The sequence below is a fragment of the Harmonia axyridis genome, chromosome 6 (genome assembly GCF_914767665.1).
Source record: "Harmonia axyridis chromosome 6, icHarAxyr1.1, whole genome shotgun sequence".
Classification (NCBI taxonomy): Eukaryota; Metazoa; Arthropoda; class Insecta; order Coleoptera; family Coccinellidae; genus Harmonia; species Harmonia axyridis.
In genome coordinates, this window is record NC_059506.1 from 32,933,296 (window position 1) to 33,221,653 (window position 288,358).

The 288,358-nt window shown below is 35.8% G+C and overlaps 3 protein-coding genes, 1 long non-coding RNA gene and 18 other non-coding genes across 26 annotated transcripts; 7 read left to right on the forward strand and 15 right to left on the reverse strand.

Annotated features, from left to right (window-relative positions):
- The first annotated feature begins 48,555 nt into the window (after window positions 1–48,555).
- On the forward strand, window positions 48,556–48,629 carry Trnan-guu. Its single transcript has one exon. It is a non-coding gene; the product is annotated as a tRNA-Asn (tRNA).
- Window positions 48,630–74,330: 25,701 nt separating this feature from the next.
- On the reverse strand, window positions 74,331–205,912 carry LOC123682261 (transcription factor hamlet-like). 4 transcript variants are annotated; one of them, XM_045620796.1, is made up of 8 exons: window positions 205,577–205,912; window positions 121,466–121,929; window positions 99,104–99,232; window positions 96,075–96,204; window positions 84,227–84,329; window positions 78,966–79,122; window positions 77,450–77,620; window positions 74,331–76,796 (listed from the first exon to the last, which is right to left on the reverse strand). In XM_045620796.1, exons 1-8 carry the CDS (start codon window positions 205,614–205,616, stop codon window positions 75,114–75,116), a joined length of 2,877 nt encoding a protein of 958 aa, XP_045476752.1. In that variant the 5' UTR covers window positions 205,617–205,912; the 3' UTR covers window positions 74,331–75,113. The 4 variants fall into 4 exon arrangements, with proteins under 4 accessions (XP_045476752.1, XP_045476753.1, XP_045476754.1 ...); XM_045620797.1 differs by lacking the exon at window positions 205,577–205,912 and adding an exon at window positions 171,130–171,226; XM_045620798.1 differs by lacking the exon at window positions 205,577–205,912 and adding an exon at window positions 130,208–130,479.
- Window positions 141,403–143,986, forward strand: LOC123682263. Its single transcript, XR_006747803.1, has 4 exons — window positions 141,403–141,565; window positions 141,725–141,890; window positions 143,509–143,623; window positions 143,683–143,986. It is a non-coding gene; the product is annotated as an uncharacterized LOC123682263 (long non-coding RNA).
- LOC123682262 lies at window positions 144,036–145,511 on the reverse strand. The gene is made up of 2 exons (XM_045620801.1): window positions 145,257–145,511; window positions 144,036–145,199 (listed from the first exon to the last, which is right to left on the reverse strand). The coding sequence occupies exons 1-2, from the start codon at window positions 145,341–145,343 to the stop codon at window positions 144,405–144,407; spliced, it is 882 nt and encodes a 293-aa protein (XP_045476757.1). The 5' UTR covers window positions 145,344–145,511; the 3' UTR covers window positions 144,036–144,404.
- Trnas-uga lies at window positions 195,109–195,190 on the reverse strand. Its single transcript has one exon. It is a non-coding gene; the product is annotated as a tRNA-Ser (tRNA).
- A 21,121-nt stretch (window positions 205,913–227,033) lies between the features above and the next one.
- On the forward strand, window positions 227,034–231,278 carry LOC123682097. 2 transcript variants are annotated; one of them, XM_045620502.1, is made up of 8 exons: window positions 227,034–227,400; window positions 227,454–227,821; window positions 227,874–227,975; window positions 228,187–228,513; window positions 228,570–229,131; window positions 229,196–229,336; window positions 229,391–229,919; window positions 230,116–231,278. In XM_045620502.1, exons 1-8 carry the CDS (start codon window positions 227,387–227,389, stop codon window positions 230,284–230,286), a joined length of 2,214 nt encoding a protein of 737 aa, XP_045476458.1. In that variant the 5' UTR covers window positions 227,034–227,386; the 3' UTR covers window positions 230,287–231,278. The 2 variants fall into 2 exon arrangements, with proteins under 2 accessions (XP_045476458.1, XP_045476461.1); XM_045620505.1 differs by lacking the exon at window positions 230,116–231,278 and adding an exon at window positions 229,973–230,109.
- An 8,560-nt stretch (window positions 231,279–239,838) lies between these two features.
- On the reverse strand, window positions 239,839–239,912 carry Trnan-guu. Its single transcript has one exon. It is a non-coding gene; the product is annotated as a tRNA-Asn (tRNA).
- A 1,335-nt stretch (window positions 239,913–241,247) lies between these two features.
- Window positions 241,248–241,321, reverse strand: Trnan-guu. Its single transcript has one exon. It is a non-coding gene; the product is annotated as a tRNA-Asn (tRNA).
- Window positions 241,322–241,793: 472 nt separating this feature from the next.
- On the forward strand, window positions 241,794–241,867 carry Trnan-guu. Its single transcript has one exon. It is a non-coding gene; the product is annotated as a tRNA-Asn (tRNA).
- Window positions 241,868–243,304: 1,437 nt separating this feature from the next.
- On the forward strand, window positions 243,305–243,378 carry Trnan-guu. Its single transcript has one exon. It is a non-coding gene; the product is annotated as a tRNA-Asn (tRNA).
- A 1,397-nt stretch (window positions 243,379–244,775) lies between these two features.
- Window positions 244,776–244,849, forward strand: Trnan-guu. Its single transcript has one exon. It is a non-coding gene; the product is annotated as a tRNA-Asn (tRNA).
- Window positions 244,850–245,267: 418 nt separating this feature from the next.
- Trnan-guu lies at window positions 245,268–245,341 on the forward strand. Its single transcript has one exon. It is a non-coding gene; the product is annotated as a tRNA-Asn (tRNA).
- Window positions 245,342–246,240: 899 nt separating this feature from the next.
- Window positions 246,241–246,314, reverse strand: Trnan-guu. The gene has a single exon. It is a non-coding gene; the product is annotated as a tRNA-Asn (tRNA).
- Window positions 246,315–246,700: 386 nt separating this feature from the next.
- Window positions 246,701–246,774, reverse strand: Trnan-guu. The gene has a single exon. It is a non-coding gene; the product is annotated as a tRNA-Asn (tRNA).
- Window positions 246,775–247,212: 438 nt separating this feature from the next.
- On the reverse strand, window positions 247,213–247,286 carry Trnan-guu. The gene has a single exon. It is a non-coding gene; the product is annotated as a tRNA-Asn (tRNA).
- A 408-nt stretch (window positions 247,287–247,694) lies between these two features.
- On the reverse strand, window positions 247,695–247,768 carry Trnan-guu. The gene has a single exon. It is a non-coding gene; the product is annotated as a tRNA-Asn (tRNA).
- A 435-nt stretch (window positions 247,769–248,203) lies between these two features.
- Trnan-guu lies at window positions 248,204–248,277 on the reverse strand. Its single transcript has one exon. It is a non-coding gene; the product is annotated as a tRNA-Asn (tRNA).
- A 428-nt stretch (window positions 248,278–248,705) lies between these two features.
- Trnan-guu lies at window positions 248,706–248,779 on the reverse strand. Its single transcript has one exon. It is a non-coding gene; the product is annotated as a tRNA-Asn (tRNA).
- A 2,936-nt stretch (window positions 248,780–251,715) lies between these two features.
- On the reverse strand, window positions 251,716–251,789 carry Trnan-guu. The gene has a single exon. It is a non-coding gene; the product is annotated as a tRNA-Asn (tRNA).
- A 454-nt stretch (window positions 251,790–252,243) lies between these two features.
- Trnan-guu lies at window positions 252,244–252,317 on the reverse strand. The gene has a single exon. It is a non-coding gene; the product is annotated as a tRNA-Asn (tRNA).
- A 455-nt stretch (window positions 252,318–252,772) lies between these two features.
- Trnan-guu lies at window positions 252,773–252,846 on the reverse strand. Its single transcript has one exon. It is a non-coding gene; the product is annotated as a tRNA-Asn (tRNA).
- Window positions 252,847–253,276: 430 nt separating this feature from the next.
- On the reverse strand, window positions 253,277–253,350 carry Trnan-guu. The gene has a single exon. It is a non-coding gene; the product is annotated as a tRNA-Asn (tRNA).
- Window positions 253,351–288,358: the final 35,008 nt, after the last annotated feature.

A 288,358-nucleotide genomic window follows, 5' to 3' on the forward strand; every position in this document is an offset into this window, starting at 1 on the left:
TGATCTTTGTCTTAAAGCAGGAACTACAAGCAAACGATACAATAATTAAAACAATGTTTATTCAAAAATTACTCTACATTATTCTGTAGTAACTCTGTCTGCTCACAGATGGCGTTATGAGTTTACGCAACACAGATACTTTGGCCTCGGCGGATTTATAGGGGTCATAGTGCTGCAACAGAGTCACCTCTCCACGATGGTGTGAGAGGGTGTATCTTAGGCAGAGATCGCTGGATAGCCTAACTGAAGAGTTCAACAGCTATCTCGGGACGCAACACCAAACCCCTGGGAGAGGGCACACCTCGTGACTTGGCTCGAGAAATACTCGCCAAATTTCTTAGGTTAATTAACAATAAAGAGCCAGGATTGCTTTCATTCTGTTTCACCCCTTGTATTTTGTAGCACGGGTTTCAAACCAAACGATTTACGATTTACAAAAACGTAATGTGGTTGCTTACTTATTATATTGAATCAATATAAATCATGTCGTCGAATAAGAAGGTTGTGCCGAGCGAATCGCTACAGATTATAATCCCTGAGTGCGGTTCGTGCAAGCGAACAATAAGTAAAAATATTATAAAGTGCAATGTTTGTGAAAAAGTGTATCATCCCGGCTGTGCGAATAAAATCAAGAAATGCTGCGATGAAGATTTTGCGACTCCTAGTGGTATTAATGCTGGTGGTATATCACCGATGTCCGATTGTAGTTACAAAAATATTAGTAACGAGTCAACGCATCATGATCTACTATTAAAAATCATTTTTGAATTGGAATCCAAAAACGCGTTACTATTGGAAAACAACAGCCTTTTGAAGTATAAAATTTCTTCTCTTGAACGTGATATCGTAAATAATAAGATTGTAATAGATAATCTAAATGAAAAACTTGCTAGAAATATAAATATTGATAAGAAAGTAAGCATATCGTCCCCGGCTGTGCGCTCTCCGGCTAGGAACTACCCATCTGCGACAGAAAATGTGGATGTGGGATCTGCAATTGGTACTGTAACTGTTAATCCCTGTAGCGCCGATGCTTCACGTGCGTCATCGTCGAATGTTGCGGATGCTAAAATGAATACTCTTTCGCGAAATAACAAATTTAAACAGCGAAACCCAACAATTTCAGCAACAGAGGATACCCATTCAAGAAAACATGTCAGTACACCAAACAACAACATCATTCGAGAACTTTCTAACACAAAAGCCAGTGAAGATTGGAGTGTCGTCACACATAGGAGGCCAGGCCAACGACGTCGTGCTTTAGTTCTTGGAAGCTGTTCTGAAAATACAACTGTTGAAGGAATAGAGAAGTTGAAAATATTTCATGTGTCTAATCTAAAACCCGAGACGACAGTTGAAAGTTTGAATGATTTTCTGAAGGTAAAATTCTCATCAGTGAGATGTGAAAAACTCACTTCCAAATACCCTGAGAATTATTCATCCTTTAAAGTATCTATATCGAGTTCAGAATATAATAAAGCTTTGGACGGAACAAATTGGCCCAATAGGGCAAGCATCCATCATTTTTTCCAACCGCGAAAGAACAACCCTCCAACAGACTAAACTTTGCTGAGGACTCTAAATTGAGACTATTACAACTAAATGTCCAATGTATCTCCAACAAATTAGAAAGCTTGGAAATGCTCCTTAGCGAGATTGGTCCTGATGTTGTTGGTGTTGCTGAACACTGGTGTACTCCTGATAGTATAAGAGCGATGTCAATACCTGGCTACCTAATGGCTGATCATTACTGCCGTCCTAATCGAGGACATGGAGGGTCCATGGTCTACGTGAAAAGTGGTATGAAAGTGAAAAATCTTAATGTTTCGGTTTTTTCAGACGAGATGAATTGTGAAATATGTGGATCTATTGTGATGGCCAACATGAGCCGAATAGGAATCTTAAGTGTATACCGACCATGTTCCGGGAATATTGAGGTATTTCTTGAGAGATTATCTTATGCACTGAATCACTGTGCCAATTTGGTTGATATCATCTTTTTGTGTGGTGATATGAATATTGATTATTTAAAAACTGATTGTACAAATCATAGACTGTTTACGGATTTTATTGACTGTTTTGGTTTAAGAGTTTCCTCCCAGAGTCCTACTAGGATATTTGCAGATAGAACAGGTCATACATCTATTTCTAAAATTGACTATATACTAACAAATGCTGAGCCATCCGACTGTTATGCTGAAGTTTTTGAAGCATATTTGAGCGACCACAAAGCTATTCTGGTGGACTTTAATGTAAGGTCAGATAAAGTTACACATTCTTCTCCAAGATTAGTCAGAAACTTGAGCCAATTCAATCTCAACAGATTCTTTTTCCATATATCAGGGGTAGATTTTCGGAGTGTTTACGAGAGTAGTTTTGTCGATCTATGTTTTGATTCATTTATTGCCACTATTCAAAACGCATTTGAATTATGCTGCCCTCTCATAAATTTGACAGCCAACCATCATAAAACCAAAGGATGGATTACTCCTGAAATAACTGTAGCTAAACGTGAACTCATGAATTTGCATTGGTTACACTCGAATATGAAGACTCAAAGAACTTTTACTCTGTACAAAAATGCGAAAGTAAATTATAACTCACTCTTGAAAAGTTCGAAATTTAATTTCCATAATACACTAATATCCAGATCTAGTAACAAAAACAAAACGGTATGGAACATGGTTAATTCTTTGATTGGACGGGAAAAGAGAACTGAAGTTATAGAAATAAATATTGATGGACTATCCTTAAATAACGCTGATAAAGTAGCGGAAATGTTTGCCAATCATTTTTCAACTGTAGCTGAGAAAGCGCTTCTTTGTTTTTATAACAATAGTTTTTCTGCAACATGTACCACCTCATGTATGTCAAATTCAACATTTTTCTTCCATCCAGTTTCTGAGCTCGAGGTTGTTGACGCAATAAGGTCACTAAAGAATAATAAAAGTTCGGGTACGAATACTATTTCTGCTAGAATTCTGAAGATGATAAGTCCAGTGATATGCCAGCATTTCGTACACTGCATCAACCTGTCCATAAGCCAGGGTATATTCCCTTCATCTTTGAAGAGGGCTACGGTCATTCCAGTTTTTAAGAAAAATAACATTCATGATATCACTAATTATAGGCCAATATCTCTGCTGAACTCGTTTTCTAAAGTTTTTGAAAAGATAGTCCTCAACAGAATGATGAAATATATCGACAAATATAATATGTTGAATAATTCCCAGCATGGCTTCAGATCTGGCCGTTCAACCCAAACGGCAGCTGTTCAATTCACTGAATACATATACGAATGTCTTGATAACGGGTTTCATGTTGCTGGATTGTTTTTTGACCTTTCAAAGGCTTTTGACAGTCTCTCTTTTGACTTTATAATAGAAAAATGTTACAACTTGGGTTTCAGGGGTATATTTCTGGAGTGGTTGAGGAGCTATCTCGCGGGAAGGCCAGCAAATGTCAAAGTCGGGGATACTTTATCATCTGAGTACACTTTAAAATTAGGAGTACCACAGGGATCCGTCCTTGGACCTCTGTTGTTCCTTATTTTTATCAATGACCTTCCTACAAGTTTGAAAGATAAATTGTTCAGTTTTTGTTCCCAAAACGAGATACCATCATTCTCGAAGATGTGTTTAATTATTTTGTTTGCTGACGACACATCGTTTGCTGTTAGGGCTTCTTCTTTCGAAGAGCTCCAAATATTGTGCGAGTTTCTACTTGATTGTTTTGTAAAATGGTGCCGTACAAATAATCTTGTAATTAATATCGGAAAGACTGAATGTATTCATTTTTCATTGGGCAAATATAGTAAGAAACTCGTTCTTCACCATCTAGATACTGTAACCACATCTAAAGATTGTGTAAAGTTTCTTGGGATTTTTCTGGATGAAGGTTTAACATGGTTCAGTCACATTGATTTGGTCTGCGGTAAATTGAAAAGTTCATTTTTCGCTATAAGTAGAGTAAGACACTTGTTTCCCATATCATCGTTGATTAATATTTATTACAGCTTAGTATATAGCCATATATCTTACAACATCCTACTTTGGGGAAATTCTTCAGAGGTTAGTAGGGTCTTTATTATTCAAAAGCGGATTTTACGCATGATATATGATATACAACCAAGGACATCTTGTAGACCAGTTTTTTCGCAAAATGGTATTCTCACGCTGTCTTGTATTTTCATTCTTAAAACCTTATTATATATTAAGGAAAAAGAGAATAGCATCACAAAATTATCAAGCTTTCATAATTACCATACAAGAAGTGGGGGAGTGCTGTTTGTGCCAAAGCACAGAACAACAAAATTTGAAATGTCGCCCACATATCAAGGCATAAAATTGTTCAATCATTTACCTTCCCATTTTACGTCTCTAAATCTTAGAGAATTTAAGGCCAGTGTAAAAGCTTTATTGTTAAGAAATTGTTATTATACTGTTGGTGAATTTTTAAACGATACATTTGATAATTATTTATGTTAACTTTTTTCTTTTTCTGTGACTTATCTCACACATAATTGTATGTCTTATGAGATCAATAAACGATTATTATTATTATTATTTGGAAGAGATATTAAACTGTGTTGCTATTGAAGGTTACTAAACGAAGGTTAACTGAGTGACAAGAATTTTTACGTCAAAATAGATGACACAGCATTTACCTATAAACAAGTAGAAGAAGGAGTGCATCGAGGCTCAGTTCTAGAACCTCTACTCTACAACATATATACATACAACATTGCAGATAACCCAAGAAATTCGTAGGTTATATACAGACAGAAGGGTGCAAGAAGCACCAGAAGGAAGAGACGAATTGTTCATTGAATGGATTATTGAAATGAATGACAAAAATATCCAGGCTTATCAACTTCTGATATCAAAAAGAAGAGACTATTCTACGAGAGACATAGGTAGAGATAGGTAGACGTAGGTACACAAAAACCACACCACAGAAATCGTGAAAAAGTTAAAAAAAAGCTTGATAGGCATATAGATGTCTGGCCCTAAGCACTTCAGGTTGGGTTAAGTGAGGTATGTCGTGTTCTTCAAATAAGTACCACACTGTTCTATCCTTCGTAAAGGTAGTTCGTCCATGAGGATGACCCCTGCTAGATCATAAAAAGTACTAAGGTTACAGGAGTTATCGGTGATCTCAATGGAAAGACTATTAAAGAAGTACCTGGTTGCACAAAGAAGAACACCAACTGGTTTTGAAGAGAAGAGCAAGAAACAAAATACAGAATTTCAGTGAAAGGCGATAGGGATATTGATCTTGGAAACAATTATATTTTAAAATTTCAAAATGACAAAACAATTCAAGATTTCACTTGACTACAGAGCAATTGATCTCAATTACAATTTTGTGGCTCATCATTTGTGTCGAAAAAGTCAGTATTTTTATGTTCCTGGATCAGGAGCTCCCTCTCGTGCAGAAAGAAAGTGAAGCTTTGTATATTTGAGTGAACTTTATATACATTACCTTGTAATGTGCAGCCAGATTTCCTTGAAAAGCTTGAAATCACATAGCCGTAATGCCGTAATACCATGAAACATAATATAGACACAATAAAATGATTCTCCTAAAGTTGCCAAAGCATGGTAGTATTGAAGGCAATGGACCAATATAGTAAAAAGAGTATCAAGGATACCTAATATCAGCAGGAAGTGACCATTCTGTGGACTTAAAAAGAGCATTACAGCGCGACTGTTCAACAATAGGAGCTCAGGAATTATAGAGTACTACAGCAAAACCATTTTGTACAATTGTAAACATCATACAAAAACATTAGCTCAAAAATATCACTAATGGGCGACAGATCAGCCAAGTCTTAAGAAAAACAGACCTCTAGAAGAAAACACCCAAACTTGCACAAGCGAAACTACCAAGAGGATTTATACAATTTGCAGACGCTTCTGGGAAGCAAGTTTTAGCTATGAGCAAATCTGCAATGGACTTTGTAAAATTCACCTACAGGTCGGTCTTCCACAAACTATTACATAAAGCGCTAATCTTGGGCACATGACGTGCTTATTTTTAGCGGTTCTACGTCAACCATAAACATGAATTATAGATTTGAAATGGACAATTCTGTGTCAATGGTCATCATTTTTTCTGGTACTACTTCGAGACCAAACGTCAGTGAGGTACCATCGTTGAGGTTTTGGACGAACTATGTTTCCGTTACAAAATATATTGACGCAGCTAAATTGGAACAATTGAAAAGTTTGTTTTGCATCTTTCGGAATGATTGAATGTTTTATACTCTTCATTTTTTAATGGTTCTTTTCTTGTTCTTTCATTGGTTTTCTTCACAAATTTTATCTGAATTTCTGGAATATTTGGAGTTCGCTTCAGTGTTTATCTCATTTATTTTTTCAATGACTTCTTCCTACTCTTTCCATTTCCACTGAAGATAACATTATAAAAAAAAGTGATCAGTGAAATGTTTTCAAATTTCTACGTTTCATGACATGTTATTTTGCAGATTGATTCAGTAACTATTCTTCATATATTTGACTTCAAATTGTGTTCAGAAGTGACTTGGCGTCAGTATTTTCCTTATTTCCTTTTTTCTACGATTCCTTCCTACTCCTCTCACTTCCAGTAAACTAAAGCCCACATTACGAACACCACTCAGGTACAAAGATATATCTCTTCAAATACTCGGTGTGTAGTGAATCTAAATACACTGAATAAACAACAGTTATGTACTGCCCATGTACTTCTTCCTTTTTTTGCACCATATCTACCTATCAGCTCTGCATTTCTACGGCATAATTATAAAGGCATGGAAATCATAGCGGGACGTTTGCTATGTCTGGAATTTTCATAGCTGAGTGACTCCAAAGGACGTCAAGCCGCGTTTCCATGATTACAATAATCGCACTTTGTGTATAGCAGGCTTTAGTGACACAGATCCACGAAGATCCACCGCCTTGATTGGTGTTTATACATCTTCAGCAGAGCGAGGAAACTGTATACGGAGTGTTGAGTTTTTTTGGTAATTATATATTGGGCGTGGAGGTTTCAAATGTTGTTTTTGAGACGGTTTGATTTGTTGGAATATTACGCTTGGAATGATAAGTGAGGTTGTGGTGAGAATTATTTCGATTTGAGACAGATGTTTTTTTTTTGGGAGAGTTTTGTATGGAAATTCATTGCTTATTTTATCCTCAGGGGAGAAGAGCACATTTGTGTATCTAGTAGGGAAGGAGATACTGCGAATTGTTGGCTGAGGCCTTAAACTGAGACCTTAAGTTGCAGTTCGGAAATGTATTTTCACTATACATATTAGGCCAATTGAAGAGTACCCGGTCTGATGCACAGATGGCGGTGCTAGTGTTAAATCCATATGATTTTTAGTTAGTACCAACCTTCAAACGATACGTGTCGAAATTTGATAGCCGTCTGACCATTAGTTTGTGAGATATTGCGTTGTGAGTGTAGCTACTTTTGTTATTTAAAAAACGATGGAAAAAAGGATTTCGTGTGCTGATAGAATATTGCTTTTTGAAGGGAAAAATACAGTTGAATCAGAATCTTGGCTTGATGAACAGTTTCCGGGGTCTGCCAATACCTCCTAGACTACTAGGAGGTATTGGGTCTGCACCAGGAAAATCAACAATTATAGATTGGTATGCTAAGTTCAAACGTGGTGAAATGAGCATTGAAGACGGCGAACGCAGAGGACTCCCAAAAGAGGCTGTCACCGACGAAAAATCATAAAAGTTCTCAAAATAATTTCGAATGACCGTAAAGTGAAGTTGATCCGAGATAGCAGACATTGTGAAGATACCATCTGAACGGGTACATCATATCTTTCACGAATATTTGTACATGAGAAAGCTGTGTGCAACATGGGTGCCGCGAGAGCTCACAATCGATCAAAAGCAACAACGTGTTAATGATTCTGAGCAGTGTTTGAAGTTGTTTAAGTGCAATAAACTTGAATTGGATGAAACATGGCGCCATCATTTCATTCCGGAGTCCAATCGACAGTCAGCTGAGTGGACTGCCCACGATGAACCGAATCCAAAGAGTTTTGAAAACTCATTATGTTGTACCTAGATCAGAACTTGATATTCAAAAAATGTTTTCATTCGATGGATCTGGGACGAATATAATAATAATAATAATAATATTTATTTCCCAGAAATTAATACATATACAATCAGTTATGAAAAATCATATTTGTAGGTAATTCACAAAAAAATGCAAGAAGAAAAAAAATAATAAGCAATCCAAACCGGGAGTTGAAAAGATTTTTGTAGAGGAATTCAATTTTTTACGATTTTTTCCAAAATTACGAGTTCAAATTTCCTCGAACTGTGAGAGCTACGGAAAATTGGTAAGTGGCATTATAATTGACGACCCCTTATCATAAGAATTTCAATTTTAGTAAAATTTATTATACCCTTAGAAAATTTGAAAAAAAAGTACATTCATACGAACTTTGAACCTCTATTTTTTATTGATTCGATCACTTAGATCACGAATATGCCTGCAGTTGGGCGATTGGTCCAATAATTCAGAGATTATGGGTAAAAAACTGAAATTTTCAAAAAAAAACTTGATAATGTTCTCGACGCTGCCATTTCTTCTAGACGCAAGATGTTGTAGATCAGAACTTGATATTCCAAGAACGATTTCATTCGATGGGTCTGGGAAGAATATTTCAGGAGATAAAAAGATACCGAAAAATTTTCGTAAAATTTTCCATACCCTCAGAAAATTTGAGAAAATTGAAAGTACTTCCATACGAAATTTGAACCTCTATTTTTCATCGATTCGATCACTTAAATCACTAAAAAGCCTGCAGTTGGGCGATTAGTCCACTAATTCAGAGATTATGGGTAAAAACTGAAATTTTCAAGAAAAATTCGATTATTTTCTCGACGCTGTCACTTCTTCTAGACGCACGATAAAGTTTTATAAACTCATTATGTTATAGATCAGAACTTTATATTCAAAAAACGTTTTCATGCGATTGGTCTGGGACGAATATTTCGGGAGTTATAACGATTTTAGTATAGAAATTCGATTTTAATCGATTTTTTCAAAATTCCGAGTTCAAATTTCCTGGAACCGTGGCATCAGCACTCAATGAAACTCCACAAAATGCTCAGATTGCATCAGATTGTTGGTTGCTTAAACGTTCTGGTATCAACATCATACATGCAAAATAAAAATGTCTGCGAAAAATTAACAGTGTTGTGTTTTATGTAATTAATTTTTTTTTGTGAATTTAGGCCAACCCACACGAACTTCTTATCGTGTTTTTTACTCAAGTGATCATGAGAATATTCCTTCAAACCATCCAAAATTATTTAAACGGAGGTTGCCTCCTCTAGATACTAATTAAGAGAAACCCTGAAGCCTCGTTTGCGTGTAATTTGCATGTATCTGATTACCACAGTGTCACAATAATTGGAGGTCACGTGTCAAATTTCTTTATTTCCCGAAAGATGGCATTTCTCTCGAAGTTGCTCCTATTTCGGCTTCTCTGTGCGTCAACGCTGACTTGGATCAATTAAGGCTAAGTGATAAGAACCAATTAAAGTAAGAAATTCAAAACTAACGAGCGACAAGAATGGTGTTTTCATCTGACTACCGAATTAAATCGGCTTCTTCTTGTGCTATCGAAAAATTAGCATTTTACATAATTCATTTGAATTTCAGAACCGTTTTATTGGTATTTATTAGACAAACTGAATGGTGAATTATTCTGTGGTTTCGATATCGGTTGTGAATAGGGAATTAATCATTCTTTGCAAATTATTGAATATATTTTGTGATTAGTGGATTTAGTTAGTTTCAAGTCCAATTAATTTCTCTTATTTGAAAAAAACTATGCTAATTTCAGAGTATGGTTTTTTCTTTCTCTTCAATCATGGGAGTTGTAGAAAAGAAATCATAGAAAAAATAGCAATTCATTTAAACTGTCATAATTAATATCCAACAGCAGATTTTTTACCCGATGTTATTTGTGAGTCTGAATAAAATTTTTAGAAATTACGTAATTTCGGGGATAGGATTTTGATATTGCATTGTGCTTAATCTCTTTTATGTATTTCTTCAATTGGACATTCAATGTTGATTTTCATTTGACCAATTGTTGTTGAATTGTCAGCATGAACTTCTGAATTAACACCCAGAGAAATAAATGACAAGGTGTCAAATAACACCACCTGGGAGGATATATTTGGATTTTCTCTTACATCTGCTGCTACCAAATCCATATTCTCTTGTATGAAGGTATTTCTTTGTCGTACTGATATTCTTGTATCCTGTAAAGACAATTGCTGCTTAAATTTTAATTTTTTTTTGAAAAACATAGATAGTATAGCAAGGAGTAAATGATTGAATTTGAAGAAAAAATTCGTGAAGGTTTTTTTATGTAAACAATTTTTGTAACTTGAATATTATAGTCGTTTTTTGCAAGTTTTTAAATTTTACAACAAACCAGCTGTTTGGGGAGATCCAAAGTCGATGTTTAGTTGTTATTAGAATGCCTTAAGCGGAATTTATCGCCAGCTAAGGGAATTTGATAGAGGTCGAATTATTGGTCTACGGGAAGCCGGGTTGTCCTTTCGAGTATCGCTAACGACATCAGGGGGAAAGACGTGAACCTCAGTTTGAGACAGAGCATCATGTACAGCGGACAGTAGGCCTTATGGTATGGGGTGCTATTGCACATACAAGTACGTCACCTTTACTCTTTATTTGAGTTAACATGACAGCGCTGCGTTACCTTCAAGAAATAGTAGAGCCATATGTTCTCCCTTACTTTAACCTGCTTGAGAATCGAATATTTCAGCAAGATAATGCCCGACCTCATGTTGCCAGAGTTAGTTTAAACTTTTTCGAAGCGACCCATGGGAATATTTTGCCATGGTTGCCCAGATCCCCCGATCTTTCGTCCATAGAGCATGTTTGGGAGATCATGGGTAGAAGGCTTGGAAATTTACCCCAGCCCCCCGAACTTGGGCGGCTCTGAGACATGAAGTACATGTAGCTTGGGATAGTATCCCTCAAGAAGAAATAGACCATCTTATTGCATCAATGCCGAGACTTGTTGGGGAATGTAAAGATAATCGCGGTGGACAAACACATTATTAACAAATTGATTATAAAAAAATCTTAAACCCTTCGTTTTTTCTCCAAATTTCAATCATTTACTCCTTGCTATACTATTCATGTTTCACCAATTGTATCCTATTTCCCAGATTCTAGAACTGCTAGATTGAAATCACGCAAACCTTTATGGACTAATACCTTCCTTGAATCCAATGAAAGCGACAAGGAAATTTGGCATTCGGGATGGACTTCTTCTAACGTCTTCAACAAAAGTCTTATCCTTGATCCTTCAGAAAAAGTTCTAGGTTTCAATCTTCCTAGGAAAATTTGGTGTATTTTAAATCGACTTAGAACTGGTCATGGTCGTTGTAATAGTACCCTCTTCAAATGGCATTCTATTGATAGCCCACTACGTGAGTATGGTGTAGAAAGAGACCATTGACCACTTGGTGAATGATTGTCCGATTTATAAATTTCATGATGGTTTCCAAGCTATCCATTCAGTTTCAGATTCTTTTTTAGAATGGGTAGTTAACTTCAAATCGATATAATGAAAACTAATATTTAGTACTCCTTTCTGCTTCTTTTTTTTTGTTTTAGGATCCAATTGGAAATTATAGAGTTATCAACCGAAAAGAGAGGATGAAGAAAATTTTGTTTAGGTTGAAGAGGAAGTCCTTCAATATAAATTATGTCAGCTTATTTTGTAAACGTTTACACAAACCAGTCGCTACACCGATACGGGGAGACAGAGTTTTTGCTGAGGTTTTTATCTGTTCTCTTGTATCATACGTTGAAATGTATGATGCCCCGTTACATTTCCTCTGCTAATACTGAGATTCATCGACACATATGCTTGATTGTTTGAAATTAATATTCTGTATTGCTCTTTCTCAAAAGAATATATATATATATATATATATTTATATACCAAAAAAAAAATTTTAAATTTAAACAGCTCCTTCTAGGTCTTGCAGTTTCTTTGTCAGTATATTAATAGTAATATTAGGATTAATATTTCTGTTACCAGATGTTCACTGACTAATATTACAATAGAAATCATCAGTGATACTCCCAACAGGTTTCGAATAGGTAATAAATATCAAATGACTGCTATACATCAAATTACCCAAACTGAATATTAATTATTTTAATCCACTGATCACTTTAATCTAGCTCCTATGTAAATCTACTGGTTATGATGACCAAAAAGATCAACCTAGCAACAAGGAAGACCTCCAGACTATCTATTTTTTCAATTTTAACCACAATTTCCTGACACACACAAAAAGTATCCCTATCTCGTGAATATTAATAAATATTCAAATTTATTTCAGCAATTCTTTCGATTCCCAACAAAACCGAAGAACATAATCAAAATTTTGCGTTAATTATACTGCTCTATATGTTCGACATTGGTTCGGATCCTTCGAAATACAAAAACCGATATTCTTCCGAACGAGAAAAACAGCATTTTTATTCAAATACGTCGCCTGTCAAGCATCTGCTTTGGAAACTGTATCAGACGAAATACATAATTATTCAATTTTAATCATCATCTCGGATGAAACTCGATCACCTAACACAAACATTTAAATGCTAATATCTCCTAAATCGGCAAAGCGGTTCACCCTGACAGGGAGGACGTCAATTGGGTGGAGTAGGTATTATCCTCTTGAAAAAAGATAGTAGCGACAAGGAGGCGTATGCTGAAAACGTGGGTATCGCTTGTGTGGTGTTTTTTTATGAATGTTAATGTGATGTGAGTGATGAATTATGGTGTAGATTATATCTGTTATATACTCACTTGATCAATTTAAAATATTTTTATTTATTTAACTGTGACAGTTATGGAAATATGTTTACTAGTAGATCTATGATTTTTGTTCCTAAGAAACACAATTTATTATTTTTTTATAGTTGGTTTGGTTTAATTATGAATATAACAGGCCAATTGAAAAATCCTCGGTCTACCATAGTAGATCACTTTTTTGGCAAAATTCGATTTTATTATTCAACATAGTGCCTTCGAGGGCGATACAGCGATCTTCCAACTTCTCGATACGCTTTTTGTAGTACGATTTGTCTTTCGCTTCAAAATAGGCCTCAGTTTCGGCGATTACTTCTTTAATGGCGCTAAATTTGTGGTCTGAGAACAGAAATAAGGCGCTTGAAGCCAGATCTGGCGAATACGGTGGATGCAGTAGCAATTCTAAGCCCAATTCATGCAATTTTGCCATTATTTTCATGGATTTGTGACACGGCGCATTGTCTTGATGAAACAGCACATTTTTTTTCTTCAAATGGGGCCGTATTTAACGATTTCATCGTTCAAACGATTCAATAACGCTATATAATAATCGCCGTTGATGGTCTGGCCCTTTTGGAGGTAATCAATGAATATTATACCTTGCTCATCCTAGAATACTGATAACCTTGCCGGCTGACTGTTGTGTTTTTCCTCGCTTTGGATTCGGTTCATCGTGTGCAGTCCACTCAGCTGACTGTCGATTGAACTCCGGAGTGAAATGATGGAGCCATGTTTCATCCATTGTCACATATCGACGCAAAAATTCAGGTTCATTGTACCTAAACAGCTTCAAACACTGCTCAGAATCATCAACACGTTGTTGCTTTTGATCGATTGTGAGCTCGCGCGGCACCCATTTTGCACGCAGCTTTCTAATGTACAAATATTCGTGAATGATATGATGTACACGTTCAGATGATATCTTCACAAAGTCTGCTATCTCGATCGAGTTCACTTTACGGTCTTTCAAAATTATTTTGTGAACTTTTTGAATGTTTTCGTCGGTGACATCGTCTTTTGGGCGTCCACTGCGTTCTGCGTTCGCCTTCTTCGTGCTCATTTCACCAAGTTTAAACTTAGCATACCAATCAATGATGGTTGATTTTTCTGGTGCAGACCCCGGAAACTCTTCATCTAGCCAAGATTTTGCTTCAACTATATTTTTTCCCTTCAAAAAGCAACATAACGAAATACTTTATTTTCCATCTTTTTTCAAATAACAAAAGTAGCTACACTCACAATGCAATATCTCACAAACTAATGGTCCGACTGCTGTCAAATTTTGACACGTATCGTTTGAAGGTTGATACTAACTAAAAATAATATGGATTCAGTACTAGCACCGCCATCTGTGCATCAGACCGGGCACTTTTCAATTGGTCTTATACCTTGAGTTTAACACTCCAATCAATAAGTCCTGGTCCTAGCTAGTAAAAATATATTTTTTCTTAAAAATTCGACTTTATTCCTCAACATAGTCACCTTCAAAAGTGTTACATGTACTCCAACACTCCTCTTACATTTCAATACCTTCTCTGTAGGAAGATTCGTCTTTGCTTTCGATCTATACAATACAATCACTTCTTCATTAGAGTAAAATTTTTTGCTCTGGAGCAATTTGTGAAGTCTGCAAAAATCATATGGAGTCAGATCTGGAGAGTAAGCTGGGTGATCAAGCAGTTGAAAGCGCAATTTGACCATGGTTTTCATCGAGAGTCTTGGTGGAAAAGAAGTTGTATCTTTTGCAAATGAGGACGTGTTATTTCTGAGCTTATTTCTGCCATCATTTGCAATGAAAGACGTCATTACTGCAGCGCTACGCCTTCAGTTTAACGTTAATATCAGAAAAACGCAATTAAAAGCTAACGCCAAGCTAGCACCTCCCTCATAACCTCCTAGAACTTCACCTGATTTATTTTTCCTGTAAACGTGTTCATTCAATCGTTCAACCATTACCCGATGCAAATGGGTGCGTCCCATTTTTCTAAACACGCGTCCGGGCGGCTTCGCTTCAACTCGGCGGCAATGAGAAATGCGAAGAAACCGTTCTTTACAAAGCTTCCAATTATTAGAAACTAGTTTACGAGGTTACTTCCACTATAGATTAGAAGAACTTTATGTGTAGGCTATTTATAAATGGATATTAGGTATGTCTGACTGGCGTGGTCTTTCTGCGGATTGATTTCTTCGTAATGGCAGGCGGTTGAGACAAGCCCTGCATGCTCTGGTCGTGGTTTTAATGGAGGCTTGATAGTACCTCAAACATGTACGTTTTGGTTTGTTGTTTTCGATGAGAAGTGATCAATGATATAGTATAAGGTTTTCCAATAAGAGGTTTCGTTTTTAATAGCATGATATCTGGACAGCTGTCACTTTTGAATCTGTCATTTTTTGACATTTGACAAGTAGAGTTTACGCCATTTTCGAAAATAGAATGATACATGCTTCAAAACCGCACTGAATATTTAAAATTTACTACAAAAAGGGTGAAAATTTTGGAATCATAATCCGCAAAATCAAAGTACTTTTGGGTCATCCTGAAGCACCTTCTACGCTGGTGATTGTCTCATTTGGAGCTCGGAAAACTCAAGAATGATCATTAAAATTCTCTCCATCCTCAACGTGTCAATCTTTTCCATCACATTGAAGTCATACCTTCCTTCTTACAATGAAATAAATATCCATTGATCCTTCTTGAAGTAGGTATAACAGTTGAAAGTTTGAAATGAAGTATCAAAATTTGCAAACATAGAAAGTCATAAAAACATATTTGTACTATAAGATAGTTTGACATCTAAACTTAGAGTAATAAACAGAGGGAGAATATGTCATTTTTAGTAAGCAAATTTTGTCCCCAACATGAACTATCAAATTTGACATGAAGCGCGCGGAAATGAAAACATATCAGTGATATGATATTTCATCCAATTTGCCTGTTTCTCCACAAAGAACGCACTTTTTATGTCGCATAATGAATCAACGGTTCATATCAACTCAAAATATATTGAAATTAATACCTAAATATATCAGAAATTCAGAACACAAAGTTCAAGCGCGCCAAACGACGTGAAACAACCGTTGACACTAGGAGACCAAAAGTTGCCAAGTTCAGCAGGTAGATACATAAAATAATAAAAATTCTGCATACTATAAATTCGACAATTGGGAAATATATCGGATTCCAAATATTCAAATTTGCATATATAAATGAGAACCACTCAAATAAATATATTTCATTCAATATACAATACATTTATTGGGACATGTAAAAATTGCATATAAAGGGTGTTTTTTTTAGAGCTATAGAACTTTAAATTGCAATAAAACAACGGTGGATTATTCGATTGACATGAATTTTATTCATCCGCAAGATAATCTTGTGGCATTACATTTTGAATATGATTTTTGGCATATGACCGCCACGACTGGCTCGGATATAGTCCAATCTGGACGTCCAATTTTCGATGACTTTTTCAAACATTTGTGGCCGTATATCGGCAATAACACGGCGAATGTTGTCTTCCAAATGGTCAACGGTTTGTGGCTTATCCGCATAGACCAATGACTTTACACAGCCCCACAGAAAGTAGTCTAGCGGTGTTAAATCACAAGATCTTGGAGGCCAAATCACAGGTCCAAAACGTGAAATTAGGCGGGCACCGAACGGGTCTTCAATACATCGATTGTGGCACGAGCTGTGTGACATGTTGCGCCGTCTTGTTGGAACCACAGCTCCTGGACATCATGGTTGTTCAATTCAGGAATGAAAAAGTTAGTAATCATGGCTCTATACCGATAACCATTGACCATTGACCGTAACGTTCTGGCCATCATCGTTTTTGAAGAAGTACGGACCAATGATTCCACCAGCCCATAAAGCGCACCAAACAGTCAGTTTTTCTGGATGTAACTGTGTTTCGACATACACTTGAGGATAAGCTTCACTCCAAATGCTGCAGTTTTGTTTGTTGATGTAGCCATTCAACCCGAAGTGCGCTTCATCGCTAAACAAAATAAAATGGACGTAGTGCGCGATACGTATTCCGCACAGAACCATTATTTTCGAAATAAAATTGCACTATTTGCAAGCGTTGTTCAGGCGTGAGTCTATCTATGATGAATTGACAAACCAAACTGACTATAAATCACTTGACAGCTGTTAAATCGGTTGCATCTTGAACAGTAATGCCATCTTAAAGTTATATTACTCAATGCATCTGACACATTATTGAAGAGCAAAATGTCAATATTGGAACAAAGAATGTCAACGTTTTTTTCTAGAAACATCAAATTATCAGTGATCCTCAAAAGTTCGAAGAATATTGAGACATTATAATGCCAAAGTTTTCAGTCGAAACATTAAAGTATCAGTGATCCTCAAAAGTTCGAAGAATATTGGAACATATCACACCAACGTTTTTTTTATAGAAACATCAAAGCACCAGTGGTCCTCAAAAGTTCGAAAAACGCACCAAACAATACCTTCAACGTACACAACTATCTCTTATCAGTTCCATCAGAAAGGAAGAATTAAGATCCAGTCCACATTATCAAACAAGATCCATAAGAAAGTGAAACAATTTTTCGTATCGGTTTTATTTTCTGCTTCACTTTCAATTGGGAAATATATCTGATTCCAAATATTCAAATTTGCATATATAAATAAGAAGCAGTCAAATAAATATAATTCAACCAATATAATATACATTTATAATGATATAGTAAAATTGTGGATTTGAAAATATATCACAATCCGACAACGTAATCTAACCTTGTTGAGGACTTGAAAAAATTGCATATACTTCCTATATCGATGCTTATTACTCAATGCATCTAACACATTATTGAAAAGCAAAATGTCAATATTGAAACAAAGAATGTCAACGTTTTTTCTAGAAACATCAAATTATCAGTGGTCCTCAAAAGTTCTGAGAATATTATTGGGAGATAAAATGCCAAAGTTTTTTTGTAGAACCATCAGAGTATCAGTGGTCCTCAAAAGTCCTAAGAATATTGGAACATAAAATTCCAATTTTTTTAAGGTAGAAATATCAAAGTATCAGTGGTCCTCAAAAGTTCTTAAAACGCACCAAACAATACCTTCAACGTACACAACTATCTCTTATCAGTTCCATCAGAAAGGAAGAATTAAGATCCAGTCCACATTATCAAACAAGATCCATAAGAAAGTGAAACAATTTTTCGTATCGGTTTTACTTTCAGCTGATGCCCGTTAAAGTCGGTCCGGTCGAGGTCGTCAATGCAAATAACAGTTGTGGCTCGCAGATCTGGGTGTGGTCCAGTGTATGGCGAGCTAGATCATTTTTAACATCTCGAAGATTAATTGCCATAGCGATTGAGGCACATTGTGCCGGACGATTAAGAGGTAATAGGGGGTTTGGCGGAGGGAGAACCGACGTACGTTACATGTCGGTGTCGAGGATAGCTTCGTTCGTCTTATTTTTGTGACGGAAGACACTGCACTCGAGATGGGTCAGTAATTGAGTTATAAGGTCTTCAGAAAACAGTTGTGTGTTGAATGTTAAACTTACTTCTGATTTAAATGAGACTCAAAGTCTATTTATGTTCAACCATTTTGATCTTATGTACAGGGTGGGCAAATTTCGATGTTTTAGTACTACAAACAGTTATAGAAAGCTCAATTTTTCTGTGCTCATCAATAGTTGAAACCGAGGTTGGAACCATAGAAATATTGAGACTCTTAGGGAAAAAAATGTTTTTGACCATTTTCTGTTATTTATTTTGATACAAACCATACCATGTTATATATTTTTTAAATCAGGAAAAATTAAGCTTTCCAAAAATGGCACATAAATCTATTGTTCCCATTTGAAAAAACATAACTTTGGGTCATAGCTTCGTAATTAAAAACCCTTTCGTAAATACGAGCACGCCACTGGATTCTACGTGAAAAAGTGCCTGTATAATGTTTTAATTTCAGAGCACTATCATCAATATTAGCGGAGATATACATGTTTTTCGATACCGTCATTTTTCCAATTTTCGCTAATAACTCGAAGACAAAAGAAGGTGGCCAAAAATGAATTCTACTTATGTTAGTTTCTCAGAATAAGAGACCGAGAATGGGGTATCAGATTTTGTCTATCTCATCTGGTTTAAAAGTTGTAGTGCTAAAACATCGAAATTTGCCCACCCTGTACATCTTATCACGAATATTTGTATATGAAAAAGCTGTGTGCAAAATGGGTGCCGCGCGAGCGATCAAAAGCAACAACGTGTTAATGATTCTGATCAGTTTTTGAAGCAGTTTAAGTACAATAAACCTGAATTTTTTCGTCGATATTTGCCAATGGGTGAAACAACATGGTTCCATCATTTCATTTAGGAGTCCAATCGACAGTCAGCTGAGTGGACTGTACACGATGAACCGAATCCAAAGCCGGGAAAAACACAACACTCACCTGGCAATGTTAAGGCATCAGTATTCTGGAATGCGCAAGGTATAATATTCATTGATTACCTCCAAAAGGACTAGACCATCAACAGCGATTATTATATAGCGTTATTGGATCGTTTAAAGGATGAAATCGTTAAAAAGCAGCCCCATTTGAAGAAAAAAAGGTGTTGTTTCATCAAGACAATGCGCCGTGTCACAAATAAATGAAAACAAAGGCAAAATAGCATGAAATGGGCTTCGAATTGCTTCTGCATCCACCGTATTCGCCAGATCTGGCCCCCAGCGACTTTATCCTGTTCTCAGACCTCAAAAGCTAATGAAGGAGTAATCGCTGAGGCATGTTTTGAAGCGAATGACAAATCGTACTACAAAAATGGTATCGAAAAGTTAGAAGATCGCTATAATCGCTGTATCGCCCTCGAAGGCAACATGTTGAATAATAAAATCGAATTTTGCCAAAAAAATGTGTCTACTATGGTAGACCGGGGACTCTTCAAACGGCCTGCTATTCGTAGTAAAAACATAGATTGTACAGAATTTGTTTTAAGTATATGAGATAATAATAAAAATAATAGATATTAATTTAGCAAACTTTTTAGTATACAAAACATCCTTTATGCTATCACATGTGGAAAATATAATAAAATCAAATGGAAACAAGTACATTAAAACACGAAAACGCAAGCTATATCTGAAAATATTTATTTTTCAACCTAGCTTTAAATTGCTTCAAAGCTCTGGAATCATTAATTATTGTGCGAAAGTTATTGTACCATCTAACCCCCATCACACTAATTGATTTATTCAGATTGGTGGTATTGAAATGGTCAATAAACAGTCAATGAACGAGATACTAATTACATTCATTCAAATAAATTTATCCAGAAAGATAAAAGTTTTGCAGACATCCCTGCCTCACCTACATTAAATAGGCATTAAAAATTACAAAAAAATTCCAACTATTACAATTCGATCCCATTTCAAATACCACTTAGCATACATTTCACCGAAGAAATGACTGATTATCGCGAATATCAACAATTTCAAACTAATTAGACATATTCCAACACAACGTTCCTCATCCAAGCCATTAGATACATCATTAGGCTACGTGATAATCGCAAATAAATGCCCAATTACCTCAAAATTGACGTGCGAGCTGAGAAGATTTACGGTAAACGCAGTACGAATACCATAGATCACTCATATGGGATCGGATATGGTAACGGGCCTGGATGTGAGACATTGTCCATATACTGCCAGTCATAAATCACTATTGGCGACCAAAGGTTACATTATTACGAGAAATATGATAGCAGGCGTAGCTAAATAAAGACAAGCATTGCTGAAGCTAGGAGGCCGTTTGACGTACTGCTCGAATTGAAGTAGATGTGGTCGTATAAGATGGTTTTTTTTCGATTAGCAAGTCGATGTTAAGATTTCGACATAAAAAGGTAGAAGAGTTACTTGGTGTCAGTAGCTTTTGAACGCTACTACATAGGCGTTGATTGTAAAAAACTGGTTATACATTTATGATTCAAAGTATTGTCATCGCTAGCCACTACTTCCTTCCATCATTTGGGCAGCGTATGAATCCTGCGTGAAAAAATTGGTCATCTTTTGAAGCTATACACGAATCGATCCAATTTTTTAATTTTTCATAGGACCGGAAGTGCTGGTCGGCCAGGCCGTGTGCCATTGATCGAAACAAGTGATAGTCCGAGAGAGCAACGTCTGGAAAATACGTTTCAACGATTCTAAGTATGTTATGACCACTTTCGCAACATAGGGTTGAGGATTGTCATGCTATAAAATCACTTCATCATGTCTCTCGTTGTATTGCGGCCGTTTGTTCTTCAATGCTCAGCTCAAACGCATTAATTGCGTTCGATAATGATCTCTTGTGATTGTTCCAGTCAGTTTTAACAATTCATTATACGCTACACTAGCTGGTCCCACAAAATACTGAGTATGACCTTGGAACCGTGAATATTCAGTTTGATCGTCGACGTGGAAGCATGACCGGGATATTCCCAAAATTTTTTGCGCTTAGGATTATAGTAATGAACCCATTTTTCGTCTTCAGTCACAATGCGATGCAGATCTCCTTTCAGCCTTTGCCTTGCAAGCAGCTTTCACAAGCAAACAAAGGCCGTTCAACATATCTCGGCTTCAACTCGTACGGCACCAAATTTCCTTATCATTCCCATGAGTGTCAGGCGTTTTGAAATGACTAGCTGCGTCACTCCAAATGATCCTGCCAATTCTTGTTGCCTTTGACCCAAGTCTTTATCAAGTAATGCCTCCAATTCTGCATCTTCGAAAACCTTTTCTCTTCCATCGCCATGCTTGTCTTCGACGTCAAAATCAACATACTTAAAGCGTTAAAACCACTCTCGGCACGTTCTATCAATAATAGACCCCTCATCATATGAATCTGAGAGCATTCGATGAGCCTCAGCCGCAGATTTCGTTATATTGAAGCAGAAAATTAAAATCTCCTGCAAAAGACGTGAATTTGGCTCGTAAGCTGACATGTTTAATCGAGAATAACTTTATGATGCAGAGTGCAGACACAAATCGACTAATATCTCGATGGCGTTATGTTAACAGATACCTAAGCTTATTGTATGACATCTGCGATCTATTTTTTTTCGACCACCACTCACATCTACTGCCCCTTTTTGCAAAATAGCTGAAGCGAAGTTGTACGCCTAAAACTTTCATGGACTTGCACCCTTGGGAACCGGAAAACTATATACAGGATCTTCCTAAATCGGATATACAATAAAAAATACAGATTCCTTAAATCATTTGAAGAAAAAAAATCTTCTAAACTTGAACCTCCCAACGCGTTGTTTTCTTGATATAGGGTGTTAAAATTTGATATTTTTTCATATTTTTGTCGTAGACCAAGAGTTTCAACTTGAATTTGGCAAAGATATTTCAATATGAAGTTTTCTTCGTGTAATCTGTTAATTTTGAATGAATGTTGATATTTTTTCTAAAACAGTGCTCTCTTTTTTCCTTCAGATATTTTTTTTGGTGGACCAATGGTATTTTAGAAAAATGAAAAATAAACTTTACTACACTTTTCGGTTTCTTGTAGTTTTCTCATATATGAAAAACAAAAATTACAATGAGTATAACCACAGTCAACACAATATCTCTTATTATAGACACCTAGCTTCATTACAATGATTGAATAAATGCAACGTAACATGCTTTTCAAGCAAACAGCATGAAAAGAAATTTCGCAAAGAAGAACATCCGAAACTTCTTTCTTATTCTATGAGCACCTTCTAGATGACTCGAGATATTCTACAAGAAAGGAGAAATAATAAACCATTGTATAAAATTTGCAGGGTATCATCTTCAATCCATCGAACAAAACCTCAAAATAGGTACAAATTCACACCTTATCACCGTTCCAAATCCCAACACAAAAAAACTGCTATTACTTTCACCACCCACGCAATAAATGTCTACTAAGCCATCAATTTTTCCATTCGCGAAATCGACAACCTCATGCATTATGTAACTCCACCGCCACCTATTACCGGCCATCCAGATCTCCAGACCGGAGTCCGTTAGGCGTCTAATTGATAGCTCTATGAACCTCCGATGTACGGCCTACTCCATATTATAGGCCGGTTCGTGGGTGGTCTTTTGTTTCGATTCCATCACCCGTTGCCCAGACGACACTAACAACATATGAACATCGCTCTAACAAGTCCGCGAGATGCACGATTGATTTTCATCGGTATCTCCGATTGATCGGGCCCCTGGGATGATAAAGAGGGATCTTCGGGCTATGGCGATATCGCGTAGCGATCACGGGAAACGGGTACATAGTTGAAGATGTACATATTGCATTCTCCTGACTTTGATGTATGGGTACAAAGAGCGGAATCGCTATCGACGATTGGCGGAGGGTTGTTCGAGTTACTCGTGCGAATAATTGATCGACGCTTTATGACGTTCCCGATGAAAGTATATTAGTTAATGTTACGCGAATATTGAACTGGGTATTCGCGGTGTACGACCTAGCGGCTTCTCCACAAGGTAATAATGAAAATGGGTATGGATATGGGCACGGTTAAGACTAAGGATATGGGTATGATAATGAGTATAGTGGATTCTGTTATGGGTATGGGTATAAGTATAGGTATAAGTATGAGTATGGGTGTAAGTATGAGTATGGGTGTAAGTATGAGTATGGGTATGAGTATGAGTATGGGTATGGGTATGAGTATGGGTATGGGTATGAGTATGGGTATGGGTATGAGTATGGGTATGAGTATGGGTATGAGTATGGGTATGAGTATGGGTATGAGTATGGGTTTGAGTATGAGTATGAGTATGGGTATGAGTATGGGTATGAGTATGAGTATGAGTATGGGTATGAGTATGAGTATGAGTATGGGTATGAGTATGGGTATGGGTATGGGTATGAGTATTGTTATGAGTATGGGTATAAGTATGGGTATGGGTACTATTATGGGTATGAGTATGCGCTTGAGTATAGATATGGGTATAGTATCAGTTATGGATTTGAGTACCCATAAAAGTGCTGGTATAAGAAAAAGTATTACTACATATATGGGTATAGATGTGGCTATTTATATAGGTACCTATATGAGTATTGATATTAGTATGCATATGGATATGAGTAATAATATGGGCTTGGACATGAAAATGTATAAGGGTACAGATGTAGATATGGGTATAGGAATGGATATGTGATACGGTTAAATTGGACAAGTACACTTGATAGAAATTATTCGAAAAAAAGAGCTATTAATAAAATAGGTACTGTATGGTCATGGTTAATTACAGATAAAGGTATAACGGTATCGGGAATACAAAATATCCAGATCAATTCTCATTGCATGGCTTATTTCCTAATTATGAAAGACAAAATTTTATTTACAACGATGCGTTAAACCTAAAACCTTTTCTTATTGATTGCATCGAAATACTCCGAAAACTTTCTTCAACGACAGTGACAATACATCTGACTATAACAATCATCTGAAACAATACTTGATCTACCACTCCAATAGTAGAAACAAAAAACAAACGACGCTCAGTTTTATCTAGAGATTTTTCATCACGACTCTACCACACCGTTCCAATTTTTTTTAACGGATGGCAGGTGCTAATAGAACTCCTTTAACAAACAAAGGGAGATCATTAGAAGGAGACGGTGATCTAAATTAGAAATCTAAATTAGCATTGTTTGTCTAATTGAATGTATCTGTCACAGCGGTATGGATGGTGTAATACAACACCACAATTGATTCTAGATTTTCATGGTGCTTTTCTCACGACTTTTCGAAACGCCTGATACTCCGTAGGTGTTAAATAGATGGAATATCCAATGAGGCGATCTACTGGGAACTTGAGTAAGCAAAAGCTTGTTACTCCTTCCGGTAAGGACAACGTTACGCATTGGCTAAAAACATTACATTCACGCTCGGTTACTAAAACACTGATGAATGAGGTTTTCAGCTGACAGAAGTGTCAACTAAACACAAGTATTGCTCGAATCAGTTCGAATTTCTGAAACGCTGATCATTGAAGCATGTAGTAGTCGAGATCACGAAAATACTTACAGTTGAGCGATATATTCATTATTTTAGAGATTATGGTTGTGAACTTAAATTTTCGAAAAAATTTTGATAATTTTCTCGAAGCTGTCAACTCTCCTTGAGGCAGGATACCGACTTGAAACCTCAATATGATTCAGATCTGAGCGGGATCTATGAAAAATTTTCCATTTGGTAGGGCCGTGGTAAATATTTTAGGAGATATAACAATGTTTTTAAAGATTCAATTTTTACTGATTGCTTTCAAATTTCGAATTCAAATTTTCGTGAACTAGAAGGTCTACGAAAACTCGGTCATTGATGTAAGGATCAAAGATCCCAAAAAAGCTGAATTTCGAACTTATCTGAAAATTTTTTTATCGAAAAATTCGACTCAAATTTTTCATACTTCTTTTTAAAAGTTCCTACATGGGAATTTCGTGCCATTCTCTTATTTAATTCAATAACGTAGATCATGAAAATGCTTGCATTCAAGCGATTGATCCATAATTTTGGAAATTATGGTTGTAAATTGAAATTTTCTAAAATATTTTGAAAATTTTTTCGAAGCCGCCAAATCTCCTAGAGGCAAGAAACTGACTCAATTCTTCGATATATTTTAGATTAAATCTCGATCTATAAAAACGGTTTCATTTGAGGAGTCTGTGGAAAATATTTTAAGAAATATAACGATTCTTGTAGATATTCACTGATTTTTCCAAATTTCGAGTGTTTTTATTGTTTCGAATTGATATTAATTTCCATACATGAAGGCATATTGTTTTTGAAAAAAATGTGTCGCGCAAATAATTTATATGTTGTTTTATTATAGTGCCATCGCTATTGAAAAATCATCATTGAATTCCTCAAGACCATCAAGGGATTGTGAAATTGAAAGGATTCTTACATTTAGCCACACTTTAGAAGATGTTACCGTTACCAAACAATGAAAAACTACACACGCAATAATTCCTTGCTTTCCCTTGATGAATCACAGAAAAATCGTGTTTCTTCTTGATTTACTCAGTCGTACTTAAAACGCCATCCTGCAAAAAAAACATCCGATTTCTTCATTTGCATACAGCCATTCATTGTATGCATATCAGTCGGCGACAATGTGTAAAATAATTGATCCAAAAATAAAAAGATGCCGCCGCCAGATAAATGCCTCGCTTATTCTAATGACCAGTGCTAAATAAGACGTCTCTCCGGAAAAACGCATTTCTATGGTGCATAATTTTCTTTCTTGTTTGACGTGCGCTCCCTTTGTAAGCCGAATATCCTCGTCGATTATTCTGTTCCTCTGGACGGTAAGAATGAAGATAGAATGTGAAGAAGTGTATAGGCAGTATGAAATGTTGTACATAACTTATTCTCGATTGTGAACAGAGTTATGCTGTATTCAGTATAGAAATCAGGAAAAACGGAAACTTCTTAAAAGGCTCGACTTCATTTGAATGCCTGGAGTAGTCCTGGTAATTTCTTATTGTGCTCCGGCAGTTAGATATAGAGTGTGCCATGAAAGTTGGATTTACGACTGAGCGATGAAGTGTTCTACCTTGCATTCAGTTTTGTGCACTACCCATATACAGGGTGTCCTAAACTCGATGGCCTATTAGACGTTTCTGGAAAACTAATCATAATTTTGAGCCGAAAATTTGCATATTAGGGTTTGAGACAATGATCTTTCTCCCTAAAATATTTTCAGATCTTTACAACTTCCGGTTATGCCGGAAACAGTATATTTCTTTCTTATTTCAAATGTCACACCCAGTATATTATTGCATCATTAGATAGCTTTTTTGATGGCAATTTTGGCAATATGCCATACCTTGGGTAAAAATTCAACGGTTCATGAGTTATTGGGATTCTTATGAAAAAAAAGGTGGCGATGAGGACTCACATTTTTTTGAATATTTCAGCAGAAAAAGCCTTTTTCGAAAAAAATTTGTTTTGTTTCGATTACGCAAATACGTAGTATTATGTTTTCGGCTTGGACCAAAAATGTACAGGGTGTTTATAAGAGGATCATGAACTTCGACAACTCAAATTCAGCAAAACTCAAGATTTTCAAATTAGAACCTACATTTTTTATTATTTCAGTCGATTCTACGTACAAAAATAGTGGGGGTTACTTCAGCAAACCCTATACCTAAAATGAATACTTCAAGAGTTATCAGGGAAGATTTTCAAATGCGGAAATAACGCTATTTATAACTATGTTAATAACTGTCTGTTACTTCCGGAAAACACAGAAAGAAACTAAAATTCGATGTTTGGATGACTAAATTTTACATTTCATGAATTTTAATTAATTTTTAGTTGGGAATCCATAAACCAATACAATTTTCAAGTACGAATAATTCATTACAATTCTTGATAATATTTCAAATTTAATTATGAAAACATCGAATTTTAGTTTCTTTCTGTGTTTTTCGGATATCGCAGACTACTCCAAACTGTTATAAACAGCGGTTTTTCCTCATTTAGAGTTCTTCCTCGATAACTCTTAGAGTATTCATTTTAGAAATAGGGTTGGCTTAAGTAACCCCCACTATTTTTGGACGTAGTATCGACTGAAATAATAAACTATCTAGGTAATATATTTTTGATATCAGGCAGAATTAAGCTTCCAAAAAATGTCACAGAAATCTAGTGTTCCATTTGAAAAAAATAACTTTGGATCATAGCTTCCTAATTAAAAACCCTTTTGAAAAGACGAACACGCCACTGGATTCTACGTGAAAAAGTGCCTGTAAGATGTTTTAATTTCAGAGCTCTATCATCCGTATAAGCGGAGAAATAAATGTTTTTCGATATCGCCATTTTTCCAATTTTCGCTTATAACTCGAAAACAAAAGAAGATGGCCAAAAATGAATACTATCCTTATTAGTTTCTCAGAAAAAGAGACCGAGAATAGGGTATCAGATTTTGTCTATCTCCTCTGGTTTGAAAGTTGTAGTGCTAAAACATCGAAATTTGCCCACCCTGTATAGTTACAACTCCTTTTTCTCAAAATGGAATTCCAAAAAAGTGAACGTATTTTCAAGACAACCTGCCAAATAACTTTCATTACTTGACACAGTTCCAAGTTTCACCTTTCAATTCTTCGACCATTGACTAACGTTCTTCTTGCCTTCTTTATTAATATCGAGTGACCTTGACCAGGCGCTCTGCAGATTCCTATGTTTTATAATTAATTGATTGCCCAGATAATGGTCCCTGTATTTCGTGCCAGCACCGTCACATTTTTAGGCTGGGTGTGGCAGGATTTTAAAATGTGGAAGATAATTAAAGATTACACGTTCAGACCTTCACAATTCACTATCTCCTTGATACATAAGGAAAACCTCTGAAGATCTGATGTTTTACTTTCAACACACTTCTGATCGCCCACCTCGACTTATTATTATAATACTTGTCACGACAGGCTCCCTCTATAATTATCTTGTTGGAATTAAAAAAACTGGCAATTACAAGACTTAAATAGATCTTCGAAATATGTTTTTCCTAATAAGATAATTTAAGCGTAGAATTGGCTCAATGAATGATCTTGGTTGGAGTTGTTATTGATATTTAGGTAGATAATCAATGAAAAAATCCGAAAAGGTCAGCCACATATTGATTTGGAGAAAAAAATGAGAATCTCAGTAACTTCTCGACAGATTGTGCTAGAATTTATATGCATAAAAAAAACCAAGGAAAAACCGAATAGGCATCAGAAGCTTGTTCATTCAAGTTGGCTGTAAATTATCGTTTTTATAAAAATTTAATATGAAGAATTCATTCTATAATTTGGTGATTTGAACTTACGATCGAAGTGAATATTAAAGATAATAACGGGTGTTTTTTTTCGAGGTATATAACTTTAAGTTGGCATTACTGTTCAAGATGTCGATCGATTTGACAGCTGTCAAATGATTTATTCTCAGTTTGGTTTGGCAATTCATCACAAATAGACTCACGCCTGAACAACGCTTGCAAATAGTGCAATTTCATTTCGAAAATAATGGTTCTGTATGGAATACGTATGTCGCACTACGTACATTTTATTTTGTTTAGCGATGAAGCGCACTTCTGGTTGGATGGATACGTCAACAAACAAAACTGCCGCATTTGAAGTGAAGCTTATCCTCAAGTGTATGTCGAAACACCGTTACATCCAGAAAAACTGATTATTTGGTGCGCTTTATGGGCTGGTGGAATCATTGGTCCGTACTTCTTCAAGAACGATGATGGCCAGAACGTTGCAGTCAATGGTGATCGGTATAGAGCTATGATTACTCACTTTTTCATTCCTGAATTGAACAACCATGATGTCCAGGAGCTGTGGTTCCAACAAGACCGCGCAACATGTCACACAGCTCGTGCCACAATCGATTTATTGAAAAACACGTTTGATGACCGCCTAATTTCACGTTTTGGACCTGTGAATTGGCCTCCAAGATCTTGGGATTTAACACCGTTAGACTACTTTCTGTAGGGCTATGTCAAGTCGTTGGTCTATGCGGATAAGCCACAAACCCTTGACCATTTGGAAGACAACATTCGCCGTGTTATTGCCGATATACGGCCACAAATGTTGGAAAAAGTCATCGAAAATTGGACGTCCAGATTGGACTACATCCGAGCCAGCCATAAGCCAGAAATCGTATTTAAAATGTAATGCCACAAGATTATGTTGCGGATAAATAAAATTCATGTCGATCGAATAATCCGTCGTTGTTTGATTGCAATTTATAGTTCTATAGCTCTAAAAAAACACCCTTTATTTTCAGATTGTAGTTTTGAAATTATCAGAAGAACAACAAGCGCTCAAAAAGTATTACGACATTTTTCTTGAGCGAGCTATTGTATATGATTACTATCATGACGTTGCATCTTATTAAAATTTCTTGTCTCACATCATTGGCACTTATTTGTCGAATTTTCTATACAATATTTCGACTATGCAATTCAATCCAATCCAGCGTTCAATTTCACGGAAAATATCAATAGATATTGCAGAAATTGATTGGATTATGATTGATGGTTAACTCGATTTCGGTAAATTGAGTGTATCCAAACCGAATCTAATAACACTTCAATCTAGTTTAAACTCTGATTCATTTTTTGATTGATATGACTTTTCCAGTAGAATAGAAGTTAAAATTACACAAAGGTCATGGTTGTTGCGGCAACTTTAGATAATGGGTATTATTGGACAAAATTTCTTCATCGTCTGAAAATTTGATAATGATATTGAGAATGAAGGCATTCATTTCTGAAATTTCGAAAGATCCTATCAATGGAAGAGATGAGACCTTGTTGTGTGGATCTTTTTACTCTTGATAACCAAGAAATATGTAATATGAGTCCTCTATTGTTAGTATAGATAATTGAGGGTCGCTCGGAGCTATGATGATCTTGATAATTCATCTTCGTCAGTTTTTATTCTTGTTTCTTCAGTAACGATTTCATAATTTGTTAGAATATAAACTTTTGTGCTGAATTCGGCTATTCTACAGGGTTGGCAAATAAGCGAGGTAAGCGGTTATATCTCAGGATCCACTCATCGTAGAGACTTGCGGTAAAACATTTTACCACTAAAGTGTACAAGAGAATACACTGGAAATTATTTTGAAATTATTACCTCTACCGCTAGGGGGCGTAATAGCTACCGTCGAGTAGAAAAATAAATTTTATTCGAAACTGTTTCATATGAAGTTGAAGAAAAAATATCATCTCGCATCCCCAGAGACGCCATACGGTACGTACAGAAGAAGAAGCTATTGCTGCTGTAGAGCGTAGCATTGAGGGAGACCCGAATGAGTCTATCCGCCATCGAGCACAGGAATTGGATCTGTGTCCATCCACTTTATACAAGATTTTGCGGAAGGAACTTGGATTGCGTGCTTACAAAATCCAACTCGTGCAAGAATTGAAGCCAAACGATCATCAAGTAAGGCGTAGATTGGTCGAATGGGTCCAAAATGAGATTGCCGTTGTTCCCGATTTCCATAAGCGAATTTTGTTTAGCGATGAAGCGCACTTCTGGTTGAATGGCTGCGTCAACAAACAGAACTGCCCCATTTGGAGTGAAGCTAATCCTCAAGTGTATGTCGAAACACCGTTACATCCAGAAAAACTGATTGTTTGGTGCGCTTTATGGGCTGGTAGAATCATTGGTCCGTACTTCTTCAAAAACGATGATGGCCAGAGCGTTACAGTCAATGGTGATCGATATAGAGCCACGATTACCAACTTTTCCATTCCTGAATTGAACAACCATGATGTCCAGGAGCTGTGGTTCCAACAAGACGGCGCAACATGTCACACAGCTCGTGCCACAATCGATTTATTGAAAGACAAGTTTGGTGACCGCCTAATTTCACGTTTTGGACCTGTGAATTGGCCTCCAAGATCTTGTGATTTAACACCACTAGACTACTTTCTGTGGGGCTATGTAAAGTCATTAGTCTATGCGGATAAGCCACAAACCCTTGACCATTTGGAAGACAACATTCGCCGTGTTATTGCCGATATACGGCCACAAATGTTGGAAAAAGTCATCGAAAATTGGACGTCCAGATTGGACTATATCCGAGCCAGCCGTGGCGGTCATTTGCCAGAAATCATATTTAAAATATAATGCCACAAGATTATCTTGTGGATAAATAAAATTTATGTCAATCGAATAATCCATCGTTGTTTTATTGCAATTTAAAGTTCTATAGTTCTAAAAAAAACACTCTTTATATCTCAAAAAATAAACTTTTGAAATCTTCAAGTGAAAAGAGCGTTTTTTATTGAGATAAATAAACCTGAAAGAACGGTATGTTGAAAATACACGGCGCCACCTGCTCAACATCAATCAGCAACAGTTTTTCTCTGTATAAATTACTTCCCTGCGATATTTGTTTATTCATGACGATAGATCGGTAACCACCGTTTGGCATTGAGTACTAAAACTGCTTGGTCATTTGATAGAAATCTAATCGAAACCGCAAACCTATGCAAGTGCATTATTTCATCAATATTATATTATTGTGGCAATTATGATTGTAATATCTGCTCGTATTGCTAAATTATCATCCATATGCAACATTCAAACCGAATGACATTTCGAGTTCAGCAATCAAGTGGATTGCTCAAGGTACTGCGAGGAATTCGAAGGTTTTATGTGAGTTTTTGATTTTGCTGGTGAACGAGGAAGTGGTAAAAGAATTTTAAATAATTTTCCTTCATTTGCTGGTAGAGTAGCTACTCGACCATAAGTGTCACTTATGTGAAATTGTAATTCTCAACTCCATACTAGAATCGATTTATTCGACGTATTGTTGGCATTTAAATCACTGCTAATTTTTAAAATCATTCATTATTCCCTCCTTTATTATATAGAATATATAACGGGTGTTTTTTTCGAGGTATATAACTTTAAGTTGGCATTACTGTTCAAGATGGTGACTGATTTAACAGCTCTCAAGTTATTTAGTCTCAGTTTGGTTTGGCAATTTATCATGAATAGACTCACGCCTGATCAACGCTTGCAAATAGTGCAATTTTATTTCGAAAATACTGGTTCTGTACGGAATACGTATCGCGCACTACGTCCTTTTATTTTGTTTAGCAATGAAGCGCACTTCTGGTTGAATGGCTACATCAACAAACAAAACTGTCGCATTTGGAGTGAAGCTCATCCTTAAGTGTATGTCGAAACACCGTTACATCCAGAAAAACTGACTGTTTGGTGCGCTTTATGGGCTGGTGGAATCATTGGTCCGTACTTCTTCAATAACGATGATGGCCAGAACGTTACAGTCAATGGTGATCAGTATAGAGCCATGATTACAAACTTTTTCATTCCTGAATTGAACAACCATGATGTCCAGGAGCTGTGGTTCCAACAAGACGGCGCAACATGTCACACAGCTCGTGCCACAATCGATTTATTGAAAGACACGATCGGTGACCGCCTAATTTCATGTTTTGAACCTGTGAATTGGCCTCCAAGATCTTGTGATTCAACACCGCTAGACTACTTTCTGTGGGGCTATGTAAAGTCATTGGTCTATGCGGATAAGCCACAAACCCTTGACCATTTGGAAGACAACATTCGCCGTGTTATTGCCGATATACGGCCACAAATGTTGGAAAAAGTCATCGAAAATTGGACGTCCAGATTGGACTACATCCGAGCCAGCCGTGGCGGTCATATGCCAGAAATCATATTTAAAATGTAATGCTACAAGATTATCTTGCGGATAAATAAAATTCATGTCAATCGAATAATCCATCGTTGTTTTATTGCAATTTAAAGTTCTATAGCTCTAAAAAAAAACACCCTTTACAATGCAGCTCACAAATTGAAATATATACTAACTGACAAAGAAACTATCACTCCCAGAAGGAGCTGTTTAAATTTGAATTTTTTTTTTAGTAGAGCATAGGTAGGATAGCAAGGAGTATATGATTGAATTTGGAAATAAAATTTTTTTCATGTGAACAATTTTTGTTACTTTAATATTGTAGTCGATTTCATCGAGTTTTTCAAATTTTACAACAAACCCGCTGTTGTAAGTCATGAAACGTGATTTCTATGAAGAGGGATGATTGTCGCATTGGTTATAGACAGATAAGAATATTCAACAATTCCTATCTCAAAAACAATTCTGTGTTGTATATTCTGGATATTGGATGAATCGAACACAACCCAAAAACAGAACCAAATCTTAACTTCATAATTAATAAAGCCACGAATTATCACTCGAAAAGACGTATGAAGTTATTCAAGTGATGCGTGTACAATTTACATTATTCACTTCTCTCGCGTGACTCATTTGTAACTTCATACAAATTTTTGTGTTGAGAGATAACATCACGTAATTTATAAGAAGATCTTCTCCTCAATTTGCCAATTTATCTTGAGATGATTATCAGAATGTCGGCGTAATGTGAAACGCTGACTTTAAACACTAAATAATTGGTTGTAGAGTTACAACCAAGATATACCAACGTTTAAATCGAATATTGTGTGTTACATTTTTCAAATATTTTTTTTTTCAGTTGTAGGATCTCCTAACTAATCGGTAAAGAAGTTATTGCATCAGATAATCGTGGTTCGGTGGGTTTATTTAAACCAACCTGTATATCTTGGAATATCCAGGGAATTATCTGCATAGATAAAGTATACAGAGAAAAAAAGGCAAGGAATGCGCTGTTTCGCAGATGTAAATATAGTAAAATCGCAGATAATCCTATTAGATGTAGTTCCACAAGCAAAGACCAGGGAAGTACTAGCCTAAATTGAAATTTAAATAGCTGATGTGTTTGAATTTGTCGTATTCGAAAATTAATCTTTACTCTCAACAATTTTTCATTAGGTTCTAAAAAGTATCCAATTTTTTATTGGAAAGAAAATAAGTTATGTTATGGATCGTATATACAAGCTGCGTTTACTTTTTGGTGCTTCAATTTGAATTTTAAATGATTCGATCAAATAATAATTTTTTAATTTCGTGCCGACTATTAATCTCGGGTGGATTCTATTCGAATACAATTTGATTTAAAAATTTTGTGACTATTCGAGCCCCACGTTGGGCGCCAATTATTATAGATCGTATATACAAGCTGCGTTTACTTTTTAAGTGAATTTCAAAGTATTAATTAAAATTTTGAATCAAATTGAATTTGAATTGAATCCACTTGAGAGTGACAGTCGGCACAAAATTAAAGAATTATAATATCAATTTTTTTTATTTATTGAATCGAATCATTTAAAATTCAAATTAAATCACCAAAAAAGTAAACGCAGCTTGTATATATGATCCATAACAGTACGTTCATATGAATTGCTGGATCTAACCAGTAAAACCCATTTCAGTTAGAGACTTTAAACTTTCAGGGTACATTGAAATCTTGAATACCATAGTTGAGTTCTTGAATTGGCCAATTACGACTAAGGTTTCGTAACTATGGCCTTTTGGAATTTTGGATTTCTTCAAATTACAAAACTGCCAGTTCAATGGAGATGAAAATTGGCATTTGGATGGAGAATGACATTGCTAGGGATTTTTTCTCGAAATTGGTAGAAGAAATCAAAAAACTACAAAAAAACCAAAAGTGTAGTACTGGACCGAAATTTCGAAACTACCATTGGTCCACCAAAAAAAGTTCTGGAGGAAAGAAGCAGGCACTGATCCAGAAAAAAATATTATGCTATAGATGTGCATTCAACATTAGCATATTTCATTATGAAATCTTCAAATTGGAATATATACCTAATTTGAGAAAAGTGTCTTGTGGAGGGAAGGTTCTATGAGAAGAAAACCAACGTCAACATCCTGTATCTCGAAAACAAAGCGTTTTCGGGACCATGTTTACAAGACTTGTTTTTAAACTATCTGAAGAATCTGTCACCAATTTACGAACACCCTGTATAAATAACCATTTCAGACTCCGTGCAGACTATGTGTTGATGTTGTAGCAAGAATAAAGTCTACTCTCCGACTCCCTTCAACTCGCGGTTCAAAATAAACCTATCAATATCATCAACATCAAATGGCTCATAACAGTAACTTACCGGTAGTAGTACTTACTATACATATTGATTTACCCTCACAGTAGGCCATAATCGGAGCATTTTTAGGAAATTTCCTGTTCTACGGACCTGCGTGGATTCATGTAGATGGTGGGCTTTAGAGAGCAATGCATACCAACTAAGAAGAATGGGTCTATAATTCATATTCAGACCGTCTTGGCGGTACGGCCAACCTATAAGTCTTACTCTAGGCGACCGCTCGGCCATACATAAACTCGATGCCACTCTGGGCCTAGCCAATGGAAACGTTTATAAGCAAGGAGGCGAGAAAACTCCCTTTTTCTGACTTCATTTCGAAGAATTAATGAGAAAAGCTTCCTGTTTCTATTTTGGTGGTCATTTTTCATGGGAAGGTTTGGTTTCTGCTTGGTAGATGGCGCTACATGTTACGCAACTAGACTTGTGCCTAGTTTTATACCATATGTACGTCCCAGTTTCATGGCAGAATCTCCAAGACGACGTAAGTCGTCTGGAAAAATGGTACTTTAAATGGCTAATCAAAGGGATCCCAGAAAAGAGCGCAGCTCTTCTCTTGTCACGGAGATTCTGTCAAACCTTTGGGCAACGTCCGAATGTACGGACATGATATGCCCTGGGCATCCCAAGTGAAATACTTGGGAATAAACTTGGAGAAGGAACTCACATTCAACCAGCACCTGAAATGGTGCTTGCCAAATTGTCTTCATTACTCTGTCTTCGCAGAAACATGTCTGTTCAAAATAAGCTGATCTTGTTCAAGACTATTGTCTATCCCACCATTAGATTTAATTAAGGAGGTTACGTTTCACTGTGACCTAATAGTTTATTGTGCTCCCCATCAGAGCTTTTCTCTCCATAACGTGATTTACAGCTTGCCGTGGAGTTCTAGAGTTCTAATGAACTCCAATATTTGAGATGGCTTCAAGGAGGCTAATTCCTCACAAAGCAGGTTTTGTGTTGGCTAGCGATGGCGAAGCATTCCGTCACCAGGTGATCCGGAGTTTCTTCCTCCTCCCCACAGAATCTGCATTCGTCATTTTCTGTTAGACCTATTCTCATGAGGTGTATTCTAAGGCGACAATGTCCTGTGAGGAATCCAGTGAGGAGGTATAGCATATTTTTAATAAGATTCAAATACTCCTTGGATCTTGTAGAGTCAAGGTTTCGATTAAACTTTTTGGAGTTATCCAAACCAGGAAGATGCCTCCAGAGTATTTCTCTTTCAGTTTCTTCCTTCTACTGAAACTCTTTCTTGTAGGTATACATTTATCTACGCCACAGAAAGGTTCCGTGCCGATGAAAGGAGTTTGTGCTCCTTTTCTGGCAAGTGTGTTGGCCTCTTCATTCCCTCTAATTCCTGATTGGCCGGGACCCAGATTAAAAAGATCTTGTTATTCTCGGCTATTTGACTGAGTTTTCTTTGGCACTTTGATACCGTCTTAGAATCGATGATATGTGAACTCTGTGCTCTGATTGCACCCTGACTATCAAAATGTATCGCTATATCCATCCCACTGTAACTTATACACCAATATGTTGGGCTCATCGAAGTTCTTCAGTTTCCAGCAGATTATTCAAAATATATTCTTTACGGCCGTCTTCTACGTGCTCTGGAATGTTCTCAATACCCAACTTCAACGTGAAGTAAACCTACCTTCACTGAAGATATTTCTTCATGAAATCGTTACCAAAACTCTTGGGAAAGCGGAAAACATCCCAACCGAGCTATCAGAGAATTCCTCGACTACAACGAATCTTTCACCAGATACAAGCGTCCAAAGCTTTTGCTCCAAATCGAATATTTGGATAGCCGTCTGTGAATGGTGCAATATACTACACAAAAAAGATCATTCAACCAATATATTTATTTAAATTCATAGATCGATTGGTTATACCTACTGCAAATCAAATATCGAATATGCTGACCTCTATCTTCTATTATATCTATGATCATTTAATGGATTCGGTCCTTACTTGGCGGAAATTCATTATAAATAAAATAAAACGAAGTAATTTCCACTATGTTATTTAATTGTTAGCAACAATTGTTTAGGAAGTAATTTCCACTATGTTATTTAATTGTTAGCAACAATTGTTTGCGAAGTAATTTCCACTATGTTATTTAATTGTTAGCAACAATTGTTTCAGTTCAGAAATGTAGCCTGATGAAGCCACAGTGTGGCGAAACAATTGTTGCTAACAATTAAATAACATAGTGGAAATTACTTCGTTTTATTTTATTTATATCTATGATCTGCTTTCTGTTATCTCATTATTTCGAAAAAAGAGAGCGGGTGTCCTAGAAGATTTTCTCTCCAACTCATAGTTCTCGAAATGCTTTCAGCAAGCGTACAAGATTCACTGATTCATCTCAGAATTTCTTCAGAAAACGGTGTTGTCCAATCAGTCCATCGCCCACCGACAAAAATAATCATAGTTAAAGCCCCAAAACTCCCAAGTCCGCTCCATAAACAAAGTCAGCTACGCACGGTGGCGTAGGTTATGTTGGTAGCCCCGACTGTGCCCGGCCAACTCGACTCAGGGCAATAACCGTATCGCGGCAGCCACCTACGATCCCATTGATACGCTTATCTATTACTATACAGTGTACCCGGATTTTATCTGCACGGTGTAATGGTGTGTTACGTTGAAGATCTTCGGGTTCTAATCCTTGCGGAGCGTATCCAATTCCGCTGTGTCTGTGAAAAAATACAGGCGCAAAATGGGAGGCAGGTAGCACCGTACTGCCGACGGTGAACCTGGATAAGGTGGAGAGGTATGGTTTTGCAGAGATGTACATTGCGAATCGATTATTCCTATCGGATCTTGATTATTCTTACTTTCGTTGGGTTAGCCGCGCCTGTTGTGGGTCTGTGGAATGAATCGTGTGGAGACATGTGGGATAATCTGCTAGATTCCGCTGATCATTTCGCTTTTGGCGAGGCGTCCTTGGACTATTTTTATGGCGGGACCTCTCTCGGGGATTGCTGTGTTTCATTCCGGGAAATACTGAAGAAATCGTCAGTATAGCAACTCAGTAGTCCCTGCCATATACACCTACCTTCTCCGTAGTTAAGCGTGATGACTGTAAAATGATTGGGTTCATGTTTCAAGCGGTGCCGATCCTACCAGAATTGCTCAGCCTCTGACGACATCTCTCGAGCTAGCAAAGAGCCAGCAGATCCTTATTGTAATAGAGACAAATTAAAGGATATATTTCGTTTGAATAATAGAAAGCAGCATCACAACTGTTTAATCGCGTTTATATTTTAGTTTGTTACATATAGTGGTTTTCATTTCATCATATTTCGGTTATTTTGAAAGTTTGAGGAAAATATGAATTTCTTGATCGTTCGAATGACCATAAAAAATGGTAGAGTATCTCCAAAGTCACTTGAAAGAAGCCAGAATATTTCGTTCATACAAGGGTTGTCCAAGTTTTCAGCAATTCTTTCGGGCCAGGGAATTTTTTGCCTAACAGTACTTTCAAATAAATCACGGTATTAGATGGGATCGTCTCTGAACCAAAATGTGCCGATTTGGTTGTATCTATTGGCTAAATAGTCCATGTTCCATTCGGGGGCAGTTTTGGTTCTTTCAATTGGATTAAGCTACGTACATCTATCTCAATTATCTTTCTTATATGATTGGTTTAAACTAGTGCGGTCGGGGGATTCATGAATTGAGCATTTTTACTCGGATTCAGTTCTTTGTGTGACGGACAGAATATTTTGATATACAAGGGTTTTCAAGTTCTCAGATATTTATTAGGTATCAGAAAATTTTTTGTTTTAGCAGTCCTTTTGAATGAATCTCAGTATGCTAGTTGATCGATTATCGAACTCGTATGTATCGATTTGGTCACTTTCATTGCTCTTAATAGTGCACGTGCTACTACGTGGCAATTTGATGGGTCCTATTGGTGGGAGTTGTTTTCATCTGCCACATCTCATCAATATAACTGATTTTGGGGAGTTTTCAACAGTCATTTGAGAAAACCGACGAAGGATTCTACAGTCATCGAGAAAATGAGTTCCAATTTCATATAAAACACTTTCCTGCGGTTGTAATTTTATGCAGCGATCATGTCATCAGAGTTGATAGTGTTCTTCGCTAGTATATTAGAGGTCGAGAATATGGAATGATCAAGTTGTAACACAGTAGAATAACATAGTAGGCTGATGTGACAACAGAAGCTATTCATATCACGAATTTTCTAAAAGAATCAGCATCAGCATCATTAGATGGATTTTCTAAAAGAATCATCATCACAGCTCAGTACAATCCATGTAGCTGCGTATTGTTAAGGACCATGGACCTTTACGGTCAATTTGAAATGAAAATTTTGTTCATGAAATTTTTAAATAAAAATTGTGATGAAAACTTGCCCAAATACAAACTTTTTTTCAAATTGTATAAAGAACTTTATGCCAAAACTAAGTATGTTCGAACCTGCTACCTAGATAGAACAATTAATTTCCCTCTACCTCACTTCAAAATCCTCAACAACTAATTGGAACACCCTTTACAACAACAAGAGTTATTGTGTCCGGTGAAAGCCATCCTAACTGAAAAATAACGATGATAAAATAGGACCAAGGCGATGATAATTAGATGGACTAACTGATACCGATTCATTAGCCAATAGCAAATGAATTGTCGGGAATCATGAGGCAGATATCGAATTTGTTAGATTATTAGTTATTACACAGCGTCTCGATAATTGACGCGATAATAACACTACAGAAACAGTTGAACAGAGGGCGTTTTGATCCACGTTCAGTTATCATTGCAACGATTGGAATGATAGAATTTCAATCTAGTCTCAAGGTCCTTTGCAACGAAGGTTCTTTGGTGAAACGAATATTTAAAACCATAAAGATCGCTGTTTCATTATTCTATCGACCATCGAAGCAAATTTGATTTCTGCTTCTCCTCCTACAATGGGTAGTAAACCTGAAGAATTTTTCTTGAGAGAAATTGAATTGCTATTTCAGAAGTTTTCTTGAAATATCTATCATGTAAGATATAAAGCTAATTTGATATCATGCACATCAAGGGCGTATAATATTTCTCTCACAGATTCATCAAGTTTTTTTTCTCTTATAATTTGATCATAATAATGAAACCAGGGCCAAAATTTTCTATATTATATTTTCTGATTGTCTATCGTTTTGGTGTTTCTTCTTTTTTACTGGGTGTACTTCCAGCATTGAGTAATTTAGCTTTTGAGTCAAAATAAGATTTTCGAGATTTGATTTAGCTGTAGATACCTTTGAGACTAGTCATGGAAGAGAAGATAGAGGGCTGAAAAGGCCCTGGAAGACGAAAATGTTCCTGGCTTCGTCCTATTTAGAAGAGCTTTGAATAGGGAGGAGTAGTTCGCTGAAATTTTCGCCAACCTTCAGTAATGAAAGAGACACCTGAATAAGAAGGCATCTAAAGAAAGAGAAGAAGAAGGTACCCTAGAGGCTAACATCCAGGAGTGGAAAGGGGAAAGCTGAAGAAGTAATAGATGTACCTATAAATTTAAATAGATATCACTAGGTATCATAACATTTTGAAGATACTTAAGGCTTCATCTTCAAGTTATAACGATCCTACAAATTTGATAGACTATAGTTTGACTATTATTCAAAATTTTCTATTCCTGAATTTTCGTGATTTTGACAATTTCAGTGGAAGTAATACCTTCATTGACTGTATGCTCCTGTCATCGAACGCTAATCTGTAAAATTGGTGCGTGAAGACCAATAGCAAAAAAACAAACAACAATTTGTAACGAAGAAACCGTGAAGCTGAGTTCCTATATCCGTTCTCTGATTGTTGCATACCACGTGTCCATTCGGATATGCAAGATTGCTTAGAAAGTGATAGGAAGATGTTGACTGGGATCATTAGCTGATCTTTGAGCTGAATTAGATAACGGACGAAGTGGTCAACGTGTTGAGGCGAGCAAACGTATGCGACAATTCTAGACAGAATTCATTAAATGTAATTGGTAATTGATATGGAGCTAGATCAGGAAATTGAATATCAATTGACCATTTTAATTCGTTGAGGAATTAGGTGGGCTCAAATATTATGTCTATTGTGAGTTGGTTCAAAAAGTAACATTTCGTTTATAACACAATCGATCAAAAGCAACAACGTGTTAATGATTCTGATTAAGGGGAATAAACCTGAATTTTTGTGTCGATATGTGACAATGGATGAAACATGGCTCCATCATTTCACTCCGAAGTTCAGTCGACAGCTAGCTGAGTGTACTGTACACGATGAACCGAATCCAAAGAGAGGAAAATTTAACAATCAGCTGGCAAAGTTATGGTATCAGTATTCTGGGATGCGCAAAGTATAATATTCATAGATTACCACCAAAAGGGCCAGACCGTCAACAGCGATTATTATATAGCGTTATTGCATTGTTTGAAGGATGAAATCATTAAAAAACGGCCCCATTAGAAGAAAAAAGGTGCTGTTTCTTCAAGACAATGCTGTGTCACAAATCAATGAAAACAAAGGCAAAATTGCATGAATTGGGCTTCGACTTGCTTCTGCATCCATCGTATTCGCCAAATCTGGCCCCCAGCGACTTTTTCCTGTTCTCAGACCTCAAAAGAATGCTCGCTGGAAAGAAATTTGAAAGCGAAAGACAAACCGTACTATAAAAATGATATCGAAAAGTTGGAAGATCGCTATAATCACTGTATCGTGCTCTTAGGCAACTATGTTAAATATTAAAATCGAATTTTTCCGAAAAATAGTGTTCTACAGGGTGTTTTTTTCAAGGTATATAACTTCAAGTTGGCATTACTGTTCAAGATCGCGACCGATTTAACAGCTGTCAAGTGATTTATTCTAAGTTTGGTTTGGCAATTCGTCATGAATAGACTCACGCCTGAACAACGCTTGGAAATAGTTGAATTTTATTTCTAAAATAATGGTTCTGTGCGGAATACGTATCGCGCACTACGTCCATTAGCGATGAAGCGCACTTCTAGTTGAAAGGCTACGTCAACAAACAAAACTGCCGCATTTGGAGTGAAGCTAATCCTCGAGTGTATGTTGAAACACCGTTATATCCAGAAAAACTGACTGTTTGGTGCGCTTTATGGGCTGGTGGAATCATTGGTCCGTACTTCTTCAAAAACGATGATGGCCAGAACGTTACAGTCAATGGTGATCGGTATAGAGCCATGATTACTTACTTTTCCATTCCTGAATTGAACAACCAGGAGCTGTGGTTCCAACAAGACGGCGCAACATGTCATACAGCTCGTGCCACAATCGATTTATTGAAAGATACGTTTGGTGACCGCCTAATTTCACGTTTTGGACCTGTGAATTGGCCTCCAAGATCTTGTGATTTAACACCGCTAGACTACTTTCTGTGGGGCTATGTAAAGTCATTGGTCTATGCGGATAAGCCAAAAACCCTTGACCATTTGGGAGACAACATTCGCCGTGTTATTGCCGATATACGGCCATAAATGTTGGACAAAGTCATCGAAAATTGGACGTCCAGATTGGAATACATCCGAGCCAGCCGTGGCGGTCATATGCCAGAAATCATATTTAAAATGTAATGCCACAAGATTATCTTGCGGATAAATAAAAAAACACCCTTTAGCACGAAAAAGACTCGCTACATGGAGAAGATGAAAGAAAAAGAAAATGAATGAAGATGATCATCTCCTTACGTCATCCCAACTTGACCGCTGTCACAATTGCGCCAGAGCGGCGCAATCTAACCTCAGATCCCGGCCAATACCGCTCCTGAGTTATTATTGAGCTGTCAGACTGAATGACATGAAAACTACCTCGCTTATCTGCGATATCATCAGAAAGTGAAACCTCGAGTTATAGATACTGCTTTTTTTTTCTGCCGAGTGCGTCGATTAGTATCTAATAGATTTATTTCGTTGAATCATTTAGCTCAATGAGCTTTCTATGATTGGTAAACGTTACAATGGGAACGTCGTGGAGCAATGAAATGGCCACTTCCTGTCATTAAGTGCCTATAGGAAGACGTAATTGATGTTCCTTTCATCGGGTAAATGTATTTAACCGATCGATATTCAAATTTGTGGAAAGTGAGTTATTTCATGTGCGTTCAACGTTGTCGACTTGGAATTCACAAAAAAAAATTATGTTGCTGCTGCTCTTAGCAATAACCGGTCAATTGAAAAGTCCCCGGTCTACTATAGTAAAACACATTTTTTTTTGCAAAATTCGATTTTATTATTCAACATAGTTGCCTTCGAGAGCAAAGCAGCGATTATAACGATCTTCCAACTTTTCGATACCATTTTTGTAGTACTATTTGTCTTTCGCTTCAAAATAAGCCTCAGTTTCGGCGATTACTTCTTCATTGGCGCTAAATTTCTTTCCAGCGGGCATTCTGTTGAGGTCTGAGAACAGGAAAAAGTCGCTGGGGGACAGATCTGGCGAATACGGTGGATGCAGAAGAAATTTGAAGCCCAATTCATGCAATCTTAACATTTTTTCATAGATTTGTGACACCGCGCATTGTCTTGATGCAACAGCACTTTTTTTTTCTTCAAATGGTGCCGTTTTCAAACGATTTTATCCTTCAAACAATTCAGTAACGCTATATAATAATCGTTGTTGATGGTCTGGTTTTCTTGGAGGTAATCAATGAATATTTTACCTTGCGCATCCCAGAATACTGATGTCATAACCTTGACAGCTGACTGTTGTGTTTTTCCTCGCTTCGGATTCGGTTCATCGTGTGCATTCCACTCAGCTGACTATCAATTGGACTACGGAGTGAAATAATGGAGCCATTTCTCATCCATTGTCACATATCGACGCAAAAATTCAGGTTTATTGCATTTAAGCAGCATCGAACATTGCTCAGAATCATTAACACGTTGTTGCTTTTGATCAATTGCGAGCTCGCGTGGCACCCATTTTGCACAAAGCTTTCTCATGTACAAATATTCGTGAATGATATGATGTACAATTTAAGATGATATCTTCACTATGTCTGCTATCTCGATCTACTTCACTTTACGGTCATTCAAAATTATTATGTGAACTTTTTTGATATTTTCGTCGGTTACAGCCTCTTTTAGCCGTCCACTGCGTTCGCCGTCTTCGGTGCTCATTTGACCATGTTTAAACTCAGCATACCAATCAATGATGGTTGATTTTCCTGGTGCAGTCCCTGGACATTCTTCATCAAGCCAAGATTTTGCTTCAACTGTATATTTTCCCTTCAAAAAGCAAGATTTTATCAGCACACGAAATTCTTTTTTTTATCTTTTTTTCTAAATACAAAAGTAGCTACACTCACAACTCAATATCTCACAAACTAATGGTCGACTGCTGTCAAATTTTGTCACGTATCGTTTGAAGGTTGGTACTAACTGAAAATCATGGATTTGATACTAGCACCGACATCTGTGCATCAGACCGAGGACTTTTCAATTGGACTAATAGCTTAATATTGTCCAATTAGAAAACTTTATAATTTAGGTTTGGGAATATGTTATATATAATACATATAATGATAAACAGGTCATTCCATCTTACTAGGTCTTGTTGAAGTTCATGATTTCGAAAAATCCTGTATGATTAGGGACGTATTTTTGTTTACATGTAAATGATATATTCACGTTTAAAAAAAATACGTCCCATTTCGAAATCTTAGGAACGTATTCTATTCACTGAGTAATTTTATGAGATGCATCTTGCTTGAAATAAGAAAAAATCATTGCGAAAGTAGCAGTTTTCAGTATAGGTGCTAGTCATCTCAATTCTGCAATCCTTCGAATGTGATGTCACAAAACTGGTTGATGCCGTACTTCCTTGGGCTCCCCCATGACTCCCAAACAAAACTGGTGGATCCCACGAAGTGGTACACGACATGTCAAACATGTCACTTCGACATATAAGAACCGATGTTTCTTCAAATATCAAGGTGGCTTTCCATAAATGGGAAAAACTCATTAAACCTCATCCCAAAGAGCACCGAACACCCGTCTGTGTGTTTTTTTTTCATGCATGCATCCTTCCTTTTCAAGGTCTCATCTCATCTCGGTAGCGGAGGTACAGACGTAGCAACATTTAATTACAATTGCAAATATTCAACGGATCGAGATGAACTTCTGAATGGTCTTTCTAGCCCACTGGGATCGCTCTTTTGCTGGGATTGTCGACGATGCAAAAAAATAGAAAAAAAGTTAATGGTTTATTATTTCCTCCCATCTAACAAAAAAAAAATCAGCTGGTGTAAAAAAATTTTTGTATCAGAAAATAGCAGGTGTTCCTAATTTCACGTTTTGGACCTGTGAATTGGCCTCCAAGATCTTGTGATTTAACACCGCTAGACTACTTTCTGTGGGGCTATGTAAAGTCATTGATCTATGCGGATAAGCCACAAACCCTTGACCATTTGGAGGACAACATTCGCCGTGTTATTGCCGATATACGGCCACAAATGTTGGAAAAAGTCATCGAAAATTGGACGTCCAGATTGGACTACATCCGAGCCAACCGTGGCGGTCATATGCCAGAAATCATATTTAAAATGTAATGCCACAAGATTATTTTGCGGATAAATAAAATTCATGTCAATCGAATAATCCATCGTTGTTTTATTGCAATTTATAGTTCTATAGCTCTAAAAGAAAACACCCTTTATGAGCCGTGCGACGCGTGCATATCAAGCTCAAGTAATATCAAGTAGCTTGAAATCGAGTCAAGCAATAAATATCTAAAATCAAGTCAAGCCAAGCTGAAGTATGTAATTTTTCACGAGCTTGATTTTCAAGTCAAGTAGTTGGTTAAAATGTCAAGCTACTTGTCTTGATGTATCCCTAATATCAAAAAGATAATACTTAAAAAACCGTGGTGGTTAGCAAAACTTTTTCCCCGATCCTAAGGCATCATTCAAAGTAATACACCACAATCAGTTCAAAGCGAAACCGCCTCATTCAAATGATCAAAAGAATCGTTGAGCAACGCTTGCTCAAGTTTTTCGTCAGTGATCATATAATCACCGGAGGACTCCTAGATTGTAATTACAACGTCTTATTCGATTCTCTCAGTCAATTACGCATAGGAGTTAATGTTTTGATTGCCATTAAAAAATATTAATCAGGCCACCAGACGCTCATTCAAAGAGATAAAGCTCAGAGCGTTTTGAGGAATCGACAACAATATGATATTCTTTTTTTAAGATCGATTGTTATACACTTGACCCGGTTGGATGGGCTGTGGTCGTTGCATCATCATCTTTCGGGTCAATCAAGGTATTATCATTAAGTTTGCAGAGTTGGATTGAGGCTTATAGATATTCTTCTATGGTTCAGCACGTGTAGGTGTGAGGAAGATGGTAGGGCCATCTGATGGTTTATTATGGAAATAAATTGAGGGAAGGAGTATATAAAATACATACTCATTAAAAAATTGATATTCAGTAGACAGTAGACAGTGGACAACTCTTCTTTTAGAACACAATTGTTTTCTTTCAGAAACCTTCAAAAACTTACGTGTTACACACTATCGGCCTGACTAAAAGAATATGACAGAAATGCATCGTTCAAAATAAATATCAATTGAATTTCAGAACTTCAAAAAGTGATTATAAATGGTGAAATTGGAATTACTTCAGATTGCACCACTCAAATTCAATACTTAGACTTCATCACTGATTCGAGATAGTTTTGGAGAGTTAAAATATTATTTTTCTCGATTCCTTACATCTTCATTTGTCTTTATTACCTTCTTCGACGTCAACAAAATTATTTTTGCAGCTTTTATTTCTTCCAACATTTTTTAGTGATACACCTTCATTTATCGTTTTTCGAATGAGATCACAGCTTTTTATATTTTCTGATATTTGATTTATGTTTGATATTAAATAATGATTTCATTTTTGAATATAAAAACTACCTTGCATTATATTGACACTACCTTGCATTCCACCAAAATAAGCCAATAGCACCGTTTGTGAAGTGTTTTTTATGTTTTTCTCATTGCACTAACAAATTTCAAAAAAATCCTGACTATTGAATAGTTAAATTTAATGAATTTACTGCGTTGGCAGTGAATAAACAATTTTCACAATGATTTTTTCTGAATTTTTTCCGTAGAATGATATTTTTTTTGCAGCTTTCATTTTCTTAAAAATTCAGTGATAATGCCTTCATTGAGCTCTCTCAAATGAGAAAACTGCTTTTTGCAGCTAATATTTGATTTATGTTTTATATTCAGCAATGATTTCATATTCATAGCATTAAAATATTGAAACTACCTTGCTTTCTCATAAATAAGTTAATAACTTATTCGTAACAATTTTTTATGTATTTCTCATTTCATCGAGAAAACCCAGTATAAGGTTTAAAACGATTTTAACTGTTAAATTATGGGGTTAACGATTTTTTTTACCTCTACAGTAGGTACAGTTAATAAACAATTTTTTCGATGAACTTTTTTGAAGGAATGTTTTCGAAAAATAGGAGTTTTTGGAGATTTATTCCACAATAACTGTATTTTCAACTTGAGTCCTGGTACCCACCTACATATAAGGAAACAATTATTGTAAAATCCATTCCAATAAATTAAAAATTTTCTAAACATTATTACGTTATACGAAACCTATGTAAATTGCAAGCCAAATCCAATTCATAAATCCTAATTTGCATTCTCTGATACTGACCTGCGCTCATCGTTGCTCGTGCTATACTCAGGCTAAGTAGTCGCTAAAAACGAGGTCAGCTCGCGTGACCACACCTTTAGATGTAATCTGTATCGACGCAAAGAAGCGATGAGGCAACGAAGAACCCCATCGTGTTTATTCTTTATTCATGGACGTCCAAATTTGTCGCCTCATTTATATCAGTCCGTCTGTGACTACCTATAAACCCGGAAAATGTTGAATCATATCGCCTAGTTTGACAATTTACGCGATTTTAAATTATTGACAGTTTTTTGTGGTGTTTCCTTCCGTTTTTATATCAAATAAACACATATTTATTACAGAATGAGCTTCGAAATGATACACTTGGGTCTTAAAGCGACAAATCTCAATAATTAACAAAGGCCTCCGTGGCGCAATTGGCTAGCGCGTTCGGCTGTTAACCGAAAGGTTGGTGGTTCGAGCCCACCCGGGGGCGTTTATTTTTTCTCACTTCTTGGTTGTTTTTTATCAATGAATTTTTTTTTTTGCAAATGAATAGATGAATAAGCACTTCTATTTCTATTATAGACTATATCAACATAAAATGTAACCGAAAACTTGCATAATAATTTTTTCGATAACCATCTACGTACGATTAATTCGACGCAACAAGATAACATTACGAAACCCAACATTTTTGACCATTCTCGCATTATTTTGATTCTAACAAAATACGCTACTTCACGTTACAACAATTTTTTTTAGGATCAGTGTAATTACCACCAAAACGACTAGTAGTACCCTTTGTCGGTACCAATAGGTAATGCAATCCGACAGATTCTGATGAGGCAACACCTAAAGCACTCACTGCTCCACTATATATGATTAGGTTACAACATAGTACCTAGACTGAAGCAGAGTACCGGCCACACCCAGGGAAAGTACCGGAATTATAATCGAAGTTTTAAAGTCCTTCTTGCCCCAGGTGGAATATTTGTTATGTTCGCATATCAGCCAAGCACGTTATGTAAAGGTTGATGACAAATTTAAGATCGTAAATTTTACTGCTTGGAGATTAGATCATCTGGAGTGTAAAATTTAATTGCCTGCATAAATTCAGGTTGGTACCTATATTTGTTTACCTCAAGTTGCACGTTGCATTCGTGAGGTAAATTTAGGTGAATTCTTGTGGGTCTTCTGAAGGAACTAGACGTGAAACTATTTAGTAGAAGAGAAGGGTTGGAGGTAGCCTATTTGTCTTGGAGATTTGCTGATTATGTTTTCACTATGAGTACTTTCGTTGGAATATGTAACTACTGCAGTATAACGTGAAGTTTATTGTGTCATTGTATTGTGTGCAGCTGAGGATTATCTCAGATCATAGATCATCAACAAGAGATTGCAAGAACTCCAATTGCTGAGGTGGTTTGCTTTAACCCTTAGTTATAGATGTCCCTATTGAGTGCATTATTTTTTTCTCTGACCAATTAACAAATACATATCTCATCTTCTGCCATGAATCACTCGAAATATAATAACAAAAGTGATAAAAATGGCTATGAGTAGAAGCGAGAGTAGAAGCATAGTGATCTTAATCAGATTTCATGATGATTACACCATTTATAACTAGAGAATGTAGACGAATTTTAAGATCTTTGTTTTGTTGGACGCTTCTAAGTGCCGAGCAACAAAAAGGAGCAAATTTTACACAATGATTTGTTATTTCTTTCTGCTTCAAAAATATTTTAAATCCAAAGGTGATTCAATAAAAAACAGTTTATGAAATGAGAAAAAAATCATTCAACCACTCCAGATTCGAAAAGTAAATATCAATGAACAAATTCCATCAATAAGGATAGGTGTTAGATGATCAGTCAAAGAAACAAACTCCAATATTGGTCTAATACAAACCTATATATTAGGGATTCATCAAGCCAAGTATCTTGACATTTCAAGCACGTGAAAGATTACATACTTGAGCTTAACTTGACTTGATTTTAGATATTTATTACTTGATTTGATAAGCTATTTGATATTACATGAGCTTGAGATGCACGCGTTGCACGGCATATATTTCTGCAATTTCGTGCGCACTTAGACTAAATAAGGGGATTCCTCGAGCGCCGAGAGACTGAAGCATTCGCCAGTGTGACTTTATAATTATGTTTCTCACGTTTTATGAAATCTATTAGTAAATTTTGGTAGTTTCAGAACTTGGCCAAAATGGTCAAGGATTTTTTATCAACGCCAGCATCTTCAGCTCCTATTGAAAGACAATTTTCCAGAGCTGCTCTTACACTTACAAAAACCCGCAATAGGTTAGACGACAATTCTAAAAGATGCCTCATGTGTCTTAGATAATGGATGGAAAATTATGAAATCAAACAAAGCCTGGAGGTTTCTCAATATTAGGAAACTCAATTTTTTTATTATTTTTTATAATTTATAGTGTTTCAATTTATATTTCTATTCAAAAAAAGTTGATAGTTTCGGTTATTTGATAAAATAGGTTTCATAAATAAAAGTGTTTTTTGCAAGGTTTCTTCTCATTTCATCATTTTTTTATTGATGTGACACTACACAATAAAACTGCTAAAAATCAAGTAGCTTGATATGATTCAAGTACTTGATAAATAAATACTTGACTTGACTTGAGATTGAATAACTACTACTTGACTTGGGCTTGACTTGAAATCAAGTCAAGCTCAAGCCAAGTAGCTTGAAAATCAAGCTAAGCCGTAAATCCCTACTAGAGATATAATAGAGTGACTAAATCAGCAACTGGACACCATAGATGTCCACAAGAAAATATGCAAACGAAAACAATTTTGAATTACAGACTTTTGCACAGAGAAACATCATATCAAATACTAATGACAACCAAACTTCTAATATAAATGAGCAAAATACAACAAACATCATACATAGAACAGGGCAAAACAATCAGAACGACCAGAGAAGAAAAAAATCAGACAGGACAAAAATCAGAAAAATTCTCCGGAGAAAAGAAAAAGATGTGGCTTCATACATACAGAGACAAGAGGGAAATAACAAATGAAATAATAAAAGGATATCTATCCAAAAAAGAAGGATTTGAAAGAACCGTTATCATGTTCAAAGAAATACCTTTAGGAGAAGAAGGTGAAAAAGATTTCAAATTATAGCCCTCTTCGAAAAGGACGATGCAATGTATAAACCAGAATTCTTGCCAAGGGTAGTAGGCATTTAAAGATTCGATTTCTGGAAGCATAAATTCCAGGCAGAACAAATAGTTTTGAAATGAGATAGAAATGAATAAACTTTAATACTTAATAGGCATAATCCCTTAAAACAGTCAATCAATATGTAATGCAATAGAAATGAAATAAACACCAAACTGTAGAATAATGTGTGTTACAGAGCACTAGCAACCTGAGCAGCAATTAAATCTTTCAGCAATTAATAAATTTTGAAGATAACCAATAAATAGTATTCAGGTCCTGCTATCATTATTACCATGTGCAATTTCTTTAAAATACTTTCAGTAACAGCTCGAAGCAAATCGAAGACCAAAGACAATCTCGCCTCCTCGATCCAAAAGGAATTTCACGAATTAAAAGGATGTTGTGCAAGTGCCATTCCTCTCTTCTCTCCAACACAAGACCTCTGCTTCAGGTAGCATCACCAAGGTAGCATCACCAACCACACCCCTGAGGGATCCTTTCAAATTCCAATCGGCCAGCAGTGTCAGGACCATAATGTTAAACACCGGTGTTACACATCCATGCCCCTGATTCCCAAACAGAACGACCGGAGATAATCAGCATTCGGTACATGATTCCGTATACCTTCCTCTCATCTAGTCCCACTAGAAGCGGCTAGCTTCGTGTCGTTTCAAAACTATTGAATAACAACACCGTTTAGCATTATAGAATCGTGGCTTTTTTGAACGTCGTGTATCTCTCGCTCGCTAATGGGACCCTCGCTGCATATTCGCGTGCCTCGTGCTCGTGTGGCTCGCGTGCCGTCAGCTGACCCACATTGGATGCGGTGTTGCCAGAGCTAACGTTTGGGATGAGAAGAATCTGGTAGGAAAAAATTGGGATATTATGCTCAATTTAGGAATTATGACTTTTTTTGGTTATCTTTGAGATATTAATTCCAAATAAACAAATCGTCAAAAGTCTTCCCCCCTTCCCTATCTTCTGTCAACTTGTTGACTGTAACATGACAATTTTGTATGTGTAGAATCTTCACTATCTTATCACTTATGTAAAAACAATACACCTGCGATAAATGTTTCTTGTTCGGGAGAATACAGGTGTATTCGAAGTTTTCAGCAAATAACCAAAGTTGTAATATTGAGAATATTCCGTGGAAAATACTGAGACATCCATTTCTCAGTTTGACTGGGCAAGAATAGTAGCCCTACATCAAGAAGCTTTGATGCCATCAGATCGTGCAACGTTTGAATATTCCACGAACTTCAGTGAGGCGCATAGTGGCCTCTTTTCTGGAGACCGGTGCCTGGTCGACCCAGAGTAACATCTGCAAGGGAAGACCATTATATCGCAAATTTTCCTCAAAGGAATCGAACGGTATCTGTAACAACTCATCGAAGTAATTTTTTGAGGACCTATATACAGGTAGTCTCAACCAGTACCATAAGGACACGGTTGCAATCCTCAAATTTAAGGGCAAAAAGACTTTTAAGAGTACCTGGACATAGAGCTACCCGTCGGCAATGGGCAGAACACCACCAAGACTAGCTTTTACCAAAATGGCGCAACGAAATTTTTTCGGAATAGTCACTTTTCGGTTTACAAAGTGATAATCGACGAGAAAGGCGAAAATTTTCCTCAATGACTTGATTCGTGGGATGCCTAGGCATATTGGGCTGTTGATTGAAAGAAGAGGTTGTAATACGAACTATTGAATTTGGATTCAGTTGTGAAATAACTATAATTAATCAAAAATAAATAGTCGACAAATTTTGATTTTTTCTCATTTTATTCAACTCATTTCCAGAACATAGATTGTTCATTTCTTATGTAACCTAGGGGGTCAAGACTTTTGACGATATATGTAGTTGTTTAATTGCTTGGAATCATCAAGTAGACCTTAAGGACGTCAACTTTATAACATTCCATATCAAGATGCCTGGCTTGAATTTGAGAGAGAATATACTCCAGTTCTAGAAGCATTGAGAATTTTACCGCAGGATAAGCTTACATTGAATTAACTGGAGAGACGCAGAAGTAGTAGATACATAGAGAAGAGGCAAGTCAGTTGACGTTCAGATTCTCGATAATACAGTTGATTTTACCTGCCGATGCTTCCCAGAGACGGCAGAGTAACAGATGAAGAGATGATTGTATATTGTATTGTTTATCCATGCCATCTCATCTGGTACGGTTAAAAATAGTATCTGTTCTTCAAGTATCCAAGACCATTTCCTTGAAGCAACGTTAGACAAAATGCACTGTCTAGAAACTGAGCGTCAACTGACTTGTCCCTTCTCTTTGAGAGTGTCTGTATATCTACATTTGACTCAATGTAAGTCTGTCGATAAAATAGTCAACGGTACTAGAGTATAGCCTCTTTGTGACACGTCAGTTGAGTTAGCATCTACCTTTTGAAATTTTCAAGACGAGATGAACATATCATCCTCAAAGCTTCTTGATAACTCAAGACAATATGGACGTGGAAGGTCAACCTTTAAAGAGAGTCAACCGTAGAGAGAATTTACCATATTTGTTGTTCCATATAAAATTTTGAAATGTCTACTTTATGATTAAATAAACTGTGATGTGAACACTCGAAGGTAGAGCACTGTTTCAACCTCCGTCACAAGTTAACAATATAAATGCTTAGTTTGAAAGCGTCAGAAGATCTTCTGGTCAAGGTAAAGGTCAATGTGACCATGACAAACAGCAACTTAAAGTAGAAACTCAAAAACTTGAGATCCAAAATAGTTAGATGTGACATAATTCAATCTTCTTCGAATCGAATCCTTCGAACAATATACCCCAGAGTGAAAATATCGAACCGCATCGAAAATCTGTAGATCTCCCGTTATAACGGTAGAAGCGGCAACGCCGATAGGAACCCTTCACTCTAGCGTTGTGCATCTCGCAAATTCACGCCCGATCTAAAGCTGGCTGGGCGGATTGAGTTATTGCAGGTGTCGGCGCTGGTCGGACTACTGGATGTAAATCTGGGTTTTTTAGGTGTCGGTGGATTAGGATAGGTGTGAAAGCTTGTTTACGGCGTTATGTGCCGCTGTAAATTGTTCCTTGTCTAGGGCGGGGAACGTACTGAAAGTCTTTCACCACTATACTAGATAGATGCTTCAATGAGATTGCACAGTTGGAGTACATATGTCTTTTCATTATGTAATCCACACTTTTCATTGATTTATTTTGAGCAGAGTTTGATAATGATGTTGAGAATGATTTAGTTTTCGAAATTTAAAAATATACATGAGATGACACGTTCTTTTCTGTATAATAGTAAAGGGTTTTCCAAGAAAAGATTTCAATTTGATATAAGAGAAAGAATACTTATATTTTAAGAGAAATCAATAGATGTTTATTACATTGTAAAAAGGAGTGGATGCCAATAACGATGGAAAACGATATCAGCTAAATGATCTTCACTAGAGATTCATCAAGCTAAATAGCTTGATATTTGAACCACTTGACTTGAAAATCAAGCTCGTGAAAAGTTACAAACTTGAGCTTGACTGGACTTGATTGTAGATATTCATTGTTTGACTTGATACCAAGTAACTTGATATTACTTGAGCTTGATATGCACGCGTATATTTCTGCAATCTCGTGCGCGCTTGGACTAAACAAGGGGATTCTTCGAGCGCCGAGAGACTGAAGCATTTGCCAGTGTGTCTTTGTTAGTAGTTCTTTCACATTTCTATGGAATCTATAGCTAGATTTAGGTAGTTTCAGAAATGTCTTTCCAAACTTGGCCAAGGATTTTTTATCGACGTCAGTTTCTTCAGCTTCTGTTGAAAGACAATTTTCCAGAGCTGCTCCTACAGTTACAAAAACCCGCAATAGGTCAGGCGACAAATCTTTAAGATGCCTCATGAAATGAAACAAAGCCTGGAGGTTTCTCAAAATTGAGAAACTGCATTTTTCCCTTATTTTTTATTCTGTTATGATTTATAGTGCTTTAATTTATGTTTTTATTTGAAAAAGTTGATATTTTCGGTTCTTTTATACAATAATTTTCGATTCTTCACCTACCTAACTTGGCCCAACAGCTCACATTTTTCCACCAGTTTCACTTTTGCCTGCCATCAAGATGCTTCACGATGACTCAAAAATGCTTCAGTTTTGAGATTTTAAACATTTTTGCAACGAATTTTAACAATTTCAATGCATTGTTGAAGCGTGTATCATTTCATTTTTAGTAATTGCGTAGTTGTTACTTGTCAAATGTCAGAAGATGACAGCTTCAAAAGTGACAGCTACCCAGATAGCGCGGGCTATTCAAGATGAAACTTCTCATTGAAAAATACTTTAGTTTCACTCTTTTTATTAGCCTCTGTAGCATATTTTTCTTTACAATCCTCACAAATTGCTCCAAATACTATCTAAAATATGTCGAATGAAGCCTTTTCACGTTCTAGTGATAAATAGCCATCATGCTTCATCAACCGTGTTCAATCGTTCAAAAAGTTCGGCAACAATCTATCATCATTCAAAAAAGTTACAAACATATTACGAACTGGAATGGACTCAACAGATATTGATTGCATCAATCATCCAAATGACATGAGATCGCTGAGCTCAATCAATTATTCATTCAATAATTCGAAGAGTTATGTAAGTCATCAGCCTACTTCAATATTCGATTGATTTTTCTGAAGTTTTTTTTTTTACTAGGTACCTGCTAGGTGTCTCTCCATACTGATTGATATTAGCCTAATTAAAACGGATTCGTTAATTAATGTCTCCATCATTAACGAAGTTTAATGAAGAAAAATCTTCTTATTACATGATGGAGTCTAGTATTGAATCGAAAATGGGCAGTTTTGAGCAGTGGTGTCCTTTGGGTACTTCTATTCTTCAAAAGAAAATTCGAAAGACATCTTATTAATGTTTTTCAGCAATTAGCAGATATTGTTCTACCACAAATATGGTTACTTTGCAACAAAGCGAGGCTAGAAATTCAGCTAAAGTAGTCAATCAACTTTGCTGCCGAGTTCAGCATATAATTTTTTCTCCGATTGTTTATAATGATATATGTAGGATATTGTACTCATAAATTGTTACAATTCCCACAATCTTTTTATTTTTCCTTTAGTGATGAATTGAAACCATAGAGTCATAAGCAGAGGCAGAGGAAGTATACACAATTTTTTATTGTCCCCAACATGGTTAGATTACGTTGTCGGATTGTGAGATATTTTCAAATCCACTATTTTATTATATCATTATGACTGTATATTATATTGAATAAAATATATTTATTTGAGTGATAAAATATGCAAATTTGAATGATTGGAATCCGATTTTTTTCCTAATTGCCGAATTTATAACAAGCAGAATATTTATTATTTTCTGTATCTACCTGCTGAAATCCAAGGTTTGGCAACTTTTGCTCTCCTAGTGTCATCGGTTGTTTCACGTCGTTTGGCGCTCTTGAAGTTTGTTTTCTGAATTTTTGATATATTTAGGCATTTATTTGAATATATTTTGAGTTGATATGAAACGTTGATTGACTATGGTACATAAGAAGTGTGTTCTTTGTGGATAAACTCGCGAATTGAGTGAAATATTGTATCACTGATATGTTCCCATTTCTGCGCGCTTCATATCAAATTTGATAGTTCATGTTGGGGACAAAATTTGCGTACTGAAAATGACATATCCTCACTTTATCTATGTTTATAACTCTGAGATTAAAACGAAATTTGATAGAAATCGCAATTTTCAGAATGATTATGGTTGATATGGAAATTATATGTTCAAAATAATTATAGTTTGCCAACTTAATGAAATGTATTCCCATTGAGAATAATCATTTTGCTGCCTAGACAGGAAAAGTAATAGTTTGCTGTGTCTGCTAAATAAATATTTGCTGTTAATGAGAGCAAAATAGTATTGTTGTAAAGGCTACAGAATTCTTTTTAATTTTTTCCGTTTTTTCCAATTCCAAAGTAGTTAACCAATATGCACTTCACCACATTCTGTTGGACGCCACTGACGCAATTACATATTCCATGGATTAGATTCATTAAGAAAGCAGTCTATTCTTTAATTGGATCTGCCTGATTAGCAGAGTAATGCTTTTGTAACAACTCGCGCATATGAGTATGAAATTCAAATTCGCACTTTTTGTCGGAAATATGATATAACTAATAACAACCGTTATGACTCCGGCGACAAATTATTACTTTCACAGGTGACAGCGACAAGAAGGTGCAAACTTCCAACACTTCACTTTCCTCATCTGCGTACTTTTTCAGCATTTGTCTGAGTTGATTGAAATGTGAGAAAGTTTTCGACGGCAGAAGCACTTTTTTTTCGAATTCCACGCATAGTTTATTTCGTTTTATTCGATTGGTCACGCTGGTTTAACGCGAGGATAATGAAATGGAAGAGTGTATCTCCTTCTTGAGATAATTTCTGATTGTGGAATATATAGAGACGTGATTTGCATGTTTGAAGGACCGTTGTATTGATTGGAATTAACAGCAGCACTCTTCAGCTGATATCAGAGAAGATATATTTTATATCATTCGTTCGTTTAGGAGGCGATAGCAGCCTCTGATTCACTGAGTGGGTGATATGGAATGTCAGGTGAGTATAAAAAGAAGTTCTTTAACCGATTTTGACCACTCCTTAGAAGTCTTTTGATGGACTGAAAAAAAAACATAATTTTCTAGAAATTCTGGTCTTTTATCAGTTGAATAAAAAAAATGTGCATGAACTTAAAAAATGAATATCTTATTTGATTCTAATGGTCTGAAATCTTTCATAGAGCTCTTCATAGGTTCCCTTAGCACTTTACAGAGATCTAAACTTGATATCAAGTGTTTTCCAGAGGTGATTACTATTGGTCACCAAGATCTAAGGCCTTCATACTTTTTCTTTGATGCCACATGAATGATAGGGTATTTCTATTGCTATTATTCACTGAATCGTTGTCGTTGCGGCTCTATTAGCCTTCCGAGAATTGCAACCAAGTTGATCTTTTGTTCTTAACTCTACCTAGTCATACAAACCCAGGGAGGCCATCGATACTGTTAACGAAACCAACGACATCTTTAGGAGCCTTGGCTTTTACTTCGTGAGTATCCAGAACTGACTTTCCCATGTGAGTGGTTCTTAGACCAATAAGCCCCGAACATTTGCACACTATGTGTTAGGCTGTTTCTACCACCTTTCCACAGAGCCTACAGATCTCATCTGCTGACTTACCGATGCGGTACAAAAGGTATTTGCATCAACAGCGTCCTGTCAGCAGTCCAACCATTACGGAAGCTCAGCTCGTGGTAGCTTCAGAAACTTCCTAGGTCGGTGAAAGAACCACAGATTTCTTAGCCTGAGCAAGCCCGAAGTGTTTCTCCATAGTATTTTTCTATTGTCCCACTCCCATTGTTTAACCGCTGTCTGATATTCAAATTTTCCATGCCCACAAAAGGGCTAAGGACCAACAGGTGTAACCTTGATGCCTTTTTTGCTAGTTCATCGGCTTTTTTGTTTCCTTCAATACCACAATGCTCTGGTACCCATGGTAGAGATACTTTATTTCCTCTAGCCAGTTGCTTTATGGTATTAAGGCACTCCCTTGTCAGAAGAGACTTCTGGCTATATGATAGGGTATATGCCAATTCACAACAATCGATTCAAGACATTAAAATGTGAATTCGTGAAGTCATCGAGAACATACAGCCCAAAAATGTGTGAATTGATCATGAAACCGTGGACTTGACAGTAAATTGGCTGCTTAGTGGTGAACCCTTCATCAACAAACGTTGCTATAGTAAGAATAAATAGAAGTATTCAAAAGTTAAAGAACATACGAAGGAAACACTGTTATTAGCCTTCATAGTCACTCTCTCGACGGACAGGGAACACTACTACGTCAGCAATCCGGCACAGCTCTATCCTATCATCCTGAAGTGTTTTGACCTTGGGCCGACCAATGGCAATAGAGGATTATCTTCAATACTTGAGGACTAGATTGTTTCAACCTGAGTCTGACGTAAGATGGTAGTGCATCATAGGAACTTTTTTTGCATTGCAAATGATGTTGTGGGTATCATAGAGATGAATGTGTCGACATAGACCAGAATGGACTAGTTTTCATTTTTTTGTTAAGGATTAATTCTAAAAATGTAAGTAAAATGAAACAAAAATATGAAAGAATCATTGAAATATCTCTAGAAATGAAAAAGTTGGGACTTTGAAGTTGCGCTTGAAAGAATAATTTCATAGTCTAGTGTGTGACGTCACGTCACTTACACGAGGCGACTGGAATTCGCAGAGTGCTTACGAATTCATTGGTGTACAATCACTTGTGCCGTTCGTGTCGTGTTTTGTTCGTTACACGATGGCTGAAATAAAAAAAAAATTCTACAAATATTGTATTGTGCCAATTAAAAAGCCCAATAAATTGTTTTTTCATGTACCAAATGACATGAATCAAAAGAAGAAGTGGTGCAAATTAATGAGGCGTGACTTAATTGGACCTAAAACTACTTCATATGTGTGTGAAGATCATTTTGATGTAAGTACCTATCAGTACTAGCTGTCTATTTCTGATAATAAAAATACTGAGGTGTAAGTTGGTTTGAAATAAGTTATTGAGAAAAAATAACTTTTTCCTTTCACGAAGCCTTCTTCCATTATGGTGGCATAAAAACAAAACTCGAGTTAAAACTACACTGTACAACTACAAACGGCGCGAGAGCCTTGGCACGGCTGAGTATTTAAACGTAATTTATGGTGTAGCGATTACAGGCGAGTGGCGTGACGTCACAGACGAGTCGGAGACCAAAGACGTCCCGCGCTAAAATACGTAAATTTAAATAATCTATTTCTCAGTCATTTATTGATAGATTTTCAAAATTTTTTCACTGATTCATCAGTTTTGCTCTATATTTTAATTCTATCGTGTCAAATATAGTATTATCAACATCACTAAACTAGTCCATTGAGAAAAGAGAACTCAAGCGATAAAATAAAATTATGAATGAGTAATAATTTTATTAGAATGTTTCCAGTAAATTTTACACTTCGGTCTTCTCCATGAAATGCATAAGAATCGGCCAAACCTCAATTTCCTAAAACTGTTTAACCATCAACGCGCAGTAGGGTTTCCGCGCATTTATTATGCGAGTCACAGTTGTAAACTATTAACATTTTATGTCTGTTAATAAGTGCCTGCTAATTGTTTCTTTATGGAACTCATCAACGAGAAGTAATAAAACTGATTTTTTCTTCACAAGGGTGTCTTCGGTACAAGAAATAAATCAACTTGGAAATGGAACGTGTTGCCGTAAAAAAGTTGTACCGTTGGAAGAACTACAACATAAATTCGTTCAGTGGTAGGAGTGAGTTCAACGTTGAGTGAAAAGGTACCAAATATGAGTTAATTTCGTGTTAGCAGAAACGCTAATGGTTTGGGGATTAACTGATGGTTGTAATGGTAGAAAATAGACCTTATGTAGTCATTCATTTAATAAGCTATTAGACTAGTCAAGCATGCTTGAAGCTTGGAGCATCTTATTGAACTCATTACACCAGATTACTAATAAGAGACTATAATAGAGCAGGATACACTATTAGGCCAATTGAAGAGTCCCTAGTCTGATGCACAGATGACGGTGCTAGTATTAAATCCATATGATTTTTAGTTAGTACCAACCTTCAAACGATACGTGTCAAAATTTGACAGCAGTCCGACCATTTGTTTGTGAGATATTGCGTTGTGAGTGTAGCTACTTTTGTTATTTGAAATTATATGGAAAAAATTTCCTGTGCTGATAAATTATTGCTTCTTGAAGGGAAAAAATACAGTTGGAGCAAAATCTTGGCTTGATGAAGAGTTTCCGTGGTCTACACCAGAAAAATCAACCATCATTGGTTGGTATGCTAAGTTTAAACGTGGTGAAATGAGCACCGAAAACGGCAAACGTAGTGGACGCCCAAACAAGGCTGTCACCGACGAAAAAATCAAAAAAGTTGCAAAATGATTTTGATTGACCGTAAAGTGAAGTCGATCGAGATAGCAGACATTGTGAAGATATCATCTGAACGTGTACATCATATTATTCACGAATATTTGTACAAAGGAAAGCTTTGTGTAAAATGGGTGCGGCGTGAGCTCACAATCGAACAAAAGCAACAACGTCTTAATGATTCTGAGCAGTGTTTGATGCTGTTAAAGTGCAATAAACCTGAATTTTTGCGTCGATATCTGACAGTGGATGGAACATGGCTCCATCATTCCACTCAGGAGTCTAATCGACAGTCAGCTGAGTGGACTGCACACGATGAACTGAATCCAAACCGAGGAAAAACACAACAGTCAGCTGGCAAGGTTATGGCATCCGTATTCTGAGATGCGCATTCATTGATTACCTCCAAAAGGGCCAGACCATCAACAGCGATTATTATATAGCGTTATTGTATAGTTTAAAGTTTCTAAGGATGAAATCGTTAAAAAAGGCCCCATTTGAGGAAAAAAAGGTGTTGTTTCATCAAGACAATGCACTCTGTGACAAATCAATGATAACAATGGCAAAATTGCATAAAGTGGGCTTCGAATTGCTTCTGCATCCACCGTATTCGTCAGATCTGCCCCCCAGTGGTTTTTTTCCTGTTCTCAGACCTCAAAAGAATGCTCGCTGGAAAGAAATTTAGCGCCAACGAAGAAGAAGTCGCCGAGACTGAGGCCTTTTTTGAGCGAAAGACAAATCGTACTACAAAAATGGTTTCGAAAAATTAGAAGATCGCTATAATCGCTGTATCGCCCTCGAAGGCAACTATATTGAAAAATAAAATCGAATTTTGCCGAAAAAATGTGTTTTACTATGGTAGACCGGGGTCTTTTCAATTGGCCTGTTACATTAGCGTATTTTGTACACGGAATTTGCTCCGAGAAAGTAGGCATTCTTGAACGTTTCCAGAAAAAGTTACTTTTCTCACTTCATGAACTATATTTATCAACTTTATGAGTTATAATAAGCAGTAAACCTTTCAGAAAAATTTCCATCATCATTTCTACCAGTGTAGAAGCTATTAATACCGTTGGACAAGTAGAATGCTTAATTTTCTGGAAATCCTAAATTCCTACCGTTGTGAAAGGTTGTTTATGTAGGGAGATCATATCTGGTGAAAATATTCAGAGAGTATGACCAAAGCGACGATATGAAATATCTGAGTGGAGGCACATGAAGACATATATCCTTCTTGGCAGGATTTATAGGGTTATGACCGCGTTTAGAAGATCCTCGATAAAACGCTGCATATTAATTAAGATCTTATTTTTTCTATATCTATATCTCCGCGCAGCATGCCTGTTTGACACACGGATTTATCATTATTATCAAATTATATGGTATAATAATTTATTAATTTGTTCCTTTTGTTTTCAAGGATAAGTCGTGATCGCCGGGTTGCCGCTCTTTCGCAAATATCTCTTGAAATAAGTGGAGATAACATCTTAGGTTAGGTATCTTTGTTTTTAATTTACGTTCCAATTTGTTACTTGGTAGACTAGAGGGATTTAGGTTGGTGAGATGAAGAAATTGATTGATGTCGGTCCGAAATGTGTTTCGTAATATGATCGATCTGAATTGGATCCGTGTGAGGGAGACTTAACTCAATATCTCCTGGGCTTAACCAGTAAAAACAAATTTTTCCTTAAAAAAATTACTTTAACTTCGAAGTGGTCACCTTCAGGAGTGATTTATGTACTCCAACTCTCCTTCAACTTTTCAATACCTTTTGTGTAAAAAGATTGGTCTCTTCTTTCGGAATAGGCTTTAACTTAGGCAATCACTTCTTCATTAGAGTCGAATTTTTTTCCTGGAGCATATTTTGAGGTGTTCAAAAAGATTATAACAACTGGTGAGCAGATCTGGAGAATAAACTGGCTGACCAAGCTGTTGGAAGCAAAATTCTTTCAATGTTAACACAGTTCTCATCGATTTGTGACAAGGACAATTGTTTTGGTGGAAGAAAATTCCTCAGTTTTGGCACTCAATCGGTTAATAACGATTTTACCTTTGACAAAAGACAATTTACCATGCATATAATATACTATCTAAATATGTATTAGGTGTACAACTTTGCTTTCGCTGTTTTGCAATACATGGCTGTAGCGATGAGTAGTAGCTGGAAGAAATAGATTGTAGATGTCATACAATAAGCTTAGGTATTTGTAAATCTAACGCCATCGATATATTAGTCGATTTGTGTCTGCATCATAAAGTTATTGTCCATTAAACATCTCAGCCTAAAAGCCAAGTTCTCGTCATTTGCCGGAGGTTTAAATTTTCTGATTTAATATTACGAAAACTGCGGCTGAAGCTCATCGAATGCTCTCAAATACCTAAGGGTAGGCGCTATTAGTGAAATAACGGTTTCAAAGCTTTAAGAACGGTGATTTTTACGTCGAAGACCAGCATGGTGGTAGAAAAGAGAAGGTTTTCGAAGATGCAGAATTGAAGGCATTACATGATCAAGACTCGTGTCAAACGCAACAAGAATTGGCAGCATCATTGGTAGTAACTCAACAAGCCATTTCAAAACGCCTGAAAGTCATGGGAACGATCCAGAAACAAGGAAATTGGGTGTCTCACGAGTTGAAGCCGAGAGATGTTGAACGGAGTTTGCTTCCTTGTGGACAGATGCTCGTAAGGCAAAGACGGAAGAGATTTCTGCATCACATTGTGACTGGAGACGAAAAATCGGTTTATTACGGTAATCCCAAGCGCAGAAAAACATGGGGATACCCCGGCCATGCTTTCACGGCGACAGCCAAACCGACTTTTCACGGTTCCAAGGTCATGCTCACTAATTGTTGGGACCAGCTCGGCGTAGTGTATTATGAGTTGTTGAAACCAACGGAATCAATCACATGCGATCGCACTCAATGCGTTTGAACCAAGCTTTGAAAGACAAATGGCCGCAATACAACGAGAGACATGATAAACTCATTTTACAACATATCTTTGCTCGACCCCATGTTGCGAAAGTGGTCAAGACATACTTAGAAACGTTGAAATAGGAAGTCTCACCCACCCACTGTATTCTTCAGACGTTGCTCCCGCGAAATATCTCTTGTTTCGATCAATGGCAAGCGGCCTGGCTGACCAGCACTTCCGGTCTTATGAAGAAGTTAAAAATTGGATCGATTCGTGGATCGCTTCAAAAGATGACCAGGTTTTCAACGCAGGATGCGTACGCTTCTCGAATAATGGGAGAAAACAGTGGCCAGCGATGAATAATATTTTAAATCATAAATGCATAACCAGTTTTTCAAAATAAAGCCTCGAATTTCGGAAAAAAAACGGCGGAAGCAAATTTATTTTTACCTCATCATTTGGGCCTAATATCTAATGACAAAACAGTCGATGTTCACTAACACGATTTTTTAGTCAATGTGTCACTATGACAGTCACAGTGGTGCGAACTTAAATATCAATAACTTCTTCTTGTACCCTGAAGGTCTCAGCTGTCTTCAGATGCAATCATATGGATCGAAGAAATATCATGCTTTAGATTCACCATGGACACTATGGTAAAAATTTCCATAACCTCCAATTGGATGCACATTTTCTCTATGGTCATAAGTTGGGGAATGTTACAGCATTCTATGTTGGTGGTCGAGATTGAAATTGATTCTCAGTCGAAAACTTAGGATAATCAAAATCATACAGCGATGGACAGATATGATTGGATGACGAATTAATTCTTCTTAACGATTACTACGATAATAAACTCTAGTCTTTTGGTCTTTTATTGCACGAAGTTATAGATTTACTTTCACCTCATTTCTCATATGATGATGGCAATGAATGCGTTGAACTTGAAAGATAATTACAGTTGATTATATTGATTTGTGGTTGGTTTCAGTGGCAAAAAGGGAGTCTGTACTTTCCATCCTGAAGAAATAACTTCTGCTGGTAGATCTCGATCTTGTGGAACTAAAAGTTAAGGAACTATAGGAATTTAAAAATAGCCAGAAAACTCTCAAGTTAGATACTGCATTCAAATTACTGCATTCGACTAGCGTACTATATGGGAAGCTGTAATCTTTTGACAATTGACAAGTTGGAATGATACACGCTTCAACAATGCATTAAAATTGTTAAAATTCCTTACAGAAAGTGTGTAACAGAAAACCGATTCCTTGTCAATCTTGGTAATTGGGCAGTCACCAACAAAGTTAAACGTATTTTGCATGAAGACGTGAAGGCCATTGGGCTGATATTTTTCCATTTTTAATGGCATACCTTCCTCTTCACAATGGAATAAACATCCATTGATTTCTCTCAGAATATACTAGTTTTTTTGTATATCAAAATGAAATCTGGAAAACGCTTTACTATCACCAAAGTGGATTTACAACTTTTCCGCCGTTACGTTCGAAATATGTGCCAAGTATTGACTATTATTCCCTTTCAAATTGGGACCAGTTTCAAAATTCACTTTTTTCCTATAAACCTCTCGATTAACAAGATTCCACATTGTTTTTAATTGGATATGAAATCAAAACCACATATCACCAACAGTTATAAATTTTAATATCGATCTGAAATCCCTTGCATAACATATTAACAAGTTCTGCATCCACCTGTAACCACAAAATAATTCTTGTAATGATCAGTTTCTCCTCTTGAAAAATGTACCTATTTATTTTTTTCAAACGCGCGTTCTAAACTATCCAATATTGGTTCATCGATAACTATAATTTCATTAAGTAATTTTCGCCTTCAACTGTTTCTTCAAGGGAACTGCGTGACCACTGCGTTATTTCACAATGATATTGTTATAGGCTGAAATGATTTTAGGTGATGTCATAACGCTATCTCTATAACTCAAAAATCGATATCTAACGTCTAACAATCAGGAGAAAACATCGTTATAATGCTGAAGATTTCTTATCAAGGCTGTTTCAATGAACTGATTCCTATGCGATATATCTCCTTAATCGATTTATATTTATTGGACTTAAAGGGTAACTGAGCCATATCCAGGCGTTATTCCAATGAAATATGATCATATATCTCCTAGGTATATAGTTTTGTGTATATTCTCAACCTCGATTATGAGGCAGGTTCTAAATATTCTGTAATTGAATTCTCATCTGTCAGGTTTCTCATCATTGATTAGTTTTTGATTTTTTATTTCAAATTGAATGTCTATTTGAATAACTTAACTATAATAATATTCAAATATCAATAAATAATGTATTCTATCTTCTAAGGCCAACAAAATGAAAAAATAAATTGAGTTCCTGAAATCCAACAACTGATTTTGCATGTTTTTGTCAAGCTGATTTCAAAAATATCGCCAAATTTTTCCTATCAATTCTAATTTTCGAGATACAAGTTCATGTTAGTTCTTGAACTAGCCAGAAATAAAGAAATTTCATACTCAGAATTAGAATCTTAATAGCCCAAAACAGATCTTGAATTATACGTTATACCTGGATCAAGTAGCAAAAAAAAAAGACTTTCAGCAAAAATGGGTTTGACAGAAACCACTTTAGACAATTGGTACCATTTTATCGAGAGTCCAAGATGTGATTCCCATTAATTATTCTACTACCTTGATGGAGGATAACGAAAAATTGTACTAGCTTTGAAAAAAGACAAATACCATCAAGAACATCAATTGTCAATTTGTGTTGTTTTAGAAGTGGCAAATTTCCTCCTTAGATTAGATTTGTCAGATAAAGGTTCAAGAAGGAGTTTCATTGCTCCGTGACCTTATGGTTTATTGTGCCCCTCATCGTCGTAGTCTAGAACTCGTCCTTCAGTTCCAGAATTCTAATGAACTTCAAAATCTGGGATGGCTTCAAGGAAGTTACTTCCTGAGGTGGCAATGGTGTGTAAGGAATTTGTTAGCAGATGTAACATATTCTTGCTAAGATCCATATACCCATAGCCTAAATCTAAATGGGATATCACAGCCATAGACGGCTGTGATATACCATTTAGATCTTGTAGAATTCAAGTTTCGAAGAAAATTTTGAAGTGATCCAACCCAGGAAGATTCAACCAGAGATTTGGTTTTTCTCTTTCTCCTGAAACTTTTTTCTGTAGGTACAATTACCTATACTTTAGAAAGGCCTCTTCTTTACTTTCAATTCCCGATCAACTAGAGCCCTGACTAAACAGACCTTGTTACTTGTTTCATTTTTCCTTGAGCTGCACAATTCCATCTTTGAATTTCCTCCTTTGAGAGCAAAGTGGATATACAAAAAATCATTGTTTTGTTGGTTTTATAAAGCTTCACGTCACCCCCTATCGAGGCATCGGTGGGTTCTTAAAGAATTTATGCAGAGTCACCTCTCCACGATGGTGTCAGAGGGTCTGTCTTTGGCAGAGATTGATTGATGGATTGCCCAATTGATGAGTCCACCAGCGTTCTCGTAATCCCTAGGTAGAGAGCACACCTACGTTATTTGGATCGAGAAAGTCTCGCCTAAGTTTAAAGCTTTTGGGACAGCTGAGCAAAAAATGAACACTGGATTAACAGAAATTGTCCATCAAGAGATGTCATGATCCAAAGAACACAAAACGTAATCAACGTAGCCTTGAAATTTTCAATTGAGACTGAATCTCTCCAAAAGTCCACTTTTATGTCTAATGAAAAATAAACATATTTTATATAATCCTCATTTCAACCTCTTCGACATCTTAATTCTATGCCCAACCTCGATTGACATATTCTTGACAGATCCACCATAGACAAATGACTGAATTCTTCTTTCTTTTTTCGATTTCGTAACCCAATCAGAAACGCGCAGTCTTGACAAGCATCCTGAAAGTCATGATCGATCGTGCAGTCTGTGATCGTATTTTTTCCGCGATTTTGAAACAATCCAGGCTGCCGTGTCTCAATTAAGGTGGAAAAAATGTGTCGTAACCCGCTATCAATTACCGATCGATCGGGCGAACTTGACACAACGAAAGCTGACGAAAGAAAACAATGAATTAGAATTCCATTGTTCTACAAATCTGACGAGGGTAATTTTGCATTATGTACGCCCGGATTACCAGGGACGGACTTGGCGATAATTCACTTCGAATGGATTAAAGAATTCTACAACATAACCTATCTTTTGTACGTTTCACATTTCGACAGAATGTTAGTATTCTGTGGTGCTGTCTGTTTACACAATATCTTCTGTAAGACAAGACCAAGCCGCTTGAAATTTTAAAAGGAACGTTTGAGGTCTTAATGAAGTGCATCGAAAAAATTAAGTATACAGGATGTCCCAGAGTTAGTGGTCATTTATTCACCTCTGTAATCTTCAATCAAATATATTGAAGGAAGTTCAAATTATTGTAGAGCAGTCCTCCAAAAGTGGATTTTCTCATTTCATCCGGAATCCTATGAAATTTATATAGTACAATCAAAATTCTCTCTTTTTTCCAATAATATCATTTCATATTTGGCTTTGAGATGGCCCGGAACCTTCCTATGACGTACACAAATGTACCTACAAGAAAAAGTTTCAGGAGAAGGAAGAAACAGAAAGAGAAATACTCTGGGGGAATTTTCCTTGATTGGATCACTCTAAAAAGTTTTTCCGAAACTTTGACTCCGCGAGATCCAAGAAATATCTGGATCTTAGTTAAAATATGCTACACCTTCTCATTGGATTCCTCACAGGGCATTGTCGCCTTAGGAAACGCCTCATGATCATGGGTCTTACAGAAAATGACAAGTGCAGATTCTGTGGGGAGGAGGAAGAAACTCCAGATCACCTGGTGACGGAATGCCTCGCCATCGCTAGCCAACGCAAAACCTGCCTTGGACACGAAACTTATAGAAGTGAGGAATTAGCCTCCTTGAAGCTTAAACCAAATATTGGAGTTTATCAGAACTCTGGAACTGGAAGGCGAGCTGTAGATCACGTTATGGAGAGAATAGCTCTGATGGGGGTACAATAGACCATTAGGTCGCAGTGAAATGGAACCTCCTCAATTAAATCTAATCTTCGAGATGTTAATCTTACTATTGAAACGTATGAATATAATGAAGATGTAAGTTCATGAAAAACCTTTTCGAACACAGATTGAAACAGCTACTATTGGAAATATTAAACCATATTATCAAAATTATGAGATCATTTTGACAAAACCAACAATTTTTGGTAGAAACCTTTTTTTTGTGTAGAAATACAATTTCGAAATTGACAAACTATTAGAATCAATCAAAGAAAAAATAAATCATCCAGAAGTGTACAAATTGAGTGAACGGTTAATAAATTGAATCACTGAATTAACAAAGAGACAGATTCTCGTTTCGAAATTTTTGTATTCTTTTGATACAATTTCACCTCAGAAGTATCTTATAGTTCAAAACACTTACTGAATTAAAAAAATTGAAACTTGTATAAATATTTAGTTAACAAACTTGCATTTTAGGAACTCTTAAGCTAATTGAAAAAACTAGGTATCTCTCTACAACGGACTTACAGAGAGCAATTTCAACAGATAGTCAGACATCTCTTACTTTTCTGTGAAATCGGTATACAAATCAACATTAACAATTGAAAAGAGATTTTGTCAAAAGTTTCTTGATCCATTTATTTATTAAATACTCGAAAATTCTGGCTTACTTTCAGAGCACCTGCAAAATTCATTTTCGAACTCAAACTCCAAAAAAAAAAAAAAATTCGCCAAACTATCTTTAGATCTATTCCGCTCCTGTGCCGTTCGGTGCTCTCGAAGACGGTGCAGTGGCAGCGTTAGCGGGCGGGGTGGGTGTAGTTACTTTCACTGCAGTAGCAGAGTGCTCCACTTGCGTCATCAAGGACAACCGACTATCACGCCCAGCACTCTAGATACCGCCAAGTGTTTCATCAGAGCGGGACTTCATTCATTTACCAACTCCAGAGATCGGTTATGGTTACATTGTCCTGCTATCGGGTCATACACTGCCCGAACAAATACATTACTTACGATCATAGACGAAACATATCTATAAATAACAAGAGTGAGTATTCAAGAAATGAGTTTGAAGTGGATTGATTTGATATTTCATTGAAGAGAAGAATGCAGGATAAGTAACAAAATATATGTCTTCATATATTTTGATTTTCAACCCTTTTAGATTGTCTTAAATGAATCCTTATGATGCTTTAGAATAATAATGAAAGATTTGACTGAATAAAACAGATTTTTCTCTACTAAGTACATTGTCGACGTTATTGAAGCTTTGAGAAACAAATACTTCAAACTGTAAAATTATAATAGCTCTTCTATAATTTTTTTTTTGTGTTTCTGCGATCTGTAACCTTGTCTGTAAAATATTCCAAAACATAGAGAATGATTGGTTACCTACTCAGCCAAAACAACATTCGGTTGTCTATGATATTGCCCAATGTGTGGCGCCATCTCACAGGTATGTGGAGAATCACCACAATGTGTTTTATTGACTAATTTCCAGTTTTTTTCGGCCACTTGAAAAGTCCTCGGTCTAAGGGACAGATGGCGGTGCTAATATTAAATCCATATGATTTTTAGTTAGTACCAACCTTCATACGATACATATCCAAATTTGACAGCAGTGCTTCCATTAGTTTTTGAGATATTGCGTTGTGAGTGTAGCTAATTTTGTTATTTGAAAAAAGAAGGAAAAAACATTCGTGTCATGATAAAATATTGCTTTTTGAAGGGAAAAAATACAGTTGAAACAAAATCTTGCCTTGATGAAGAGTTTCCGGGGTCTGCACCAGGAAAATCGATCATGATTGATTGGTATGCTAAGTTTAAACCCAAATGAGGCTGTCACCGATGAAAAAATCAAAATGTTCACAAAATAATTTCGAATGACCATAAAGTGATGTTGATCCTATAGTAGACATTGTGACGATATCATTGTGATCGAGCGAGCTCACAATCGATCAAAAGCAACAACGTGTTAATGATTCTGAACAGTGTTTGAAGCTGTTTAAGTGCAATTAACCTGAATTTTGGCATCGATAAGTGACTCCATCATTTCACTTCGGAGTCTAATCGATAGTCAGCTGAGTGGACTACACACGATGAACAGAATATAGGAAAACAGAACAGTCAGCTAGCAACGTTATGGCATCAGTATACTGGGATGCGCAAGATATTATTTTCATTGATTACCTCCAAAAGGGCCAGACCATCAACAGCGATTATTATATAGCGTTAGTGGATCGTTTAAAAGATGAAATTGTTAAAAAACGGCCCCATTCGAAGAGAAAAAAGGTGCTGTATCATCAAGACAAAGCGCCGTGTCACAAATCAATGAAAACAATGGGAAAATTGCATGAATTGGGCTTCGAATTGCTTCTGCATCCACCGTATTCGCAAGATCTGGCCCCCAGCGACTTTTTCCTGTTCTCAGGCCTCAAAAAAATGCTCGCTGGAAAGAAATGAAGAATTAATCGCAGAAACTGCGGCCTATTCGAAAAGTTGGAAGATCGCTATAATCGTAGTAGCGCCCTCTAAGGCAACTATGTTAAATAATAAAATCGAACTATTCATTCAAGTTCAATCTTCGTCTCACTTACCAATTCTGACAATAAGTTGTCGAGTATATCTCTTCGCGTCTATTATTATAGATCGACCTAGTTCCACTATAACTCCTATGACCGCTGATATGTAAGGAATAAACTACAAATTGGATATTGAGTTTCTAAATGGCTGTCAACAAAAGAGAAGTTCAATTTTGTAACGAGTCGTGAAAATTTCATTGGGCAATCCTGATGGTGTTAGTCATGGTTCGGTCTGCAAAGATCACCACACAATTAGTTCGATATTCATAACTTCGATTAAAAAATATCATAACAATTCATTGGCAAATGGTGTAAAAGGAAGTGGTGGAATGCGTTGTGTAGGATTTCATTATCTTCTGGATCAATGAGTAATCTTGCTGAAACATAAAAATATGTTCTATTATTGAAAACGTTCAAAAACAGTTAGAGAATCAATTGATTTGTTTTGTCAGTCATTTTTACAAAAAAATTGAATTTTTCTTTAAACATACACTTCACTAGTAACGGTTGTTTTTTTTCGAGGTATATAACTTTGAGTTGGCATTACTGTTCAAGATGATTTGTTCTCAGTTTGGTTTGGCAATCCATCATGCTTAAACAACGCTTGCAAGTAGTGCAATTTTATTTCGAAAATAATGGTTCTGTGCGGAATACGTATCGCGCACTACGTCCATTTTTTAGCGATGAAGCGCAATTCTGGTTGAATGGCTACATCAATAAACAAAACTGCCGCATTTGGAGTGAAGCTAATCCTCAAGTGTATGTCGAAACACCGTTACATCCAGAAAAACTGACTGTTTGGTGCGTTTTATGGGCTAGTGGAATCATTGGTCCGTACTTCTACGAAAACGATGATGGCCAGAACGTTACAGTCAATGGTGATCGGTATAGAGCCATGATTACTAACTTTTTCATTCCTGAATTGAACAACCATGATGTCCAGGAGCTGTGGTTCCAACAAAACGGCGCAACATGTCACACAGCTCGTGCCACAATCGATTTATTGAAAGACACGTTTGGTGACCGCCTAATTTCACATTTTGGACCTGTGAATTGGCCTTCAAGATCTTGTGATTTAACACCGCTAGACTACTTTCTGTGGGGCTATGTGAAGTCATTGGTCTATGCGGATAAGCCACAAACCCTTGACCATTTGGAAGACAACATTCGCCGTATTATTCCTGATATACGGCCACAAATGTTGGAAAATGTCATCGAAAATTGGACTTCCAGATTAGACTACATCCGAGCCAGCCGTGGCGGTCATATGCCAGAAATCATATTTAAAATATAATGCCAAAAGATTATCTTGCGGATAAATAAAATTCATGTCAATCGAATAATCCATCGTTGTTTTATTGCAATTTAAAGTTCTATAGCTCTAAAAAAACACCCTTTATATTGCTAATAAATATCAACTAGAATGAACTAGATTGGCAATGATTCAACATAATATGCAGATGAAGAGTGGAATGTAATTTTTAAAGGTTAATGAAACTTGAAGTATCATATTACCACCAAGCGTAGGAATTAATGTTGTGAATCCTTTTTTTTAAATTGAGTAGGTTTAATTATATTATAAGGCACAATAAAAGCTGTTGCTTTGCGCGCATTCACCATTTTGCAGAACACTTTTCAAAGTGAACCTTATACAGGCTGTTACAGTATCAGCATTAAAGTTTTTTAGAGTAAAAATTCTTATTGAGAATTGAAGATGGATTTTTCGTGTGAATAAGAGCTCTTATGACTTTCCTTAGAAAGAGATACACTTCCAAAAATGGGACGAAAAAAATTATTTTTATTTTTCTTCTGGAATTGTATTTCGTTATCATGTTCTACTAAAACAAAAAAAAAACAAATACTTGACAGCTACCTACTAAATTTTTTCGATTCCATTCGCACACTATCTGTTCATGCACAAGGTTTCATTTTGATTCTCCAAAAACTTCTGTTAGAAAACAATAGGAGTTGCATGTTTCACTCTTTTAAAAGATCACAACAAAGATAAGAAAAAATATTCATACGTAGCATTTCCATTCGTAAAACATGCCACAAAATGCCATTCCTTAGATCCTTCAGCAATTTCAAGAAATAAATCAAATTTTTTTTGTCTTGTATTTGGAAGCATGTAATTTTTAAGGAAAGGATTAAGAACTTTTCTTTATAAGTAATGCAATCTTTGAATTTCTATAAAGATACGACTCCTAAAAACTTCGTACTTATTTGGTGACATCCTGTATTATGAGTAAAAACTAATTGAAATTAGTAAATCTCTGAAATTTTTGACTTTCCAACAAATTTCTGCTTCAAATTTGTGGTAATGCAATTCACATCACTAGTTACAGTATTATAATTGTATTTCAACTGAAAATAAGCTTCATGACCTCAATCTTCAAAAAATATACAACTTTTTGGTTAAAATTTTCAATGTGAAATGTTGGGAATACTTTTAGAAAAACACTAGAGGTAATTGTAATAAATTTATTGATCGTCACAATCAGTGATATCCTATAGTAATGAGTTATAATCGATATAAGTGAATGTAAATTCTTATCTTCATATATGTATATAACAATTATTGGCTAGTACGTTGAAAAAATAAAATAAACAATTTCGAAATATACGAACAAAATAGATAAATAGCTTTGGTTTTTTTGAATTATAAATAAAACTCCAAGACAAATGAATATCATGAACATAATTCAACAATTGAATCATGCAAAAGAACTCGTTGTCAAATAAGAGTATTTAATAGTAGCATAGCCTTCACGATAAAACTACTACATCAATGCATATATAATACAGATCTCACAAATATATTTACAAATTAGTCTCTTACAGGAAATAACTACTGGCATCTCGCGTCATGTATTTACAACTTATAGTCTTATATTACAAATTCCCAAAGAATTTCAACTTCGAGTTACTTAACAATATCTTGGATACTCCAGTTATAAGATATGTACTTTAAATCAAGTGCTTCAAAAACGGCTTACAATTAAAGAATGTGTAGAAGGAGTTTAAAGTTTTTAATATAATAGTAAATTACTTCGAATATAGTGTAGGAACTTGAAAATTAACTAAGAAATACTTAGGCGATATTTACAAATATAGTTCGTTTACATCAAAGGAATGTTCATTGGAGCAACAAATACATTTATGTTTAACCGAAATTATGTGTACACTTAATTATTGCATATTTTCTCGACAATCCTTTCTATTTCAATATGTACAATTCGTAATTGAGAGATTATGTTGTTAATTCTATGGGTTGTTCGTTGTTGTTTATAATTTCATCTCTTTCAGTTTTCATCTTTATGTCGTAATCGTCTGTTTTTAAATCAGTGTAATCTTCAGGGGGTGTACCGTCGGAATAACTTTCGGAGTCATCTTCATCTTTGCCAACAACATCAATGATGTTGTGGGAAGGTGGCGAAAATAGTCTGGTTTGATTGTAACTTTCGTTGCCTGTATAAGTGACTTTTCCCATAAAGCTACGAATTTCATCAAAGTAAGCATCTTCTCTCTCGTTCTCGTTACTGCTACCAGGTGAGTCTGCTACCACAACACCTCCACTGCCATCATCAGCCTCATGTTTCTTCAAATGCCTGTCCAAATTGGTTTGTTGTCCGAAGCACCTTTCACATAAAGGGCATTTGAAAGGCTTCTCTTTGTTGTGAATATTCCTTACATGCCTCTGTAAGTTGCTTGATATACTGAAAGACCTTTCGCAGTATCTACATTTGTAAGGTTGTTCACCAGTATGCGTCCTCAAATGTCTGGTAAGATTAGCCGATCTTGGGAACACCTTACCACAAAACTTGCAAGCGTACCTATCTTTGATCTTTCCCTGAGTCTGTTGCTGCATCACGTCATGGAAAGGTTTCACACCACCAAAATTCTGTAGACCAGGCCTGAGTAGGTCGAAGTTTCTTTGTGGTTGAAGATTATTCAAGAAAGGAAACCTATGGGGACCAAATGGAGGTGGCAACAATCTTTCGTTGGTGGGGGAAGGTGAGAAATTTGCGAAACTAGGTCTGTACATATCAAGCAGCATTGGATGAATTGGTCTCGGATAAGCCATTGGTGGTGTGGTTTGGAGTTTCTCCATCGATCTTTTCTCTTCATCTAGGCTTATCACGTCTATCTTCTCCTCGACTGGTTTAGGTGGTGTTGATACTTCACTGGCTCGCTCTGATCTTGGAGAAGGCGACAGATTGGTTTCGATTTCACACTTGGTCTTCTTCCATGTCATACTGAGATCCAGAGGTTGTTCGCCGTCTTCACTGGTAGTAGGTGTTGATCTTTTGAGTCCTCGTTCTTCACAGCCCTTGGAAAGGTCTGTAGGATAACTATTATGTTCAGGAGTACTGGAACGTAGTTCAACTTTTTCTGTTTTCACTTGAGGTGCAGGTGTTGGCTTTGCAGGTGATGGAGCCAAATGAGCTTCTTCAGCGGTTGGTGGACTGACTTTAAGGTTAGCCGAGGGCACTCTTGGAGGAGTTATCCTTTCGGAACACGGTGAATTCCTGTCGGAGCTCAAGGATCTGATCTTTTTAGGGGAAGGCAGCTCGGGCAACTCATCTGTCCTCAATTTGGGCAATTGGTTGAAGAGCAAGGGGTTGATAAATCCTGAAGGTGGTCCAGAAGAGTGGAAAATCTGATGATAGGAGGGGAAATGAGGTGGAAAGAAGGGCATATGGCAGGTTGGCCTGTATAGGGAGAAGGGGTTGTTGCTGGCCATCGAGTTTAAGGAGAGTGGCGGTGGGGCTCCAAGAGTTGATGCTGGGGTGCTTGAATCGCAGAATCGCTTGTGTTTGGAGAGGGAGGTCACTGTGGAGAATGATTGGCCACACTTGATGCACTTAATCTGCATGCGGCAGTCTGCGTGCATACGTTTGTGTCGACAGAGGTTCGAGAATTGGGTGTAGGCCTGTAACAGATAGAAAAATTTGTTAAATTTCAATTTTATTCCTAGTGGAGGTGATTATAATGTTAGGTTTATCAAATAAGTTGAAGGCACTTTCAAATTAAAGTAGTTAAGAATATGATGAAGAATTATATATGAATGATCTTTTTATTGGAAAAATGAATTAGATCAGAGTCACTAAAACCAGCATATTTTATTGCAAAACTCCGAACGAAAAGAACGAGGGCGAAAATACATATAAAACTCATACATTCTTGAAATTGACGTTATTTTAAGTCAATTCAGTTCATTTCTCATCACGTAATAAAAGATGTGAATTATTTGAGTTTTTATTGCTTCATTGTTGAAGTTAATTATTTTTATGCATCAAAATAACCTCTATCGTTCTGAAAAGTCTCATTTATGAGGATGGCAATAAAAAAAGGAATATTTCTTATGAAAACTGTCTTAGTTAGCTTAAAAATTCTCACCAAAAAAAGTGAAAAAGTAAATTTTATTAATGTGATTTTTTATTAATGTGGATTCTGATAAGGGTTAGCACACATATTCTTATGGCTCTGCGTTATAGTGGAACCTTTAGGGACGCCTTGAAGTTTGAGGGTTAAGGGCTCCCACACATGATCGTATTTAAATCACCAATTTTTTCTGATACATACCTTAAAGCAGACTTCACACTGGAACGGCTTCACGGAAGAATGGATGTGGGTATGTTGCTTCAATCCAGAAGATGTTGCAAATGTCTTCCCGCATTCAGGACAGGCGTGAGATCGAGCGCCAACGTGATGCGTCCTTATATGCCTCTGCAAATTGCTGGGATCGGTAAAAACCTGCAAGAGAAGATGGTGCCATCAGTAAAAAAGCGGCTGAGAGATGTGAGGATTCTGTTGTCGAAGTACGTGGACCATCTCCGGATGAAAAAGCCGTACGGAGATGTTTTTTGCAAGATGAGTTTAAGGAAGACGATTAGTCGGAGAGATTCGTAGAATCTGCTACTTGGGTTTTTCTCGATTGGATTCGAGGTTTTCAAGTAATGGGATTTTTGATTAACACAGCAGATATTTGAATTAAAACGATCTTTCCATGATTAAATTTAATTCTTTTGTAAGAATTCATATATGTAATGTACATTTTCAGTAGATTTCTAACCCATACAGCTGTTGAATATCATTATACCAGAATCTTTTTTTCAATTGGCCATCCTTATTGAGTAAAATCCCAATAAAATGCGTATAATTCCTCGTACACGTGCTCTAGGCATTTTAACAACTATTTTAAAACACTTGCAAAGACCGACTACAATATTTAAGTAACAAAAATTGTTTGCATGAAAAAACCTTCACGATGTTTTTCTCCAAATTCAATCATTCACTCCTTGCTATATTATCTATGTTTTACCAAAAAAGATTTAAAATTTAAACAGCTTCTTCTGGGCGTTGCAGTTCCTTTCTCAGTTAGTATATTTATACCAAACATAATCTCTATACAGGTAAATCGACTAATTTGAATTGAATATTCTCGAACCTTTCTGGATGATCATCACAAAAATTAATCAAAAGATCCTTTCTCCGACAAAATCAACACCGTCACAAAATAATTCGCTTTCATACGCTATAATGAACATGTGGTAGTTATAAATCAATGAAATGCAAGATAAACGCTGAAGAGGAATGCACTCGGAAGTGTCTTGTATATCTAAGGCATTTAAGGTAATTTCAATTTTTCACACTGTTCCATAATTCAATTAAGTGATTCACTTGATTTCACTTCGGTTATCAACTTTAATACCGTCACACTCTGCAGGTCGGTTTAGACGAGAGAATTGTAGCACTTCCTTCGCTACATCACGGTACTTCGAGTTTTCTACGGATATTCACGAGAATAACACTTTGAAATTGATGCTGAAGAATTTGTGTTTATCTTGAATAATACACGCTAATTCTGGAGGCTATTAATGCACTCGAAAGATTATACGACGATCATCATTTTATGTTGAATCCAAATGACGGAAAAAGTCATTTGTTTTTGTTGGACGATCGTAAACTTTTGAAAAAAATTTAAGAGAAATGAAGTGAATGTTGGTCAACTCTTAAAGTCAAGAAGTTTTATTTCGTACGTTATACAATTTTCTTGTTATTTGGTAATAAGGGTGTGAATTTATGAGGTTGATCTTACCTTAGGGCAGTTTTCACAATGGTATTTTCTATGTTCACCATGTACAACAGCTTTATGCTTGATGAGGCATGGTCTATGGCTGTAAGCTTTAGGGCAGTAGTCACACTTGAATTCGTTTTTTCGGTAATTGTGTTTTACTACAAGATGTTCGTCTAAGCTGGAAAAAAAAACATAAATTAGAATAATCTATGGATAATTGTGGAGAATTTCATAGAAGCTGTAAGTAAGAGGTTTTGAGAGCTTGTTTATTCGAAGCGGAATTCTATGGCTCTGAGAACACAATCTCTGAACTCAATTTTAACCTAGTCAATAGGAAATTTTGCATCAAGTATATACAGGGTGATTCACCGCGATGACCTATTAAACGTTTATGGAGAATTAATCATAATTGTGTGCTGAAAATTTGCTTGTTGAGGTTTGAAACAATGATCTTTCTTCTCAGATCTCTACAACTTCTGGTTATCTCGGAAAAATACTACTACTTCCTTATATCAAATGACACCCCAGTATATTATTGCATCATTAGATAGGTTTTTTATGACAATTTCAGTAATATGCCATACCTTGGGTAAAAACTCAATGGTTTAGGAGTTGTTGGGATTCTTATGAAAAAAAAATGGTGGCGACGGGGACTCATATTTTTTTGAATATTAAAAAAAATTTTTTCGAGAAAACCTTTTTCATTTTAGGTTCTGCAAATACATAGTATTATAAGAATGTTTACCGTAAGGATCAAGAATGTACAGGATATTTATAATAAGATCATGAACTTGGACGACTCAAGCTCATCAAAACTCAAGATTTTCAAATTGGAACCTGAATTTTTAATATTTCAGTCGATTCAACGTACAAAAATAGTGGGAGTTAATGAAGCAAAACCTATACCTAAAATGAATACTTCAAGAGTTATCGAGGAAGAACTGTAAATGAGGAAAAATCGCAATTTTTAACTGCGAGGGAAACCACAAAAAGATACTGAATTCGATGTTGGGATGACTTAATTTTACACACAGCTTACTGACTGAAATTTTATGAAGATTAAGAGGAAATTTAGCAGGTATTACAAAAATACAAGAAACCAAGAAGTGTACAACTAATTGAAAAAAATGAGTTTTTACTGGTTGGGCCCGTAACCTACTGACTGAAGTGATAATAATAAACTTCTGCGTAATTTTGTAACGTCTATAAAATGTGGTGCAACTTCTATCTGCAACCAATGATTGGATATTTTGATATCGTCATTCTGGAGGTCACAAATAACAACCAAACTTCAGATTAACCTCGTTTTCCCATCAAAACTTCCACATATTAGATCCCCTCCAAACTTGGAAGTGGCTCACGTCATCTTCACTCCAAGGAAGCCCCAAAGCCACCTACAATCATTTTTATTGTACCGTGTCACGCGAATATTGTCATTTTCCTGTAATTGTAGAGATGGGGAAAAAGACGATGTGACTGGAAAATTTTGATTGATCGTCATCTTCGTTCACATTTAATCTGGGCAATTAATGAATTATGCATGGCTAAAGCACTTCACGCCACGTACTTCTGAATTATATTAAAGATAACACCTGGCGGTTCTCAAGGAGGTAATGGAGAATATGTGTACGCCCGTGTTTTAATATGTTTTGATGCCTTCACGTACCAGCGTTGGTGTTATTAATCTAGTATTTGGGTCATATCGAATTTCTAATGGGATGGTGGTTTTTACTGCTGGGAGTTGGCTCTACAGTTTCTTCATTAGTTTGACTCGTGAATGGAGATTTCGAAGAATACGTCAATTTGTGATTCTGGGAGATCCAATTCTGATACAGTAGTCAGCACCTACCCCTTCAATGAGAAGCGATCATTCTCTGAACAGATAACTATATCACTTCTTCGCAAATGACTCAAATTTTGAAATTTTATGTCGAAAATGGTCCCAAATTCGTTGGCATAACAGGCCAATTGAAAAGTCCCTGGTCTACCATAGTAAAACACCTTTTTTTTTTGCAAAATTCGATTTTATTAATTATTCAACATAGTTGCCTTCGAGAGCGATACAGCGATTATAGCGATCTTCCAACTCTTCGATACCATTTTTGTATTAAGATTTGTCTTCTTCCTCAAAATAGGCTTCAGTTTCGGCGAATACTTCTTCATTAGCGCTGAATTTCCTTACAGCGAGCATTCTTTCGAGGTCTGAGAACAAGAATAAGTCGCTAGGGGACAGATCTGGTAAATACGGTGGATTCAGAAGCAATTCGAAGCCGAATTCATGCAATTTTGCCATTGTTTTCATTGATTTGTGAAACGGCTCATTGTCTTGATGAAACAGCATTGTTTTTTCTTCAAATGGGGTCGTTTTTTAACGATCCAATGACGCTATCTGGCCTTTTGGAAGTAATCAATCAATATTATACCTTGCGCATCCCAGAATACTGATGCCATAACCTTGCCAACTGACTGTTGTGTTTTTCTTCGCTTTGGATTCGGTTCATCGTGTGCAGTCTACTCAGCTGACTGTCGATTGGACTCCGGAGTGGAATGATGGAGCCATGTTTCATCCATTGTCACATATCGATGCGAAAATTCAGGTTAAATGCACTTAAACAGCTTCAAACACTCCTCAGAATCATTAACACGTTGTTGCTTTTGCTCCATTCTGAGCACGCCCGGCACCCATTTTGCACACAGCTTTCTCATATACAAATATTCGTGAATGATACACGTTCAGATGATATCTTCACAAAATTATTTTATGAACTTGTTTGATTTTTTCGGCGGTTACAGCCTCTTTTGGACGTCCACTGCGTTCGCCATTTTCGGTGCTGTTTTCACTACGTTTAAACTAAGCATACCGATCAATGGTGGTTGATTTTCCTGGTGCAGACCCTTCATCATGCCAAGATTTTGCTTCAACTGTATTTTTTCTCTTCAACAAGCAATATTTTATGAGCACCCGAAATTCTTTTTTTCCATCTTTTTTCAAATAACAAAAGCAGCTACACTCATAACGCAATATCTCACTAACTAATGGTCCGACTGATGTCAAATTTTGACACGTATCGTTTGAAGGTTGATACTAAATAAAAATCATATGGATTTAATACTAGCATCGCCATCTGCACAACAGATCGGGGACTTTCCAATTGGCCTATTATATAATACACTCAGGTGGACGCAATTGGCATATCAATTAAGTGGCAATCATGATTTCTTTACTCAAATTCTATGTTTTCCTCATTTTTTGACAGATGGGTCGAGTGATACATCATTTTAAAGCACTGTTGTTCCCCTATTATTATTTCTTTAGAAATTGGGAAATTCGAATTTTGTTCTACAAAAATCCAAAAATTCGCTGTCAAAGTAAGTTATTGACGTGTTCTTCGAAATTTTTCACCACGCTGACATCATGGTGGTCTAATTTCAGTCGCAACGCCCTGTAATCATCATGAATCCATTCGAGCTCCTTAACGATTACAAAACAACAACGAAAGCGTTCCCCTGATTTATCACCAATCGATTAAAAACTTTCGCCGTCGACCAAAAACGTTGCGACCAATTTAAAATCGCGTAACCGAATCAGATAAACTCAACCTATCAATTTGTTCTTCACCCTCTTGCCCAGATGAGCGATCCGCCAAAATGCCATCATATACATATCGATGATAAAGCGAAGCAACCATCAATTAACCTTTCTTCGTTCGTGATGTGTTCATCCACAAGGGAAGTGACCAACAGCCGGACTATCTGCTATATTCATCGCTCAATAAATATAGTTAGGCTATCATTCGCTTTCATCTTTCGAAAAAACAATATGTGTACATATGCGTGACTGTGGATAGCGCTCTGCCCAATTTATTATTGATATTACGATTGCAATGGAATACCCGTTTAATTTGGTTGTTCGAATTGATGACGTTTAGATTGAGATAATCCTTATCTGGTTATCGGTCGAGTGATCCGAGAATGGCCCAAATTGTATTTTGCAGCTTAATTTATTGCGTCGATTTGTTACATGATTTGGTTATTTCTTTTCAACATTTTTGTTTTTTTTTTTTTAGGTTGTAGCTCGTGGAAATTTTGGAGGTGTTATTTACAGAACATGTGCATTTTTTGTGCTTGTTTTTAACTTCGATATTCGAATTTTACATAGCAGTTACGAACTAGAAAAAAATGACAAAATTCACCAATCTTTCCATATTTTCCTTTTTTAATCAATATTTTCTTTATTTGGTGACACATGTAACTTACTCGAATACATATACTCACAACTAATAACGAATTTGAATTTGTTTCGATCGAATTCTAATTTTTTTTGCCTTCTAATCACCTCAAAAGGTTGCTTTGACAACGTTGTTTGAGTTTGAGAAAGACAAAAAAGTCAAACGAAATATAAGTAAAGTTTTTGGCCAAAAATACTCAACAGAGGGACAAAAACTTCAGTTTTCTTCTCACAAATTAATTCTTCTTCAATGATTTTTAAGATTTCATCGGATTTCTCCTGATTTTATATTCGAAAATTATTCTGCACTAACAGAATAATTTTTGATGTTTGCTTAAAAAATGTTCATACTGATTAACATTCTTTTATGCAGACATCATGGAACTAATCCTGATATTTGATGGAAAAAAGCTTGCAATATTTAAGAGGAAACACCACGCAGTGGTTGCTAAAAGCTTTTAGAGTTAATTATTCCTATAGATCATCGATTTTTATGGGGATTTCACATAATTTCCGTAAACAATAATTTAGTTACAAGGAAGTAGATATTTTCAATTTGCAAATGAAAAAAGGAAAAAAATTGATCATTTTTCGTTTTTCGCAAAAAATTGATGATATGTCTTTTGTACAAAGCACTGATATATTTTTATAATATTCGTGAAAAAATCTTACCAAAACTAATTACAAAAGAAGTTAAATTATTATTTCGTGAGAGTCATCGTACATTGCTGCCCTCTACTTAATTGCTTCAAAAAAAGGAAAAAGATGAAGTGAATGTACATCTTCGTATACCGTACAAAGTTTGATATCACAGAATCGCCAGATGGGAAATGAATGGGTACCAAACTTTGACTGATACTCGAAAAACCATGAGGTGGTAATCCCTCTTAAGGAATACAAGACGTCCTCGAATCAAAAAATGAAAATTGCTAAAATTGTACACCTGGTAAGAGTTCAAATGATTTTCTTCACGAAGAAAAAACTAATTGCAAAAAAAACCAAATTTGAAGTGAACTAATATCATACAAAAATAAATATAAGATTCGAAACTTACTTATCAACTTCGGTGAAAGGTTGCTCACATACACAGCACCTCACTTCAGACTCATCTTCGTCATCTTCTTCGCGATCATCAACAGTACCACTATGTTGCGAAGCTGTAACAAAAACACCAATTCAATAAAATTACTCCACCACAAGAAAAAATAAAACACCCACTAAAAACCCTATCAAAAAACCTCACCGTCAACAAAAAATTAAACCGAATCCAAAAACACCTCTCAAGGAGCAAAAAAAAACGTACGAGCCGACACTTCAACAATCCACAGGTTACTCGATAAAAAGACCCCGTTGTAATCAAATAAACAAGTCACTGCTACTCCCATATTGTTCTTCACCTGCCACCCTATTGGAGACACATAGTCTAATTTTAGTCCCGTCTTTGTCTAACTCGTATAGCGAGGATTGAGGTAGGACAAAGATAGACTGGGGGTGGAACATCCGCCACCACCGATGACATGATTTTGCTGAACCCCATTCGTGGTCGTCGAGTGGAATAAATGAGACAGGGGTGGAATTGGGAGAATCGTTTGACCGCTTGACCGCAAGGAGATGATACTATTTGAATTTTGTCGATTGGAGGGTTGCAATATTTTAGGCAATATTGCATTACGATATTTTTGCTTTTTGAATTTGGTATAAATTTTATTCAGGGGAGAAATCAGTTGTTCAAATAGTTCATCTCCATCTTTGTTGAACAATAATTATAGTTTGAAAATAGTAACATCGTTTTCGAAAAGGTGTTGAATACGAATATTATATGGATATCTCCAATGTTACTGGGTAGTGAAATTACGTCATCGATGACGTTGCAAAAGTTGTGTCCATCTAACATCTTAGTGATAATAAGTTTTATAATTTTTATTTATTAGTTTATCACTTCAATTTACATTGATTATTTTTTCACCGCGATGTGTTTCGACATGTTTCTGCTATTAACATTAATTTTTGGAATGAATCTCTGGTTCTATTCCTGGAACCTGATCCAGTGACGTCACTTCGTGTAAAAATCCTGGAACATATAATATTTGAATCCGAATTGAGATATTCGAGTGAAGCTACATTTGGTGTTGAATGAAAAATGGAAAAAAAATTGTTTCGTGTATTGACAATGCTCCTTGTTATCAATCTATGGTTAAATTGAATGATTGGCGCTTTAAATTGTTGAACACTCAGCTTATTCTCTCCACATCTGGCTGCCAGTGATCACTGGCTCTTTGTAGACCTCAAAAGAATGCTCCAGAGATAGAAATTTGGTTCTAATGAAAATGTGATTGCCGAGATTAAAGCCTATTTTGAAAGTAGGCACTAATCTTTCTCCAGAAAACGTATTGAAAAATAAGAAAAGCGTGGAAGTACGATAATCAATCTTGAGGGTGGCTATGTTGACGAATATAGTCGAATTTTGAAAAAAAAAAAGTGTTTTTACTGGTTAGACTTGGTTGTAACAAAGTTTTTTTTCGAGGTATATAACTTCAAGTTGGCATTACTGTTCGGGATGGCGACCGATTCAACAGCTGTCAAGTGATTTATTCTCTGTTTGGTTTGGCAATTCATCATGAATAGACTCACGCCTAAACAACGCTTGCAAATAGTGCAATTTTATTTCGAAAATGATGGTTCTGTGCGGAATACGTATCGCGCACTACGTCCATTTTATTTTGTTTAGCGATGAAGCGCACTTCTGGTTGAATGGCTACGTCAACAAACAAAACTGCCGCATTTGGAGTGAAGCTAATCCTCAAGTGTATGTCGAAACACCGTTACATCCAGAAAACTGACTGTTTGGTGCGCTTTGTGCTGGTGGAATCATTGGTCCATACTTCTTCAAAATCGATGATGGCCAGAACGTTACAGTCAATGGTGATCGGTATAGAGCCATGATTACTAATTTTTTCATTCCTGAATTGAATAACCATGATGTCCAGGAGCTGTGGTTCCAACAAGACGGCGCAACATGTCACACAGCTCGTGCCACTATCGATTTATTGAAAGACACGTTTGGTGACTGCCTAATTTTACGTTTTGGTCCTGTGAATTGGCCTCCAATATCTTGTGATTTAACACCGCTAGACTACTTTCTGTGCGGCTATGTAAAGTCATTGGTCTATGCGGATAAGCCACAAACCCTTGACCATTAGGAAGACAACATTCGCCGTGTTATTGCCGATATACGGCCACAAATGTGGGAAAAAGTCATCGAAAATTGGACGTCCAGATTGGACTACATCCGAACCAGCCGTGGCGGTCATATGCCAGAAATCATATTTAAAATGTAATGCCACAAGATTATCTTGCGGATAAATAAAATTCATGTCAATCGAATAATCCATCGTTGCTTTATCGCTATTAAAAGTTCTATAGCTCTAAAAGAAACACCCTTTACTTATTGTATGAAGTATATTCATGAAAATGTTTTCATTTTGGTCATACGCTTTTTTTTCACGTTTCGAGAGACTTGCATTGAAGAGGAAATAATAAAGCATAGTGTAAAATTTGCTGTTGATTGTTTGTTATTCGATTTCAACAAGCAAACTGCTTTCTAATTTTTTCTGAATAAAGACCTTTATTATTATTATTATTATTATTATTATCAGCAAAATGTTTCTTTCAATTCTGTAGGTTTGTCATTGGAAACCATTTGTAGAATCGAAAGGAGTTGTTTGATTGATTTCTTCGTGTTTTTTCTCTTCTAATATTTATCCAGATTTCCTTTTTTATTTTTTTAAACACAATTCGATATATTCCCTAATGTGTTTCTACGGTGTTCTCTCTGTAACACCAATTAGAATACATCAGATAACGCAAGATCATACCATTTGGCCTTAATACTCAACCGCCTTCAACTAAAGAGACCCTACGAAATTCCAGTTCTCATAGAATTCAAATGAACCACCACACCATAGAGAACCATAAGGCACCGACCGTTTCACCCATTAAACATTCTTCTCCGCTGTCTTCCTCGCAAAATCCAACCACATGTTCGTTCTTCCCACCAAAACAACACCCAGTTGGAGTATCTTCCACGCTTGGAAGACCAGGACACCCTGAACAGGTGTATGGCTGGAACTGTTCTTGCGACACGAGACGGTAAGGTACCATCTACCACGCATCCGTGGCCACGAACCATAGAGCACGCCAACCGACCACGGTTCGAGCAGCAAAGAACGTTATTATTGAATTAAGTGTGGGAATTCATTATTGAATTTATTAAGTTTGGGTATTGTTATCGTGTCGGGTGTGGAGAGCTTTTGGTTTTTGTTAATTGAGTGGTAAAACTAATTGTGTGGGTCTGTTTTTTTGATATGGGATGATTGATTCATGGTTTCATCGGGTGTGTTCGAAGATAACTCAATCGGTAGGAGGGATTCACGGCTTGACTTGGTATTCAAGCTACTTGACTTGGGCTTGACTTGAAATCAACTCAAGTTTAAGTCAAGTATTAGTTTTTCAATGTCAAGTGCTTGACTTGACATTGAAAAGCTACTCCTTGACTTGATTTGAAGTCAAGCCTGTTTTCCTAACCGATCAAATTTTGAGGCGGAAATGGTCTCAAACGAAGAGGTTTGACTAAGTTATGACGAAAAAGTCCACAAATTCGATTCTGTTCGTCCGTCCGGCCTTATATACGATAATTTTATATTGGAAGGACCTAGAAACTTGAAATTTTCAAGTAAGGTCCGAATCTTGATTACCGCTGTTGAGTTCGTTAATGAGCAAAATCTGACTTGAAGTTTTTGTAGTTGAAAATGAAATTTCGGGTGTGAATTGTCCAACTGTTCGTTAAACAATGAAAAACGTTTTGCACATGAATATAGATTGCTTGACTTAGATTTCTACTAGATCCAAATAATCTTCTTACAATTGACACATCTTCATTAATAAGTGGAAAGTATTTTAAACAGAGACAAATAATTTCACCATTTTCAAATTATTAATGATAGTACATGTACTGAAAATAACCAATTCAGCAGAAAACGTTATAATTTCATGTAAACGATTAAGGAAACGTGTACGTTAAGGTCGTTCAGACGGAAAATTCAAACTCGATTACAGAGCTATCGGTGACAAATTCGTGAAAAATTGTTAGTATTGTTGTATTTTTCAACATAGGACACGAATTTGCAATAAAAACCAGTTTTTCCCATTCAAAATTGAAAGATGACTCCTCTAGCCTCCCCCAAGAGGGAATTAAATGGAAGAAGTTCTGGCATATGTAGTGGATCACTTCAACCATCAAACTTCTATTCGAAACATTTTTCCGTAAGATGTATACTAATGGTTTGTTAGAAACATAGAGTGATAAACAAAGATAGAGGGAGTATACGCAATTTTTACATGTCCCCAACATGGTTAGATTACGTTGTCAGATTGTGATATATTTTCAAATCCACAATTTTACTATATCGTTATGAATGTATATTATATTGAATGAATATTTATTTGAGTGATTCCCGATTAAATATGCAAATTTGAATATTTGGAATCCGATATTTTTCCTAATTGTCGAATTTATAATAAGCAGAATATTTATTGTTTTCAGTAATTACCTGCTGAAATCCAAGGTTTGGCAACTTTTGCTCCCCTAGTGTCATCGGTTGTTTCACGTCGTTTGGCGCGCTTGAAGTTTGTTTTCTGAATTTCTGATATATTTAGGTATTTATTCCAATATATTTTGAGTTGATATGAAACGTCGATTCACTATGGGACATAAGAAGTGCGTTCTTTGTGGAAAAACTCGCGAATTGAGTGAAATATCGTATCACTGATATGTTTTCATTTCCGCGCGCTTCATGTCAAATTTGATAGTTTATGTTGGGGACAAAATTCGCTTACTGAAAATGACATATGCTCCCTCTGCCTATGTTTATTACTATGAGTTTCTTTATTCAACAAAAATCTTCGATATAGAAGTAAAATTCTCCACAAAAGTATTCCATCCGACAAAACTGAAGGAAATCGAAGAACGCAATATTTCCAAACTAGTTTTTCCATTCGTTCCATCTCAAAGGCAAAGTGTGAATTCGTTACGCAAAAACTCTCCGACTTTACGCAGCCCCCCCACTAGACGTTCATCTGTTTCCTGTGGCGGGAAACGATAAAAAGTAGTCTCCAATCGAGATAGCCGTGATAGCTGGTGCCATATGGCGTTCTTTTGTTTTAGTCGAAATTGTTCCTGTTAACCCCGACGACGACGGTTTGCCGACGTCGATGATGAATATTCAAAAATTAGGGGTTGGTCGCTACCCTGACACGGGGGGACAGATGTTTAAATGGGGTTAATACATAATTCACCTGACTTTTGACGCGCAACGAACTGATTTTTTAGACCTGATTATTAACGCCAAATTCCCTTCGAATTCTGGTTTTCTGTCAATCAACGACTAGCACCACCTTTTGGTTGATTATTCCTAATAATGATCCTTTAAAAATTTTATCATTCAACTGCATTATGTAGGGATTCACGGTTTGACTTGATATTCAAGCTACTCAAGTTCAAGCCAAGTAGCTTCAGCTTGACTTGAAATCAACTCAAGTTCAAGTCAAGTAGTAGTTAAGTCATGTTACTTAATAAATAAATACTTGACTTAACATTGAAAAACTACTAAATGAGTTGATTTCAAGTCAAGCTCAAGCTACTTAGCTTGATCTTGAGTCAGGTAGCTTGAATTTGAATTCAAGCAGTGAATCCCTAGCATTATGTCTCTTGTATATGGTATAAAAATTGAATGTTGGTATGTTTGTCCTTTGTGCTTTACTGCATCTTTCGTAAAATTGGCATGGAATTTTGATAAGTTGCTGCTTACACTCCCGAAAAGGTTTCTAGCATTCAACGGTGACAGAATAAGAAATTTGTGGAAACTCAAACCTATACATTCATCATTTCGGCACTCTTTGCTTTTTGTATAGATTATATTAGGATACTTGGACATTTTCAACAAAAATTTTGATGATATTTTCGAGGCTGCCAACTCTCTTTGAGACAAAATACGTACTTGAAACCTCAACATGTTTTAGATCATAGCTCGATCTTGATAAAACGTATTTGTTTGATGGGGCTGTGACCAATATTTCAGGAGATATAACGATTATTGTGCAGAGATTCCAGAAAATTTCCATGAACTGTTAGGTCTACGAACATTTGTTAACCAGTGTTACAATAAATGAGCCCCAATTAGACGAATTTCACCCTCATTAAAAAATTTTTATTTCGAAAAATTTGATGAATAACAGAAGAGATCCTAAACGACCCTGAGATCTGACAAAAACTTTAGTTTACGAGAAGATAGTCGAGATAAGTAAGAGCTTTACGAGAAGTACGTTGGGTCTACTACAAGAAACTAGAATATATCTAGTATATCTTTCAATCGATTCTTATTCTAGTATATTATAGAATCTACTTAATAAGAGTCTACCAGAACCAGAAGAAAAATGAATCTACTAGAAGAATATAGATCTATTAGGAGAAATTAAAGATCTACTAGAAAAGAAGGGGTCTATCAGAATCAGCAAGAAGAAAGATGAATCTACTAGAAGAAACTACATGGATCTATGAGAAGAAATGTGGGGTCTACAAGAAGAAACTAAGATCTACAAAAGGAAGAGAGAGATCTACTTATAGAAAGTTCGGTCTACGAGACTGAAAATGAATCTTTCTTTTCTCCGATGCATTAACTACAAAAAAATATAAATTTTGATTCAATTTCCTCCAGTTCCATTCTGCTGATCTAACAGCATCACCCCTACCTCACATCTGACCTAAACGTAGCTTCACCCGCTGCGTCAACGCCATAAAAATGTCCCAAATTTAACGCATACGCCTCTTACACATGTAATATAGACATATACAGGACCATTAACAACAAAGGGATAAATATGTCATCCAACCGTCCCTCGACTACAATAGGTGACGATGTCAAACACAAAAAGTCGCCATCGCATAATAAAAATATACCCCCGCAAGAATAAATCCGATTAATTCCAGCTGTGCATTTTGCAAACATTTTAAACTGATATCCCAACCCTTAAAAAATAGTGAACGCTCGCCCCCTATATGTATATGCGTGTCCTTTGGAATAGGGGTTGAAGCAGCCCTTTTTTTTAGCTGCGACAAGGCTTATTCCGACCCATTTGAGATTGAGAGATGTCACCTCAAGATAAGGAAGTCGGTATGAAGGATTTATTTCGAATGGTTGAGTCCTGGATGTTGATCGGGATTTGGTTTTTCGATATGATTGTTTGAGTGGAGTAGATGCAATTGAAGGGATGGTTTTGAAATTGAATCGGTAATGCAACCCTTCATTGCTTTTGCTGCTATGATATATGCAAAGTACGATTAGAACCCCTAAGAAATATTTCATTTACTATTTTTTTTTATTTTTTTCTTGTCCGATTATTTTAAATCGAAAATTTATAGTAAGTTGTGAACTATCGACAAAAATGCTCAGACAAAATAACGACAAGTTCTATTAGAAGACTGAGCAACATTTTTCAAATGAGATACTGAAAATGTTTTTCCATATTCTACTGAAAGTAGGGATTCATTAAGGCAAGTAGATTGACATTTTAACCAACTACTCGACTTGAAAATCAAGCTCGTGAAGAATTACATATTTGAGCTTGACTCGACATGATTTTAGATATTTATTGCTTGACTTGATCTCAAGCTACGTGATATTACTTGAGCTTGATATGCACGCGTCGCCCGGTATATATTTCTGCAGTCTCGTGCGCGCTTATTCTAAATAAGAGGATTCCTCGAGCGCCGAGAGACTGAAGCATTCGTCAGAGTGACTTTATTAGTAGTTTTCTCACATTTCTATGAAATGTATTGATAGATTTTGGTAGAAATATCTTTCCAAACTTGGCCAAAATGGTCAAGGATTTTTTATCAATGCCAGCATCTTCAGCTTCTGTTGAAAGACAATTTTCCAGAGCTGCTCATACAGTTACAAAAACCCGCAATAGGTTAGGCGACAAATCTATAAGATGCCTCATGTGTCCTAGATATTGGATGGAAAATTATGAAATCAAATAAAGCCTGAAGGTTTCTCAATATTAAGAAACTTCAATTTTTATTATTTTGTCATGATTTATAATGATTTAATGGATATTTTCGGTTCTTTTATACAATAAGTTTAATAAATAAGAGTTTTTTTGTGTGTTACCTTCTCATTTAATCATTTTTCTATTGATGTGACACAAGGTACAAAATAAAACTGCTAAAAATCAAGTAGCCTAAGATGATTCAAGTACTTGATAAATAAAACTTGACTTGAGATTGAAAAACTACTACTTGACTTGAAATCAAGCCAAGCCGTGAATCCCTAGCTGAAAGGGTACTTTGACGTCTAGGATCAAAATTGTTGAAACATAGATATCTATAACTATATCAAAAGTGAATGTATATCCATCTTCTATCAAATAACAAATAATTGAAGGAAAACATCAAAATTGAAACATAGGGTAACCATGTTTTTTGGAAACCTAATAATTCAGATAGTAATCGTATTCCTCAACTTATTCAACAAAATTTATTCAATTGATTATTTATCAACCATCGTATATTTTCAAAAGTTGAACACTTAAACCGATTATGAGTCACATACTCCATATTATAAATCTTAGGTATGTTAAACTGAAATTTTCTATCGCCAACAAAGAGCTCATACTCTGCTTGAAATGAAATATAACAAAATTATATAGAAGATTAAGCAACACCGTTTTATAATTTATAGCAGAATAATTACACGTAATAATCAAGCATTGAAGGATCATAATTTCTGCCCATTTCCTAGGTAATAAATAAGGTTAGCGTGTTCAAACTTCACTTGTTCGTAGAAGAGTTATCCTGTTAATTGTAACAGCACTAATTAATCACAGAGGTTGGTAGTCCTTTTTTTTTCTCTCGGTATCAAGTATGGATTAATAATTGGCACAGGTGCAATAATGCTATATTGGAAATCAATTCAGAAGATTATAAATCGGAATTTTATTCACAGGAAAACGTTTGGATTCAATTATTGAACAGTAAAACAAATTTTTTTTCCCATAAAAGCAATCACCAAACACTTTTATCGCAATTCAATCTTTCCGATATGATCTAGCATGATTCATCTGAATATATCCAATAATATGGTATGTTAAATCATGCAAAATGAGAAATATGGGATTTTATCTAACCTAACCTCACCCAACCTATAACATGCCACGAGATTATTCACTTCCAATCAAAACATAGATTTGCTACACTCAAATAAAATATTAATGCATTAAACCAGAAGGCTTTTGCTATTACTACAATAGTGAAATGAATATATAAATATCATCGCATTCTTTCGTTAAATTCTGCTGAAAAGGACGATTATCCCAATTTTTCCCTCTTTAATAGGTGAGGTTAGTCATAGAAAATTCGATAATCATTCTTCTTCTTCTCGACTAATCCTCAGCGGAAGACAAATCACCCAGGACGTCAGAGACGTCTTCGCCTACATAGACGAGGACACGTGCCCCCGTAACCCGAACAATTGACTATCACGCATAATGGTCACGTGATGGGGTACGTGTGAGCGCCTTCCAGGATTACCACGACTATTGTGAGCTCACGGAACCCTTTCCGATAGAGTTGTCACATAGACTAGGGTGAAAGGGATGTTATTTATGATTATTTCGTATTTATTATGAGTAAGGACGAAAGTTATCCTGCTCAAACAGGCCAGAGCCGTATCAGGGGAGGTTTCTCCATGATGCTGGATAAAAAAGAACTTTGCGCATATCACAAGAGGGTTTTTATAGTCATAGAAATAGGTTTGAGTTCACAGAATGTTATATAATATGGTAAACTATGTTTTTGAGTCTGTTTTATAGCTTCAGCAATAGGTTGAATTTCGGATTCGGAATTTTGATTGAAAATTTGGGCGGAGCCGGTCCTGTGCCGTACCGTTTTTATTAAGACCCTGACAGATGCGAGAAGTCATGGATTTTTGCCATTATATGTGCCTGTTTGCGTCATAATATAGATAAACGTGTATATTAGGGTTGTGTCATTATGGTTGGGCGGTAACCATTTGATTGATGTTTTTGTTGTTGATCTGGACCGATGTTAAATCTCTCCTAATGGTTCTTTCTTCGGCAAACATTAACAGAAGCGTGTAATGGTGGTGCACATGGTGTAGTCAACCCTGCGTTTTAATCTGATAGTTTCGATACTTAATTTTTTTTATTACATATTTCTAATTTTTCACCCTTGAAGAATTGAATGAACGAAGAATTTTTAGGCCTTTTCTAACTATGGATTCTTTGTTTAAAAAATTGCATCATTGAAATATTCCATGATTTTGATATAGCAAATGATGAAATTAATCTTTAGTTTTTATGACAAACTCTTTTTGTAATATTATATGAGAATGTTTAATTGATTGAATGATTTCGAACGAATCAAATAGTAATTGAAACTATTGCAACTAGTTCAACTATTCTAATTCTAAAATTATCTCTGAATTCATCATGAATAACTTATTTTAATTCTATAATTTGATACGTAAATAGACCTCCATCAATATCATAAGAAGTTAATACCTTATTTTCAAAAACACCCAAGTGTGGAAAATATTTATGTCAATATATTCTCGCTTTTATAGAAAGAAGAAGAAACAATAGGTGTCTTTTATATTCGGGATGTTATTTATGAAACCTATCTCAGATATTTTGAAGCATAATTCTAGGTCTCAGAGTAATAAACATAGAGAGAGCATATGTTATTTTCAGTAAGCAAATTTTGTCCCCAACATGAACCATCAAATTTGACATGGAGCGCGTGGAAATGAAAACGTATCAGTAATACTATATTTCGATCAATTTGCGAGATTTTTTTAAGAAGAACGCACTTTTCATGTCCCGTAGTGAATCAGCGTTTCATATTAACTCAAAATATCTTGAAATGAATATCTAAATATATCAAAAATTCAGAAAACAAACTTCAAGCGCGCCAAACAACGTGAAACAACCGATGACACTAGGAGGGCAAAAGTTGCTAAACCTTGGATTTCAGCAGGAAGATACAGAAAATAATAAATATTCTACTTATTATAAATTCGACAATTAGTAAGTTAGGTTAGGTTATAGAGACTTTGAACCTTTCAGGTTATGAATTTGTTCTAATTTGAACTGTAAGACTTCGATGTTGAAAGCTTGTGAAACATATAAACTTTCCAATACAGAATCTCTGAGATTTTTTTCTCATATTGAAAAAGCTTTATCAAAAATGACTATCAACTGATTCGAATTTTGTATTTCTAACATTATATCGAAGGATGACAGTGATTTTCCCGTCTTTTTTCGGTTAGAAACTCAGAATCTAAACTTCAACCCCTTCGAAAGTCGACCAATATGCATCAAATTATAGCATCCTGTTCAAAACAAAATCCCCTCATAGATTTATAACAATTATTGTGTCAAGTGAAGTCAATAGTTCGAGCAACCAGCTTGCATATGCCGGATATGGTCAACGTCATCCGGTCTACAAAAATCGGAATAATTACAAACTGGAGTGCGTGATTGTTTTGATGAACGAGAAATTTAACTAGATAATAAGTAGGGGCACGCGAGTAAGGTGACATTGGGAGGGAATCTAAGGTGTTTTCCGGTTTCCAGCCCATCTATTGGAAAATCAATACGAAAAAGGGGTTGAAATTGTCAGATTTAAATCTGAAAAAAGTATCTTTGGTGATGTCGAAAAAGGCAGCGTTGGGCATGGTCTGTACCCGGATGCGTGACCGCCACAAATGATGAACTTCTAAAATATTCGATGTAAATACTAAATAGGCAGATTTTCATGTACTGACCTGTTTCCCTGTCTGATTTTTCGTCCGCTGAGGTGGAATCTCCAAACATGTCTTGGAGGTTGAGAGGTTCTCTTGGTCCAAGGACCAGCTCTGTACCAGTTTGTATTTCCATGCATGTTTCATACCATAACTGAAAAAATATGATCTTGAAAATAAGAATTGAAGAAGTTCTGGTGAATTACTTGAAACCAACTAGCATTGAACAAGAAATAAAATTGGTTGGGAGGTGCTTTCATTGAGAACATGGAATAAGTCAAGTTACTTGACTTAACTTAACGCTAAACTCAACCTAACAGCTGAAGTAATTACGATGTTGTAAAAGAGTTTTTTTTCCATATGCATTTGAAGCAATTTTTAACCATGAAGCTATCAACATTATAATTTAGAAGTTAATGACAAAAAGCTAATAACAAATCCAGTATACAAAAATGTGGATTCTTCAGCTCTGTTATGAACATCTAGTAACATCTCATTTTGCTTTGAAAGAATATTGATTGAAATCTTATGTATTGAAAATGATTCTACTATATGTATTCAAACAAATTGCAACACAGTTGTTTTTCTTGGAAAACCTTTTGGAAAGATCTTCTCACTGGCCTAAAGACCTTCTTGCGTCCTTTTTAAACAATTTCATAAACTTCATTAGAAAACAAATAATTATTAACAATATTGCGTTCATTGTCACAAAAGATATCTAGAGCGTATAGAAATGATATTGTTTCTCATTTCTATCCATTTATCTCTCCTTACAAGTCAAGTCAAGTCAAGCTCAAGTGGCTTGAGCTTGACTTGAAATCAACTCAAATTCAAGTCAAGTGGAAGTTTTTCAATGTTAAGTCGAGTTCTTAATAAATAAATACTTGACATTGAAAAACTACTACTTGACTTGAACTTGACTTGATTTCAAGTCAAGCTCAAACTACTTGAGCTTGAGCTTGAGCCAAGTAGCTTGAATATCAAGCCAAGCCGTGAATCCCTAATCCAAATGAGATTCTAGACAAATTCTACCAATCCTTCATAATTTTTTTCCTCCGAATCGATAAAGCTAAAACACCTTTTTGACATATGAAACAAAGGCTATCTCGTTAAATGATCATCCATTATTTATTGCTCCGACGAGTATTCCATACGAAAACATTACTTATGAATTCTTTTTCGCCCGAGTGTGCCATGTCCAATCAATGAATAATAAAACGATTCACCAACATATTATACTTTTCATAAAAACACTTCACGGATATATCGTGTCATCAAAATCTCATTTCATGTATTCCAGACATACATAAATAATTACGTTGTTAACCTGGTCGCCGCGGATGTATACTTGTAAATAAGGGTGGGGCTACAAGGTCGGACTTGTGCGTTCATGCTCATAAAAGAAGATTTTTCGACTGTTGATGTTACAGATGAAAATGAGAGATTCCTTGGATAATTTAACAAAAAAAAGTTCAATAAACATGAGCCCGCAAATGCTCTGTTTTCGAAATACTAAGTTTTTTTACTGTTTTCTACTATTTCCACTATTTTGTGATGATTATAATATAGCAGTTTATCGAATCTTTATTTATCGTCGCCACAAATTTGGTTAATAAGTACCAAAACTTATAATCAATTTATTCATCACAGCTAACTAAGTGAATCTTTATAATAGTTTGGTTTTTCCTGAAGATTACTAGAGAATTGTTTGGAATTTTTTCCTCGAAAACGGTATCAGATACAACACAACTACAAGTAATCAAAAAGTGTAGTACTGGACCAAAGTTTTTCCCTACATTTTTCTAAACTACCAGTGGTCCCCCATAAAAAAAGTTTTGATAGAAAAAAGCGGACACTGTTCCAGAAGAAATATCACCCTGTAGAATTTAATTCAAAATTAGCATATCACATGATGGAATTTTTGAATTGCAATATCTCTGCCAAATTCAAGTTGAATTTATTATGAAGAGAAGGTGCTATGACGGGCTCATGTTAAAATAAACTTTTTCCCTGAAATGATCGAAGGAATCTGCAATTTTCATTTGTATCTTTCTTTAATAGTATTAGAGAATGAGCAATGTATCAGTACGAAGATAATAGAATGTCTGCATTTCTTGTGCTAATCTAATTATGCAATGAAATGAATGAAAAAGTCATAAACATATGTGAAACTGATTAAGACATTCACAGATGCAAAAAAAAGTAATTCATAATTGAAACGGAGTTGAAACCTAATCTGAATCATCTCAATTATGCGATACAAAGATCAAATGACTCCATATATCATCAAAATGTGTTTAAATAAATTTCATGCAATTATTCTGAGAAAAAATCTGACACCTTCGTTTCTGATATGAAAAAGAGTAAAGATATCCATTCGGATATCTCGCGAGAGAAGTCCGTCCCGTATGTCGACCTTTAGGTCATTAATCCCGCTGGGTCCTGTAGGTGGCGCCCCGTGCCGTACACGCAAGTCCTACAGCGATGCGTTAACAATTTTTCAAACTGTCTTCTGGACATTAATTACCAACTCCTGTGCAGCCTACGTGTATGTTTGTTCTTATGTATGAAAAAATTCAACGAGAAAAATATGTGGTGGATTGAGCGCTGTCTGGGGAATCGTGACAGTTGAAATATTTCCCGTCTGGTCAACTAAGGGGGCGGATGGTCAAGTTCAACCCTCTTGAGGTTAAATAAATGCTTGTGGTTGTATTCGTCACAATGTCGATTTTCGATTTTCATTCCTAAGTTTATTCATTTTTCTGTTATTTCCTTCAAGTTTTCAAATGTTGATTTTCACGCATCCAGCTAGATCCAAAATTTTTTTTAATTCTTAATTTAGTTCTTTAACAATTTAAACTTGAGTCTACATACAAATATTTTTATGAATGATACAAATTTCTTATTTGTATTCTATTCAACATATTTTCATATGGAACACTTTTAGCTATTCGATTTTCAATTTTTAAATTCTTGTTTCAATTCTACATCAGCTTCATTAGAATATCAAGTTATTTTCGGAATATTTCAAGCGAATTAAGTAGAATCCTCACCTGACCACTCTGAAGGTAGTATCTGACGTTGAAATTCGACCTGTCTGAAGAGTGACTGATCATTTTGAGCCAATTTTGATGCTCCAAGGAGCCATCTAGCCAGCCTCTTACGCCTGAACCAGCGACCACCTAAAAAAAACAACGAAACGTTTTCAAAAATATTTTTTTTTACAAGCATTCATAATTTCATAGTATGATCAAACAAACAAGAATGGAAAAAAACAGAAAGTTTCATTATCTATTGAAATTCATAACATCTACACTAAAAGAAGTAAAACTTGAATTTTAGTTGATAATTAAAATTCATTTCATTTTTTTTTTCAATTTTCTTGACAATTCCTCTACAAAAAATGCCACAAAAAAATTCACAGCTAACGTAGAAGACTTGAGCTTCCAATGAATGCCAACTTCCTAATTTCGAACCAAACTAATTGAATATTTCACGATCATACACCTCAACTCAAAGTCCCAAATCCTCCAGATCAACAACCCCAAAACCCCCATTTTTGCCTCATTATCTCATCTACGAAACTTCCCCAAATCAGCGAAATTTTTATCGAGCTCTCTTTATCGATAATAGGGCGTTTTCCTGCGCCTTTCAAGTCCTCTCCCAGGATGTATAATGACAGGATTAAGGATCAGGCCATTAGGGGTCGAGAGCTGCTGTTTCCTACAATTAGAGGGCACCTCCGGGTTCACCCCAGCCAAGACCGCACGCCCTTGTTTCAGCCCTAACGCGACCAAAACTTTAATTGTCGACACTCCAGACTATTTGGCTTCTATCCTTGGAAAAGCCGAGCTCGTCAGTGACAAAACACAGCTTCCGGAGGTGTTAGTCTGTGGGAAAATTGATTCTGCAAAAGGAAATAGGCGTTTTTATTTGCACGTGATTGGAGTACCACAAGGATCTATATTGGGCCCATTAATTTTCTTTATAACGGTGTATTTGGATATTATTTTGGTCTTGTTGAGATAATTTTGATTTTTGGATCTAGAATCGAATGCTACAACTAAAATCGATGAGTTTTATTTAAAAATAATGTATTGATTACACTTGTTGTTTGTACTTTTCAACCGTTTTATCGGATTGGTTCATAACTATTAATAGCTATCATTATCTACTTATGATATAATCTGCTACTGATGGATTTTGTTAAGAATTAACTGTAACTAAAAGTGAGGAGAATTGCTGGAAAAGATCAAAATGACTTAGATTAAACTCTTCGTTGTTGATAAAGCAAATCAACAATCACAAAATCCTCTACATAAGCTGAAGCATTAAAAATCCAATTAATCAAATTGTCTTCTTCGATAATCGAAGTCGAACTAAACTGTCTGAAAAATGTTTCCCAAAGTTCTGAGATAAGAAGAATGACCGCGAAGTCTCTGACTGATAAAAAGGTGGTGGTTTTATTTCCTGTGTATCTAGGCCCACAACCTGCGGTCTAAAAGGTTTATCAGTGGAACTTATGCATCATAACAGATACACAAGACACGAAATCCGATTGTGGTGTCCGTTTGTATCAATGGTCATATCGCAGGATGGAATGGTCTTAATTGTTTTCGTTTATTCGAACGGAAACTCTGGTCTTTTGGTAAATCCACGAATGTTCTATGAACTGATTGAATTATTTGTTTTTTGAGGTCTTTTAACGAGCTGAATCCGTTTAATGGTTTTGAGGGTATGGCCATATTTGAGGTTTTTGCCAGATATCAGGAAAATAAAGAGCTGATAGAATCGTAACTCAGAATAAAGGTGAAAAATAATAACACAAAGCTCAAATCACCTGAAAATTGTATCACTTTTTTGATAATTGATGAGAATACAAAAGCCAACAAAAATTTCTCCATAACACATCAAAAGACAAGTATCGAAAACTAAGTAACGTTGAAAGGGTTCAAAACTCAGAGTAATAAGCAAGTTTTGTCCACAACATGAACTATCAAATTTGACATGAAGCGCGCGGAAATGAAAACATATCTGTGATACGATAATTCTCTCAATTCGCGAGTTTCTCCACAAAGAATGTAATTCTTATGTCCCATAGTGAATCAACGTTTCATATAAACTGAAAATATATTGAAATAAATACCTAAATATATCAGAAATTCAGAAAACAAACTTCAATCGCGCCAAACGACGTTAAACAGCCTATGACACTATGAGAGCAAAAGTTGCTTAACCTTGGATTTCAGCAGGTAGATACAGAAAATAATAAATATTCTGCTTATTATAAATTCGACAATTAGAAAAAATATCGGATTCCAAATATTCAAATTTGTATATTCAATCGTAAATCAATCAAATAAATCAATATAATATAAATTCATAACGATATAGTAAATTTGTGGATTTGAAAATATATCACAATCCGACAACGTAATCTAACCATGTTGGGGACATGTAAAAATTGCGTATACTCCCTCTATCGATGTTTATAACTCTATAATTCAAAATTGAGATGGGTGATCGCCATTTCATACATTTTTTGCAGAACCCGCCTCTGCATATGATTTCATTCATTTAATTTCAACTACCGTAAAATTCATTATTCTTTGGGATGAGTATATTTTCAATCGACAAAAAAAGGGTAAAAAACAATTGGCTATTCTATGGTGGGACTGGGAAAAATAACCTCATTTTTCGATTAAATCCGTTTGTATCTGAACGTAGACCGTACGGTTGCACAATCAACATGTAACAACGCTCAAAATGCTCTTTTTCTGGGATCTAATGAAGTTAAATGGACATAACAAAAATATTATCACTTTCCACTTTGTATAATTGTACCGGGCAATGCTTTCTAGCCATATTTTACCGAGAAGTGGTTTTTGCTATGAGTTATTTAATTGAACACCTTAATTGACGTTTTGAGATAAGATAAATGCCCACGCCTTAGCTTAATTAAGTTCCTAGTTCTGCCAGGAGATTGTCCAAGAGTTCTAACTCCTTCTGCTGAAGGATTGTTTCGATTTTTGAGATTAAGAGTTTTAGGTACAGCACTAATTTAAACGAAAATGATGAAATGACGATGAAATCTCTACCATCAATTATCTAAGCTTATTGCCTCAGAATAGAATGGTTATTTTTCTATTTCAGTATCGTAATGAGTTCATTACAGTACTAAAAACAGTGTTGTAATGGACTCATTACAGAATTGTTTTCAGTTATATTTTTCGTTTTATGGTTGTCAACACTGACTCCCGATCCTATCAAATTTAAACACACGTCAATTGTAAATATAATTCAATTTGTATACAGTGAAATGATTTGCAACATTATTCGCAATTTCTCTCAATTCTGGTGGTGTTAAATCGATTTCGTCTGACATAATTCACGAATTTAATGCGTAGTTATAAATTATTTCAAATTCCAAACTTATGATTCAAATTCGAATCCAGTTATCTGTAAATTTTCGTAACAGTCACACCAACTGCCAAGATACAATACAAAAGTCACTAGGATGTATAATCTGAATTTTTTTAATTGAATTTCGACAATATTTCACAGATCTTGACTGAAATAGATAATAGTTATCTATAATACACGTGCAGAAGGCATTGATATTCTTCCACGAGTTCAAAATTCAAAAACGAGCCACAAAGTGGCGAGTTTTTGAATGAACGAGTGGTAGAATGAGCCTTCTGTACGAGTATTATACATTATTTTCTCTAATTCATTGCATTCTTATTGAAATCAATGAAATATTTCCATAAAAATCATTTAGTGATTTTCGCATCGATAAATATTGGTTGACAGATCTGATTTCTTTAAGGCAAATTATGAATTGATAGATAAAGGCGTGGCGGATAGTTCGAAGTAGCAACATATAATAATAAAATATAACCGTGAAAACCGTGCGTTTCTGATATATTCTCGCACGATTTTGTTCTACAAGATGTGGAAGAATAAACGGAATAACCACAGAATTAGAGAAAATAATGTCTAAAACTCGTTGCAGAAGCAATTCCAACACTCATACATTCGAAAACTCGCTCGTTTTAGAATTTCGCTGTCAATTCTGCAACTTGTTCAAGAAAATACTATTAAAACCTTTCAATTTAGTTCTTTTATGGTATGAAGCTCATCATTGAACACTTCCTTCTAATGTATTCCCTCAATACGAACCCTTAACATCGCTTTAACCCCCAAAAAAAAGCCATATCATCTCAAAAAGAGCGATCATCCCTGAAGATTGCGAGTGCTCGGAATCCGAAACGTCGATCTTCGATCTCCCGCCGTTAAAAATCCAACAAGCGTCCCCGGCGAGTTCACTCGAGCCTGACGACTACATAAAAATTGAATCAAACGGTGCTCCGTCGGTATTATCAATTATCACTTCCCCTGCAGAGAAACGTCACGACGTTATGCTTCGACGTGTCCTACCCCATTATTTATAGCACCCCGACGCTGCTAATATAGCCCAGCATCACGGTCGGAACCAATACTTTGCCGGCGATGAATTAAGAATGAGACCTTCGGTAGGAAGAAGAAGAAAAAAATTAATATGTGAAGTTTTTAGCGGGGTGGGTTGGATTGAGAATTAAGTGAGAGGGATGCGGGGTTGTGTAGGAGGGGAATTGGAGAATTTTTTACTGAATTCACAGGTTCAAATTCCGTTCGTCGAGATATATAACCTAAAAAGATGATTTCGATGAAAAAAACCTTAGATTGAACATGAACCTGAATTAAAGAGAAGTAATGAATAGATGTATTAAAAATATAACATAAAAGCAAAATCTGATTAAGTTGTGGAATAATAGTCTAATGGAAGAAAACAAAGAAGACAGAAATCGAAAAAGTCATGTATTAGATTAAAAAGAACTAAATCAACGAAATGGTTTGAAAAGAAATGAAGATAACATAATATAAGGATAAAAACTAATAAAGTTGCGAAAAAACAATTCAAAAGAGAGAGAGAGGAACAAAAATATCGAATTTTCGAAACAGAAAAGTTGGATTGGAACTTTTCGAAAAAATATGTTTTTACATCAAAAGAAATTCGTTATTTTTATGCAAATTTTCTCTCGAAAAATCTGGCCTTTTCCGATTAAGTATGCAGCTTATTCAACGCAATTAAATTTTCGTTACAAAATTTAATACAAATTGTTCATTATATCCAATCCAATCTAAATTAGAGATGACACTTGAAAAACACCTGAGTAGTTATGCTAAGTTAGAATCGAAAAGTCACTACAAGAGAAATTTGAACAGAACAATTTGTAAATCAAATATTGCTTTTGAATAATTGTGGAGAAACAGAGCTTTGTAATTAAGAATACAATTGAGATCATTTGGACATGTTGTACTTTTACTTTTTTTTTGTACATTTACATTTAAAACTTCAAACCGAATAAATACCCATTTTAAATAATACCGCTTTTGTCAAACCCTTCATACAAATCTAAAAAATCGAGTAATTTCAATCCACTTCAAACACGGAGTAACTGGAGCCCCCTACATTCAGAACGTCAAAGCTTGTATCTACTGCTATCTCACCTGTAAATATTGCGACAGGTATGGCTTGCTTCATTATCTCTATTTGGTTAGTTCAGGTCGAAAGAGGGAAGATGGCGCCATAAGGTAGAGAGGTATATATATAGGCAAGTTACAAAGAATTTCTGATTGTAGCATTGTCGACTTCAATTATGGGTAGCTTTGAATGCAAATAAAGAGATATTTTGATTGGGAATTCACAGTAAGTGTAAGACTCCATCACTATTTATAGGATGCTCAATCCGCACCAATGTCTGTTCATTCAACAAGAAGAAATTGAAATAACTTTTGAAAGACTTTTCAATGCAGTAAATGCTGAAAAAAGTCAAGGAACCAGATACTTATCATGTTTCTTAATAGTGAAAAACATTATTTAAACAAAAATCATAATTTTTGATAATTTATAACATTGATGCTGTAAGTATTCGAGAGAATAAATGATTAAAATCGAGCACAAATTTTCTCAGACTATGTTCAACGATTCTGCCAAAGTAACCATAAAAAATTCAGCATCCAAACTTTCGCATCTAATTTGGCGAAATCATTTTTTATGAAAAAAGGGAAGCATTCAAGCCAAAGATTGATGATTGTCCCTCAGGAATTTCTGGAGGTAGAGACGTACAACAAATTAGCCGAGACCCTTCCGGCTTTTTAACAATTTTCCCAAAGTTACACAAGTGCGCCCTCTGCTGGTGTCCTCGGGCGAAGTTGGCCATCGAGCGTGATGAACTTTCTTTTTATGTACCTTTTTTCAATATTTAATCGTGGAAAAGGAGCTGGCGGTCTGTCTGTCTCTCAGCTTCTGGTTAACTCACAGGAAAACCGGAAAAACTCTATTAATTATTTGTGGACGGATCGCAGATTCCGGAGTTTTCCTTTCAGGATTCAAGGAGGTGGAATTTACCGTCGCTTTCCACAGAAATTCAGTGCCGTATTGAGTCTCTGAAAAGATTTTTTTTCGATGTGAGAAAATTGTGTCAACATTTCATACCGGGTCGGTCATCCATCCAGATGATGACCTCGCTCGAAGCTGCTTAGCTTCTATATAATCTGTATTTTCTTTTATGCAAAAGGGCTAATTTAAGTAACAGTTGGAACGAGTCATTCAAGCTGTATAACATATAAATAAAATGAGCTTTTATTGTCAAATTTGCTTTGGATTTTCAATATAAATATTGCTTTCGCTGGAACATCGATCAATTTTGGCTGCATACGGTCCGGAAGGTCCTGAAAATCCCGGAGTATCCAATTCGTGGAAGAAAATCACGCAGGAAGAAGCGAAAAGAAGTCTAGCGATAAATTTGCAGCTGACTCATAAGCATCTTTGAACATTGATGAGTTATGGGCCGATATGTCAGCAGCAAATTGGGCCTTTCCTCTTAGACAATTTGTCTTATATTAAATAAAAATGTAATAGGAAAGAAATATGGATCATTAGGTACGTTGCTGCGCTAGTGAAACTTATGTGGAAATGATTGGAACCTCTTCTGGGGCATGAGTAGGGGTGGAAGATATTGAAAATCTGTGATGCTGAAAATTTCAGTTCAATCACAGAAAACACATAGGACAGATGGGAGTGTTCTGCCAATTAAATTATGGAGATGTAATCTGTATTAGTGTATTATCGAAAACTGAATTAAGAAGTTAATATGTATTTTCAATATACAATTTTATTTGTACTCGTTTGGTTTCTGTTATTTAATACTATCTAATTCTTTATGCCAACTTACCTATACAGGTGAAAATATAAATAAAATTTATTATTGAAAACAACTTTCAAACAAGATCAACCGTCTTGGTAACAGATAAAATGCAAAAAAGTAATTTTAGTGCTAATGAATAGGTAATCTCAATTTAATAAATGTTTGTTGTGTTTTTCTACAAAAAAACCATGAAATAGGTACTTACAAACTAATATTCCTTATGATGTTATATATGTGATGTCGTCAAGAAAATGAAACTGGGTGTACCCCAGGGATCAGTTCCGGCTTAAAAAGATTAGTTACAGCTGGTAATTCTTAAATGATATAACTACCGATTTTAATGCAATAAGTAATTTTTTTTTCAAGGATGATTGAAACAATTGAGAACAAATTTTCACAATGCTTTAATGCTTGCATATGTCTCATATGAAAAAAATTATTTCTGACATTTATCTAGGCAACAAGGTTTATCGGACTATGAGTAGAAAAAAAACATTGATTATTCATTGCATTAGTGCAATAATTGTTTGATTGCACTCCTCTATCGTCTTACTTCTGAATATTGCTAAAAAATAAAACTACATATTTGGTCTCATTTCCTGTGGGTTTGTATTACGTTTGAAATAATTCATATTTCGTTTTATATATTCATTTATAACATTCCAGAATAAGATACCACTGAAAAAATTACCTGAAAAAACATATTATTGTCAACTAGTGCAAATGTCGAAATGTGCACTCGAAAATTTCTTGTTAGGTCATATTTTGCACAGTATTTAATGATTCATTTTTAAACTGTAATATTCTGGTCGCCAATTGTAATATCTTGGCGAAACAAAGAAGACTATGGAATAGCAGAAAGGGACGATATAGAGAATACTCAGGATGCCTAACCTAATATTCATAGAATTTTTCTTCTTCTTTGTATTCACAATATGACAAAAACATAAGAATCTAGATCTTTGCTATATAAAACATTATGTTTTATACCACCTTTTCTCAATTTTTTATTACAAGCAATAAAATTTTCAGAAAAATTTTTTCTCCAATTTTTATTTCAGGTGTCAGATTTTATCACCGAAAAAGATAAATCAAAATCATCACCATCCGCACATCCCATATGGGATTTAATAACCCGAAGACGAATGCCTTTACGCACCCTTTTCACTTTTTCACGGCTCAATTCCAAGAATACAACACATCAATTCCCAACAAACAACCGTAATAAATCAAGCGCATCTTTTCATTCAGTTATCCCGACAATGGACCAGAGAAGACCCCGAAGAAGTAGAAAAGCATTCATAACCTATTTACGGGCCCATTTCGGCTACAGTCCAAAGGACATAGAGATGCTACCGTTCTACCTAACTATCGGTTCAGGATGTGACGGTACACCTTTTATTCACAGGTGTTTATTACCATCCTGAACGGCGGGATGAGAATGAGTGATCATAGGATGGTTGACACCTTCAGAAAAAGACCGCCCGCGGTTCTGTGAAGTGACGTTAACATGGTAAAGCTCTGTGGCGTGGGCTTAGACATGCTCTTCCAATTCCGTGATCTTTTGTCAAGTGAAGTCTTGGATATGTCGGATATTTTGGGATAAATTCGTTCTTTGTCAAAAAGCGAGATGTTGTCGCTTTTGGGGTTTAAATCGCCGCTTTGAAGAAGCTGCGCTGAATTTTGATCTTTTGGGATTTGAGTTTCGAATATACGCCTATGGTGAAAATCGTAAAGGATGAATTTTTTGGTGAAATTCGACAGATACCTGCATTCAGCAAAAGGTGGAGTTGAAAGTTGAGATATGTCTCTTGAATCCCGAACATGCCGCGCCAGTAGCGCCAATTTAGCTACAAAGGGAATTTGCACAATTTCTTTGATATTACTTCAGTATCGTAATGAGTTCATTATAGTACTGAACTCATTACAGCATTGTTTTCAGTTGTATTTTTCGTTTTGTGGTTGTCTACACTGACTTCCGATCTTATATCAACTTTCAACACACGTCAATAATTGTCAATATAATATAATTTGGTTATAGTGAAATGATTTGCAACATTATACGTATATTTCTTTCAATTCTGGTGCTGTGAAATCGATTTCGTCCTACATATCTAATTCACGAATTTAATGAGTATTTATAAATTATTTCAAAGTTCGAAAAGTACGATCCAAATTCAGCAATCTGTCAATTTTCGTAACAGTCACACCAACTGCCAAGATACAATACAAAAGTCACTAGAATGTTTAATCTGAATTTTTCTTCGAATTTCGACAATATTTCACAAAACTTGATTGAAATAGAGAAAATATCGTTTGATACTCGTTGCAGAAGGCTATTCCAATACTCATGCGTTAAAAAACTCGCTCCTTCGTCGCTTGTTTTCGGATTTTGCATTCGTGTTGGAATAGAAGCTCACTCCTAAATTGAAGGTACAAACAAAAATGACTGAAAAGTTCCATGAACATGGGCCCGCAAACGCTTCATTTTCGAGCTACTGGCAGTTGAATATTTTTTCTCGGACCATCTTCCCTTGACAAGATATTCATCTCAAATTTGGCTTGAATAATCCAATTTAAAGTTCTCATCATGTGACATGCTAATTTTGAATGCAAATCTACAGGTTAATTACTCTTCTCCTTTTTCTATCGGATACATCGTTTCCAAGAAAATAGAATCAAATAAGTCTTGCCTCAACATTGGAAAATATTGAGGTACAAAAAAACAGTTGTGAAATTCACCGTAGTAGCGCTAAGTTTCAGGCAAAACTGATTAATATTAACATAAAATCATTTTTGAAGAAGTAGTTAGAGTAAAAACTGCCATACAAAATGTTATTGATTTTAATGCAGAAGAAAATGAATAAAACGGTCATATCTTCAAGTAACTGCAGCTTCTTGCCAAATTTCAGTTAAATATCTCGAGGTGTGCAGATGCTATTAGAAAAAACATCCTATATATAGAAAACAAAAAGTTTTTGGGCTCATTTTAATAAGACATATCTATGTATGTATGATTCAGATATTCTGTGATAAAGCACCCCATATGAGTTATATTCAGTAAAATTGTATACGTTATTTCGTACGTCAACAAGATCTTGATGTGAAAAGTTCTTTCAAAGTAAAAAAAAACGAAGATTGGTCATTGTCACAAGCTTAATCCATTACAACCTTCACACCAGCAAAAAATAAAGCTTATCCAGTCGAATATATTCATGAAACCATCGTTACAACAAACGGATCCAGCCAATCTCATCAAAAATCACCCCTTAATCCATATTCCTACAAAAAAACAAAATTCGCACCCCATCAGTCAAACTATTCCGTAATACTGACAACTTCCCCTATATGCTATCGCAAAACTGCAACAAACACCCAAAACTCGAAAAGAGACACGAAAAAATCAATCAGTGTCTCCATTTGGGTCACTTTTGTTAGAAAAAGAGACCAGATGTATCACTTCAGCTGTCAATGGGCCAGTCGACCAATTGTGCACTCGGAGTTGGCGATGCTGGTTTTGTGTAGTGTACGGTTGATCAGCTGGATCGACACCTTAGAGAGGATGGCCTCATGTTGAGGAATCAATCAATAAGGGTGTAGAAGCAACAGAGGTGGAAGCGTTCATCTAGAAGTAACCCGATTACTTGATACCTTTCCACAATTGGCGGGGTTTTTGGTGTGAAAATGCAACCATTCAGGTAAACTGCCTGCTTTTTATGATTCTGCAACGAAGTGGGTAGGGTAGATTGAAAATTTTAATTAGGTAAATCTGCTTAGGTCTTCGCGTTTCCGGAGTTTAAGGAAGCAGAAGAAACTTCTCACAAATATGGTCTGAAGATTCATTTCCTTGTGAGGTCATGTTGTACTTGATTTTCACAGGATTTTAGGAAAATGGGTTATCAAAACTAAATCCAACTAATGCCAACGTTTCGCGGATATATTTCCACTTCTTCAGGGCTACAAGAGAGAAATTTACGAAGATTAAATAATGTACAATCATTTCTTCAGTTAACATTAAATTATCAATTTCTTAAACTGCTTCGAAACAAATTCTAAACACACATATACAATAAAAGATGACAAAAATATATTGATCTGAATACATATTAAAATTCATACATTCGATTTATTTTTTGATTTATCTCATTATGAAATATACTAAAACACTACCAATTAACTCGTAAAACCATAATCCATAATAACATAATTTAAAAAAAAAAAAAATCGAATCTATGGATTTTAATATGTATTCAGATCAATATATTTTTGTCATCTTTTATTGTATATGTGTGTTTAGAATTTGTTTCGAAGCAGTTTAAGAAATTGATAATTTAATTTTAACTGAAGAAATGATTGTACATTATTTAATCTTCGTAAATTTCTCTCTTGTAGCCCTGAAGAAGTGGAAATATATCCGCGAAACGTTGGCATTAGTTGGATTTAGTTTTGATAACCCACTTTCCTAAAATCCTGTGAAAATCAAGTACAATACTTCTCACAAATCTTTAGATCGGACCTCAGAGAAATGAACATAGATAGAGGAAGCGTATGTCATTTTCAGTAAACAAATTTTGTCCCCAACATGAACTATAAAATTTGACATGAAGCGCGCGGAAAAGAAAACATATCAGTGATACGATATTTCACTCAATTCGCGAGTTTCTCCTTAAGGAACGCACTTTTTATGTACCATAATGAACCAACGTTTCATATTAGCTCAAAATATATTGAAACGAATACCTAAATATATCAGAAATTCAAAAAAAAAACTCCAAGCTCGCCAAACGACGTGAAACAACCGATGACACTTGGAGAGCAAAAGTTGCCAAACCTTGGATTTCAGCAGGTAGATACAGAAAATAATGAATATTCTGCTTATTATAAATTCGACAATTAGGAAAAATATCGGATTCCCAATATTGAAATTAGCATCTTTAATCGGGAATCACCCAAATAAATATATTTCATTCAATATAATATAAATTCATAACGATATAGTAAACTTGTGGATTTGAAAATATATCACAATCCGACAACGTAAACTAACCATGTAGGGGACATAAAAAATTGCGTATACTTCCTCTGAATATGTTTATTACTCTATGTTTCGAACAACGCCACATTATAGGAAGAATCTTCTTCTTCTCTCACAACATATCTCATCTCATTAAGTTCGTCAATAGACAAAATCAAACTTCGCTCGAAAATTTGATCTCCTGATAATCTACAAACTACGAATTCTATGGAGACCAAACTTCAGATTTTTATGTAAAACAACAATATCAAACTTTAGGCTAAATTTCATGTTAATCGCGTTATCTAAACCAAAGAAAAAACAAGAAGAAGAATATCGAAAGGAAATACTCAATATTTCCGAGATTACAATTTTTCACGCAGAAGTCCAAATCAATTTGAACCCAATCAACAAGAAAATAAATAGAATGTAGACATCTTCCTACAATAAAAATATCCATACATTAACATCATTCAATCGCGTTCATATCAAACTTCCAATGTCCATCTTTCATGCTAATGGCCAGGGAGAGTGTAAATGAGCGATAAAAAACAGACCCTTGCAACACACCGTAGGACAATCAAAATTATTAATTACTTATTTCATGGGGCGCATCAGTTGTTCGAACCCTTCTTGACACCACATTCACTCAGTGTCATTTTGACTGAATGGCCGACTCTAAAAACTGACTACATGTGTTGCAAACGTTGGGGCAATCATTTTTGGTAGAACTAGAGAAGTTCTCTTAGTTTTGAATGCGGAAATTGAGATATTAATCAAAGTTGAAAAGGCCATCAACTCAAATGTATCATAAGGAATTCTTAGTAAGTCGAAAAATTCCAGTTTTAATTGAAACTGATTAGGGAGAAGACAGCTTTAAGAGGCCACTCAATAATTCCTGGTCCTAACCTAGCAAAAAAAACATATTTTTTCGACATTATTCATCAACATAGTCACCTTCGAGATTGATAAATGTACTTTAACGTTCTTCTTACTTTCCAATACCTTTTCTATATAAATATTCATGTTTGCTTTCAAGATATGATAACAAATTCCATTGAAATACGAGAACAGCTTTGGAAAGCTTGGCGGATTGATGCAGTTTTTAATTCTACATTTTCCAGAGCGTTAATTGTAAAAATTTTTAGAGAAGGTTAAATTATGCCATTTTTCGAAGGATTTCAAAGGTTCACCTAAAATTATATTTTAAGGAAAGGTACGAACATCATTTTCATATCATATTCCTATCCGTTTATAAAGAATATCTTTCCTGGTGTAGATAGCGCCTTTAGAAAAACCTTATGTCTACACTTGATTCCTAGGAAGAAGCTCCCGCAAACTTGTCAGTTGCATCTATCTCTGTGTAAACAAAATTGGCAGTTATATAAATAAATTGGATCAGATGTCGATTGCACAGTTCTCAGAAGAAACTTGGATAGGATTTCGAATTATTTATAGAGACCTCCGACATAAATAAACTCCAATAAGTTGAATTTTCGGAAATGACTGATATCGTTTTTTAATTTCCCAGGATTTAGGAATGAACGAAATCATTCATCATCAGGAGTGGGTTCATTGATAGGCTGGGTATTGACCCGTTTGCGCTGTAGATGACATACCTATCTCCTTTTTCACGTTATTCATATTTTGTAGTGGAAAATAATAATGAAATGAATTCTGAATTTCATCGAAATCGGATGAAAATTGTAGGAGTTGAAACTGTTACTCAAAGTAAAAAATATAGAGGGGGCATATGTCATTTTCAGTGAACAAATTTCGTCCCCAACATGAACCATCAAATTTGACATGAAGCGCGTGGAAATTAAAACATATCAGTGATACGATATTTCACTCAATTCGCGAGTTTCTCCACAAAGAACGCACTTCTTATGTCCCATAGTGAATCAACGTTCATATTAACTCAAAATATATTGAAATAAATACCTAAATATATCAGAAATTCAGAGAACAAAATTCAAGCGCGCCAAACGACGTGAAACAACCGATGACAATAGGAGAGCAAAAGTTGTCAAACCTTGGATTTCAGCAGGTAGATGCAGAAAATAATAAATATTCTGCTTAATATAAATTCGACAATTAGGAACAATATCGGATTCCAACTATTCAAATTCGCATATTTAATCGGAAATCGCTCAAATAAATATATTTCTTTCAATGTAATATGCATTGATAATGATATAGTAAAATTGTGGATTTGAAATTATATCACATTCCGACAACGTAATCAAATCATGTTGAGGACATGTAAAAATTGCGTATACCCCCTCTATCTCTGTTTATTACTCTATGGGCTGTCACAAGCACTTGGCGACACACAGACAGACATATAAAAAACAAAAGTGGTTCATGATGGCCTAAAATGCATTTTTGCCAAAGGAATTTTGAGACTGTAGTGTCAGAAGCAATATTTGCCTACACCAACACCACTATAATTTTTTCATTACCTAAAATTATACCAAAACGAATAACTACAGGGTGTTCACAAAGATATAAAAATTCCTGGATTCGGTCGAACTCACTATATCTGCAACCTTTGTTAACCCAAGAAAAAAAAACAAGTATCAAGTAGGTCAGGTCCAGATACACGTGATACCAAACTGCCCATTCTTCCTGAAAGAGACACAAAGCAATAGGAGATCACATCTTGTTTTCACACCCTCCCTTTGACAACGGTGTAACACGTCTGAAAGAGATACCTACGATAATAATCTTTCATACTCCAGTGGCCACTAGGTATCGGTCAGGAGAATAAGAATCCCAACAATACATAGAATTCCGAGTTGACACTCTGAGAAATTATATGTAAGATGACGGGTCTTTTGGGGTTCCATGTCACCGAAATACGCCACTGAAATAAATCTCCTCAAAGTTTATTTTCGAATATGTCGAGTTGACACTTTCCTAACCTAACGCACGTCTATATAAACAATATACTGGTCGTTTATCATTTTCGCTGAGACCGTTAATTGATAGATCGAAATGCTGGTCAATAATTCCAAGCTGAGGCCGTAAATAACGACGTAGAAGAGCTAGGTTCTCACCAGATCATCATATCTGTATTTAGACAGGACTAGAAGTATTGCAATTTTATCGCTATGTTTTGCTTCGGTACTGGAATTGTCCGTTGTTTATGTTGTGTTGATTTGACGGGTCTACGTGATTTAAACTAGCTTTATATTTAATAAAATGGACTGAACAACACTTTTTTTTCGATAATTTGCTCGAAAAAAAAATTTCAGTGACAACAGATACAAGTTAAAATTTAACCTTTACACAGGTGACACTTATGGAAGTATTTTCAGAGGAAATTTAAAAAAAGATTGTTGGTGAAAAAGAGTGCCTTCATCCCTATTTGAAACAATAAAATACACATCTACCAAAGTTTCCTCAGGAAGGAAATCTATTCAAGAAACAGAGTAACCAGGGAAAGTGGTAGAAACTTTCTTATGAACTGATTAATTAATTCATCATGTTGTAGCTGTTCTCAAACTACAAGAAATTGCTCTTCCCGTCAACTCCAAGCTACACGAGAATCTGTCGAAGTAAAAGCATTTAACAGTCGGTTAACAAACGATCTCCAACCCTCAAGCAAGGAACTATTCAATCTCAAGTTATCTAAAAGTTATTTCCTAAATGTCAAAACAAGAAGTAGATAATTGATCATATAAACTCATAGAAGACAGAGCTGGAACCCGGTTTAATCCCTAGGGAACAGGGCAGGGCTTGCGATAAACCCTTATCTTGGTATTGTCTTAGTTTAGTACTCAGTTTAGTATTTCCACAGTTTTTGAATTTCCTGAAAGTATATGAAAGGTGTTTTTTTTAGAGCTATAGAACTTTAAATTGCAATAAAGCAACGATGGATTATTCGATTGATATGAATTTTATTTATGCGCAATATAATATTGTGGCATTACATTTTAAATATGATTTCTGGCATAAGACCGCTACGGCTTGCTCGGATGTAGTCCAATCTAGACGTCAAATTTTCAATGACTTTTTCAAACATTTGTGGCCGTATATCGGCAATAACACGGCGAATGTTGCCTTCCAAATGGTCAAGGGTTTGCGGCTTATCCGCATAGACCAATGACTTTACATAGCCCCACAGAAAGTAGTCTAGCGGTGTTAAATCACAAGATCTTGGAGGCCAATTCACAGGTCCAAAACGTGATATTAGGCAGTCACCAAACGTGTATTTCAATAAATCGATTGTGGCACGAGTTGTGTGACATGTTGCGCCGTCTTGTTGGAACCACAGCTCCTGGACATCATGGTTGTTCAATTCAGGAATAAAAAAGTTAGTAATCATGGCTCTATACCGATCACCATTGACTGTAACGTTCTGGCCATCATCGTTTTTGAAGAAGTACGGACCAATGATTTCATCAGTCCATAAAGCTCACCAAACAGTCAGTTTTTCTTGATGTAACGGTGTTTCGACATACACTTGAGGATTAGCTTCACTCCAAATGCGGCAGTTTTGTTTGTTGACGTAGTCATTCAACCAGAAGTGCCCTTCATCGCTAAACAAAATAGTTTGTAGCGTAGTGCGCGATACGTATTCCGAACAGAACCATTATTTTCGAAATGAAATTGCACTATTTGCGTGAGTTTTTTTCAGGCGTGAGTCTATTCATGATGAATTGCCAAACCAAACTGAGAATAAATCACTTGACAGCTGTTAAATCGGTCGCCATCTTGAACAGTAATGCCAACTTAAAGTTATATACCTCGAAAAAAACACCCGTTATATAGGTTTCATTTCAAAATTTTAAAAATGACCTTTATATTATATCTGAAAAATTATGATATGTTAGTTTTGTATTGTAATAAAGCGACTTTTATTGTTCTTTTTTTTCGTTGATTCATTATTTCGGTTTTTTTTGGGAGAAATCTCTGAAAATTTCAAATTTGTATGTTTGTTCAACATCGTAGATTTTATTGAGGTTGCAAGCCGAATTCTACCTTACATTCTGTAGAAAAAAATAGATAAATAAAATCTAAGAACAATATAAGAAGTTTATATTTCAGCCAATTTTTTATATTAGTTCTTTAGTTATAAATATTAAACATTTGTCATTGAATTATGTATTCCATTTGAATGATGATACTCAAGAAGTATCATCACACAAATGCCTTGTTTCTTTGGTACGTATACAAAACAACCATTGAAGTTAAAGAAATTTGTAATATGAAACATTTTTGAAGACGATAGAACTGAACCAAACGTTCTCTATCCGAATCTTTCTGATCCACCTCTGCAGCATCTGTATCGAAGTGGAAGGAGATGAACGAAGGTCAACTGCCATCATTGGCAGCTGTCAGTTGATATACGAGCTAATAACCGCTGCGACACTTTGATTATTACTTAGTCCCCACCCTCTTCTTCATCCTTTACTAAATTACTACCCTCGAAGCTCAATATGCTTTGCAGCAATTCGAAGTAGTTGATAATTAGTTGACGAGATGTCTATTGTAATAAGAGAGGATGCAGAAAATCCCACAGCCTGAGCAAGATTGAAATGAATTCTATTCAATGTGATGATGTAACCACCCCCTTGTTCACACTATAGAATTTTGAGGAAGACTGTACTCAGCAGTTTGCTACTTGTATCCTATGCAAATCGAATATATGGATCAAAGAAACATTTTTTTTTTGTGATTGTGAAACTCCTTGATTTGTTATTTTCCAATCAAGTAATCTCTTCAGCAGGCACAGGATATGTTACTGTACTTGACAACCACTTTTTATCTGGTACTTCTGGCTTCAAGTACAAATTTGGTCACCAGTTATTATTTTAGTTCTTTTCTGTGTGCAAACAGCATATTCTCGTTTTAACATTGAAAATTGACTTCATAACGTTGAAGCTTTCATGTAGTTGCTATTTTCTAACAAATAAACGAGAAGAATATAATCACTTACATTCAAAACTTTCCTTTGATAGCGTCAGTGAATTAGACGATAGCACACCTCCAATTTTGAAGAAAAACATTATTCGAAAACTATACAAATGAGGTTAAAAGAGAAACGCTAGTTATAATATTTGGGGTTGAAATTTTCAAATAGAAAAAGAAGATTTGAAAAGGAATTAAAAGAACGAATAAATTAAAATGAGTCAAACGAAAGAAATTAATGATCAATAATAAAATGCGTATATTGAAAATATCAACCATAAATGAAAGTGAAACAGAAACAATTCAAGATATTGTCCGATAGAAACAGGACATTGGGGATAAGTTCAGTGCAAGGATTCCCTTTTTGGGGCAATAAGGGAGTTGGTATTATCCAGGGATTTCAAACAGATGTCACATGTTCGACAGGCCAGGCCTGCCAATATAACATTGGAAGTGATCACATAAAGGTCAAGTCCATATTGTTTCCGTTTTGATTTATTTCATTGCCTTTTGTGTCACATGTTCGCAACTGTTTTCGATAATCTGGTAGAAACATATTTGCTCATGTCTTAACCGAATCGACAGATATATACAGTATGTCCCAAAATTCATGTTTATTATTTTTATTCGTTCCCTTTCAACTGCAACTGAATATGAATAATACAATTGATTCTTGAATATACGAAGCCAATCTCACCGTTTTAAAGCCCAGAAAAAAAAACATCATAACATGTGACATATCCGGTTCCTCAAAACAAACCCACCCTTTGACAGACACATTTTTGACATCTTCCATTCGGACAATTATAATATAATATAGAATACACGATCCCTTAGTGGATCTTGACCCTCTAGTGTCCACTTCTTGTGTTTGGAAGCACGTGGTCACTCTACCGTGAAAACAACCTCTGGTTTTTTCTACGTTCAACTGAATTTCAGGAAACCGGGTCTTACTGCCTTGCGGTCCCAGGCTACTGTTCGATTTGAGATGGGAAGACCAGAGATGATGGCAATTCGACATCAGCATTCAAATCGAATTATGACATCGGTCCGTGGAGACCTGTCAATCATTTATTGGGGATCGAATTCAATGAAAATTTGCATAGGGAACAACTGATGCTAATTATTGGAAGTGGGCCGTGAGAAAAACTTTGAATATTCCAACCATAGAAAAGATACGAAATTTTTGAACCAGTTTGAAACGTTCATTGATATCTAAATTTTTTTCAGAGATTCATCATCACCAGAAACCATGAATAATGAAAATGGATAACATAAGAGATTTTTAATATATTGGCCTTCTAGATCAGCTGATTCATCGCCTACCGGTTTTTTCTCCTAGAGAACTGTATTGCAGAAATTGATAAACATGAAATCAATTGAAATAAAAATCACCTTTGATATTTCATGATGAGAAAAATAAATAGGAACTTCTCTCAGAGTAATAAAATGGAGGGAACATATGTCACTTTCAGTAAACAAATTTTGTCTTCAACATGAACTATCGAATTTGACATGAAGCGCGCGGAAATGAAAACATATCAGTGATACGATATTTCACACAATTTGCAAGTTTCTCCACAAAGAACGCACTTCTTATGTCCCATAGTGAATCAACGTTTCATATCAACTCAAAAATATTGAGATGAATACCTAAATACCTATATCAGAAATTCAGAAAACAAACTTCAAGCGCGCCAAACGACGTGAAACAACCGATGACACTAGGAGAGCAAAAGTTGCCAAACCTTGGATTTCAGCAGGTAGATACAGAAGAAATAAATATTCTGCATACTATTAATTCGACAATTAGGAAAAATTTCGGATTCCAAATATTCCAATTTGCATATTTAATTGAGAATCACTCAAATAAATATATTTCATTCAATATAATATACATTCATAATGATAAGTAAAATTGTGGATTTGAAAATATATCACAATACGACAACGTAATCTAACCATGTTGGGGACATGTAAAAATTGGGTATACTTCCTCTACCTATGTTTATCACTCTTTGTACTTCTATGTCAAAAGAGTAACCGAAATTTAAATTTAACCTATTAAAATTTTTTAAATCGTACCTATCGTAAAATTTCGAAATTCTAAACTTGAATACGCACTTGAGGAAAAATTATGACACACAATATCTGTCTCAATTGAGATGAAATTCAAATAATTTTAGATTCTATTGAAGTGGACATTTCCGTTAGTTTCGACAAAGATCTACTTCCACTCTCCCAATTTTCTTCGATGAATTGATTTTATCGTCATACGTACATAGTTTGATTACAACATTGATTCATCCTGATTTAGAATAAGTGCCAATGAGATAAGATAGAGATTCGCACTTATATTCATTGATCCTATCGATTTCCCAACACTGTGTTATTTTAAACAGAAAACTCGTAGATACATATCTTGAAAGTTTTCACCTGACTTTTCCAAAATGTAATATCCAAATAATATCACATAGCCTCATCATCATGTATAGACATCAAATCATGAAAGAATAATCTTCTGCTTTTATATTTGTTTTACATTTTATATTTAGTGTAAAATTGATCTTTTTTATTGAACTACGTACTTCTTGTTTTTTCCTGATTTTATCTTTCAATAAACCCTACATACACACCAAATTTCTGTGAAATCCGCCAGTTAAATTGTGAGATATCGATATTTCCAAAAAAAAAATTCAGCTCTCAACGATCCTCACAAAATTCACTATTTTACAACTAATATTGAATATCGTTCAATTCATGAGACACAAATTTTCATATGGAAGAAAGCGCCTAAAAAAACTATCATTGAAATCACCAAAATTTCTCACATATCAGCCCAATCGTCTCAACAACCCTTGAACCCAACCCTAGAGATGTTCGTTTGGCATTTTACAACCCCAAAAACTGTTCGAACATCGGCTTCTCAAGTGTCGTCTCAAAATCATAGACAACACAATTTGTGAAATTCGAATAATAGTGAAAACAAGTCGTTGTATCTGCAACTACGTTTACGGTTTCGATTAACAGGGTTGTTTTCGATTTTAGGGGTGTGAATTGCCCTGCATTTGTCCGAAGTACGCATTATATTTTGCCGTTGGGGGAAAACTAATCCCTTTCTATTTAGGGTGTGAAATTGGTTATATCTGAAAATGTATTTGTCTGTTGACGAACAATATTATTAGCCGGAAGAGATAAAGGGAAGAATTTGACACGAATTCAATGCGATAGAAAGTTGATATTTGTGATTTATCGTATTTCAATACTTAGATTTTATATCTGTTTAAATTCGACAAGGAATTTTTTAGTTTCAGTATTGAGATGCTTTAATTCCAAACATGTAAAAATAAACGTTGTGAATCAATTCTAAAAACTATCGGAAAAGTCTGTTTTCAATTTCGAAGATCCATCAGAAGCCAGTGAAAATTTCATCAGTGATTTATTATAACCTCTTTTATTGCCAAATTTGTAATTACTTTTCGAAGAACCATAAAATAAAAATATCAACACATAGAATTTTTCCATAGGAAACTACGATAATTATTTAGGGGATTAAAATAGAACATAAAATTATATGGGCTAGGAATATGCCGCAAAAATCTAGTTTTCAGAGTTTTCCTAGCAATTTCAACACATATGTAACATACTCAGATTAAGAGAAATCCTTTCTTTTTAAATTGATTCTTTAATTATTTTATTTTTGAATTTTGTGTACTAAGAGATGAATGCGTTATAACAAACAATTTTCTTACCAATTTCCATGAAATAGTTATTGTAGCTTTCGAGTAAAGTTGGCAGTGGATGGATACTTTTGATTTGATTTTTGGATTATATATATTTTCAAATGTGAATTCTGGAATTTTTAGGCGGAGTTAATTAATTTTCATGTTCACGAAGATTTATCCTGAAGAAACAACTATCTAGAAGAAAAAACACAAAGCACTGCAATCGTACAAATAAATATTGCTGTTTTGCTAAAAGCATCAAAACCATTGATAACTTTCAATCTAGCGAATAGTTTCTAATTTTTTAACTCATCGATGGAAAAGTTCATAAGGTGATATTCCTGAACGAATGGTATATTTTGATTCCGAGCCTATTCAGATTGGTTTATTCAGTCTCAACAAGCAGAAAATTCCCATATTACAAACATCACGACAGAAAGGTTGCTCCCTGCCACCAAAAAACCTTGCAAAATCAAAATCCAGTTAAAAAAAATTTCGACTCACCTCCCAAGCAAACCTAGCATCTTGAGGACACCCAGCCCATTTTCCCTGGAAAGGTCCATACCTGGTACCTTTTCCTATGATCACCCTGGCATAGACTCCCTTCTCCCTCAGCTCTAGCTCGCTTGGTAGCACACCACTGGCAAGCACCACCTCCCTAGCTCTCAGATACATCAAGTCCATGTTAATGCCGTTTTGGGGGTGTTCGCCAAATGGTTTCTCCTCACTTAAGTACTTATAAACACTGTTCGTCCTATCTTTAATGTTGTCCACAGTTTTCGCAGCTAGTCTATAATTGTTTATTGCGCAAGCGTCCTCGAAGTTCTTGATGTTGTTGTTGAGGTACTCCACCCTTCTTATGAAGTCGGAAGAGGCTTCCAGTTGAGGAGGAACCATGGCTTTTTCCATAGGTTGATCTTCGTGGTGGGTGATTCTGGCTGTTACTTCTACCTCATCTTCACTTCCTTCTGAAAATTAAAGGATTGGTTAGAAGCAAAAAAATTTTTTTTTGGGTAAGCAAAAGAAAAAAAATCATATTTCCTCCGTTACATATAAAGTCGGGCTTAATGAAGCAATTTGTGAAGGCTATTGATAAGAATGGGTCAGGTTTTGCTTATATAGGGGTAAAAATGCATCAGTTGAGCACAGAAAAATGAGGATATTTGAGGGTCCACAAATAAGACAATTAATTAAGGATGCTGCCTTCCTAAATCCAATGAATCAAGTTGAACGAGAAGCTTGGACATCATTTGTTGCAGTTGTAGAAAATTTTCTAGGCAAACATAAAGCTCAAAACTATGTTGAAATGGTTAACAAGATGCTTAATAGTTTCAAATCCTTAGGGTGCAATATGAGTATCAAAATATACTATTAACACAGCCACTTAGACCGTTTTCCAGAAAATTTAGGAGACATAAGTGAGGAACAAGCTGTAAGATTTCACCAAGATATTGAAGTTATGGAGGACCGCTACCAAGGAAGATGGGACATGCACATGATGGCAGATTACTGCTGGAGTTTAAAAAGGGGCTGTTTAAAAAACCTTCAAGAATGTCGCGGAAAAAAGCTTTGGAAGTGTTGAATGACTATATTTGATTTCTTCAATGTTTTTTTTTGTTTGTGAGTACGACATAATATTGTGTTTGGTATAACTAAAATAAAAATTTCGGATCTACTTTTGTTGACTACACTTAAGGATTTGAGTTAAAATAATGTAACTTATATTTTTCTAGAATTGTATATCTTAAAAATTTAAGCTGCTAGCTGAAAACGAATACGTTATTTGAATTCAGGACATCAAATTGATATAGTATGAGCTCAAAAACCTCGGCACCAAAACAGCTGTTTCCCTGTAATGGTTTGCATGAACTTTGTTCTGAAGGAAAATTCAAGGATTAACTTTTGAAAAATCATTCTTAAGCGTCTTGCTAACGAAAATGTACAATATAATACTGCGGTAATAGTTAATACAAGAGTTTTTAAGTCCAAGCTCCCATAGTTTCCGAGTTGTGAATTTTGTAAAGTTTTTTTATCAAAAATTTTTGGATAGTGATAATCAATCCAAGTTTGAGTTGGTAATATTTCGCATCATGAAAGCAAATAATAAAGCATACCGTACAATTCTCAACGTTTTATATTTCAGGAAACTCCGATTCCCCGAACTATACCACAGTTTCATCTCCGCAAATAAAAATTAAAAAAAAAAGGGGAAAAACACTCAATCATCGCGACTCGTCCATGGCCATGGACAAATGACAATTGACAATCGCGACGGACAAAAGACAAACGAAAACAGCCGTAGAAACGTGACGTTTCGGTCGTTCTGTGATTGGCTCACTCGTTTATCTCGCGGATGATTTTCATTCATATCTCCTATTGAGAATCGTCTAACAATGCCAATATTATCAACACGTCTCTCGTCTGAAATTTTAATTTTCATTGTCTCTTCCCGATTCGACACGCTTTTAAATTCAGAATCACATCGAGGCTCAGCTTTTGTCTCGATCGGCTCGTTATGTTGATGAAGGTTCTGGCTAATGTGCCGGTTACGACGTGTGGTCTTTAGAAATCCTCATGACAAAACGCCATTATTTTCAATGTTGGACATCCGAGGAGTTTGTCGATTTAATGGCTAATGAAGTTTTTTTAAAAGGATACGTGATGATATGGAGAAAATAACGTGAATTTCCTCTACGAGTCTCTATGATCATCCGAGGTGTTCTATGGTTTCGACGAAACTGTCATTTTATACCTAATTCTGTGGTTCAGTATTGCCAAACATATGTAAACATTTGATCTACCCATAGAGTAAGAAAAATAGAAACATGATACAAAGTTTAGAAATGTCAAATTGTTTCATCAAAATCAGTCCATGAATCAGGGTATGAAGTATTCATAGACGACATTATTAAAGGTAATCTTCTATCATATTGTAGACAAATTTGAAAGTAATACCAAGTACGATTAATTGAGTGCATGAATTTTTTTTCTGCACTGAATTCGATAAAACCATCTAGCAATTGCTAAACGTGTTTAGAGCGTGTTTCTCTCCATGATTGAATGACATAACCTAATGAATTCAAATGACATAAGATATGTCAAAATGAATAAACAGTTTTGCCATTATAACCAATTTGATTTGTAGAATTCCTATTGCATCCCTATGCATCAATTTCTCGTTTTACAGGAGTAGAATATGAATTGAAGTTGGCAGTCAGCACTTCTTTCTCCATGCATTTGAATTCACATGACATCATAGAGTAATAGAGGGAGTATACGCAATTGTTACATGTCCCCAACATGGTTAGATTACGTTGTCGGATTGTGATATATTTTCAAATCCACAATTTTACTATATCGTTATGTATGTATATTATATTGAATGAAATATATTTATTTGAGTGATTCCCGATTGAATATGCAATTTTGAATATTTGGAATCCGATATTTTTCCCAATTGTCGAATTTATAGTATGCTGAATATTTATCATTTTCTGTATCTACCTACTGATATCCAAGGTTTGGCAACTTTTGTTCTCCTAGTGTCATCGGTTGTTTCACGTCGTTTGGTGCGCTCGAAATTTGTTTTCTGAATTTCTGATATATTTAGGTGTTTATTTCAATAGATTTTGAGTTAATATGAAACGTTGATTCACTATGGGACATAAGAAGTGCAATCTTTGTGGAGAAACTCGCGAATTGAGTGAAATATCGTATCACTGATATCTTTTCATTTCCGCGAGCTTCATAACAAATTTGATAGTTCATGTTGGGGACAAAATTTGCTTACTGAAAACGACATATGCTCCCTCTATCGATGTTTATTACTCCGGGGATCTACCAAATTTGATAAAATCTAATTTTTATTGATGGTTAATAGTAAATTAAACCGCAAGTAAAAATGCCTGTTATAATTCACTTGGGATAGTTTTGGTAGAAGAAAAGGAGTGATATTTTGAGGTAATAATGGACATTATGGCCACTAGTAACCTAATCTAAATTATCTACGATTAATTGATTTATTTTTGATGAGTAATTTTAATTGTCAATAACATTCAAATTAGTCATAGTAGATACCTAAAATTTGTCAAACCCTTCTTTATATGGAAGAATGGTTGAAAAAAGAAATGCAGCTCTTAGTTGCTAGGAAAAAGAGTACAATTCTTGTTAATTAGGCAGGTTTAATGTAATTCATCAAAGCGGATATCCTATTAGATCGTGTTAAGAGAGTCGTATCTTCAATTCGTGGTTAAGTTGGTGATAATATCATTCGACTGGAACCGCAGATCTATTTTTACTAATTACTTTTGTAGGCATTAATTTGTCGGTCGAATTCCTTTTCTTAACGCTCACAGTTTAATCGTCACTATGATAAATCGAGAAAAAAAGGAATTCGAGCACGATAAACTACTGTGAAATCGGTCAAATCGCTCGTTAGTCAATTTTTCTCGATATACTGGACATTGATTAGAGTTTTTTTAATCCTGAATTATGGAATTCAACCTACTTTCTCCAAAATGATAAGGGTTGCCTAGGAAGTGTTTCCTGCTGAGATCGGGATAAGAGGATGCTGATATATTTTCAACGAGGAAGAGGTTGGATTTTCAGGAAACTGATAAATACAACTTCATCCTCGAAAACCCTGGAAATCTGACTTTGAATTACACCTTCACATTTTTTTTTCATTATGCTGAGTTTTATATTCTTGAACTCAACACCCACTTTCTTCTTGGATCTTCTTGCATCTTGGCATTTCTCCGATCTTACTAGCAAATAATCGATAAAAAAAAAAATTATATAATTCACAAGAAATTAAAAAATTACAGACATCAAAATTGAAACAGGTGGCGGAAAACCATGCGATTCAGAAGAATATGCCATCATTCAACTAAATAAGTAAAATTTATCATAATTATGTCTTCAGAATGTACAATAATACGTTTGTTAATAGAATCTACTCAACGCAAACTAAATTATCTAAATATACCCGATATAAACCACAAGACATAAACATATGAATGAAATAGGTGACATAAAAACAAAACAAGAGATAGCGGAGTATGAATTCCCACGCCTCCTAGTAGAATTCGCATCTTTCAAACGAGTGTTTAGTTGACCTAACTATTTTTATATCATAAACAAAGATAATATATATTCTAGTTCGTGCATGAAATATAAATGGAGAAAAACAACACAGTTTCACAGAGCTAATGCCGAAAGTCATTCCAATATCAAACATTGATAGGTCGAAGCAAAAAACTATACTACTATGGTGTATCATTTCATAGAAGGTCTCAATTTGTATGGGAAAAAAGGACATAAATATTTGCAGGCTAGCTCGATTGTTTAGGACTTTGTATTATGATATATGTATTGTATTTGTAGTCAGTATAATCGTAGCAATACAAATTTCTCATTTTATGTTAAAGTTTCTTTAGTTTCTGAGAAAGTATATTTCTTGAATTAAATCCAACAAATGGCATCATAATATAACTCAATTTATATGTACCTGTGAACAGATCTGTAGTCTCCAAGGGAGCATGAATGAAAGAGAGCTCAGAAGATTGCAGTTGGAGAAATGTTTTCTTTTTAGCAACCAACAACTACAATTTTCAAGAAATAGAAGAAAAACTGAAAGAATTGGGTTGAGATGTTTAGAACATTTTTGAGTAGTTCGAGGATTATCAATTCATCCTCAATTCAACGAAGAAGGCAAAATTAGTAGGTACTGCTTCATACTCCACAGAAGAAGACGTCGGATGCATGTAGATCCAAGGTTACGAACTCAAACACGGACAACCCTGTATATCGATTTCACCCTGTAGGTGATGTCAGCAAGATCCATCAGTTTTTGATGACCTAGCTGTATTCCGAACGAGAGCGAAGATAAAAAAAGACAGTCAGCTGCACATTTGTGGTCACTGCAACATGATCTGTTGTGTACAGTATCAATTTTTAGTGATTTCTAATACTTGTATCAGCATCGAGCACGCTTATACCATTTCAGTACAGCTTGGGTCGACGTACTGGTAGATAAACAACTCCATTGTTTTGGTTTCTTGGACAGCATTGTCCAGAAAGCAGAGCATGTAGGTGGGTTAAAGATGCTTGTTTGCAATGAGGAGAAATGACCTGAGAATTGAACTCTGTTGTTATTCAGTTGTGATAAGTGGATGTATGCTAAACGTTGTAAATGATACAGAACATGAAACATGCTCTTTTTTCAGCAAATGGCATTCATATGATAGAATTGCAGTGTACAAAATGTTTTGGGACTGTTAAGTGGAAAATTGGCCAATTGTTAAAATTATTCAAAATTCAACGCTAAGACTATGTTTTTGGTGTAATGAGAAAAACAAATTATACTGAGAAATTGCTAGCAGCATATTTTTGCCCATGGGCAACAAAATGAAGATCTCAACAAGGTGGTTTCAATGTTCCATGATAAAATCATAAGAGAATGACTCCCAGCAAATATATAACACATCTATCTTATTTTGAGAAGCAAAATGAAGGCTATACCAACAAAAATCCGCAAAAATATCTCTTGGGCTCAAAATCTGCGTCACTAAACCTGATTTCAGCTTCGATTGAGCAATTTTTTTTCGGAAATGATGTTACAGAAACGAGAAAAAAAAAGAACCAAGAGAAATTCTGTTGGTCAAATATTTCAACCATGCACAAAACTCCTCAAATATTCCTTTTTGATGTTGCTTTTTGACCAAATTTGGAGACTTTGGTATATCATTGTCGAATGATCAAGATTGTCTCTCTTTATATCTGATGGCAGTTGAGGGTCACATATATTTCAATAGAGACTCTGGTTGTTTTCACGATCAAATTTCTGTTTCATTTTCACTCATCTTCAAATGTACCATAGACTTAAAACAATAATCACAACTTGATCATCAAAATTTTATGTTCAATGATTTTATATGAATGTTCGATGATCCGTCACAATCTTAAAAGTGATCAGATAACTCGCAGGCTGCTTAGGCCTTGAGAATGTCAAAATTCAACATCGATACAAGTTTGCCATCCGTTTTCCTCCTCTTTTATGACTTCCCATAGGGATGTCACACCACAGACAAATTCCTACTTTATATACTTTACGTATGTGCTGATTGCACTTCGTCCGAGATATAAAAGAATGCGGCTATCTTTATGACCACAGATCGGCCGTTTCGGCCTCTATGGATACCCAGCCGCCTTGTTTACCTAGGATTAAGTTGCTAAGTCCTAAAGACGCAACAGTTCTCAGGTTTCGGCAATTCTATGCTCTGATTTGGGTGTAGGAGATATCTGCAGATAATTCTGTTCCAGTTTTACGAGTGTGATTTGGGAAGATAAAGATAAAAGATGATATAGTCGGAGATTTTGTTGAAATGGGTGTGACTATACCAGGAATAAGCTGAAGGGTACATGGAAATTGTGAAAATTTCGATAAAGTCCATTTTTTCTCAACTAAATACTCACTACACTTTTGATTTTGGTGATTACCATTTATATCTGACTTTGACTTACTATACACCGATTAGGACTTATCATTATATCTATTATTGTAAGTAATTATGAAACGGAATGATTTCTTCAAGGTTTAATTTTTTTAGTTGATTGTTCGCAGAGGAGAATCGATATCATGTTCATTTTACCTGGGATTTGAATATTATTATTTTTTAAACGTCAGCGGACAGAATCAATTGTTGTCTTGATGATTAATTGCTCATTTCAGATTGTTAAACATTCATTTTGTAATTTGAATTTTTCGTGAATGAAGCGAGATTTTTTCCAATATAAAAATGACACAATTTCATTATTTTCAAATTCGAAATTAGGCAATCATTGAACAAAATGCATATTTTGGTATCGCATTGCAGAAGTGCAGAAAAAGAGGGACCTACATCATTCAAATTCAGGATAATACAAATTATTCATATTAATTTTGATTTAACTTATTTTTCGTTGAACATTATGTGTGATTGATTAATTAATTAACTGAATAATTTTTGGTAACGTCTTTACAATGCTAAAATAAGAAAATTTGTGCATTTTCTTTTCCATATCGAGAATCAAATTATTTTCAATTGTGGGTAACTAAAACTACCTTTGTGAAAGCTTCTAGCGTGTACAAGAAAAGTCGCTTTATATGTTTGTTGTGAACCTATATAACTTTTTCACGGATTCAGGTATTTTCAAGTTTTTCCATAAGATAAGAATAATAAGAACTGATTTTGCGGATAAGGGTTGAAAATAGAAAGTCTAATTGATGTATAAAAAAGGCAATGTTACAAAATCTAAGGGATATGTTACCACTAGCAACCTATTACCTAACACTATAATAAAATCATTTTGCCTACAAACAGGTTAATATCACACCGCGCGGCAAACAATTATGCTAAATGAGTAAAGGAATAATATTTTGGAACCTTAAGAAGCTAACACAATGTAAGACAAAATATTTCAATGACAATAGTTTCAAAGAATAATACATTATTTTACATAGTACCTATGTCTCTTCACGCAATGCAAGAACAAACAACAAATATTGGTCAAACCCGTTTCTTCACACACTTAAAGAGTATATTGGGTATATTTATATGAAGAAAAAATAATTATAAAAAGAGAAAAGAAAATTTGTAAGTTATTGGCATCTGAACATATCGATTACCATCGCTTAATTTCATCATAAGTTAGAATTGGTAACTCAAATATCAAACAACGAATAAAGTCATAATAAAAAATTAAAAAAAGTACAATATTAAACATTTCAATCATATCTTTATCATATTGAAAGCAACTAGTCAATTAATTAGTGATTAAATGGGAAATATTGACAGCATTACATCACTTAATGTAGATAATTAACTAATTTGGACTAATATGGTTCCTTCCCGACGAATTTGGGAATAAAGAATTGAAGTGGGCACAATATTAAACATTGCAATCGTGTCATTATGAATTTAGAAAAAATTGATCAGGTAGTACAGGGATGCATATTGGATAGAAAGAATCCTTCAGATTTCTTCATATAATCTTGAGAATTAGAAGAATTAAGCAATAATTTGTACATTAGAAACATACAACAAACTGACATAGGTACACTTAGTTAAGATTGTATGAGCTTCATTACTTTGTCAAAAAGTGTATTAATTAGAGTTATCTTTGTTTGATGATTTTCAATCGAATATTTATTGCTGTAACTATCAGTAAGGATCAAATCCTTCAAGGATCAGGATCACCACTAACCTGTCATTATATCCACCAGCATCAAACCCAAAAATTTCTCGTTTTTCAGTCCAAAAAGAAGAACAATCACAACATCCAGACACAACTACCAACTGAACCAAACAAAACGTCCTTCCGAAAAATCACCACCAAACAGGTGTCAGACGTGTCGAAGAATGACAGTGCGTCCTATTATGTAACCGATTTAAAACACAACAAACGACAAATCAAATCGGTGTGGCTGTGTGAGATAAGAGCAACTACCGGGATACGTCACAGAAGCGGGCCCAGTACAGCACTGGAGAGCTGACGGGAGATGAGCCTGCAGGATCAGGACTCCCCCTGCAAGGGCGTGTTCTGGGGTGGGGCGACAGAGGGCTGGACGTTCCCGCGGGATCATCCCCACCACTACGTGTCCTCTCGTTTGCCGTGGCAAGGATGCCGACGTAGATTCAAGGCGATTTTCTATGGGATGTCACTTGTCGTCTTCTTTTCTGTGAAGTTGTGACGACGTCTGAGCGTGAAGTAGGTTTTTGCGCACGCTTTGTGATTTTGGGTTTGTTGGGGTGGTTTTGGGAGGATTTTGAATGAGGACTTATTTTTGTCTCGTGAAGGATCCTGATCAATAACAGTCCCCACTTACGTTCTTGAAATGAAAAAAATACAAGTTTTTTTTTAACTCCATTTTAAAAGGGTGAAGAATTTGCCCCGCATTTTCAAAGATAATGATTCAAATCATTACATATTTCTCTGATGTTGGTATCAAAATTGTAATTATAATCAAGTCATTGTTTCTTCTAAAGGGTGTTTTTTAGAGCTATAGAACTTTAAATTGCAATGAAACAACGATGGATTATTCGATTGACATGAATTTTATTTTTCCGCAAGATAATCTTGTGGCATTACATTTTAAATATGATTTTTGGCATATGACCGCCACGGCTGGCTCGAATGTAGTCCAATCTGAACGTCCGATTTTCGATGACTTTTTCCAACATTTGTGGCTGTATATCGGCAATAACACGGCGAATGTTGTCTTCCTAATGGTCAAGGGTTTGTGGCTTATCTGCATAGACCAATGACTTTACATAGCCCCACAGAAAGTAGTCTCGCGGTGTTAAATCACAAGATCTTGGAGGCCAATCCACAGGTCCAAAACGTGAAATTAGACGGTCACCAAACGTATCTTTCAATAAATCGATTGTGGCACGAGCTGTGTGACATGTTGCGCCGTCTTGTTGGAACCACAGCTCCTGGACATCATGGTTGTTCAATTCAGGAATGAAAAAGTTAGTAATCATGGCTCTATACCGATCACCATTGACTGTAACGTTCTGGCCATCATCGTTTTTGAAGAAGTACGGACCAATGATTCCACCAGCCCATAAAGCGCACCAAACAGTCAGTTTTTCTGGATGTAACGGTGTTTCAACATACACTTGAGGATTACCTTCACTCCAAATGCGGCAGTTTTGTTTGTTGACGTAGCCATTCAAGCAGAAGTGCGCTTCATCGCTAAAGAAAATAAAATGGACGTAGTGCGCGATACGTATTCCACACAGAATCATTATTTTCGAAATAAAATTGCACTATTTGCAAGCGTTGTTCAGGCCTGAGTCTATTCGTGATGAATTGCCAAACTAAACTGAGAATAAATCACTTGACAGCTGTTAAATCGGTCGCCACCTTGAACACTAATGCCAACTTAAAGTTGTATACCTCGAAAAAAAACACCCGTTAATTCTAAATGACACCCACTCAAATTCAAACCGAATAAGACCGAAAAAATCAGAAACTCACTTCAAAATAATGGACCATTGTTCCAACACAGCTTCGCTCCTCAGATGGGATATAAAAAAAAATTGTCAGATCAAACCATTACATGGATTTTTCGGGGGCACATTCTTATCTATTATTAACGAATCATTCTTATATCTTCTGTGTGGTGCGGTCAAATCGACCGGAAACCAATAAAATCAGTCACTATAAACTGGCTTCATTGTCTTTTGCGCCATAACATAGTTGTGATTGCGAAAATAATAGAATTTTGTGATTAAACTAGAAATGACTTAATTATTTCGGTTTCATCGTTCGACTGGTGGATTGATCAGTGGCAATCGCTCTCAGGATTGGTCTTCTACGTTGCGATTGGTCGCAATTTAGATTATTGGTATTTTGCGAGATGATTGAATAATAAACGGGCAGGGAATTTTTATCGACGAAATAGCTGATATGAACGCTTTGATACATTTCGGAGCTTTTTATTGTAAAGTATACCTATATGGAACATAATAAGGGTATTTGGTGATTTGTCAAAAAGTTAGGAGGTGACTCTTAGATTAAATTTGATTTCTGTTGTTTTCATAATTTTTTTAAATTCGCCTCGCTTTCAATCAATTCTAAGATACAGAATAAATCTCCAATTATGGAAACAACAGATATCCAAAAAAAATTTTCGACATACCTATCTGAACTAAGTACAGGGTGGGCAAATAAGCGAGGTAAGCGGATATATCTCAGGATCCACTCATCGAAGAGACTTGCGGTAAAAATTTTTATGACTAAAGCGTACAAGAGATCACACTGGAAATTATTTTGAAGTTCATACCTCTACCTCTAGGGGGTGTAATAGCTACCGTCGAGTAGAAAAATGAATTTTACTCGAAAATGTTTCATATGAAGTTGAAGAAAAAATATCATCACTGTAATCCTTGGAAAATTCTCTATCTTTTTGAATTTTCACTTTTGATTTTACGACATCAAATAAGGGTAGGTGAAAGGGAGAATTCTGACTGATTGAAACGCCTGTAACTTCAGTTTGGCTAAACATTTTTGAGCAAATTAGATCTCGTCTGAAAGATAATATCTTGTTGTTTGAGGACAAAATATAGTCATGATAAATTTGTTTTTGCTGCTTTCGATAGGGGGCGCTAAGTCAGAAGTACATTGTTTTGTTCATTTTACTCCGAAATTTCAAGTGTAATGATAGGATTTTCTTAACAGAAACAGAAGTTCCATAAAATTTTCATGAAAAAACCTTCGCAAAGCTATAATTTCAGGCGTTCTGAAGTTATGGCCGAAAGAAGATATTCTTCAACTGATGCACTGCGAGAAACCAAATTGTGTCTTTAAGTTCTAACAGAAAGATAAATTCTATCAAATTTGTATGAAAAAACCAAAAGGTCGCAAAGCGATAGCTTCAGGCGTTCAGGAGTTATGGACGAAAAAAGATATTCTTCAACTGATGCACTGTTGTGTTTTCTTTCGGCGATAACTCTAGAACGCCTGAAGCTATCGCTTTGCGACCTTTTGGTTTTTTCATACAAATTTGATGGGATTTCTGTTTCTGTTAGAATTTCTGATATATTTAAATATTTATTTCAATCTTTTTTAGTCAATATAAAACGTTGATTCACTATGAGACATAAGAAGTGCGTTCTTGGCGGAGAAACTCGCGAATTGGGTGAAATATCGTAACACTGATATGTTTTCATTTCCGCGCGCTTCATGTCAAATTTGATAGTTCATGTTGGGGACAAAATTTGCTTACTGAAAATGAAATATTCTCTCTCTATGTTTATTGCTCTCAGGTCTAATCTAATCTACACCAAAACCCATAAAAGTCTCAGAACCCAATAAAAAAATCATCCCATCTCAAGAAACCCACATGACCCACACGATCCACATCGGCCGTTCTCGCATTATCGCCACAAAGGGTGGTCATTACCACCCCCCCGAATGACAGATCTAAACCCGTGCCAGATTCCAGATGCGAGAAACTCAACAATGGACCTTGCCCAAATAGATGGCCGCGTGTCTTATCTAAATGTGCTTTAAAATAGGAACCATTGCATTTAAATTCGGCGATTTAAAGTCGCCACACCGCGCCGATCCTGATTTCCCGCTTTTCTTTGCGAGCGTTTCTATCATTCGAAGAGGGAAAATCGCCGCTTTCCATCGCTGGTGCTTGATGGATGAGAGGTGAACCCGCCAGGGAGTTGGCTATCAGGCATTTCAGGCGGAATGGACTTCCTAGTGCTATTTATTGCCGAGTGGCGCTTCGGCGATCTCGAGTTATCCGGCTCGAAGGGCCAAATTTTAAATGGATAATTTTTACGTTTACAGGAACAAGGAGGGGTGTAAGAAGGAATGTGGGTGTGTGGAATGAAGTATTGAGGAGATATGGTATGGAAATAAATGAAAAAAGACAAGTGTTTCGCTTATGGCAATCAATGATTAGTGGGAGGAGGAGTTGTTGTTGGAAATAGATGAGGAAGCAATTGAAAGGGTGAATTATTGCGAATATTTAGGAGTGAACATCGAAAACAATGAAAACCAAGAACAAGATATTGAGGGAAGAATAGAGAAAGCCAGCGAATTGTATTCCGCAATGAATGAAATGAATCTTAGAAAGTGGGAAATAAAGTAGAAGACTAAAATGACAGTTTTCTTAGATCTAGTTTGACCTGCTTCAACATATAGATGTGAGACGTGAAATACAACAAGCAGAATGAAAAATAAATTATAGCCAGTAGAGATGAAGTTCTTGAAGCGAGTGAAGGGGTTGACAATATTTGACAGAAGGAGAAATGAAGATATAAGGAATGACTTGGGGGTAGAATCGTTTGAAGGGGGAAGTGAGGTCAGTAAAACAGTTAGAGGAGGTGAAAGTGGATGCGAAACCGGTCCAACTGGAATTTAGAAATCAGTAGAAAATAGAAAAATTGAGGTTCATGCGAAAATTCTTGGGGATTTCGAGTTCATAGCTAGTTGACACGTCATTCCTTTCTAGAATAATTGTGGATTTCAATAAATTGCATGGATTTCATTCGGAAATGAAATATTCAGTTGCAGATTGTTCTTGATATATATTTTCGAAATATACAGGGTGTTCCTAGATTGTAGGTACAAATGAAAATTAGAAATTCCTGAGATCATTAAAAAGAGTTATAGTCCAATAAACATGGGCCCGCAAACGCTCAATATTCGAGATACAGGGTGTTTCTTGTGTCCATTTTTTTTATGTGATGATAAGAGGAGTTTATAAAATTGTTCAGAATCATTGCTACAAATCGGAAAATGGATCATCGAAATGAATAATTAATTTAATCATCAGAGCCTAGTAACTGAATTTTCATGAAGAATTTTCCTGAGTATTTCGAAATAATTGTTTGAAATATTTTTCTCGAAATTGGTAGCAGCTACGACAAAACTACACACCTGAAAGTCCAGTGCTTGATCAGATTTCCTTTACCAGTTATCCATCAAAAAAAGTTCTGGAGAAAAAGCGGTCACTGTTCCAAAAAAAAATATACACCCTGTAGATTACGAATCTGAAATGGCATATCACGTGAAGTAAACTCTAAATTGGAAAAGATATGCCAAATTTCAATTGAATTCTTTGTGAAGAACAGATGCTTATTTCAACTTGAAAAAAAATTATTCTTCAACACTCTGAAAAAAACGTTTAGGGGTCCATATTTATAGGACTTTCTTCTTTAAATTATCCAAAGAATCTCTAATTTCGATTTCTACCCCCAATTCAGGAACACCTTGTATATAGAAAGTGGAAATAGCGAACCTTTCAATCATTTATCATTTTCATATGATGCATTTTGTATTATTGTCATTTTATGACATTTTATAATAGATTAGGAAGTTTTGACTTCGCATTTGTTCTGAAAAACTGAATTTAGTAATAGTGAAGCAAAAGGCTAAATTTCGTGAAAAAATTACATAAGACCGAACTCGAACAAACGCATAAAAAATCCTTCCTTCACGTCATTGCCTTTCTCATTTTTTGTGTCATGATATTCCAAAAACCTACAATACAAGATAACAAACTACTTCTTCCCGCAAAAAAAAAAATTGATTCTCGCACGATCGGAGTCCAACCTATCATTTCTCAACAGAATACGATGTTCGGTTAAGGGTTATACGTTTTCTGTCGTATTTTTCCAACAATGGTAAACGCTGAATCATTTCTTCGATTCGTTTCTAAGGGTTGAAAGGGCAAAACCCTCAAATTGACAATTCAATTATAATAATTCCAGAAAAACCGGCAAATTCGTTCGATTTCACACGGTCAGCTTTGATAGGGGTTAATTTTGGGTCGATACACCCTTTTTTCACCAATTTCCCCATAGACGACTCGTTAAAAACGCATGAATTTAAGGGTAACCAGGTTTTAACCGCTGGTGAGTGGTAATAGACCACCTTTACGAAAGGCGTGAAGCTAAAGGAACCCTTTGAGGACGAGGTCAGGTAGACAACAGGTAAATTCGCAGATTTTACCCCTTCCTAGCAAAAAAAAGTAACGTTTTTGTGGATTCGACTACCTCTCAATTAGCATCCTATTCTTCGGTGCTTGAGATCCTAAAGCGAGATTTGCATGGGTTGGTCTCAGGGGTATTGAGATAAACAGGGACGACAAGAGAAGATAATTTGTTATCAGGACTATTTAGAGGTGAGGTTAGAAAAAATAGGGTTTATTATTCTTTACAGGGGGTTAGAAGTTGAGATAGTCGAAGAGAAGGATCGTTTTGTTTAGTTTACAGATTTTAGGTAAAAGGTTTTTGGGAACTTTGGTTGAAATGAATTTGAAGCTTTGACGATTTTCGTTTGTTCAGATTCTCATGAATTATTATAGATGGTCGTATATATGAATTTTCTTTGACTTTGGATGAAAAAATTTTCTGGGAAATTAACTACCTGAATAAACAATTCTTTCTGAAATCATTCATTTCTACTTTCTGGGAGCAAATTCAGATCACATCCGAAGCTAATCTCATCATAGTCATCTCAGCTAATCCAGTATTCTAGTTTGTCCCTATGCTTAAAACTTTCCCGGACTTTTCGGACAGCCTATATTTCATAATCTCATAAAATCCCATTTTGAAGTGTTGAGTATAAAATTGAAGGAAAATTTTTTAGCCTATATTTCTACTAGATTCCAAATAATCTTCCTCAAATTCATACTTCCTTATCAATTATTTTAAAGTATTTGAAACGAAAAAAAAATAATTTCACCATTTTCAAGTGATCAATAACAAGATATGTACAACAAAAATATTTGCAGAAAACGTCTAAATTTCATGTGAATGCAACCGTTATGTTAAGGTCGATATCTGAAGAAGTCAGTAAAATGATTTGTTTCATTTCCTGATGAATCAGTTTAGCCAACTTGATGATTTGATTAAAAAATTCCTCAGACTTGAACTCAAGAGAAAAATGATTTCGTAAGTATTTTAAGTATATCATCGGAAATAATACTTCGAAACTACTCCCAATGGGTTCCGTAGAGAATAAAATTGAGAGCATCTAGATAACTTTACCAACCCATTCTATTAAAGATGACAAAACGAAATCAAGATATCTAAGTCGCTATGTATTCTTCAGCAGCTTCAGCCATATCGATTCCAGAAGCCACTATTCAATCTGCGATTTAAATATGAAAGCGCAAAATATGCCTGCCTTCTCAAGATTCCCAATAGCAAAACTCAAACCTCCCATTCAATATATCCTGTTTAAAATTCAGCACGCAGAAGTCAGTTACGAATTTGCATAAAACTCGTCCCGATATTTTTTTATCAGAACTAGCATTAAAAAAAATTCGAAGACTCGATAAAATATTGAGTTTCAATTCGACTTTTTCCCAAACTGGTAACGAAGCTATCTGACTTCAACCACTTTTTCAATGGGCAAGAGCAGTACCTGTACCTGTTTGCCATGTAAATGTATTCAGATGGGCGTTTTAAAAAACGATATGTAACAATAATGTCACAGTTATTGTTCTGTTGCATCTCACTGTGTGTGCCAGAAGGTTTGGCGTTGAGGGGTCAGAGAGGTAACGAATTATTTGAATTTGGTTTGGCTGTGGCCCAATAAACATTATGATTAACAAAACCTATTGAACTTTGAAAGGATTGTCCGTTGAAGATATTATTCCAAAAGAATATTCTTGTAGAACCCTCTAAGTTTAAACCGAAATGAAATTATCGAAAAATTGGGAATTTCATTCACTGAACATCAAATTAAGACGTTTTCAAATCTTATGAATCTAACAGGCCAATTGAAAAGTCCCCGGTCTATTATAGTAAAACACATTTTTTTGGCAAATTTCGATTTTATTATTCAAATTGGTTGCCTTCGAGGGCGATACAGCGATTATAGCGATCTTCCAACTTTTCGATACCACTTTTGTAGTACGATTTGTCTCCAAAATAGGCCTCAGTTTCGGCGATTACTTCTTCTGAGAACTGGAAAAAGTCGCTGGGGGCCAGATCTGGCGAATATGGTAGATGCAGAAGCAATTCGAAGCCCAATTCATGTAATTTTGCCATTGTTTTCATTGATTTGTGACACGGCGCATTGTCTTGATGAAACCACCCTTTTTTCTTCAAATGGGGCCGTTTTTTAACGATTTCGTCCTTTAAACGATCCAATAACGCTATATAATAATCACTATTGATGGTTTATCCCTTTAGGGGGTAATCAATGAATATTATACCTTGCACATCCCAGATGCTGGTGCCATAACCTTGCCAGCTGACTGTTGTATTTTTCCTCACTTTGGATTCGGTTCATCGTGTGCAGTCCACTCAGCTGACTATCGATTGAACTCCGAAGTGAAATGATGGAGCCATGTTTCATCTATTGTCACAAAACGACGCGAAAATTTATTTTTTATTGCACTTAAACAGCTTCAAACACTGCTCAAGCCAAGATTTTGCTTCAACTGTATTTTTTTACTTCAAAACGCAATATTTCATCAGCACACAAAATCCTTTTTTTTTTTCATCTTTTTTCGTGGCTACACTCAACGCAATATCTCACAAACTAATGGTCGGATTGCTGTCAAATTTTGACACGTATCGTTCGAAGGTTGCTACTAACTAAAAATCATATAAATTCAATACTAGCCCCGCCATCTGTGCATCAGAACAGACTTTTCAGACACCTCGAATAATATTCAACTTGAAGTCATTTAAAACAGTGCTTCCTCGGTATGTTGTACTATGAAGTCAGCAATAATTTATTTACGGGCTTGATGAAATTTTGCAATGTATTTGAATGTGTAAAGATTACCAAATTTCATTTGAACAACTTCAGACCAATAAATGAATAATCAGTTTTTAAGAAATTTCCCAATACCCTGCATCTCCGAATACACAATAATTGTGAACAAGAATTATACAGGATCTTCCTACATTGCAGGTGAAAACAAAAATCTACAAGTTGATATTTTTTCTATATTCTATTCTGTGTTAATATTCTCCACACTGACTTGGGTGCGTTTCTGCAAAATTTCATTTGTATCTTGCTAGTGCCAGTCCTTCACTGTATCGGCCTCACGCTAGACATTTATCTTTTTCATTGCTAGAAGCCTACGAGTATGAAAGATGAACGCTCATATGAAAGCTGCCCTTTCGTTGCATATGTTGCTACTAGGGGTTGGGGGCTTGTTTGCATGTGTATATTAGAGGTATATGGAGTTTTTGGCCATTATTTATGACAGCATTTATTATGTGTGTCATTTTCGGATGCATATATGAGGTCTAGATGAGGAATACATGAAGAAATATTGGCGTTTTCGAATTGTCTGGATGTGTGTACGATGGGTATTACGTTTAAGGCTCCCTCTAGCGAATTTAGGATGATAAGTTGAAAAATTTGTTTGGGTGTCGGTGCAGATTGCAACTGTGAAGAATAACATATTTACAACTACCAGATTATAAGAACAAATATATGAATAGTTTCAACTTCATATTTACAGATTGTATGAAATCTAACTAAACTTTGAAATTTTCGGAGTAGGTTTGAATCTCGAATAACGTGTTTAATTTCATTAATGGGCGAAATCCGACTAAGGGTTCCGTGAGTATTGTGAGAATATATTTCCGTTAGAAAGATTACTTAACTGATAATTTAAAAATTCCAAATTTCATCCAGATGCACTAAGATTTGAAGCTTCATGCAATATGGATTGTTGATCGCTAATATGATAAATTCCTAGAAGGAAATCCAAAAAATATCCCAATATTTCCTCCATTACAATTTCAAATGTAAATTTTCCAAGAGGAAGTTATAATTCAAGAAGAATCAAGTTCAACCCCTAGATAACAATTCAAGTAGAGATGACAATATTTTCGGAGTGGTTCACCCATCCAACTATTGATCGCACCGAAAGCTGTTGATATTCATGCCCATATACACCTTTCTGAATAAATTTTTCTGTAAATTCATATTCTTCGACTCTAGCTGATATATCTGGATCCTTTGAAATTTTTGACTCAAATCCATCGGTGTATCCCAAAAACGCAAACCTCAACATGCCAACAATACCCAGACAATAATTCAGAAAATTCTCGCAGCAAGTAGGCCTGGGAGAGTACACCGAAAATCCGTTGGAAATTCCACCGAATATAATGAGTAGTTTCGCCCTCTGGTGAAATACTCATTGTGCGTTCTCTCAGACAATCCATGTTCACATTGTCGTCAAAGCCCGCAACTATATGACTCCGTGATCTAATCGCATTCACTGCTGCTTTCTTCGCGAAATAAAGGACTTCCGTGCACCTTTGTACCATCGCTTCATCAGGGGAGGCCGCTAATAACATGTTATAAGGCTCCGATCCAAGAGTGCGCCTACTGTGCATTGTCTTGGCCAGCTTCGATCCTTAGCGCGGCGACGGTTTTCTGTTTAACGTATTGATGTCCCTCTTCACGATATGACGATATGATTTCTAACCTCTTGATTCTGAATTGGCGATGAGTGCAACCGTCTTCTTGGAACCCTAGAGCGGAAACGGGTTTCACTTATAGGCGTTCTAATTGTCGATCGGACGTCTGAATGCATGTTTCTATTATCGTAATATAGGGGGATGGTTTTGAGACGGGTCTGTTTGAATATCGACAGTTATCGGTTTACAAATTGGGGTAAGTTCGTATGTTTCCAATTATTTTGGGAATTGAGCGGCTGGGTACTATAGTTTCTGCACATGTAGGATCGAGGGATATCAGGGAAAGCCAAGAAATATCCAGAAATATACCGGGTGTTGAAAATAACGATTTGATATTTTGGGAGCTTATTCCAGAACTCGAAATAAGTCAAGAGTTTCATATCAACATGGGTCCGCAAATGAGCCTTTTTGGAGATATAATCGATTTTCGGTTTTCAAAATATTTTTTTTTTTTTTTTTTTTTTTTTTTTTTTTTTATTTATTTATACATGTACAGTGTGTAAAAATAATTAATAACTGTCATAAATAAGTGAATGTTGTACATGATAAATAGTTGTCGTCAAATAATACACGACTTGTCAGAAAAGTAAAATACAAATATGAAGGCAAAAGCCAATATCGACAATGGACTAAAAAGGTGAGTATCACATAATAAATACATCACAGATAAAATAAACATTTAAAACTCTTCGAGTTTATAAATAGTCTTTCTCAGTAGTAGTTTTTTTACATTTTTACTGAATTTCAGGTCATTCAAATTCTTCAGATTTTCAGGCAATTTATTATATAATTTCAGTGCGATGTGATTTGCTCCCTGCTGCGCTTTCGCTATTCTGTTGAAAGGAATGCTAAGTAAATGCTTTCTTCTGGTGTTGTACTCGTGGAAGTCGGCGTTGGTTCGAAACTTCTCGAGATTTCGGTGGACATAAGTCACGGCAGCGAGGATGAAAACCGAAGTGCAGGTGAGTATACCCTCCCTCCTGAAAATATCTCGACAACTTTCTGTATGATGTATCCCAAAAATAGCCCTTATGGCCTTCTTCTGTTTCAGCAGAACCCTGTGTGCATCACTGCAATATCCCCACACCAAAATGCTATATATCATTTTTGCATGAAATGTCGAGTAGTACACGAGTTTGGCTGTGTCACTGTTGGAAATAACTCTCATTCTTTTTATTAAGTAGATCGAGGTCGAGAGTTTGCTACATAATTCGTCTATGTATTGACTCCAGCTTAATGTTGAGTGAAAGGTCACACCCAGATATTTCAAAGAATTATTTGTTCTTTCTTTATTAGTGAACAAGAGCTGCTGGGTTTTATTTTTGTTCATCAGTAGACCATTCGAAGTGAACCAACTCTGAGCACTCAATAGCGATGTTGATGTTTTTATTTCAATAATATTTTTACTATTCGACCTATTCATGAAAGCCGTGTCATCTGCATAGCTGCAGAGTTGATCCGCTTTCAAGTTGGCATGTAGGTCATTCGTGAAGACGATAAAAAGAATCGGACCCAGAATCGATCCCTGCGGCACTCCCACATTTATTTCCTTCAAATTGGAAACCGTTCCATTCCACCTCACTATCTGCGACCTCTTTGCTAGGTAGGAATCGAACATGTTAAGAGCTTTTCCTCTTATTCCATAATATTCTAGTTTGTCGAGGAGAATTCTATGACAAACGCTGTCGAAAGCCTTACTCAGGTCTATGCAGGCCAATTCCACTTCCTCATTATTATTATAAGCCTCGATTATGGTGTCCATTAGGTCTATCATTGCTGAAACAGTTGACTTATTTTTTCGAAAACCGTGCTGTGAGTCATGTATGAACCTATTGCCCTCAAGAAAACCCACCAATCGTTCTTTTAGGAGTAGTTCGAAGAGTTTTGAGAAGGCTGGCAGGATTGAAATAGGCCGATAGTTTGAAAAATTCTCAATTGGTTCTCCTTTTGATATGGGTGTTATCACTGCGACCTTGAGTTCTTGTGGAAATATCTCTTGTTCGAAACAATCGTTGATCATCTTACACAATGGTTGTTTAATGTGTGGAACAATTTGCTTGAGGAGCGCCACTGAAATTCCGTAGAAATCCCTCGTATGTTTGTTTTTCAGCTTATTTGTTAGTATCATAATTTCTTCCTCTGTTGTTGGTTTCAGATACATAGAGTTCATTGTATTTATTCTGAGATTTTTCATCAGAACGCTCGAACCATTCAAAGATGGTCGCACCGCTTTTTGTATGTCTCCGCCGACAGAAATGAAGTATTCATTCAGTGCTTCGGCAGTGGTTGTGTGTGGGATCTCCTGAACTTTCCGTTTCCTTCCTGTTTCTTCACGTATCAGATTCCACATTTCTTGAAATTTATTTTCTGCACTGTTTATTCTCTTTGAGTTCTTGGATTTTACGGTATTTTTTATTTCTTCTCTCAATGTGGTTCTCAGAGCATTGTAAAGTGCATAACTGGGCTCATCTTTTCGTACTTCCGCGATTGTCCGTGCCGCCTCTACTTTATTCTTCAGGTATTTTAAATTTTTATTACAGTGGTATTTTCCTCTTTGTATTAGTTTGATCTTTTTTTCAGGAAAAGATGAGTTGAAGAGATCTACAAGAGTGCAATGAAAGTTGCCATACTGCACCCCAGCGTTTCCATTCCATATTAGTTCCCAGTTTATGGATCTGATTCCTTCTATGAAATGGTGGGTATTTTTATTGTTGAATTGCCTTCTGATTTTGAATCTTGTAATCTCATTTTCAGGTCTCGTGATTGCAGTTGGTATCCTCAAGATTTGTGCCTTATGGTCCGACAAGAAGGGCTCATAGGTTTCCTGCACACACTCGCTCTCTGTTACATTCGTGAACATATTATCTATACAAGTACTCGAATGTATTGTCACTCTAGATGGTTCTGTGAAAATATATCTCATACTGTACATTTTGAGCATTTCAATCAACTTAGTTTTATCTTTGGAAGTCTTGATGAAATCTACATTAAAATCGCCAACCACCAAAATTCTATCATCTCCGCAGCTCCCGAGGCATTCCTCCAGTACACATTCGAGAGCTGACAGAAATGTAGGATAGTCTCCTGATGGTGGCCTATATAAAGCCACCATAATAAGCCGTAAAACTGGAAGCCTGACTGCCGCTATCTCAATTTCTTTCTCCACAGAAAACTTTGTTACGTTTTGCAATTCTCTGTATTGCATCTCTTTATTTACAAAAATTGCAACACCTCCATGTCTTGATGTATTGCGACAGAAGGAGCTGGCCACATTTAAACTCCCCCATTTTACCTTATTCAGCAAGTCATCCGAAAACCAATGCTCTGTGACACAGGTTATGTCTATTTTCTGGTCATTTATGAAAAATATAAAATCGTCAATTTTATTCGTCAGTGACTGTACGTTGATGTTTGCAATCGTACAACACGAACTAAGTTCCTGTAGTTGTTCAATTTTCTCATTAATAGATCTGACGTTAACATTGAGCAAATTGAGAGGGTGATCTTCTAGCTTCTTTGAATTGTCCTTGTTCTCGAAAAAAACGGTATCTCTTTATTATTATTCCTCGAGGCCAAAATGTTTCCTTATTCAGATCTTCTATTAACTCGAAGTCGAAGCCCACCTTGAATGATGTATTGGGGCTCTCTGGTTTTGATATTTTCTGAACTTCGAATTTTCTGTGAGGCTGTTTTTTTCTCAAGAATTCGAGAAGGTCTTCCTCGGTACAATTCTTACTCACCCGTCCGACATACAACCAGGCCATGCGATCTGCAGCTTTCAGTGAGTAGGCGCCTTCATCCGTTCCTTGCTTAATTTTTCTTTTCTTTTCAGGGATTGTCCATTTATTTCCATCATCCGTTCTTCTAGGAGTTGTCACCGCTGTTGATATTGGAGTCAATACAGATTTCTTCATTGTCTTCGTCTTATCTGCATATGTTGTTATCACCGCTGTTGATAGTGGGGTCGACGCAGTTTTCTTCATTGAAATCTCATTATCTGCAGATGTGGGTGCATCAGATGGCATATTACTCTTCTTAAATTTATGATTACAGTTATCTGTAGGATTAGATGTTTCCCCTGGAGATGGCACTAGTGAAGTCTCGTTTTTGTCAAGCTTTTCTAATAACGATATATATTTATTCAAAACCTTTATTTTGTCTCGTAATTCTTCATTCATATCCGCTTTTTCCTCTATTATTCTATTCAAATACATTATTTCATATTCCTTGTTTTCACCTGTTGTTATTGTATCTGTTGATTCTATTTCAATTTTTTTTGGCATGTCCTCATTACAGTCTTCTTGTATCGCAATGCTTCCATCTTCAATCATATTTGTTTGACTCATGGATTGTTCAAAACATAGTTGATTCAGACTTACTAAACGAGATTTCGCTTTTTGGAGTTCTTGTTCCATCTTTCTATATTCAATTAATTTGGAGGTTATGTCATCACAACACAGCACCTTTCCACTGTCGACATAAATTCCATTTATTTTAAGGATACAGCTAGGGTGATATTTACTTTCACACGAATAACAGGTCACACAAATTTTCACTTCCTTACTGCACTTTTTACAAGCATTTTCTGCATTGTTGTCGTTACGTGGCGCCATTTTGTTTGATTTTCGAATTATTAACTATAGGATGTTTTTTTTTGAGGTATATAACTTTAAGTTGGCATTACTGTTCAAGATGGCGACCGATTTAATAGATGTCAAGTGATTTATTCTAAGTTTGGTTTGGCAATTCATCATGAATAGACTCACGCCTAAACAACGCTTGCAAATAGTGCAATTTTATTTCGAAAATAATGGTTCTGTACGGAATACGTATCGCGCACTACGTCCATTTTATTTTGTTTAGCGATGAAGCGCACTTCTGGTTGAATGGCTACGTCAACAAACAAAACTGTTGCATTTGGAGTGAAGCTAATCCTCAAGTGTATGTCGAAACACCATTACATCCAGAAAGTATAGAGCCATGATTAGTCACTTTTTCATTTCTATCAAATCGTAGATATTTGCAGTTAAATTATGGTCTCCAGGAAGTGATAATTTGAAAAATTCGTGGAAATGAACTAAATAAAGAAGCACCAGAACTAAATTTCGTATCGAATACCGATAATGTATCAGCTGCAGCAGTCAATTCGTCTATATCAGGTCCATCCAGTCAGAATACCTTAAACCTTTAGAACTGCGTGTTCAAGTGTAATTTCTGAAATATTTAATTATTGCTTTCGAGATGAATTTGTTTGAAAGCATGTCTAGAACAATTTAATTCATTCTCTTCGTCAGTACCTGATATTTCTCAGAAAAATTCAATATTCCTTTTTTGGTGGGAGATTCCAATGAATTATACTAGTGTATAAAAATGACCAGCTTAACGTTTTATCCAACAAAATTGCACTTGCTGGCAAAACCATTAGTATCTAATTATTACGCACGTGCGCAATTAAAACGGAAAAGTGAAAACAAACTTTCTCAAACAACCCAAACCGAAAAAAATTCCTCAATATTCATTTCTCAACAGACTCGAAATAATACCAACGCTGCTTTCCATCCTCAATAACATTTCCATCCTCATTGTACAACTGTACGCAATGAGCAAAAACAAAACATTAGCGTCTCTTTCACCGTGCATCTGTCGCCTACTATGTGAAAGCCTCTGATGAACAGCAATTATACAGGGTTCTACAATGAAACAAAACGAAAACGATTTCAAATCGTCATTTGTATTTCTTTGAGTGGCTGCCGGCGTTGTTGTCGAAACGCCTGCCATCAAAGCAGGCCACACGCAGATGGTGATGGTTTTTCGATTGTTTCACTGCTACGTGATCGCGTAAGTGTGGATCACCGAATAATTGGAGGACCGTTGAGAACTCTATGGATCGCGAAACGGAGGACCATCGATATCGAAGCTATCGGGTCCACGCATCAGTGGTTCAGTTGTTTAGCTGGGGTACTGTTGGATATTTGCGTGTTTTGCCTTTTTGCTAGCTTGTTTTTGATGAAGACCGTTGATTGTCTGTTATTTTCGAGACTATTGCTGTCATAAATGATTAGGTTTTATTCACTGATGAAGAATTTGTGGTGAAAATCAATTATGTTCGGTCAGTAGCCATGTAGGCTCTAACTCTTGAGCTGAATGTGCTAAAATTTGAAATTTTCTGGTTAGATTCAGGGTCTGAATGTCTCAAATGAGTTCGTTAATGGCCAAAACGGTTATTTCGACGGCTCTTTCTAAATCCATTTTATATAATTTTGTCAATTTTTTCAAATCAGTCAGAGTCATTACTACAATCAATCAAACACGTGAATGATAACACAGATTGATGTTTGAGATTTTTTTAGTCCATAATTTCATGAATTATTGGTAATAATCTGAAATTTTCAAAAAAAAAAATGATAATTTTCTCGAGACAGCCACTTCTTCTGGACATGAGCTACGCACTTGAAACCTCACTATGTTATAGATCAGATCTCGATTTCTGAAAAACGTTTTTATTCGAAGGTTCCATGACAAATATTTCAGGAGATATGACGATTTTTGGATAGAGATACAATTTTTTCTGTTTTTTTCCGAATTTCGAGTTCAAATTTCTTCGAAACTGTGAGGTCTACGAAAAATCGGTGAGCGGTGTCAGAATTGGCAAACCCAATCGAATTTCGAACTCGCCTGAAAAATTTTTAAATCTTTCTCAAATTTTCCATATCTACCCCTTAAAAAATTTTAAAAAAATTCAAAAGTTTCCTCGTGGGAACATTGTACATTTTTATTTATTGATTCGATTACGTAGATCATGAAAATACTTATAGTTGGGCAATTAGTTCATTATTTCATGAATTATAGGTAATAATCTAAAATTTTGAAAAAAAAATTGATAATTTTCTCGAGACTGCCACTTCTTCTGGACATAAGCTACGCACTTGAGACCTCACTATGTTATAGATCAGATCTCGATTTCTGAAAAACGTTTTTATTTGAAGGTTCCATGACAAATATTTCAGGAGATATGACGATTTTTGGATAGAGATACAATTTTTTCTGTTTTTTTCCGAATTTCGAGTTCAAATTTCTTCGAAACTGTGAGGTCTACGAAAAATCGGTGAGCGGTGTCAGAATTGGCAAACCCAATCGAATTTCGAACTCGCCTGAAAAATTTTTAAATCTTTCTCAAATTTTCCATATCTACCCCTTAAAAAATTTTAAAAAAATTCAAAAGTTTCCTCGTGGGAACATTGTACATTTTTATTTATTGATTCGATTACGTAGATCATGAAAATACTTATAGTTGGGCAATTAGTTCATTATTTCATGAATTATAGGTAATAATCTAAAATTTTGAAAAAAAAATTGATAATTTTTTCGAGACTGCCACTTCTTCTGGACATAAGCTACGCACTTGAAACCTCACTATGTTATAGATCAGATCTCGATTTTTGAAAAACGTTTTCATTTGAGGGGTCTGTGACAAATATTTGAGGAGATATAACGATTTTTGGATAGAGATTCAATTTTTATCGTTTTTTCCCAATTTTCGAGTTCAAATTTACTCAAAACTGTGAGGTCAACGAAAAATCGGTGAGCGGTGTCAGAATTGACGATCCCTAATAAGGCGAATATCGAACTCACCCAAATATTCTTACGTCGAAAAATTTTTGCAGAATATTCCAAGGGATTCACGTCCTGACTTGATTTTCAAACTACTTGACTTGATATTCAAGCTATAATACTTGATTTGGACTCGACTTAAAATCAACTCAAGTTCAAGTCAAGTTGTTGTTTTTCAATGTCGAGTCAAGTATCAATATATCAATTACTTGATACTCGACTTGAATTTGAATTGATTTAAAGTCAAGCCCAAATCAAGTAGCTTGAATATCAAGGTACTTGGCTTAAATAGCAAATATCAAGTCAAGTAGGTTGAAAATCAAGTCAAGTAACTTGAGTATCATGTAAAGAAGCTCGAATATCAAGTCAAGCCATGAATCCCTAAGAGTGTTTGAAAATTTCCGAACATTCCTCAAACATCGATCCAATTAAGGCGAACACCCACCACCGGATTTATAGGCACATCCATCCGGAATTATCCGAGCATAATACGCACCCTGTCCGTTTCCGGCCGCTTCCGGAACCCGAAAATTACAAAAGTGAAACTCCCAACTCTCACAATAATAAATTCCCCAGCTCTCACTCCCTCTCCCTCTCTCTCCCACACACCCCGAGATATATGAAGCGGCGCCCTGTCAGGAACAAGTGACAGTCGAAGAGCGGGCGGCTTTGTATTAGAATCCCTGCTTTAAAATTGGAAGTTGGCCCTGGAAACATTCGAATTACGCAGCGGAGAAGAGAGAGAGTGAGGCGCCCACTGCGATGGCACGTCTACAAAGCGCCATTTTAATGTGAAATTGAATTTACGATGTGTATTTTCTAACACTTTGATGCTTCGGTATCCTGGGGATTTTATAATTACTTATTTCGGTGGGGCTTTTGGGATCCGCCTGAATCTGAAGGCTCAAGACTGTCGTTCCAGCAGCGGGTCGATTATGATTTTTCAATTCTGACGATGGTGGTCGATGAGGTGCGGGGGGAGAGAGGGAGATTCCTTGGGGGATGTTTGGTGGTAATCGTTAGGCACAGTTTACATTTTTTTCTTTTGTTCCATACGGAAAATTTTGTTGCAATGGTTTTTTCCATATTATGAAGTGGATTGATGAAGCCCAGAACCAAATTACAGGAGCTTCAGTCATCACCATCAAAGCATGTGATGATGCCAGCAGTGCGTCCATTGAGATGATAAATTTCGAAATATAAGACCAAGAGATTTGAGTTTTTTTTTGGACGTTCGATGCCCGAATTAGTTCCCAAATGAGCTTAATCCATCTACAGTATCTATAAACTCCTTTGTAAATTGATGCAACGCTGAATGGCTTCTATGTTGAAGCAGTAGATATGCACTACTACCCATCAAGAGGTCACCTGCCGCAACAGAATGGAAGATTGGACAATATTCGTTGACTCAAGATTATTTCCCACAGTTCTACTGACTTTTGCAGACCTCAAAATAATGCTCCAAGGAAAGAAATTCTGCTCTTATAAAATAGTGATTGCTGAGGTTGCAGCCTATTTCGAATACAAAGATGAATCTTTCTACAGAAAAGTTATTGAAAAGTAAGATGAGCATTGGAGTACTTGCATCACACTTGAAGGTGTCGATGTTGATGAATAAAGTCGAATTTAAAAGAAAAATTTGTTTTTTTCTGGTTAGGTTTGGAACTTTTGGGGTGAAGTGCTAAAATTGGAACTGTATTTTCATTAATACATAGGCGTTCAACTTTGCTTCCGCCGTTTTTCTCCGAAATTCGAGACTTTATTGTGAATAACTAGTTCTACATTTATGATTCAAAGTATTCTCCTTCGCGAGACACTACTTCCTTCCATCTTTCAAGCAGCGTTCGAATTCCGCGTTGAAAAAACTGGTCATCTTTTGAAGCGATCCACGAGTCGATCCAATTTTTTACTTCTTCATAAAGCCGAAAGTGCTGGTCAGCCAGGCCGTGGGCAATTCATCGAAACAAGTGATAGTTTGAGGGGGCAACGTCTGGAGAATACGGAGGGTGGGGTAGAACTTCTCATTTCAATATTTTCCAGTATGTCTTGACCACTTTCGCAACATAGGGTCGAGCAATTTTATGCTGTAAAATCAGTTCATCATGTCTCTCGTTGTATTGCGGCCGTTTGTAGTTCAATGCTCGGCTCAATCACATTATTTGCGTTCGATAATGTTCGCTTGTGATTGTTTCAGTCGGTTTTAACAACTCATAATACACTACGCCGAGCTGGTCCCACCAAATACTGAGCATAACAGTGGAACCGTGAATATTCGGTTTGAACTTGAACGTGGATGCATCGCAGGGATATGCCCATGATTTTCTGTGCTTGGGATTTTCGTAATGAACCTACTTTTCGTCTCCAGTCACAATGCGATGCAGAAATCCCTTCCGTCTTTGCCTTGCAAGCAGCTGTTTATAAGCAAACAAACGCCGTTCAACATCTCTCGGCTTCAACTCGTACGGCACCCAATTTCCCTGCTTCTGAATCATTCCCATGACTTTCAGGCGTTTTGAAATGGCCTGTTGCGTCACTCCCAATGATCCTGCAAATTCTTGTTGCGTTTGACATGAGTCTTGATCAAGTAATGTCTTCAATTCTGCATCTTCGAAAACGTTCTCTCTTCCACCTGGTCTACGACATCAAAATCGCCGTTTTTGAAGCGTTCAAACCACTCTCGCCACGTTCTTTCACTGATAGTGGCCTCACCATAGGTATTCGAGAGCATTCTATGAGCCTCACCTGCAGATTTCTTCAAATTAAAACATTAAATTAAAACCTCCCGCAAATGACGAGGATTTGGCTCGTAAGCTGAAATGTTTAATCGAGAATAACTTTAAGATGCAGACACAAATCGACTAATATTTCGATAGCGTTATGATTACAAATACCTAAGCTTATTGAATGACATCCACAATCTATTCATTTCGACTATCACTTACCGCTACAGCTATCTATAGCAAAATAGCGGAACACATAAAATCAAATCTTCCAACCTATACCTATAATTCATCACCATGATTGATGCCCATTAACCAACGATAAGATCATCCTTCTCCTAGTCCAGGATTGTCCAGCGAGTCCTACACTATAACGCGAAGAGTAAAGTGACATCGAAAACCCTCCAGCTGTCAGGCCCGAGAGACAAATGATGGAAATCCATTAATGTTATCGCGAAAATATCATAATAGGCAATCATTGCCTCACTCATTCGCACCCCGGTGCTGAATCTCGACCCCTAACCCTGAAGAGATAACAAACGACTATAAATTGAGTGCTGGAAATATACGGCAACATATGTTTAATAAAAAATTGGGAGATAGAGCTTTCGTTTGAGGGATGGTAGTGGCAGTCCATCGATCTTTGTGTTTCTTGATTGAATCCTTCGGTGATGATATTAAGGAGGGTGTTTTGGGGTTGAGATCCTCGCTTGGATGGTTTGAATTTGGGATTGGGGATATGTGGAGGTTACAAAATGTTTCACATTCAATGATTATAAGGAACATCATAATTAGTTGAATACCAAATTGTTTAAGAGTGGTAAAAGAATAAATTTCCCCCACTAAAAAAAAAACCTCATATGTTTTGAAATGTTGAGTTCAAAATTCCATAATACTGTATTGACATTTCTTATGTCATTTGTGTTCAATAGGTTATGCCATTTGATCATAGAAAGATACACTAAAATAAACATTGTTGAAGCCTGATCAAATGGCATAACCTGCTGAATACAAATAGCATAGAAATATTAAAAAATCGTCATTGTTGATAGTGTTGCTATTATAACCATTTTATTTTGTATCATCTCTTTCGGAAAATTAAATTGGAAAGTTAAATTTCTGAATACATTCAACGATAAAGATTTTTCACAGTCATTTCGGTTTTTCCAGATATTTTATTAATCAATTCGACAACAAGTCAATTTGACTTTTTGTTCCTTATTTCTGTTATAAAGGGTGTTTTTTTTAAGAGCTATAGAACTTTAAATTGCAATAAAACAACGATGGATTATTCGATTGACATGAATTTTATTTATCCGCAAGATAATCTTGTGGCATTACATTTTAAAAATGATTTCTGGCATATGACCGCCACGGCTGGCTCGGATGTAGTCCAATCTGGACGTCCAATTTTCGATGACTTTTTCCACCATTTGTGGCCGTATATCGGCAATAACACGGAGAATGTTGTCTTCCAAATGGTCAAGAGTTTGTGGCTTATCCGCATAGACCAATGACATTACATAGCCCCACAGAAAGTAGTCTAGCGGTGTTGAATCACAAGATCTTGGTGGCCAATTCACAGGTCCAAAACGTGAAATTAGGCGGTCACCATGTGAATGTGTCTTTCGATAAATCGATTGTGGCACGAGCTGTGTGACATGTTGCGCCGTCTTGTTGGAACCACAGCTCCTGGACATCATGGTTGTTCAATTTAGGAATGAAAAAGTTAGTAATCATGGCTCTATACCGATCACCATTGACTGTAACGTTCTGGCCATCATCGTTTTTGAAGAAGTACGGACCAATGATTCCATCAGCCCATAAAGCGCACCAAACAGTCAGTTTTTCTGGATGTAACGGTGTTTCGACATACACTTGAGGGTAAGCTTCACTACAAATGCGGCAGTTTTGTTTGTTGACGTAGCCATTCAACCAGAAGTGCGCTTCATCGCTAAACAAAATAAAATGGACGTAGTGCGCGATACGTATTCCGCACAGAACCATTATTTTCGAAATAAAATTGCACTATTTGCAAGCGTTGTTCAGACGTGAGTCTATTCATGATGAATTGCCAAACCAAACTGAGAATAAATCACTTGACAACTGTTAATTCGGTCGCCATCTTGAACAGTAATGCCAACTTGAAGTTATATACCTCGAAAAAAACACCCGTTATAAACATTATTTGACTCTGTCAGGTTCAGTGATGAAGAAACTAACATGAAGGTTCTTTGGCCCTTTTTTGTCTAAACCTAGCTTACTTATGGACCAAGACCATTGAGAGCTTATTGCCACAAGAGGACTGATTGAAGTCCCAAAGAGTTATCCAGCATTATCTTACTGAAACAGACAAGCTAGAGCTGATAATGAACTGACAGCTGAACCTCTACAAGACCTTCAAGCCATCATTACGTAAAAACCTTGTTGCCTAAGCCAAAATTTGAGTTCTCCAACATTCGATGACTACCTCCCACCACCTGGAAAATATTGTTTCGACAAACCACAACCCTTACAGCATTGACATGATTACATTTTCCAAAATTTAATTACGTACACCCGTGTTCCAGGTAGCTAAACCCCGTCAGAACGCCAGAACGAGCGCAATCAGGGTTCTGTAAATGTTGATGTTGGCGATACACACAGATATGTGTGCGCTGTGCCAGCGCTACAGGGTGCGCGCCCTTAGACCCCTCGGGGTAATTGAATAATGATAACGCTCACAATATGCCGGCATTGTTTGTCGTGTTTCCTTTGCATTATTAACAGGCATTACAAAATTAGTTTACCGAAACGCGCGTATGTATCGTTTGCGTTTAATTATTTTGAGGATGGCTGGTGTTCGATAGCATCCCTAATTGTTGCTGGTGTGTTTGGGGTTGATAGGGGTTTGAGGATTGAGGGTGTTTTTGGGAGCTGTTTGGGGAATAGTATAGAAAAAATTCTAGAAAACAATAAAAATTTCCTGTTCCATGACAAAATAGAACAATTCGTTCAAAACATCATGTGAAACACTTTTAATACCCAAACAAACCGAAAATACGAAAATAGAAATGCCTCGACTTGACGTTAGAAATTGTTATATACATGGTGGTTCAAATTCGATGTCTTATAATGGAATGTCCAAAACCGCAGCAGTTAGACATAAAGGGATGGCCATCTTCAGACCACCAAAACTTCTAGATTCTTGATGCTATCGCTGTATTTAGGTGATATTTTCCACAGATTCTGAGGGTTATACTGATAAAATCAGTCTCTTGGTAGTTTTTGAGTTACAGAGTTATGTTTTCTCTAATGGATACCTAATAGTTAGACTAGAGGACTCATAGAACTATTTGGTTTTGATACCAATATTAAACACGGCATGGCAACCAAATTATTGATTTTTATTGATTTTTGAGATTTTACTATTGTGGATAGGGAACCAGATTCAGGGATTTAGTGTAGTGTTATTCTCTTTTTGTGCGTAAAATTTTTATCTCTATAGTTCTTACCAGACCCTTTGTTCTATTGAATTATGAACCATTAAATAATGAAAATATTGATTTTGGTTTAGATCATAGAATTGTTGATGACTTTAACATGTAATTTTCTTTGAAGGGGAAAAATGTAATATATTAAGATTCAACTTTATAGTTATGTATTATAGTTATTATGTTCACTGCATGTATATTAGAGGGAAAGTCATTATTATACTTATATAAAAAGTGATCCTTTATTTATTAGGGATATATCGATCCAAATAGCTTGACATTTTAACCAACTACTTGAGTTGAAAATCAAGATCGTGAAAAATTACATAATTGAGCTTGACTTGACTTGATTTTAGATGTTTATTGCTTGACTTGATATCAAGCTACTTGATATTACTTGGGCTTGATATGCACGCGTCGCACGGTATATATTTCTGCAAACTCGCACGTGCTTAGATTGAATAAGTGGATTCCTCGAGGGCCGAGAGAATGAAGCATTCACGAGTGTGACTTTAATAGTAATTTTCTCACATTTCTATGAAATCTATTGGTAGATTTTGGTAGTTTCCGCAATATCTATCCAGACTTGGCCAAAATTGATCAAGGATTTTCTTATCAACGCCAGCGTCTTCAGCTTCTCTTGAGAGACAATTTTCCAGAGCTGCTCTTACAGTTACAAAAACCCGCAATAAGACACATGCCTCATGTGCCTTAGATTCTAGATGGAAAATTATGAAATCGAAGAAAGCCTGGAGGTTTCTCAATATTGAATGCTTGAAATCAAGTCAAGCAACCAAAAAAACATCAAAATTGAAACGTACTTGAAATCAAGTCCAACTCAAGCCAAGTAGCTTGCAGATCAAGCCAAGCCATGAATCCCTAATAAATATGCTAACTTCCACTTATTAAAGACACGATAGTTATAACGAGAAAAAAAATGGTCAGGCACTGAAGGTGCCCCCTGGGCACCAGCTTAGGGACTTCTTGAATAACGTGGTATGTAGCAATCGTAATGCCCCCTACACACCCAAAAAAGCTGTATTTCTGATCTCTCCATCACCAACTAAACCATTTAGCCTCCCATAATCCAATCTCTGATCACTGAAACGGTGATTTTTAATTGCTCCCAGTAGGGGAAATGTAGTGGGCACAGTCTTGTTCGAAGCGTTCGAGTAGTTAGTTTAAAACATACTGGGGTGTAGACGCAGCCTGACAAAAGCCACTAAAACGCACGGCCTACTAGAAAAACTCCCTCGATTATTAACAATCCACTATCCACTCGTGTAATAACGGGCGGTTAGATGAGTATGGATCAAGGGTGCTCTGGGCGGCTGACAAATGAGCGCTACAGACCCACGAGCTCTTTGATACCTCTTCGGTGTATTAACGGAAGTGATTTCGGTTTTGCTGGAGGATGGAGGGGTGGTCCACATTGGAAATTACAAATTTTAAGATGGAAATGATGGAGATTTTGGATAAAAGTTGAAATTTAGTTGGTTGCAGTCAAGAAATCCTACATTATATTTCATTTCTACCCGAACTCAGTTTCAATTGTATCCTATCACCAAGATATTGAAACTGCTTAATTAAAGACACGTAAATCTTTATGGATTAATTCTCTCCTACAGTCTGAAGAAAGTGACAAGGAAATTTGACGTTCAGAATGGATTTCTTTAGTATCTTCAAAAAAGTCTAATCATAGATCCTTCAGAGAAAGTTCCAGGTTTCAATCTTCCTAGATAAATTTGGTGTATTTCAAATCAACTTAGCACTGGTCGTAGTCATTGCAAATGTCATTCTTTTGAAAATGGCTCACTTTGTGAGCCCTAGGGCGTTGAAGAAACCATTGACAACTTGGTGAATAGTTTCCAATTTATAAAAATCAGGATGGTTTACAAACTATCCATTCAGTTTCAGATTCGTTTTCAGAAAGGGTAGCTAACTCAATCAAGATGAAATCCAAAGTTTCCAACATATTTGTGGTTGTGAGAGGAAAAATCTATAATTTCGTTTTGAATTGAGCAGTCATGTGGTGGTATTCTCTCTTAAGGAAAATCACAAATTCAATGAGGCATCTCCTTTCGTAATTCGTTAGATAAAACAATCAACAAAAATGATGATGCCTTTTGGTATTCAATATTCCTCGAAGAATCACTTTTGATACATAAAGTTGTCATTATTTTCCTCTTCAGGAATCTGCAATTCAAAACATAACCGTTACCAAAGCCAAACTATCGTTTAAGCACAACAAAAACAATCATCAACGTAACCTGACCACCATTCTCAAATTGCTAATAAGTAATAGCCCAATAGACATTTGGGCATTTCGCTGACGCATAATTCTAACAATCTACAACACGGCGACTCTTCCAAGAGCACCAAAAACTCATTTCGGACAACTCTCCTCGTAACCGGACACCCAAATAACCCTTTCACCTCCCCACCCTCCCAGTTAGGAGAGACATCTAGCGAGGACGTTAAACAAATAAATCCGGACAGTGTGACACTAACGTCTCGGCAATGATCCAATAAGTATCGGTAACACGATACGTCATGAGTGTGTCAGAAACGATTATGTTTATTATTTCGTTTGAAATTTAAACAAAGAACCTCGGGGACGAAGAATGCGACTCGGAGTCACGCTCTGAGATCGATCAATGGTCCGAATGGGTTGAAAGTTATGGCTGCGCTCGAGATTTACGAGCTTGGAGAGTTGGCGGAGATGGGATGAGGAATACGGATCTGGATTTCGAGGAATTTCGAGGAATCGAGGATCTTGTTGTGATGTTAAGGCCCAGTTTCACCAAATGCTTTAATCTTGACTTAGCTCTTAAGTGAGGCCTTAGATCACGATTAATGTAATGTATTGTTTCACCACACTCCAAAGCGCCATTTAATCGACCAATCGCGATTTAGCACTAATCGGCCATTTTTGGAGGATTATAACCTTTCAAGTTGAGATTAATAATTATTTATCAGTATGGAACTCTTGTCTATGTAATTATTTTTCCGGAAATTTCTAATTTTTGGGTCAATTTTATCAAAATATGACTATATGTATAGGCTCAATATTTCCCATTTAAAATACACGTAAACTTTGTTTTTGTGTTTTATGAAATTTATTGCAAAGAATAATTTATTGATATGTTTGATTGAAATATCATTTAAGAAGCAGTTAAACTTGTTAATAAAGATAAATAAGTTAATAAAATTACTTATATAGTTTTTTTTCCAGAATGTGTGGTTTTGTGAAATGGGATAATTTCTTTCTAACTTCTGCAAGTTTCCGACATTTCGAAGCACAGCACTCGACATTTTCGGCAAAAATTAACTTTGCTTTTTGTTTACAAGATGACAAATGATTTGAAGTGTTATGAGTTATGAATGAATGACACCTGACACCTAGCGTCAATGGTGGTCATCACTGATAATACGATACAGAACACTATATAACTTTTTGTTCACAACGTTGCCAAATGGTTTGACTATTTAATCGCGATTTGGTTAATCGCGATCATCTTCGGACGGGTTGATGCATGGTGAAACAGAAAACACTGTTAAGCCTGCTTTAGTAACAAGCGGAGTTTAATCAATCTGGGATCGAGTGCTGTTTGGTGAAACTGGGCCTAAGATGTGTTGCTTAGATCGTTGACGTATCGATAATGATGCTCTCATTGATTTTTTGTTGAAGTGAACACATTTTGAGATGGATGTTCAGATGATCAACATTATATGTAATCTCAGAGTAATAAACATAGATAGAGGGAGCATATGTCATGTTCAGTAAGCAAATTTTGTCCTCAACATGAACCATCAAATTTGACATGAAGCGCGCGGAAATGAAAACATATCAGTGAGACGATATTTCACTCAATTCGCGAGTTTCTCAACAAAGAACGCACTTCTCATGTCCCATAGTGAATCAACGTTTCATATTAACTCAAATTATCATGAAATAAATACCTAAATATATCAGATATTCAGAAAACAAACTTCAAGCGCGCCAAACGACGTGAAACAACCGATGACACTAGAAGAGCAAAAGTTGCCGAACCTAAGATTTCGGCAGGTAGATACAGAAAATAATAAATATTCTGCTTATTATAAATTCAACAATTAGGAAAAATTTCGGATTCCAAATATTTCAATTTGCATATTCAATCGGGAATCACTCAAATAAATATGTTACATTCAATATAATATACATTGATAACGATATAGTAAAATTGTGGATTTGAAAATATATCACAATCCGACAACGTAATATAACCATGTTGGGGGACATCTAAAAATTGCGTGTACTCCCTCTATTACTATTATTATTAGTTTATTACTCCATATATATAATATCAACACACCCAGAATTCCGTCGGTTTCGTGGTCACCCAGATATTGAGTAATTTTTTTTTCGACCAGCTGTGTACGGACGTGCAGAATCGAATTTGATGATAATGCTATCTCTGTTCAGATAACCAACACACAAAAAAACGATTAGACAAAAATACAACAACCGTCCAAGTTTAGAGTTGAGCGACCCAAACCCCTATACCCCCTTTGTCCACCCCCTCTCCCAAATCGACCCGAGTCCCATCCAGGGTCGGAAGCGCATTATTTGCAGCCACCGCTTTTATAATGTCCATCAAACAATTCTCCAGTGCGCGTGAAACGACGGCAAGTTTGCCGCGGTGGCGGCGTAGCCGGAGACACGTGACCTTATTCTCTAAATTACTGTCGCCTCGTGTCCAAATTGTCTGCTGCCAGAATCATGTCCTCCGTGAAAAATGACCGCCTCGCTTCCAGGATAATAATGGAGGTTGGATTTGTTGGAGATGGATGGAGTGCTCTATCATCTCGTAGGGATGTGTGTGATTTTGGAATTTTTAGCCGGGAAATGTGTTGTTAGGATGAGTTTTGATTCGCTGGTGATGAATCCTTGGTCAGATTCGATTCTGTCCGTCCGTGAGGTCGGCCGTATAATGAAAGATTAGTTCATTGTATTATAATATAATGTTTATTCACTATAAACATCAAAAAAATTACAGAGGTATTTATTTCGCGGAATATTTACCTGTGCGCAATTATAAATAAAAAGTTTTCTAAAATATTCGAAGAAATATACATTATTTTTAATATTTAAATTAGAAGTGAATTCTTTCCATCCAGTCAATATTGTTTCGCGTTCTAGTTTATGTCACTTCCGGGTAAAAGTCCAATCGGGTGGGTTTCTAAAATCCATTCTAGGGTGAACATAATTTCAGGGGTGAAGGTCCAATCGGTAGGTAGGTGTCCATATTCGGGTTCATAAAATGTATTGTATGTACAGGGTGGGCAAATTTCGATGTTTTAGCACTACAACTTTTAAACCAGAGGAGATAGACAAAATCTGATACCCCATTCTCTGTCTCTTTTTCTGAGAAACTAACAAGGGTAGTATTCATTTATGGCCACCTTCTTTTGTTTTCGAGTTATAAGCGAAAATTGTAAAAATGGCGATATCGAAAAACATTTATATCTCCGCTAATTCTGATGATAGAGCTCTGAAATTAAAACATTACACAGGCAGTTTTTTACGAAGAATCCAGTGGCGTGCTCATATTCTCAAAAGGGTTTTTAATTACGAAGCTATGACCCAAAGTTATGTTTTTTCAAATGGGAACACTAGATTTATGTGCCATTTTTTGAAAGCTTAATTTTTCCTGATTTCAAAAATATATAATATCATATGATTCGTATAAATATAAATTATAGAAAATGATTAAAAACCTTTTTTCATCTAAAAGTCTCAAAATTTCTATGGTTTCAACTGTTGATGAGCACAGAAAAATTGAGCTTTCTATAACAAGAGCATGTGATGTCTTCGAACAATCAGTGAGCGGTGTTGGGATAAACGATATTCAATTATTCGAATTTTGCACTCACCTGAAATTTTTTTGACCAAAAATTTGTCTCAAATTTTCTCATTCTCTCACATTGAGATTTTATATCATTATATCAATTGATTCGTTAACGTAGATGACGAAAATACTTGCAGTTCAGTGATTAAACCATTATTTCAGAAATTATAGCTTACAATCTGAAATTTTCAAAAGAATTTTTGATAATATTCTTGAGGCTACCAACTCTCATTGGGGCAAGATACGGACTTGAAACCTCAATGTGTCTTAGATCACAACTCGATCCATAAAAAATGTTTCTATTTGAGGGGACTGTGACCAATATTTTAGGAGATATAACGATTATTGTGTAGAGATACAATTTTCACGTTTTTTTCCAAATTTCGAGTTCGAAATTTTCACAAACTGTGGGATCTACGAGCAATCGGTAAGCGGTGTTATGAAATGATCCCCAGTTAGCCGAAAGTTTTTTGAACGAAAAATTTGCCTTTTTTTTAAGTTCTCACATGAAAATTTTATACTATCCTATCAATTGATTCGTTAACGTAGATGACGAAAATACTTACAGTTCAACTATTAAACTATTAATTATTTCAGAAATTATAGCGTGCAAACTGAAATATTCAAAAAGTTTTTGATAATATTCTCGAGGCTACGAACTCTCATTAGTCATTGAGGCAAGATACGGACTTGAAATCTCAATATGTTTCAGCTCACAGCTCAATAATTAAAAAACGTTTTTGTGTGTGGTGGCTGTGACCAATATTTCAGGAGATATAACGAATTTTTGTGAAGATATACTATTTTCACTGATTTTTTTTTAATTTCGAGTTCAAACATTTTCAAAATTTCTGGTAAGAATCAGTAAGTGGTGTTAGAATTAACGATCTTCAATTAGCCGAAACTCAGATCAAAAAATTGTTCTTAAATCAAAATGAAACTTCTCATTGAAAAACCCTACACAATTTATATAGGATGAACGTAAACCGCTGCAAGTCACCTCAAACCTGGCATTTGTCAAAATCCCTGCGTGTAATCAAAAAGTAATCAGTATCGTCACGATCTCAATCGAACCAGATTTAACTTCTAACGGCTTACAAATCATATTCATCTATCATAACTCTCCGCATAATCCTCCCAATGGACCAAACCAACAAAACCACCCTCTACGACAACAATCTAACCCACCATCCATTTGGTCCACCTCTCTTCATTGAATTCATTCCTAATAGATACCATTTAAGCTAGCACGAGCAGCACGCTGGCGTATTTCCAGAAGGATAAAGCCGAATAACATCTGCCGAAGAAGAAGAGAGACGGTGGATGCTACTCGCTTGAGTTAGAGAGAGAGGCAGGATCGTGATGAGATTTAGTGTCAGTTCTGTGTTTGATATCTTCATTATTCTATGTGTTCTACGTCCTGATATTTATTCATTGGGATTAAATGGTGTATTTGCAGATTTCTGACGACAGACGTCGATGTGTGTGTGTGAACCTGGCTTTACTTTTGTGTTAGATCGTGCAGAATCTGATAGGGAAAATTGGTTTGGTCCCTTGTGAGTTGGTGGATCCGGTAATGATGGTTGTTTCGTAGGATTTATGTTTGAGTTCTCATGAGATGATTTGGTTGGCATTGAATGCTTCAAATTTTTTATGAAGTTTGTTATTTTCTTAAATAAATTAAGAAAGACCTTGTAGTTACTAGCAATGAAACTTTTCTCGTAAGGTTCCTTGCAATAGAATTTTAATTTTTTATCCCTTTTCGTTCGAGAGTTATCTTGTTTTCCGCCTGATGGATTTCGTGAAATTTGATCACGAATGAGTCGAACTTTATCGTTGGAGACCATATTCGGATTAACAATTTGAAATTTACAGACATTGTGATGAAATGACGATAGTTCTTCGAACGAAAACTCGTAAAAAGCTGTTATGCTTTCAGATTCTGGAAACAATACTTTTGAAATCCTTTACAAATTGCAGGTACAAAGGAAAATGAGAGATTCCTGTATGACTAAAATAAAAATTCCGTATCTACTTTCGTTTACTACACTTACGGATTTGAGTTGAAATAATGTAACTTATATTTCTCTAAAATTGTATATCTTAAAAATTTGAGCTCCTAGTTTGAAATAAATACGTTATTTGAATTCAGGACATCAAATTGATATAGAATCAGCTCAAAAACCTCGACACCAGAACAGCTGTTCCCCTGTGTAAAAGTTACTTTTTTTCTAATGTAATATTCTGATAAAACTATTAGGCAATTGAAGTCCCCGGTCTGATGCATAGATGACGGTGTTAGTATTAAATCCATATGATTTTTAGTTAGTACCAACCTTCAAACGATACGTGTCGAAATTTGACAGCAGTCTGACCATTAGTTTGTGAGATATTGCGTTGTGAATGTAGATACTTTTGTTATTTAAAAAAAGATAGAAAAAAGATTTGTGTGAGTGTGCTGATGAAATATTGCTTTTTGAAGGTAAAAAATACAGTTGAAGCAAAATCTTGGCTTGATGAAGAGTTTCTGGGGTCAGTACCAGGAAAATCAAATCATTCATTGGTATGCTAAGTTTAAAAGTGGTGAAATGAGCACAAAAGACGGCGAACGCAGTGGACGCCCAAAAGAGGCTGGCTCCGACGAAAAAATCAAAAAGTTCACAAAATAATTTTGAACAACCGTAAAGTGAATCTGATCGGGATAGCAGACATTGTGAAGATATCATCTGAACCAGTACATCATATCATTCACGAATATTTGTACATGAGAAAGCTGTGTGCAAAATGGGTGCCGCGCGAGCTCCTAATCGATCAAAAGTTACAACGTGTTAATGATTCTGAGCAGTGTTTGAAGCTGTTTAAGTGCAATAAATCTGAATTTTTGCGTCGATATGTGACAATGGATGAATAATGGCTCCATCATTTAACTCCGGAGTCCAATCGACAGTCAGCTGAGTGAACTGCACACGATGAACCGAATCCAAAGCGAGGAAATACACAACAGTCAGCTGCCAAGGTTATAGCATCAGTATTCTGGATGCGCAAGGTATAATATTCATTTATTACCTCTTTAAGTGCCAGACCATCAACAGCGATCAGTATAAAGCGTTATTGGATCATTTATAGGATGAAATCGTTAAAAAACGGCCCCATTTTAAGGAAAAAAAGGTGCTGTTTCATCAAGACAATGCGCCGTGTCACATATCAATGAAAACAATGGCAAAATTGCATGAATTGGTCTTCGAATTGCTTCTGCATCCATCGTATTCGCCAGATCTGACCCCCAGCGACTTTTTTCTGTTCTCCGACCTCAAAAGAAAGCTCGCTGGAAAGAAATTTAGCACCAATGAAGAAGTAATCGCCGAAACTGAGGCCTATTTTGAAGCGAAAGTCAAATCGTACTACAAAAATGGTATCGAAAAGTTGTAAGACGCTATAATCGCTGTAACGCCCTCGAAAGCAACTATGTTGAATAATAAAATCGAATTTTGCCAAAAAAATGTGTTTTGTCAACGCAGACCGGGGACTTTTCAATTTGCCTGTTACGATACAGAAACTGAGGTACTAGTTCTGACATCACTGACCCTCTAATCTCGGCAAAAATAAAGCCACTTGCGCATCTGTCGACCACTCCTCTATCGAAGACGCTTCTTATCTTCAGACGTGTGTGTTGCAATCGTGATGCAATCACGAAACCGATGCTATGGATTTTTCCCACAATTTTTCACCGAAGGTTCAATTCGCCGAAAAGCCAATTATCATAAACTGAACGGAAATGTTTAACCGAACCAGTAAAAGTGCCCGTGCAACTTCTCACTCTCAAGCCGATAGAGTCCACCTTATCAAAAGACATGACACTGTCACAATACCTCCCGGTATCTAGATGAATTTTTGATCGAGTTCTCTCTCCCGGCCCTGTTAAACTTTCATGAAGTTATTAGTCGAGTACAAAGGATCAATATTTCCGACACTTCTTTATATACGTTAATTTCTTGAGGGTGCTATCCGTTCAGACTGCCGTGTTTGAATTAGGGGCTGTTTCCATAGACAACTGCGATCGTATCTGAATTACAGAGGTGAGGGAACCCTCGTTTATTGCTAATCAGCGGTTGGGAGAGGTTGTTTGGAAGGTTCCCGCGTTAAAAGAAAGGGGCAATATATGGAATAAATATTCGAAATATTCATTCATAACAAAAGGAATATTATATTGGGTGGAAAGTCGCTTAAAGATCTTATAAAATAAAACTTCTTAGTCATAAAATTGAAAACTAAAAAATAGGTATAATCCACAATTCAAGTACACAATTGTGTACTTTTAAGATAATTGAATTGTGTATTATACATATTTTTTCAGTTTTTAACCTGGAAGTTTTATTTATAGAGGCGACTCTCATTATTTTTCTGCCTGACTTTACACTGTTAGGTTCAGATTGATTCGCCCTGAATTCGCCATGTGAATGGTCGAATGCTTGGCCAATTTTAATAAAGAACTTAAATAAGATCTTTAAGCGAATTTCCACCCGATATATTATTCCTTTCATCCCGTTATAAAGTCGATAATTCTTTTCTTATACCTTATTCCTTCATAAGTTGATGAGTGTTGAGATCAGTATAAATTTTCGTCACGGTGTCTGTAATTTTTAGGGATTCATCAAGCCAAGTAACTTGACATTTTAACCAACTATTTGACTTGAAAATCAAGCTCGTGAAAAATTACATACTTGAGCTTGACTTGACTTGATTTGATAGATATTTAATGTTTGACTCGATATCAAGCTACTTGATATTACTTGAGCTTGATATGCACGCGTCGCACGGTATATATTTCTGCAATCTCGTGCGCGCTTAGACTAAATAAGGGGATTCCTCGAGCGCCGAGAGACTGAAGCATTGACCTGTGTGACTTTATTATTAGTTTCATCACATTTCTATGAAATCTATTGGTAGCTTTTGGTAGTTTCTGAAATACTATTCCAAACTTGACCAAAATGGCCACGGATTTTTCATCAACGGCAGCATCTACAGCTCCTGTTGAAAGATAATTTTTCAGAGCTGCTCTTACAGTTACAAACACCCGCAATATGTTAGGCGACAAATCTATAAGATGCTTCATGGATCTTAGATCCTGGATGGAAAATTATGAAATCAAACAATGCCTGGAGATTTCTCAATATTCAGAAACTTTATTCTTTTATTATTTTGTTATGAATTATAGTGATCTAATTTATGTTTCTATTTCAAAAAAGTTGATATTTTCGGTTCTTTCATAAAATAAGTTTAATGAATAAAAGTGTTTTTTGCGAGGTTCCTTCTCATTTCATCATTTTTTTATCGATGTGACCTGATATCATCAGATGCTGTAAAATCAAACAAATGTATCACACAAATCAAAGGATCCCAAATTAAATAAATTATAACCTACCCAGACCGTTGTTAAGACGTCAACGATGTAACATGAGTAAGACGAAATAAAAACAATTGAAATCATCAAGAAAATCACACTATAATAACGACATCTATGTTTAACAATTGAAATCAAAATAAAGCTTATCCACAATCAAATGTTCAAAAAAAGGGAACATGCGAAAACACATGAAATTAAAGAAAGAAAACCAGAATTTACCAGAATTTTTCTGAAATCATCAGTTCCGAATTTGGAATTCTCTATGTACCGAAAGTTTAAAAATTTTTTTACATACTGTTTCATCCAACTCAATAATCTCACATGGAAAACTATCAAAACTCAATTTCTCAAGATCCGAACAGCCTCCTATTTCATCAATCAACAAGGAAGAAAATACACGACTAGCCTCTCAAACAGATAAAATATCACACGATAAGATCCAATTAACGTTTTGTTCCTAGCACTCATAGATCTGTTCTTTCCTGCCACAACAACAAGAACGTCCAGATTAACCTCTACACCTTCTCTTAAGTGATACCACAGCATCCAGCAATAAATTTTTCTCCGGCGCTCTCTCCTAAGTTTTCAAGTGCTCTTTGCGCCTAATATCCATCAGCGTAGACTTCAAAAGACATCTTTATGATGGACAGGAACAGGCAAGATGATCGTGCTGTTCCCACACTTCTTATCTGTAGTGTTTTGATGGGATACCATCATCTTTTGTTTCACATACGCTCTTATTTATCTAGTTAATTTCTGGACCTGTTCGTCTGGATTCCTTGGAGGTTATTGAAAGGTGATACCCAAGAAGCAGTTATATTATTTCGATGGTATATTCATCCACCCATTCAATGAAGCTTCGGTATTAAAAGGGCATAATGTACAAAGAAGAAATGTCTACTTTCTGACGTATCCCATTGAGAACCTTGGTAAAGATGGCATTTTATTGAGCCGAGCTGGTCCCACAAAATACTGAGCATAACATTGGAACCGTGAATATCTAGTTTGGCCGTCGACGTGGAAGCATGGCCGGTATATCCCCATGATTTGCGCTTGGGATTAACGTATTAAACCCATTTTCGTCTTCAGTCACGATGCAATGCAGAAATTCCTTCCGTCTTTGCCTTCCAAGCAGCTGTTCAAAAGCAAACAAACGCCGTTCAACATCTCTCGGCTCCAATTTCCTTGTTTCTGAATCATTTCCATGACTTTCAGGCAATTTGAAATGAATTGTTGCGTCACTCCCAATGATCCTTCCAATTTTTGTTGCATTTGGCACGAATCTTGATCAAGTAATGCTTACAATTCCGAATCTTCGAAAACCTTCTCTCTTCCACCGCCATGCTGGTCTTCAACGTCAAAATTACTGTTCTTGAAGCCTTGAAAACACTGTCGACATGTTCTTTCACTAAAAGCGGCCTCATATTAGTTATTTGTGAGCATTTGATGAGTCTCAGCTGCAGATTTCTTCATATTAAAGCAGAAAATTAAAACCTCCTACAAATGACGAGAATTTAGCTTATAAGCTGATATGTTTAATCGAGAATAACTTTATGATCCAGACACAATTCGACTAATATTTTGATGACGTTCTGTTTACAAATACCCCAGCTTATTGTATGACATCTACGATCTCTTTATTTCGACTACTACTGACCGCTACAGCCATCTATTGCAAAACAGCTGAAGCAATGTTGCCTAACTTAAAACCTGGGTGAGTAAGCGCGCCAGTATTTTCAGACATTTTAGTCAAACCGAAAAAAAAATTGACAATTCAACAATACTACAATTTTCGAACTCTTTCAAAGCTTAACAGTAATACCAACTGTGTCTTATTGGTGCAAAAGAAATGCAAAGGAGCAATCAGCTTATTATCGTAAGTAATTGCACAAGTGCATCAAAATTACCGATAATTTTGCATGTCAGCGTGTTGTCATAAAAACTGCATGAGTTCATTTTCATTTTTCGGTGTCGGGCTCTTTCTCCAAAAATGAAAATGAACTCATGCAGTTTTTTAAAGAATCACGCTGGAATGCGAAATTATCCGGTCATTTTGATGCACGATTGTAATTCGGGGGAATATTTCCCGAATAAACTGTTACATACTCGTCAAACTGATATAGAATGTCATTGCCATAGATTCGAACTGTGTAAGATGCATAGAAACTAAGCATCTATGAACAGAACAATTATCGCAGTGCAGTTTCGCTTCCTACAATTCAATTATCGCTGTAATTTTCGATAATTGTTCTCCATATACATAGAATTTTTGACAGGAGGGAAATATTCGTTAATATAGCAACTAAAATGAATGCAAAGCTTGTGATGAGCGAAATTTCGTTTTTTCCATCCTGTTTCAATCAGGACATCAAGCTGGCCACTAAAACAACACCACAAAAACTCCCGACACACCAACTGCAAAAAAATTGAACTCTTTCCTGATCCACCCATGACAGATGTTAAAGGTCGAAATCTTCTCAATTTTTTTTGTCCATATCGTCACCCAGCAATTATCCTTACACCCAAACATCATCGAGTTACATTGCACATTGCCGTCTATTAGCGTCTTAACAATCAAGATTATCCATCTGCCATCGCGTAAAGTTATCAAACTGAAGAAGCGTGCCCTCTCTTTTGATAGACAGACAGATCGTAAAAGGTTCTTCCGCCTCTTTCCGGCTCCTGACAGTCCCATTTCCGGGACGAGGTCATATCCTCAGCCGGCTGCTCGTAGACTGGCACGAGAATCGTTTTTCAACACGTTAATTTGCGATATCTATCTAATAGGATTGAAGAAGTCGTTAGAACGATCATTACAACATTACAAGGTCTATCCACTTTCGATTTGGATAGGTTCAAAATGGTTTTTTCGTTGTTGGTAACAATGTCTGTATTTTACGAATTTTTAAAGATATTTGGCAACACGGGGCAACAAAAAAAAATATTTTTGTTGGTGCATGGGATTGTAGAGCAGATTTTAACTATATTTCGGACACTAAATCTGTACATGCAATCCGTTCTTCTCTATCACCTCAACTTTTTTAGATACATCAACTTATATACCAGAGTGGTTTTCATTCAGTAAATTCATTTCTCTATTTCTGAATCGTAATGAATTCATTACAGTTCTAAAAACGGTGCTGTAATGAACTCATTATAGCATCGTTTTCAGTTATATTTTTCGTTTTGTGGTTGTCTCTACTGACTTCCAATCCTATCACATTTCAACAAACGTCAATAATTGTCAATATAATATAATTTGTATATAGTGAAATGATTTGCAATTGTTCACAATTTCTTTTAATTCTGGTGGTGTTAAATCGATTTCGTCAGACATAATTCACGAATTTAATGCGTATTTGTAGATTATTTCATAATTCGAAACGTACGATTTATATTCCAATTCCGTAATCTGTCAATTTTCGAAACAGTTACACCAACTGCCAAGATACAATACAAAAGTCACTAGGATATATAATCTGAATTTTTCATTGAATTTCGACAATATTTCACAAAACTTGACTGAAATAGAGAAAATATCGTCTAAGGCTCGTTGCAGAAGGCAATTCCAACACTCTTGCGTTCGAATTTCGCATTCGTGTTGGAATAGGAGGCCATTCTGCAACTTGTTTTAGAATATACTATTTCGTTATTGATAGCAATGTCTGTATATTGCGTATTTTGAATGATACTTAACACAGGGCAAAAAAATATTTTTTTTTTTGATGCCTGGAATTGTAGAGCTGATTTCAACTATATTTCGGACGCCAAATCTGTACATGCAATCCGTTTTTCTCTATCATCTCTACTTTTTTAGATACATCAACTTATCTACCAATGTGATTTTCATTCAGTTTTCATTCATTTATGAGAGTTCTACAATTATTATATATTAATTAATGCAGGTACAATGGTTTTATTGTCAGTCTATAATTGAGTGAATTCCAGGGGAATCTATAAATAGTGCAACCATTGCCTATCAGGTACTTGAACTGTCCTTTTTAATCCCCGGTACTCGGGTAAGTAAGAGAAAAAATCATACTTTCACCGTTACATATGAAGTTGGGCTTAATGAAGCAATTTGTAAAGGATCTTGATAAGAATGGGTCATGTTTTTTCATATATAGGGATAAAAATGCATCAGTTCAGCACAGAAAAACTCAAAGCAGAGATATTTGACAGCCCACAAATAAGACAATTAATTAAGGATCCTGCCTTCACAAATTCAATGAATCAAGTTGAACGAGAAGATTGGACATCATTTGTTGCCGTTGTAGAAAATTTTCTAGGCAAACATAAAGCTCAAAACTATATTGAAATGGTGAACAAGATGCTTAATAGTTTCAAATAGTGCAATATGAGTATGAATATACATTATTTACACAGCCACTTAGACCGTTTTCCAGAAATTTTAGGAGACATGAGTGAGGAACAAGATGAAAGATTTCACCAAGATATTAAAGTTATGGAGGACCGCTACCAAGGAAGATGGGACATGCACATGATGGCAGGTTACTGCTGTAGTTCAAAAAAGGACTGTTTGAAAAACCTTCAAGAATATCGCTGAAAAGAAGCTTTCGAAGTGTTGAGTGACTATTTGATTTCTTCAATTTTTGTTTTGTTTGTGAGTACGACGTAATATTGTATTTTGAATAACTAAAATAAAAATTTCGTATATACTTTTGTATACTACACATACGGATTTGCGTTAAAATAATGTAACTAATATTTCTCTAAAATCTTAAAAATTCGGGCTTCAAGGTGAAAATGAATACGTTATTTGAATTCAGGACATCAAATTGATATAGAATCAGCTCAAAAAACCTCGACACCAAAACATCTGTCCCTCTGTGCTACTAATCATGCAAATAGAAATGAGGAGAAAATCATTTGGAACATTACTTCTATAAATTCAATGTTCATAGAAAAGAGAGTCTTTGAATTAAAAAAAATTCTTAATATTCTCAAACACTGAAACGTATCATTCTGATTGCTCAACCCATAATAAATTACATCTCGAGAGATCAACATCCTTCAATAAAACCGTGGACTCACGATCAGACCCCTTAGTTACACCACATGCGAAAACAGTTACTCACTTTGCAATAGCTGGAATCTCAACATTTCAAAAAACAATATCCGATTCAAATACGCGGCCACCTTCGGACTAATCGAATACGTACAAACCACTGACCAATATTGCCGAACATTGTCTATGAAAGACATTCGGAAGTTACTAATAACCCGATAATTCCTCAATATAAATCACTGGCAAAGATATGAAAACATGTATTAATGAGTAATTGCAGATAATGCCGGCAAAAAGACCATCGAAATAATAAAAGAGGTGCGTTTCTATCAGCTTTGCATTATTACACGCAGACAATGAGACTCTGTGAAAAGGCTAGCGTTTTCCTCATTCTTATTCTTATCGCCAGATACAGTCTCGGTCACTTTCTGTGAGCTCCAGTTTTCCGGGTTTGAGATAAGGAATCGTTGTGCGAGAAATCTCGAGAAAATTCCATCAGTGCGTTTCGGAGATCACAGAAAAGGAATATAAATATACTGCTATATACATAATACTTCAATATATTTCGGGTGTCACATAGACTAATAAACATGGATAGAGGGAGTATACGCAATTTTTACATGTCCCCAACATGGCTAGATTACGTTGTCGGATTGTGATATATTTTCAAATCCACAATTTTACAATATCGTTATGAATGTATATTATATTGAATGAAATATATTTATTTGAGTGATTCCCGATTAAATATGCAAATTTGAATATTTGGAATCTGATATTTTTCCTAATTGTCGAATTCATAATAAGCAGAATATTTATTATTTTCTGTATCAACCTGCTGCAATCCAAGGTTTGGCAACTTTTGCTCTCCTAGTGTCATCGGTTGTTTCACGTCGTTTGGCGCGCTTGAAGTTTGTTTTCTGAATTTCTGATATATTCAGGTATTTATTTCAATATATTTTAAGTTAATATGAAACGTTGATTCACTATGGGACATAAGAAGTGCGTTCTTTGTGGAGAAACTCGCGAATCGAGTGAAATATCGTATCACTGATATGTTTTCATTTCCGCGCGCTTCATGTCAAATTTGATAGTTCATGTTGGGGACAAAATTTGCCTACTGAAAATGACATATGCTCCTTCTATCTACGTATATTACTCTTAGGGGTGTCCCAATCCCAAATTCTTTGTCTAGAGAGGGTATCTCAGAATCTCTTTGAGCTAGACAAAAATGGACTGCACATTTTTGGGCTCGATTTTTGAGAGGATTTATTTGGTGGAAACCCTAACCTTATACCTCATTCAACCATTTTCAAGCTAAAAGCGAAAATTGCAAAATTGCGTGGAATAAAATGTTCTCATCACTTCCTCATTATTTGTGCTATAAACATGGAAGAAAAACATTCTACAAGCAATATTTTCAGTAGAATCCATTGGTGTAATCATTTGTTTTTTATTGCAATTAGTTTTGAAGTTATTATGCACACTTATGGTTTTTTCAATGTGAACCATACTAATTTCTATAACTAATGAAATCATTTTTTTTCCTTTCTCAAAAATATATGACATGACATATAAATTTCTAATGAAACTATAAAAATCATCAAAAGTTTCAGTTTCATGCTGCCTATTAACCAAGTGCCTATCTATGATGATCAGTAAACTACAGATAATTGAAATATTCGTTAAAATTCAAATCAAATATTGGTGTTCCACATGGAACTGTTTTGGGTCTAATTATATTTATGTATGAGTTTGATTTCAATCACTATTGTTAACGAATAAAAGAAAAATTGCCTTCGATAACCACAATACCACCTCTATACGAAACTCAATGAAATTAGCGTTTTGGGCAGTTCAATATCAGTTCCATCTGTCTCTGTTTTATGGCATATTCCTCGTAATCCCTCAACAAACACCCCGATATCAATCTAGTCACTGAAACAAGATATCCTTTGCGGTTTCCTTCGGCATAATGACTCTCAAAAGTTGTAAAACAAGGTTCTGACCAGGACCGCCAAAGGAAGAAACTCCCACACGTGTGGTGGTGGCTTAACACCAGGGTGTTAAGAGGTAATTGGAGATATCGGTGTTAAAAATCATTCCCAATTGGTTTTTCGATCATAAACCAGAAATTTCATTAATACCTTAGGTAGTTCGGCGTTTTTGTTTCCTCATATGTTTGGGGTTTTTAGGGTTTCTCACAGAGATAAAGGGATTTGTGTGCTTGGTGATTTAGGAAAATGTGCAGATTTGATCGTCTGTTTTAATGGTTTCATTTACACCGAGGATATTGGAACTGGAATTTTAATTTTGATGTAATATTTAAATTAGTGTCTGAATATTCATAAAACAGAGAGTAATTAAGTTGTAGTACTCACATAGTCTTTATAAGTATTTAACGAAACGTTTAGTAGGTTATGCAACTTTAATAATCGACGTCAATAGAGGTGAAAGAGTTCAACTGCAGTCTAGGATTTCAAGTAGAAATAAACATCATACTTTTAATACATATTTTATGTTTAATCGGAATGATCTCGTGTTTTTTTTTCATTTCTCCAGAAAATTTCAATCAAGTGCGTTTCAAACTAGGGACTTTCAAAGGTAAATTTCACTACATCTTTTTCCTACTTGTACATTTTTCAATGTTGGGGCAACATTTTGATGAAGAGAAGGTTTCAAATACGTGTTAATTAAAAATTCTTCAAATTGAATGATTTTATTCAAATATTCATCTGAATTTATTCATTATTTCAACGAAGATGAGGTAAATGTAGATATTACACCGAAATTATGTCATTTAGGCATAGGGATCATTACATAAAAAATATTCAGTATTTTTTGAGAATTTCAGAAGTCAAAAAATATATAGAGTGATCGATTTGAAATAACAAAGTTCATTATTATAACGGTAAGAAGAAAAATCTGACAACAATGTAAATACTACCAGAATATTTTTAGTTAGTACCAACCTTCAAACGATACGTGTCAAAATTTGACAGCCGTCTGACCATAAGTTAGTGAGTTATTGCATTGTGAGTGTAACTACTTTTGTTATTTTGAAAGAGGTGAAAAAAAAAGAATTTCGTGTGCTGATAAAATATTGCTTTTTGAAGGGCAAAAATACAGTTGGAGCAAAATCTTTGCTTAATGAAGAGTTTCCGGGGTCTGCACCCGAAAATTCAACCATCATTGATTGGTATGCTAAGTTTAAACGTCATGAAATGAGCACCGAAGACGACGAACGTAGTGTACGCCCAAAAGAGGATGTCACCAACGAAAAAATCAAAAAGTTCACAGAATAATTTTGAATGACCGTAAAGTGAAGTTGATCGCGATAGCAGACATTGTGAAGATATCATTTGAATGTGTACATCATATCATTCAAGAATATTTGTACATGAAAAAGCTGTGTGCAAAATGGGTGCCGCGCGAGCTCACAATCGATCGAAAGCAACAATGTGTAAATGATTCTGAGCATTGTTTGAAGCTGTTTAGGTACAATAAACCTGAATTTTAGCGTCGATATGTGACAATGGATGAAACATGTCTCCATCATTTAACTCCGGAGTCCAATCGACAGTCAGCTGAGTGGACTGCACACGATGAACCGAATCCAAAGTGTGGAAAAACACAAGTGTAAACTGTCAAGGTAATGGCATCAGTATTCTGGGATGCGCAAGGTATAATATTCATTGATTACCTCCAACAGGGCCAGACCATCAACAGCTATTATTATATAGCGTTGGATGATTTAAAGCATGAAATAGTTGAAAAACGGCTCCATTTGAAGAAAAAAAAAGGTGCTGTTTCATCAAGACAATGCGCCGTGTTACAAATCAATGAAAACAATGACAAAATTGCATGAATTGGGCTTCGAATAGCTTCTGCATCCACTGTATTCGCCAGATCTGACCCCCAGCGACTTTTTCCTTCTCTCAGACCTCAAAATAAAGCTCGTCGAAAGAAATTTAGCGCAAATGAAGAAGAAATCGCTGAAACTGAGGCCTATTTTGAAGCGAAAGACAAATCGTACTACAAAAATGGTATCGAAAAGTTGGAAGATCGCAATAATCGCTGTATCGCCCTCGAAGGCAACTATGTTGAATAATAAAATGGAATGTTGCCAAAAAAATGTGTTTTACTATTGTTGACCGGGGACTTTTCAATTGGCCTGTTGTGCTGCCTCTATCTATGTTTGTTACTCTGAGGTTGAAATGAATAAATTAATTATGAATTTTGGTACTTATTCACCCAATCTGTAGCGAATATTAATAAAGATTCAATAAACTGATATAATCATCACAAAAAGGTAGGACTCAAAAAAACACCCTGTATCTCGAAAACAAATGGTTTGCGGGTGCATATTTATACGACTTGTTTTTCCTAAAATTATCCAAGGAATCTGAATTTTAAATTCCATCAAGTAAGGACCGAATCCACTAAATTCTACAGGGTGTCCTATTGTCTTCCGGCTCATCGCCAACAATTTTCCCGCATAATCATCGACGCGTCGAAAGTCGAAAGAGCACAGATAACACGAAGGGACAACAATGTCATATTGCCTAATTTCAACCGTAAATCGTATGGAAGCTCAGCGACGCATATAAAGTCATCTACGTTCCCCACTTTTGACACGGGTACGTTCCGATTGTGTTCACAGAAAGGCCAGGTGTTTCCCCTGAATGGAGATGTGAGATAACCTCGAACTATCAGCCCCTCCGTGCTTGTTGTCAGATTTGTACAACATAATATACGGCTTATGATGATGTCTGACGCGATGTGCTTCCACTCTGTATTTATGCACGGTTGAAATGGTTGCAAAAAAGCCAATGAAAATAAATGATGTTTCTTTGTCTACTTTTTGGTCGCATTGTGGTGTTGATACATTCGTGTCGATCTTTATCTATGCTCCCCTTGTTTCGAAATAGATTTGATGCTTTGGATGTACATTATATGCGATCTGGGTTTTCTGTGGCTGACAAGTGCGGATTTCACAGAATCGTGTTTTTTTCTGGCCCACAAAATGTTATACTTATGACCTATGAATTTTTTCGGGCGTTACTAGTTTAGGGTTGCCATACGTCCCGGTACGCCGGGACATGTCCCGGTTTGGACCATTGAGTCCCCGTGTCCCGGTCAGTTATTAAATTGTCCCGGTCAAATAATTTGACCGTTATGAAATTCAGATTTTCTTACATTGGGAAGTTAAAAAAAAATTTCTTTTATGGGATCTGAACGGATTCCAGTATCATAAAGCTGAGAAGCTGTTATCTACTGCTGCTCAAACATAATTTTTCAAAAACTTTAGGATTGAAAATAAAATGGGACACATAGCAAAATAAATTGTCCTATACAATCCCTTTATTTTGTATTAAATCCTAAGAGGATCTTAATATTTCCATATAAAATATTTTCGCTGTCAGCGCGGATAACAAAAACTTACTTTGAAGTAAAAAGGCGAGTTTTTTTTTATTAAAAGAGATTTTGTCCAAAGAAATCGAAGCTATAGGTTGTTCATCGCACATACTTCAAAATACTGCTTCCACTTCCGCCGATATGGTGTCAATATCTGTGCAGTCTATTGGTCTTAAAATTTTCAAATATTTTTCGATATTTTCTGTAAGCGTCGAACGATGAAAAGTTTTCATGAGTATGCAGAAACAACTTACAGCAATGCACTTCCTTTTTCTAGAATTAGTTGGCTTTCACTACTTCTAGCTATTGAATGCTTGCTGAAGCTATGGGTGCCATTGAAAAAAAATTTCGTAGCTGAAAAAAGGGCCTCAAGAGCTATAACCGATTTTTTGATGACTCTTCAATAGAATTTTGTACTGCATTTCTACACAGTCGAGCATTGACAAACCATTTGAAATGATGGAAAAATCATTAATTACTCAAACTAAAAATTAATTGAGAATATAATAAGAAAGAGTTCAATGGAAGATTATTAAATAAATATTTTGGGAACCAAACAAGTCAAGTCTATAACAAACTAAAGAATGCGATGAATACAATGCATTAAGTTAAATTTGACAATGAAGTCACCGATTTTTCACAACATCTCGAATATAGTGGACAATGACAAAATTCAATATATTTTCATGAACGGTTTCGAATGATGTTCCTTAATGAAATGAAGTACAAGGAACTGTTGGATATTTGAATGAAAATTGCTTTATGCTTGAAGATTCCGTTTATGAAGAATTTATGTACCTATTTCAATTCTTTTATTAACGCAGAAATGTCAGATGTGTGGCAAAATGTGCCAGTATATTTTCGCAATGTCATGTGGAACGGATGTTTCCTTTTCTATAAGATATTAGGAATGGTAAGAACGAAAGGCATCAAATGCAGTTAGCACAGTGGAGAGTATATATAAGACAAAAAATACTTGAAAAAGCCACAAGTCCTGAAACACCATAAATGGCTATACATGGGCAGAGAAAAATGGCACCGAGGGTCAAGCCTCAAAAAAAAAAGTTACCTACCTACTTGTTGTACTTGTTGTGACTTCATCTTGTTTTTATTACTATTTGAAATTGTTTTTGTTCTTTATAAATTATTTCAGTGGATATGTCTGATTGGGGAATGTGTTATAATTCAACAACCATGTGAAAAAAGTTAATAATCCTAGAAACACCGGATTTTTTTTAAATGAATACCTCTCACTTTTTGCGTGGTATTTTCACCTATTTCTATGCCACTTGTGACTTGTCCCGGTCGATGTTCCAACATTTATGGCAGCCCTATACTAGTTGGAAGTTGATTTTAATTAAGGTAGTTGATTAAAGTTGAGTTTGTTTTCCCCAAAATCACATTTATATTCAATACATATGTCTCTACAGGTTGTCTTTGAGTTGGAGGTAAAAATGAAAATAATAAATTCCTCCGATCAATTCAAGGAAAAAAGTCCTATCGAACATGGTTTCGAAAACACTTTGTTTTCGAGATAGAGGGTGTGAGAGTTTGTTTTTTTTTCAATTTTTCACCTTCACTTTTAGGGATTCATCAAGCCAAGTAGCTTGACATTTTAACCATCTACTTGACTTGAAAATCAAGCTCGTGAAAAATTACATACTTGAGCTTGACTTGACTTGATTTTAGATATTTATCGCTTGACTTGACTTGATTTTAGATATTTATTGCTTAACTTGATATCAAGCTACTTAATATTAATTGAGCTTGATATACACGCGTCGCACGGCATATATTTCTGCAATCTCGTGCGCGCTTAGACTAAATAAGGGAATTCCTCGAGCGCCGAGAAACTGAAGCATTCACTAGTGTTACTTTATTAGTAGTTTCCTTACATTCGTATGAAATATATTGATAGATTTTGGTAGTTTCAGAAATATCTTTCCTAACTTGGCCAAAATGGCCAAGGATCTTTCCTTAACGCCAGCCTATTCAGCTCCTGTTGAAATACGATTTTACAGAGCTGCCCTTACAGTTACAAAAACCCGCAATAGGTTAGGCGACAAATCTATAATATACCTCATGTGTCTTAGATCCTGGATGGAAAATTATGAAATCAAACAAAGCCTGGAGGTTCTCCATAGTAAGAAACTTTTTTTTTATTATTCTTCATTTTGTTATGATTTTTAGTGATTTAATTCATGTTTCTATTTCAAAAAGTTGGTATTTTCGGTTCTTTCATACAACAAAATTAATATATTAAAGTGTTTTTTGCAAGGTTTATTTTCATTTCATCATTTTTTATTGATGTGACAATACATAATAAAACTAATAAAAATCAAGTAACTTGATATGATTGAAGTACTTGATGAATAAATATTTGACTTGACTTGAACCTGACTTGATTTCAAGTCAAGCTTGAAAATCAAACCAAGACGTGAATTCCTATCAAGAATACATGTACTCCAACGTTTTCTAACTTTTCAGTACCTTTTCTGTAGAAAGTTTCATTTTTGATTTCCAAAAAGTCTTACAAATACTCAAACACTACTCACATACAAATGGCAAGTAATACCTTCAAATCAGTACCTATACAAATAGGAGCAGCAACAACATCTACCTCGATTCTATACAAATCGAAAGCAACTAACCCTAAAATGTATGAAAATTGTAGGATAAGTAAAATTCAACATTGAAAAGGAATCTAATTGGGGGTATACTGCAGGTAGAAAATATCTAACAATAATTAAACTGCATAAAAAAAATAATAATGAGATTAACTCATATCATTATATAATGTCAACACTGATAAATAAAGACACTGACATTGTGTAGCAAACCTAATTAAGCCCACTATAAATTGAGTGATCGGGGCATTGTTTGTACTCTCGCCTACTCCTGTTTTTTCATTAACTCCCTGACCTTCCACCCCCACTCCTTTCCATAAACCACCCCCTCCCTACTCCGGACAGTTGAGTCATTCCAGCCATCTGACAATCTCAATTAAATTGTGGGCTGCTTCCGAAAATTAAATATGTGACAGATAATTGGCCGTATCTTCGGCTAATTTTAATTAGTAGGAAGTTCGCGGATGTCGTTCTGACTTAATTAAGGACTCAAGAGATTTGGAGCGCCTTATGTCTTCCCTCTTCGATGTCTTAATGTCTTCATCGTGAGTATTTAGTAACTGCTAAGTGTCTCGATTAGTTGACGACTTCACTTTACGATGGTGCTAAATTTCGGGTATTTTAATTTGAGCAGAGGAAATGGTGCTAATTGGATTAATTGTATACGGGAGGTTCTTTGGTGATTATGTAATTAGAAGTGTTTGGGAAGATGTGTTTTATATTTTAGAGTTTGCGAGTTTGGTGTCATTGAATATATGTATATTTCGGGACAATTACAATATTCATATTTCAGGTAATAGTAGATTATACCAAGATGAAGTTCCAGGTTACAATATGCCTAGGAAAATCGACTTAAGGCTGGTCATGTTCGTTGCAATAGTTTGCTCTTCAAATGGACTTTCAAGCCCGCTATGTGAGTGTGGTGAAGAATAAACCATCGACCACTTTGTGAATCGTTGTCCAATTTATAAATTTCATGGTGGTTTCCGAGCTTTCCATTCAGTTTTAGATTTTTCTTGTTCTTTTCTCAATAATTATAATATATATTACACCAACTTTTGGGGAAAAGGAAGAAGTTCAAAATAAGAGGAAATAAGAGATATCTCGAATAATTCTAAGAAAAAAATTCCTATAAACTCGGGCCCACAAGTGCTTTGTTAACGATATACAGGGTGTTTCTTTTAGTCCAACTTTTTTGTGATGATTATATCAGTTTATCGAATCCTTATTAATCTTCTCCAGATATTGGGTTGATCAGTATCAAAACTAACTGATGGAATGGGAAGGAATCTTGCATAGAACACTTATATTTATTGAACTTATTCTATAAAAGAACCGAAAATATCAATTTTCTTGAAATATGAACATAAACTAAATCATTACAAATCATGACAAAATTAAAAAAAATAAAGTTTCTTGATATTGAGAAACCTCCAGGCTCTGTTCGATATCATAATTTTCCATCCAGAATCTAAGATACATGAGGCATATTATAGATTTGTCGCCTAACCTATTGCGGGTTTTTGTAACTGTAAGAGCAGCTCTGAAAAATTGTCTCGCAACAGGAGCTGAAGATGCGGGTGTTGATGAAAAATCCTTGGCCATTTTGGCCAAGTTAGGAAAGATATTTCTGAAACTACTAAAATCTACCAATAGATTTAATAGAAATGTGAGAAAACTACTACTAAAGTCACACTGGAAAATGCTTCAGTCTCTCAGTGCTCGAGATTGCAGAAATATCAAGTAATATCAATTAGCTTGATATCGAGTCAAGCAATAAATATCTAAAATCAAGTCAAGTCAAGCCCAAGTATGTAATATTTCATGAGCTTGATTTTCAAGTCAAGTAGATGATTAAAATGTCAAGCTTCTTGGCTTAATGAATCCTTGCAGAAAAGGTACTGACAAGTAAGAGAAGGTTACTATGTTGATGAATTAAGTCAAATTGAAAAAAGGGCCAAAATTCATTCAACATAAGTTACTAAATAAAAATGCCCTCTCAAAAAACTCATCCTCACTCTACCACTTTTGCTCCAACAAATCAAATGGTAAATAATAATATCAGACAGATAAACTCCTGCTGCATAAACCATAGAGCTTTACACATATTTTCTCCTCGTCATCAACAATATGCACCCTGATGTTCCAACACCATCACCACTCTACTCCCTGCTGATTAATCGAAAACTGAACGATCATAGATAAAACCCCTAAGTGCCTTCTGTTTGTACATTGGAGCAACAGATAGCTTGTCTCCCTCATCCATAAGTCGTTATAACTTGAGTGGAGTCGCTCTTTATGGTGTATCCAAAGATGCTTTCAGAGATTGATGATCATTAGGCTCGATAAACCGAAAAGACTGCACATAAACGTTGATAGAATGGGTCTTATATCTCTATGGTTATATTCAGTACATTCTCTGGAAAACACGTCAACGATTCATTCTATGCAACTTGATTCAAAGAAAACAATGAGAGCGACAGATCAAATTCTATGTACATTCACAATACTTCATGTTGACATCGCTAAATCACCGAACCTCAAATTCTGACTTAACCTATCACTGTCATCGAAATGGCGTCCGACCTATACAAAAGACTGAACAGAATAAGAAGAAAACCATTCTTATTGGCAGCCAACCTCTTCTTCGTATCGACCATATTGATGCTCTTCTACGAAGTGACAGTGATCGGCAGACAAAAGTTCCAAGACATCATAGAAGAAGCAGTGACCAAGCCGAGGGCAGTAGTTAAAGGTATGCACCCAACTTTGGAGTACTACTACCGCCGAAAACCCTTCTTTGGGTGCCTTTACACCAAGGAGCTGATTGCCTATGATAGAATCAACGATGACTACTGTGATTGTGCAGATGGTACGGATGAACCGGGTACTAACGCTTGTAGTGACTACTTTTTTTTTTGTGACGTGGAGAACGAAGATGAGCACTTTCATGTGGAGCACGTCATCTTGTCCAGTAGAGTGAATGATGGTGTTTGTGATTGTTGTGATGGTTCTGATGAGTATTCGTATAGGTTGTTTAATTATTCTATGACGCCAGCTTTGGTGAAATGTCCTTTTAAGTGTTGAAATGGATTTGTTATTTTTATTTGAGAAAATTAAACCACTTGTGCACCTAATTTGTTTTGGCATCCAGTCTAGCATCTCAAATATTTACCGATAGAACAGATGGATCATTTTACAAAACCATATTGAGTCATTGAAAAAGAAGTGTTCAGTGTTACTAGGGATTCATCAAGCCAAGTAGCTTGACATTTTAACCAACTACTTGACTTGAAAATCAAGCTCGTGAAATATTACATACTTGAGCTTGACTAGATGTTAGATATTTATTGCTTGACTTGATATCAAGCTACTTGATATTACTTGAGCTTGATACGCACGCATCGCACGGCATATATTTCTGCAATCTCGTGCGCGCTTAGACTAAATAAGGGGATTCCTCGAGCGCCGATAGACTGAAGCATTCGCCAGTTTAACTTTATTAGTAGTTTTTCTCACATTTCTATGTAATCTATTGGTAGAATTGGGTAGTTACAGAAATATTTTTCCAAACTTCGCCAAAAAGGCCAAGGATTTTTATCAACCCCAGCATCTTCAGCTCTTGTTGGAAGACAATTTCCCAGAGCTGCTCTTACAGTTACAAAAACTCGCAATTGGTTAGGACGTTAGGTGATAAGTCTATAAGATGCTACATGTGTCTTAGATCCTGGATGGAAAATTATGAACTCAAACAAATCCTGGAGGTTTCTCAATATTAAGAAACTTTATTTTCATTATTTTTCCTTTTTTATGATTTCTAGTGATTTAAATTTATGTTTCTATTTCAAAAAAGTTGAAATTTTCGGTTCTTTTATGCAATAAGTTTAATAAATGGAAGTGTTTTTTGCAAGGTTCCTTCTCATTTCCTCATTTTTTTATTGATGTGACATTACACAATAAATCTGGTAAAAATCAAGTAGCTTGATATGATTCAAGTAGGTACTAGATAAATAATATTTGACTTGAGATTGAAAAACTATTACTTGACTTGAAATCAAGTCAAGCTCAAGCCAAGTATCTTGAAAATTGAGCGAAGCCGTGAATCTTTAAGTGTTACACCCCTAGAGAATAATTTCTTCAACTCAACTTCAGTCAAGTCAATTACTCACTTGAAAATTTCGAATCAATCAAACATAAACGAATACGAAAGCTCTTCCTCAAAGACAAGAAGACAATAAGAAACCTCCAATCCCACCCCAACAAATTGAATCATTCAGCAATGCTCTTGCATTGTTCTCTCACCGACAGACATCGATCTACGTCACACTGCAGAAATACGCAGAACCTCGAAAGGACCCCTGAGGCTTCTAAATACGCAGTCAGATAATTGAAATTCGATTGTTGTTGCTTCCTCTCGAGAAGATCGCGAATTCAAAGTCATTTTGTGGACACAATTTAGAAACTAGGTCGGTTCTTTGTCCTCCTTATAATTGGAGACGGTTGCTATGATTCTGTGGGTGAAAAGATCTAATCATCGGAGGAGGCTTTGACTTGGAAGGTTTCCTGTTATCAATTTAATCAATTATTGTGCGAAGATTGCAAGCTTTTGCGTCTGTTGTGTATCCATCCTCACGGTGACGTTAAAGGTGATTCATTAACATATAATTTCAACCAGGTGCGTCTCAACCTGGGGGTTCGAAGGTGAATTTCACAAAACTTTTTCGTAGCGAGTAGGTATATTTTTTAGTACGAAACAAATGGTTTTCAAAATGTTGTCTCAGAATTTGAAAAGATGAAGATGCAGTAGAGTACGTTCTTGAAAACTTCTTATATCTCGAAATCTGATAATCGAATCAGATCAGTCGAATCATACTGATGGGTCTTCCAATGAGAAGTTTTGAATCTGTCATATTTTAACGTTTGCCTAGCAAAAACCACGCCACTACTAATAATGAAATTATACACACATTGAATCAGTGAAATTGTTAAAATTCACTATAAAAAGTGACAGTTTTTCACTCACAGTTTGCAAAACTAAAGCAATTTTGAGTCGTCATCAAGCATCTTCTCAGCCGACAATAGTCAAACTAGCGAAAAATTTCAAGTCAAGCTCCAGTCAAGTAGTAGTTTTTCAATCTGAAGTCAAGTATTTATTCATCAAGTACTTGAATCATATCAAGCTACTTGATTTTTAGCAGTTTTATTGTGTAGTGTCACATCAATAAAAACTTGATGATATGAGAAGGAACCTTGGAAAAAACATTTTTATTCATTGAACTTATTGTATGAAAGAATCTAAAATATCAACTTTTTGGAAATAGAAACATAAATTGAATCACTATAAAACAGAACAAAATAAAAAATAATTCTTGATAATGAGAAACCTCCAGGCTTCGTTTGATTTCATAATTTTCCATCCAGGATCTAAGACACATGAGGCATCTTATAGATTTGTCGCCTAACCTATTGCGGGTATTTGTAACAGTAAGAGCAGCTCTGGAAAATTGTCTTTCAACAGGAACTGAAGATGCTGGCGTCGATAAAAATCCTCGGCCATTTTGGCCAAGTTTGGAAAGATATTTCTGAAACTACCAAAATCTACCAATAGATTTCATAGAAACGTGAGAAAACTACTAATAAAGTCACACTGGCGAATGCTTCAGTCTCTCGGCGCTCGAGAAATCCCCTTATTTAGTCTAAGCACGCACGAGATTGCAGAAATATATACCGTGCGACGCGTGCATATCAAGCTCAAGTAATATCAAGTAGCTTGATATCAAGTCAAGCAATAAATATCTAAAATCAAGTCAAGCTCAAGTATGTAATTTTTCACTAGCTTGATTTTCAAGTGAAGCAGTTGATTAAAATGTCAAGCATTGATGAATCCCTATACCCACCGGGCGTAAGTAGCAGACAACCAGTCTCCAATTTGTTTAAGAACCCAACAAAATCAAATTAAAAAAAATCCGTACCAATCCCCCCACCAAATTAAGCCAAGCCGATTAAGCCCCGGTTGATTTGATGGCCTTCGTGTCCTCGCCAGGATTATCAACTAAACACTTCTCCCTATCATAGCATGCCACCAAATTCGCCCTCTACCGGATTACGGGAAGAACACCGCCAATATACCACAGAGGCCAGATCTGAAAATTATCAGGTTCTGTTGGGCGAAATAGATATTGAATTAGTGGAAATTGCTGCCCGTCCGGATTGAACCCAGTCTACGTAATTAGTTCCTCAAGTCGCCAACGAGAGTTTCGCACGCGATCACGTGAGCCGCGCACATCCGGCCATAGATGGCTCTAACTTGTACCTCGTGCAAATAATGCTCTCTCTAGTTACGTTATAAGACGGGGGGTGAGTTTTGGATGTATATGCACTTGTGAAATCCGAGGTTCGTGATGGGAGATAGTTAGGTTAGTTTTATGGCGGTTGTAGGTGGATCGCCACTTGACCCCATGTTGAGTTGGATGGGTTTTAACGAGGTTGGAAGTTTCGAGGGGGTTATTTGTTCTTTTTTTTTCGATTGTATGAACTAGGGCTGGGACTTTTTCGCCTTTTTGTATTCGAATATTCATCCATAAAATTAGTCGATTATTCGAATAATTCATTCAAACAAATATTCATGCTTGATTATTCATGAGTAGTCATGAATATTCAACTATTCGTTGATTGTTCTGTGATTATTCAATGATTATTCAGTGATTATTCAATGATTATTCAATGATTATTCAGTGATTATTCAATGAATATTCAGTCAATATTCAGTGATTAAACTCATGTTTTAATGAACCAATAAAATCCGAGCGTTTTGATGAGTGAATATACCCTTTGCGACGTGGTATAATCGTTTTGGTGTTTTGCCTCTCGCCATATACGCTCTATTAGTGTGACGTCACACACCGCCATTTTTGGTTCTTCTGTCAGTGTTCGGAATCCAAACAAATAAATTGTCATTCAAATTAGTACGGTCTCGTTGAAGGAATTGGCTTATTTTCATAAATGTCTAGAAATAGCAATGCATACGGAATAGGAAGGCAAGGTTACATTTTCGAATGTAGAATCTTATATTATTATTATTAAAACTCTTTATTGGTAAATTCATATGTTAGAATCTTATATTCCATTTTTATATTCTTTCATTGATGAAATCCAAATTTTATTAATTTTTCTTTGGCTGAATTCCTTTTTCTACTACTATCAAATGAATAATTTTAATTCAATTGTATCCATCAATTTCAATATTATGTAATTTCCAGTAATTTTAATATTAATGAAACGATTTGTCCGTAGTGAATCACAAAACCTTGTTTTAATCATTCCTGAATAGTGAGTCAAGTAATCATTCAAACTTTCATTCGTAACTTCATAAATATCCAACTACTCACTGAATAGAAAACTATTCACTGAATAATCAGTGAATACTCAACTATTCACTGATTATTCAGTAAATACTCGACTATTCACTGATTATTCATGAATCGAAAAGTAGTGAATATTCATGATTATTCGAATAATGCAAAATGCAATTATTCGAATAATTATTTAATGATTATTCGAATATTCAAATCATTCATTCATGATTCCCAGCCCTAGTATGAACTCTTATAATGTGAAGGGGGGGTTTTTTAGATGCATGGGAAGATTCGATGGTTGTTGTCTATGGTTTGTCTAGTTTGACGGTTAAGAATATTAAACTGTGTTGACATTTCGGTTCAGTAAGGTTTGGGCTTAGAGTAATATACATAGATATAGGCATTACCTATACGCAATATTTGCACCAAACCCCTTCTAGAGAAAATTTTCCAAAGGACCTCCTAGATGAAGAGAATCATCTACCAAGTTCAGCCATGTTTCAGCGCTCTTTCACCTTTAATGCGGTGAAATTGCATAATGAGATGCTGATTTCATGTGGAGGTTCTTCTTTGAACTCATCGAGACAAGAATTGAAGAATGTTTTATTTTCGAGCCAGTTGCAGATTTTGTAGATAAGTTTCATTTTTGGTGATATTCATGATGTATATTATTTATGTTGTATTTCCTTTCATTAATTTTAATTTTTGTTTTTTTCTTTATTTGTATTTTGTTGGGGGTTGAGTGGAGTAGCCTTGGCTAGACTTCGTCCCTAGAATTTGCCAAATGAAGACACTATTATTATTATTATTAAGTTACTTATTGCTCTGCGAATATGCAAAAAACAAATCGAAATCCATCGCGACTAAACAAACACGTGAATTTTCAAACGTACCAACGCTACTGCACTCCAATCGAGCAATTACAGCAGCAGCATTGTCTGGACACACAATCGACACTACCAACGTCCAAACTGGCTAAACGCGTCATCGAACTTGCATCGGACATGTATCGATTTCCAAAGCGTGCATTTCCGCCATTACAACTTGTAAATTCGCAAAGGTGAATCAACGCCCCTCAAACGAATCATTGTTCGCCAACACAACAGCCCAAAATCGAATACATCACACATGTTCGGCCGCTCAAAGCTTTACGTTGGCGGCACTGTTGTCACGAACAGGGCCGCCAACCGTGGCCGCACAAAGCGCGAAGTTGGCTGTGCATATAGTCGTCATTCAACTATCGACCAATGGTCACTTCATAACTTTGAATCGACTGTCACATTGTCGAAACTTTATTCAGCGCTAGATATGGCAAAATTGGGTTTATCACTGGACTTGACGTTACGCTTCGGCTGAATGGGGGGGTTTGGGGAACGCGTTTTGCATTCGAGCAGCCCACTGCGCGAAATGTATACACGGAATTTCTATTTATGGTCTGTGTGTCGCTTGAATTCCAGAACGTACAATGGACTTCCGATGGAGGTCAGTTGTATGGAGGGGGAAGGAGAGGGGGGAGTTGTTCTGTTCGGACGTATTCAAATTGGGGTTGTAGAGAGGTTGCTGAGGGGGTAAATGAAGATCTTCGATTTTGAGAGGGGTTTGGTCTTGAGGTCTAATATGATTTTTTATAAAGGTGATGGTTAATCCTTGATTATTAGATGTACAACTTTGCTTCTGTCGTTTTGGCTGTAGCGGTGAGTGGTATTCCAAATAATGAATCGTAGATGTCATACAATGAGCTAAGTTGACAGGTCAACTGAAAAGTCCCCGGTCTACCATAGTAAAACACATTTTTTTGGCAAAATTCCATTTTATTATTCAACATAGATGCCTTCGTGGGCGATACAGCGATTATAGCGATCTTCCAACTTTTCGATACCATTTTTGTAGTACGATTTGTCTTTCGCTTCAAAATAGGCCTCAGTTTCGGCGATTTATTCTTCATTGGCGCTAAATTTTTTTCCAGCGAGCTTTCTTCTGAGGTATGAGAACAGGAAAAAGTCGCTGGGGGCGACATACATAGGAACATAATAATTAACATATATTGCGTAACATATACAGCTCCTACTGGGCGGACTTGTGTGTGTTGAGCTCAATCTTCCATTTCTGCAACCACTTCGACAGGGAATCTAGGTGATTCTTCAACTTTTTGGAGGCTAATGTTGGGTCTATATGTGAGATTAGTATTGGTGTCTATTCTGCAAATGATGCCATGATAGACAGGTCAGTTTGTGGAATATCTGAGGTGAATTTCAAATAGAGTATTGGTCCGAGTACGCTACCCTGGGGAACACCAGAGCTTATGTCCTGTTTCTATTTAATTCACTATTGCATGTTCAATTTGAAATTCGAACTGATAATCTGGTATATATCATATCGTAGGAGTTGTTTCTTCTGATCCTTTCAGGAGGATTTTCTCAAATAGTTTAGGTATGAGAGGTTTTGTTTTACGAGTTATTGCCTGATTAATAAAAAAGTGATGTCCAACAGCCAACATCATCTGTATGTGTCAAATTTTCCACAAAAATTCTACTGCAGTAATATCACAATAATAAAAGTTTTCCTGAATTGCGGTAGACTCGAAATTACAATAAATTCAAAAATATTTCTGAAAATAATTCATATCTCTTTCTTGTCCATATCTGACCAATTTAATAATTTCAACTTTTATCAAAGTGAAATTATAGAGAATATGAAATGATTAGACAGAAGTCGTATCTGCGGTCAGAATCGACAATGAATATTCATTCCAACCACTTTATCTTTATACATATCTGATTGCCTTTTGTACACACGAGATGGCAGCGGTAGGCCTTACAAGAAAATCGCAGCTGACAGGACCGTATTTCATATTTTTACACTAAATTCGACAGATGAGGCATTTTATAGATTTGTCACCTAACCTATTGCGGGTTTTTGTAACTGTAAGAGCAGCTCTGGAAATTTGTTTTTCAACAGGAGCTGAAGATGCTGGCGTTGATAAAAAATCCTTGGCCAAGTTTGGAAACATATTTCTGAAACTACCAAAATCTACCAATAGATTTCATAGAAGTAGCTTCAAGTAGCATGATATCAAGTCGAGCAATAAATATCTAAAATCAAGTCAAGTCAATCCCAAGTATGTAATTTTTCACGAGCTTGATTTTCGAGTCAACTAGTTGGTTAAAATGTCAATCTATACTTGGCTTGATGAATCCCTAATGAAAACCCAGAAGATATTTCAGTCAATTCCAATTCCACTAATACTCTAGGCATAATCATAGACAATTGTACGTATCAACTACAGTTCTTTATTTGATTTGTCTTATTTTCTCTTCTCAATTTTTTAAAAATGAAATCTTTCATTAAGGAGACATCAATAAGTAAATAAACAGTTAGACGTATTAGAATATATTCGCTGAATATCAAGGAAAAAAACCGACAATAATCAAAGAGGAAATACAGTTCGATCTTAATGGATTTCCCTCTGACTTTTCATATCATCTTCAGTTAGATGATCTGGAGCAAATTAACGAGGAAACCCTTCTATCAAACTGTTTTCTGTCTGGAACTCTCATCTAAGACCGAATTAAATGAAATCGAACTCAGTGTGGCACCTTCAGAAACACTTAACCCCATCCACATCAGAACAACCATTAAATCTGCCATATAATCAATATTATTGGCCCTAGAACAGAACCCTGAAGAACACCCAAGCCCTAAAAATTCACAAAAAGCGTGAATATCGGCGTCGGCGATTGGGACACATCAATACCTCCAAGACAAGACAATTTTCTAGGAGGTATTGGGCAGAGCCGTCCCTATGCGGGGTGGACGAGGTGACTCTTAAATCACGTGACACGCCACCGGACAATCTTATCGGCGACACGGAGGACAATATGACGGAACTGGCGTGCGATGGCCACATCGCGTGTTCTACGACAGACCTGGAATTCTCTCCAAGAGTTGGCGGTGAAGTTCATTCGTTCCTCTTGTGCTTTTAGCGCCTGGAGGTGTTGTGTGATATATACAACAATGGGGATGTGGGAAGGGTGAAAATCTATCTCGCGAACGTGGGATTTTCTGGCGGAAAACTTTGTAGGGCTTTTCTGGAAATTGCTGTCGATGGGGTAGGGTTAGTTATTAGTTTTATTCACGTTGAGGATTTTGTGTCCTACGATGGTCTGAAATATTTCAATTCAGTGATTTTCAACAAAATAACAGGTCAATTGAAAAGTCCTCGGTCTACCATAGTAAAACACATGTTTTTGGCAAAATTTGATTTGATTATTCAACATAGTTGCCTTCGAGGGCGATACAGCGATTATAGCGATCTTCCAACTTTTCGATACCATTGTTGTTGTACGATTTGTCTTTCGCTTCAAAATAGGCCTCAGTTTCGGCGATTACTTCTTCATTGGCTCTAAATTTTTTTCCAGCGAGTATTCTTTTGAGGTCTGAGAACAGGAAAAGTGGTGGGGGCCAGATCTGACGAAAACTGTGGATGCAGAAGCAATTCGGAGCACAATTCATGCAATTGTGCCATTGATTTGTGACACGGCGCATTGTTTTGATCAAACAGAACTTCTTTTTCTTCAAATGGGGCCGTTTTTTATCGATTACATCCTTAAAAGGATCCAATAACGCTATATAATAATCGCTATTGATGGTCTGACCCTTTTGGAGGTAACCAATGAATATTATACCTTGCGCATCCCAGAATACTGATGCCATAACCTTGCCAGCTGACTCTTGTGTTTTTCCTCGCTTTGGATTCGGTTCATCGTGTGCAGTCCACTCAGCTTACTGTCGATTGGACTCCGGAGTGAAATGATGGAGCCATGTTTCATCCATTGTCACATATCGCCGCAAAAATTCAGGTTTATTGAACTTAAACAGCTTCAAACCCTGCTCAGAATCATTAACACGTTGTTGCTTTTGATCGATTATAAGCTCGCGCGGCACCATTTTGCACACAGTTTTCTCATGTACAAATATTCGTGAATGATATGATGTACACGTTCTGATGATGTCTGCTACCTCGATCAACTGCACTTTACGATCATTCAAAATTATTTTGTAAACTTTTTTATTTTTTCGTCGGTGACAGCCTCTTTTCGGCGTCCACTGCGTTCGCCGTCTTCGGTGCTCATTCCACCACGTTAAAACTTAGCATACCAATCAATGCAGATTGATTTTCCTGATGCAGACCCCGAAAACTCTTCATTAAGCCAAAATTGTGCTTCAACTGTATTTTTCCCTTCAAAAAGCAATATTTTATCAGCACACGCAATTCTTTTCTTTCCATCTTTTTCAAATAACAAAAGTAGCTACACTCACAACGCAATATCTCACAAACTAATGTTCGGACTGCTGTCAAAATATGACACTTATTGTTTGAAGGTTGATATTAACTAAAAATCATATGGATTCAATACTAGCACCGCCATCTGTGCATCAGACCGAGGACTTTTTAATTGGTCTCATACATATCTCATTGGGTTGATATTTAGCCTTTATATATCGAATAACCATTTTAAGGACTTTGTGTTCATATCTCCATCAGAACCGTAGAAAATCCAAGAAGAATATCGAAGAAAATTACCAATATTTCGGTGTCCACAAAAGCGACAAAGTTTTCAAGTGGTCGTCAGACCCAAATTGAGTCATGTGGTCTCCAAGGGGGCAATTGGCTTAAATAAATGTGATTAATCAATGACACTCTAATTTTTCTAATAAAATAAAATTGATTTAACGATTATTGTCGTTTCTAACAGAATTATGTAACAATTTTTCAATAACTCAAACTTATTTTCAGGTTTAAAATCTAAACAATTAATATTTCGACTGCCCATTAGCCTCATACAATGTGGTTACAAAGTCCTACACTTCTATAACATTCAAAGAGGATGAACGTCTAGCAGATGATGCATGTTTCCATATTTTTATCAACACTCGAGTAGCGTGGTCTATTAGATTTGAAGTACTCAGTAATGAAGCTCATATTATACTGTAGGGAGGACCATATATATGCCATGAGCTCAACTTGTAATGCTTGTAGAAGTATCTCATGATAAAAACAGTGATTTCTAACAATCGTTCTAATTGATGCTAATTGTCTATAATTCAACTGGCTCTTAATTATGACAAGATTATGTGGGCTTGGGTAAGTTGAAGAATAATGATTTGAGGTTTTATCCTTCGTAGTTTTTTGTTGGATCAGATCTGGTGAAACAAATAAAACCAGGTGATTAATTTGTCGGGATGCTGAGTTATGTGTAAAAAACACTTGGAAAGCACTGACTTGAAATCAGGAGCTTTTGAGCGCATGGAGACCACAGTACTGTATATGTATACGTAGAAATGGAGTGTCGTATATTCACCTCATCCCACATATACAGGGTGTTCCTAACTTGGAGGTTCTTAAAAGGTTACAGATTTTGCGGATCATTTTAAGAAAAAAATGGTCTATGAACATGGGACCGTAAACGCTTTGTTTTCGTGATACAAGGTTTTGCATTGAGGGATCTTCTGTGAAAGGAATCGGAAAACAATAGTACGTGGCTGTCACGTTATTGTGTTGTTGTGTTTTTGGTTGGAAAAATGCCATTCCTTGAAATTTTCAAATAAGGCATTTTTTTCTAATTCTTGTCAGCGTATGATTTTCCAAGGGAAGGCCCAAGACCTTGTGTTTACATCAAAGATCCCCTTCAATTTTAGACAAGAATGCATCCCCTAAACTATTTCGCACTTATTTGGTAATACCCTGTATAACGGAATAATCAAGTATTAACCAAATTCTACAAATATATAGATCTCATTACGTATTTTCCAATGATTGTTAATGCCTCAGAGTAATTAACATAGATAGAGGGAGCATATTTCATTTTCAGTAAGCAAAGTTTGTCCCCAACATGAACTATGAAATTTGACAAGAAGCGCGCGGAAATGGAAACGTATCAGTGATACGATATTTCACTCAATTCGCGAGTTTATCAACAAAAAACGCACTTCTTATGTCCCACAGTGAATCAAAGATTCATATCAACTCAAAATATATTGAGATGAATACCTAAATCTATCAGAAATTCAGAAAAAAAACTTCAAGCGCGCCAAACGACGTGAAACAACCGATGACACTAGTAGAGGAAAAGTTGCCAAACCTTGGATTTCAGCAGGTAGATACAGAAAATAATAAATATTCTGTTTATTATAAATTCGAAAATTAGGAAAAATATCGGATTCCAAATATTCAAATTAGCATATTTAATCGAGAATCACTCAAATAAATATATTTCATTCAATATAATATACATTCATAACGATATAGTAAAATTGTGGATTTGAAAATATATCACAATCCGACAACGTAATCTAACCATGTTGGGGACATGTAAAAATTGCGTATAGTAGTTCCTCTATCTATGTTAATTACTCTATGGTTAATGCAGAATAAACTGGACAGAAAGAATCATCCGATATCATCCATTTCTAACAGTAATATCTACAATCGAAACGTCAAGAAGCGTAATGCGAACATAAAGAGGAATATAAGTATATAAAAGTCAATTACGGGTAAATCACACTGCACAATGGGTCGTTATTTTGGAGGAAAATATAACGATCTCATTTAGAAAAATTATTGTGTCCTTATCGCCACAGTTATTGACTTCTTCTGGTCACTTTACATTGGTCAAGCACATTGGTATATAGAGCGACCGTTAAATGATTTTAGTACGCTCTGTATTCAATCATTTTCTATCATCTATCGCACACAGATTTTATGTCTTGGAAATTGGAATTATTGGAAGATATCGCGATGGTTTGAGAACAATTGGAACGTTAAAGTTCGATTATGTTTCATTTCCTGAAAGATTATTGGAAATGAGTTTTAATTTGGTATTTCATCTTGTTCTTGGTGAACAATTTCTTTGAAATTTTCAAAATACTTATACCTAATAGGTATATGAAGCGATATTTTTCCATTTATTGTAACCTCAGAGTAAAAAACATAGATAGAAGGAGTATATTTCATTTTCAGTAAGCAAATTTGGTCCCCAACATGAACTATCAAATTTGACATAAAGCGCGCAGAAATGAAATCATATCAGTGATAGGATATTTCACTCAATTCGCTAGTTTCTGCACGCAGAACGCACTTCTTATGTCCCATAGTGAATCAACGTTTTATATTAACTCAAAATAAATACCTTGATATATCAGAAATTTCAGAAAACAAACTTCAAGCGCGCCAAACGACGTGAAACAACCGATGACACTAGGAGAGCTAAAGTTACCAAACCTTGGATTTCAGCAGGTAGATACAGAAAATAATAGATATTCTGCTTATTATAAATTCGACAATTTGGAAAAATATCAGATTCCAAATAGTCAAAATTGCATATTTAATTCAAAATCACTCAAATAAATATATTTCATTCAATATAATATAGGTACATTCATAACGATATAGTAAAATTGTGGATTTGAAAATATATCACAATCCGACAACGTAATCTAACCATGTTGAGGACATGTAAAAATTGCGTTTACTTCATCTATCTATATTGATTACTCTATGATGATTTCATACGACAAGAAACTTTTAGTTATTGCACATCGTATGTTTTCTGCTGATAAAAACGTCTAACATTCCATAAAAAAAATTGACGCTGCGGACAGGATTCGAACCTGTGCGGGTAGAACCCAATGGATTTCAAGTCCATCTCCTTAACCACTCGGACACCGCAGCTGTGTAGAATAGTGAGAATTTCAGTGTTTGTGTTCACAGGCCTTGAGGAGTTATCACTGTTATCAGTAAGAAAAGATTTTTTTTAATGTGTCTTATTCCTACGTTCACCTAACAATGGGGTACCTTTTATTTGATTTCTTATCATGAAATATCTCAATTTCAAATGAGAACAGCATGTAATATCCGTAAAAAAATTGAAAATTCAAGGAAACTGAAGTAATAAGAAGAATTTCAATGAAGTTTTTCAACTTGATATCATGGATAATCTTCATCTTCTCTCTACGTACACTGTGTCCGTTAAGTATGGAACAAATTCATTTTTAGCTAAACAGACCATTTTAAGAAATAATCCCGAGTACCAAACATGTTTGGAAAAAATGTAACAAACTACAGGGTGTTACATTCATACCAATTGCCGCTAGACAATAAGTATTTTTGATAATATTGTTAATTTAACTAATGAAGATTGTTACGCGTTACTTTATGAGCACACATAAAACTATTGTATTTTTGTCCACCCTGTACAAATTGGAATCAACATGTGATAAATTTTTGGAATCAGCTCAGCTAGAGTAATCGGAAAGTTGAGACAAAATGAGGATGGTCCATTGAAAAGAAATTACGGTAACGTCATTACTCGAAAGTAATTCAATAAATAATAATAAAAATCGACGTGTTTCTTAAAATGGTCTGTTTAGCTGAAAATGAATTTGTTCCATACTTTACGGACACAGTGTATAATAAAAAAAGAACTACAATCGTAGTAAGCAGGTATTGCTCAAAAAGATCTTCATTTGAATTTCATGTGATACTTTCATTAAAGAAATTGGCCCCCGAGTTGGCCCCCTTTTGACATTTTTTGTAACGTCGCCTATAAAACGATGTCAAAAAATGTAGGATTTCGAAAACAAATGAATTAGTTTTGTAGTGAACCTCGCCGATAAAAATGTCATATTGTCAGAATTTTCAGGCAACTGTAGAAATTCAGAAAGAAAGATAAAAAATGTTAGAGTTTCCATATACCACCGTTACTTTTGAACGACTTTCTCAGTTCAACGACAACTAGGTACTTTAAATCGGCGTCAAATGTGAAATACTCTTTGCAAAACGTTAGTAATGGGTGTTGTTGTTTGTGTTATCTCAAAATGCTCTATTCCAAGTTTACGAGTAGCATTGTTTAGATTCGTAAGATGTGGAAATGTTTTGTGTTCGAATCCAAGAACTTCCAGATATTTATAAACCGTGCCACACAATCTACGTGTTTAGTTTCGTGAAGAAACAATTACTTTAACAATAACTGAACGAGATATGATTCTTACAGCATCCAGGAGGATAAAGTACCAATCGGTGTGGGCTGCCGGAAATGGTTCAAATGTTTTAACGGACAGTTTTCATGAGGAAACAATCGATTGTTGAGTTTTGGCCATTGAAAAAAAAAATGAATCGATTATTATCGTATCTCAACTTTCAATACTTGCGCGATTGCAAGTCGGAGAATTGTCGATCTCCCCTAATGTTTTAGTCCGCAGTTGGTTTTATCTTTGTTCTTTCATCCTCTGTGCTCTTGTAGGAACTTGAAAGTGCATTGATTGCCTTATGAGATTTGAACTGCAGCTGCTGCTGTGGTTTTGATTGGAGTTTAGATATGATGAATTGGAGAATCGTTAATTTGGAGTATTTAGAATTAGAATAGGAATGTAAAGGTGTTCACATCAACGACTATATCGAAAGAGCAGTTGTGCATACAGTATAAAATATGTATTAGGCATTAATTTTCATATCAAAAAACCAAAGTTTAAAAAATTCATGTATGCAGATTAAAAACATTTTATCGAATCTTTTAGTCATGTAAATTTTCACAAATTGAATTAAAATACATAGGCGTACAACTTTGCTTCCACCGTTTTTTTCCGAAATTCGAGGTTTTATTGTAAAAACTATTTATATATTTATAATTCAAAGTATTGTCCATCGCTGGCCACTACTTTCTCCCATCTTTCGGCAGCGTACAAATCCCGCGTTGAAAAAACTGGTCATCTTTTGAAGCGATCCACAAATCGAACCAATTTTTTACTTCATCATGAGACCGGAAGTGCTGGTCAACCAGGCCGTGTGCCATTGATCGAAACAAGTGATATTCCGAGGGAGCAACGTCTGGAGAATATGGCGGGTGAGGTAGGACTTCCCATTTCGAAGTTTCCAAGTATGTCTTGATCACTTTAGCAACATGGGGTCGAGCATTGTCATGCTCTAAAATCACTCTATCATGTCTCTCATTGTATTGCGGCCGTTTGTCTTTCAATGCTCGGCTCGAACGCATTAATTGCTTTTGATAACGATCGCCTATGATTGCTTCAGGTTTTAATAACTCATAATACACTACGCCGAGCTGGTCCCACTAAATACTGAGCATGATCTTGAAACCGTGAATCTTCGGTTTGGCCGTCGACGTAGAAGCATATCCGGGATATCCCCATGATTTTCTGCTCTTAGGATTATCGTAGTGAACCCATTTTTCGTCTCCAGTCACAATGCGATGCAGAAATTTATTCTGTCTTTGCCTTCCAAGCAGCTGTTCACAAGCAAACAAACGTCGTTCAACATATTTCGGCTTCAACTCGTACGACACCCAATTTCCTTATTTCTGAATCATTCCCATGAGGCTTTTCATTTCTATAATGCCAACCTTTGCTCTACCTTTTTATAGTAAACAATCAACAGCATGGTGTGTGTTCTCATCCACGTACAGTTTTGTTTGAATGCGGATTCAGAAGAACCTACAATAAATAGTCAAAATATACCACCCATATCTCCGAAAACTCTTCAAAATTACATTCGGAAATACTAAAAATTTCCACGAATTCAACGGCATATTTTTAAGAGATGTTTAACTTGCACACTGTAGAAGAAGGAATGTGTTCCAGCAAATGGCGGTCCAAACTGGAACCGAAGTACTTTACGACTTTTATGAACATATTTGAACTTTATAACATGCGCAGTCAGCAATCCCGAAGCTGATGAAGGACGGTCTGAAAAAAACGATGCTAAAACAACTTCCATAAAAATTCAGTGCGATTTTTTTTTGAAGTATCTAATACATCTTCATCAAGAATTCCCAAATGGGTCTACCTACGAAAGGTGCATTTAACGTATTCATTACATCTTTCCTCAAAATTCCAAGCAAACATCACCTTTCACAGAACGAGATGCATCTCGGTCCCAATCAAAAGATGAAAAGGATGCTCATCCGGTATAAACAATCCGCCCTGTTTCTCGGTTAGTTCGCGTGTTTCCTGTGTCCGGAGCGGCCTTCTAAGATCAAAACAGATATACCCATCCTAACCTCCCCCTCCCATTCATTACGATCGTCTCATTATTTTTCACGATATTTGAGATTCTTCGTTTGTCTCTCTGCCCAAATGGGACTTTGCTGCTTGCTGAATGAATAGATATCCTGCTTTTTCATTCGGATTGAATGAAATTTTTAAATGGTGTTATTTCTCTAGAGGTACTCTTGTGCTTTTGTCTGGCTGTCTGATGGACGATGAGGTAGTCTGACCCAATTTTAGATGAAAGGTGGAATCAGTCTCGAGAGATTGAAGAGGTTGTGGTTTTGAGTCAATGTTTGGGATACAGTTTGATGAAGTATCTAGAAATCGTGCTGCCTACTTGCTGGATAAGATATGACAGACCTAAACATTTTATTGGAGATTATGTTACACTAGAATTTCATAGATCAATTTATAATCGCACAGATATCCTTCCAAAAATTAGTATATTCTAAAACAAATTGCAGAATGGGCTCCTATTCCACCATGCGAAACGCATGACTGTTGGAATTGCCTTCTACAATGAGTATTAGACGATATTTTCTCTATTTCAGTCAAGTTTAGTGAAATATAGTCGAAATTCAATGAAAAATTCAGATTATATATCCTAGTGACTTATGTATTGGATCTTGGCAGTGACTGTTACGAAAATTGACAGATTACGGAATTTGGATATGAATCGTACGTTTCGAATTTCGTAATATCTTAAGAAAAAGTCTAATCCTTGATCCTTCGGAGCAAGTTCTAGGTTTCAATCAACCTAGGAAAATTTGGTGTATTTTAAATCGACTTAGAACTAGTCATGGGCGTTGCAATAGTATGCTCTTCAAATGGATTCTATCGAAAACCCACTATGTGAGAGTGGTGTAGAAGAAACCATTGGAGAGTTGTTGAATACTTGTCCAATTTATAACAAATATACAAGTTAACTTGTAATGATTGCCCTATGGTTTATATTGGAGAGACAGTAAGATCTTTCAAGAAAAGAATTAACGAACACCAAAAGAGTTATACCTACATCTGATAGCTCGTTTTCAACTTTTAATTAGAAGAATTAGATCACACCTTTAATAACAACTTTGAAATTCTCCATTCAGAAAATAAGACATTATATTAACACTCTTAGAATCCCTAGAAATAAACAGGTATAATACTCAAAAAAATTTGTTGAACGAATAAACAGATGTAAACTCATCCCCTTCATTGAATTTCTCCTGATAGTTTGGAAATCCCTGGCGGCAAATTGTCCAATATAACGTTGAAGTTTACGATATTCTATCGCATATTTTTCTGCCAATGTCGAATTTTTGTTCCTATATAAGTTTCTGAAAAACTCTGTACTCGTATCAGTCAGAAATGTAGCCTTATAAAGCCACAGTCTGGTGAAACAATTATTGCTAACAATTGAATAATCCAGTGGAAAAAAGGTGCTGTTTCATCAAGGCAATGCGCCGTGTCACAAATCAATGGAAACAATGGCAAAATTGCATGAATTGGGCTTCGAATTGCTTCTGCATCCACCGTATTCGCCAGATCTGGACCCCAGCGACTTTTTTCTGTTCTCAGACCTCAAAAGAATGCTCGCTGGAAAGAAATTTAGCGGCAATGAAGGAGTAATCGCCGAAACTGAGGCCTATTTTGAAGCTAAAGACAAATCGTACTACAAAAATGGTATCTAAGAGTTGGAAGATTGCTATAAGCGCTGTATCGCCCTCGTAGGCAATTATGTTGAATAATAAAATCGAATTTTGCCAAAAAAATGTGTTTTACTCTGGTAGACCCGGAACTTTTCAATTGGCCTGTTAGATGTAAAATAACAATCGAACAGCTCAATTTTACAACCTCCGACTGGCCTATCTATTATTATTCATCCTGAAAAACAACCGTGCAAAATAGCCGCCATAAAATGTCGGACACGACATCACATCTTGGCACGTCAGTAACCAGCAACCAGCGTATCTCTGGTTTCATTCCAGCTCATCTATAAATACACAAATAACCGATGCAATAATATCATCTCCCAAGTTTTGTGCTGTTCACCGATTCGTCTCGCTCGCACTTGGAGACCAAAACAGAACGGTTATGGGAATTTTCAGGAAACCATCACGACGATGACTGCGTGGCGAGGGTATTGGAGAAAAAAGCATTTATTCCATCCGGTGCAGTTGGCAAAACTGATTGGGTGGAAATAGACGCGGTCGTATCTAATTCGAGAGAGTTATGTCTTACGGACGGGAAATAGAGGGATTGGAATGGAATATCGATTTGTGTGAGGATTAATTAGTTTTTGAAGTTCGTGTCAAACCATAGAAAAGGATGAGATATACATTTCGTGTATTATTTGAGGTTTAAGTGATGAAAGTAGGAAATTTTTTAACAGGATATGAAAAAATTAGGAAGTATTGATATGAAGTCAAAAAATTTCGAGCATTTGTTCATTCATGAGCTAATTGAGCCCTTGGAGACCACATTTTCAATGAGTCCTGGGTCTAACCAGCTAAAACAAATTTTTTCTTCGAAATTCGATATTATCGTCAACAGAGTCACCTTCAAGAGTACTCCAAACGCTCTTCTAACTTTTTTCGTCTTTTCTTTCAAAATAGGCTTCTACATGAGCATTTACTCCTTCATAGAGCCCAGTTTTTTAGGAAAACCAGGAAAGGGCTGTAAATATCAACTATTTTCTTTGGCGATTGAAAGTACGATACTTCCAAAAACTACGCCACTGAAACATTGTATTGACTCAAAAAAAAACATGAAGTATTGGAAATCCTTCGAGTACAGTATCCTTCAATAACTCTTAAAGTATAGGGCTTGCTTAAGTAACTCCCCTCTTTCAATACGTAGAATTGAATGAAATAATGAAAAATATAGGTTCTAATTTGAAAATCTTGAGTTTCGATGAATTTGGGTTGACCAAGTTCATGTTCATCTGAAAAACACCCTGTACATATTAAGTCCAAACCGCAAAACAGTCCTATAACACTACGTATTTGCAGAATCGAAAATGAAGAAGGTTTTCCCGAAAAAAGGCAGAATTATTCAAAAAAATGTGGGTCCTCGTTGCCAACTTTTTTTTCAAGAATTCCATTGAATCATGAACCGTTGAATTTATACCCACGGTATGGTATATTGCTGAAATTGTCATGATAAAGGCTATTCTATGATGCAATAATATACTGGGTGTGCCATTTGAAATAAGGAAGTAGTAGTCTGTTTCCGTTATAACCGGAAGTTGTAGAGATCTGAAGATATTTTAGGGAGAAAGATCATTGTCTCAAACCCCCATATGCAAATTTTCAGCTCAAAATTATGATTTGTTTTCCATGAACGCCTAACAGCCCATCTCGGTAAATCACCCTGTATATTCTGTGGTTCAAAAGGTTATTCGATCACAAAAACTTGACTATTCATTCCAATGTACAAAGTACACAGCTGAATTATTGGATAACATTATTTATTGATGAACTTTGTACAGGATGATCCTAAATTAGAGGGGAAACGAACGAATCATTTTAAGAAAAAAAAAGTGCTATAAGCATGGAGCAAAATGTAGGATGTTAAAGTTTGCCTTTTTTTCAAGTTTTTCTCTAATAGCACCTTCCCCTCACAGGATACTCAACTTGAATTTGGCTTAGATATTTCATTATGATATGATAATAATTTTAATGAAAACCTACAGGCTGAAAGAGTGCTTCTTCTTTTTTCCTGAACTGTTATTTGGTGGACCATTGGTAGTTTCAAGAAATGTGACAAAGACAAAGACTTTAGTTCAGTACTCCACTCTTTTCGAGGAAAAAATTTCAAACAATTCTCTAGTAGATAATCCTCGCATCAAATCCAAATTGATTATTATAAAGATCCAGACAGTAAGTTGTGATGACTAAATTTATTATGAGTTTTGATAGTCATTTACCATCTGTAGCGAAGACTCATAAAGATTCATCAAACAGAAAAAAATCATCACAAAAAATTATTTCGAAAACAAAGCGTTTGTGGGTCCATCTTTATAAGACTTTTTCTCAAAGTTATCGAAGGAATTTTCCTTTGTACCTTCAATTTAGAAACACCCTGTATACAAAAAAGTAGAGCCCCAAAATCCGAAAATTACAGACATTTTGACTAAATCATAAAGCGACGAGTTGGAGACGAACCCACAAAAATGTGCATACCATCTCGTGTATCGCAACCGACGCATCCGCCAATTTGCAACAATCGAATAACCTCCGTTTTTAACGAATTTATCGAACGATTCTTGTTTCCATTCTCGGCTCTAATCAGAACATATTCTCGACACCCACGAGCAATAAATGCAATCGAACAGAGATAATATTAAACGTTCTCTCGCAATGAGACATGCGATGATAACACCAAAACGTACCATTTCCAATGAACAATGAAGGACGATGACACAACACTCGCTGGCCTGAACATTCTGTAATTAATGGACTGGTAAACATCTATATTGTTTTTCCCGAAATTGTCATTGCCACTGATTCACCTACTGAACTGCGTATTGGATGGTAACGATAAATAAAACTGTAAAGATGAAGGTTCATATAGAGATGATGGATGGTAGAATATTGATGTTAACGTGTTGGGATTTTGGGATTTTAGATCTTGTAGATGGGTGTTAAGGTTCCATACATGTGAGAATTTGTATGGAGGGTTTAGTCTTAAGTGAAATAAGAACTATGAAGAGGTACAAATGAAAGTTATAGATTCCTCGAATCATTTTAAGAAAAAAATGTCCTATAAACATGGGCTCGCAAAAGTTTTGTTTTAGAGATAAAAGGTGTTAAAATTTGATATTTTTTAAAGTTTTTTCTCATAGCACATACCTTTTACAAAATATTGAACTCAAATTTGGCATAAATATTCCAATTTGAAGTTTCCATCATGTGATATGCTCATTTTTAATGTAAATCTACAGGGGAATATTTATTCTGGAACAGGGCTCACTTCTTTCTTCCAAAACATTTTTTTGTTCCACTTATATTTTAGAAAAATGCTAAAAGGAACTTTGAAGATAATGACATTGTTGCAGTACTTATACAGGGTGAGTTTTAACTATGGAACGCCTCATTCATCTCGGAATCAAATCGCAGGTTTCAGTTTGCAAAGATCTTGTGAAATGGCTGATATAATGTTGGTATTTACAGATAATTGAGGCGGTCCATAAATAAAACTCACCCTGTATAGAAACCTCTCGGAATATCTCAACGAATTTTGATGACTGATATTCAAAATTCATAATGAACATAAAAAATTACAGAGGTATTTATTTCGCGAAATATTTACCTGTGCGTAATTATGAAATGTATAATTCATCAGATTATACAAATTGAAATTTAATTGAATTAAATCAATTCTAATGGTTTTCCAATTCAATGGAATGAAGCAACATGCCACACATCAAGTGCAACAATTAGTGAATCGCTCTAATATTCAATTATCAAATTATCAGCTGAAATTGTGATAATAGTTAGTCACTAAGGGGTATTTGAAGAAGTCAATACCATAATTCCTTAATTGATGGAAATTCATTATCAAATACATCATTCAAAATGAAATAATTCTAACATATATTTCTATATTAACAATAATTGTTTTACATTTCGACTGATTAGTCAAAATTATAAATTAATTTGGAGAGGCCACAGTGTGAGAGAACCAATTTTTGGTAATATTAAAATATTTGTTGGAATTATTCTGTTTATTTTATTCAATAATGAATTCCTATCAAGTAAGGACCGAGTCCATCAAATACAATAATTCAAATTATATTTTCTAGGGTGTATGCAGATTTCTTCTTCAAGTATATTTGCCTTCATATAGCCTTTTGTCTTAACCTAACGTATAACTGGCAAAACAATAGGAAATTGTTATTATGATTTAATAATAATAATATACAATAGTAAAAAAGTTTGAAATTTGGATCAACCAAAAAGTCTTGACAGACGTTGATGCCTTTTGAATGGAGTGACTTCCAAACATAACTGAAATGTTTGGACTTGGCAGAAAAATAATTAATGAAAGAATTCTACTATAGTTTTTGAGAGCGTTTCCTTGAATAAGTTCCTCATAGGCCACCCTTAGTTTAATATTTCAGAAAAGAGAATTATTCTTTGAGGTTGAGACATATTATAATGAAACTATGTGACTGTTTATTTTGAGTTATACGAAAGAATTTTTCTTCATACTTGTTTCTTATATCACGTTCAACTTAATCTAGATTCACATTGAAATATTATATTTGAATAATTGGGAATAAATTGAAAAATAACTACCTAATTCAAAAATTATATATGAAGGAATTGAATTAATATACTGTTTCAATACCGTATATTGCTGTATATATTCTGTCAGATATAAACTGTTCCATGGAAACTATTCGAGAGATTTTTTCAAATTTAATTTCTATATCACATTCATGTTTATCTGGATTCACATTGAAATATCAAATTTGAATAATTGCAGAAAACTAATTGATTTAAAAAATAATATACAAAGGAATCGTATTAATACAGTGTGTTTGAAGTCCGTATATTGCTGTATATATTATTCTGTCAGTTATTATATAAATTCTTACGATATATTCGAATAATAAAGATAATAATAACAAGTAAAATGACTTAGGAAAATTGTATTGTTCATCTTGAGATAACTATTTGTTGGTACTTATATTAAATAAAAAGTGTTAATGTAATAAAATTGAAAACTTGTAGAGTACTTTGATGTATTTAGATAAAAATGAAATATTGCAGTTTTCGAAGAAATGCAAGGAATTAAATCTGCAATGCTCGCTATGACAATGGTTTTTTAATTCCATATTCCTGGATATTCAGGAAAAACAATTGATGGTTGTGCGATCTTCCTAAATTTTTACATAATTGAGGAAAATTTGAAGAATTTTCCGAAATCAAGAGTATATCTGCATAAAATCAACTACATTCAATGTAAAAACAACAAATTTCGAAAATTAAACATTGAATTACAAAAACTAAAAAAAAACAAAAATCTTATAATGGTGCAAGTGATACAAAAATCTTCCTACCTTGAGACGTCAATCTTCTAGCAATCGATTTAGATCTCATTGTCCCTTCGAAAAAGCAAAAAAACGCGCGTCACAACGTACCCCCCGACCTCTCAGATCATAGAATCGCGACAAAGATCACAGAATACGCGACGGACGTCCTCATGTCAACATAGAACCGACAGTACACATCCTCTCTGGTCAGCGACGGAAGAAGTCCGTAGACAATAGAGACCGCGATCGTCTTTTTTCATGCCCGTCCCCACCAATCAGCGACGTCCGTTCGCTGTCATGTTTTGTCATTCCTCCGGCCGTACTGGGCTCGACGCGATTTTTGTCGCTGATCGCTTACGTCGTCTGTCGCAATAAGCGACGTCCAGATCTTCTTTTGTTTCGCTCCTTCGGTTTTACCTGTCGCGAATACCGTATTTCTTTTGTTTGCGCGCAGACTCGCGCACATCGCGCCGCCCATCGGGGCGCCACGCCAGTGGTGGGTAGATAAGAGGATACGCGGGGTGAAGGGAGACGGTCGATAGTCCGGTGGCCTCTCCCGGATCTCTCTCTTCGAGGATCCGGATTTTCCGGGCGGTTATCTCTGCTGTGTGGGAGGGATGACACCAGCAACGCCATTTTTTTATTTTTGAGGGGTCTGGGGGACTATTTTTTTTTTTATTTAAGTTTCTTCGTTTCTTGCATGAAAATGAGAAGAAAACGCGATCAAATGTTTCATAGGCAATATTAATGCACATACGTAAAGGAATGTTAAAGACGTTCATGTCTCTAAAAAAAAATTGAAAAGAGAAAAAACAAAATTCTTTGCCAATGAGTGTGGCATTAAGCTTCCCCGTTTTTCGCTCTTAAAAAGTGCTGAAACTATCAATGAAACTCTATAATACTCACTGCATTCCCAGGCGTAGCCAGTAAAAACACAATTCCTCTTGCAAATCCGTTATATCAGCCAAATTTCTTTCTATGGTGCTTTCTTTTGAGGTCTGGTAGAAGTAAGTAATCACAGGAGTTCAGCTCTGGAGAATAAGCCAGATAGTCGAGCAATTGAAAGCGTAATTCGTTCAATTCGACCATGGTCTTCATCGTTTTGTGACTAGTAGTATTGTCTTGGTGAAAAAGATTCTCTTCCTTTTGTATTTGAGGATTTTTCGTCATTTCTTCAACCAATTGATCGAATAACGTTTTGTAATATTCACTCTTAACTGTTTCACCTTTGTTGAGATAGTCAACCAATCTACCAATACATGTTCCAAATATTGATGCCATAGACTGGCTACCTGATGTTTGAGATTTTGGTCACTTTGGGCAGCTTGCAACGACTGCTTTCCACTCAGATCATACTCTCTTTGACACAGGAGGGTAGTAATGAATTCATGTTCCATCTGCTATCACATATCGACGCAAAAATTCCTGTTTATACCGCTTAAATAGCTCCAAACTCCATATACAAGGATTTTTTGCCTCGATATGTGACCGTGGATGAAACAAGGATTCAACATTACACTCTTGAGTCAAAGAGTTCTCAGCTTAGTGGAAAGCAGTCACTGAAAGACGTTCAAAGCGATCAAAACCTCAAACATCAGATGGCAGGGTTATGGCATCTGAATTGGAGGATATGCATGATGTAATGTCCAATGACTATCTTGAAAAAGGTAAAACCAGCAACAGTAAAACACCTTATGGGATCGATTGAGTGCAAAAATCAATAAGAAATGTCTTCAAATGCAAAAATTAATTCTCTTTCACCAAGAGTTTACTCCTTGTCACAAATCTATTCAACGAATTGCGCTTCCAACTTCTTAACCAGCTAGGTCATTCTTCAGATCTGGCACCCAGAGATAACTGGCTTTTTACGACCTCAAAGAATGCTCCATGAAAAAAATTTGGCTTTGAACGAAGAATTTATTGCCGAAGATGAATACTACTTCGAAAGCAAAGACGAAACTTTCTACATAAAAGGTGTTGAAAAGTTGAAAGAGCGTTGAAACACCTACATGTATCACTGTTGAAGGGACATTGTCGAATTTTCAAGTTTTTACTGGTTAATCCCAGGACCAATGGACTAATTTAGTGATGTTGATGATACTATATTTGACACGATAGAATTAAAATATAGAGCAAAACTGATAAATCAGTGAAAAAATTTTGAAAATCCATCAATAAATGACTGAGAAATAGATTATTTAAATTTACGTATTTTAGCGCGGAACGTCTTTGGTCTGTGACGTCACGGCACTTGCCTGTGATCGCTACACCATAAATTACGTTTAAATACTTAGCCGCGCCAAGGCTCTCGCGCCGTTTGTAGTTGTACAGTGTAGTTTTAACTCGAGTTCTGTTTTTATGTCACCATAATGGAAGAAGGCGTCGTGAAAGGACAAAGTGACAATTTGCCTAAAATAGATATATTCGCAGTGATGGAGTTTTTTTCTTCAAATCCATCATATGTCAGTGCTGAAATGAAAGGAGTTAAACTTTTCAAATAAGTATCTACTTTTGAGTTTGCTTCATCAAGGTTCAACTTATAACAATGATTTATTTAAAAAACGTTTCATAAACAGTTTGTAGTTGAGTACTGGTTGTTGAAGTCTATCAATGGCAAAACATATTTATGTGAGGAGTAAAAAGTAAAAAAAAAAAAAGTAATTTATATGTATGTATAGTAAGTTATTTCAGCCATCGTGTAACGAACAAAACACGAAACGAACGGCACAAGTGATTGTACACCAATGAATTCGTAAGCACTCTGCGAATACCAGTCGTCTAGTGTGTGACGTCACGCCACTTACACGTACTATGAAATTATTCTTCCAAGCGCAACTTCAAAGTCCCATAACTTTTTCATTTCTAGAGATATTTCAATGATTCTTCCACATTTTTGTTTCATTTTACTTAATTTTTTAGAATTAATCCTTACCAAAAAAATGAAAACTAGTCCATTCAGTGCAGGGATAAAGTAAAAATACACCAAAATCTTGTCTGTAAACAATGTCGGTTTATAGTCGATACATTGAAATGTCATTGGATGAACGATAATTCCCAACCTATTCTCAGACGATGGCTTCAACCCCACCATCCCTGTAGACGTAATCTTGCTCCAATTAAGTGGTTTCAGACACAACGTAACCCCGTCATCTTCAACCCTCGCTTAGATGAAACAGAGAAAATTAATAAATCAAATTACGCAAACCGCAAGCATCTGTTGGAGCGGCAGTCGGCAAACAGGACGCCCATAGAATAGGAGCGGGCGCACAGAGGAGTCGGCAAACAAAATTCGGTATGCATTAATTCGTTGGCCTCCGCTCCACGGTACATAGCCAGCGGGCTGAGTGGAAAGCGTGCTGCTCGATTTTTGGGGAAGAGGAGGCGGATGAACCCAGGCCAATGCTTATGATTGCAGCAGTCTTTTTGGGCGCTGCAGGGAAATTGAATTTGTAGTTTTGATTTGTGTGGGTGCATGTGTAGTCAATCGAAGAATGGCTTGTAGTGATGGTCTGAAAGGGGGAAATTGGATTAGTTTTCACATCATTTTTTTGTCCTTAGAATGGACATGGGTACTGTTATGCCAAACAAAAATTATAATAAACTTCCAGAATTTGAAGCTAAAAGTGAAAAATCAAGGAAAAGTTTATGAAGAACGTTTGGTGTAAAGATCCTTGCATTGTTGTGGAACAGCATTATTTTCCACTCAAAAAAATTGACGAAATACAGACTGAAAGGTTGTAAGGCATTTTGCTGCAATAGGGTCCAGATCAGATCTTCAAAACCTTATTCTATGATCGACTGCCAAGATAATGTCTGTCAAACTTCATTCTGACTGTGAAAGACTCGTATCATCTTCAAGAGAGGCATATGTTGGCGTTTATCTACAGGTGTTCTTAAATTGGAAGTACGAAGAAAATGAGGGATTCCTTAGATAGTTCCAAGAAAAAAAGTCCATTAAACGTGGGCCCGCAAACGCTTTGTTGTCGAGGTACGTGGTGTGTCTTGTAATCCTACTTTTTTGTGATTATTATACCAGCTTATCGAATCTTCAGTAATCTTTGCTACAGATTGGATAAATAAGTACTAAAACTAACGGGTGTTTTTTTTCGAGGTATATAACTTTAAGTTAGCATTACTGTTCAAGATGGCGACCGATTCAACAGCTTTTGAATGATTTATTCTCAGTTTGGTTTGGCAATTCCTCATGCAAAAACTCACGCCTGAACAACGCTTGCAAATAGTGCAATTTTATTTCGAAAATAATGGTTCTGTGCGGAATACGTATCGCGCACTACGTCCATTTTATTTTGTTTACCGATGAAGCGCACTTCTGGTTGAATGGCTACGTCAACAAACAAAACTGTCGCATTTGCAGTGAAACTTATCCTCAAGTGTATGTCGAAACACCGTTACATCCAGAAAAACTGACTGTTTGGTGCGCTTTATGGGCTGGTGGAATCATTGGTCCGTACTTCTTCAAAAACTATGATGGCCAGAACGTTACAGTCAATGGTGATCGGTATAGAGCTATGATTACTAACTTTTTCATTCCTGAATTGAACAACCATGATGACCAGGAGCTGTGGTTCCAACAAGACGGCGCAACATATCACACAGCTCGTGCCACAATCGATTTATTGAAAGACACGTTTGGTGACCGCCTAATTTCACGTTTTGGACCTGTGAATTGGCCTCCAAGATCTTGTGATTTAACACCGCTAGACTACTTTCTGTGGGGCTATGTAAAATCATTGTTCTATGCGGATGAGCCACAAACCCTTGACCATTTGGAAGACAACATTCGCCGTGTTATTGCCGATATACGGCTACAAATGTTGGAAAAAGTCATCGAAAATTGGACGTCCAGATTGGACTACATCCGAGCCAGCTGTGGCGGTCATATACCAGAAATCATATTCAAAATGTAATGCCCCAAGATTATCTTGCGGATAAATAAAAATCATGTCAATCGAATAATCCATCGTTGTTTATTGCAATTTAAAGTTCTATAGCTCTAAAAAAAAACATAACACAATACATAATACAACTATACATGCACATTCAAAAGCAACTTTGGTGTGGACACCCATTACATACTCCCTTATGCATTAACCTTCAAATCGAACACCCACAGCCTAATTTCTATAATTTGCTGTCACCGCAACTTCCCAACATTAACAATAATGTCGCCGGCCGCCAAAATCGCCAAGGAAGGTAACGAGGGCGCAAGAGCGCTGGTAGATGGACACGATGTCGTGAGATTGTCACGGCAGAGGGCGTGGAAGGCGGTCATCAGTCATCTAGGCGGCGTTGCCAAAGTCGTTGTTATATCTGGGTTGACTTCGCGTGACGCTCTATCTCAGCAAATTATACACATTGTTTACGGGTCAACTGTTATTTGTCATATGTCCGTGATTTCATAACGCATTACCCCCCTTTCACCCCCACCAGTTCCCTTAATGACTACCACCCTGGTCTTCCATCGAATATACATATTTATAAACTGGGGAATTATTTTTTTATGTTGGTGGTATCAGTGGTCGAGATCACCACCTTCGAAGGCTGCGAAGAAACTTAGGGGGCGGGTTGGATTGAAATTTGTCATAAAAACGCGTGGAGTTAACGATTTTAATTTGAATAGATAAGAGCAGATTTCTTTTGATTGGGAGATAGTGTCGGATTGGCTTTAGAACAGCGGAAAGGCTGTCCTGCTTTCGTTAGGATCGACTTAAATGCTCTTATTATATTTTGGTTTCAAAAATTTGCCCTAGTCAAGGTGTTTCTACTGAAACAATGCAGTATTTAAGTGGCAATCATAGTGATATATTTATAGGCTTTTCCAATGAGAGGTTTCATTTTGAATACCCCGCTATCTAAGAGTAATCAACATAGATAGAGGGAGCATATATCATTTTCAGCAAGCAAATTTTGTCCCCCAACATGAAGTATCAAATTTGACATGAAGCGCGTGGAAATGAAAAAATATCAGTGATACGATATTTCACTCAATTCGCGAGTTTCCCCATGAAGAACGCACTTCTTATGTCCCACAGTGAATCCACGTTTCATATTAACTCAAAATATATGGAAATATATAGCTAAATATATCAGATAAACAAACTTCAAACGCGCCAAACGACGTGAAACAGCCGATGACACTAGGATAGCAGAAGTTGCCAAACCTTGGATTTCAGCAGGTAGATACAGAAAATAATAAATATTCTGCTCATTATAAAATCGACAATTAGTAAAAATATCAGATTCCATATATTCAAGTTTGCATATTTGATCGGGAATCACCTAAATAAATAAATTTCATTCAATCTAATATACATTCATAACGATATAGTAAAATTGTGGATTTGAAAATATATCACAATCCGACAACGTAATCTAACTATGTTGGGGACATGTAAAAATTGCGGTTATTCCCTCAATCTATGTTTATTTCTCTATGCTCGCTATCTAAGTAGCTGCCATATTTTGACATGTGACATGTAAAAACTAACCCATTACTAAAAATGAAATGATACACACTTCTACAACGCATTGAAATTATCAAAATTCATGACGAAAATGGTGAAAATTAACACTCACAGTTCGCTAAACTGAAGCACTTTTGGCCTTGAAGGTGCCGACCTTCTAGGTTGCCAATAGCGACATTGATTCTGAAGATGATGCCGCCACCATCCTTATTGTCCAGCTTCTCACATAAGTGCCACTGACAACCCCAGTTTTAAATTCCAAATATTTCAAAATAGATTCAAATTGGGGTATGTTATTCTAAATGCTGGAATGCAGATTCGTAAATCTTTCAATTCACTTCCACCAAACTGATGCTTGTTATAAACATATGCATTCAAAATTAACCCAATTTGTCTGCTTGGTGTTATAAACATAATTACCTACTATCAACCTGCTCACTAGTGTATTCGACTGCCAAGCTTGAATTTTTCGACTCCTAACTTTGCCGATGAGAGCAAGTTTTCACATATGGGTCTGTTGTTTTTCGAAAGAAGATAAAGATTGTTATCCACTGTTTGATGAACCAGTTTTGTGTAATAAAGATGTAAAATAATTATTTATGATAAGAAACACCTATTTAAGCCATCCCTAAGTTTGATGATAAGAATAGGCCTTGGGACCACCTTCGGCTGTTCAAGTTTTTGCCAACAAAACTGCCTCTTAGGCAAAAAGCTGAAGACCTTATTCAGATGACGTTGCTTAGTAAATTATCAACACATATACAATGTTATTGAAAATTTTATAGACAAGGCTATTTTAATTTATGAGTGCTGTTAATATCCACATCAAAATCCAATGAAAGTGATAATGCTTAGCTACATGTCTTATTGATGCTTTGAATCTTGTAGTCTTATTGAAACAACCTTTGGTTGAACCCACGCTGTATTCGTTTCCTATAGTTCTCAGGGAAGATGACATTCTCATGGTAAGATTTTATATATTAAAGGACTTGACTTCATGTAGTAGCTCCTCAGTAAAGCCTGGTATATACATCATCAACAAAAAACGTCAATTATTAAGGGTTGAAAGTCCTCAAACATCCCATAACGTATAACTAAACCTCCGACCAGATCCGCAAATGAATAAACTCCCCAATAACACCACCTCACCCTTACCTGTCAACCACTCCAAAATCCACCGAATTCCCATGATTCCCCACAAAAGAATCCATCCAAATCAATCCTCGAAAAACAATATCGCACGATACGATCGAGAGAAAAAACATCATCGTCATTAACGAACGACGTTGTCTGGGGCGTCTGGTTCGCCATAATAGATTTGACGTTGACTTGTTTTTGTTATCCGCTTCCATTTGTCTTGAGTTTCCTTTGTTTCGCTGGCTCGAGAGGGGAACGGGAAGTCGTTTACCACGTCTTCGAGTGCTAACGGTCCCAGAGGCTCGCTTGAACGCCAGTTATGTATGTTAATGTGAGCGTTAATAATCTTTCCGCTTTCCTCTCTTCTTAACGGCAATCTTCCTAGCATTAATCTTGGGCGTTTGGAGTAATTAGTTTGGTTCTGGGGGGTTGGAGGGGGGTGTTTGATAAGATATGAAGGCTTTGCCTGCCTTTACAGAGGTTTGCTTGGTGTTTATGAGATGTTTGAGGAGGAGATCAACGCCTTAAAGTCAAACCTAACAGGGTGGCTCACATGATACAGTCAATCAAATGATCAACTTTTTAGTTTTTAAACATTAAATTTTTTAATGTTAATATTCTATCAGTTTCCAAGGAGTGTAGGATTATAGCTAACTAAAGCACTAACACAATCCTTTCAAGTGAGGGTCAGAAGCTCAGTAATCTTGAGACAACATGTCACGAGAAAAACTGTAGTTGAAGCAGAGGCCTCTTGCACCAAACTTCTTTGCAATTCTTCACTTTTTGAATAAATTAATAAGAAGAGAAGGAAAAGTTTGATGCAATAGACCTTTGATGCATATTTTAACGTGGTGCATCATTCACTACACCAGAATAAACCACGAAAGGCTAGTTAGAACCATTCTAAAAATTTCTCTTTTGCGTTGATTTTCAAAAAAACTCATTGGAAATGATTGATGAAGAATATTAAATGGTTGCGTTTCTGAACGAATACTTATCATAGGGATGTGGGAAATTGTTCATCCTATACATCTCAACAGAAATTGAATCCCAATTCAAAGAAAATCGAATGAAAAAACGGAATCGAAATGGATTATAATGAAATATTGGTGCACAATTTTGCTTCCGCCGTTTTGTAATATGTAATATGTAATGGCTGTGGCGGTAAGTGGTAATCGAAATAGATGTCATAAAATAAGCTTACATATTTGTAAACATAACGCCATCGAAATATTAGTCGATTTGTGTTTGCATCATGAAGTTATTCTCGATTAAACATGCAGCTTACGAGCCAAACTCTCGTCATTTGCAGGAGACTTAAATTTTCTGCTTTAATATGAAGAAATCTGCGACTGAGGCTCATCGAATGCTCTCAAATACTTATGGTGAGGCCGCTATTAGTGGAAGAACGTGCCGAGAGTTGTTTCGCTTCGAGAACGGTGATTTTGACGTCGAAGACTAGCATAGCGGTGGAAGAGAGAAGGTTTTCAAAGATTCTGAATTGGAGACATTACTCGATCAAGACTCGTGACAGACGCAACAAGTATTGACAGGATCATTGGGAGTAACGTTACAAGCCATCTCAAAACGTATGAAAGTCATGGGAACGATTCAAAAACAAGGAAATTGGGTGCCGTACGTGTTGAAGCCGAGAGATATTGAACGGCGATTGTTTGCTTGTGACTGCTTGCAAGGCAAAGAATGAAGGTATTTCTGAATCGCATTGTGACTTAAGACGAAATATGGACTCATTACGATGATCCCAAGCGCAGAAAATCATGGGGATATCCCGGCGATGCTTCCAAGTCGACGGCCGAACCAAATATTCACGGTTCCAGAGTCATGCTCAGTACCTAGGAGGACCGGCTCGCCGTAGTGTATTATGAGTTGTTGAAGCCGACTAAATCAATCACAGGCGATCGTTATCGAAGGCAATAAAAGCGTTTGAGCCGAGCATTGAAAGACAAACGGCCGCAATACAATGAAAGACATGATAAAGTGATTTTACAGAATGACAATACTCGTCCCCATGTTGCTCCCTTGGACTATCACTTGTTTCGATCAATGACACACGGCCTGGCTGATCAGCACTTCCGGTCTTATAAATATATTCAAATTCCCCAAATAGTATTCAACTTCAAGATACACATGAAATTCTACTTGAACCAGTAAATTCCAAAATTATCATTAACACGACATACAGACAGACAGAATCTATTTAAACCTCAAACTCCTCATCATTTGAGACCACTCTCGGCTCAAAACTAAAAAACATCAGCATAATACACAAACACCCCTTCGTTCACCCCTAAAAACAAAGTTGCACAAAATCGCAACTCAACAAGAAACAAAATTCGCAGAGAGAATTCCCGCAAACGTCATAAAACCCAAACTGGCTTTTTCCTCCGGTCGTTACAATCCTATATCGCCCCCACCATCGGCTCAATTGTCCGACTGTGTCCACCTGACCTACCACCCCCTACCTAGGGGTTGAGAAGATGGCTGACGATAAGCACGCGTCACAGGTATCGTGCATCATATTTCTGTCCAGATTTTTAATTGACTCCATTTACATAACAGATTATACGTGCCACGTGAAGAATTGTCGTTACGGCGCGATGTTGCCAGATCTCAGCGCGATATTGATAACATGACATCTTGATCCTGGGAGTGAATTTATGGTATGTACGGTTGTCATAAGCTGTAAGGGGGTTGGGATATTAAGTGAAGGTTTGCATGTGAGTGTGTGTCTGAGAGATTCGTTTGGATTGTTTGTGTTGATGAGTGGAGAGGTCGAGGGAATACATATAATGTGAAACTTTCAAGTATCGTTAATGAATGGAAAATACGAATGATATATAAATAATTATGCAAATAATATCAAAATGAATGACATCATTGTGCCAAAACCTCCACTATCTGATTTATTTTGTTGATATATTATACAATTCCAACGGACAACATATTCAAACCAACCAGAAGAAAAATTAATCATCCAAAAATGAACTTTATAAAGTGTGTAAACGGCAAAATAAATCGAATAACTGAATTATCATGAAGACCAACATACGTTCCGTATTTTTAAATACAATTTTTCCTCTTATAGTTCAAAAAACTTACAGAATTGACCAATTTACAATTTGAAAATTCATTTCACTAACTTGCATTTGATGACACTTAAAGACTTACAGAAATAATCTATTTTTCTAGAAGGATATACAGAGAGATAGTAAAATCTCTTACTCTTCTGTGATTTGAGTAGGCAAATCAACATTCACAATTGAAATAACAATTCTATAAAAATTTAATGTTATCTTATGGTTGATTTTGACTCTAATCTAAATAAATGATTTCGAAATGAGAAAAGAGAAAAACATAAGTGAAACTTCAATTCCCGTTACAATTTGGCGAATGCGCTTATCAAAAGTTTGTAATATTTATAGAGTACTAAACTTAGAAAGGGGGAGTATACGCAATTTCTACATGTCCTTAACATGGTTAGTTTACGTTGTCGGATTGTGATATATTTCCAAAACCACAATTTTACTATATCGTTATGAATGTATATTATATTGAATGAAATATATTTATTTGGGTGATTCCTGATCGAAATGCGAATTTGAATATTTGGAATCCGATATTTTTCCTGATTGTCCAATTTATAATCAGTAGAATATTAATTTTTTTCTGTATCTACCTGCTGAAATCCAAGGTTTGGCAACTTTTGCTCTTCTAGTGTCATTGGTTGTTTCACGCCGTTTGGCGCGCTTGAAGTTTGAAGCTTGAAGTTTTGTTTTTTATTTATTTCAATATATTTTGAGTTAATATGAAACATTGATTCACTATGGGACATGAAAAGTACGTTCTTTGTGAAGAAACTCGAGAATTGGGTGAAATATCGTATTGATATGTTCTCATTTCTGCGAGCTTCATGTCAAATTTGACGGTTCATGTTGGGGAACAAAATTGCTTACTGAAAATGACATATGCTCCCTCTATCTATGTTTATTACTCTGAGGTTATATTGAATTATGTATCCTTATGCCAATTAATCATAGAAAGATAAATGCTTCAACAACATTCAGAAAAAGTTAAATTGTCATTAAAATCAGTGCTCACTCGTGAATACTGAGAAAAATTTGAGAATAATTTATGAACGACCCTTTTCAGTTAAACGACCACCCTAATCACTGAAAATGAAGCCATTGAATCGAAAATTTTGAAATATTTTCATGAATAAACACATAACATATTAAACTAGAACATACCTCTGAGAAAAACAACAAGCAATATACTTAAAATGAAAAGTTAGCAATGGAATAAACACATCAACAATATCTTCCTTAATATACACCTCTAAATAATTCAAAACGAAGCGAATGAATCAGAAATTTCCTAATATATTTATAAATAAACACAAAATATAGCAAACGATTAAAATAATTGAAATAAAAAACAACAAACAACAAAATTAAGTTCATAATTGATTAGAGACACCGATGATATCTCCCCAGGATACACACCCCCAAATCGTTTGGCAACCGCGCCGACTATCTTTCAACCCCTGGTTCAACTGGGTCAACAGTCAACAGTGTGTACACCGTGGATAGCGTGAATTATGGTCTACAAGGGGGAGAACGCACCCCAAAACAATTACGTCAACCTAATGAAGGAAGATCATAAAGATCCTCTTATCTTTACACAATTACGGTTTATTCCTTTTAATGGCCGTGGTCGAGAGTTGGAACTCTCACGTGGGAAACAGAAGTGTGCTGTCGATGACGTGTTTGACGCTTTCCAATGGAGGAGGCATGACTTTGTGTGATTCACGATGGATTTGATGGGAAATATCGCGTAATATTGATAGTTGAAGACGTGGGAAGGAGGTTCTTTATTTAGTTATTAGATTGGCTTTCGATATCTTCTTTGCTTTCTTTTCTTACCAGAATAGAAACGGCTTTCTTTCTTCTCCCAGGGATAATGTGTAGGGATTCATCAAGCCAAGTAGCTTGACATTTTAACTAACTACATGACTTCGTGACAAATTACATACTTGAGCTTGACTTGACTTGATTTTAGATATTTATTGCTCGACTTAATATCCAGCTACTTGATATTACTTGAGCTTGATATGCACGCGTCGCACGACATATATTTCTGCAATCTCGTGCGCGCTTGGACTAAATAAGGAGATTCCTCGAGCGCCGAGAGACTGAAGCATTAGCCAGTGTGAATTCATAAGTAGTTTTCTCACATTTCTATAAAATCTCTTGGTAGATTTTGGTAGTTTCAGAAATATCTATCCAAACTTGGCCAAAATGGCCAAGTATTTTTTATCAAAGCCAGCATCTTCAGCTCCTGTTGAAAGACAATTTTCCAAAGCTGCTCTTAAAGTTACAAAAACCCGCCATAGGATAGGCGACAATTCGATAAGATGCCTCATGTGTCTCAGATCCTGAATAGAAAATTATGAAATCAAACAAGGCCTGGAGGTTTCTCAATATCAAGAAATTTTGTATTATTTTTTATTTTGTTATGATTCATAGTGATTTAATTTATGTTTCTATTTTAAAAGAATTAATATTTTTGGTTCTTTTATATAATAAGTTTAATAAGTGGAAATGTTTTTTGCAATGTACCTTCTCATTTCATCATTTTTTCATTGATGCGACACTACACAATGCTGAACTGCCACAACTGCTAAAAATCAAGTAGCTTGATATGATTCAAGTACTTGATGAATAAAAACTTAACTTGACTTGAGATAGATATACTACTACTTGACTTGAGCTTGACTTGAAATCAAGTCAAGCTCAAGCCAAGTAGCTGGAAAATCAAGCCAAACCGTGAATCCCTAATATGATTCTTCCTTATTCTTCAATTTATTGTGGTGATTTCAATTGTCATCTTTTAATGAGGTATATAATGGAAGCTGTTATATTAATTACTCCTTTCTAGTTAGTTTCTTCTTTGTTTTCAGATTTAATTATATAATATATGCGTCGTCAACTTCTGGTAAAGAGGAAGCATGAAAGGATTCTGTTCAGATGAAGTAGAAGCTGTCCAATATCAATAGATGCTTATATCTATCAAGAACATGTAGCAGTAACTCATCTACCGAAATAGGTAAATAAGTAAATATTACATTTCCTTGAGGCTTTTTCTTCTTCTTATTCTTGTTCTTCCTCAGCCATTGTTGATCCACTTCTGAACTCAGGTCCTCTTAAAACTTCTCCACTCTGATCTATCCTGTGCTACTCTATGCTAATCTTTTCCAACCTGAGTCTTTATATGGTCGAGCCATCATTTTTTGTACCGCCAAAGCCACTAGTGTGTTATTTGTCCATCTGTTAGGATCTTAGCGAGCTCATATCCTAACTATGACCACTTCTGATTTGCAACGCTCTGTATTATATTGGCGACTTTTGTTCTTTGTCGTATTTCTTCATTTTTTTATTCCCTCAGACTCAATTCAATTTTTCCTCTAATAGTTCAAAAAATTTACTGAATATACAAACTTACAACTTATTATTCAATTCACTAACTTGCATTTGAGGACGTCGAAGAATAACAGAAAGAAACTATTTTTCTGACAGGACATACAGAGATATACCATTCTTTCTTACTCTTCTGTGAAATGGGTATACAAATTCACAATTGAAATAACAAATCTATAGAAATTTTGTTCTTTATTGTCGTAGTTTCTCATTTTTTCCATTCTATTTCTTAGATTCAAGCCAAGCATCGAACGTTCCATCGCTTTAGGTTTAGTTTCTGATAACAAAAAATATACAATATTATATTTATTATTTCAAATGGAGCACACTCATTCAGTACGTTCTTTCTCCTTCCAAAATCTGTACATTCTTACAGAAGCAAGAATTCCAACGATAACTTTTCTCTTTTGCTATCGCACTACGGTCAATCACACAATGGGGCCATTCAACAATTAACTGTTGAATGTGGCGTTCAGTAATATCTGGACATATCAAGAAGCAGTAATTGAATTGACAACAGTATCAGCAAACGGCCTATGTTTGTTATGCACTGGAAACAATGGAATATCGACATGCTCCAATCCATTAAGCTTGCCATTTCTCCGTTCACGTATCTGAAGATATAAAGTGCATAATATCTCCTGGTAGATATTAAGTTTACGATTATAACTTCGCATTCTCGTTCAAAAGAGATGCATATCGTTTTCTAGAGATCAAGGGTGTTATATAGTCTTTGTTGCGCTCTTTTGATCGACCCCGTTCAACTCTTTGGATCTGATTGGAAAACTATGATGATGCTATGGCCATAGTCAGTTGCTTTTAGAAATTTTTATTCATTTAAATCCATCTCAACTCTTTTGTCAATCATCATCATGATGTCATTTACTACATACGTTCAGGGATTCACGGCTTGACTTGATATTTAAGCACTTAACTTGAGCTCGACTCGAAATCACCTTAAGTTAAAGTAAAGTAGTAGTTTTTCAATGTTAAATCAAGTACTTGATAATTAAATACTTGACTCGACATTGAAAAATCACTACTTGACTCGAACTTGAGTTGATTTCAATTCAAGTCCAACTCAAGTAGCTTGAATATCAAGTCAAGCCGTGAATCCCTATTAGGGATTCACGGTTTTACTGGTTATTAAAGCACGTAACTTGAGCTTGTCTTGAAATCAAATAAAGTTCAAGTCAAGTAGTAGTTTTGCAATGTTAAATTAAGTACTTGATAAATAAATACTTGACTCGACATTGATAAATCACTACCTGACTTGAGCTTGTGTTGATTTAAATTCAAGTCCAACTCAAGTAGCTTGAATTTCAAGTCAAGCAGCTTGAATATCAAGTAAAGCAGCTGAAATATCAAGTCAAGCCATGAATCCCTATATTAGGGATTCACGGTTTCACTGGATATTATAGCACGTAACTTGAACTTGTTTTGAAATCAAGTTTAGTTCAAGTCAAGTAGTAGTTAAATTAAGTACTTGATAAATAAATACTTGACTTGACATTGAAAAATCATTACTTGAGAGGATTTCAATTCAAGTACAAGTCAAATAGCTTAAATATCAAATCAAGCCGTGAAACACTAAACGTTAATGTTACTAAAATTTTTCGAAACGATGGAAAATATTCAAATTTGTTTGAACAGACGAAACTTGTTGATTAGGATGATAAAATTGATTCATTTTTTGTTTCTTATAGAATAACAATTCCTACTCTCCATAAGGCTCTTGCGAAACGCGAAAGGCTAAGTGAAAATGAAACTACGATTATGATACTTACACCAGAGACGAACATTTGCAGAGATAGTTGATTGTAGATCGCTAAGTCGATCTGTAACCATTTTCGTATAATTGAACTTGAACAATTATAAATGGCTGGGACACTCTGTATAATTGACCCAATACAACAACACCAAAGAACAATGCTTTTAATAGAATCTCATATGAATGATGACTGTTTACATCTTGATTACTCTGAATAGTTATGATCATCCCGGATAAAGTTTTGTATTGTTTAACAATGGAGAACTAATAAGAGTTTTCAGAGGCCTCTAGCATCAAAACTAGCTTGTAGAAAAAATTTTGCCTATTGAACTTTTTGTTTGGAATGACTTCGACTTTCGACTACAACATATCAAATATTCAGCCAATTTGACAGGTTGTCACTTTCCCTTCAACATTTCCTTCAGTTGCTTCTTAACCAAACCGTCTTGACTTCCTTAGATTCTATATCATACATTTCCGATAAAATCCCATCATTCTACTGTTTACTCCAACCCTTATCTCACCCCAAATCCCTCCAAATACAGCCCCAACATCCCCACCAAGTACAAAGATCACCATCTCCTCAGCCTCTAAAACTAAAACCCCTTCCCAAAGCTCCGTTCTCATTCCGAGATGGCGGAATTAAAATCATCGAATAAATTGGCTACGTGCCTTATTGGCGATCGTCGAGCCACAGAGCAGAACAGAGAACACGGACTCGTCCTGTTACCTCTCCCTGTTCCTCGCCATAGAGGTGTGCAACTGCTGCGATGATTAGATCGGAGCCCAGAAAGAAGGAGAGGAGAGAGAACGTGCCTGTTCGTAGACGGCTATCTGGAGCTTTGATGGGGACTGGACGACGTTGGAATTCGAAACTAGAGGTGTAATGAGAGCAACGAACCCGTTGACCAGCTATTGTGTTACGTTGCATCGGGGATTGAACGATCTGGTTCGCTTTGCATTGTGAGTTGAATGATAATTGCAAGTTTTGGATGATGAAATTGTTTGATTGGGAGATAGAAGCGGGGGTGCCCCAGGGTGGTATCTTAGGGCCGTTTATTTTCAGTAGTGAGAAGTATTATCTATGGAGAATGCGAGGTGGACATGTATTTCTACGTGAATGTGGAAGAAAGAGTTTTTATCGGGGTTAAGACACTGAAATAAGGTATTAAAGGTATTATAAGTTTAGGTATTCAGTAGCTTCAGTCAAGACACTATCTACCTTTCAGTCAACGTTTTGTTACGACAACTTTCACGAAATTATAGTTTCACCTCTTTCTATGATTTTGGTAGGTTTTTATCACGAATATTTTAAGAATATATCAGTGATTGTTACTAAGTATTAGTGTACAACTTTACTTCCACATTATAGATAAATAAATCTCGTAGATGTCATACAATAAACTTAAGTATTTGTTAACAAAACGCCATCAAAATATTAGTCGATTTATGTCTGCATCGTGAAGTTATTCTCGATTAAACATGTCAGCTTACGAGCCAAATTCCCATCATTTGCGTTTTAATTTTCTGCTCAAATATGACGAAATCTGTGGCTGAGGCTCATCGAATGCTTTCAAATACCTATGCTGAGGTCGCTATTAGAGAAAGAACGTGCCGAGAGAATGGTGATTTTGACGTCGAAGACCAGCATGCCCATGAAAGAGAGAACGTTTTCGAAGATGCAGAATTGGAGGCATTACTTGATCAAACTCAACATGAATTGTCAGGATCAATGAGTGACGCAACAAGCCATTTCAAAACGCCTGAAAGTTATGGGAACGATTCAAAAACAAGGAAATTGGGTGCCGTACGAGTTGAAGTCGAGAGATGTTGAACGGCGTTTGTTTGCTTATGAACAGCTGCTTTCGAGGCAGGTTCGGAAGGGATTTCTGCATCGCATTGTGACTGAAGACTAAAAATTGGTTCTTTACGATTATTCCAAGAGCAGCAAATCATGGGGATATCCCGGCCATGCTTCCACGTTGACGGCCAAACCGAATATTCACGGTTCCAAAGTCATACTGAGTATTTGGTGGGACCAGCTCGGCGTAGTGTATTATGAGTTGTTGAAACTGATTGAAACAATCACAGGCGATCGTTATCTAATGCAATTAATGCGTTTGAGCCGAGCATTTAAACACAAACGGCCGCAGTTCAACGAGAGACATGATAAAGTTATTTTACACCATGACAATGCTCGATCCCATGTTGCGAAAGTGGTCTAGACATACTTGAAAACGTTGAAATGGGAAGTCCTATCCCACCCGCCGTATTATCCAGACGTTGCTCCTTCGAACTATAACTCTTTCGATCAATGACACTTTCGTTCTTATGAAGAAGTAAAAAATTAGATCGATTCGTGAATCACTTCAAAAGATGACTAGTTTTTTTTTCAACGCAGGATTCGTGAAAGCATATAAATGCCTCGAACTTCGGAAAAAAACAGTGGAAGCAGAATTTTTTCTTCGTTTTTCATTGACAAATAAAAAATACTTAGTTCCTTCCATGTAGATTATTGTTCAATGAAATTATGTGAAAATTCCATAAAAATCAATGATTTTTAAGAAGTAATATCTCTAATAATCTAACTAAACAACCACGTGGTGGTATTCCCTCTTAACCCTTCCAAGCCATTCCCGCCTAAAAATCCGAAACAGAAACTCAAGATCCTCACCTGAATCCTCCAGAAACCCCCCAATCCCACCACCTCTCTCCCCACCCCCATCTTACGGAACCCTTCCGAGCGTCGAAAAGCGCAGGCAAGGCGGAAGCCAGCGATAGAGAAGAATTACAATCGATTTCGGGCTTCCGTGAGATAACAGCCCCGTTTTCCTAAAGCTTCTGTCGGTTCGCGTTAACCGTTCCTTATCTGGGACGGCTCACGAACAGAACCCTCGAGGTCACCTTAGGCCAGCGGGTGGTGGGGGTCCGCGGCATGGAAATGTCACTGATTTATTAGTTTTTGCGTCCCGTGGAACGTAATTCGATTAGGTTGGAGGAATTTTTCTCAGCACGCACCCTGCCTGGCGGTTATGTGGGTCATTTTTTTTTTTTAGATCGGGTTTTTCGCGATTGATGTCGATTTGAAGGTGTTCGAGGTGGTAAAAGGAGTCAGATCGTGGTGGGAATACCAAAGGAATCATCTATTACAGCTTTTATATCATTGGACGAAATCTAACATCAATAGATAATAATAATCATTCTGGTGTGTTCTCGTTTATGATATATTGAAAAGAAGAAGTTTCGTAGGGAATTGGAGCCATAATTCAACTTCTTATAACTTCGTTTCGAAATCATTGTCTCCTTTTTCAAGATTCGTGACAAAAAAAAAGATCTTAATGAAGTTGAAATCTTGGATTGTGAAGATCAAACGATATTTCGTGATTGAGCAACAAAATTCTGTAATTTTTGACGAAATTATAAGACCCTGATGAATTATTGGTCCAACTGCACCTACGACACCTCTTCTCCTTTGATAATAATAATTTTAATTCCCAAAATATACGAAAACTGAAATGAACTAAATATGATAATTAATCCATAGTCTACATATATAGATTCAGAACACTTTTCTCTCATAACAACCAGAAATATTCTCGAAGGTGATTTACCGGAAGATGAAAACAATTGAGTCCCAACATAAAACTATTACAAGATTTTTCTAATCATAATCATAATAGATCTTTAGGTCAAGGTGCGTGCCAGGTTGGATGATCTTCCGCCCCTCGTCTAATCTAATTTAATCTGATATGAGATAAATTTAGTCCAAAGAATTAAAACAACCCTTCACAACATCATTGCACCTGCTAAATACTGTCTCGACTGTCTAAATATCCATGATTTTGTATTCCTCTTTAAATATCGCATGATACCTAGCAACTAAAGATTTTGGGGAAGGTGAATGTAGAAGCCAAAAACCCATGTGACTTCTGACCTCTTATCCTATGCATCGCTGGTATCACAACAGATTGGCCTTTAATTCTGTTACCATATGAATGCAGGTTAAAATTTCCTGATCTCTAATTTTTCTATTGATTTCTACCAAATTCAGGAAAACATCTATAATAGCAGCCAATTCAAAAAGATTTCCAGTCGAGTATTTGAGGGTTGGCAAGCAAACCATACCCTAGATGAGGCTGCAGCTGCACCGATATCAAATAAAGAGTTCTGAGTAGATTTGGATCGAAAAAACTTTTGAGGTACTTGAGGCTTCATTATTATTTTCTGCAGTTTATTCACTATGCTGTCTATATGTAGATTTCATAATAGATGACTGTATACAATCACTCCCAAATTCTTCACAGAATCTGCTGCCCGTACAGAAGTTTGTTCATTCAATTCAAGTGATATGGACAGGGGGAAATCTATTGCAGACTTAGAAAAATGAACAAACGCTCTCTTGATTCGACTAAATTAATTTCTACCTTATTATTGAAGTCGTTTTGTAAAAAAGTTATATTTCTACTGCATCAGGTTCAGTATTAATGCCAAGTCCAATACTACAAGAGAGAATAACATAAACAATTTCTATTCAATGTCTCTATTGATGATGAATATATCGAATCTTTTTCTAGGTTCTTAATTTTCATTGAATTGCATAGAAGCATAGTTAACTAATTCTGACGTCGGCGACAAGTAAGCAAGAATTGCTATCTTGGCATCCTCATATGTAGGTAATTCAGAAAACTATATCGTGCAGAATATCCATATGAATTGAAGGTATGCAAGCCTTGAAATTGAACTGAAGACCATGTGCCATCATCGAAAGTATCTATAATTCCAATAATTCTCTAGATTGAAGAAATAATGTACAAATCTTTAATTCATGAAATATCTTGGAAAATTCCAACTATCCCAGAGTTATGCACAGAAATATGTTACCTACCCCACAGACCTGTCACATTATGCATAAATACTAAATCCCAAATTACTTTCAGGAGCATTTCAGCCAAAAATTTCATGGCTTTTCTCCGAAAATCGTTTCAAATCTGCCGTATAATTTTTGACAGTGACGAAAGTGGGAGAGAACCAGATGTCCTGTCTTCCAGAGGACTTATAATCTTGATTCTTGGCGACAAAGAGGCCGCAGGAATCAACTGGAATTAAAGCTTCAGACACTCTGGATTAACGATAAACCACCTCTGGTTTGAAATGTCTGTCTTTGAGGTGAGCGCTTAGTGTGAAAGACTTAGGGTCAAGTCGGCACATCTGCTGGTGATCTTTGTCGGTAGCACGCCCCATTAAGTCTCCAAGATTTTATATTAGTTGGAAAATTATGGGGTAACTAGAACGCCTTCTGTAAATGATATCCTCATTTGACGGTAGAAGTCCTTTTACAATAAATGTGGAAATGTTTTCCTTATTTCCTACACTGAGTGTGTTAGCAAATAGGTACGTAAAACAATTTTTAGGGGTGACTATTTGTTGAAAATTTAAGTTTTTCCTTGAAAAGTTACACGCTTTCAAAAATGAGAGAAAGAAGATTTTGATTTTTATTCTTGAAATTGTATAAGAGTTGAAGGAATGTGGGAAGATTTTTGGAAATATTTGTGATCTTTGAAAGAGGTGAAACATACAATCCCTATTGGATTTTCACAGGATACATTAAACCTCACAACCTCCTAGCCAATCAACAGCGCCATGTCTTCGACTGTGATCGTGTGAAGTCGTTTGTCAATCGACGAGGGAGAATTTCTGGCGGGATTTATACAAAAACCATTTAGAAACAGACAGTTAACGATTGTTAGCAGTGTGTTTCTGTACTACTTCAGAATTATTGCACCTATTGTTTAGAGCGAATTGACTTGTGTCCAGAAGAAAGTTATTCCATATTATTACTGTTTTCTATACCACCAATCTAGGAAAAGCTTCAACGTGAATATTTAAAAAAAGCAGTTTTCACTGCTAAGTTGAATATACCTTTATTTGAATTCTAAATTGTTCAATTATGGAGTCAGTTAGGTAAGCTTCCTTATTTAAATGTTTTTTAGCATTAATGCACGTATTTTTTGCAGTGCGAATCCACTAATTTGCGAAGTATGTCAAAAGGAGTTTACCAATGTATGGAACAAAAAGAGGCACCTTCTTAAAATTCATAATGACGAATCGGCAAAAACGAATAGGAAGCAGCATATAATGTGTTCTGTTTGCCCAGGGGAAAACAGAGAGAAGTTTTCATGCTATAATGATTTGGACAAACATTTAGCAACGAGCCATGACGTAAATATTAAAGAAAGTATGTTAAGTTTTCAGAGCAATGAAGAGTTTAAAGCATGGCGAGGAAAGGAGAATAGAGAAGTTGATTATGTCTGTGTCAGGACTTTGAAAACTAAGAATGGGGAAACAATAGTAAACTACAACTGTAACCGAAGTGATTATAGAGGTAAGACCTGATTGAATGGATTATTATAAGAAAATAACTGTTTATTTTTAAGGATACGAATGTGTAGGTCAGAAACGCCATATGAAGTCCGGAGGCAGTATTCACATTCAAGGAGTATGTCCTTCAAGAATGTTAGTTAAAACTGCAACAAATGGTAACTATATTAACACTATGGATACAGTATATGTTGCCTTTATCTACTAGGTTACGTTGGGGTCTCTTAAATGTCAAATTTCTTAAAGTTTAGTGGATTATCAGCCACTGAAACAACCAGCATACGAATCCAGTGACTGATTCACTGAACATATCCAATACATATAAATAGTAGTATCTAAATTAATATTCTACATATTATTGTTTATTAGGAATTGTCACAGTCACATTTGTGGAGACACATGTGGGTCATAATGATGAGCTAAGAACAAAACGACTCACTGAGTATCAACAAAACCTTATTGTTGAGAAGTTAACTGCCGGTGTATCAACTGAAAGAATTATTCAAGATGCTAGGATCATACGAGATGACAAATTAGATAGACTAAATCTAATAACGAGGGGAGATCTAGCATATTTAATGAGAAAATTTAACCTTGACAAAAGAAGGGATGCTGACGATATGGTAGCAACTGCCTTGAAAGTAGAAGAGTGGAATGGACGAGGAGAAAATTATGCGTTTTTATTCAAAAGAATTGGTGAGGTAATCTATATAATGAATTAACAAAATGCTGAATGTTTTATATCATTTTAGGTGAATGTTGTCCTGGATTGAGGGATGAAGATTTTGCTTTGGCCTACATGAACGGAGTTATGGAAAAAAAGTTGAGAGATTTTAAAAGAATCATTTGTGTCGACGGTACACATGGAACCAACAGGAATAACTGGGATCTAACAATTGTTTTAGTTAAAGATGAGAAAAACATGGGTTTTCCTGTTGCCTTTCTGCTCTCAAATAGATTGGACCAAACTATACAAGAGCATTTTTTTACTGCACTCAAATCAAGACTAGGTGAATCCATTCAAGCAGAGTTCTTTATGAGTGATGACGATACAAAATATTATAATGCATGGACCAAAGTGATGAAGACGGACAAAGAACCTAGAAGACTTCTTTGTACATGGCACGTTATTAAAAATTGGAATATTCAAGGGAGATCCAAAATCAAGAATTTACAAATCAAACAGGACATGAAGAAAAAAATGAGAGCAATTCTAAAAGAAACAGATCCCTCAATATTTTTACAATTGAAAGAAACCTATTTCAAACATTTGGAGGAGGAAGGGGAAAATGATTTTCTCAAGTATCTGCAGAGGTAAGTAACTAACTACTCTAAATGTTTATTGAGAATGAATCTAAAGAGTATTACTTTCTTCTAGCTTTTATTTCAAGAATGAAGAAAGAATAAAAATGTGGGCCCACTGTCATAGGATTAATGCAGGAATAAATACCAATATGGCTATCGAAAGCTTAAATAAAGTACTTAAATATAATAAAATGAGAACACAACGTAATATTAGGTATGTTATATTTTTATTTGTATAAATGGAATTGATTTACTATAATGTTAACAGGGTTGAGAAATTATTGGATCTATTAGATGAGCTGGTTGAAGAAAAGATGTGGACCAAAATAATAAATGTTGAGAGACCTAACGCTAATAATTATCAACACAAGGTAACTGTGGAATCACACAAAAAGGCAGAGAAAATGGAAGGTAAGGTAAAGCCACAAGAATTGGGAACATTCAAGGTAACATCTTGTTCAATCAATGATAAATTTTATATTGTAAGTATTAAAGAACTTTGTGATGATGATTGTAGAGCAGGATATTGCCATATATGTAAAATATGTATACATAGATACGAGTGTCAGTGTCCTGAAAATGCGGTGAAACAAGTACTATGTAAACATATACATGCTGTATCTTTGTTTGAGGCGAGAAGCGATTCTGTTGTAGATTCCTCACATTCAGATGATGACAATCAATTACAAGTGAACGAGCCTTCTGGAACCGAATTGCGATACCAGGAAGATCTAAATCACTTTATTCAGGAGAGCAGAGAAAATAATAAGTCCATTACTTCTGAAGAAAGACGAGAGGTATCATATACATACATATGTGATGTTCTGTATATCAACTCTGGTTACTTTAGGGTTCCGTAACTGCTAAAAAGTTTGTGCATAATCAATTACTGAAACAACCAACATTACCAGTCCAGTAGCTCTGGTTGATTTACGGACCATAATCATATATGTCTTTTGTTTCTGTTAGATGTTGACAGTATATGCTTTGCAGTTTGCAATAATGGAACATACCAATTTTATCAGAAGTTTAGATGATGACACACTTTATAAATTCTTGGCAGAGATATCAAAACTTAGAACTAATATGGGACTAGATGGTAGTGAGCATGTTTCAAAAAAAAGGAAAATGGAGAAACAATCCTATTTTCCAAACAAAAAATAACAGCTTCTTATTTTATATTGTAATATACATAACTATTTGCTAAATTTTTCTCAGTTGTTTGCTGATATATAATCAAAGGTGATGGTGTTGTTTGCTTATTTTTGAAGTAGTTAATTCTATGATTATTATTCAATACTTTGAACAGAATTAAATTTTTGCAGGATGCTTTGTACTTGAGGGTGTGGTATAATGTAATTATATTTAGCTAATATTTTTATAATAGTTACTCATTTGTAAATAGGTAAATTTTATATGTTGAATTGTATTCATAGGTGTGGCATAATGTAATATATGTATAGTTATAGTTCTAAATAATTTCATTTTCTAAGAATCATTCTAGTGAAGGCTTGATAACATTCCGAAAATTAACTCACTGAAATTTTCACTTTTGAAACTTGATCAATATTTTTTGTTAGAGATTACTATACAAATATTATATTTTGGTTCAGGTGTAGGGGAGCTGGGAGCCTGTAATTATCTAAAAAAAATTGCAACTCCTATAGGGTTTATCTTCGGATAGATCTTCAAATGGACAACTGTTGGAATAATTAATGTAGTTACTTTGTACATATAGTTTAATTTTTGTTAATGTTCAATTGTATTTAATGGTGTGGTAATGTGATATATGTATAGTTATAGTTCTAAATAATTTCAGACACAAATAAACATTCTAGTGAAGGCTTGATAACATTCCGAAAATTAACTCTCTGAACTTTTCACTTTTGAAACAAGATCAATTTTTTTTTACAGATTCGCGTACTGTACCTATACAAATATTATATTTTGGTTCAGGTGTAGGGGAGCTGGGAGCCTGAAATTATCTAATAAATATTGCCACTATTATAAGGTATATCTTCAAAATGAATAACTGTAGGAATTATTAATGTAGTTACTTTGTACATAGTTACATTTTTATATGTTCAATTGTATTGAGTTACTAACTCTTGAATGTATAATAAAGTATTTATATGATGAATAAAACCTATAATTTACTCTTTGTATTTTTTCCTAGTATATTTTGCAAGCAAAGATATATTCCTATCTCCTTACTCCTAATCAATTAACGATGAAATCGCTAGTTTCTATACTTTGTAATTTACCAAAATCCAATGAAATTTCATTTCTGTTAAATAAATCAACTTATTATATCTCGTTAAAATAATTACATATTTTTTATGTTCACCTCCAATGATACACTCATAACATTATAGCTTTAAATGTCTTAGTTTAATCATTTGCGTTCTTCTTACTATCTATACTTATCCGAAGTACTCCCATATCTTACATTCATAATACTGGTGATGTAAATCTCCATTTTGTTATCAATTCGTAATTACTGGTTTCATTTTGAAGAATAATGATATTTATTAATTTCAATATCTATTAGTTCTAGTTCATCCTTTACCTTAGAAAGCGTCTGGCATGAAAGTAATTTGAATAGTAAAAATATCAATATTTTTATTCGTTCAGTTAAATATAGTTAAGTACAAAATTTCATTTACATCAAAGATTATAGATTAGTCTATTATTATTCGATTCGCATTCTTACAATAATATCGTCTCAAATTCAAACAAACGAAATTTGAATTCGCGCCAAATAGACCACGCCTCAAGTATTCTTATTGGCTAGGAGGATGTGAGATGTAATGTATCCTGATTTTCACCAGAATTTTTTCAACAAAACAAAATTTCTCAATTCAAAAATATATATTGAAAATAACGATTCATTATAAAAACTTTTTAACTCCTGTGTTCTGTTCATGAGAGCTATAGTTTTCTCAATAAAAAATAAAATACAACATTATGCATGAGCGGATCTTCTGTGAATATGAAATCAAATAAATCTAGTAGGTGGCCCTTCTATTTTTTGTGTGCGTTATCAAGGAGAATACAGTTAGTTTCTCCAATTTGCCGTCCGTGACGTCATTCCATTGCTAAAATAAAGAATCATATAAATTAATATATTCAAAGTTTTCGAAATGAGATCATTGAGAAAATAACTGCTAATTAGGGATTCACGGTTTAACTTGATATTCAAATTACTTGACTAAGGCTCAGGTACTTAGCTACTTGACTTGAGCTTGATTCAAGTCAAGAAGTTGGCATTACTGTTGAATGTTGAATGGCTACGTCAACAAACAAAACTGCCGCATTTTGAGTGAAGCTAATCCTCAAGTGTATGTCGAAACACCGTTACATCCAGAAAAACTGACTGTTTGGTGCGCTGTATGGGCTGGTGGAATCATTGGTCCGTACTTCTTCAAAAACGATGATGGCCAGAACGTTACAGTCAATGGTGATCGGTATAGAGCCATGATTACTAACTTTTTCATTCCTGAATTGAATAACCATGATGTCCAGGAGCTGTGGTTCCAACAAGACGGCGCAACATGTCACACAGCTCGTGCCACAATCGATTTATTGAAAGACACGTTTGGTGACCGCCTAATTTCACGTTTTGGACCTGTGAATTGGCCTCCAAGATCTTGTGTTTTAACACCGCTAGACTACTTTCTGTAGGGCTATGTAAAGTCATTGGTCTATGCGGATAAGCCACAAACTCTTGACCATTTGGAAGACAACATTCGCCGTGTTATTGCCGATATACGGCCACAAATGTTGGAAAAAGTCATCGAAAATTGGACGTCCAGATTGGACTACATCCGAGCCAGCCGTGCCGGTCATATGCCGGAAATCATATTTAAAATGTAATGCCACAAGACTATCTTTCGGATGAATAAAATTCATGTCAATCTAATAATCCATATTTGTTTTATTGCAATTTAAAGTTCTATAGCTCTAAAAAAAACACCCTTCACTTGAATACTACTACTACTTTACTTGAACTTGAGTTGATTTCAAGTCAATCCCAAGTCAAGTAGCTTGAATATCGTAATATCAAGACAAGTCGTGAATCCACATTAACAATCTGAACTACCCTGTATGCCTATCCACCAGAGAACCAAACCACAAAATTTATGATCACCCAAACGAAACCAAAATCCATTCTCACCGAATTTCAATCTCCTTCATCTAACCCCTCTTGCCCCCTCATAAATCAAATCTTTTTAAACCACCCCCTTCCACCCCACCTTCCCTGAGGCACGAAATATCAGTCGGCCCATAAGATATTACTACAAACTTTGATATTTTTTATTGGCCATACCGGCAACCGATGTCATATGAGCTCTGCTATATGTGTTCCCGTATTTCATTCGGGACAACAGTTATTCCGATCCCGGTAGAAAGTTGGGAAATTTACGACCGCAATAGAATGAGCGCCATCTGCAACCCCGGCCATAAAACAGTCTGGAAGACATCACGCAGGAGTTTAATATGGCGGTTGGTCTTTCGTTTATTGTCGGACGTAATGCCTGGTGTGGAATTGAAAATGCCTGCCTTCGATATATCTTTATTCATCTTGGCGCGAATGCGCGAATATTTGTTGATAAGGATTTATGCGATGGCAGCGAAAGATGACTGATTTTTTTTGGTTGGTAAAGAATAATAATAATAATAATAACCGTATTTATTAGGCGCAAGTTCAGCTAAAGCTATGCTTACACTTTACACTTTTTGGATTAATATAGGGTGTTTTTTTTCGAGGTATATAACTTTAAGTTGGCATTACTGTTCAAGATAGCGACAGATTTAACAGCTGTCGAGTGATTTGTTCTCAGTTTGGTTTGGCAATTCATCATGAATAGACTCACGCCTGAACAACGCTTGAAAATAGTGCAATTTTATTTCGAAAATAATGGTTCTGTGCGGAATACGTATCGCGCACTACGTCCATTTCATTTTGTTTAGCGATGAAGCGCACTTCTGGTTGAATGGCTACGTCCACAAACAAAACTGCCGCATTTGGAGTGGAGCTAATCCTCAAGTGTATGTCGAAACACCGTTATATCCAGAAAAAGTGACTGTTTGGTGCGCTTTATGGGCTGGTGGAATCATTGGTCCCTATACTTATTCAAAAACGATGATGACCAGAACGTTACAGTCAATGGTGATCGGTATAGAGCCATGATTACTAACTTTTTCATTCCTGAATTGAATAACCATGATGTCCAGGAGCTGTGGTTCCAACAAGACGGCGCAACATGTCACACAGCTCGTGCCACAATCGATTTATTGAAAGACACGTTTGGTGACCGCCTAATTTCACGTTTTGGACCTGTGAATTGGCCTCCAAGATCTTGTTATTTAACATCGCTAGACTACTTTCTGTGGGGCTATGTAATGTCATTGGTCTATGCGGATAAGCCACAAACCCTTGACCATTTGGAAGACAACATTCGCCGTGTTAGTGCCGATATACGGCCACAAATGTTGAAAAAAGTCATCGAAAATTGGACGTCCAGATTGGACTACATCCGAGCCAGCCGTGGCGGTCATATGCCAGAAATCATATTTAATATGTAATGCCACAAGATTATCTTGCGGATAAATAAAATTCATTTCAATCGAATAATCCATCGTTGTTTTATTGCAATTTGAAGTTCTATAGCTCTAAAAAAACACCCTTTATAAGGTGTATAAATTTGCTTCTAGAATACTAGAATTTCTTCTACAAACTCAAAAAACATCAAAAACAAACCAAACCCTCCAATCTTCTCTATCTGGCCGCTAAACCCACAGCAGTGGCCATTTTACCAGTCACAGAAGGCGGAGACGCTCCTCGACTATCTGTGCTCATCACGCATTTTCAAGCGTAAGCGTTCTGCATTCCGGCGAATAGAATCTTCCCGCTTAGAGAATACATGCGCCAGCTCATCCCACTGTCCCAGCGGCGCACGTTGTTTGCCGTGATGCGCACCGTTTTATCAGACAGATAGAGATGTTCTCGTTGGAAGATACCCACCCACGTCCGTTGTTTTGATTCGTCCCAGCGCTTGTTTCGTGGTTGGCTATTGTGCTGCGGATGCTGCGTGTGTCTTTTGGGATGATTCGCGTCGGAATTGTGAGTTGTTCGGGTGGGTTTGTTTTTGCGCCACCCTGTATAGTGAGGTGGTCGAGTTTTTTGTTCGTCGTATTGTTCTTCGGTTCTTATCGGTGTTTCTTTGATGTTGAATGGTGTAGGTATTTTCCTTAAATAATCCTACAATATCTCACGAGACTGTCAAAACTTGGTCTGGAGGAATTGAATTCTATTGTGAATTGTTTACAATAGTCTTCGAGACAGAAGAAGATAATGAATTAACCATTGAGAGAAATTCGGAATTCTTTGGTAACAGTCTAAATTGGCAAAATTAGTTGTGAATTTTGCAAATTTAGACGTTCAACTAAGCACAAAGAGATGTAGCTATAAGCTATCGTTAAATATTATTTTGATCTTAATTTTCTTTAAGTTTTGTTTTAGTTTTTTCTGGTGTACTTCTCTCGTTGAATATTCGTGTTTCTTCTCATCTCGGTACATTTGAATATTTTTTATTCCAGGGGTCTGTGACGAATATTTCAGGAGATAACGATTTTTGTATACCTAGATATTTAATTTTCGTTTTTTCCCAAATTTTGAATTCAATTTTTTTTCAAACTGTGAGGTCAACGAACCTAACGATGAAATCCATTTTTTCTTGAAAATTTGACTTTATGGTCAACATAAAAACCTTCAGGAGTTATACAAAACTCCTCTAACTTTCCAATAACATTTCTGTTGACAGATTTGTCTTTCCTTTCGGATAAGGATTCAACCTTGGCAAGCACTTCTTCATTAGAGCCAAATTTGAATTCGACATACCAATTTTTAAACGTTATTGTATTATGGAATATAATCTAGACATTTTTCCAGCCATTACGTTGTTTACACAGTATTTTTACTATGAAAAACTTTTCAAGCTGGGTAGGTAGGTACTAACAATAAAAAAAAACATTTAACAATTCGATGACGTAGTTTCATGTACAAGGATACCTAACTTTGAATTTTTTTCATTCGTTGAAATGCTGATCTAGCATATTGGTATTCTATTATTTATCTTATTTCGATGTCTGATGGGTCTAAACTGTCCAGTTATTTGATTTGATTCACTTTTTTTAGCGATGATTTATTTCATATCAAAACTGAATTTTTTCACCAACAGCATATAAAAAAATTTTCAACTATATTTCCAATTTGTGAATAAGCAACAAAATAACTAAAAGTTTCTATACATACATCAAGCGTTTTCCATACCCAAACCTCCAACGAAGGCATCAAAGTGGCCAACTTTTCCTCCTTCCACTCCTCACCCCCTCTGATGAAGGACACGTATAGGAAGGAGTAGGGATCCAGCTTTTTCCGACTTGAGCGGTGATAGCCCAGACAACTCTTCTGCCTCCAGTTTCCATGACGACCAGCTCGTCGGAGCCTGCCATCGTGACGTCACGTCACATCGATTTTGGTTTTTCCTCGTGGAAATTCTCTCAGTGAAAAGGGCATTTTCAGCCAGTTCTCCGAATGCGGGAAAACGGAAGTTTTGGGATTGGTCAGAGAGTGCCTTGGAATTTTTTTTGTTAGATGAAATTCAAATATTTTCGTTCTACTCGATTATTTTGGAAAGGAAAGCTGGTCTTCGGACGATCTTTTACTGAAAATGATAAACCAACATTACAATGCAAGAATCTTAATGGTAAGTGCCGGTGAAACTCCTCGTGAGTATAAAAAATAACACTTTAGGATCGTGTCATTGGAAAAATAATTTTTTTTTATATAATTTCGATATCACCATTCATAAGTCAGATTTCACTTTGTGTAGTGAGTATTTAAAACCCTTAGATGAAGTAAGTTATCCTAAATAAACAAATTGATCTGAAAATGTTTTGACAGTTCTAACAACCAATCAAATTTTGTCATTTTGTGTCATATGAAACAATTTCACCCAATCATGTCAACCTTACACTGAATATTTCCCTCCTGTCAAAAATTCTATGTATATGGAGAACAATTATCGAAAATTACAGCGAATATTTCCCTCCTGTCAAAAATTCTATGTATCTGGAGAACAATTATCGAAAATTACAGCGATAATTGCATTGTAGGAAGCGAAACTGCACTGCGATAATTGTTCTGTTCATAGATGCTTAGTTTCTATGCATCTAACACAGTTCGAATCTATGGCAATTCCATTCTAAATCAGTTTGACAGGTAATGTAACAGTTTATTCGGGAAATATTCCCCCGAATTACACTCGTGCATCAAAATTACCGGATAATTTCGCATTCCAGCGTGTTTTCTTTGAAAAACTGCATTCGGTCATTTTCATTTTTGGAGAAAGAGCCCTCCACCTTCGGTGTCGGGCTCTTTCTCCAAAAATGAAAATGAACTCATGCAGTTTTTATGACAACACGCTGTCATGCAAAATTATCGGTAATTTTGATGCACTTGTGCAATTACCTACGATAATTGCATTGTAGGAAGCGAAACCACACTGCGATAATTGTTCTGTTCATAGATGCATAGTTTCTATGCATCTTACACAGTTCGAATCTATGGCAATTTCATTCTACATCAGTTTGACAAGTGATGTAACAGTTTATTCGGGAAATATTTCCCCTGATTACAATCGTGCATCAAAATGACCGGATAATTTCGCATGCCAGAAAGTTTTCTTTGAAAAACTGCATTCGGTCATTTTCATTTTTGGAGAAAGAGCCCTCCACCTTCGGTGTCGGGCTCTTTCTCCAAAAATGAAAATGAACTCATGCAGTTTTCATGACAACACGCTGTCATGCAAAATTATCGGTAATTTTGGTGCGCTTGTGCAATTATTTACGATAATTGCATTCAGTGCAATTATCAATCACTATGACAACACGATTGAGTTTGATACCTCCATTCCAAATTGATTTAAAAATGTCACGTTTTGGCAATGCGTAAGTTCAAAATATAACAAAGTATAAATGCGCTAATCAAAGAAAAACTCCCAGAAATACAACAAATAGTCACAAATATATTTGGTGAATATTTATGGATTTTTGCTGAGAACAGGAATATGAATTGAATGAACATAGGAGCTTGAAAGAATTGACGTTGCTACATTAAGATCGGGTGCTCAATATGCATATAAGAAAGACAGGACCCAATATAAAGAAGCAACGATGAAGACAATGTGGAAAGTTTTGGCAAACTCTTGCAAAAAAGTACTAAACGGCCCCATTTGAAGAAAAAAGGTGCTGTTTCATCAAGACAATGCGCAGTGTCACAAATCAATGAATACAATGGCAAAATTGCATGAATTAGGCTTCGAATTGCTTCTGCATCCACCGTTTTCGCCAGATCTGGCCCCCAGCGACTTTTTCCTGTTCTGAGACCTCGAAAGAATGCTCGCTGGAAAGGAATTTAGCGCCAATGAAGAAGTAATTGCCGAATCTGAGGCCTATTTTGAAGCGAAAGACAAATCGTACTACAAAAATGGTATCGAAAAGTTGGAAGATCACTATAATCGCTGTATCACCCTAGAAGGCAACTATGTTGAGTAATAAAATCGAATTTTGCCAAAAAATTGTGTTTTACTATGGTAGACCCGGGACTTTTCTATTGGCCAGTTATCAATGTATTAGGGATATTACTAGTGATGTAACTACTTTGTTTCAAATTGTTGCAGTTATTAGCAGGAAGGCTCAGAAAAAAGTCACGGGAATCTTTGATTTATTTTAAAAAAATTATAAATCTTGACTTAAAAATCAATTTTATCCGAAGTAGACAAATTATAGAACACAAAATGTTCTTCTCTTAAGATGTGGAAAATGAAAGAAACCTCCATCCTTTAACGGAAATATCATTCATTACCAATTTACATAGCTGAACAGCATGATTTTAGGTTATTACTTAACTCAAACAAAATTTCTATTTGTACCATGACACTATCTACCAACTTCCTGTCCAACTATACGAAAACAACCCTTCATTTCGACCGTTTTACCAATAAAAACTACCCCATAATCACATTTATCATCTCAGCAATCGATTTCCGTTTAAAAAGGACATGCGGCAGGCGCCATAATCTATTATTGCGTTACACCTATTTCTCGAACAAACAGGATAATCAGTTCTAACGTTTTCGACTTGGATCGTTAGCTGTTTCGTAACGATGATGATCCTTGGTCCTTGTGTCACAAGTTCACCGATAATAGTTTGCATAATTCATTGATTGGCTTTTAATAGAGGCCTACGCGGGTGTGTTGGTGTCTTGTTTCCTTTAAGGATCGTGTCAATTCTTCCAATTATATTCTGTTTGCTTTTAGCGTGGTGTTGGAAGGGTGATATCTGAGGGTGTATCTATAATCTACGTGTTGTTTTTGAGTGGAGAAGGAATGAAGTTTTTTATGATAATACCTGAATGAAAAAATCTTATAGTTTGCATTTAACATATTTTTCATCAGCTCTAATAGTCCTTACAAAAGCTGTCTAATGAAGTTGTTCGATAGTTCAAAGTGCATACATAGAATGAGGTGCCAAAAAGCTGAGCGTACAAAGTTTTTTAACAAGAGAAAATCATCGCGAAGCATGTTCAAATATAAATCTAGCGGTTAGTTGTAGTTTAGCAGGATTTGAATCATTTGTAAAAAAATTATCGCCCCCGGGTGGGCTCGAACCACCAACCTTTCGGTTAACAGCCGAACGCGCTAGCCAATTGCGCCACGGAGGCTTAGTGATGATCACTAAATTTCGGCTGAATTCCGAGTGCGCAGTATGATAATCAGCCTGTACTGTTTAATGGATTTGTATTATTGTATATTTTATATATGGATATGATAAAGGGTGTTTTTTTTAGAGCTATAGAACTTTAAATTGCAATAAAACAACGATGGATTATTCGATTGATATGAATTTTAATAATCCGCAAGATAATCTTGTGGCATTACATTTTAAATATGATTTCTGTCATAATACCGCCATGGCTGGCTCGGATGTTGTCCAATCTTTACGTCCAATTTTCGATGACTTTTTCCAACATTTGTGGCCGTATATCGGCAATAACACGGCGAATGTTGTCTTCCAAATGGTCAAGGGTTTGTGGCTTATCCGCATAGACCAATGACTTAACATTGCCCCACAGAAAGTAGTCTAGTGGTGTTGAATCACAAGATCTTGGAGGCCAATTCACAGGTCCGAAACGCGAAATTAGACGGTCTCCAAACGTGTCTTTCGATAAATCGATTGTGGCACGAGCTGTGTGACATGTTGCGCCGTTTTTTTTTGGAACCACAGCTCCTTGACATCATGGTTGTTCAATTCAGGAATGAAAAAGTTAGTAAGCATGGCTCTATACCAATCACCATTGACTGTAACGTTCTGGTCATCATTGTTTTTGAAGAAGTACGGACCAATGATTCCACCAGCCCATAAAGCGCACCAAACAGTCAGTTTTTCTGGATGTAACGGTGTTTCGACATACACTTGAGGATTAGCTTCAATCCAAATGTGGCAGTTTTGTTTGTTGACGTAGCCATTCAACCAGAAGTGCGCTTCATCGCTAAACAAAATAAAATGGACGTAGTACGCGATACCTATTCCGCACAGAACCATTATTTTCGAAATAAAATTGCACTGTATGCAAGCGTTGTTCAGGCGTGAGTCTATTCATGATGAATTGCCAAACCAAACTGAAAATAAATCACTTGAGAGCTGTTGAATCGGTCGCCATCTTGAACAGTAATGCCAACTTAAAGTGATATACCTCGAAAAAAAACACCCGTTATATTTTTCTTTATATTATATTTTATATACCTTTATAGGTAAAGTCACAGTCTATTCCATTGCAATTTAGAATTCAAATGAAAAAAGCTTAGAAAAACGATCAGAAAATATGATAAAATTTTCAATTTTTTTTCATTATAATACTTATCATAGAGCTTTTCAATCTGTATATACCTAGTTAATCAATGAAAAAGTACTTCTTTGGGAATTTCTATAATATCGTTCATCTCATATTTTCTATAAATTTAAATCTAATTCGAAAGTTAGACTTTAAAAAAGTTAACGCCCCCGGGTGGGCTCGAACCACCAACCTTTCGGTTAACAGCCGAACGCGCTAGCCAATTGCGCCACGGAGGCTTAGTGACATTTTATCTTACACCTATCCTGCAACTTCAACTTTACTTTATACTTACTTATTATATGATTATAAAAATATAAACAACAAATGGACATGTTTCTTCTTTCCATAGAAAAAATCTTTATGGGAAGAGCCTTTTCACTATAAAATAAGGATAACAAAGGAGGTATAGTGATCAATTGAAGAATACGTGAGCATTTTTTATATGATATCCACAAATTCTAAATGGGTATAAAGCTGTTGAAATTAGCAATCAACTTGCGATCGAAAAAGTCGGTCTATTGTTATCACTAGTACCTACTTAGTGATCGCCAGGATATTAATTAATGAATTTTTAATAAGTGTAGGTATGTAGTATGAAAAGATATTGTACCTACCAGATGAAATTATTTTGATAGATGTTAGCTTATTGCTTCTCAGAATAATACACAAATATGTCGTCAAAAATTCAAAAACTGTTGTTATCACTAAGCCTCCGTGGCGCAATTGGCTAGCGCGTTCGGCTGTTAACCGAAAGGTTGGTGGTTCGAGCCCACCCGGGGGCGATAATTTTTACACAATATTAATACGTTTTTTCGACGCAAAAATTTCTCGGGACTATGAAAACATAAAATCTCAGAGGAAAGAAAAAGATGGAGGTGCCTTATAGCATTTGTTGACATCGCTATAACATTTTTGTTTACAAACACTTATAATGTACTGCGTTGCCATTCTGAGGAAGAAGTGAACTTTTCTTTGTTATGTCGCATAGATGTTTTGCGAATATTCTGTGGATTTGGCAACACGTTTCTGTTGTTGTTATTGCACGTGACAACTAGAGGTGCGTTAAGGGTTAACTATTCATTTTAATTTCTTGTTTGTAATCGGCGTTATTTCATACAAGTTTGTGAATTTCAAGTTACATATTGTTAATTTTAATCATGGTAAATACTCGAAAGACATGTATAGTGTATATAACATCGGAAATGAAAACCTAACCTATCATAGGTAAGTTCACGTTTTGAGTCCATATAGGCGTAGAATATATCTCGTCTATGGCGTAGTATTTGTGAGATATCGAAAACTTAATTCAATGCTAACATTTGTAGGTTTCCTTCAAATAGAGAATTTAGCAAAATATGGTGCCACGCGTTAAGATTGCAAATGAACAATTTGCCGAAATATGCATATGTTTGTTCCAAACATTTCAGCACCGAAAACTTAATAAGAGGCAGTAAGAGAACCATTGACTACGCCACTGAAATGTTTACCGCCCCTCTAGTTGTCAATTTTGCAGGTTTGTTGTTGTCCTATCTCACTTTATCATCATACTGTTGCAATTGATTACAATACAACGCTATTTACTTCTGAGGGCACCTGTATCTTTTCTCTCCTCTGAGCATCAAACCGTAGAGGAAATCAAATCAAATCAATAAATCAAGAATTAATTCAAATAAGAGACAGATATTGAAAACAAACTTGATAAAGTGTCTTATTTTATGTTCTAGAAGGTGAATGAGAAAACTTTCGAATTTTTATCTCCACATTATGACATTAAAGCACAAATACCTGATTGTGAGTCGAAATTCTAAAAGTATTTATTAGTTCCTTTGGCGAGTTCAAGACATCGTGCGATATTCCGCATTTTTCACTGAAAACCCTTAGATTATATCCATGGGCGCCCGCAGAAATTTTTCTCAGGTGGAGCAAAATGAAAATTATTGAAAAACGATAAGGCGTCCATGATTGTCATTGAAAACCGGAAAATTGTTGTGAATCCATTACTCCCCTTTTTTCCATGCCCTTTGGATTGAGAAAGTAATATTGAGGGTGTTGTGCTGAAAAATGAGGCAATCAAAATCTCAGGGGGGGGGGCGTGCGCCCCCCTGCCCTTCCCCCTGCGGGCGCCCATGAGTATATCGAATCCGATCCGATACGATCACAAGTAATAGGAATAGTTGTAGATAATTGTAGAGGATGCGCAAGTTGACAACCATCACTAAGCCTCCGTGGCGCAATTGGCTAGCGCGTTCGGCTGTTAACCGAAAGGTTGGTGGTTCGAGCCCACCCGGGGGCGATAATTTTTTAGAGCTCCCGAATTCCCGAATTAGAATTGAATTTATAGAATATTTGAACATTATTATAGGAATTCCAAAGGAACCCCTTTTTCTTTGGTAAACAAGATACATGCATAGATTTGAAAGCTCAATGGCAGGTAATATAAAAAAAAATGAAAATATCTCATTCAGAATGTATTTTCTGATTTTTCATAATTAAAACTGGTCGATAAAGAAAATCTTGTTTTCAATTCATTATTTTCATTTCAATTCTGTATTGCACAGAATCTGTATCTATTTATATAGGTATATAAATGATATGTATAAAAAATAACATAAAACTAAAAAAATATGAACCTATTTTAAAGTAAGGGAGAGGGAGGCACATGTGGACATTTTTCATATTATTGGAATTTTATCTGTGGAAAATTGATTCCATTCAATTATTATTTAAACGTTCAACTAAACACATGAGTTATGCCAGTTATACTGAAATTTAAATATTATATCTTTAAAATTTTTTCCAGCTACAAGCGAAAATGATTACTTCTGCTATTTGACCACATATGCCTCTTCAAAGGGCACATGTGGACATAGCAACTTATATTAAGTGATAGAAGTGGACAAGTGAAATAAACTGCTTTTAAGTCCTCTATAAATGTCTCTTCAGTAACCGTTTCTTCAATCATGCAGCAATTCAGGAAGAATAAGCGGCTTGAAAATGCTGAGTAAATATGAAATCACTGTTTTCTTCACAAATTTCTATTGAAAACATACAAGTTTCACTCAAAAGAAAACTACCGCGATTTTTGCTCTCGAAGTCGAGGACGAACTACTATTGTGGTAGGTTAATTTACCCATATATTCGAGAACTAACAGCAGCGTAAGCGAGCGGTAAATTTGAATTGTCCACATCTGCCTCGCGTCCACATGTACCTTCCTCTCCCCTACAGGCTGGTTATCCAAGTTCTAAAATTGCCCAGTTTGAATACAGCCGGAAACCATTGACCATCACTAAGCCTCCGTGGCGCAATTGGCTAGCGCGAATTAAATTTATAGACTATATGAAATATTAGAGAAATTCCGAAGGCCGTTCTTTCTCATTGATTAACGAGCTATATATATTTTTGAAAGCTCTATGATAAATATTATATTGAAAAAAATTAAAATATTATCTCCTTTCAAATGTATTATCTGATCGTTTTTAATTATAATTTTCTTCTAATTTTTTCATTTGAATTTTGAATTGCATGGAATGAACTCCGACTTCAACTATACAGGTATATAAAAGCTATGCATAAATAAAAAAATAACATATACATATATAAAATAAACTATAATACAAATCCATTCAACAGTAGACTGATTATCACACTGCGCTGTCTGAATACAGCCGAAATTTAGTGTTCATCACTAAGCCTCCGTGGCGCAATTGGCTAGCGCGTTCGGCTGTTAACCGAAAGGTTGGTGGTTCGAGCCCACCCGGGGGCGAAAATTTTTTAATAGCACTGCTATCAACTCATGAATTCGAATTAAATTTATAGACTATATGAAATATTAGAGAAAGTCCGAAGGACTTCCTTCCTCATTGATTAACGAGCTATATATATTTTTGAAAGCTCTATGATAAGTATCATATTGAAAAAAAAATTAAAATTTTATCTCCTTTCAAATGTATTTTCTGATCGTTTTTAATTAAAATTTTCTTCTAATTTTTTCATTTGAATTTCAAATTGCATGGAATGAACTCCGACTTTATCTTTACAGGTATAATAATAAAAGCTATGCATAAATAAAAAATAAAATATACATATATAAAATAAACTATAATACAAATCCATTCAACAGTACAGACTGATTAACACACTGCGCACTCTGAATACAGACGAAATTTAGTGATCATCACTAAGCCTCCGTGGCGCAATTGGCTAGCGCGTTCGGCTGTTAACCGAAAGGTTGGTGGTTCGAGCCCACCCGGGGGCGTCAATTTTTTTTACAGAATATCAAGGCAGGTTCAAGTTAAAACTACTGAAACCATACTCCACACATGGGATTCACAAAGCATTTCACTTAGTCTTGTACCAAATCAATGGTCATAGTGAATGTAGGTAAGCGTCGAAGTTAAAGCCCAGTTCCCCAAATTTTCACATATTGCCCCGAAATAATACGAACAGATTATATAACATCGATATTCCAAGAAGCCGAAATGCTTCGACGTCTAAGTGAAAACGGGCATGCGAAGCCACCTCAAAAGCTCAACGCTCAACATTTGCATAATCATCATGAGTGGCCCCGGCAATTCAAACCGGCCATAGTTGTCACAAGCCCTCGCCATTAACCATTATGAGCGAAAATGCCCATTCCCTCGCGTTGTATCATTAGATCTCGCGCTTTTATTTTTAATAAAAGAAAATCATAAGTAGGTGAGTTATTCGATAAAATTGCAAAGCAGTTGCGTGCCTCCTCAGCTATTTGATGTTAGCCTGCTTAGTCGACGTCCTGATTGATCTTGGGGACTATCACGAACGAATATTAATGCCGCCATTTTATATGCCGGACTCGCAACATGTCATTTCGTCTGAATAATAAGGTCATGCGGTAAGGGTTTCGTTCATTATGCGGACGATTTTGTGGAGAGACGTGAAGGGGAGGAACACTTAGGCGTTTTCGTATCAAGGCGATAGGGATCTATTCGATAAAGTGCCCATCGGTCAGAGTTTGTCCCAGAAATTCCTCATAATTAGATGTTATAACTTATAATATTCATTTGTAAATCGTGTTCAACTACATAAAGGCAAGTATCGAAATATGTGGAGTAGAACTTGTAGTGTGTTGTCACCCTTAGATATTGTTATGACCTGAAATTTTTAGTAAAATTTTATCGCCCCCGGGTGGGCTCGAACCACCAACCTTTCGGTTAACAGCCGAACGCGCTAGCCAATTGCGCCACGGAGGCTTAGTAACAATCACTAGTTTCCGGCTGTATTCAAACTGTGCATATTCAGAACGTGATAACCAGCCTGTATTATAGAATAGTTTTGTATTTTTGTATGTATATGTTATGCTATTTAGAATTCAAATGAAAAAAAATGAGTTGAAAACAACATTCTCGTCATCGACCTGTTATAATTATAAATAATCAGATATTACAGTTTATTACAGGATAAAATGTCTATTTTTTTTTTGGATTTCCATAACCATCATAGTGCTTTTAAATCTATATATGCAGATGATTACTGAAAAAGGGCTACTTTCGGAAGTTCTATAGTAGGTATCGTTCGAATATCTTCTATAAATTTAGATCTAATTCGAGATTTTATAGTAGTGCTTTTAAAAAATTAACGCCCCCGGGTGGGCTCGAACCACCAACCTTTCGGTTAACAGCCGAACGCGCTAGCCAATTGCGCCACGGAGGCTTAGTGATGATTAATAAATTTCGACTGTATTCAGAGTGTGCCTTGTGATAATCGGCCTGAATTGTTGAATGGATTTGTATTATTGTTTGTATATGTATATGTTATCTTATTATTTATGCATTTCTTTTATATACCTATATAGGTAAAGTCAGAGTTTATTCCATGTAACTTAGAATTCAAATGGAGAAATGTGTAAAAAACAATGTTCTCCGTATCAACCAGTTTCAAACAAAAACGAGTAGATAATATATTTGAAAGGAGATAATATTTTCAATTTTGTTTCATTATAATATTTATCATACAGTTTTCAAATCTATATATACCTAGTTAAATAATGAAAAAGTACTTCCTTTGGAATTTCTGTAATATCGTTCATCTCATATCTTCTATAAATTTATATTTAATTCGAGAGTTTATAGTAGTGCTATTAAAAATTATCGCCCCCGGGTGGGCTCGAACCACCAACCTTTCGGTTAACAGCCGAACGCGCTAGCCAATTGCGCCACGGAGGCTTAGTGATAATTATGATTCTCTACTATACTCAGACTGTGTATTTGCATAACGTGATAATCAATCTCTACTGTTGAATAAAATACTATCTTTTACTTATACATTTTTATATACATAGGTCGCAGAAGTCCATATATACATAGGTATATGCAATATTGAATTATAATAAAAAATAAAGTTTAAAACTACAATTGCCTTATCAATAGCTTATAATTACGAATAAACAGAAAAGTTTTGTATTGTAAATACCCGTCATAGAGTTTTTTAAATTCCATGTATCTATATAATAAATGAAAAAATTACTTATAATAACCTTATAACGAATAATAAGTTCTTTAACAACGGTTATATATACTATCAATAGAATTTCTCACATAATTTGTGAATTGATAGAACTCTAAAAAAATCATCGCCCCCGGGTGGGCTCGAACCACCAACCTTTCGGTTAACAGCCGAACGCGCTAGCCAATTGCGCCACGGAGGCTTACTGATGATCACTAATTTTTTGCTATACTCAGACTGCGTAGATGCATAACGTGATAATCAACCTGTACTGTTGAATGAGTTTGTCATTTATTTATATTTATGTATATGTATATCTTTTATTTTAAAATTTTTATATACATACGTCGTTGAAGTCCAAGTTCACTACATATTATTTGCAATATAGGTTTCTAATAAAAAACAGAATTTGAAACAACATTCACCCTATCAATAGTAAAGAATAATCAGAAAATATTTGTATTGTTAATACCCGTCATAGAGTTTCTTAAATTCTATGTATCTTTTCATTAAACGAGAAAATTCGCAATCCCATAATAACCTCAAAACGGATAATAAATTTTTTAAGAACGTTGATATCTATTATCAACAGAATTTCTCACATAATATGTGAATTTATAGAACTTAAAAAAATTATCGCCCCCGGGTGGGCTCGAACCACCAACCTTTCGGTTAACAGCCGAACGCGCTAGCCAATTGCGCCACGGAGGCTTAGTGATGATCACTAATTTTCTGCTATACTCAGAATGCGGAGAATCATAATCTGATGAATCAACCTGTACTGTTGAATTAGTTTGTTATTTATTTGTATTTATGTGTACGTATGTCTTTTATTTATACATTTTTATATACATAGTTCGCTGAAGTCCAACTTCACTACATATTAAATGCAATATAGGTTTCTAATAAAAAATAGAATTTGAAACAACATTCACCCTATCAATAGTTGAGAAAATATTTGTATTGTTAATACCCGCCATAGAGTTTCTTGAATTCTATGTATCTATTCATTAAACGAGAAAATTCTCAATTCCATAATAACCTCAAAACGGATGATGAGTTCTTTAAGAACGTTTATATCTATTATCAATAGAATTCCGCACATAATATGTGAATTTATAGAACTCTAAAAAAAACATCGCCCCCGGGTGGGCTCGAACCACCAACCTTTCGGTTAACAGCCGAACGCGCTAGCCAATTGCGCCACGGAGGCTTAGTTACTTTCACGATCATTCAATACTGAGATGATCATCAAGTTTCAGGTAATTAACTGATATTGACGGAACGAGCATGATCGTCAATGTTTATGTAGTTCAAAAACTTCTGCACGGAATACAGCAAAAAAGGCGTTGAGCTTAATAGTTTTACACAATTATTAATTCACTTTTTACAGGTGTGTTCTTGAGAGGAATCATAGAAAATAATCCTTACTCAACATCACATTTCTCTCAAAATTCAGGACTTGGAACATTTGAGCGTCGTATCATTCGTGCTCTTAAATTTTTTAACAGTTGTTCTACATCTGATAGCAAACTTTGAAATGATTCATTGAATTTCGCCAACGGTATGTTCGCCCAAATGAGAACTTCAGTTCTTATTTTTTATATGCATTATGCTTACTGGTTGGTAAATGCTGCGTCACTGAACTTTTTTGTTGCTACTTGCTGTTATACCTACAGTATTTATGAAATAGCACACTGCCATCAGCTGTAAAATTGTTCAAGTCTTCGACCAATTGATTCACAACTGCACTAACTGATCGTTTTCAACACTGGTATTTTCACTTTTCAAAATCAGACAACAAACAAACGAACTGATGGATTGAAACAAATTTTTGTAAACTATCTTCCTAACCGACCCTAGCAGATGTTGTTAATGTTAGCAATTGGGATAAATATTTTCTCCGAATACTCCCTTTCAAGAAGGTTGGGTAGGTAATAGGTCATAAAAGACCATAAAAGCAGTTTGGGTTTTGCCAAATATATTTTCGAAGTATGGTCCAATAGGTTTATTAGATTTGTTCAGGTATATACAAATTCTTATCATGGAAATAAGCAGAAAACACAGAAAATAATTGAATTACGCGCTTTAACTCGAAAATGACATGAATATGCGTTATAATACGGACTTTTCCAAGGCGTTTGACAGGTTGGACCATGGAGTTATTCTGCCAAAGTTGTCTTCTTTTGGCTTAACAACGAATTTCGTCCTTTTCCTAGAATCTTATCTTACAAATAGAAATTGTTCGTTCAGTGTTCCGGATTCAGGTCATTTGAGTTCTTAGCATCATCTGGAGTTCCGCAGGGTTCTAATTTGGGGCCTCTGCTGTTTATGGTATTTATGAATGATTTGAATTTATTTTTGCTCTGCCGGTTTCTTTTGTATGTTGATGATTGTAAGTTGTTTCGCCGAATTGGTTCCATCGAGGATTGTTGGGATCTTCAGAGCGACATTGATCAATTGATTGATTGCATTAAATATTAAAAAATGCAATGTGATATCCTTTGGTCGTGGGAAATCTAAAATTCATTCTCAGTACAACTTTGAAGGCAGTGTTTTAAACAGAGTGACTGAATGTAGAGATCTGGGAGTTTTATTTGATCAAGGGCTGACTTTTGTGCCACATGTGAGTGCAGTTGTTTCGGAAGGACTCAGGACTCTCGGTTTCATACTCAGAAATTCCGAATACTTATTCGAGTCTCGAACCCTTTTTCTCCTTTTTACGGCACTTGTGAGGTCAAAGCTAGATTATGGATGTGTAGTGTGGAGCCCTGGTTATAACGTTCACATTGATAGTTTGGAGAAAATACAGAGGCGATTTTTGAAGTGCGTTTGTTTCAAAATTGATGGCATGTATCCAAATCGTGGCATACCACAGGAATATTTATTTAATAGATTTCATGTGAACTCCCTAGAAGTGCGCCGGGTTTACTTGAGAATTATTTTTCTACATAATATTATAAGTTCTCAAATTGATTGCCCTTACTTGCTAGCCTCAGTGGATTGGCACGTTCCAAGGCTGCCTGTTCGAAATGTAACCACGTTATACCTTCCTTTTCCGCGTACTAACGTACTTCGATTTTCGCCTCTGTTCAGAATGTGTCAAGATTTTTGCAATGTTCAGAATATTTTAGACATTTTTTGCTGTACTCATTTTGATATAAAAAGGGCTGTTTTAAAATCACAATTTCTATAAGTAGCTATCTGTATATATACTATTTTGTATTGTTTATTGTAATTTTGTATTTTCCTCCATTCTGTAATTGGCTTAGGCTGTAGGTGGGTGTAGTAATTAAATAAATAAATAATATGCAGTTATGCAAATGTATATTTATCCGATACCTAGTCATCAGTACTTTTGGGACCATTTGAAAAATATAAACATTGTGACGAGATGATAAACGTACAATAACGTCAATTACCGGAAGAACAACGTTTACCAACCGCTAAACTCGGCGGATTTGGCCGAATATCTTGAACCTCACTGAAAGGAGTCTTTCCACGAATCTCTACCGCGCAATCTGGGAAAGTTGAAACACAAAATCAATAATAATTTGTAACAGATATTCAAACAAAGTATGCAAAGTCACACACATGTACCCTGCCACGGATACAATTCGATTCGGCACATCCAGCTGCGTAGCTAAAACGGCGTGACAATCGACGTAGGCCTTGAAAACGGGTACGCGCGGGTATCTTGAAGCTGTTGGGGCCGGATGGACCGAAGAGGAAGCGGAAAAAGGGGGGAAAATGAGGAAATTTTTTTGTCGGGTTGTAGGCGGAGAGAGAAAGAGAGGTTTGTTTTGTGTAGTAGGAAGTTCTGCCGTTTTTTTTTTGTGTTGGTTTATTAGTTCCGATGATAAATCTTTGGAATTGTTGGTAGAAGTGTAGATATTAACCGTTTTGAGTTTGAAACAACCTTACCCTTATCGATCAGTTATATGTAGAATAATCAGAAAATACAGTTTAAATGAAATTATATTATCATGTTTCGGTAGAGTTTATACCTATTTATAGATTTTTTTTATATCTATGTAAGTATCTACTTATTCTGTGAAAAAATGGCTCATTTCGCACGTTCTATTATAACGTTTATAAAATTAATTTCTCACAAAATCTGTGAATTGATAGAGCTCTCCAAAAAAACATCGCCCCCGGGTGGGCTCGAACCACCAACCTTTCGGTTAACAGCCGAACGCGCTAGCCAATTGCGCCACGGAGGCTTAGTGATGTTCACTAAATTTCGGCTGTATTCAGACTGTGCAGTGTGATAATCAGCCTGTACTGTTGAATGGATTTGTATTATTGTTTGTATATGTATATGTTATTTTTTATTTATGCATATCTTTTATATATCTATATTGGTAAAGTCAGAGTTTGAAGCCAGAGTTAACTCCATGCAATTTAGAATTGAAATGAAAAAATGAGTAGAATATAATATGCTCCTTATCAACCAGTTATAATTAAAAACGACCAGAAAATAGGAAAATATGTTTGAAAGAAGATAATATTTTCAATTTTTTTTTTTTCATTATGATACTTATCATAGAGCTTTTACTCTATATACCTATTTAATCAATGAAAAAGTACTTCCTATAGAATTTCTATAATATCGTTCATCTAATATATTCTACAAATTTAAATCCAATTTGAGAGTTATGCTTTTAAAAAAGTTATCGCCCCCGGGTGGGCTCGAACCACCAACCTTTCGGTTAACAGCCGAACGCGCTAGCCAATTGCGCCACGGAGGCTTAGTGATGATCACTAAATTTCGGCTGTAATCAGAGTGCGCATTGTGATAATCAGCCTGAACTGTTGAATGGATTTATATTATTGTTTGTATATGTATATGTTATTTTTTTATTTATGCATATCTTTTATATATCTATATAGGTAAAGACAGAGTTTAAAGCCAGAGTTAACTCCATGCAATTTAGAATTCAAATGAAAAAATGAGTAGAATATAATATGCTCCTTATCAACCAGCTATAATTAAAAACGACCAGAAAATAGGAAAATCAAAATACATTTGAAAGAAGATAATATTTTCAATTTTTTTCTTACATTATAACACTTATCATTGAGCTTTTATCTATATATACCTAGTTAAACAATGAAAAAGTATGGAAATTTCTATTATATCGTTCATCTAATATATTCTACAAATTTAAATCCAATTTGAGAGTTATACTTTTAAAAAAGTTATCGCCCCCGGGTGGGCTCGAACCACCAACCTTTCGGTTAACAGCCGAACGCGCTAGCCAATTGCGCCACGGAGGCTTAGTGATGATCACTAAATTTCGGCTGTAATCAGAGTGCGCATTGTGATAATCAGCCTGTACTGTTGAATGGATTTGTGTTATTGTTTATTTCATATAAGTATATGTTAGTTTTTTATTTATGCATATCTTTTATATAGGTAAAGCCAGAGTTAACTCCATGCAATTTAGAATTTAAATGAAAAAATGAGTAGAATATGATATGCTCCTTATCAACCAGTTATAATTAAAACGACCAGAAAATACATTTGAAAGAAGATGATATTTTTGATTTTTTTCTTTCATTATAATAATTTTCATAGAGCTTTTATCTATATATACCTAGTTAATCAATGAGAAAGTACTTCCTATGGAATTTCTATAATATCGTTCATCTAATATATCCTACAAATTCAAATCCAATTTGAGAGTTATGCTTTTAAAAAAATTATCGCCCCCAGGTGGGCTCGAACCACCAACCTTTCGGTTAACAGCCGAACGCGCTAGCCAATTGCGCCACGGAGGCTTAGTGATAGTCACTAGTATCCGGCGTTTCTTAAATCGTAAATATCCTAAGGTAATTATCAATCTGTATTGTAGATTTTAGAATACATTGGCGTTACTAGATTTGACTCATGGGAAAACTATTCAGTGATTTTCACGAACATTTCAAACTTGTGGCCCAGTTTAAAACAAGTCAATCAATGAGTTCAGAAATTATTGATCCATATTCACTCAATACGTTTAGGATTTCTTTGTTTTTTTCGAAAAATGCTTAGCGGCAGATCTTTAGAGTTACAATCGTTAGAGGATTTTACTTTCTTTCGGAAGTAGGTACCTACCTATATTATGAAATTTGGAATGACTTTTACTTAGAAGCACAAAATACTGCTGGTGTTACAACTTGTTGAACCTGAAGTCCAATTTTCAAGCTACATCTCGCAAAATAATGTTCTATACTTAGGAACGTACTTCCCTTTTTCTATTGTATGCATAGGTTTAGAAAAAAAAGATTTGAAAACTTCTAGTCATCGAATAATTGTCCAGAATTGAAAATTGTTGAAATACTGTAGAAGCTCCAGTTCAAAACGCACTTAATTGAAAATTTCATAGTAGTTTGAGCTCCTAAATAGCAGAGGTCATCACCTTTAGCCCCATTATGCAATGCTCAGGATATTTTTAATTTTCTTAATTCAATTACCTACTGAAGGATTGAATTTGAAATTCCAGTCCCTTCATTGAGAGATCAATAGTACCGTTTCTATTCCTTGAAATGAATAAAATATATTGAAGCAAAATATTTTCGTGAAAATTTTACATGAAGACGAATTTGAACAAAAGAGCAAGAGCTCCTACTTCACTTAAGTGCTTTTTTTTCGAATTACGCATTTTTGACTCAGTTGAGAAAAAATCGATTAAGATTGGCAAATGATCATCACAAAAAAAAATTCCAGAAAAATTCGAAATATCATCAACCATTGACTCATCAACTCAAATTTCCATCCTGTCTGGTCCTCCACCGATGGATTTCATCCATGATCCCATATATTTCCTCAAATCGAGGCAATAAACACCAATCCTTAATTACACGAAACTATAATAATTCACATTTTAACTGCGGGGGACCGATATGTAAAGTCCGGGGAACGAACAGAGAGGGCATTCCAATATACCCAGAATCCAATCTACGATCCTCTGGTTCGTGTGGAAATACGAGAGCCGCACAGACTAGTCAGTAATAAAACGAAACCTTTTGACATCATAACTCTGCCATCATAAAACATGACATTAAAAATACGCTCTAATATTTCAGTCCCTCGCAGGACAGTGGACCAGTGGAAGGCTGGACGGGAAAGTGAAGAGTCGAAGATACGGCTACAACTACGGGAAAAGGAGGAGCGGTGTTGCCAGATTTCTGGAGGAAATGGATAGATTTGATACTGGAGGAATATCGATACTTTTTCTTACAACTATAACTGGATACTTTTTACACCTTTTTAGAGTGAATGGAGAAAGTGAGGAACAAAATTCATAATTGCTTTATTGAATGGTTTATAGGGAAACGATCGAAAAGGTCAAATTTTGTGTAGAAATTCAATTTCAACGGTTTTTTCCAAATTTCGAGTTTAAAATTCTCATGAACTGTAAGCTCTACGAACAATCTGTATGCGATGTTAGACTAAAACATTCTCAATGAACCGAATTTCGTACTCACCCGAAAATTTTTTGTTCGAAAAATTTCACTAAAATTTTCAATACCTAACCCTTAAAAAAACACGAAAAATTAAAAGTTCCTACATGGGAAATTTATAGCATTCTTCCGATTGATACGATGACGAAGATCGCGAAAAAGGCTGCAGTAAAACGAATAGTCCATTATTTCAGGATTTATAGGCAGTAAACTGAAATTTTCGAAAAAATTTTGATGATATTCTCGAGGCTGCCAATTCTCCTTGAGGCAAGATACGGACTTGAAACCTCGATATGTTTTAGATCATATCTCGATCTATAAAAAACGTTTGTGTTTGAGGGGGCTATGACCGATATTGGAAGAGATATTACGATTTTTGTGTAGAAATTCAATTTTTACGGTTTTTTTTTCAAATTTTGAGTTTAAAATTCTCATAAACTGTGAGCTCCATGAACAATCGGTAAGCGATGTAAAAATAAACCATCCCCAATGAGCCGAATTTCGTACTCACCCGAAAATTTTTTGTTCGAAAAATTTCCCCAAAAATTTTCAATAGATACCTAACCCTTAAAAAAAAAGGAAAAATGAAAAGTTCCGATATGTGAAGTTTATACCATTCTTCCGATTGATACGATGAGGTAGATCGCGAAAAAGGCTGCAGTAAAACGATTAGTCCATTATTCAAGGATTTATAGGCTGTAAACTGAAATTTTCGGAAAAAATTTTGATGATATTCTTGATGCTGTCAATTCTCCTTGAGACGAGATACGGACTTGAAACCTCGATATGTTTTAGATCACATCTCGATCTATAAAAAACGTTCGTTTGATGGGGCTATGCCCAATATTGGAGGAGATATTACGGATTTTGTGTAGAAATTCAATTTTTACGGTTTCTTTCCTTTAAAAATCGACTTTATTCGTCAAAATAGTCACCTTCTTTCTGTAAGAAGATTCGTCTATATAATAAATTACAATAATAATAATAAAATTTATTTACCGTTCAATTCAATTCGTTTGATATAGGCTTCAACTTCGGCAATCACTCCTTGATAAGAGTCAAATTTCTTTCCTTGGAGCCTCTTTTTGAGATCTGCAAAAATCCACTTATTAATTGGTCACCCATCCAAGGTTTGTTTTTCTATCCATTTCTGAAATATAAATGTCAATCATCGTATGGTTGCCTTTCAAATAGAAACATCAATTTAGAGAATATCAATACAAAAATTCATGGGCACAAGATACTAATAAATCCATTACGACTCAAAATTCTCCTCAAAATTCAACAAAACCAAAAATTCCTGAACTCAAGGAAAAATCTCGACAATCCGGCACCGCCGCCTTCGCAGGCGGATAAGCCGCAGTCGGTACGTAAAAAGCGAGGGATCCTCTGGAAACGTGTCGAGGTGGTCCGCTGGATTTTCTTTTGTAGACATGAGTCTCGCTCAGCAGAGCGCACACTGCATTTAAACCACTTATCCACTCACGGGGGTATTCTCTACCGCCATCAGTTCGACTCTAGCACCCTAGTTTTTCCTTCCTTCCTCACTTCAATGTGCGTGATGCGGATTTCCACGGGCTTGATCTCGTTTCGTGGTGAAAATCGCATTAGGAAATTTTTCACTTGGACAATTCCGTTTCAGTTTGGTAATAGCTCCAAGCCGAGGGGGGGATGTTTAAGAAAACGGAAACTCAGAGGGGTGGGGGAGAGGTTTCAGAGGCTCACTTTCAATTTTTCATCAGGGAGTTTCTTGGTGGCAATTCTGGATGAGGTGTATCAGCGAGGGATTGGAAAATGTTGTTTGATAAGAAAGCAAATTATTGAAATTGAGGGGTTTTATTTTCGTCTTAATGTTCAAACATATGAATTTTTATCCAGGGCTGGCGCGAGCAATTTTGGCGCCTGAAGCAAAGAATTTTTTGGCGCCCCTGCTGAAAAAGTATCAATAAACCACCCCTCCTTCCAACGAAAAACATCACCTGCCTCGATGATAATTCGCCATTTTTGATTTCTCTAGCGATTTTGATAATCGTTTCCTTTCTAAAGTTGTTTCCACTGGGTTTCTTTTTTTTTCAGACATTTGTACCTACAATAAATTCCTGGATTTCTTCGACACCGATGAACTATGCGTAAGTAATATATCTGATTCTCACATTCACAACACACTGCGTACGATCAAAGAAAGATTACCTATAACACCACAAGATACAAAGCGCGGTAAGGCATGCAAAGCTTCGAAAACTAAATGAGATTAAAAACATTTGTTCCGCTGAAAACATTGAGCATTTATCAGTAACTAGTTTCGAATTCAGAATCTTAGGAATTTTTCATATGTTGAATGTGTAAGCAACTTCCACGTAATTTGAAGTGTTTTTTTCGTCTTTGTGAAATACATTCCATCCCTCATCAAATTAGGGTAACAGGAAATGCTGGTTTTGGAGATTTTTATTGCAGGGAATGTTGATAACCGCAGCAAAGCGGACCAACCTCATGTTGTTTTTAAGAATCAAGTGATGTAATGTCTTCAACAAAAGTCTAATTGTTAATCCTTCAGAGAAAGTTGCATGTTTCAATCTGCCTATAAGAAAATTTGGTGTATTTTAAATCGACTCAGGACTGCTCATGGTAGTTGCAATCGTATGCTCTTGAAATGGCATTCTATTTGAGTGTGGTGTAGAAGAAACCATTGACCACTTGGTGAATATTTGTCCAATTTAGAAATTACATGATGCTTTCCAAGCTATTCATCCAGTTTCAGATTCTTTTTCAGAAGAATGTGTCGCTAACTTTGAATCAAAACTCGGATAATCATGTTCTATTCTAAGATATTGACTAGAGGGGGCCTTTCCTATAAGCATCTTGAATTTTCTATGTTTTTGATGTTGTGATTAGCTAAAGATTTTGCATGAATCATGAAATTCTTCTTCCACGTGCAAGATTACATTTCGATCGAACTGGTCATTTTGAAATTAACAGGACCAAAAATTTCGAAAAAGGCTCATTAAGGAACTTAACCACTGTATTCGAGATGCCAAACTAGCCTGAAAATTTGAAGAAGCTAGGTCTTTTCATTAGGAAGTTATCTTGTTTACGGACGGAATTGAATTTTACCACGTCAATCGTCACCTTATCCTTTGAGACAACTCTCGGCTCAGAATTCTTCAATATTGCTGGAATGTTACAGAATACCATATTGTTTATAATGATAGCATTGTACTAGCCCAAAATTTATGAATTTACCAATTTTTGACAATTATATTTGGAAGAAATCCTAGTTCTAAAAACGCAGCTCGTTTTTTCATGTTTTTATTTTTTCAATTGAGAATTTGGTTCCGTATATTTAATTCGAAATGGAAAACACAATTGCACTATGCCATTTGATGATTCTTTCTATGCATTATCGAGTTTTTGCTGTCAAAAAAGCAACCATTAGTTATCAGGAAATCAGAAAGAACATGGGTATTCACGCAATAAAGCATTTTGAAATATTAGCACCAGGTGAAGGCCACCTTTTATCTGGCAAGCGCAAGATACAACCTACTTTACCTGTGCCAAAGAGCACGCAAGTTCATGCAAATTAACTTGAAGGTATGTTTCATTTCGATGTCCTTGAAAAAATTTTATTCAGATTCATATGATACGAATACGAAAAGATCGTTATAAAGCAATTCATCATAGGCACTTGTTGCAATAATGAAAATGAAATTCTTACAACAGTCGTCCATTCTTGCTGAGATAGCAATTGTAAGCTAGAGTCCTCTGTCTGGAACAGACGAAAGTGAATACCAACCATTGCCAAGAAATCTATAACATCGCATCTTTCATTTACAGTTTTCTTTCAAACTTAAAATTATAGATTTCTATACTGTGAAACCATGGTACAGAAATCTGTAATTTCAATTATAGAAATCTGTAGTGAAATGTAAAATTCTGTAATGAAATATAGAATTCTGTAAGGTTCAGTCACAAGTTGAGAGAGGAAAAAGGAGAGGTCGCTGACGGCGGTCGACCATTTGACATTCGCTTCAATAACACCTTTCCAATTGACAACATAAATCTTGACATTAGGCTAGTAAGACTGAACTTTATCGAGCATCCTAACGAATGTTTACATTAAACAACCAGTAACAACAGTATCATTAAACGATGTCCAATTGACTCGAATCGTCAGTGATATCGAAGATTCCGCTGTGGTAACATTGGACCATTCGTACATAGTGTAGTGTTTTGTTAAGTGATCGTTCTAGTGACTCCTGTATTTTGGGGTTTTCTGCTTGAATATTCAGCCTTTTCGCGTGAGTACATAATTGCTTTGATTTGTAATGTATATCTGAATGATCAATGAAGGGGATTGATGATCTATTGGTTATTGTAGCATGTAGAATCGTTCCATATTGGGCAAATATGGGTGGAAACCACCCCCGCTTTATTAAAGGGAATGGAAAATATACCAATCGGCCATTTTTATATTAACATTTATCGCTTTGATTCTTATAAACAATAAGGGAATTACGGAATGAAAATTGAATTACGATGGGTATTCTTTTTCAAATATTATTATATATTGAAATTTTCCTTTTTTCATTTATATTCAATATTATACGTACTAATATCATTAAGAATTGAACAGAAACAATTTAATATTTCAAAATTTATTTTCAAATGAAGGATTACAGATGCAGGAAGAAGGTTTATTTTAGTGATAATATTCATTTCAATTATTACTACATTGATTATTTCAATCCATTCCTAAGGAATTCTTATTCACAAGAGTAAAAATTTGGCGGGAGTACAAATTATTGATTAGCTCTCCGTTTTCGTATATTAAATATGTTTGTGAATATTAAACCCTTGTGGAATTACAATAACATATTAATTAGCTTATCATCCTGCATTTTTGGAACATTTTCCGAAGAAACTTGGCAAATGGGAATCGAAAAATACAACATTCGAAGAATTAAAATGATAAGTAACTGTTCAAATTAGCAGTTCTTTAATTGAAACAACCAAAAATTATTGTTTAATGGATATTGCAACATATGCACTTAATTTTATTGTCACAGTCCCAGCTTCACTGTATTATAAGATTGAGAAACGTTGAGGAGGTCGGGTAAGATCAAGCTTAAGTGGGTACACCGACTGTTTAAGTAATGTTTCATATTCGTATAGCCAATGGGGTCAGTAGGTGATCAGAAATATAAATTACGTCTGTTTCCTTGTAGATTATACCATATACAACGATATTGTACATGAAGTAACGGAGGTGAAGGTGCTGTTTTTTCCAAAAAGGGATACGAGTTTGTTGAGAATTCGTGTTTTGGTTTGTTGCTGTCGAAAATGAGGATTGTTTTTCATGGATTTCTCACAACATAGTCAATATGCGTGGGAAATTAGGTACTATAATCTTTACAAACAAAGCTGTAGTAGGTGTGGAACAATGCTGTCTTCAAAAGTACCGGTCATGTTCCACTAGAAACATATTTTTTCTGAAAAATTCGATTAAATTTGCCAACATAATCATCTTCAAGAGTGATACATATCACATGCACTCCAACGATCTTTTAAGTTTTCAATTCCTTTTCTGTAGAAAGATTCGTTTTTGTTTTCGAAAAAGGCTGCAACCTCAGTAATCACTTCTTCTTTAGAGCCAAATTAACCTAGCACGAAACTATCAGAAATATGATATAGCAATACATTACGATTGTCAGGCTGCAATCAAAGTATACTGAGCTCACATATCATCGATTCTAAGATGGTATTGGAATGCCGAAGAAAACTCAATGAAAATGGGCAAGAATAACAAGGTCTTTTCAATCTGGGTTCCTGGCCACTCAGAAATAAGAGGGAATGAAGAGGCCAACACACTTGCCAGAAAAGGATCACAAACTTCTTTCATCGACCCGGAACCTTTCTGTGGCGTAGACAAATGTACCTACAAGAAAGAGTTTCAGGAGAAGGAAGAAATGAAAGAGAAATACTCTGGCGTAATCTTCCTGGTTTGGATCACTCCAGAAAGTTTCTTCGAAACTTCGACTCTACAAGATCCAAGAAGTAACTGGATCTTTGTAAAAATATGCTACACCTCCTCACTGGATTTCTCACACGGCATTGTCGTCTTAGGAAACACCTCATGAGAATGGGTCTAACAGAAAATGACCAGTGCAAATTCTGTGGGGACGAGGAAGAAACTCTGGATCACCTGGTGACGGAAAACCTGTTTTGGATAAGAAACTTGTAGAAGTGAGGAATTAGCGTCTTTGAAGCCATCCTAGATATTGGAGTTCATTAGAATTCTGGAACTGGAAGGCGAGCTGTAAATAACGTTATGCAGAGAATAGCTCTGATGGGGGGCACAATAGACCATTTGGTCGCAGTGAAACAGAACCTCCCTAATTAAATCTAATATCTAGAGCCAAATTTCTTTCCCTGGCTCATTATTTTGAGGTTTGCTGAAAGCCAGTGATCATTGGTGGCCAGATCTGGAGGAACTTGGTTGCTCCAGAAGTTGCAAGCGCAATTTGATCAATTTGGCCATAGTTTTAATCGATTTGTAACTAGAAGCATTGTGTTGGTGAAAGAGATTTTTCTTCTTTTTTATTTGAGGACGATTTGTCTTAATTTTCGCACTCATTCGATCCAATAACGTTTTGTTATATTCACTGTTGATGGTTTCAGCTTTGTCAATAAACAAGACATTTATGCACCTCCATAAACAGCTTTTTATTTGACAACTCGCTTTGCTCGCCGAAGAGCATTCGTCCCTTGGACCCCGTCACTATGCTGGTAGATCCCTCACTGGGGTACTCCATATGACTATTTTCTCTATCTCTGAGTGGCACTGCTAATTTAATATTTAGGTTAGCAAAGCCGCCACCTATACAAAAAATACAAATTTGTTCTTCACAGCAATCTATTATAATTTTCTATCAAAATCGAATTTCTCGACAATATTTCACGGTTAAATGATATAGACTGCAAGATAGAACCCTGTGGCACACCCCACATCCAATATTTCTCCGAAGCTAGGTAGTTGATCTGCTGGCCTACCAATAGCAATAATACAATATCGAGTTGTTTATCCCCAAACGAGGAGATTGTATTCTCCTCGAGATAAACGAATGACCGAGTTGTTGACCGTCTGACTCCAGATATTTCCATGTATCTTGAGGATAAATATGTGACGTGTATATGCCAGATACGATATTGAAAACAAGCACTTCTTTCGAGAAGTATCGCGGTATCGACACAAAGACCGTTGATCAAACTCTAAATATAAAATTTCTATCGGTTCAGAAATCGGTTGGGGATTTCGCAATTGGCAGTTAGTTATAAATGAAAAATTGTTGAGATAGACCTGTCGTTGAGATAAGCCAACGGTTGGATCAAACTGGACTGTTGGTGTATAGTCGGATAGAGTTCTACAATGTCTACCAGGTCAATTGAAAAGTCCCCGGTCTACCATAGTAAAACTAATTTTTTTGAAAAAATTCGATTTTATTATTCCACATAGTTGCCTTCGGGGGCGATACAGCGATTATAACGATCTTACAACTTTTCGATACCATTTTTGTAATACGATTTGTCTTTCGCTTCAATATAGGCCTCAGTTTCGACGATTACTTCTTCATTGGCGCCAAATTTCTTTTCAGCGAGCATTCTTCTGAGATCTGAGAACAGGAAAAAGTCAGTGGCAGCCAGATCTGGTGAATACGGTGGATGCAGAAGCAATTCGAAGCCCAATTCATGCCATTTTGCCATTGTTTTCATTGATTTGTGACACAGCGCATTGTCTTGGTGAAACAGCAACTTTTTTTCTTCAAATGGGGCAGTTTTTTTAAGATTTCATCCTTTGAACGATTAATAACGCTATATAATAATCGCTGTTGATGGTCAGGCCCTTTTGGAGGTAATAAATGAATATTATATCTTGCGCATCCCAGAATACTGATGCCATAACCTTGCCAGCTGACTGTTGTGTTTTCCTCGCTTTGGATTCGGTTCATCGTGCGCAGTCAACTCAGCTTACTGTCGATTGGACTCCGGAGTGAAATGATACAGTCATGTTTCATTCATTGTCACACATCGACGCAAAAATTCATATTTATTGCACTTAAACAGCTTCAAACACTGCTCAGAATCATTAACACTTTATTGCTTTTGATCGATTTTGAGCTCGCGTGGCACTCATTTTGAACACAGCTTTCTCATGTACAAATATTCGTGAATGATATGATGTACAACGTTCAGATGATATCTTCACAATGTCTGCTATCTCGATCAACTTCATTTTACGGTCATTCAAAATTATTTTGTGAACTTTTTTGATTTATTCGTCGGTGAAGGCCTCTTTTGGGCGTCCACTGCGTTCTTTGTCTTCGGTGCTCATTTCACCACGTTTAAACTTAGCATACCAATCAATAATGGTTGATTTTCCTGGTGAAGACCCCGGAAATTCTTCATCAAGCCCAGATTTTGCTTTGACTCTATTTTTTCCCTTGAAAAAGCAATATTTTATCAGCGCACAAACTTCTTTCTTTCTTCTTTTTTCAAATAACAAAAGTAGCTACACTCACAACGCAATATCTCAAAAACTAATGGTCGGTTTGCTGTTAAATTTTGACACTTATCGTGTGAAGGTTGCTACTAACTAAAAATCATATGGATTCAATACTAGCACCGCCATCTGTGCATCAGCCGTGGATTTTTCAATTGGCCCAATATTGATGGGACTAACACGGTACTAACTAGTAGTGCTGTAGTAGAAGAATTCAATATAATTATCCAGATGTGAAACACCATGTTCCTCGCCTTACATATTTTCAACCGTGATTGTTTCATCTCGACAAGTCCAAAACAAGACCTTCGTAGACCAGCAACTCTCAACAATTACCAATTACAGGCGGGTTCATCCTCAAGCAATTTGAACGGTACAGCGGAAGACTTCGAGACTACGCCAATAATGATCGATGACCGTGAAAAGTAAACCTTGGGGCCGAGGAAAAAAACCGTCAATTTTCCAATCAATCTTGACGGTAGGAAATAGCTGAGATCCTGCCTTCGTTTCCTCGATCGTTTTGTTGGAACGAAAACTTATGGCGCTTTTCCTGTGGCATCTCTGACGCTCCGGAAATCGGAAAAGTCCAATATCATTTTTTATATTTTATAAAAATATACTTTGCCTCCTCACTTTCAGTTCTTCACAATTGGTGTATATTTCGTCTTATATACTCCAAAAAGGTTCTGCAATTTTTTTATAAGGTGTAGAAAAAAAAATTAATTCATTATTTTTGCACCGCTTTGTTAGATAACTTATTTCGAAGGTAATATCGTTCTCATGAAAGCCCTCATCCCTATTAGCAAAAACTTGAGACAGTCGATTTTCACAAGCCTCTGTTGAAGCGAATTTTTCACCAGCAAAATTGTTCGCCGTGAACAGAAACAGATGGTATTGACTTGGTGCCAGGTCTGGACGATAAGGTGGATGCATAAGAACCTCCCAACCAAGCTCCCGGAGCTTCTGGCTAGTAACTATCGATGTATGTGGCTTGGTGTCCTGATGGAACATAATTCCTCTCCTATTGGACAAATCTGGCCGCTTCTGGGTGATTGCTTCCTTCAGACGGTCCAATTGTTGACAGTACAGTTTCGAGTAAACAGTTATGCCGTAAGGGAGCAGCTCATAGAAGAGAATGGACATTAGCAAACGGAAGTAAGCTATATTTCACAGTTTCACTTCGATAAAGGCGAAAATGCAAGCCAGACGGCTGAAAATGTGAATAGTGTTCATCGTCATGAGACTGTAACCGCCAACTACGTACAATTTTGGTTTTGTTCATTCTGTTCCGGTAATTTCGATGTCGAAGTTGTCAAACGCACTGGAACGCCAATTGTCGAAAATGTCGATTACATTATGGTCATTGTCGAGTCCGACCGTAATGTAAGCACTGTTCAAATTGCCTAAGAGCTAAATATTGCACAAAGAACCGTTTGGAGCCATTTGCATAAGGCTGGTCTTGAAAAGAAGCTCAATGTATAGGTACCACACGAGTCAACATAAAAAACTTGAACATGAACCGAACTTTTATCTGCTGATTTGCAACAAAATCGACCCATTTTCGAAACGGTTGGTGACTCGTGATGGAAAGGGGATCACTTACGACAACGTCAAGCGAAAACGGTCGTGGTCGAAACGCGGTGAGTCGGTGGAAATGGTGACCAAGTCAGGATTGACGTCCAAGAAGGTATTGCTGTGTGTTTGGTTGGATTGGCAGGGAATGCTCTAGTAGTGGCTGCTCTCCTACTGCCAAACGCTCAATTCTGCCCTCTACTGAACTACTTGACCGTTTGAAGCTGGCTATCGAACAGAAGCGGCCAGCTGCGGTAAATAGGAGAGGAATATGGACAACGACAGGCTGCACGCATCTTTGATGATGCGCCAGCAAATCCAAGAGCTCAGATGAAAAGTTCTTATGCATCCCCCCTATAGTCCGGACCGGGCACCACGTGACTATCACCTGTTTCCTTCTATGAGCAACGCGCTTGGGGGTACACATTTGGCCTCAATAAGAGGTCTGTGAAAATTGCTCTTTCTAGTTTTTTGTCAGTAGAGACAATGGCTTCTACGAGAGAGGGGCATTATAAAGTTGTGTTCTGGTTGGCAAAAAGTTGAAAGACTTTGTATGAAGCATTAAAATAAAGCTACTCTTTATTTCTACTAGTACTTATCTTACAGAAATAACTGATACCAAAATATGAACGAATATGCACCAATGTCAAAACACCAGTTAGAAGAGATATTTCTCGCAGTTCATCAAACTTTGAAGGTATTTCGGGATGTCTTTGAAACGTGGAATTTTCGAAGACCCCAAAATTATTCCACAACGCTCATCCGACCAGGGAATGAATAAATAACTAATATAAATCCAGTGGCGAGCGACGTTGATCGAGGTTCTGGCAATGACGAATATTTATTACGACTTCCACGACTCAATTTCATAGTTCAAGAACTCGATGAATTTCACGGCCACCTGATGTTCCGCATCGCTCAAGAATTATAACGGTTCGTTGACTAAAGACTAGAGCAATCAATTTCGATCGGAATATCATATATAACTGAAGAATTTTGGACGATCAAAGTTACATCCTTCTAGTAGGTGCTTCGAAAAAAAATTAAGTTAGGGTGTACCCCAGGGTTCTATCTTTGGGTTTATCTAATTTAGTTTATGAAATATTGTCGAGGTATTCGATTTTCGTACTCAAAATGAACTTACATCTAGAGGTACTACTATCGTGGATAATATTTCGAGAATCCTAAATTGTCCTGTTATATTCTTTTTTCTAAGGGTGTCTCCGCTAACTCAAGTATTGAGTTGGCAATTGCTGATGTTAAGTTTTGGCTACAAATTCGAAATAGTACTCTTGAAAAATTGGTACCGACTAAATTAATGCTCACCATTAGATATTTAAAATTGGAAAGGAGGAAGTTTCTTGTATAATGAGAATGAAATGTTGTATTCACGGTCATTGAATTATTATTTATTAGTGGCAAATTCTGGCTGGTGCATTCCAATTTGGTAATTATGTTAATTCGACTGTTCCTGATGCTACAAACGGTTTTTTAAAACAATTGTGATCACTATCAAAGTGACTACTGCGATACAAAGAGTAGGTTTGAAAAATACTGGAATATCTTAGAACATCAAGTACGGATTTTTAATATTTCTTGTTTCTTCCGAATGAATAATTAAATTGATAGTAAAAATGTTACAAACATCCAAATACCCAGGATGGTGCTCGAAAAAGCTGATTATATTCTAAATCGACCTTGTTGGTTCCTCCGATTTGAATGGAGAGATATTCTTGAAATTGACCATAAAGTTTTACATAAATTATGTCAAACTATTAGGATGCCATAAGAAAACAACTCAAGACAATATGAGATAATCTTTGTATCGTGTTACGAAATATTTTTTTTTTAATTGGAACATTAGGTGTTGTATATGTGATGTATTTAAAAGGAAATCATTTGATAAATGACTGTGGTTTGAGTGGTATAGGTAGATGTAGCGTTAGAATGACGAAAGTTTTTGTGAAATGGATTTTTATGAAATTGTTATCGGAACTTCTTTGTCTTTGACAGATCAATCTTGAACATTGGGTGTTGTTTGAATATTCAGGTCATTTTCTCCAATAATGCATCAGTTCTGAAAATTTACAGAAAGTTTGAACGAATTCTGGTGGTAAAGATTGAAGAATTGCGGAGCTCCCTTCAAAATGAATTGAAAGAAATATTCATATAGACTACGAGCAACGAGAGTTGCTTTTTATATTTCACTGATAACTAAACATTAAAAAGGACGTTACCATCGTGAAGTATGAAATTTTTAAGAATAACAAGTCAGAAAGGTTTAACGTTCGAGTGCAATTTTTTTTGTTTGCAGTTATTTGAAAAATTCATCTTTGCAAGGAAATTGAATTGACTCGTGAACATGTTCGTGTAATACATTATGATTTTCTTCGTCCATTGTATTTAATAACAATAAGAGGCAAATGTCAGGAATTGTCGATTTCCTGACTTTTGCCTTTCATTCTAATTTTTATAACTTTCTACGTGCATTAAACAACAAAACTGTATGGATTAACTTAATTCGACTTTTAGGGATGAAGCATTAACCAAAATCAGTGTTTATCGCTGTTATAGTAATTTCAATCGTGGTCGCAGTTTGCTAACTTTTTGTTCCGGAAATTGGAAAAATAATCACCAAAGAAGAATCATCTCTCATTATGACAATGTGTTCCAAACTTCAGCTCGAAAGCGTGAATTTCTGAGTGGTCAAAACGTCGAATTGATGGGTGATCCACCTTAAAGTCCTCATTGAGTACCCATTGACTTCTATTCTGTTTTTTTTAGAGCTTTAGAACTTTAAATTGCAATAAAACAACGATGGATTATTCGATTGACATGAATTTTATTTATCCGCAAGATGATCTTGTGACATTACATTTAAAATATGATTTCTGGTATACGACCGCCACGGCTGGCTCGGATGTAGTCCAATCTGGACGTCCAATTTTCGATGACTTATTCCAACATTTGTGGTCGTATATCGGCAATAACACGGCGAATGTTGTCTTCCAAATGGTCAAGGGTTTGTGGCTTATCCGCATAGACCAATGACTTTACATAGCCCCACAGAAAGTAGTCTAGTGGTGTTAAATCACAAGATCTTGAAGGCCAATTCACAGGTCCAAAACGTGAAATTAGGCGGTCACCAAACGTGTCTTTCAATAAATCGATTGTGGCACGAGCTGTGTGACATGTTGTGCCGTCTTGTTGGAACCACAGTTCCTGGACATCATGGTTGTTCAATTCAGGAATGAAAAAGTTAGTAATCATGGCTCTATACCGATCACTATTGACTGTAACGTTCTGGCCATCATCGTTTTTGAAGAAGTGATTCCACCAGCCCATAAAGCGCACCAAACAGTCAGTTTTTTTGGATGTAACGGTATTTCGACATACACTTGAGGATTAGCCTCACTCCAAATGCGGCAGTTTTGTTTGTTGACGTAGCCAGTCAACCAGAAGTGCGCTTCATCGCTAAACAAAATAAAATGGACGTAGTGCGCGATACGTATTCCGCACAGAACCATTATTTTCGAAATAAAATTGCACTATTTGCAAGCGTTGTTCAGGCGTAAGTCTATTCATGATGAATTGCCAAACCAACCTGAGAATAAATCGCCTGACTTCTGTTGAATCGGTCGCCATCTTGAACAGTAATGCCAACTTAAAGTTATATACCTGGAAAAAAAACACCCGTTACTATCACATAAAGAAGAAAGGTTCCATAATGCGGAAGTAGAGATGTGAGAATTCTGTCTCCAAGAGAGCTTCGCTATCATAGATAACTGTTTAATCTTCTTATCTTTCTTGGGAACGAGCCGTCGGGTTCAAGTCTCCGATTAGACTAGAGGACGTCTTCAGACGCTAGTTCGTAGTTATCCAGTGATTATGCTGTTTCTACGAGGTGGAAATTTTGAGAAAAATTTGCTGGTTAGGTCTTATTAATCAGTCTGATCAACTTCCAAAGCATAATATAATCCTGTATTTATAACTGGTGTTTTTTTTCGAGGTATATAACTTTAAATTGGCATTACTATTCAAGATGGCGACCGATTTAACAGCTGTCAAGTGATTTATTCTCAGTTTGGTTTGGCAATTCATCATGAATAGACTCACGCCTGAACAACGCTTGCAAATAGTGCAATTTTATTTCGAAAATAATGGTTCTGTGCGGAATACGTATCGCGCACTACGTCCATTTTATTTTGTTTAGCGACGAAGCGCACTTCTGGTTGAATGGCTACGGCAACAAACAAAACTGCCGCATTCGGAGTGAAGCTTATCGTCAAGTGTATGTCGAAACACCGTTACATCCAGAAAAACTGACTGTTTGATGCGCGTCATGGGCTGGTGGAATCATTGGTCCGTATTTCTTCAAAAACGATGATGGCCAGAACGTTACAGTCAATGGTGATCGGTATAGAGCCATGGTTACTAACGTTTTCATTCCTGAATTGAAAAACCATGATGTCCAGGAGCTGTGGTTCCAACAAGACGGCGCAACATGTCACACAGCTCGTGCCACAATCGATTTATTGAAAGACACGTTTGGTGACCGCCTAATTTCACGTTTTGGACCTGTGAATTGGCCTCCAAGATCTTGTGATTTAACACCGCTAGACCACTTTCTGTGGGGCTATGTAAAGTCATTCGTCTATGCGGATAAGCCACAAACCCTTGACCATTTGGAAGACAACATTCGCCGTGTTATTGCCGATATACGGCCACAAATTTTGGAAAAAGTCATCGAAAATTGGACGTCCAGATTGGACTACATCCGAGCCAGCGGTCATATGCCAAAAATCATATTCGAAATGTAATGCCACAAGATTAACTTGCTGATAAATGGAATTCATGTCGATCGAATAATCCATTGTTGTTTTATTGCAATTTAAAGTTCTATAGCTCTAAAAAAAACACCCTTTACAAGGATTCACACATTAGGATTTTTTTCTTTTGTGTGGAAGGCAGATCTACCTTAATCTTTGCAGTCAATCTAACGTTTTGTAATATTGAGGGGTTTTATCTTTGTCAATACTCTAGATAGTAAATGAACGAAATACCATACAAGTCCCAAAATACGAATTCTTGAGGTGAAAAATAGCTATAAAAACAATCAGTCTGAGGTATTCACAAAGAACAAACTAAACTCCAAAAAATCTTGAGTTTATATTTTTCTTACTGAACTCGAATACTGGAACATCTTTTAGACATTGACGTAATGGAAATTAGCAAGACATGGAAAAGTTTCTTGACAAATTATTTCAGCTCTGAACATAATTCTTTTGAATTAGTGAGTGAATTGAAAAAAATTGAAATTTGTCAGGTACCAACCAAAATAATTGTGAATTTACCATGGATAATTGCTGTTGATTAGTTTCCAAAGTTCGACTGAATCTTCACTATGACGTCACAGTGAAGGGAATGTCTGTGAAGTAGAACTTCAAAGCAAGCATGAAACTTAATAAGAGGCTTCAATTTCCCATTCTACATCCAAATGAGAATTTTCATTTCACTCAAATATGCCCTTTATTGAGCCATCGCTTCGGAGAAAAAGCGCTCATAAACTATGATATGGAAGAAACCCATTTGAGTTTTGTGGTCTATGCTCACAAACTATTGTATTATGAGTAGAATCGCAAAAGATATCATGTTAGAAAAAGTTACAAAAACTTGTTTTCGATTATTTACAAGATATTTCACTAAGTCGAGAATGTAAAACATGAAAAAAGGCCAAAACGCCCTTCCGACAAACGGCTGAAGTTTTCTTCCACCGTCATCCTTGTCCAATATGAGCCACTTATTATATAACATTCAACGACAAAGGTTATGACTTACTCGGAGACAGGAACAATAATCCAATTGATATGATTGAAATTGATGTGCGGCCAAAATTAGTCCAGATAAATGCAACAGATTGTCTTTTTGCGAGACGTCATATTGTTTCTCAACTCCTTCCGTCCTGTAGTCACCACAATGACACACAAAAGACAGACAGCGCCCTCTTTATCATGACAACATATACATGTCATCCGTGACAGCGACCCCCTGCGATTGACGTTTCAATTCTATGGTCGCCATAGAATCGCCCATCGAATTATCCGGCTCGAAGGACCAAGGGAATAATTGACCCACAGGCGGGTATACGAAAAATTTCCACCGGCATTGTTTGACATAATTATTAATTACGAACCTGTTGATCGACATTGGCGTGGTCGGGGACTTGGCAAGGTCCCCCGTGCCATAGTGATTTTCATTTCGAACGCGTATCATCACGACGCCTTGAACTTATTATTAACACAATCGATACAACAAATAGTTACTAGTCAGTCGGCCGCCTCTGAACACATTGTTTGTGAACACTGTTGAACGGTGTACTTTGAGTTTTGGGTGCGTACGGTTTTGTGTAGTGGATATGTTCGAGGTTTGAGGATGTTACGCACCTTTACGTGAGACGCTGACAGTACCCTGTGGAAGGTGGAACATTTTATAGTCAGTATGGTCATTCTATTCATTTTTCATTGTTTTGATTAATGTGGTGAAGATTCTCGGGATCTTTTTCAGACTGGCTTTTCATTTTCAACCTTTCGGATGTAAAGGGTGTTTTTTTAGAGCTATAGAACTTTAAATTGCAATAAAACAACGATGGATTATTCGATTGACATGAATTTTATTTATCCGCAAGATAATCTTGTGGCATTACATTTTAAATATGATTTTTGGCATATGACCGCTACGGCTGGTTCGGATGTAGTCCAATCTGGACGTCTAATTTTCGATGACTTTTTCCAACATTTGTGGCCGTATATCGGCAATAACACGGCGAACGTTGTCTTCCAAATGGTCAAGGGTTTGTGGCTTATCCGCATAGACCAATGACTTTACATAGCCCTACAGAAAGTAGTCTAGCGGTGTTAAATCACAAGATCTTGGAGGCCAATTCACAGGTCCGAAACGTGAAATTAGGCGGTCACCAACGGTCTTTCAATAAATTGATTGTGGCACGAGCTATGTGACATGTTGCGCCGTCTTGTTGGAACCACAGCTCCTGGACATCATGGTTGTTCAATTCAGAAATAAAAAAGTTAGTAATCATGGCTCTATACCGATCACCATTGACTGTAACGTTCTGGCCATCATCGTTTTTGAAGAAGTACGGACCAATGATTCCACCAGCCCATAAAGCGCACCAAACAGTCAGTTTTTCTGGATGTAACGGTGTTTCGACATACACTTGAGGATTAGCTTCACTCCAAATGCGGCAGTTTTGTTTGTTGACGTAGCGATTCAACCAGAAGTGCGCTTCATCGCTAAACAAAATAAAATGGACGTAGTGCGCGATACGTAATTCGCACAGAACCATTATTTTCGAAATGAAATTGCACTATTTGCAAGCGTTGTTCAGGCATGAGTCTATTCATGATGAATTGCCAAACCAAACTGAGAATAAATCACTTGACAGCTGTTAAATCGGTCGCCATCTTGAACAGTAATGCCAACTTAAAGTTATATACCTCGAAAAAAACACTCGTTATTTATAAAAAAACTGCATATTCGATCGACATGAAAATTTGCATATAAATGTAAAATGAACCATAGAACCTTCAAAAAGAATATTGAACAAAATTACTCATTATTTCCGTGACTGCAATACTGGGTGGTGGCATAAAAAACAGTTTTAAGCTTCGTGCAAAGTTTTCACGTGTCAGGAGTTTCTGCATGCTAGTTCATTCATAACCGAAATCTCCTGATTTCACCTAAGTGCTTTTTTCCTTTTTTTGTCCAACGATACTAGAGGTTCTCCATTGGAAACAATCGATATCGGACTCACAAATTTCGTGCATCGTTATCAATTGTTCGTCAAAATAAACACCGAAAACTGATTCGATAATTCTATGTCGATATATTCAGTGAACGTACAATGAATAAAAATAATCAAATAATTAAATTACGATTCAATGAATTTTTAATTCAATGCCACTCATGAGAGTATTGAAGTATTCAGGAAAATTCTTATTTTTTCCAATTTAATAACAGGAAACACTTCTACAAGGCTCCATTTATGGATATTTCTCCATCTACGTTTTTTATATAGGTCCTGCGAAGCTGCTCATTAGGTAGTTTTTCCCGTTTTGAATGTATAAATGATTCAATTGAAGTAATGAATTCGAGTAGACTTTGGAGCAAGTTTTCCGAGCAAAATTGTTCATGCAATCGATTATTATTTGAGAATTTGCCAAAATTCCCAAAGGTGCAACTGAATAATTTCATGTCTGTCAACTGAATGACTAACATGGAATCTTTCTGCAAATTATCTCATAGTCTAGGGTCTAGTTGTTTCAAATATGTGGTCTGTGGTCATCTCTGAATGTGGTCAACATTAGATCATCAAAGAAATTCGAGAGAAAGCAGCTTTCAAGCACTCGTCATTCATGCGCTGTTTTAGAATTGTATATATTGTCCTGATGTCATTGTTGTAGTTAGGTTAGTTTATATTTATATGATCTATTGACTAGTCATATGGGATTATTAGTATTCTCCAATATAGTATTGAAGAATAATAATATTAATTTTTATATTTACTTATTTGATAGTTAATAAAATCAACAATTCATAAAAATGAAATTAATTCATCAGTGAAAAGAAAGAAAAAAGTGGAAATGGTTATTATAGGTTCCCGTTCATCTCCGATTCGTCTGTAAATGTGAATGACCTGATGAAAAATATGATAATCAAACAGTAGGGAGCATTTTAGCAAGCGCTTAAAGATCCAACACATAATTCATTGGAATTTAATTTAGTCTATTCATTGAAATGTAAGGAATGCAGTGATATGTATGTAGGTATGACAAAACAATATTTGAGAAAAAGAACATATCAACACTCATATGACTGTAGAGAAATCCATAGGAATAAGAATGAGAAAACCATAGATAAATAAACATAGATGAGGAAGTATACGCAATTTTTACATGTCCCCAACATGGTTAGATTACGTTGTCAGATTGTGATATATTTTCAAATCCACAATTTTACTATATCGTTAATAATGTATATTATATTAAATGAAATGTATTTATTCGAGTGATTCCCGATTAAATATGTAAATTTGAATATTTAGAATCTGATATTTTTCCTAGTTGTCGAATAATGAGCAGAATATTCATTATTTTCTGTATCTACCGGCTGAAATCCAAGGTTTGGTAACTTTTGCTCTCCTAGTGTCATCGGTTGTTTCACGTCGTTTCGGGCGTTTGAAGTTTGTTTTCTGAATTTCTTATATATTCAGGTATTTATTTCAATATATTTCGATTTAATATGAAACGTTGATTCACTATGGGAAATAAGAAGTGCGTTTTTGTGGAGAAACTCGCGAATTGAGTGAAATATCGTATCACTGATATGTTTTCATTTCCGCGCGCTTCATGTCAAATTTGATAGTTCATGTTGGGAACAAAATTTGCTCTCTGAAAATGACATATGCTCCTTCTTTCTATGTTCATTACTATGAGGAGAAAACAGACCTAACCAACCATCACTTCGAATATCAACATGATTTTGGCATTCAAAATGTAACGATATTATCCGTGCAAATAATTACTATAAGTGATGTATACGAGAAATGATTCAAATTCCAGTAAACGATACAATAAATTTTAGAACTGATATAGAATCGCTCATTCTTTTTACTGTAATTTGTTAACAAAAAATAGAAATAAACGAACCGTTCAACTAGTTCATTGTCGCCCGTAGTCCTATATTTGTTGAAGTCAATATAAAAAATTGATAACAATGTGATTATACCACTCAATATTTTCCATTCGTCCCATCTCATTGTTTGAATTCAGATTCTCAAGAGTGACGTATATTTTCGAAATTTATCATACAGTGATTAGTTTTATATGAAATGACCTGAAGGTTTTATATTCACATCGAACTTCCTCAGAAATTTGAAGAGGTAAATCCAATTTGAAAACCATAGAAGTTCAATAATTTCTCGTTTTAACGTACCTGGCATACTAACCTACTGCAAATTCTATATGATGATTCAAGATGAGTTCGTCAACGAAACCAGACGTTATGGATAATCGATCGCGTATTGATCCGTCTAAGTGCGGCGGATGTAAAAATTCCGTTGTAAAATGTGGTGCAAAGTGCAAGATTTGTACCAAAATGTTTCACCGAAGTTGTGCCCAAAAGATGAAAAGATGTTGTGATGAAGAGATAACATTTGTTAATATCAGTATTAAATCCAGTGAAGATGACATACTTGAGAGTGTTAATAATATAGAAATCACAGAAAACTCTTCTCATCAGGATCTTTTATTGAAAATAATTCATGAACTTGAGAGCAAAAATCGTCTCTTAGAAGAAAACACAGTATTATTAAAATACAAAATTTCTGTTTTGGAAAATGAAATATCGATAAAAGATAAAATATGTATCCGATGTGATAAGGAAAATGATAACATTCATGTAAATCAAGATGTTGTGGCCGATAGCGATATTACTCATGCAGCGAATCCAATAATTAAAGATAACATTTCATCTGGAGATGCCTTGAAGACCTCGAATTCAACAAATACAGGGTGTCCCCAACGTCAGCGCGAGAAAATTACTCTCCATGAGATGAACATTGCTGTTGCTGATGCTGAAGGCAAGATTAAAAGTTCCATCAACAATACATCTAGTGGCTCGAAAATAAATGAATGGAGGACGGTGCCTCCTAGAAAATCCTCAAGGAGGAATCGTTCGGCATTGGTTGTTGGAAGATCTGCTGAATCTTCTACAGTTCTCGGAATCGAAAAAAAGAGGGCTCTACATGTTTCTAGGCTCAGACCTGATACTTCCACTGATGACCTTAAAGCATTCCTGAATAAGAACTTTCCAAGTGTTGAATGTGAAAAAATACAATCTAGATATCCCGAATCATATGCTTCCTTCAAAGTACTAATACCTATCACTGAATTTGACAAAGTCAAAAATGCTGACAATTGGCCCAAAAATGCTAGTGTTAATTATTTTTTCCTGAACCGAAACAGGAAATACAAAGATATAATGAATCCGATTCATTCAGAGTGATGCATGTTAATGTTCAATCCATATGCAACAAAATAGTCAACTTGGAGTTGCTCCTTGCGGAAGAGCGTCCATCAATTGTTAGTATTGTCGAGCATTGGTGCAGCGCCGAAAAATTAAGTTCCTACTGTATATATGGTTATGTACAAGCAGCGTCATACTGCCGCCTCAATTATGGACATGGTGGTACTGTTCTTCTTGTTAGAGCTGACCTATTGGTGAGTGATATTGGCATCTCTAAAATGTCTGTTGAAAAGCAAATTGAATTCTGCGGTGTGAAAGTTAATAATTATGGTAGGAAATATTGTTTCATAAGTGCTTATAGAGTACCAGATAGTGACTTTGACCTTTTTCTTGAGAGACTATCCTTTGTTTTGCAGCACTGTTTAAAGTTAGCTGACATTATATTTTTGTGTGGTGATCTCAATATAAATTATTTAATGTCAACTTGTCCACGTAAGCAACTTCTTGACGATTTACTACAATGTTTTGATTTGAGGGTTACTTCCTCAGATCCTACTAGAGTATACATCAATGTTAACAATCTAAAATCTGTATCCAAAATTGACTATATTCTGACGAATGCACCGTCAGACTCCTGCAATTCTAGAACTTTTGAGGGTCATTTAGGTGATCACAAAGTCATTGCCTTGGATTATATTAATGAATCAACTGCAAACGCAAAAACAGTTCATGAGCGAGGATTTGTCAGAAATGTATCACCTCGTTCATTAAATAATCTTGCTTTGTTTATGGAAACTGTATCCTTTGATAATATTTTCTTGAGTCCTGATATTGATGTGTGCTTCAGAGCTTTTTTTGAAATTGTTAAATATTGTATAGACTTAAGTTGTCCCATGATTCACTCTAGATCCCCAAATGAAATAAATAAGAACTGGATAAATGATGAGATTAAGAAATTCAGTATAAATTTGAAAAATTTGAATTGGCTCAACAAAAATTTGAGATCGAGTGAATCATTTGGAATTTACAAGCAAGCTAAGACTAATTTTAGGAATTTGTTATCAAAAACAAAATGTGAATTTTATCAAAATGCCATTAATTCATCCACGAATAAAACTAAAACTGTTTGGAACTTGGTCAATAGGGAATTATGTAGGAGAGGTGCCTCAAATAATACTATAGGTCTGAGTATAGATGGAACATCCTATACTGAGCCTTCTGCTGTTGCTAATATATTTGCAAATTATTTCAGTTCCATTGCGCAGGTCAGTATATTGAATCACTTTGGTAATTCTGTGTCTCAGGTTTGCACCACATCTGCCCTTTCGATGAACACTTTTTTCTTTTATCCAGTCCTGAGAGAAGAGATAATTCAAATTGTGAAGACTTTAAAAAACAAGAAAAGTACAGGAATTGACCAGGTATCTGTTGGCATATTGAAGGCGATGGTTGATGTTGTTGCCAAACCTTTGGCTGATCTTATAAACTTATCTGTCAACACAGGCAAGTTTCCTTCTATATTAAAAATTGCTTCGGTTATACCTGTTTTGAAGAAAAACGATCCCAGCAATATAGCCAATTATCGACCCATTTCACTCTTAAGTGTGTTCTCTAAGGTATTTGAAAAAATAGTGTATGGTCGTATGATCTCATTTCTAAACCGTTTTGGGGTGATAAGCGACTGCCAGCATGGCTTTAGAGAGGGTAGATCCACAGAGACTGCAGCATTCTCCTTTACTGATTACGTGTACAAGAGCCTCGATAGAGGCCTTCATGTTGCAGGTCTCTTCTTTGATCTCTCGCGTGCTTTCGATGTTCTTCCTTGGAAATTCATCGAGAGCAAGCTATATAACATTGGTTTTCGCGGTGTTTTTCTCCAGTGGATTTTAAGCTACATAACCGATCGGTGGATGACTGTTAGAGTTGATAAATGTTGGTCAGAAAAATTTAGTGTCGATTTGGGAGTGCCTCAGGGCTCGGTCCTTGGTCCGTTGTTATTTCTTTTGTTCATTAATGACTTACCTGAACACATTATATCCGAATTAATGATTATATTTGCTGATGATAAGTCAGTGTTGATCTCGGCTCGGAGTCTTGAGGAACTGTCTAAGCTTTGCAATACATTGATTCTCAATTTTGTAAATTGGTGTCGTTCAAATGCGCTCATTCTCAATGCAAACAAAACCGAATGCATTTATTTCAGCATCAGAAATATTAATAATAATCGATTAGTTATTCGATGCCTCGACAAAGATGTTATATCGAAAGAGACTATAAAGTTTCTAGGTATTCATCTGGACAGTTCTTTAAGGTGGAATTTCCATGTGGATGCTGTTTGCAAAAAATTGTGTAGTTCCTTCTATGCGATTAGTAGGATAAATAATTCATTACCATTCCAGTCGGTTATATCTGTTTACTATAGCTTGGTATATAGTCATATGAACTATAATATTCTGTTGTGGGGTAACTCTGTCGATGCTAAAAGAGTGTTCGTTATTCAAAAGAGAATTATGCGTCTGATTTTCCACCTACACCCACGTGATTCCTGTAGACCTTTCTTTCGTCAACATAAGATTTTAACGCTACCTTCTCTATATATTTATAGATGTTTAGCCTATATCAAGGAACATGAACACTTAATGGTAACATTATCCAGTTTTCATGGTTACTCTACCAGAAATAATGCTACTTTGTACATTCCATCACATACAACAGCCAAATATGAAACCTCCCCAGTATATCAGGCCATAACATTATTCAATCATCTGCCTAATACTGTTAAGTTGCTCAATAAAATAAAATTTACAAAAACTATCAAATGTATTTTACATAACAAATGTTATTATAGTGTTAAGGAGTATCTGGATGACAAGTGTGTTGTCACAGCTTAATTAAGTTTTTTTGTTTGTAGAATTAGTTTCAGAAATTTCATTTTTCTTTTTTTTCCAATTGACTTATCCTATGCATTTTGTATGTCTTAAGGGATCAATAAATATATTATTATTATTATATGCGTGAAATTTCGTTGTACGTTGAATTACGTAATTTGAAAATCATCTAGCCGTAAGCATCTGAGAAATATTACAAGTTGCAACGATCCAGTCTCATCGAATCTCCTTGGCGTCTCCATAAACGAAGTCGTCGAGCGTTCTGGCGACACAAGCTCGACTCTCGCCACCTTTGTGATTTTTTTTCTTCGGTTCCATTATATCAAGTACGTACGTTTCCGATATATCACATTGAAGTAACCGTGACCAGCCTCCTTAACTGTGTGCCGTTCAATTTTCTTGAATGCACATAATATAATAATGGCTTTACGTACTGCATGTTAATGACCTCTCTGTATTAATAGCCGTACGTGGCCTGCGATTGAACAGTATTTGTGCGCTCGCATCAATCGGCGTAGGATGTCATTATCGTCTATTTCGGAACCTGGAGGAATTCTAGTTCCTGATGATGTGGTTTGTTCGGAAACTGCGCATTTTTCCTAATTTTAATATACCCATACACGGTTATGTGGTATCTAAGGGCGCAATAGGCCTGATGAACGATTGAAAGCTCCTGATTCTCTTCATTTTTTCGATGTTCTACTTGAATTTTCTATGATTTTGCGAGGGCGTAGACCTTTTTTTTGTGTTCGACACAACTAAGCACATTTCAAATGTGGTCTCCAAGAGTAAAATTGGCGCATGAATGAACGCTCAAAAGCTTCTCAAATACGTAAATTTCTCATCTTGTTAACGTTTTCTGAGTATCTCAAACAATTTTCTATATCTAGGGATTTCATTGCAATCAAAACTTCCGTCAGTATTTTCGCAAGGACCTCAAATAATTAAAGAAAGATATGGTGAAGTTGTGGTTTCGTCCATTTCCTGATCTTTCATCAATGACCTTGAAAACTTTCATGTCGAACTTCGGTTTATACACTTAATGTTTTTGAGATACAGAAAAAATCATTGTATGTAATAATATTCTTTGGAAAGATTATGGCATCTAAAAAAAACCCTATGCGATCTTTTATATCATGCCTTGTATTATATCACTATTTACCAAAAAAAAAACCAATTAGGGCTTCATAACTACTATAGTTTATCAGGTTAGTACTTCTGTTAACACTTGGTCTTTTCGTTTGTATTTTGGTATACAAGGTTCTCGTCTTTCTACTTTATTTTGCAATTTTTCGCTTTCATTATTTAGAAAAATCTGTATCCCTGCTTTACTATTTTCTAAAAAATCATCCATATTCAGTCATTTTGTTTTACATGTCTTTTATTCTTAACACTTTCTCTATATTCATAGGTTTTTGATTACTCTCAAGTATTTTTCAATGGCTAACGGTTTCCCCTGCATTTTTTTTGCTCGAGTGTATTCAACTATATATGCCAACAATATGTAATTCCCCTAACAAAAACTTCATTAGGAAAACTGGACAACTTAACAATAACAAAGTGATAGACCAAAAAAAACCACTGTGAATGAAACGAACACAACAAACGGTTCATTGAAACTGTATAACAGTAAGTGTTTCAATAGGAAGACAAACATCGACCTGCTATTTCGACAGGTTAAACAAATATTGTTCTTTTTTGCTGGTACGTTAATGTTTCTTAATTCAATAGGAAGGTCGACGACGGTTACTCCTATGTGTAATGACATATTGATATCGTTAAGATGTCAATTACCCGGCTATTATTGAATGTTGACTTGCAGCTTCGAAAAAATATAGATAAATTTCGATTCTGAAGAGTTTTTCTTATCATTTGTAATTCTGAATGAAACATTCTTTACCGTTCATTTATACTAAAGATAATCTGCTTCGTATGTGTAAAAGTTTTACTTCCAATATTATACCGATTGCACAATCGGTAGATTTTTGTTCTTTGTTGAAGCTTATTCTTATTGAAATTTAAAATGAATTCAAACACTCGAAATGAATAAAATGGAAAATACACACACAAAAATCAGAAGCGCTTCATTTCTGTCATAATTCTAATAGAGTTGAATAATTGTTGAGTGCTTCAAATCGAAAAATGGAAGTTGTAACATATTGACGGTATGAAACCACATCGTTATTCGAAATAGAACATTCCTTACCCTCGATAGTTTCGAAATGAAATAGTTGCATCCAAATGTCGTGTTTCATACCGATTGCAAAATCGGTAGATCTTCGATCTTATTGGAGTAACCATCTTCCTACTGAAAATGATCAGTCAAAATGAACTATGAGAAAATCCATAAAGAATAACTAGAAGTGTTTGATTTCTGGCTCAATTAAAATAAAATTGAATAATCAAAATCTAAGAATTCTATTTATGGCAAACGATTTCGAATAGAACATTCCTCCTCGCACTACTTCGATATTTTTGAAGTTATTTATAGTTATAGTTGCATTCAGTTGCAATATATACCGACTGCAAAATCGGTATATTATTGCTCATACTGAAGCTACCTTGTAACTGAATGAATTAAATGAGAAAATCCATAGAGTTCAACTTAACTTCTTGGCTCGTGCTTAATTTCTGGCTCAACTATAATAGAGTCGAATAATAGTGAATGCTCAAAATAGAATAATTTGATTTATAGCAAACTATATGTATGAAACAACATCGCGATTCTGAATAGAATATTTCAACCGCACATTTTTACGGTCGATATTGCTGAAGTTATTTAAAATGGTTACATTCCTTTTCATACCGATTGCAAAATCGGTAGATTTTTGCTCTTATTGAAGCTACCTTGTTTCCATCGAAAACTTAACTGAATGAGAAAATCCAGAGGAAAATCCATACAAAATAACTAGACGTGCTCAATATCCGGTTCAATTATAAATAATAGACTTGAATAATTGCTGACTCCTCAGAATCGCAGAATTTGATTTATGCCAAACTAAAGGTACAAAACAACATCGCGATTCCCAATAGAACATTCCTCACCGCACCTTCCTACCGTCGATAGTTTCGAAGTTATGTAAAACAGTTGCATCCAGCTGTCCTGTTTCATACCGATTGCAAAAGCGGTCGATTTTCGCCTTTATATACCGAAAGTCTGCATTGTCGACGAATTATTGATACGCGAAGGTCGTTCGGGGACCGTTCTGTTGACGGCGGTTATTAATAATCGAGGTTACGGATGCAATCCAATTAGAAAGACAGCGCCAATCGATATCGATTTTATCTGGTGCGGCAGTTTCAAAACAGATACGCGTTTTGGTCGCGTTGCGAAGTTTCCTACTTGTAGTATTGTGAAGCCGGTTCAAACGGGTTATGCGTTGAATAGGTATACCGATTTTCGAAGGGGAGTTTATTTAAAAAAGCAGCTATAATAGTACCTTTAATTTTCAAATTTAGTTAAGCACTTTGTCGCAACACCCTAGACTTGAGCAAGACACTTCGATGATACTTATGACAAAGTTGGTGGATTTTAATTTGGAAGTACTTCAGCCAAGTACTTCGCTAGCTCTTTAACAATAATCAAACTTTCTTGTACTCCACCATGAAAGTAGTTTACTAGTAGTAGTGAAGTGGTATGACCATTTAGCTAATAGGCCAATTGAAAAGTCCCCGGTCTACCATAGTAAAACACTTTTTTTTCGCAATATTCGATTTTATCATTCAACATGATTGCCTTCGAGGGCGATACAGTGATTATAGCGATCTTCCAACTTTTCTATACCATTTTTGTAGTACGATTTGTCTTTCGCTTCAAAATAGGCCTCAGTTTCGGCGATTACTTCTTCATTGGCGCTAAATTTCTTTCCAGCGAGCATTCTTTTGAGGTCTGAGAACAAGAATAAGTCGCTGGGGGCCAGATCTGACGAATACGGTGGATGCAGAAGCAATTCGAAGCCCAATTCATGCAATTTTGCCATTGTTTTCATTGATTTGTGACACGGCGCATTGTCTTGATGAAACAACACCTTTTTTTCCTCAAATGGGGCCGTTTTTTAACGATTTCATCCTTTGAACGATCCAATAACGCTATATAATAACCGCTGTTGATGGTATGGCGCTTTTGAAGGTAATCAATGAATGTTATACCTTGCGGATCCCAGAATACTGATGCCATAACCTTGCCAGCTGACTGTTGTGTTTTTTCTCGTTTTGGATTCGGTTCATCGTGTGCAGTCCACTCAGCTGACTGTCGATTGGACTCCGAAGTGAAATGACGGAGCCATGTTCCATCCATTGTCCCATATCGACGCAAAAGTTCAGGATTATTGCACTCAAATAGCTTCTAACACTGATCAGAATCATAAACACTGACAAAACTTCCTGGAGGTGGCAACAACCCTCAACATGTTTCAATAAGAAGGGGATGTAGTTTAGTTCAACTAGGATTTAGGAGAACAAAAAAGGTTTTTAACTAAGTTAGAATCGCCATCTTTTTCAAAAAAAAAAGTTAGGGATTTTTTTTAGGGAGGTTTTTCTTTCCGAACAATGTCTTCATAGGAATTCATCCTCCTTAACATAGAACTTGAAAATTATTTTTGGATTCTTCAAAACTCTTAGATCTTGAGGTTCATATGGTTAAAACTTACCGTTTTTGAGATATTTCGATTTTTCATAGTTTATAGGTCCTCCTATTCAAAAGCCATATGATATATAGACTGAGAGACTGGAATTTGAGAATGGATACGTCATCAGTGATCGAACTTAATCGTTTGAGACCATTCCCGGCTCAAAATTCGAAAAATACAGACATTGTGACAAAATGATTGAGCGAACGGATCAAAGAACGAGCGCTCAGTCACTCACGTGGAGTTTGAACGGTTATTTATCTTTCATCCAGTTAAAATTATTCCTATTCGAATAATTACATCGATCAACAAACTTGTTGTTATTGACGTCTCCATTATATTAAATTTCACAAGACTTAAATACTGAAAATAAGAATATTCCGATATATCCATCAACCAAATGAATAGCACATTAAATATAAACAGTATAATTAGTGAGGCTGTTTATGTAAATGCCTCATGTAGTGGTTTTCTTGGTATGAAATTGAGGAGGCAGAAAATACTTTATATAAACTTCACTTTTGCTCAGTTGGAAGTTGATTTATTCAAATCAGGGAAGAAATAGTAGGATCCTGAGAAAAACGCTAAAAGCATTGATAATTTTAACAAGTACCAATCTTAGACTATAACAACAACAAATAATAATAACTAACTATTGTTTTCGAATGTTAAAATTTGCTTAACTTTCTTGATACTCAATATACTTGTTCGATATATTATTATGGGTACGAGTATAACAATTCAAATTCGAATTTGATCATCAACATAGTCAAGAGTGATACATATACTCGAACGCTCTTCAAATTTTTCAATATATTTTCTTTAAAATTATTCGTCTTTGCTTTTGGAATAGGCTTCAACCACTTCTTCATCAGACCCAAATTTCTCCCCCTAGAGCATTATTTTGAGGCCTGTAAGAAACCGAACAACTGTATATGTAACAGGCCAATTGAGAAGTCCCTGGTCTACCATAGTAAAACACATTTTTTCGGCAAAAATCGATATATTTTCTGTGAAATGATTCGTTTTTGGTTTTGGAATAGGCTTCAACCACTTCTTCATTAGAACCAAATTTCTCCCCCTAGAGTATTATTCTAAGGCCCAGTTTCACCAAACAGCACTTGATCCCAGATTGATTAAACTCCGCTTGTTACTAAAGCAGGCTTAACAGTGTTTTCTGTTTCACCATGCATCAACCCGTCCGAAGATGATCGCGATTAACCAAATCGCGATTAAATAGTCAGACCATTTGGCAACGTTGTGAACAAAGAGTTATATAGTGTTCTGTATCGTATTAGCAGTGATGACCACCATTGACGCTAGGTGTCAGGTGTCATTCATTCATAACTCATAACATTTCAAAACATTTGTCATCTTGTAAACAAAAAACAAAGTTAATTTTTGCCAAAAATGTCGAGTGATCTGCTTCGAAATGTCGGAAACTTGCAGAAGTTAAAAAGAAATTATCCCATTTCACAAAACCACACATTCTGGAAAAAAAACTATATAAGTAATTTTATTAACTTATTTATTTTTATTAACAAGTTTAACTGCTTCTTAAATAATATTTCAATCAAACATATCAATAAATTATTCTTTGCAATAAATTTCATAAAACACAAAAACGAAGTTTACGTGTATTTTAAATGGGAAATATTGAGCCTATACATATAGTAATATATTTTGATAAAATTGACCCAAAAATTAGAAATTTCCGGAAAAATAATTACATAGACAAGAGTTCCATACTGATAAATAATTATTAATCTCAACTTGAAAGGTTATAATCCTCCAAAAATGGCCGATCAGTGCTAAATCGCGATTGGTCGATTAAATGGCGCTTTGGAGTGTGGTGAAACGCTACATTACATTAATGGTGATCTAAGGCCTCACTTAAGAGCCAAGTCAAGATTAAAGCATTTGGTGAAACTGGGCCTAAGGTCTGCAAGAAGCCATCGAAATCCTGCTATTCGAGCCAGAAGATTAAACACAAAGTAAACGACCTTAAAGCAACAACCTCTAGTTTAAAATTCTCATTTTTTTATCATCTCACTTCCTAGCGAGAATTAGCCTCTAGTCTCGATATGTTAAACGGATGCAATTCCGCCCACTGACTCATGTAGTCCAGTGGCGGCCGCTCAGAGGAGGCAGAGGAGGCCGGGCCTCCCCAAATTTTACCGCATTATATTTAATTCTTAGTTCAAGTCCAACTATATTATGTTAACCTAAATCAATAGAATATTCAAATTTCTGGATACTTTTTACCCCAATATTTCATCATATTTATACATTCTCCGCAACAGACTTCAAATCTGAGAAGATTGCGCACCGCTGCACCGTACTACAGGCATGCGATGCGCTAAAGAATACAGCAGACTCCAGACGCGGGTCGCGGAGGCCCAATTCCTCTCTAGTCGCGTTTGTCTTGAACGTAGAATTTTAAATTTCTCCCGATACGAAGCTCCGGCCACTCTAAATGCGAGCTGGATATCACGTGACGGAGGCCCGGTCTCCGTTGACCGTAAGCATATATTCGTTTAACCCGAACGGCCCGAACATGATCCACGGCGATTAACGATGGGTCTATATCAGCTGTTTCTGTTTATTAGCGCCAGAATTAGGGAAAAATAAAGATAGGTCAGAACTTTTTATTCCTTTCGGCGTGTGCATTGTGGTTTCGTGTTAGGATTGTTCGGCAAAGTTTGTAGGTAAGGCAGGATATTGGAAATGGAAACGGAAACGTCGGAAACTAGAAATGAAAATGATAGTGTCAGTAGGGAACTCAGAGTTACTGAAGATATTGTAGATTTTATTTTGATTAAAAAGTTCAGCCAAATGCCTTACGATGGCAAAATTTTCATTACCAAAACTATATACTTAGTCATTCTTGCACTTGGGTATGCATTTCGCTGGCTAAGTAGATACACTAGTGGTATACCTATTTTTTTTGCTTGGCCTCCTCTGAATGAAAGCTCACGAGCCGCCACTGATGTAGTCATTTTCTACAACCAAGAAGCTTTACACGTCAACGTCTCTAGCAGCGTTGGTATCAAATTCTGTCGCAGAATTGACCTTCCTGACGAATCCCAGAGGTCGCTGTGTACTTAATAGCTTAAGCGTGTAATACAACGTTATTTGGACTTGGCACAATTTCAAACTTTGCGTAAGTATACCGTGTAATTAGTACACTGACTATTTGTGGTACTATGGAAGTTTTATATAGGGTGGAACAAAAAAGTTTCACTGAATTTGGGTTGACTGTTGAATCGTTCTGGGAATGTTCAAAGAAGCAGCTGACTTTATACTTATATAGAGGGTGTTAATGAATAAGTGCTACAATCGACAGAGGCTTTTTCTGTAGGAAAATAAGTTTCGTAAGAATTCAGGGCTCAGAATAGTTAGCTATCGAACTTTGACGTAAGAAGCTGAGTTCGAGTCCACCGGTTTTTTTTTCAATTTTCTCAACAGCCTTTTCTTATGATTTGTGATATTCTATGAGGAAATAAATAAATCATATTGTAATCATAAATATTTTGTGAAAAAAAACCAGGAGTATTTCCACAAACTTTAGGCGCATGAAATCGATCTAATATTTTCTCATGCGTATACTAAATCACGCAAAACAAATATATAAAACTGGGTCGCACTGACGTTAAAATGATAAATACGATTCACGATTTCAAAGGAACAACTTGGAATTTATGGATGGATACCGAATATTTCATTTTTCTAGGTGGAATCTCAGATCGAAAATAACTCCTTCTCGTTATAGACAAACGCAAGAGGTACACGCTGTAGAATTCATCTGCTACATAATCTGTTATCGAAATCGAAAGACAGTTATTCTATTTCCTGTTTTTAATCATACGCTGTGACCGTAAAGTATGGAACAAATTTATTTTCAGCTAAACAAACCATTTTAAGAAATAATCCTGAAACACGTCGATTTTTATTTTAATTTACCGTATTTTAAAATAATAATCTAATCTACAGGCTGAATTACTTTCGAGTAATGACGTCACCGTCGTTTTTTCTGAATGGAACACCCCCATTTCGTCTCAATTTTCTGATGACCCTAGCTGAGATCATTCCAAAAATGTATCACATGATGATTCCAATAAGTACAGGGTGGACAACAATACAATGGTTTTGTGTGTGCTCATAAAGTACCGCGTAACATTCTTTATTAGTTAAGTTAACAATATTATCAAAAATATTTATTGTCTAGCGGCAATAAACAAATAATCACATTTTACAAAAAACTAGACGATGTTTTTTTAAATTGATAAGAAATAATTTCTTTCATATTCTGTCTGCTAGACCACAAGTACCAATCACGTTTGGAAACAGCTCATTTTTATTAATCTAAAAATGTAACAAACTACTAAACTAAAAATGTGTCACATTGTTAATTTAACTAATAAAGAATGTTACGCGTTACTTTATGAGCACACACAAAACTATTGTATTGTGTCCTCTCTGTACCAATTGGAATCAACATGTGATAAATTTTTGGAATGAGCTTAGCTACAGTAATCGGAAAATTGAGACAAAATGGGGGTTTTTCATTTAAAAAATGACGGTGAAGTTATTACTCGAAAGTAATTCACCCTGTATATTAGATTATTATTTTAAAATACGGTAAATTAAAATGAAAA

Excerpts from the sequence above, each read along its gene's own strand:
- LOC123682261 (XM_045620796.1), bottom strand. The coding sequence starts at position 205,616 with ATGAGATCTAAATCGATTGCTAGAAGATTGACGTCTCAAG. Across the intron at positions 79,123-84,226 it reads CCTTTCACCGAAGTTGATAA|CTTAGACGAACATCTTGTAG; the intron begins GTAAGTTTCGAA and ends TTTTTTTTCCAG. Across the intron at positions 76,797-77,449 it reads AGTGTGAAGTCTGCTTTAAG|GCCTACACCCAATTCTCGAA; the intron begins GTATGTATCAGA and ends TATCTGTTACAG.
- LOC123682097 (XM_045620502.1), top strand. Across the intron at positions 227,976-228,186 it reads AGTTAAAACTGCAACAAATG|GAATTGTCACAGTCACATTT; the intron begins GTAACTATATTA and ends ATTGTTTATTAG. Across the intron at positions 229,920-230,115 it reads CTTCTGAAGAAAGACGAGAG|TTTGCAATAATGGAACATAC; the intron begins GTATCATATACA and ends TATGCTTTGCAG.
- LOC123682262 (XM_045620801.1), bottom strand. The coding sequence starts at position 145,343 with ATGGAACAAGAACTCCAAAAAGCGAAATCTCGTTTAGTAAGTCTGAAT. Across the intron at positions 145,200-145,256 it reads CCATGAGTCAAACAAATATG|ATTGAAATAGAATCAACAGA; the intron begins ATTGAAGATGGA and ends ATGCCAAAAAAA.